The sequence below is a fragment of the Thermobia domestica genome, chromosome 5 (genome assembly GCF_964235325.1).
Source record: "Thermobia domestica chromosome 5, izTheDome1.hap1.1, whole genome shotgun sequence".
NCBI classification, from domain to species: domain Eukaryota; kingdom Metazoa; phylum Arthropoda; class Insecta; order Zygentoma; family Lepismatidae; genus Thermobia; species Thermobia domestica.
Window position 1 is genome coordinate 224,199,241 of NC_137458.1, and position 255,419 is coordinate 224,454,659.

General features: G+C 35.6%; 2 protein-coding genes across 2 annotated transcripts; both read right to left on the bottom strand.

The window, feature by feature from the left end:
• Nucleotides 1-16,713: 16,713 nt before the first annotated feature.
• LOC145684778 (trypsin-1-like) lies at nucleotides 16,714-76,400 on the bottom strand. The gene is made up of 8 exons (XM_081757150.1): nucleotides 76,225-76,400; nucleotides 55,553-55,771; nucleotides 53,916-54,012; nucleotides 49,218-49,380; nucleotides 42,539-42,744; nucleotides 31,676-31,887; nucleotides 27,183-27,240; nucleotides 16,714-17,872 (listed from the first exon to the last, which is right to left on the bottom strand). Exons 1-8 carry the CDS (start codon nucleotides 76,303-76,305, stop codon nucleotides 17,751-17,753), a joined length of 1,158 nt encoding a protein of 385 aa, XP_081613276.1. The 5' UTR covers nucleotides 76,306-76,400; the 3' UTR covers nucleotides 16,714-17,750.
• A 17,949-nt stretch (nucleotides 76,401-94,349) lies between these two features.
• On the bottom strand, nucleotides 94,350-199,381 carry LOC145684779 (trypsin-1-like). The gene is made up of 7 exons (XM_081757151.1): nucleotides 199,093-199,381; nucleotides 147,606-147,723; nucleotides 130,111-130,273; nucleotides 124,133-124,338; nucleotides 102,870-103,072; nucleotides 98,686-98,743; nucleotides 94,350-94,578 (listed from the first exon to the last, which is right to left on the bottom strand). Exons 1-7 carry the CDS (start codon nucleotides 199,171-199,173, stop codon nucleotides 94,457-94,459), a joined length of 951 nt encoding a protein of 316 aa, XP_081613277.1. The 5' UTR covers nucleotides 199,174-199,381; the 3' UTR covers nucleotides 94,350-94,456.
• Between the last annotated feature and the right edge of the window lie 56,038 nt (nucleotides 199,382-255,419).

Sequence of the window (255,419 nt, forward strand, 5' to 3'; positions counted from 1 at the left end):
TACTCCTATCTGCGATTATTTATCGGTAAACTGTAGAAAAGATATAATGAGTGTAAGTTTCACAACCAATTCGCATAATTTAATTCTTTCTATATTCCATGACGTAATTTTAGTCTAACATTTATTTGTGGTTTTTCAAATTGACTATGTAAATTAATACTGGTTTAATTTTACAAATGTTAGGTCTACTATTGACAGAAATTGTGGGATTTTATAAGGTTATAGATAGGCTAATAGAATAAGTAATAAAATATTTCAAGGAGTTTATTTTAACTCCTTACTTTAATCATAATATCCAATAAGTGTTTGAGGTAGATCGGTTTTGGAGTCTGCTTTGTAGACATAACTTTCCGTAAACATTAAACAAATCCGCATATCACATAGGCTGTTTTACGGGAACCAGGATCCTAGTTTATAAAAGTAAATATATATTTTTATTATGTGCCTTTAATTCCAATTTAAGGAGCCAAAAATAAAATTATATATCGGTTTTGATACTTTTCCTTCCCGTATGGAACCTATTATCAGACGATGATAGGAACTGAAATTAGATTTTAAAATGTACGCCAAAGTATTTGTTTCTAAAGGTTGAAAATTATAGGAAGTTTAATTTACTATATTTCAAATATCTTAGTCAGTATAGGCATTTACTTAAGAACTAGGAAGTTATAGTCCACATCCGTACATTTCTTTCCTTTCTTATTTGACCCCTCTGTGATCGCACTCTGCCAATCTTATTGTGACTTGATCTCACACTGAAATGGATTTAGGTCCTTGGATCGCTATTTAAAGTAAGTCGGCAAGCTATGAGAAAGCACAGAAGGAAATTAGTGCGTGATAAAGAGAGGTATCTGCATATACGACACACCATTTTAAAAAAAGAAAGTCATAAATGATTTCCGTTCTTACCTAGGTACAAAAAAGCATAATAAAGTATACAGACTATTACACATGAAAAAAAGTAGTGAAATTTTAATTAAACGTCCGACTGCTATGACCTTGAGGCTAAAGGAGACGAATGATCAATGAAAGTCAATCATTATAAAATTAATATTTTCTGCTCTCCCACTGGAAATCGAACTCCGAACCACCCGCAATTTTAGTGCGCGCGCCTGGCGTTAAACCAGTGATGAAGGCTAGAGCATTACATTTCATTTTTTATCTATTTATATGTATGGTTTCAGATATAACACTGAAATCTGTACCAGCAATAATAGTAAAACTATCAGAATATGAACAAAAGCATTACCAAATATTTACACAACAATATTAACTAACTAACTAACTCTATGGCATATGGAACCCGGAGGTTCAGTGCCGCGTTCACAAAAGCTCTCCACTGACTTCTATCCTTAGCTAATTGGATCCAGTTTCTACTTTGTATTCCTATCTCTGCGAGATCCATCTTAATATTATCCTCCCATCTGCGCCTAGGTCTTCCTAATGGTCGTTTTCCTATGGGTCTACCAGTCAAGACTTTGACAGCGTTTCTACTTTCTTCCATTCTAGCTACATGACCTGCCCACCTAAGCCTCCTAGACTTGACGACCCTAACAATGTTGGGTAAACCGTATAAACTATGTAGTTCCTCGTTATGAAGCTTCCGCCATTCCCCATTCTCGTTCCTCTTGGGTCCGAATATTCTTCTCAGGATCCTGTTCTCAAATACTTTCAGTCTATGTTCTTCCCTCAGAGTAAGCGACCATGTTTCGCAACCATACAGAACAACAGGCATGATTATCGTTTTATATATTTTAAGCTTCAAATTCCTCGACAGAATTCGCGACGACAAGAGATTTTGAACCGAATAGTAACACGAATTCCCTGCTTTTAGTCGACATTTAATTTCTTCGTGAATATAATTTTCGTCTGTTAATATTGATCCTAAATATTTGAAAGTATCCACTTTATCAAAAGTATTATTTAATATTTTAACGCCTCCACAATTTGCCGTATTACGGTCCCGACGCACTTCCATGTATTTAGTTTTCTCTGCATTTACTTCTAAACCCATGTCCCTGCAAGCGTTTAATAATATCTCTGCATTTATTTCTACTGTTCTCCTATCATCCCCTATTAAATTTACATCATCAGCATATGCCATAACCTGGTGAATGCCGTTCAACTCTAGGCCCTGGTTGCTATCTTTGATTTTCCTTATGGCGTATTCCAGCACAAAGTTAAATAATAATGGCGACAACGCATCTCCTTGTTTCAGGCCATTTTCGACGTGGAAGCTCGTGGACAAAAATTTTCCTACCCGGACTTTACTTTGGGATTCACTTAAACATATCTTAATTAATCTAATTAGCTTTCTCGGTATTCCAAGCTCTGTAAGAACGTTGTATAATGTTTCTCTCCTAACCGAGTCGTAAGCCTTTCTAAAATCAATAAATAGTTGATGTACCGGGGTATTGTATTCCCACTTCTTTTCGAGTATTTGGCGAATGGTAAATATTTGGTCGATAGTTGATCGATTTCGTCTAAATCCGCACTGATAATCTCCAATAATTTCATCTGCGTATGGGGTCAATCTTGCTAACAGAATATTTGAAAGGATTTTATAGGATGTTGACAGAAGAGAAATGCCTCGATAATTATTACAGTTAGTTTTGTCGCCTTTCTTGTGAATTGGAACAATGATTGACTCTTTCCACTCTTGTGGCAATTCTTCCTTGTTCCAGATAAGGAGAATGAGTTTGTGTATCTTGTTCCACAATTTTTCGCCTCCAGCTAAAATTAACTCAGCCGGAATTTCATCTACACCCGGAGATTTGTGTTTCTTTAATTTCTTTATAGCGGCTTCCACTTGTATTCGATTGGGTTCTGGAATATACGGTTCTGCGGTGTGTATCTCCTTTTCTCCACGCACATTAGTTTTTGGCTGCGTGTTCAGCAAATCGTCAAAGAAATCTTTCCATCTATTTAAGAGGCTATCCGTATCAGTGAGAACTGTTCCGTCAGATTTCTTTAATATATAAGCACGAGGTTGATAGCCTTTCTTAAATTCGCTGATCCCCTTATACATGTCCCGAATATTTTTATTTTTACTATTATCTTCAAGTTCCTTAATTTTAGCTTTCAAAAAATCCCGTTTCTTTGTTCTAAAAGTTTTGGAAGTTTCCCGCCTGATATCTGCGAAATTTTGTGTAGTTATTTCATTCGGATTTTGTAGCCACCGTAATTTTGCCTGTTTTCTCTTCTCTACTAGTTTAATGCATTCTTGGTCGTACCATGGTTTGTTCCTACGTATTTCCGCGTGTCCCAATTTTTCTACTGCTGAACTTTTAATGCTATCTTTAATTTCAATCCAAGTATCCTCAACACTAGTGCACTCCGAGTCTTCTAAAACCGAGAATCTATTCGAAACTTCAATCTGGTATTCCTCTCTTACCTGGCTCTCTTCTAATTTCTTTAAATTAAATCTCTTCGTTTTCGGACATTGAGTGTTACCTTTATTCAACGATAATCTCTCCCGTATTATCGCTGCTACCAGGTAGTGATCAGTGTCACAATCAGCCCCTGTAAACGACCGGACGTCAATTATGCTAGATTGTCTTCTTCTATCTACTAAAACGTGATCAATTTGATTATGTGTTTTTCCGTCTGGTGATGTCCAAGTGTATTTATGAACGTCGCGATGTGGGAATTTTGTACTCTTCACGATTAGGTTTTTGGATGTTGCAAAGTTCACGAGTCTGACACCGTTGTCATTACTTTCCTTATGCAAACTTTCGTTCCCTATAATCGGTTTGAAAATATCCTCTCGTCCTACCTTCGCATTGAAATCCCCTAATAGAATCTTCATATGGTATCGCGGGAGTTGGTCAAATATCCGTTCCACTTCTTCGTAAAAACTATCTTTTATATCGTCACCCTTATCTTCAGTTGGAGCATGTACATTTAAAACAATAATATCACACCACCGTCCCTTAAGAGTAATAAAAGAAAGTCTGTCAGTAACAAATTCAACCCGTTTAATTGCTGGTAATATTCGTTTGTGAACGAAAAACCCTGTTCCTAACTGGTGATTTTTATTTCCTTCCCCGTAAAAGAACGTGAAATTTCCGGAATTCTCAGATCCATTTCCTTCCCACCTAACTTCCTGAACTCCTACTAAGTCCATCCTGTATTTCTCTAACTCACTCGTTACAGATTTTAACGCGCCTGCCCTATAAAGACTTCTAATATTCCATGTTCCAAATCTCATGTCCATTTTCTTTTGCTGATGTCGTGCCAAGTTATCAGTCCTTGTCCGAGGCTTTTGTGAATGTTTCTGAACAAGTACCTTTTTTTTACAGGATGAGGGTGTTAGCCTTACCCAAACCCCCAAGCTGGAGGACCACTCCTAGTCGTCTGTCCGCGACTGCTTATTCAGTATATTCGCAGCTAACCTCTATATCTAGAGGCCTTCTCCTCGATCCGCAACCTGAGGACGCGCCATGCCGTGGTGACAGGAACCCACGTTACACGGACACAACAATATTGACAACTTAATTTAGCAAAATATGGATCAACATATTCTTTCAGGACTTATACATGAGCGACCCTCGGATTATTGCAGTCTAGTTTTCCTAACATAGAATAGACTCATATTCCGTGTTGTACGACGAAAGAGTACACTCAAATTAAGTGTGCGAATAAAAATCAAGTAACTTGTGAAGAAGTATTGCGTAGTAAGAAAAGGGATGTATTTTCTTGTGCACAGGTAATGATTAAAATAATAATAGAAAGACTTAATTTACAACTCCTAAGTTGTGTGAAGTAGGAACACTAGCCATTGTAACTGGCATTTTAAGTGATTATGGGCATATATTCAAGCGGACAGATGCTAATGATCAAAGATCTCTCCGAGTTTCAAAGAGGCCAAATTGTGGAAACGTAGTTAATTGGCTCAACTGCATCTAAGGTGGCCAGTGTGGTAGGTATGTCACGAGAAATAATATACAGGGTGACGAAGACCTACAGAACTCATGACAAAACAGTATCGGCGAAGTGGACGGAAGAAAAGTCTGAATGACAGGAATCGCTGAGCATTGAAAAGAATTGTCACCAAGAACCATAAAGTAAGTGCTGCAAGTGACTGAGGAAGTGAATCGTCAATAAGAACAGCCTATTGCGATAATCTCAGTCCGACGCAAGTCGGATAAACACCATTCTCTTTTGAGTTGCAATTTTCAAACTCCTTATCACCGCAAAACCGCTTTAGTACACAGAGAATGGCGCTGAGAACATGAAAAATGGACCGCTGATAATTTAGAACACGTTATTGGTCTGATGAATCCTCTTCTACATTATTTCCATCAGATAGTGTTTATGTATAGCGAATACCCAAAGAAACTTTTACTTCGACTGTCTCCGCCCTAAACATAAAGCATAGCGATGGCTTTATGATGCTGTGTGTCACAATTTCATCATATTTGGTAGGTTTTGTAGTCAGGATCTCTCCCGGAAAATTTTGTTAAGCAAGGACATCAGAATCAAAATTGGGGACTGCACTGGAAATAACACTATTTACTGAATTACGTGCTTTGCACAAGAGTGACACGTACGAGTAATCGCAATCTGATTTATCTTAGCTCCGGGGAGGTTGGTCTACTTGAGCGGGTGGAAGTATGCCTGTAGGAATCACTGCTTGTAAGAAGCAGAGCTTGCAGAAGCACGTTTAGAACACGTATTGTAGTTGTTAAGTATGTCAACATTTCAGGTGACCACACAAATCCAATGGCATATATGTTTTTCTGGCCAATGACACAATTTTACAAGATAACAATGCGCCAATTCACACTACTGGGATAGTAGATCCATGGCTATATGGATGCCGGAATGAATTACAACAATCCTGCACAATTCCTAAACCTTAATATTATTGAACATCACCGGTGGTTATTTCTCCAGCACAGATCCTCTCCTCTTCACATATTCATTTCCATTCTCGCTGACAAAAGTAAATGCATGAGGAATAGAACAGTATTCCTCTAGAAATCATTCATAACTTATATGTACATTTCCACTTCACGACTAATCAGATCAATTCTGTACGCTAACGTGGTCTCACGCCGTATTGGCAATGTAAGTTGCATTTTATTTAACCACACACTAGTCTCAATTACCAAAAAGGTAGCCAAACTTGAAAATGTAATTGAATCTTCCCGAAACTAAGTACATAGAGGTTCCTAAACTATCTAATTTCGAATTTGTCATTTTTGAAAGAGAACAAAATGCGGATCCAATATGACGAACTTAAGATGAAAAATAATTTCATTTCAATAACATTTGGTTAGGGTTTGTGGAGCGATTGGTTCGCTGATTTCGAATTTCTTTTCATTTGTTGCAAAATAAAGTAGTGAAGCCATTATGACGGTAGTAAATTAAAAATTAATTAATTCTATCTCTAAAAATTGGCATTGAATGATTTCTCACATCAAAGAACTTGAATAGTAAATAAGTTTATGACGAAATAATTTCATTACTATTTTTCATATAATACATTGTCGTTTATTTTACATCAGATAAAAATAAAGGTGCATTTCACGAATAAAACCGAACTTATGCACTACCCCAGAAATATTTGGATAAAATAGTATGGGGCAGGTGAGGGGCAGCTATTTTTTATTTTACATTGATAAGATACAATTTTGAAATTTGAAAAGTGGAATCTCATGACTTCTACATATTTTATATTTGTGATTTAGACTGGGAACGATAAAAATTCTATTGAAAATGCTTTGATAATTTAATAACAAGCAAATTTTATTGCATTTCTTTCACATAGTTGAAATTTACTTACTTTCAGTTGTTGACGTCATTTGGAAAGCATAAAATAACTAGAAACAGAAGAAACTGGAACGTGTTTGAAAACTACGTTACCTGTGTTCTGAGCGAGATCCCGATGTGTCAATTTCGACACTCAGATCGGAATAGAGTATTTCGACAGCCAGTATTTGCATTTCGTTCTTCTCAAAAATGGTCCTTTCTAACGATGAGATAAGGTCTTAAATTTTTCCAAATGAAATTTTGATTTGGGAGACAGGCCATGTTTCCTGCAATCTAGATAATTGTGATTGTGTTGCTATTTTTGTGATAATCATCTGTATCTCATACTTTATTATTTGTTGTATGTTTTTTTGAGTTTTGCATTCCTTTTCAACACCGAGGCTACCCGATATGTCAACCTAAGCATGGTTTAAATTGAAATCGAAATCACCATAATGGATTGAATGCTCTTTCCCGGAGAATCACATGCCGGACCTCGTGTATCACATGCATACTAGTTAGCCACTAGATCAGGAAGGAGACCGAAATAAACGAAGTCGGGGAATCACGAAAACATCACAGAAGCACTTCATAAAAGTAACAGTGTGATTTCCTTTTTTATAATGACAATAATATTAAGAATTCTGCTTTATACATGATTTAAAAGAAGAATGGTATAGTATTCGCGTTATGATGTGAAAAACATTCGCAACATACTCGATCGTCAGTTTACAGCAGGGGCACTAATGGGTCCCTAATTAGTTTATATGTGAGAAATGTGATAACAAATCATTTGTTATACTAGTCATCCATAAGGGAATAGTGTAATATCACATAATCCGTTACACACGAGTATTTATTTTGTAAAATATTGCTTTGCACTACAGCATTACCGTTCAATACCAGACAAAATTCAGGATATGCAAAATAGACTTTGATTCAAATTTAGTTAGCTTAGCATATTTCTCCACGGGGGTACTTTGAATAAACTTAAGGAGATCTACTTACCCTACTTTCCCATAGAACATCTTATGCAACCATGACACTCATAAAGTAATAGTATAAAGTAAACTTATCGATAAAATTAATCTCAAATTCAAAATAAATTTTAAAGCAAAACCTGTACTTACAGACGTAGCTGATGCACCCAACCGATAATTTAAATAAATCCACAGTATACAAACGAGTATGTTCATAGTTGTTTCTTTAAATTCAAGATCTCGTATAAGTAATTCCGAAACATAAAAATATTGGCACATTGAGAAATTAGCATGACTGTTCAATAAATTCCTGCTGTTAGAATAATATGAAAATCATTTTTTTACTATATTACAAACTAGAATTTCTGTCATGTAAAAATTCTGTGCTGTGATAGAGACAAACAGAGATTGCTTCATATACCATCATGTTCGTTGAGTGTTATAAAGTACCCTTATTCAAGTTAAGAATGGTGGTTAACATATGTTGTTATATAATACCATATTTCTGAAATTTCTTCTCGTGAAAGTATTTGCGTGCAACAAGTTTTATAAACCATGAAAGCATTTTATGCAAATTAAGTGTACAACTTTCCATTTTAGTTTTTTTAAATCTTCAAAATATATATATTTAGACCTACTACAATCATATTCACTGATCTCTCGTTTTAGTGGATTAAAACTGGTAATAGTTGTCCGACACTTAAGTCTACATTGTCTAATACCTACAATTACATTTCGAAAGAAAGAGGAAACACAATACTCTACCTTTTAATTAGGAACACTATGCAATCGGACAATGTAAAATGCTTGGTAAACTCTTCGCAAATATAAAGCAAATTCAACATTTTAAATTTAAAATCAGGAATTTCAAAACGAATCGGCTGCCCCAAATGTTGCTTCTTGCTTCCAAAATCATTTAAATAAAGTTCCGTAAAACAGAAGGATAGGTGTGTACAAAATTTACGTTGATCGCTACCAAGAAAGCATCATTATTAGCTACTATTTAACCATTTCCGCGAGCCAATTGACGAATTTTCATATGCTGATCTTCCCTGATAATCATTTGACTACGAATTATTATCATTCGTGTTGTTCATTAATATAATACTTTCCTTCACCTATTCATCTAACCGTCCTTGGCATTTAACACTATTATCATTCTGTTCTATCCTTCACCTTTTCCAATTCTCCAACAATCTTTCCTGTTTCATCTAGATAGTTTAGTTAATGTACTCCATTATTCAGTCCGTACTTACAACGAAAATTATTCTAATTTTTAGACTTCCAAAGTATGCTACACATAAGCATCTGAAGTTCCATAGAACGGCAGTGTCCGTCTGTTAGTGGAAAGTTATTAGAGCAAAACCGGTCAGAGAAAGCGAAAAGAAATTTATGAAAAATTTATTTAACTTCTGAACAATAGGTTTCGCCTCCTCCACTAAGCTTCTATTCAAGTCAGAAGTGATAGAAATAAATCATTTCTAGTTTTACCGTTGATCGTCATAGAACACAAATTATAATAGGCCTAGATAGCGAGGAGCGATTTAGCGTTTGAAGAATAGATTTCATTTCTACTTTTCTTTTCTCTCAACTAAAACCGGAACTGATAGAAATGAAGACTTTGGGGCAAAAACCCGTCAAGTCCAAAAAGTGAAAGTGTAAAGGAGATAGCTTCACAAGGGATTTTCGTCATCCGATTTTCTTCAAACTTGGTACATATAAATTAGACCAACAATAAATCGACACTTATTTTTTGTTTCTTTCGGAAAATAGGTTAAGGGGGCAAAGGGCCCCTTTTCAAAAAAAGAGTCCCCTTGACTAAAAAGGCCACATTAAAGAAACGAAACCCTCCGATGCAAAGATGACTTCAAAGTAGGAAATACGGGTTTTGTCGTTTTTGTGAGAAAAAAGTTTCAAGCGGCAATGGCTCCTTTGGAAATGACAAAGAATCCCACACAATCTTTACGACAATTAGATTTCAGTAGTATTACTTGAAATCGTGGTATGTTGTAGATATTGTGTAGAAATACCTGAGGAAAAGCCTCAATTGGCACAACCAAAAATCACTGACCGTTTGGCCACTAGAATGCCACTTTTTTGAAAGCAGGTGAAGATAACGATATTCTGGATTTTGATGAAAATGACTGAAACTGTGATATGTTGTAGATATTGTGATCCTGACAAAAAGTCTTAATAGGCACAGCCACCAATCACTGACCGTTTGGCCACTACAGGGTCACAATTTTGAAAACAAGGTAAAGGTATTCTGGATTTCGGTAAAAATGAATGAAACCGTAATATGTTGTAGATATTGTGACCCTGAGAAAAAGTATCAATTTATACAACAATCCATCACTGACGTTTGGCCACTATATGGCCACTTTTTTACAGAACGGTTAGGGATTTCAAGAAAATCATAGACATTTAGTTGGTGGCCCTAGTGTCCCTTATGATTGTCACAGGGACATGAAATATCCCCGTTGTAAAGGTTATGAAACGCAGATTGCAACGAGCTAACTTTCGTGCCCCTCGTGCTAAACCCGTAAAAGAAGAAGACGAATTTCTTGTAACAAATGAAATTTTTTGTTTGGAAATTTGTCAGGAGCTGGCAAGTCTGTTACTTGTCGTACACAGGAAAAAATGTTGTCACGTGTACGCCAGACATTGGGTACAGTAGAAAAGTGAAGGGCGAAAGTTCAATAGAAAGTGAGAAAAAAATCCTAATGTGTTTCCTACGAGAATCATCCTGTACATATTTTTCGAAATATTTTGGTCTACCCTGATGCCCCGAATTTTCACAGACATATATGCCATACCTCGTTTGAAAGCTTATGAGACAGATTCCAACGAAGTAACTTTTGTTTTCACCATGTTTGACCTGTAAAAGAAGAAGAAAAAGAAATTCAAAAAAATTTGAAAAGAAAAAAACTTTTTCGAAGCTTGTGGGATTATGGTAACACTATTGTTTTTCGTACCCTGGAAAAAAATATTTTCACGTGTACACCAGACATTGGGTACAGTCATGTAAAAAATAAATGGCGAAAGTTCAATACCAAGTGAGAAAAAAAAATCGAACTTGTTTCCTACGAGAATCACCCTGTACATATTTTTCGAAATGTTTTGGTCTACCCTGACGCCCCTAATCATCACAAAGATATAAGCCGTACGTAGTTGGAAAGCTTATGGGGTACAGATTTCAGCAAGGTTACGTTTGTGCTCCCCGTTCCCAACCCGTAAAAGAAGAAAAAGGAATTCAGAAACATTGGAAAAACATACATTTTTCGAAGCTTGTGAGACTATGGCAACAATGTTTTTGTTGTACGCTGGAAAACATACGTTCACGTGTACGCCAGACATTGAGTACAATCATGTAGAAAAAATGAAGGGCGAAAGTTCAATACCAAGTGAGAAAAATATTTCAAACATGTATCCTACAAGAATCGCTCCGAATATATTTTTCGAAATATTTTCGTCTACCTTGACGCCTCTAATCGTCACAAAGATGCAAGCCTCTTTGGAAAGCTTATGGGACGTAGATTCCAAAGAGGTAACTTTTATGTCCCTCGTGTTCAGTCCGTAAAAGAAGATGAAATTCAAAAAAATTGAAATAAAAAATACATTTTCTCGAAGTTGGCAACACTATTAAATGTAAAGGTTAAATGAGAAGGTAACGGTATTCTGGATTAAAACTGTGATATGATGCTGACCGTTTGGCCCTACGAGGCAACTTTGTGAAAAAAGTAGAAGGTAACTGTATTCTGAATTTCGGTGGAATCGATTGAAGCCATAATAAGTTGTTAATATTGGATCCTAAGAAAAAGTCTCAATGGGCACAACTATCCATCACTGACAGTTTGACCACTTAAGGACAATTTTTTGACAACAGCAGAAGATAGGTATTCTGGATTTCGGTGGAATTGGTTGAAACCGTGATATATTGTAGATATTGCGATCCTGAGAAAAAGTCTCAATGGACATAACCACCAATCACTGATCATTTGGAAACAATGGTACCACGTTCCTTAAAACAGCAGAAGGTAAGGATATTCTGGAATTTTCGTGGAATTGTATGAAGCCATGAAAAGTCCTATTCCACAACCCGGAAAAGGGATGGAGAGAGTAGCATCTAACATCATTTAAGCATAGATAACATTCCGATGTTCATCTTGAGGGACAAATGAAAACCCTGGAAAGCCTTAGACAATTTTTCTCAGGATCATGGCATCCATAACGTATCACAGTTTCATTCATTTACACCATAGTCAAAAATGTCGTTATACCCGGCTGTTTTCAAAACTCTGGACCTGTAGTGGCCATACGGTCAACAATTGATGATTGTGTCCATTAAGACTTTCTCTCACGATGAGAAGATCTACAACATATCACAAATTTATTCATTCTTACAGAAATCAAGAACATCCTTACACTTGGCTATTTTCAAGAAAGTAAACATATGGTGACCAAACGATTAGTGGCTTGTGGTTGTGTCCATTGAGGCCTTTTCTCAGGATGACAATATCTACAACACATCACGGTTTCTGTCATTTTGACCGAAATCCAGCATATCACTATCTTCGGCGGCTGCTTTGACAAAAGTGGCCTCGTAGTGGCCAAACGGTCAGTGATTGATGGTTTTTCCTATTAAGACGTTTTCTCAGGATCACAATATCTACAACAACATCGCAGTTTCAAGCAATTCCACCTAAATCCAGAATACCGTTACCTTCTGCTATTCTTTAAAAATTGGCTCTGCAATGGCCAAATGGTCAGTGATTGATGGTTGTACAAATTGAGACTTTTTCTCAGGATCACAATATCTACAACATATCAATATTTCAGTCATTTCCATCGAAATCCAGAATATCACTATCTTCGGCTGCTTTCAAGAAAGTGGCCCTGTAGTGGCCAAAGGTCAGTGATTGGTGGTTATGTCTGTTAAGACTTTTTCTCAAGTACACAAGATCTACCACATATCATGATTTCAGTCATTTTTACCGAAATCCAGAATATCGTTATCTTCGGCTGTTTTCAAAAAAGTGGCCTGTAGTGGCCAAACGGTCAGTGATTTTTGGTTGTGCTCATTGAGACTTTTTCTCAGGTATTTCTACACAATATCTATAACATACCACGATTTCAAGCAGTTCTACCGAAACCTAATTTCCGTAAAGATTGTGCGGGGTTCTTTGTCGTTTCGAAAGGAGCCATTGCCCCCTGAAACTCTTTTATCACAAAAACGACAAAATTCGTATTTCCTATTTTGAAGTCATCTTTGCATTGGCAGAGTTTCGTTTCTTTAATGTGGGCTTTTTAGTCAAGGGTATCCTTTTTCGAAAAGTGGCTCTTTGCCCCCTTTAACCTATTTTCCGAAAGAAACAAAAAAAATACTTGTCGATTTATGTTAATCAGATGTGCTGAAAATCTACAATTTTTAGATTTAACACTGATCATCATGGTAGAAAAAACGGTAATAGATAGAGAAAATAGTTTTTTAAACTTTAGATTCAGAACCGCATGAATATATTCCGTATTTGACTTTATTGTTGTATTGCAAATGGAGGTGTTAAAACTCGACCACCACTTGTGGTTTCAATATATAATTGCTTAAAGCAAAAATGGCAATGGGACGATAAACGTTTTCTTCTTGTGTATTGAGGATCCCAAAAATAGACATAAATTTAATCTCAGTTCTTATTCTTTTCCTGAAAGCAGAAGTATTAAAAACTAATCCAATTTCCGCTTTTAATATTGATTGCTTGTAAAAGATAACGAGAAACTGTTTTTGATACGTGTTCAACGTGCAAAGCACAAGTTCGAACTCTTGCCTTATCATTTGATTACAACCGGAAATTATTTAATATTACTTCCGGTTTCAGTATTGATTCCTTGTAAAAGATAACGAGAAACTGTTTTTATATGAGTTCAACGTGCAAAGAACAAGTTCGAACTCTGGCCTTATCATTTGATTAAAACCGGAAATTATATAACCATTTCTTCCGGTTTCAGTATTGATTCCTTGTAAAAGATAACGAGAAACTTTTTATAAGGGTTCAACTTGCAAAGAACAAATTCGAAATCCGACCTTATCATTTGATTACAACGGGAAATTATAGAACTATTACTTGCGGTTTCAGTATTGATTCCTTGTAAAATATAACGAGAAACTTTTTTATATGGGATCAACGTGCGAAGAACTAGTTCGAAATCTGACCTTATCATTTGATTGCGACCGGAAGTTATATAACTATTACTTCCGGTTTTAGTATTGAATTCGCATAGTTTGGAAGTATAGCGCAGTTTAACAATATGAAATGAAACTCACTTAATTCAAATTTTCACGTCTACATCTTAACTGGACATTGACGAACTACACTGAGAAAAATCCGTTATCCGGATAACGGTATGTTACACATACAGAATCCTTATATATACTGCGAAAATCTGTACTTAGCATATGTTATGCATATGCTACATATGTAGTGCCTTTCTCCAGCTTAGATGTTACATCATGTCACTGCAGGATATCTTACATCTAACAGTCTTCCATATATTGCATACAAGTACATACGTTACATACGTCAGTTATTTGTTTTGTACGTCCATCTGTATGTGAGATGCTAATCACCTATACACAGTTCTTCCTTTCACATGGAAATTATGTATCGATGGAACACTTACATGAAACGTATTACAAAACATGCGTTTTCAGTTATACTTTTGTTTCAGAATGTTACAGGTAGTAGTACGTTAAGTCCCAAAATGATAGACTTTACTTATGTAACCTACGATTTTTACGTACTTTCCAAAATATGCTTTTTTCTCTGTGTAGCTGAGGAAATTAATTATTATTCTTATTACTTTTATTCCAACTCTTCTTGAATACTTTCTCATTCCAGCTAGCTAAACATTTCCATTATTTTATTTATATTCACATTTGAAAAAAAAAAAAAAACTTTTAGTTCTTTTCACACTCTTGTTTGAAGTGTTGTCTGAAGTGTTGTTGTTTTCTTACATTGATGGATTTGCTTTCTTACTCAAACTTCCATCATCCAAAACGTTATAGATTTCCCTACATCTTTCTTCTCACTTGTTATTTTTCAATACTTTGTAGTTAACATTCATTTAACAAGTAGTATATCACAAAGATTCTGAAAATTACTTGGCTGTTTTACTTTACCTCTGGAAGCATTATAGTTGGCACTTTTCCTTTGTGACATTATTTTAACTCTTTCAACCGAAAAAGGAAGTTAATTTTAAATCCAGATTCCACAACAAGACATTATTAACTTGTTTATAAACGATTACACTGTGCCATTCTATTTTCTGTTGAAATGTCTACTTTGTGTGGAACTTCTTTATTTTTTTCTTCTACTTCTTTTAAAGTATTAACAAAAAGTAATACCAGAAAAAATCTCTCGAATTCTACTTTTAATTACCGTATATCTCTTATGTTTCTTACAACTTTAGAAAGATAATGTAATGCTCCATGTGCTTGTATTTTTTCTTTTATTCAAGCCATTGAGACAGATAACATCTTCCTTTTAGTTCTTACCTGATGTTTTATTATTGTAATCATTACTAGTATTGTTTTAGTTATTTTTGTAATATATTTTCTGTCTATTCTTTCAGTGTATTTTGTTTTTTCTTTCTCTTTTTGTGTTTGGATTTTATGTTCTCTTGTATATTTCATCGAATTTATCAACGATGTTATAAATAGAGTATCTGCCCATATGTATCTTCATCCTATTAAATCTGTGAAGCCAAAAAGCAACCGAGCATCGGCACGTATGATTGGCTACTATCGTTTCTGCCATCGTCTGATTGGCTACTTTCGTTTCCGCCATGATTGTTGGCTCAAAACATTGCGATCCTATTGGGTGGACGTGGAGTGGGCAGAGTAGGGGTTGCAAAACTGTGACGTATGGCTTCAAGATTTTGTTGTAAGGGCAGATCCTCTATTTTATAAGATCCTTGGAATTTATATTCCATTTACACTGTTTTTAGAAGTAATGTATTTGAGCAATCACAGTTTGGCGGTTCTTTTATTGTATCCATCATTGGATTTTCGGGACGGGAGCAAATGTTTTCGCCGCTCACTTCTCTATTAAGTACTCCAATCAGAAGCGTCGCTAGTCACATCGCCTCTGACTTTAATCAAAATATCAAAGAAAATAAATAAGTCAAATACACCAATTTTACATTTTGAAATGTATTTTCATATTCACTAGAACCTTTTACCTTCGTTGATATATGTATTATTTGCTATTTCCATCAGAGGAATTGGAAAGAATTCGAATTCTAATTCCTAAATTATATTAAATGATTGCCAAATAGTCCTGAATACGAAGGAAAATAATCTCATTTGTATATTCAAAATTTATATTGTTAATGTTTTCAATTGTCCTAGTTTCGTCCCTATTAAGACTTCCCGTGTGAAAAGTTTTATCATTTAATATCACTATTCATACTAAAAATATGACAGAAGGAATAATCGTAGGATACCACCTTTTTCTGAAAATGTTTAAATAATTCATTGCCAGATATGTGGAATAAATTTGATCTTGCCGACAATTATTATTATTTCTATTGATATCATTACCGTATTATCATCAAAGAAATTATCCTTGAAAGTTGAATCTTTAAGAGGAGGAAGGAAATCAGGTCCTTAAAATACTTCTTCAAGAAAAAGAGTGAACTAGACTATCCTTTCGATTATATCGACACCTTTTCATTTCTTTCTTTCTTCCGGGGACAGTGAAGTATGTGCTTACTATTGATACAATGCACTGGAATTGTAAACAAATCGTTCTAAAATTCGTCAGAATGAATTTTAAGGAGTAACAAAACTTCATTTCTTTAAGTAATAGATGAATGAATAAGTTAGAAAAGCAATGAACACCACAAACAGAAAATATATAAAATAAATAACATCAATTAATTCTTAAATAATTTTTATTATTTTAAATAAGGCATTAGAAATTATAAATACGTATAATATTTGAATAAATATTCAATAAAATAACAAACATTAACAGTTTACATTTGAATTTTCAGAATTACTACATAATACGAAAGTCTTACTTAAAAAGGTAAACACTTAATTAAACAGATCTTAAAATATAATGATTTCTAAAAAAAACATTAAGTTTATTTTAATACTGCCAGTATAAAATAGAATGCCGGAGATTATAAACATTTAGTAAAACTGTAGTAACACAACTCATAAATATTTTATGTCAAATGGTAGACAGAATCTCAATTTCAATACATATTATTTCGTTTTACACATCAGTTTTGTTTTTCATATATTTTCGCTTTTCAAGCGAATAATAACAAGAATATTAAAATATTAATATTATAGACAGTAGTTTTTTCCATAAATATTTTGGAGTAAAATGGATATTGCTATTAGTCTGTGTAGGTATACTAATTTACATGCAAACTGTCCGAAGCCAGAAGAATAAACAACATATTCCTGCAGAGCGAAATTTGCCGTTTTGTAAATAGTGGTAATCTGAGACGAACTGCTGCCAAAAACAAATATTATGTATACAAAAATGGTTTGATTTTGTTGTTTAACATCCACGAGAAACATGAAAACAAATAATAATAATTCCAGTCAATGATGCTATTATTACGTGAGCTTCTCTGAAATCAGAGTGCAATAACTACACTTTTGCTGGTTTCTAAATTTAACCATCAAATCATTTGCGTTTCGCGAATTTCATACCGAACCTTATTCCACAACAAAAGTAACTGTAAAATTGATGCAACAGTTACGCCATACTTTCCAAGAAGAACAGTTCATGTGAAGTAGCCACTATTTCTAAAAATGTCATTAACCACAGTATGCAAAAAAGAAGTTCGTTCGATCTTGCTTCAAACAGCTCATTTATTTGTAAATATATTATGAATACTGAAAAAAGTATTACTAATTGCTTGAGTAAGTACTTTATTACCATGTCTTTTCTTAAAAATACTAAATTGTTTTAGTGCTTCTTTTGGTGTTCATAAAGTTTATTTTGTACAGTAACAGCTGTCCTTGGTATATTCAATTATCCAATCCATGTATACTCCAACTTTTGTGAAAAGTGCAGGGTTGCCTGCTTCGTTGCAGACATTGGTGTCCGATAAGATACCTGTAATAATAAAAAATGCATGCAATATAGTATACGTTTTATTTTGATTTTTTTTTGTGTTCACACGAACACAAACACACACATACACACATAGTCTAAGTATAACTAAACCTAAAGTTGTTTCAAATAAAATGTTTCATCTGACAACATGTAAATTCTCGATGACAGTCAAAAATGATGTTCAGAAATGTTACATCATAGATAAGTTTTGTTGTTAAGCTTTATTGATCTTAATAAATCACCAACGAGGTATTGTCCAATATAATTTTAAGTATTCTTCTGTTTCGTTGCAGAAGTTATTTACATCAGAATGTTGAGTATGCTATTTACTGGTTGAATGATGTATGTCAAATAGTTGAATACCGGTAAATATGATATTGAAATGCTTGACCGTTTATTTTCAAGGAAAAAGGATCACTTCTTCAAAAATGATTGTCAATTAGATGCATCCTCCCTGGTGTGTTCCTACTACACACTTCTGGATACGATGTTATACATGTATGCTTTCCAAAGTGCCAGAGTAGTATAAAAGTATTTCTTTCAATATCCCCTTGGAAATAAGTCAATTTTTGTTTTCAAATTTAAAGATTGTGGGGGCTGTTCGTAGGAAACAATACGTCCAATACATCCGTTTGGGGATACATTGTGTAGCTTGTTAATGAATCAGTTCACTGAATGTGCCTAAGTGTCATCATACTGGCACTACAAACGGAGTAGGTTGGCATGCGAAACGTCTTCCAGCAAGAAGGGAATGTATTTCCTAATTGAGGAAAATGACAGTATCGAGCTCCAATCACCATATTAGTGGAGCCTTTTTTATAGAGAAAAATTCAGTGACCATTGTCGGTGGTATTACACACGTCCGATCCAATTAGGATTCTCAACTGGCCAGTAATGTACATGTCACCATACTGTGCCCATGTTGTTTAAAATATGATTTCGTTGTTGAAAAACGTAAGCGATTGCAATTCTTTAGTGACAGTTTTTTTTTTAAATCTCAGTAATTAAACAACTAGGTATATCTAGACTTAGAAGTTGGCTATATGTATCTCTTTCATTAAACTTAAGTGTCATGGATGAAGGGTAACTATTCCGATGAATGTGCCAAACGGCAATTGAGATCACAGACATGTCATAAAACTAATATCTAGGTTACTTCAAACAGGAATAGTACAGACATATTCACAAAATTCGACGAAAAAGTACTAAGGTAAACATCCAGTCATTGACACGGATAAATTCGCCGCCAGTAATTTACACTTCGGCGGAAATGTGCGAGAAATAAGACATTCACTAATTCAGGGAAGTTTGCATTGTATTGGAAATTATCTACGTGATATACTGGTTCCACTCAAGATATTTTGGCTGTCGTCTGCTAGATCTACGGACGCAGCGGTTGTGGTAAAGTCGTGGTGTCGATGGCACGCGCTTGTTTTCACATTGTGTTAAGAAGTTGAATAAGGTAAAAAAATCATTTGGTAGGTTTGCTATGGTAAAACTATGAACAAATTGACAGGTGTATGTTTTTCTCCTCACTAATATTGGTATAGGAAAGGCGTAAGTGTGGCAAAAATTTATATTAATAAATTTGAACCGTCAACATTGGGGGTGTCCATGACTGGTAAGATAAAGGTGCTTTTGCCAATGTTGGACACCTGTCAATTACTGATAGAATTTGAAAATGTCCCAATAACACAAATGTCCACTGCAAAAGTACCATGAAAGCTATATGAATAAGCTTTCTCAAAGAAACTGATGGCTTGTGACGTTTACCAGTATTTTACAGTGGGTGTATTACTGGTGTAGCTTAGCAACTTTGGTCCATTTATGGACACTTTCTGCACATTCCAAAATCTTTTATTTTTTTAAATTTTGCGTCCCGTGGTTATGCCGGTTAGACCAAAGGAGATGGTGATGATAAGAAATGAATGAAATGGTGGAATGAAGAAAGTGAGAGGAAACAGGAGAACGCCGAGGAAACCCACGCATACGGTGTTTGTCCACCACAAAGTTTATTTAGTGCGAGCTGGGATCGAAGCAAGGATCCCATGCATCAGAGGTGAACCCTCTACCACTGAGCCACCGCCACCCCCCGCACATTCCAGTTCGTATATACTGGGCGATTCAAAATAACTACTACAACGCTTGGGAGGAGATTCTAGAGGTCAAAAGAGGACAAGAATGTATCTGGCGTTGTTTCTTATGGAACTTCGTTCCGTTAGAAGAGCCCTTTAAAGAGTCCAAATATGAATGATATGTTTTTCTTTTCGGCAACTTTGGCTGAACGTAAGGCAATGAAAGAATTTGGGACATTAGCAAGAAGTTGTATAAGACCTATTCGTAACATAAATCCCTGTATTTCACCGTTAGAATTCAGAAACAGATATACAAACAAACGGCCCAATTAGATATCACAGTTTTGAATTGAGCCATTTATTTCCATGTCTGAGTTCCAACGGACAAAGGCTGGGATGTTATTTTACGAATAGGACCTGAACAACTTCTTGCCAATATTCCACGCCATTTTCGTTACTCATGTTCAAGCACAATTGCTGAAAAGCCGAAAATACAATTAAAATATGAACTCCTGAAGAGGCTCTACCAATGGCACGTAGCTCCAAAAGGAAAACATGTTTATTTAAACTTTATTGTTTATTTTTCAACAACAAAAGTGGTATTTATTTTCACCAATTGTCCCCAAACACGAAATTTCTTATGAACATTGGTCTCTTTTCATTCATTTTCATACAAGTATTAGTTTTTTGCTTAACGTTTTTCAAACGCAAAATAAATAACAATCCTACGCATAAATACTGGTTAGGTATTAAATTACACCTCAGGTTAGACGTCAAAATTTGCTGATTTCGCTTGTATGTCCATCAATGGGTGTCCATAACTGGGGCATCCACTTTTTTTTAAAAATGTCCATTACTTTTTATAAAAATAGGGTTACAAGAACAACTCAAATAGTACTTTTTACTCGTTTTCTATAGCAGTAATAATTACGATTTAATAGACGCAACTGTGATCTATGCCTATCACTACGAAACAACAAGATTACTACAATTCTCTCCCATTTACAACATATTTAGTCAAAAGTGCTCTTAAGAGTATCATTAACTGGGGTGTTTCCCTTATGTATTTAACTTCAAATTTGAACATTGATAACTGAAGAGTCTACTTTATATACGAGGTAACCGAAAAAAGTTCTTCCCGTTCGTAGCGTCAGAAACAGGCAGATATATAACGCATGATAGTCATCGCTAGGTCTTGAAGCAGTCTCCATGTCAATGTTCCTGCAGCTACGTAATACCCTGGAGATAAAACTCGGAGATTTTGAATGCAAAGAAGTACATGAGTGTTATTTGCAGGTCTGCCTTGTTTCTGGAGAGCTCCTCAGGATGGTGGATTCCAGGTTAAGAAACAGATGGTAATCTGATACTGCTTGGTCCGGCGGGTATGGTGGATAACAAAGTGTCTAAACCAAAGTCCTTGAGTGATACCGCTGGTCATCCTTTGATGAACGAATGCTGTCTCCTTCTGCTCCAATGCATATTGCACCCGTTGCAACTGCTGCGAGTACAATTTCACAGTGATGATGTGGCCTGGTAAGAGCTCGTACTGCACTACTTGGCGACTAGTGCACTAGACACAGAGCATAAGCTTGTGTTGGTATAGAGATGCTCTTGAGTTCACAGCTAATATCTAGTTCGATTGCGAATGTCATACTGGACTCACTTTTCGTCATTCGTCGGTATTCGAACGAATATGAGTGTGTTGTGGTGTAGAAATAGCGATGTTAAACAGGTTGTCACTCGTTATTCTTTGTTGGCTACCGGCAATGTGTGAGGCGCTCATTTGCTCAATTTGTACAACTTCCCTATGCAGTGCAGGCGAAGTTTGACTGTTTTCTTTAAAACATGAAAGTTTTTGACAAGCTCAGCACTCGTTTTACTGTTGTCGTCCTGTATGGTTCCTTTCTGGGCCTCGTTACCCAACATCTGTACTCACCCATTGCAGGTTTTTCCACAAAAGCTCACAAGTAAACCTTACGTTTGGGTGAATCGAGTTGCTGACTGAAACACATATGAGAAAGTAGTACTAAATGTGGTTAGTATTTCAGTGAAGTTGTAGGTGCGAAGCTTCAGGGGTTTAGGAGATACAGCTACCAGAACATCACATGGAAGTACAGAATAGTCTTCATACAGTTGGAGGTAAAAGCTCTGTAAGACCTCTTGTAACGACAAAAGGTGAATAACAAATATATGGGTACATATTAGGACTAGGGGGAAGTCATATAGTAAGGGTATACCTGACGGCGGCCACCTTGAAATCCGCCATTTTGAATTAAGGTTAAGTTTTTAAAATAGGAATAGGGTCATGTGATACATGATTTAAGGCGCAAATTTAATCAGAAGAACAATTGTGACGTTAATTTTGATTTACGTGCAATTGGTAAAAAGTAACAGGAAATTAAATATTGTTCCAGCATATGTATTAGTCCTTTACACCACCTTGTTAATTTTGTGTTAATGATAGTAATTAAATAAAAAGCAGGTGGATAAATATTAGGTCTATGGTAAGAGTTGCCTTGATGGCGGCCATGTTCAAATCCGCCATTTTGAATCGGACAAAAGTTTTAAACAAAACGCATAACATTGACACCTTATTAATAGCAAATTTTACCATAAATCCAACGGTATAACCATTTTTGCTTTATCATTAACCAGCATTTTTTATCGCAGAAACAAGTTGCTAATTTAAGGAAAAATAACCAAAGTGGAATCGAGTCACAATTGACCTTGGGTCTTTCTTCCAGAAAAGTCCTCAATTAGTACAATCAATATGTAGTTCAGAAAAGAGTGCATGACTTACACAAATGCTCTGCTCACAGTGAGCACACCTGACAAAGGCAATCGAGTTGCACTTGACACATTTGTCGTTAACAATTCCGTCAAAGCAGTAGTCGTAAGGAGCGATCCATTTAATTTTGTGCTGGTTAATGATAAATCAAAAATTGTTATACAGTTGGAGTTATGGTAAAATTTGCTATTAATAAGGTGTCAATGTTATGCGTGTTGTTTAAAACTTTTGTCTGATTCAAAATGGCGGATTTGAACATGACCGCCATCAAGGCAACTCTTACCATAGACCTAATATTTATCCACCTGCTTTTTATTTAATTATTATCATTAACATAAAATTTACACGGTGGGGTAAAGGACTAATACATATGCTGGAACAATATTTAATTTCCCTGTAACTTTTTACCAATTGCGCGTAAATCAAAATTTACGTTACCATTGTTCTTCTGATTAAATTTGCGCCTTAAATCATGTATCGCATGACCCTATTCCTATTTTAAAAACTTAATCTTAATTCAAAATGGCGGATTTCAAGACGGCCGCCGTCAGGTATACCCGTACTGTATGACTTCATCCTAATCCTAATATGTACCCATGTATTTGTTATTCACCTTTTGTCGTTACAAGAGGTCTTACAGAGCTTTTACCTCCAACTGTATGAAGACTATTCTGTACTTCCATGTGATGTTCTGGTAGCTGTATCTCCTAAACCCCTGGATCTTCGCACCTACAACTTCACTGAAATACTAACCACATTTAGTACTACTTTTTCATATGTGTCTCAGTCAGCAACTCGATTCACCCAAATGTAAGGTTTACTTGTCAGAACTCCTGGCTTAAACTTCTGGGGCCAATGCTTAGGGTGGGTTCTTTAACAACATTCTTCTAAAATGACTGAGGTATTCAATGACGACGCAGCCGCTGAAAGACTAGCTTTAAAATCATACAACAAAGAACCGTGAATGAGCTCCTCGATAGCTCCACTTCCCTTTCACACTGGATGAGCTGCGATTACTGTGTTTGCAGAATGTGCCTGTATTGGCGGAGGTCAATATTCACACTAACCTCCCATCGCATTCCCGGTATTTAAGTGACTTATTTTCCTCTCTGAGAGCGCTTCATTAAATGGGACGTCAAAAACGACAATAACTTATTTGGTAACTTTGTATTAGACATCTAAAACTGCTAACTAATTTATTTTATCTTATAATAATCTTTTTGATTGAATAAATAGTTTCTATATTTGATAAATGTTACATCTTTATTTATAACACTTTCTAATCTGCTTTCTTTCTTAGTTTTTTGTCTTTAAACATCTATTTCATTTATCTTAGTCCCACCAGTTTGTCAATTACTTTTCTACTATTTTTATCTTCTATATTACCAAAATTTTTCGAACTAATGTATAACGTGTATTTACTAACTTCAAAATATATCAAGGTATTGAATAAATCCATTCGTTAATACGAAGAAGTCACCTGTGTCAATATAATATACGAGAAGAATCATAATCTTTCTAGTATATTTGAAGAAGTCGCCTACTTCTAGTAATATGCAATTGTCTTGCATATTTAAAATTTACTTCAATATTTTGGTCTTGTTACATTGAGGTGATAATCTGATGAATCGACAGATTTAATAAAACATTCCTACCTGCAAAGCTATCCTTAAAATTGTTTAAGCCTTATTCATATGAACAGTGACTAACTTCTCTACATGTAGTATTTACTTTTAAAAATACGGTTGGTTTCTTCATTATTTTCCCATATTTCTTACCATACGTTATTATTTTTTATTAGTTTTCTTTCTCATCCTTTTCTTTCTTTTATCACATAAAGCGTAGTTTATTATTTAGTAAAAATGTTTTTGAATACCGTTGATCTTGTTTGTTCCTATTTCTTATACCAGTTTCATTACTATTTTGTTAGTACATAGTGTCGTAGGCTGTAATCGCAATGATAAGTGCCGCTTTAAGTTTCTGTAGTATAACATATTTATAGTATCTATATAGTTCTTTAATAGTTTAGTTTGTTAAGATGTAGGTGAACACATATTTTGGTACTATGAATATTCTACCTGTTGATCATGTAACTCTTTCAGATGTGTTAAATGAAATCTTATTACTTTGCATCATTCAAAACTTTTTAATGGCTACAAGTTTATTACTTTTCGCTCAACCATTTGTGTTAATTAAATCCACTGTATGACTTATAATGACTCATACTTCCTTAATACAAGTTGTTGCCATCTAAACAATTAAGTTAATCTTTTAAATTTATATTCTTAGTCTTTTGTATATTTTATAGTTTGTTCCAAACTCTTATTTATTTCTCAATAACGTATCACTCAGTACTTCTACTTCTGAAATTGCTATCTTTAATGTTTCATCCCAAGACAATTCTGAAACTATATGTATAACAGTTACGAAATTGATCCAATCAATTTTCTTTTGTGGAAGTTTCTCTCAAGTTTTTGAGTTTATATTTTTTAGTAATAACGCACCAATATTTTATCACAGGTCGTGATATTGTTCAAGATTATAAACTATCAAATGCCTTCCAAACTATCTTCGAATGATTAAATTTTCCCATCTTCGATAAAAGTGAAGAAAGTTTTGTGGTCATGATGAAGCGAAAGTAAGACGCCAACAGAATTACATGTTTCATAAACTAACCATGTAAAAAAAAATGCAATCTGGCTCTCCACCCATTCTTTCGTTTGTTCATTCAAAAGATATCAAATCTAACAATACTGGTTTTTAAACAATGTTTACATAGGATTTCGAATGGAGTATCGAGTTTGCTCCCTAAACTCAAAACTATTTTGATGAAAAATGAAAACAAAAATCATTTAATGCAAGCGGACTTATGCGATTTTGTAATTGAAACTTAAACATAATTATTTTATTTATAATTTTATAATACTAATAATTTTTCGCGGCAAAATCCAGAACATATAGTTTACTAGAAGGAATGAGTTTTCCTTATGATTTTATTTAAAAATAGCAAAAGAGACTTGTTCATATTATACAACATTTAATTAAGAATTTTACACTGTAATGTAAGCCATTTTACTTTTAAACTCTGAGAAGAAAGGACAGTCTATTGATAGGATGAGCTATTAGAAATTTTCTCAAAAAGACTTAGGAAACTTTATTATATTTAGTAAAAATCAATTTCATATAGTAATTATATTTAATTAAATATAAACATTGATAAAGTTCACAAGACTGCTTAAAATAAAGCTCTCTGTAATTACAACTATCAAAAGATATTGATGTAATGTTACATTACAAAAGCAACAGAATGCAACAACATTCACTTTAAAAATTTTCCGTAAATATATCATTCTAAGACATGCTGCTATCTGTACTCATATTTTTCATATCTTCGAAACAGTTTGAGATATGCTATTCATGTAAACAGCATTCATATGCTTATGTCAATCGAAAAACATTTTCTAATTGGATGATACTTACATAAACAATTTTTCAAAATAAACCATTTTTCAAAATCTCAAATTTTCGATCTCTGTAATACGAAATTTGTTCTTGTTTTGTTCGAAATGCATAATAATGTTATCATAGTGATTGTGACTAAGGTATTTTCAATGTGCGTTGTTTTGTTTGTTTCACTTGCATGCTTATTATTGTAGGGACCTTGAAGATTTGAATTTTTTACACTTTAATATAGTACTACGGAGTTTCTAACACGTATTACTTTATGTGAAAGTATGTTTTCGTTTAAATTGTAAATTTGAAATTTGTAAAAAAGTCCCACGTAGTTATATTTGAAAAAAGAATACAAAGTTTGTTCAGTTGGCAACTTCGTTAAACTAGTGGTATTACGAAATATGTCAATATCCTTCAGTCGATATTTCCATCCTACAGAATTTATGCATTTTTATCTACTAGTATTTTTTATCTATTAGTTTAGTTTTATATATACAGTGCTCAGTGAAGAAATAAGATACTAAATTTTACTGACCAAAAAAAATCTGATCTAGGTTCCAGTCTGAAAACCATGAGCAGTAATAATACAAATGCAATTTGGTAAGTAGATCTACATACCTTGGCCTTAAATTAGCTAGACTACAGACCTGTATTTTCAGTTACCATGGTGATCTGGCACTCGGGATTTTTCGAGCCTTGTATAATAATTATGTGCGTATATATTGTTTCTTTCAAGCCCAGAATTTTCTTAGCAAATCAATCCATGAAATTGAAGTAATTTCTAATTAGGGTGAAAATTTTGTTTCAGATGTGTTTGGTTTTCATATAGTATTGAAGTCAATTTAATATTTCTTATTTTCTATTCTAAATTTCTTACAGAAAGTGCCATCATACTTGTATTGAATGTTCAGTATTTTGTAGGAATAAGCTACTGGAAATTTCCGGCTTTTTTAAAAAGTAACGACAAAAAGTAGAAAAAAATGTGTTAACATACCTATTAACTCGTATATTCCCCTTAAAGTCTTAAATTGTACTGGTCCTCCTGCATCAGTCTGTAAAAGAATGAAATTTTATTTTACATATATATGAAAACTTCAGAAAGCAAATTACAATGAGGAAAATTCTTTCCCAAGGTAGGCATACATTTCTTAACTTCATATATTAATCTTACTGTATTATGTAGTAAAAGCACTAGTAGAAAAGAATGAATGCTTCACTAGCGCTCGAAAATATAATATTCAATCATATTCTTTGAGTTGTATTACTATGGTATTTAATATGTATTGTTGTGATCAATGATATTTACACTAATTGCATTTTTTAAATGTAGAACATAGGAAGAAAGGAACGCAGTGAAGCAGATATAGCAATAAACACTATCATTATGTGGGTTGTTCATCTAAAAGCAAAAAGATTTTCTGCTACTTGCAACATATTTGTGTCAGCTATCAACTCCCATCATAGAACTTCACCGACTTAGATAATCATGTGAGAAGAAAGCATACACAGCAAGGTAGCCACAACTTTTTCCCTTTAAGCTTCTGATTTTGAGGAATGTGAAGGATGAAGCCGCTAGACGCTAGAGAAGGCTATATCGTCAATCTGTTTAATCAAACTGGCGCTGAAGTCTATTTTTCTTGGATACGAATGTGTATTTTGCTGTCTTTTTCAGGAATTCTAACCTGACTGATAATTGATTGTGTCCTTGCGATTATTAACTTGACATCTACAAGGGCTTTTCCACCTTCTACGCGTCTTTTATTTCACTTAATTTCATGTTCCTATCTCTATACATACCATCTATTGACAGGAAATTATACATTTTTCAACCACCTTCTACTGAAGAAAACAAAGACAGAATACTCTTTTATTTATATACTCAATATTAATAGAAGTGAGCAGACAAATGTGCCAGATAGAGACCTATGAAGTAGGCAAAAATATGGAAAATTCAGACAAAAACATTATATTAACAAATATGACATAGAGGAAGCTTTGGCTTAGAGAAAAACTTTCAGTCTCCTTGGAATTGTTACTTAATGGTCCTGTACGGTTTCCAAGGGGATCTTGAACCGTTCGTCCTACAAAGCATTAACGAACATGTAGGTGGAAAGCCCGTTCGCGTGACCACAAGACCTTAATAATATTGAGATTTTGAACGATGTGAGCTGTGTGAACATGATCTTTACTGTCTTGGTGAACAGCATCACTAGTGGAGAACGAAGTTTGCATCACTTGATGACCTTGGTAGCTCAAAATAGTCACTAAGTCGTTGACAGTGACGTGACCTTGCAGGATAATGAGGCATTCGGCAGAGAGAGCTGCAAAACCATGATCGAATCCTCTATGTTTCACTGTTCACAGAAAACAATCCGAATCGTACGATTGGGATTCCATTCTCTCAAGCAAATTCGACCAGAAGTCGGAAAACAGTATGAACGTTGACTCATTCGACCAAATGATTGTCTTACATTCCTCTATAGTCCTAGTTTTATGACTCACATCATTGTTTTCTCTTAGTAATACTTCGATCATTGATAAATAACTTTGTAATTGTGGTTTGTCTACATATGTACACTTTGCTTGTAAAGTTTCTTTTGTATATTTCGGTGCTGATAGGGTTTATGAGTGTGATATTCATTTCAATAGTCACGGTGTAGTCTTCATATGCTTAATCATGATCTTAGGTAATGATCTTTTATCTCTAGCACTCAACATCCATATACGTCGAAGCTGGTGTTTCGAGGCAGAAATTTTATTAGTGCTACTATATATGGTCTTGGCTTTAGATACTGTGACTCACGACTCACCACTTTCTCTTTCTTTCTTTTGGAGGGACCACATGATCTACAACAATCTGCCAACATTGAATTTTGTTACCTCTGATATATTTACTGACATCTGTATAGATCTCTGTATCTATCACAAATATAGTTTACCATGTGTGGAGTGGGCTCTACCGACTGTTGAATTTTGCAAAAATGGCAGTGGCACCCACAAACTCTACTTTCAGTTCAGCCATCCATTTCACTAAGTGTTTCCATATTTTCTGTGCTAAATGTTATGCATATACGCTAATATGAATAGACGAATGAATAGACGAATGAATATAGATACACGCAGTGATGATTTTAGAGGATATACCAAAAGTGAACTTCCCATACACGGGGAGTGAAAAGTAGTACTGTGAAAATGGTAGTAATCCACATTGAGCATAAACGGAGATATGCTCTTCAAGAAATTTCTCCCAGTCCATCCCAAAAATCATCACTGAATACTCGGAAAATAAGTGATAAAGCGTTTAACTTTGGGACAAGATGTTCTTAGTTTCATTTCAGATTATCAAAGTTTGTGATAAGTTACATCATGTTACTAGGTTTACTCAAGACTTTCTGTCCCCTTTTTATTTCATGTTCCATATATTTTCATATAATTCACTTGTATGTATTTACTTTGGCCTATAATACATACGATAAACATGGAGGTTAAAGATTTCATTTCTCATGTGATGATAAAATAATTACTCTGTAACGGCATGTCTAAAAAGTTAATTAACATTTTCCCTCATTACTTTTTGTTACATATAGTTTGACCTATAACATTTACTGTCCTTATTTTGTTGTAATAGCATCAGTTAACACTTTGTTCGTTTATTTACACATATAGATTACATTAAACTAGTTAGACTCGTTAACTTTTTATAGTGTTTTTCTAATGCCATAAACGTTTCTCTTTTATTTCAAACAGTATTGTGTTGTTAATGATGGTATTACAATTAGATGTATATTAATTATTATTTGAACAGAAAAACTGAAAACCTGTAATTTTGGTTGAGGTTTGAGAACGATCTTTATATCTTAATTGTAATAATTTAGTTAATCACAACTAACTCAGCGGCTAAGTCTATAATTTAAGGAACGTGGAAACATATCGCTGTAGGAACAACAGATGGTCAGTAGGTTCTTTTCTGTGCCAAGCCAGTTCAGTCAGGGTTTTTACTGCAAATTTATATAAAATCCAACTTTACTTTTGTACAACTATATCCCTCACTATTTCGTAGGGCTACACATAGTTTTTTCGAAAAATATTTCCACATAATACTGATTCAACTCCCGCTACTTTCATGAAAACAATATGAAACATGCTGTCACCTCCCTGTTATGTAATTATTGACTTCAGCAGTTTAACTGAATTTCATTTTTAACTTCAAAATCTTCTCTGTTATCTTGTACGTATCAATTTCTCTCCATTATTATGTCATTCATTGCACTGAATAGCTTCTAGCACTCGGATGTGAAAATTAGAATTTTGTATATATATATATATATATATATATATATATATATATATATATATATATATATATATATATATATATTAAATAGTTTTGGAAAAATCTTTGTTCCAATTTGTTAGGTTCAGTAAATATTTGATTATGAATATTTTACGTTAATCTGGTAGTGAAACACTTACTCATACTTGTATCACCGATTCAACTATTTTCAAAACAATTTGTTTGTTCCTTGCTCTATTAACAATTGTATTGTGTTTTACTACGATTCTCGATCAGTTTAGGGCTGAGATTTTAAATCAAACTTCCTTAAAAGTCTCATAGATTTTAGTTTATAGTTATAAATATGATTGGATACTGTCTGAAAACTGTTTTCAGTTATATACTATTTCTTCATTGACATGTTCACTTCGACTATTATACTAAGAATGTTGCTGGAGGTGTACGGAATACCAGTATACTACAGCAAAAATATTTCATTTCTAGTACTTAGTATTATTTCGTAGCTGTTAAACTAAGGTACTATGTTTGGTGTATTTTACATCTCATCAAATTCCGCGTTTATAATTGAAATTTCCATTCATTCCTTTTCCCCTAATATTTTGGAACATTTCTAAGAACTTTCTTTCCACAATCGTCCCCCTATGATCGTCATTGTCAGATACAAATTAACTTTCAGACGCTCATCACATAATAGGTAGGATTGTACCTAGGTAATTTTAACTACACTTTTTCATTTCTGATATAATTTCTTGACATTACTTTAATGAAAATGTAAGCACAGGATTCTCGGCCAGTATTTCTTTTTTTAACTTTCTTTGTTAATTTCTTTTGCAATTCTCAAAATTACACGTAAGTACTCTGAGCTGTCCCATCTAATAATATATCTTCCTTGTTTGTATGCCTGAGCAACAACTTAAACATTATTTACATATTGTAAGCTGTATTAATTAAGAACATTGTCTCTTACAAAATGTTTTCTTTCAGAATAACTTCAGATAACCTCTACAAGATAAATGTATCAATAATATTATAGAAATAATAGTACTATAATTAATGACTGAACAAAATAACTAATAATACAATAATATTGCATGAGAGAAATGCATACCCACTGCTTGCCTTAAAGAAACAGCATTAGTATAAAAACAATAGTAGAAGTGAAATTTAACTCATAAAAATATCACTGTACTTACAGAACAGACAACTGACTGCCCGCCGAGAACTCCTGCACATCCTTTGTCTCTTGTGACCAGACCAGGCTCATAGTTGCTGACAAGGCATTCTCTGTCATTGAGAATAGGTAAACCAAGTTTCCGAGGTCGGCAAGTCGACACCACTCCACCCTCAGCGTTTGGTCCCTCACCCCATCCAACAAGGGTTGCTACTTGGCCCTCGTAGTCAGTGTCTGGAAAGATAGTTGAGCATATTATGTTTGTATAAAAACTCTTCATAACAATAATCACATAGCGTACACTATTATTACCACATTAAATCTATATCTAAAATTCTTGATAGTAATATTTTTTGAAGTTATTGTTTTTTGTTTTGAAGTTTAACATTTCTTTTAGAACAGAGGCTTATGAATTGTGAACTTACAATATAACATGGTATCAGCACTACATGAGCTTCCACAAAGCTTTGAACCCATCCTTCCGTACCGATGTCACGTATGTTGACAATACAATCAAAACGAACGCCTTAATATAATATGACGTAAAATACTATGGGGAATAGCATATATACTGTGTGAAAACTGTAACACTTAAGACTAGTGCAAAAGCACAAACTCACAATGGCGGTCTTACTTTGATACGATTGACTCACTGAATTGACTCACAATTTCCCAAAAGATGTTGTTTCACATATAATTTCAGAATTGTGAGATTTTTATGAATTTCAAACTATTATACTTTTCATCATAAGCGATAAAATTATCTAGAATTCACAGTCCATTTGTCAACGAAGAAATACATCACCCAGCTTTAATGCTGGATGTAATTTTAAAAATTAAGAAACAAGAAACTAAAAATGAATATGTATCCAAACGTAACTTTCAAAAAGCTAATTTTTTACAGATTTATAAAATGTTGAGGGAAGAAACGTTTGAAATGCTTGGCAATTGTTATAATGTTGATGAGACAATAGACTATTTTTATTCTAAAGTGAATAACATTTTTGATAAAAATGTACCGAAAGTGATCTCTTCAACTAAAAACAAATACCCATGTTGGTTTGACAATGAGATAATTGGAATAATTAAACAAAAACAAATACATCGAAAGAGAATGAAATATTCAGAACATGATAGAATAATGTTTAGACAACTCAGAAAACAATCCAAGAAAATGATTAATAGAGTATATAAGAAATATATAAATAATATAGAGCAAGGGTTGAAGTCAAATATAAAATGTTTTTGGAATTTGTTAAGCAGTAAAAACATAAATACTAAAAATAATTATAACAGAATAATGAAATATGGGGAAAATATATTGGACACAAATAATTCAATTGCAAATAGCTTTGCTGACTTCTTTAAATCAGTTTATGAAAATTCGGATTGTTGTAAAATTAATAATCTAAATCAGGTAAGCAACTTACCTCCACACACGTTAGTATTGAATTTAATTACTGTTGAAGAATTTAGAAAATCAGTTAAGAAACTCAAGCCGAAAAAAGCTAGTGGCCCAGATGGTTTTCCACCTTACACACTGAAAGCTTGTGCAGAAGTATTAGAGAAACCATTATGTATTATTTACAATTTAATCATAAAGACTATGACCTATCCAATCTTATGAAAAAAACTCGTATTTCACCTCTCTTTAAATCAGGAGACGTTAGTAAGATTGAAAACTATAGACCAGTTGCAATTTTATGTGCTCCATCTAAATTATTAGAACAAATTTTGTATAATCGTATTCCTGCTCATGTAAAATCATATATTGATATTAGACAGCATGGCTTCTTCCCAGGAAGGTCAACTATTTCCAACTTAATAACGTATACGCAATATATATACTTTGTATTACATAGAAGATCAATTGTACATTCCATATATTTTGATTTTTCTAAAGCTTTTGATAAAGTCAATCATTCAATTTTATTGTTAAAGTTATCTAATATGGGCTTGTCAAATCAGTTTCTGTCTCTATTAAAATCTTATTTAGTAAATCGTACTAAATATATAGTTTACAATAATTTTGAATCTGCTGAATTTGTGGCAACTTCAGGAGTACCACAAGGTTCAAATCTAGGCCCATTATTGTTTTTGATTTATGTTAATGATTTACCATCAAGTGTAAAATTTGCAAAATGCATCATGTATGCAGACGATATAAAATTATGTGGAGAAATTAAAGGTAACGATGATATTATTGCTATGCAAAATGACATAGATTCACTTTATAAATGGTCAGTTGAAAATTATTTGCAGTTCAATATTAAAAAGTGCTTATATATGATATTTTCAACAACAAAACGCTCATATAATACATGCTACACAATAAACAGACAACAGCTAAACAGAGTGAATATGTGTAAAGATTTGGGTGTGGTAATGGATGATTGTTTGACCTTCAAGGCTCATATAAATGAAGTAAGAAATCAAGCTTATAGAAAGTTAGGTTTCATAATTAGGAATGCTTTTGATTTAAATGATATTAACAGCTTCAAATTACTATATAACACATTAGTTAGAAGTAAGTTGGAGTATGGTTCATCTGTACATCTTGTAAATTAAATTCAAGTAAATTAGAAATGATTCAAAAGAAATTTTTACAATTTCTTTACTTTAAGAAATATCATCTGTCTGCACTACGATTAAGGATTTCATACTCCAATTTATTATCTGAATTTCAATATATTAGCCTTGAGGATAGGAGTGTAATACACCAGCAAATTTTGTTGTATAAAATTGTAAATTATAAGATAGATGTTTCAGAATTTTTGGAAAACATTTCATTTAAAGCTGTTGGAATTAGAAACACGAACAGAAATTTATTTAAATATGATATTCCTAAAACTGAAAAATTCAAGAACTCTCCTTTAGTACGTTTGTCCAAATTATATAATGACCTGTCAGCAAAAAATCTAGTTTTGGATTTAGGAGTTTCCTTGACAACATTTATAAAAATCATAAAATCTGTAATTAAAAATTCAAATAGATAAGTATGAATATTATATAAGTGTCCTTGTCAAATTTAATTTTAACAATATTATACAGTACATTCGTCATTGTTAATACGGTATTAATAAAATATGAGTTCTTCTAGATGAACGTTATTTTTATACTGGAATTTAGATTTTTGTATGTACGTACGATTTATTTAGATTACTTCTTTTGACTGGTTTCTTTTTTGTTTTATTGTGTTTTATTTCTTTTTACTATGCATGTAATTAATAGTGTGTTATTTAATTGTATTATGTACATTTAATTATATTATTTAGTTTTGTATGTATATTATTTTATTGTATTGCTTATTGATATATATCTAATTTGTGTAAGAAGTATTTGTAAGCCTTCTTTAATTAGAGTTATTTACTCTGTTGAAGGCATAAATAAATAAATAAATAAATAAATCATAGCTATTCATTTGTCATCAAATGTTCGTTACATAAAATCATCCATTCCCATGTTACAATCTTAGCCATTTGCACCACTGATTATCCTAGATTGCAATTCCCAATGATGACTCGATTTCTTTCCTATTATGGCAGTGATTCGTTTCAGACGTTGACTGGAGATAAGGAGCTAAAAGTGCGAGTGCAGTAACAATTTTTACCAAACCAATATGATACGCTGCTCAAGTTCATAGGTTCTTGTGATTCTGCAGTTCGAATAATGTCATAAATATTCCTGCACTTCCGTTGAAAAATCAGTGGTCAATTCATTTCTAAGCATAACCATAAAACAAGTGCTAGTATAATTGAAATTTAGCAACTAGGTATAAAGGATCCCGCACAGTCCTTATGGAAATCGAATTTCGGTGGAATTGCTTGAAACCGTGATATGCTGTAGAGTTTGTGATCCTGAGAAAAAGTCACAATTGACACAACCACCAGTTACTGACTGTTTGACACTATAGAGGGATTTTTTTTGAAAACAGTCGAATATACCGATATTTTGAATTTCGGTCAAAGTGACTGAAACCGTGATATATTGTAGAAATTGTGTTCCTGATTAAAAGTCTCAATGGACACAACCACCAGTCACTGACCGTTTGGCCACTACAGAGCGATTTTTTCGAAAACAGCTGAAGATACCGATATGCTGGATTTCTGTGATAATGACTGAAACCGTGATCTTTTTGTTTTTAAACATGATCAGAAATTTTCTGTTGACTGATGTCCTTTATAGACCTTTTACTCTTTGGTCTATTCGGTCGTAATGGATTTGAGTTTGCTCTAGTGAAATAGCGCAACTACAAAGCATATTTTGTTTCTAGTATAACGTATGCTCTGGAAGGGATTTAGGACCAGAAGTGTAATTCAACCATTTATAGAACGTGTTTACTGTTATCCGTACAATATTAATTTCTTTGCATGTGTGAATATTATTGAGAATTAGATTGTATTTGTAGCGCAGAAGCACCAGCAGCATAAAACAAAATTCAAAGTGCCAAGGGTAATCTTAAATTTGTCATCAACAAAACAGAACGCCGTTCGTTGTTGGGATTGTCTTTTACCATAAGTCTCATAACATAATTTTCAGAAGTAACTTTGCGCCATATTCACATTGTCCGCAGTTCATTCATATATCGAGCTGTTTGGACACTTCTGTGTTCAAGCTTAAATATGTTTGTGTAGATTTTTGTGAAATCGTGTTTTTGCATCTTATTCTCTCCGATCTGCAAACAGACGAAGTATAGAAACTTTTTCTATAACATATATATCCAGGAAGTATAGAACATAAGCTTTCTAATATTAAGTAACATAGTATACTGGTAGTATGTTTTATAGTGACAATATCTAAATGTGAAAAAACCTGAAATCTTGCGTTAATATTGGAACAACTTAATAGGTAGCGACTGATGATCTACTATTATTTATGTAATCCATCAAAAACCTATATGATTGGATGCCTCCAGGAAAACAATCGCTTAATTTTGTACTATGTGTGTCATGCTATAGTTATTCACGGGCTGCTACTGATTTGCACTACAGAAACAACTTCCAACATAGGGAGTCGATATCCTAAAGCTCACATACAATTGCGGCAGGTTATTTCTAAGAAACACATCCAACACCTGTTTAATTCGATATCACAACGTATAGAAGCCCTGATTCCAGCACGTGGAAATTTTACACCATACTAATTCATCAAGGTTAAAGGCATTTCACAGTGCTGAAATGGTTATCGTTTCTTATAGTAATGTAGCGATTCTCTTGGATAATTTTCGTTCCACTATTATGTGTCTTTCTTGACGCTATTATACAATTTTCAAAAATAACAAACTATCAGAAATGTGAAGTACTAGTTTGGTATTCAAGATATCTATTATAAAGTACGCCGTAACGAAGAAAAAAAATTTCAAGTAAGGCATCACAAAAGTCTGTAAGATGTTTCAAATACGATGATCAAGTTCCTAAATATGGTAAAAGACATATAAAGACTTAAGTTTGATAATATTTGTGCGGAAGATGCCAGATAGTGAATTAAGATCCTAGTGCGAAAATATACTATTCGTGCATCTTATACTGAAGGTTATGTAAGGCGAAACGCCTTTTTCAAAAGAATATTCCTGTTTAAGGTAACACGATTTTTTCAATTACGGTACATTCAATCGGGTCCATTCATTATCTTAATGATGCACAACATTTGTAAATGAAATGATGGACAACATTTGTAAGTAACTTTGTGCTAAGTGCAAATGTAACTTTATATGACATATATTCATACGTGATGACTATAAATTGTTGTAGTAAGTGCAATAAAAATGTCATACTTACGTTTTCAGTAGAATTCATTGTTCATCGAATTTTCAAGTATGCTTCAGAAACAAATTTTGAGGGAGAATTATTTAGAGGATTATTACGAACAGAAATCAAACATTAATATTTTGCTGCAATGGGAGGTTCTCAGTTCATCTTTAACGAAAAGAACAGGAGGTTAAATGGTCTTCATCCAGCATGAATTCTTGTCTCTATTTTTCATAGTATAAATACTTCTTCAATACTCAAATGAATCTATTTTTCAATTCCTTCCTTTCAACTTCCTAGTATCCAATTTCTTGTTTCTTTTCTCTTAATAACCCTTCAGACAGTACAGATTAAGATCTCTGAAGATGTTTGTTTAGGAAGAACCTTAATAATTTTTAAAGTATTGGAAAGTATTTCTTATGTCATGACACACTTGATTACCCTGTCTATATAGTGCGAATTCCTGAGTATATCTTCTTGTTTCGCGTTTCATACGTCTTCCACTTCAAGTTCAGCTAATAAAAATTTAGGAACTAATTTTCTGTCATAGAGCACAATTACCTACCATACTACCTCCTGTTTCTCTCCCAAATCAGCATTCAAATAATTCATTTAATTTTGCATATTCTTTTCTTTTATCTATAATTTCTTACGTTTTCTCCTGAATTTCATAATTTTTTCTGTTGTTTGGTCAGTAGTTGAAGTGCTCACCTGTATCACTATCAGATGACTTTTTAATTCTTGACCCTTACGAACCCTAGCATTAAAATGTTAAATTTCATCGTTCCTTTCAAGATTTTAACCAGAATAATTTCTATACCGTTAAGTCCGTTCTTTTATATTACTCGAAAAAATATTCATTGTTTTCACTTTGCACACTCTCCGTTATCTTCCCTCTAACTCCACATATTCATCGACATTTAGACTAATTAAATTTCTGTTATGAGTTTCTCTTTTAGTATTGCTCACACTGAAATGACTACTTTTGTCTGCTTTATTTGTAGTAACACTTATTGTTCTCCATCCTGCTCCTGTTCAATAATTTTCAGCAAGATATTTTCATCCCAGAGCCCCGAATGGAAAAACATTTAAAAAGAAAATTATACTAGACACAGAATTTCTGCCTTCCATTAGCAACGAAATAAGGTAAACAATCTTGCATTTACCAAATGCTCTCTAGATAGCAGTGTTGTTCTAATTTGTGAAGCTACTGACTACGCCTAGAAATAACTTCAATCTGATTTAACAATAACTATATCTACTACTAATCTTTCTCAAACGTCTGTCTTACGTTGGTGTTGAACATTGAGATACCAGGGTTAGTACATTCTATAACATGCAGGTGCTTACCAATTTAATGAAAACACCTGGAGTTGGAAATAGGCCAGATGTCTGAGTTGGCAACGGTCAGGCTGCGACCTCAGCGCTGGACTGTTGGTAATGGGGTGATAGGGTAAAAACTGTACTAGATGAGGAGAGCAGTAGAAGGCAGCAGTGCGCAGTGCACTGAATAAAAGATGATAAAGTAAAATGGTCAACTTCTCTGATTTTCAAAAACGGCAGATGATTGGCACTCAGTTATATGATGCGAGCTTGAAAAAGTGACAATGTTTTGCGCGTATCGCGAGCAAATGTACCAAGATGATGACAGTCTACAACACTCATGTCAAAATCACGTCGGCGAAGACGAACAGTGATCGGAAAAACCTCAGTGACAGGTTCCGCCGAACATTAAATTAGAGTGTTACTTTGAACCATCGTGCTACTACTGTGCAAGTGACGGTGAAACTCAAGTAACATCTCCAACAGCATTCAATTCTTCGCTTAGAGTAGGGAAAGGCGGGGCGAAATGGGGTAGTACGGTGGAATGTTGTACCCCTCCTATTTTACTGCTATGGTGCTGCTGCAGCTTTGAGAAAGCAGCAGGAAACTGAATGTCGACTCCCTATTGGTGCGTTGAGCAAGCAGTGTCAGCGATGGAGAAGGCGTGTGGCACGTACCAATCGTTTTATTGTTATCGCTCTGGTTTTCGACGCCTGTTGCAACATCAACGAAAACAAAACTCAAAGCAAGTCAAATAAGAATGCATAGAATGCTGAAGTCGTAATCATAGTTTCAGGGTATCATAGTTGTTGTATGTTTTAGTGACTATAGTATGTAATCTTTCCCGCGCAGTTACCACTGACTCCATATGAAGTACCAATATGTGTATCGGGACGGAACAGGGTAGGGACGGAAAGGGCTACTGATATCACATTGCAACCAACAGAAGAAACCCAGAGCAGCGAGGAAAATCTACAAACTGTTCCAGGAAGTTGTTACCTTGCAGCACCAAACCAGGATCTTCGACGCCATCCACAATATCACATCTCCCAGATGTAACCACGGTTTCAGGAAGTAGACCTCTTGACGAACCGATTCCATTACTTTCGACGCTATCTACAGGATCAGACATTCTGGACGTGACAACATTTTTACATATGTCGCCGAAGAATATTTTACCTTTCCATAGAGTTAAGACTGGTGGCAGGAAACTGAACAGAAGACGAGGAAAAACAGCCATATTGACATCATCACCGTATAGAGCAGCATTGGAAACCAGAGCCAAGGAAGAGGAAGCAAAAGATGGAAGAAAGAAGAGGAAGCAGCAAGGCAAGGAGAAGCTGACGAAGAGGACAGATCACGCATTTGAATATGCGGGAAAGCTGACAGCAGCAACAAGGAAGAAGAAATTGAGTGCTAATTTATCAGAGGACGCTGCATGCCGTTATTGTGTTGGGTAGTATTCCTAACCAACGAGGGATGGATTGCATGCATGCTGTGCAAGCTATAGTCACATAATTCGTGTGCAGGTGTAGATACTGGCGACAATGAAGACGCTTACATTTGTAAGCACTGCCAACCGTAATTCAGTGTACCCCATTGTGCCTCATGTGTTCACGTACATGCGGAAAAAACATTAGTTTGAATAAACACGGGAGTCCGCTCACTGAGGCGACAGCGACAAAAAAGTTGCCGAGGTGTCATCAAGCAGGACAACAGCTCGGCAACGGAACAGTTGAGCAACATCTAAAAATACATTGTCTTATGGGAGTTTACTCACTATGGCGACAGCGACAAAAAAGTTGCCGAGGTATCTCCAAGCAGAGAGATAAAAAAATAAATGTTTTCAACAAGTTTTTTCATATATCAGTTCGTTCCGTATGTACCACATAAATGAAGTGTTACCAACGGAAACTAATACATGCATGTCTTTAATTAGTGATGAAGACAATGAAAAATTGAGGAAATATAGAAACACCCAGCATTATATATGTATGCCGGGTAGGCTAAAGGAGACTGTGATGATGAGAATGAATGAAAGGATGAAGAAAGTGGGAGGAAATGGGAAAACCCACGCACACGATGTTTGTTCACCACAAACCCCACTTGGCGCGAGCTGCGAACGAACCAGGGATCCTACGTACTAGAGGTGAATGCTTTACCACCGAACGATATAAGATTTTGAATCTGATTTCGCAGTACAACTAAATGGACCAATGCCATTAGGCGGTCTGATTATTATTAACGATTAATTTACAGGTAAATCAATCTAATACACACATAGTGCATGTTTACCTTAATGTCACTATTAGCCTTTCTTCAAGTGGTACAGCTAGTCTGAAGTTTGTGTTTATCTTTGTTATTGCTGGTGCTACTAGAAACAACAATAGTTCGTCAAAGGTAATCACATTCATTCTATAGTTGCTAAAGAACTTCGAGGGATAATTGCGTAAGTCACTGAATAGCGTGTAAAATTTTCCCTTCAGCAATCTCTCACTGCATATAGGATGTACCCAGATTTTCTTTTTTCTTTTTTTCTTCTTTCTTAAATTCAGCATTAGCGCACAAAACAATAACACATTCTCCGAAGTCCAACCTACTGTGTCCAATACCGCCAAATTTTGATATCAAATGCCCGGCAACCTTTCTATTGCCGTCGCCAGTGAGCGAGGGTGTGGCAACAAAAATGTTTTGTCTCAGCGAAGTTGCTGACTGTAGGCGACAGCGACGAGATAGTTGCGCAACTCTTTTGTCGCCATGAGCGGTAGGCCTAATGGTGCCATGAACATATAACATGAACCGCTGATGACTGGAAATGTGTGATATAGTGATATGAGTCATCGTTCACCTGATTGCAAAGCACTAATGAAACACGGTGGCTGTCTCTGATGATGTGGACTGCAATATTCGAATTTTCAGTGGGCCTATCCTGATGCTTACCAGTCGCGTCACTCTTCGTGGTTGTGTCACCATTTCATGGGTCTATGTGCATCCTATGATCAGATGTTGTTTCTAGGGTAATGACGCGTATTTCACGATGATAAAGTGCTCATTCACTCAACTTAGCTGTTGCGACGTGGTTTCAGGAATATCGAAATAAAGTTGAATACTCCCTGCTTCTTCCAATCTTCAGCCCTAAACATTATTGAACATCGTGATCCGTTTTGGGTACACAAATCCAGTTTAGATTTCCGCTTGCTCCCTTTCTTACAGTACTGACTGATGCACTACATTCAAAACACGTGCATCATTTCAGACTTCGCATGAGGGGAGGTAAGAGCACCACCGACATAAGACTTTCATGTTTTGTACTAGTATATTAGTAGGCAATTAATTAAAGTACATGAATTCCTCAAACTCTTGGCGGGAGGCAATTACCCCTCCTGCTCGACCTAAATGATGCCCCTGATTTAAAATGGTGTAACATTCCACTTACACTTACCAACATTCACGACCTGCACGTCCTCTATAGTTCCATTTCTCTTCCTTATTAAAGCTGTTCTGAGGACGAAATGTTCTCCAACACTATATCAATCTAATAAGTTGTACTTCTTTTTAAGTATTTCTATTAAATTGAGAACTATCTATATATTAAGGCACATTTTCAATGCCAACAGGATTTATAACTCAGCAGTACATTATAATTCGCTCACATGTAAGCGTATTTGCGAATAGAGCCATTCCAGATTTAAAGAGACGAAACAAAGTACAGCGAGATATAATACCATACTTGTGTCTTTAAAAGGCTGTAAATCTGTAAATCCCTCACAGGAAGAGTTTTTGTTTCGAAATAATGATATAAAAAATAGTGTTACCTGGAATTGGTAAACAGATCGGGCTAATCCTTTTCTCAAAGGTTACGGAATTACTTAAACGTAGAAGAGCAATGTCATGGGATTTTGTAAGTGGATCGTATTCTTGATGCATTCGAATGAATTCGACACTCATATTTACTGTTGATACATCAGGATAGCAGCGATCGTGTTCCCCAAGTGTAACTTTCACATCAAACGGAGTTAATCTGAAAAGAAAGATAAAATGTCAAAACAGTAGAACTATGTGATATTCACATTGGATTTAATTTATCTCTTACTTCTGGCCTAGTATCTAGCGTGCATATCTTTGTTCCACGTGGTTCCGAATTCAACTCCAGTTGAGGGAGCACGGAATGCATTACAGTAGTTTAGATTGCACCTTAAACTGTAGGTACTCGTCTCAAATAAAGTTGATGGTAGAAAGTGAGGCTAAACTTCAACAAACAAACTAAAATTTAATTTGTTATTAAGTTTATATACTGCATTAGTAAATATTTGATCGTAGTTTTGCCAGTTCTCATACCGTGCCGTAAGGGGGGCGCAAAATTCGGGAGAAAAAGGAAAAAAGAGAGGAAAAAGTACTTGGAATATTTGTATGGGGCGCCGTCGTATACTCTCGTCCCGGGTGCTCATTTTCCACTACGCGGCACGGCCAGTTCTACAAAATAGATGTGAAGGAGTAGATGTGAAAGTTGATCCTAATTTAAATAGAGTAGTCTTATTCCAGAAAAAACTTTCTCAGGTAGTCTAAAAGTATTGAGGCTTTTGCACACGAGATGGGGTTAGTGTTCCAAATCTCAAAGTGTATAAGTCGCAGCGGATCAGATCTGACATTACGTGACAACTGACAGTTGAAGTTAGAAGATGTGCGAAAAACGGTGGAATTGTTGTAATCAGTCCTAAAATATTACACCATGAAGATGAATGAACATTCCGCAAAATTGTGCTATATTTTACAATTTAATTTCGATAAATACGTAAACGTTCACAGTCCCGGGAAGGAATTTCTGCTTTTTATGGACAAGATGCTTTATCATATCCAAAAGATGGCTCAATCACTTTCGTTTTGGAAATTTCAATGTCTCAAAAGATCCTCGCAGTAGGCGACCAATCACAGCAAAAGTGGTTGATATTATGGCAAAAGTCGACCAAGATCGGCAAGTAAGCAGCAGTCATGACATCGTCAATGACCTAAACATCCGCCATAAAACAATGTTAAATTATTTGGAGAAGGTTAGCTACAAATACGTAGAAGCTCGACGTTTGAGTATCACATGATCTGACTCACACGTACTCGATCAAATTTCTATCTGTGAATCTGTACTGAAGCGTAATGAATTCAAGCCATTTGTGCAGTGCTTGATCACGACAATAAAAAAAAGGATAACGTATATCAACAATGTGCGAAAAAGATCATGATCTAGTGCTTCCCGACTATCATCTCTTTTTGCAGCCTTAAAAGAACATATTTAAAGACAGATATTCTAAAATTGCGAAGTTGTCAAAATAACGATGCAACGCTGGCTCAACAGCGAGGACCTTACATTTTACGTAAGTGACATCCACAAGCTCACCTGATGGTTAGACAAACACCTCAATACTTTTGGCAACTATATTGAAAAATAAGGTTTTGACTGTAACACACATTGATCATTAGTTTATGTACAACATAATATATGATTTTTGTTAAATATGCCTTGCAACCTTACTTTTGGAACATTCCTCGTATATTCTGTTCATACGATTTAGCTCCTGTCACAGGAACATAAGCACAGACTTCTATATTTTTTATTTTATCAAATGCGTTTACTTTAGAACTTTATAAACCACACTTTTCATTAACAATCCAAAATATACTAGTAAGTCAAAACATCCAGGCTCAAACCATTGATTGTATAGCCTGCGTGGTTTGGAAGAAATAAAGATTTTCTACGAAATATTATTTTAAGCTTTTTTCTAAGAAATTTTAGCACGTAGCTTATTGAAATTTTTCAGGACTTGTTTCTTAGTGTTAGGACAACGATAACACTACTTCCATAGCATTTAATGCCCTACAGTATTTTTGATATGTCGAAGTAATAAAGCTAACAATTTTCTAAAGAACAGTAAACTAAAACAATGAGAATTTATGCCACTCATAAGTAATTTTTCAGACAACATTGAATACTTAATTCTAAATGTGAATTAGATGTAAGTAGTTTACATTCAATGACCTAGGAGGGACAGAGAATTAGACCAGATTAGAAGATTAAACACTAAAAGCACAAACTAGTTCCGTTTTCATTTGAGTAAGAAAATCACGAAGGGATTAAAATACGAGGTGTGGCAATTAAATAACGAGACTGCCCACCTCCTGTCGCGCAGGATCGTGGGGGAGAGGTAGCTAATGATGTGTTGTTGGTCTTGAACCTTCATGAGCAGCCACTGTTTGTTTCATGATTCTGAAAGCTTTTCTTTTCTTTCTAGGCTTCCATGAAGAGGACAATGTTCTGTAGTAGTGCCGGAATCATGGTGAACAGTAAAGTTGAGCAGCGCATTAACATCAAATTTCTGGTGAAATTAAACAAAACACCGACGGAATTTCGTGCAATGTTAAAAGAGGTGTATGGTGATAATGCTATGTCACGTGCGCGAGTTTTCGAATGGTACAAAGGATTTTCAAAAAGGTTGAAGATGATGAACGACCTGGCCGCCCTTTGAGTTCAAGAACTTACGAAAATGTTCAAAAAATTGTGCGGAGAGAAGTCTGAGCATTAGAATGATCGCAGACATGACGAACATTAACAAAGAGACAGTAAGACAAATTTTGCATGACAATTCAAACATGACAAAAGTTTGTGAAAAAATTGTCCCGGAAAAAACTCTCTCAGGAACAAAAAGACATTCGAAAGACCATTTGCTGTTACGTCATGGAACGACTCAAAACAGAACCAGACTTGCTAACAACTGCCATCACATGTGATGAAACATGGATTTTCTAGTATGACCCCGAGACTAAGCGTGAATCCATGCACTGGAAAACTCCTACATCGCCAACAATGAAAAAAGCACGAATAAGCAAGTCGAAAGTGAAGGCAGTGCTCATCATTTTTTTCGATGCCTCGGGGCCTCAGGGTCAAATGGTGAATCAGACCTACTACAAATAAGTCCTAATCAAGCAGAGGGTAAGAATAAGGAAGAAGAGACCGGATTTGTGGAAGAACGATGCATGGATACTCCACCAAGACAATGCGCCTACCCATAATGCCCTTTCTGTGAAGCAGTTTTTAGCAGCCAAGCGCATTCCTGTGCTCGACCATCCTCCGTATTCCCCAGACGAGGCTCCCTGTGACTTTTATCTATTCCCAAAAATGAAAAGTGCATTGAAGGGAACAAATTTTCAGTCTGTGGAAGAGGTGAAACGAAAAACGGCAGAGTAGTTGAACAGGGTGACATCTGATGACCTACAGCATTGCTTTGAACAATGGAAGGCACGTATGCAGTGGTGTATAGATAGGGGAGGGGAATGTATTGAAGGGAACAACAGTCAATTGTAACTTTCTTTGCAATACATCACATTTATGAGACCAGTCTCGTTATTTAATTGTCACGCCTCGTATTTTTTGAACCCATCAGAACTTACTAGGACAATGCTTCTTCTGCCCCTCCAACTCCTATATCCCTTATTGATGGATAGTACAGAAACTGAAAATTATTACATCACAACATTTGTCGTTTTGCAGGAGGAAACCTGGGCGTAATGGTAGAATAAATGATAATCCTGTTAAATTTCCGCTCTAAATCACGCTGTACCACTCACGATAACAAGTACCTCATCAATTGTCTCTTCATGACATTACTAATGTTAACTTCTATGATTTTCACTGAAATTTCTTTAAATCATATTCAGATTTTAAAATCACATTTGTTTCATACCAGAAAAAATCATAGAAGTTCTCAAATTCTCAAAAGTGAAAATATTTCTCTCAAATAAAGGGGGAAAACTAATATTTTGTTTTGTTTTTAGACACCAACACATTCATCTATTTGAGCAAATTATTCTAAACCAAGTTGGAAAATTTCTCCTTTTTGAATTAATTTTTCTTTACAAAGTACAACATACTGATACAAAAATATTTTATTTCATGTTAACCAATTAAACATTAGGACTGCGTCTATCGTACACAAAACGAACTCCATATTCAAAAATATATAAGTATATTTGAAACAGCAAGCTATATTAATATATGATCATATCATTTTCATTAAAAAATATGATTCTACTTACCTCACGAAGTACGATCTTTACGAATACAATAAAAGGCTCATGCATATCCTTTACAAAAACTATATTTTACAAATTATTTTATCTTGCAATAACAAGGTAAAAAAAAAATAAAGTTTAACTATCTTCACTAAATGAGTTAGTAGCCGTTGATAATTATTTAGTTACTATAGATACGGCTATTGTTGTTAAATAAAATTACCAAATTCAATGCAATTATAGTTCTTTCATTTTTTCTGATAAACTTGACAGCTCATAGCTCAATAAAAGCAGATTGTGTTCCATATCCCAACCCAAACTATGATGAACTTGATACGTGGGACAAATTTATTTAACAAATTTGTTGTGGTCTTTGTTGTTAATCAAGTAACTGGAAAGACTTTCCGAATGTAGTTCATCATGGATTTCAAAGAACTTATGTTCAACTCCTTAATCTTTATAGGGCCTATGTTATTTTTATACATTTAGCCTTCAATTAGACGTACCTAGATTTTTCATTTTCATTTATTTGGACGCACCCTTGACAGTAACTCCGCGATTCCGATGAGTATCATCCTTAACTGTGGATCTGCAACCTATTCATACTGTGTTGTTTCTCCGATAATGACTATGTCTAAATTGAACAATAAAACTTTGCACTTTAGAAAAAGGATGCAATTTCCATGAAACTCTTACTTGGTGGGAAGTATTTTGCTTAAATAGACTTACGTTTTTGTGTTATGGAAATTTTTATGAAGTTTCGTATTCATTTGTATACACATTGTAACGTAGCCTGAGTGAAGTTAAGTTTTCCCCACAAAGACTAACGCCATTGGACATGTACTGTTTGAGTACATACACATAATTGATTTTAAATATGATGAATAAAACATTTAAATCTGAGTCACTATACTCCAAATATGAAATAATGTAATTTCAAAATTAGTAATGAAAATCAAGGAATTTAAATTGACTGATTTTTTAATGAACAAAATAACAAAATATTAGGTTTTACATCAAAACGACTAATTTCTGGAATAATCATGAGACTAAGTATTTTGAACATGAAATTCAACACTTACCAAAATTGTTGGCTCTAGAAATTATTACTTCCATAGCGAATTTTATATTCTTGTACAATGCATTTAACATTATCATTTCAAAAAGTAATTATGGAGCACTAGACCCACTTCAAAGGCTATTAATTGGGTTGCTAAACACACTCGAATGGGACTAAATTTCTTGAACTTTACCGTAACCACTATAAATGTGAAAATTTGAGTATAATTTTACCACTCGAAACTTCAATGAGACAAATATCATTAAGCCATTCACAAAATGTAACACACACTCGTAAGTAAAGGTAGTCGTTCCCATATCGTAAATAAATTAATTATTTGAATGAAGTAGCCAAAATATTCTTCTTTATAATCTTTGTTTTAATTCCGGCAACCAGACACTTTAACTTATCGATCGATAAACTATTTCTTTCCAACTTTCAGAATATATTAGTTACAGCTTATAACAATTTAAGAATAATTTTTGTTTCACATTGTCACTATAAACTGCATATATCTTGAGAATTTTCCACTAAAATCAATTTCTATAGCACTTGAATTTACGAGTATTTGACTGTGTCCAGTTCTCGATCGTTGTCGTAATTATGAGCCTACTCTATACCCGCGCACAACCTTCAGCTTCTGGTACTCGTAATTCCCGTTATAAACTCAATGGCGCTGTTTACCAATTTTAACCGACTATCATTTTTTCCTTTTTTTTCTATTTAATGAAACTGTTACAACATAAATGGACTTCTTAAGAAGAAAACGTAGTCAAATATTATACGAGGGTACGTCAATAAGTATGTACAGTTTTCTAATCGTTTGTAAGTTGACTGTACGACTTTTTGTGTTCATATGCCGATAGATGGCATCAAAACCTTTACTTGTGGCAGGTTCCATCTTTATCAGTTTAGTTTGCTTTGCTCTGTTCCGAAGTAAATATAGCTGTTCCACTGTTCGTTTCCACCATAACGAGTTTCGTATCTATTTTTTTTTTCTAAAGGTGTACCAGGAGCGGAAATCCATAGAAAACTTTCAGTACAATGCAGTGGCAATGTTTTGTAACAGCAAAGCGTTTAGCATTAGGTTGAAATTTTCAAAAGCGATATGCTCTTTTTTTCTTGTTCGTCTGTGGTGCAAACGGACAGTGTCGCAGCCATGTTTACTTCGTAACAGTGCAGAGCCAACTAAACTAATAATGCTAAAACCTGCCACAACAAAAGACTTTGGTGCCATCTATTGGTATGCGAGCGCAGAAAGGCGAAGAGTCAACCTATGGGCGATTAGAACAAGAGTGCAAATACTAATTAATGTACCTTCGTGCATATACTGCTATAATTAAAATAAAATATCGGCAGTTAGTATTTCATCTTACCCAACAAGTTGGCTTGCAGCTGTTATCACGTATCTATCATTTAGAAGTACACCTGCGAAGGAGACTAATCCTTGTACGTTAATTAGGACCATCCACGGAAACTCATTGACTTGGACAAATTCACCACCCAGAAGTCTCATTACTGTGTTAGCTCGGCCACAAGCTGAAACGAAAAATAATAATAATTAAAAAAATCAGCTGTTAGTTTGACATTTGTAATTAGAAGTGTAAGAGGTACAGTATTGAATTTCGATATGGTTGTCAACACTAGCTAAAGATATACCACATTGACTTGATCCCTAGTCTTCCGTTGCAAGTGCTGCTATCGGCTGAAGGAATTCCACTTGCTTTCTCTCGCTTAGCAACAGGTGAACCCTTATTGGCTCAACGCGTGGGTGTGTGAGGGTGTGAGCTTTAGTTCGCATTTTTGCCACGGCTCAAGACATTTTGACAGCACAATAGTCCTTGTCATTAACCAATGTAAATGAACTGTAAATCAAGATTTGATTGATTAGGTTATACGTGCATTCTGATTGTATCTGACGTACATTGCTCGCCACTAAAAATGCAGACAGGATTGCAGGGCCAAATTTGGCATACACATACCTCATGGTACAAGTGGCAAATGATTGAAATTACCATACATGACAACATGGTGACAGTGAACCAGAACTAGTGGGGATCAGTAACCTATGAACCTACCTAAGCAATCAGATCGATTGCAATGTGGCGAAGCATCGAGAGGATGAGCTTTTCGATGTCCTCCTCGGGTATGATAGGCTATTTGTCTTCGATACGATTGCACAGCTCATAAACTCTAGCTGGTGGAGCTCTCAGGTGTGAAAGGCGTTATATAAATATCGATCAGACAAGCTCAATCGGCGCAAGTTCGGGGAAATATGCCGCACAGGGGGACGCAGAGGCACATTGTATCCATCCATGAAGTGTAAAGAAGTACATGCAGCATGAGAGCGAAATTTATTCTGTTGGAATATAGCCCCTCGCAGGACCTGCATTAAAGAAACCATAATCTGATCCAACAGCTCGTTAATATACCTTTGAAAGCTCATATAAATCTCCATTAATGCATTGGAGTCACGAACAGGCACGGAACACAACGGGCACACGGACACATCCCATACCATATCATCCGATGCTGGAACGACGTGGAAATACAAAATGCAATGACGCCCAGCCTAGTGCTATGGTATCGCCAGATAAGAATGCAACCATCATGATCCTGTAAATAGAATAGGAATTCGTCCGGAAAGAGCACGTCTTGTCATTATTTTTTCATCCGCCACGTTTATGTCACTATTATATGCTTCTACACCTATACTGTAAGTCATCAGTCGTCGCAGCAATGGACCCCATGCAAATAAGCTTTCTCTGCCAGATGACGCAGAACCATTCGTGGAAACACTGTGCGCTGTGCCTACAGCATACAGTGATTCTGTCAGTGCGTGGGATGTGGCTGCCCTATCTGTCAAAGCTATACTCACAAGACGTCTGCGCTATCGGCTCATGGTATAGCAGGTCGGGATGTAGAGTGTCGTTGCATACTGCCTTTATGCAACCATCGAGTCATATTGGGTGAAATAGGGAAGCATTCCGTTCAACATGGGCACCAATGTAGAAGAATAAACTATACTCGCGATATATTACTATTAGTCGTGATCCAAGGCCGAAACTTGCTGGAAGAATCACATTCGACGACGAGGAATGTTTTGACCGTGTGCACACACTTATATCACATTAACCTTCTTTTGTCACTGAATTGTGGCTTTCAGGCTGGCCTTCGCTTACTGTCACTACTGATGCTTCACGGCGCTGTTGTGCTAATCAATTGCCATTCGTCCATGCTCTATATATTCTGCAACTTTGGATATCCAAGATGTCTCCTACTTGATGCATTAATGACAAGCAATATTGTTATAGACAGCACTAATTAAGATACATAGAAATGTTTTACTTTGGTATACATACTAATAAACATATATTAACATTCACACAGCAAATCATTAGAGCATGTTTGTTTCTTCTTGGCAACGCTTCTCGCCTAAAGGATGGGTCTGTCTGCAACGCGTAGTTGCCATGCCACGATTAAGTTGTGGGTTACAATACGCTAGGAAACACAGCAAAACCCACTCACAGCATACCACTCACAAACCACTGTAACACACTTGTTCGTGTGTGGCAACTAAGCACTTCAACTACTCGACAAATAGCAATGACCTCATTTGATGGGATGGCTGACAACTAACGTCACTTACACGACAAAACCAATCAGATGTCTATTGGACTAAAACGTTCACGTGAGTGCTAGCAGAAAATACTTGAAAGCCAACCAAGTGCACTGGCGGGAAGTGTGTCAAGATAAAATAAACGTACTCGAACACGGAGGGACAGTGAAAATCACTCTTAATACCACCACACATTTACTATAGATTCATGCTTTCTTCAATAGTATTAAAATCCTTATTGGATATAACGCGTAACACAATACAGATTAATTAAAATCACGAACATCGTAAACCTTATTTTAAAAAAAAATAAATATTATTTATTTTTTCTTGTATGATGATGGTCATTGCTATTGCTCGTGACACAAAGATAGATATCGGCTCTAGGGAGCTGTTACTATACAAGAGAAATACCTGTCCTTTTATATAATACATGTATATTTCTTTTTCCTTCCAAAAGGATAGTTGTCCTGACTAATATCGTGCGACGCATCATGTTTTCTAAAAACACTCATGATCCAGAATCTTACCAGAGAGGTAAGAGAAAGATGGAACGGATGAAAACTCATCTTCTGCAAATAGAGTTTTGGGGTGATTTGAGATTGAGAAAAATAATGGGACCCTGCAAATAATTTATCATTAATTGTTCTTTTTAAGGCTTTGCATAATATTAATTAATGATTCAAATAATCACTAAAGAACAATCCTTCTCCCATACTTTCGAGATCGTTCCGAAAAGAGTTATGTTTTCCATATAGTCGTTGCTTCTCATCACGGTAATGCTAAAACTAACAGTGGCAACACTGTGAGGGAATGTTTTCTGCTGTTTTTCTTCCATATACGGGAACAGTGGAGAGCAAACAACTAACTTCAGCAAAAACTTAGTTTCTTTCTTGTGTCCACAAAAGCCTGGTTCTTACTTCTAAGATAATTTTGTGCTAGCAAAATACTGTAAATATAACACCTTTTTCGTGTTACAGAAGTACAAATAAAAAATTAACAGTCAGAAAACCACAGTCACTTTAATGGAAAAGGATAAATCGAGAACCAAAGTTAGCGTCTATTTAGCAAATATTTGGTACCGAAAGTTGTATTAAATGGAACATTCTACCAGGATGGAACCAAGTGAAAATGACAGTACTCAGCGAGAGTTTCAAAGGAACCCAAAAGTAAATATTTCCCCTCTCTCTCTGATAAAGTTAATAAACACATTATCATGTCAAAAGTATTATACAGGATAATTGCATTTCAACTAGAAAGTATATGTGCTGATAAGTAACACTAGACTAGAGTAGAATATCAATCAATTGCTTATAAAAATACAACATAAATTTATTTAAGACCCTCTATCCTCTATCCAACGATCCAGATTATTTATGTAACATGTGCTTTATACTCAAAATGTTATTAAAATATTTCTAATAACATTTTTATTCATTTCATAACCGAGAACATTAAAAAATGTCGACCAATCATAAACCGCGTCTTTTAATTTTAAACTCATTTTGTACATATTTACCGAAAAGTGGACAACTAATATTATAGTGTGTCCTTGAGAACTTCAACTAGAATTACATTTTTTCCTCTAAAAGATTATCACTATAGCGTTAAGAAAGAAACATTCATGTTCAGATTCTTAGAAGTACATGTGGCATAGGTAAATATTACTTATATTCTTGTGTCGGAAAGAGACATTAAACACTTAACAAATTGATAAACACACTCTTAACATAAGACCTAGTATTTATTTATCTATATCAGAGCCAAATATAAATGTTATATATAAATACAAATGTTACCAACAACTACGAAATTATGTTCCAATTTTTCTCCTAGTTGTGTTTGATTTGTCTGGACACACAATCAAAACTGCTGAATATTTCTCGTTATTTATTGCCCATTAAACTGTTTGTCCTACTGAAAAAATACATTCCTCATATTCTTTAATGTACCTTCAGAAAATAATTCCATACCTATAATTTTATTAAAATTAATTTGCATGTCATAATTGACTAGTCCCGTAGTGTAACTAGGATATGTTATAGGTTGACAAGAAATTTTTCTTTACATCCACCAAGAAATTCGTTTAATGAGCTGAGTAGAGCTGCGGACTGTACTAACTTACATCATTCTTCTTGGTAATACCTAGCAGATCAATAGAGTCTCAATTTTTATCTTCGATAAAGAAGTCTATACTGGTTAGTTTAATCTTAAACCAATGTTAGCAAAACGACACTGAAATTTATATTTTGCATATTCATATTAATTGAATATTGTTACTCACCATGATATTTCATTGATTTTGACCTCCTTTAATTTACTTCCGCCTTTACGAACTATAAATTCACACCCATTACACTAATAAATTTCGACATTCCCAACAAAAGTACTATAAACATTATTAAAAACAATTCAAGTACTTTTTGAACCGAAATACAATTATTGAAAAACTTACGGCAATTGCATAGTCTCGGTCCACCAAACAGAAGCGAAAATAATCCTCCTTGCTTTGTGCTTCCTGTTGTGTCTGTCGTGTTGTTCGCGGGTAAAAACTATAAAGATAAATGTAAAATGAAGTTTAGATTCAAAGAGACAATTGAAATAATAAAACATATAAGATAATCATGGTCTCAGTTATTTACAATGCATCATTACTGAAGGTTTCTCTACTAGAAAGTTGCTGTGAAGCCAAGTGGGAAATGAACGAGTGCAGGTCACGAAGTACCGTGTTTCATTCTTTGTAAAGGAAATTTAAAGGGTTCTTTATTTAATTATTGATCCAGCGATGTGAAACAATTGTGGTGCTACTTAAATTAAGAGCCACTGGATTGCATAATTTAAGCCCAGAATTAATGGTCTTGGGATCCGAACTAATGAAAATGTGTCACCTACTTTAGTGGTACCATCTGGCCAATTATATTATCTTCGTAGGCTTTAGCACTAGAAAGAATATTTGATCAGTGATAGCATTAGATAGTAGTATATTAATTTGCAGAGTAAAAATTCAAAGTTAATGAATTGCATTAAGCGTTCTAATGCGATATTAGTATACTCAGTTTGCGGGAAAGTTGAATTTTTCGCAGCCTTAGGGAGCGCCCCGTTACAGAGATGACAACAGCACTTTTAGCTCACATATCTGTCGGACAACAGGTTCAGGTTTCAATATGCTCCGACCAGAACATCAATCGAACAGTGATGTTTAAAATGCTACACGCAGAACAATAATTCGGACATATTTACAGCATCGAACAGTACAAGACTATAATCAAGAAATGTAAAGACTAAACACAGAAATTACAGTCTTGCTGCAGAATGTTTATGAGATTAAATATAATTAGAATAGTCATATTTCAGTACCACAAACGTTTTCGTGAGGACAAGAAATTTTAGGTGGACGAGAGTAAAACAAATGACATAATTAATTACAATGAATGATATTATTTGAGGGTGATAAGGAGAGTATTTAATGAAATTTTATATTTATGTACCTCATTTTCTCCCCAAAGATTACCATGTTGAGGTTGAAACTAATAATATTCCAAATCTCACGATTATTTATTCCTTTCAATTACATCTCAAATTTTAGGGGAAAACGTAGAAGACGTTGTAGAAAACTATTTTTCGACAGTTTGTATTTAAAGCATGTCCTAAAGTCTCTAACTAAAATGTAACTTTAGTTGCACGTAATCGTATATGTGTTTTTCGTTTATTTTATAAGTACCCTTATTATATACATACGACATATGTAACAAAGAATCAATTTCTAGAGTACCTTTTCGTTTATATATACAAAATGGCAAACATCGCCAACATTTATAACTTCGATGGGCCTGAATATACTATCACTGCCTTTCTTTCAAATGAAATAAAAAAAAAAAAAACAATCACTTGACTACTCCCAAATTGTAAGAAGGGAATTTAATAATTAACAGTAACAAACTTTTAGAATCTAACAGCATAAACTCTGCGGAATTTAATCACTTGAGACCTCTGCACTTTAAACAATATTTTATGTTATTATCAATATAATTAAAAAGTTATACCTAAATCGAAACACTTAATTAAATTTAACTTTAGAATATGATAGCTTACTATTCTTGTATTAGCATTTGATGATGAAACTTGATCATCTTTTTCACCACCAACTTCTGTGTCGGAAGACTGCGAATCTTCGTTTTGGGGTTCTTCAATTAACAGTTCTTCAGTAGAGACTTCATCTTTCGCAGGCTTAGTTGAATCTACAGTTGTTGATTCTTCACTGGAACCTTTACCAGATCTTGTTTCAATGTTACTTCTATCTTCGTAATTATTCTGTAAAAATAATGAATTCCATTGCTAGATGACATTTAGAACAGTAAAGATTTCAAACACACAGTAAGCCTTCTGAATCTGGGACTTAAATTAGAACCCGTTACCGCTAAAATTTTAAATGCAATTTAAAGTAGCTTATGTTTTATCTTATCTATATACATTCAAGCAGTAATCGTAATAAAAGATAACAAAGAAAATAACTTCTGAATAAATTATATATTTATTATGATCACCAAATAAGGAAATAGCAAATGAGACTTAACACTTTGCTTCATGGCAAAAAAGTTTCCTACGCTAAGAAAGAACAATCTAGAATGGGATCATGACAGTTATCACAACACTCTTTGGCTAGTAGGTTCAGCTAGAAGTAGTGTCTTGCCTACCACATATAACAATTACAGCTGGAGGAATATTTCTCTTGGATGTATAGGGCCTGTTCCAAATGAAACCAAATATCCACTGTAAAACGCATATAGAGGAAGACCATCGATAATGGTGGTTCTTAGCGGTTAACAGTGGTCTCGAACTTGTTTCTAACTACAATAACGGGCTAGATTTCATTGAGTTCCGTGTCGATTGCCAGTTTTTTTTTTTTTTTTTTTTTTTTTTTTGCCATGAAAGAACTAGAAGAATAGTGAGTATAGGTGGGTTTCCAAGTGAAATTGCAGAAACGTTTCACAGAAACCTTCGATGTGCAACATGAAACGTCTGGCAAGGAAAGATCGAATTCCAAATCAGGTTGAATTTCTACTGAGAACAACCAAAACCTGGCTCGTCTTCATGCGTATGAACCATTCTTTCACTGTACGTGAAGTTTTCAGGCTAGTGTTACACGATAAACTGAAGATGTAACTTGTTGTCCGAAAGATCGTCCTACATCTGTCAACCATAGAAAAAAGAATCACATAATAAGTCTATAGGCCGAGCTAATGGAACCGAGAGTTTCTGAAGCCAGTGATCAATGATAATGACATGTGACTGTATGGTACCATGTGGAAACATATTCAATTATCACAGTGCGTAAAAAGTTCTCATCGACAAAGTAGAGAAAGGCTCAAGCACAAATAATGTTGTTCTTGTTTCTTACTGACAGAGGAGTGTCCATTTGGAGTTTATCACATGTGATTTCAAAATGTATGGACAGTCTATGTTGACATCATAACAAAATTACGGGAGAAAGAACGTCGGACTCGAGAAATCCGGCAGAATAAGTTCTACAATATTCATCAGGATAGTGCGCATGTCCATTTGCTGTCTGATAGTTTTTGACAATGTTGTTCCACAACCTGTCTATTCTTTTCATTTGGCACAAGCAAACCATTCCTGACTCCTAAGTTGCAATAAACCCCGAACTTATATTTCAGACCTTAGAAGAAATTTGGGAGAAATCACCCCAAACCATTCCGAAACTGTGATCCAGCCGGAATATCGAAGCTTAAAAAATGCTGGGAGCAATGTGTGAACAATGGAAAGTAATATTTTGAAAAATACAGATCAGACTAGGCGGTATTACTATTTTTCTATTTTTCAAAAAGTTTGGTTTCATTTTAACAGCTGTTATATTATGAAGTGTTCAAATACCACAATATATATATATATATATTCGATGCATAAATTTGGCCTTCATTTGTCGACGTTTTGTTTTAAGAGTAAAAATTATTTACTCGAGTTTCGAGTTCTCAATCTTTCAAACACTGGCGTCTTATTTTATTGAATTTGTTAGTTCAGTTATACTTTATGTTCGGTATGTCAAGAAAATAATGAAATACTCATAATGTCATAATAACGAAATACTAGTTCACTCATTCTAGCTGAATCTACCTTGTGCTTATCTCTGTAAATGCAAACTAAAAGCAACAAATAGCTTTAAGTGATAGAACTATCAATAGTCTGTTTTTTTTTTTTTATTTGGACTTTATCGTATCTTTTCAGCATCGTAACTATATAGATAATAACCTACAATTGTATGTCGAATTCAAGTTCGCCAGTCCTCCAAATTGAAATTAGTCATATTTTGTTCATTAACTTGGAGTTAACGTTTCCCTTCAGTACCTATACGAAATTTAAACTTTACCTGAAAGTGGGATCTGAACCCATGATCTCGTTTACGGAAATAATGATAACAAACAAATTTAAAAATATCTTTATAGTACTACGATCTTTAACATGTATACTTATTTTGTATGCATTTTCTTACAAAATACATGGCTGTCATAAGCCCTTGCTATAAAACAAATGCTTATAACTTTTTAAGTGAAACACATTTTAAATTGTGCAATGGTTTGTTAAGTTTTGGTTGGCAACACTATCACAATGATGAAGTTGGCAACATTGGTGACAACAAAGGTCATGAAAATGGCGACGGTACAACAGAAAGCACAGTGTGTGTGTCTTGGTATGCAGAACTGAAATCAGCTGTGTTGGTGCAGCGAAATTTCAAATGAGTGTACGAAAAAGTATCTCCTGGTGTCAGGAGTATAAAGAGTTGGCATAGCAAGTTTCTGGCTACCGGGAGAGTTTGTGATATGCAAAGGTGTGCTCGGTGCGAATTGTTCCCGACAGCCTGGAGAGAAGTCCAAGAAAATCGATTCCGCTTCTGTCGCTGGAGTTGGCAATCCCTCAGTCAACAATGCACAAGATAATGTGTAAGCATTTTAAAGCCAAACCGCACAAAATTAAATTTGTGCATGAACTAACAGAAGATCAAGACACGAGACTAGCCTTCTGTGAACTGATGCTGAAACGACTGGATGATGACGGGGAACTTCTGCAGTTACTCATATTTTCACATGAGGCAAGTTTCCATGTTTCAGGGAGGGTGAAAAGGTATAATTGTATTATTTAAGTAACTGAAAACCCTCATTAATATGAAACGCATGAAATAGACAGCCCGAAAGTGAATATGTGTGTGCTGTATCAATAGACCACTTCATAGGCCCGTTTTTCTTTAACGAAAACGCTGTGACAGGGGAGACATACCTTCAAATGCTTACAAATTTCCTGATGCCCGAATTGGTTAGGTTGGGAATCAATGATCACATCCACTACCAGCAAGACAGAGTCCTTCCACTCACATTTGGCACAAGTCGTCAGAGACTACCTTGATCGTGAGCTACGTGGCAGGTGGATTGAACGCAGAGCCCCCTTGACCTCCCAGGCTCCCCGATTTAGCACTCTATGATTTTTGGTTATGGTGTCACGTTGAGACACAGATGTGTGCGGAAAAACCAAAGGACTTGCGGAACCTGAAAGTTAAAATTGGTGAAGTGATCAATGACATTCTCACGACGCCAGACGGAATAGCTTTCACAGATTTCGCCGGAGATTGCAGGAATGTATGGATGTTAACGAAGTCCCACTGGAGGTGTGGCGATGATGGGGGCGGTGTATCTACAGATGATACAACATATAGGTCTCAATAAATATCTTATCATATTTCACTGCAATATCATTATTTTAAAAAAAGAAACAACTTATAAACCTTTGTGTTACAGCAAGAACTTTATAACAACCCTCCAAAATAATATCTTCCATTAAAAAGGCTTTGTTTATCAAATTTTCCTCAACGCTTTTTCATACTGCATAGACTCTGTTAGGTGATAAGTTTCCATCACAATTGCATAGAACTAACACTCATGCCACCGATATTCACTCTTGAAAAAAGTTTATAAATGCACTTTTTATACTAACTTGACGATGCTGAATACAACGAAACTATTTTAAAACATATTCGCCCATGAGATTACGAAAAAATACCTCGAGATTGTGATGTTCAAACTATGCTTCTCCCAATTCTAAAAGTGCTGACACTTGGATCCACTTCTAAGTGCACTTTTTGTATTAATTCGACGGTGCTGAATCCAGTAAAATTATTTTTAAATATATCTGTTCACAGGATCATGGAAAATTATCTCGAAATCAGGATTTTAAAAACACGCTTCTGCCAATGCTAAAAGTGCTCACACTTGAATCCAGGGTGCGAATTACCAGGGGGGATGAGGGGAATTTCCCCCCTCAATTACGTTTTCTTTCCCCCCCAAAGAAGTCAGCTGAAGTATCCCCACCGGGGATGCTCGCTTTCCTCCAAAACTATGCTTAGTATAACTCTAAATATCACTTATTTTTGTCGTTTCTTGTAAGTTTAATCTTCTAGCTGTATTTCGAAATGAGCGATATAAACTATTCACTTTTAGTCATTTCTAATTTCAACACTATTTTCATCGTTGTTTAGTTGAACTATATTATTAGGACTACGGTTGTTACTTGTAACCGTATCCTCATACCCTTCAGTTCGTAATCGTTCGTGAATTTGAATACTAATTGCGCGTAACAAAGTCACATATGGATTTATAAATGCTCTTAGCGGTTGGAAAAGAAGAAGTAAACAAATAACTTCTTTCACCATATTTGGCGAAGCTCGGACATGTCATATTCATCCTTTACATTTGTATCGATTATTATCCTATCTTTATTTTTGTCGTATTTCATTTTCCAGTACAGTCTTTGTTAGCGCATGGTCCTCATTGCCTAGTAGTTTGTGTATGCAACTCAAAAGTTGCGTTTAATTTGTGGTAATTAGCATAGTAGTCACTGCCTTTTACAGTTTACGGAAATTAACTTTTGAAACTGTACTCAAAATCTGAGATAAATATACTCTCTCGTGGCTATATGTTCACGTACACGCTGAGGACGCACCTCTAGTGAGCAAACTGCAATGTAATGTTTATACTTTATTTGAATAACGTAGCACAAAGTGAATCAACTCATCTGTAACCTTACAGTAAAGTAATTGTAAGTGTTGACTTCCTGAGCTCCGTCACGGAATCGATATTTGGGGGGGGGGAAGGAAGAGCATGAAGAGCACACACAGCTTTAGCGGAGAGTAGAAACGCAAGCTCGAAACTTGAATTGAGAGTTTTTAAATATTTGGCCTTCGATTTGACGTTGATGCCAGAAATCGGGACCAGCAACAATTCATTTCTCGTATGATAGACTAGACTTTTTTTTTAAGTAGGTCCAATTTAACTGTACTGATAATTTTAGTGTTTTTCATAATGCTCAAGAATGTTTTCTATTGCAAGCTGTGTGTAATAACATGAAGTGGAAGATTTCAATATGAGTGGAAAAATTAACATACGCTTGTGATCATGGCTATCGCTGCGGCCGAATTATTAAGTAAATAAAACTTAGAGAGTTACCGGCACAAGAGTGAGTACAACATTTAAACACGTTCAGAAAGGTTAGGTGTGGTGTGTGCATGTCAGAAAATATATAGACCTTACGTACATAGTTATTGTCTAAATTTATTGAATTAATAAATCTCTCATTTATTACAGATGTCATATTTATGTGTGTGTGTGTGTGTGTGTGTGGAAGGGGTAAGGCTTTATTGTCTCATTTTGAATTATTGCATCTTCAGACTTTATGTCCTGTTGACCTAATTTTATTCTCTCCCCCCCAATATACAGTAGATTATCTAATTCGCACACTGCTTGGATCCACTTTTAATTGCACTTCTTATACCAATTTGGAGATGGAAAATCCAACTGAGCTATTTTTAATCATACCCATCCATGGAACCAAGAGAAAAATAATCTATCTATAAGTTCGGATATTTATATTTACTTATATGCCAACTTTGAAATCACTTTGCCATGGATGGATATGTTTAAAAATAATTCGATTAAATTGAGGACTCTGAAATTGGTATACAAAGTTCTATTACGAATAGGTATATATCGAAGCATGGACGCTTTTACTATTGGTATGAGCATGGGACATTTACTTGAAATACCCCAACTTCTGAGTTATATTTTTCGTGACTCCATGGGTGGATATCTCACTTCATTAACCACATTTTCTCATATCTCTCGTATGTATTGTTGCTGATTGTTAGCTATACAATCCACTTAAATACGAGATGCCAGCAGTAACTTTGAGAATTATTATCGGTTTATATTGTGACTACGTAGCACACGATCACTGACTCTCTCAAACATTAGATATTCATATAACGAATTTACTTTTACTTTAATATTTTGTACTTTTTATGGGAATGGTGTGTGCTGTGCTCGGCAGGAATACTTTTGCTCCTATTATGTGCTGTAATAGGCCATTGTTGCAAAGTTAGTGTTTGAGGAAGGTGATCACCGCGTGTTCTGAAACAGTGACTTTTACTGCGCAAACATGTCGTACCGAATCCTTATTGACAATGAAAAGGAATATTTTAGAGTGTATACAGTCTAAAAGTGAAATTAATATGTGCTTACTTGAGTAACTCTGATCTGGAACCTACATATGAACTTAGTCAACAAGAAATTATTGGACATCACAGTGATACTAATGAGGATAATGATAACAGTGGACTCAGTTTGCCTGTTGATAGTGACCATGATATTGATTACCGCATTATAAGAAAGATATTTACATACAGCAGGACGTCGATAATACAAACGTCAAAAATCCGAACGCGGTCCCTAGAAGCTTTTTACATTTTGTCTTAACGCTAGCGATAAACAAACAATAGTGTGTCCATCGACGTTGTGTGAAGTCAGTGTTTTTACAAAAGTTCATTCATATGTAATTGTTTGTCATACATATTTCTATTTTTATTTTCTCATAGGCCTGTAAGTTTTAAGTGTGGCTTACAAGATCAGTTTAATTTAGAGCAGGTTCTTCAAAAACATTAGATGTAAGTAGCCTTACGTACGGTGTTGTAATTATTGGATGTAATGAATAACCACTGTATGAATAGAAGAGCATACCGTACAGTATATGTAAGCCTAAATGGCATTTTCTTGATCATTTTCGTACATCCGAACAATTTGAAAATTCGAACTATCTGTGATCCCGATTAGTTCGGATTTTCGAAATTTTACTGTATTTTTAAAGTATGTCCAGCACGGAGCAGAGTATTCCTCTCCAGACGTTAGTCCGATACGCTACAAATAAGAATGGATAATGTAATTGAAGCTTTACTTATTTGTTTCTTTAAACTTTCACAGTAGTTACTTCAGTAAGGAGTGCATAAAGCTCTCGCTTCCATGCCCGCATAGAGATACCTGTTTTACACATACTGTACAACCTGATATCGTCTGCGGGTAATGTCACATCTGCCGGAATACTGTTAAACAATCGTGTGGAAGTCAGACAAGACAGAACATAGAACTTTTATCACCACTAACGTAATATGATATAAAGTGGAAGCGTTTATTACACTAGATTATTCATTGACAACTTCCATACCATTACAGTGCCATGACTTTTAATATACAAAAATGAGCCATCACAATTCACTATTTAATACCTGGAGATGTGCAAGTAATACAGCAACGAGAAGTACTTTGGTTGAGAGACCTTTGCCTCAATGAGAATAGAATTTCCATGCAGCTCCTTATGTAAAATCATTGTTAAATAAGTTCTGGTAGGGTTTCACGTCAAAGTTTGTTGAAAGTTTCCTTGAAGGAATATTAAAAAAAAAAAAAAAAAAAAAAAAAAAAAAAAAAAAAAAAAAACCTTGGTGGAAAGTGTCATTGGATTTCCTTACGTCCAGAGTCAATTTTAAATGTGATGTCCGAAAGTTGAGGCCACATTTAGACGTTAAGCCACATTGAGGCCACATTGTTCTCAAGAATGGAAAACTATCAATATGGGAACATATCACAATGTATACAAAGGAAATTGTAGTAATATGTAAAACACTTTATAATTATATCTTTTTGTGCAACTATGACTTTTTTATGATTATATGGAATCGTTGTTCCATCTTTAATTCTTTTCTTCTCCTCTTCTATCTTATTGTCCTCTATTCTCCATCCCCTGTTATTGAAATCATATCGTGTCTTGTCCTTCCATCTCATCTTTCGTCTTTCGCTCTTTCTTTTTCTTGTTATTTTCATCTTTCCAATAGGTGTCCACAAATCTCATTAAACGGCTTATCAGTCACCGATTTCTCTGAGATAAGAATTTCGGCTATTTTAGGAAATATTCCATCCCATCTTTCCTAAAATGGTGGCGAGAGAATTTCTGTGCTAGATTATTAAGCATCAGTACTACAAAATTTTGAACTCATGAAGTGAAGACATAAACATTCGATTTTCTTTAGTTGACGGTGTTGAAATATTAGATACAGACCGTAAGTAAATACCACAAATATAAGTGGAAACCTTTGTGGAGCTAGCCTCCCTTTTAACATTAATTAAAGAGCACTCCACCACGGTGGCTCAGTGGTAGAGCGCTCACCTCTGGTGCGTGCGGACCCTAGTTCAATCTCAGTTTCCGCCAAGTGAGTTTTGTGAACAATCACCATGTCCGGGGTTTTCTTGGGGTTCTCCCGTTTCCTCCCATTTTAGTCATTCAGCCATTCTCATCTGTACTATCTTCTTTAGCCTCGGTGCATAATCCTAGAACATTATAAGCAATGAAGAATAGGTAAACGTATTATATTCACAACCTATATAAACAACGCAACATACTTATGTAGTCAGAAGAAGCATATTTCAAAGTTATATAAATTCAAGTTTAAGATCATAGTAGCATAGAACAATTACAGTTGAACATATTAATAAAGGATTTTGGGTGTATCATATCAACTTACATTATAAGAAGCTCATTTGCTGCGTTTGAAATTGATTAAGTATAAGCGGGTACAAGGGAGTAAGTTCCCCCAAATTTCGAAGTTTTCTCAATAATTAATATAATATAATATTTAATTAATTAGTTAATATAATAAAAGAACAAATTTTCTCAATACCTTCCACCAAAATTGTTTTACTTTGCTACAGTATGACGTATATTTTCCCTGGAGCTTTCCAAAAGTCCCTACTGCGCGGTATTAAAGTCAGTCAAGAATGAAATGACCAATTTACTATATAACAATATCTCACACGATAATTTTAAAAAATGAATAATAAAGATAAAGTAAAAAAATAAGTTTTGTAACATCTTACATTACGTATTTTTTAATAACCAGGAAAAGAGAGAGCTAACACACATAAGGCAATTAGAATCACATGACATGTTCAGCATGCTCACCGTTCTGTTCTATGCATATCCTTAACCATTAGACCCTGTGTTTGTGCATTATGCGAAGCGTAGTTGGTGATACTTGTTCGCAGGACGTAGTGATTCTCCTTTTCAAGAAGTCAATGTCATTAATTTTACACTGGTAGACAATAGCTTTAAAATACCCCCAAAGATAGAAATCCAACGGAGTTAGGTCGGGGGTCTTGCTGGCCACTTAACTGGTCCATGCTGACCTATCCAGCAACCGCGAAAGTGTTCATTGAGCCATCGATTACATTACGACCATAACTCGGCAGTGCCCATATTGTTGCCAATATTGATGAAATACCCCTTCTTCGTTCAACAAAAGTGGTATAACAGTGTTTTCAAGCATATCTCCATATTGTGCAGCACCCGAGATCCCATCGATGAAAACAGGTCCAATATGTTTTTCGCCTCATATTCCACACCAGTATTACCTCACCTGCACCTTGCATCTTTGATGCATCTATCTAATTAAGATTTGCATTATCCCAGTACCGAACATTTTGCCCAGTACCAAGAAATCTTACAGTATAGCTTTAAAAAAATCTGCAACGGTTTTGAAGTTGTGAATGGATTTAGGATAGATTATGTTATAATTTAGACTTAAATTTTGTTATGTGTGGAACATTATATAGACGGGAAGGAACTGTCTCTTTACTTTTTTCTTGTAGGTAGGACAGGATGTTAACTCGAGAGGAAAGAATCGAAATTATCCTTTTGGCTGGAGGATGCAGTTCAGCAATAACAGCCGTCTTCAAAGAGCGACATCCTAATCCGGTGACAGACAGTGCTGTACGACAACTAATCCGCAAATTCAGGGCAACGGGAAATGTTAATGATTTACCTCTATCAGGACGACCACGAAATGCAACTGATCCAGGCACATCAACAGCTGTGTTGGGTGTAGTGGTGAAAAGTCCTAAAAAGAGTGTGCAACGTCTATTATGTGAACAGAATGTTAGTGTTCAAAATGTTCAAAGAATATTAAAACGGGAAAAGTAGCACCCTTTAAAATTATAGTTGAAACAAAAATTGTCAGAGGATGATTTTGATAGACCAATGGAGTTTTGTGAGTAGGCGTTGGCCAAGATTGCTAGTGACCCAGTGTTTCCTCACAACAGTGTTTTTAGTGACGAGACAAATATCTATGTAATAGGTGAGATTAACAACCAAATTGTCCAGTACTGGGCTAGTACAAAACTTAATTGGATAGATGCATCAATGGTGCAAGGTGCAGGTAACTTAAGGTAATGATATGGTGTGGAATATGGGGTGAAAAACTTATTGAACCTGTTTTCATATGGGACCTCGGATGCTGCACAATATGGAGATATGTTTGAAAACACTGTTATACCACTTTTATTGAACGAGGAAAGGGGATTTCATCAATATTGGCAACAAGATAGGGCACCGCCTCATAATGGTCATAATGTAATCGATGTCTCAATGAACACTTTCCCGATTGCTGGATAGGTCAACATGGACCAGTTGAGTGGCCAGCAAGATCCCCCAAAATAAATCCATTGGATTTCTATCTTTGGAGGCATTTTAAAGCTATTGTCTACCAGTGTAAAATTAATGACATTGGCTACCTGAAAAGGAGAATCACTACGGCCAGTGAACAAATATCAGCAACTATGCTATTTTTATCTGGGTATTGTTCATTTGACACTTTCATCAGACATTTTCCAATATGGAGGCGAAAGTCACGTGGGATTTCAGGGGACTTTTAGTACATCTATAGCGATGCGCATGAGTTGAGTCGAGACAGGATTTTCCTGACAAAATTCGAGTCGAGACACGGCTCTTCCAATAGAGAAATATACATTTTTCGAGTCGAGACATCACTTTTACAGCACATTTTCGAGACGAGACAGCCACAAATCTTGTCTCGTGCGCATCCCTATACATCTGTACCAGTTTTAAGCTTGTTACTAATTTGTTCCTTTCTTCCTTAAAATTTGAGCTTCGCTTACTGCAATAAATCATACATTTTCTGAATTGTTGTTCCTTTTTTGGTCTCCTGCTTCTTCCTCCTGTGTTTAGTCAATTAGAGACTGACCTATAAACATTTGAAAGTAACTAATTGAAATCTGCGATTTCTCTTTTTTTTTAAAAAAAAAAAAAAAAAAAAAACGCCACCACCGTCATTATCTTGCAGAATGGACTCGGTGACCAAAAGGATAAAAAAAAAAAATTTATTGTTAAATGTCAAGTCTCAATTCATGCACTGAAAAAAAAAGGACTAGGATTTCCGTGTGGATACATCGTATTTACGCGGGTGGGCTCCTTAAGTAATGTAATTTCATGTATAAAAGTACAGCAGGTGGGAACACCATGCTAAGTCTGGAGTTCGGCGTCGAACTAGACTCGCTGTGATTGGATAATTTTATTCACATGATTGATTTCGTGTTAAAAACTATTACTCTCGTAAGGTAGGGAGTCCCAGATTTAGAAAGAACCAAGAGGGGACACTAGTGGGAAGGTAGTAACAACCTTATATACCTATGTTACCACGGTCGGAATGGGTATGGCGTTAATTCTAGATTTGAAATGGTGGTCCCACAATACAAAATTTTCTCTGGACGGTGGTGTAGATCGTACTACTGATGAAACAACATTACTTAATGTGGTGACGTGCGTAACCTGATAAAAACAGCATTTACATGCCGACTGGATTATGCATTTTTCTCCGTGTGTACATTACGATCGACAGCCACATTATTTATGTTACTCACGAAGTTAAAAGAGGAACAAATCATACATTTTTAATTTTTATTCCGAAGTCGCATGAAGTATACTCGCAGGATAATCTAATCTGCTGGCTGCCATTTAGCCATCATTCTTTTTAGAACATTATTTTCTATAGCTTATGAGCAAAGAAAACGCCATGACGGAAAAAATGTAAAATACTTTTCTATAGATTTCTTGCTTGAGCCAGATACTAGTTTTTAAAAAGTTAATATTTTCCCAGAAAACTTAAGAATTAAAATTAAAGTCTCTGACACGTATTTAATAATCACAAACAATTCATAAGCATCAAGCAAATCACTTATTAATGGTAACTTCTTAATGACTCTTGGTAATGATATTAGGCAAATGAGCAAAATATATAAAATCCAAAATTGGAAAAAGACAATCGTACATTTAAAGTTTTATGAATCATTTTCAGTGATTTATTTCTCATTTGTGTCTGAGCAACATGTATAAATATCACACCTCAAACTTATGAACTAATCTCAATTTTTGTAAGTGGAGACTGAAGAAAACAACCGCCAACAACACGATATTCCTAATCAGTGTCATTTATTGGTGGGCATAAAAACAAGTTTTTCGGTTTCTAGAAAACCATAACCGTTTTTGGAAAACTTTCAAAAACGGATGTTTGAAAACCAGTTTAGTTTTCTATAAAACCTATTCGGCTATTCGGTTTCGGTAAAAAACAAATCGATGTTGAAGAAAATTGAAATGTCAATTTTTCCGTTTCTCTACAAACTGGTTCCTGGTTATCATTACATACAGTTGCTTTTGGCAATTCCTAATATCATACAGAGGATCATGATTTTACGGTTACGACCCTGAAACCAAGGTAATGTCCCAACGCAAGTCATCTAGACCTCCCTGATTCAGAAAGGCCAGACACTTACGATCACGGGTAGAAGTGCTAATGATTGTGATTTCTGATGTGCTTGGGATTGTGTATCACGAATGTATTGGATGTGGCCAAACTGTCAATAAGGAGGTCTACACAGCTGTGCTATAATTGTTAAGCGATTCCGTTTGTCGTAAGCGTTCGAACAAAGGTATCTGGACAGTGGCATTCGCATCATTACAATACTCCATGTCATACTTTAGGATTGACGTCCATCTTCTTGGCCAAAACAACAAATTCCTGTGGTACACCTTGCCCTTTATTTTCCGAATTTAGTGTTATGTTACTTTTTCTTGTTTGTTATACAGAAATCAATCCTAAAAGGGAAATTATTTCATACTATCCAGCACGGTCCAGGATAATACGACGAAGAAACTCCGGCAGATCCCATAACATGCATTCCAGCGATGGCAATAGGCAGCAAGATGATTCTTTAAAGGGGACAAATTTTATGCCTATTTTTCTCACAACTTTATGGGTTGATTCCCTGTGCTGTAAGCGCTCCATATAATAAACATAAGCTTCAGCAATTATTATAACAGAAAGCAATGGATATATGAAGCCAAGCACTGTATTTTTTGTTTCTGATTTTTTTCTTAAATAACATCGATCGTTTTCGATCATTTTTACTAGGGATGGGCACGAGTCGAGCTGAAACTCGACTCGACTCGAATTCGAGTCGAGTTTCGAGCCGTGTAAAAGGTAGTTTTCTCGAGTCCACTTTCGAGCCGAGTTACTGTTTCTGAGATCGAGTTTCGAGTCGAGTCGAGTTTGATACATGGCTCGCTCGTTTTAGCTCGATTTGAAATCATGGCCTGATTAAACTGGAAAGCGAAAACCATGAGAAATGTAAGCCGTACTGTGGAATACTTTTAGTGTTGCTCACGAGAGGGGACACTGCTTGTATGTCATCTCGTCTCGACGACGAGACCACAATAGATTTTTTTTAAATAAAAGGACAGCCTCAAATGTCGTGAGCACCAATATATGTATATACTGTAGTTTTTACCATCAAGGATGAGACCTGCACGGTCGTATTTCTGAACCTAAGCAGAAGCTCAACCCAGGTAGTGATATCAACGGGCTCGGCTGGGTTCAACTGAGCAAACAGCTCGAGCCGGATCGGTTGGGATGAGCCATCGGCTCAGCTCAATTGAGCCGATGGCCTGAGCCGACTCGTTCGGGATGAGCCACCGAATCGTTTCGGTTGGGCTCAGGTGAGCCATCGGTTTTTGCCGTCTTGGTTAGGTGAGGTGTTGATTCGACTCATTTCTCGGTTCGGATCGATAGTACATGAGCTGTGAGCCGAGCCACTCGATCCGTTGACAACCCTAAACCCGGGCGGAGCACCGCGGTGATTCAGATAACTGCTAACTCCAGAACAGAAAAATAACAGAGTTGCCGGGGTATTCTAAGATTGATATAGGCCTATACATGATGTGTCTCATGTAACCCCTCTTTAATCAAATTGATGTGGGTATCAATTTATCTCCTGGTATACACCTTTATGCTATAGCCGTGTTGAAGCAGCTCTCACGTTATGACTACTCGTAATTAATTAATTAATACGCAAAATTTACCATATTTTCCAATATTTTATCATATATATATATATATATATATCTCGAATAACCCCTCCAACCATAATTATCAACATTAAATCTCCTTGTCTTTATACTGTATATGTGACTGTATAGCTGTGTTGAAATGGCTCCCATTATGAATGATTAATAAAAGGGATAATTCAAAATTGATCACTTTTCTTAATATCTTATCATAGGCTATATGGAGAAATTACTAATTTTTCAGTATTAACATATTGCTTTATTAGTCTGTTTTTCTGTTAGTATCATCATTATAAAGAATTCTAGTGACAAAAGAAATCATACTTAACTTTAAATTATCTTCATAATACTCTTTCGTTATATTCCTATATTGTCTTTAGCTTTATAATTTTCCTATGGTATTTTTAAATTCCTCATATTTAGAATTTCTTGCGAGAATAATCGTCATCTAGTTTCTACATATTATTATTATTATTATTATTATTATTATTATTATTATTATTATTATTATTATTATTATTATTATTACCAATATTATAAAAAGCCTATTCCGGATAACAATGTTGTTATTTGTATAATATGGGCAGCTCGCGGAAACATAATTGTATGCCACATTTTCTGACTTTCGAGTAAGTATGAAAAGAAAGTTCATCATTCCTATGCAATTCGATACAATGACACATACCAAACAAGTTTCCCTTGTGGTTTAATACCAATCCAGTCCACCTAATAACTTAATTTTACCAGAAGTGACAATTATCATGATCTTCGCTAAATCCTCTCATATCATGGTAAAAACGAAATGAAATCTTTAAGTTTTATGTCCCACAGTTTTGCCGGTTAGGCTGAAGAAGACGGTGATGATGAGAGATGAGTGAAATGGTGGAATGAAGAAAGTGGGAGGAAATGGGAGAATCCCGAGAAAACCCACGAGCACGGTGTTTGTCCACCACAAAGTCCACACGGCGCGAGCTGGGATCGAACCAGGGACCCCAAGCACCGGAGGTGAACGCTCTACTACTGAGTTACCGCGCCCCCCACATATCATGGTAAATAAAGTGCTGACTTCGCTTCTTCATATTTTGTATGGCCGGAAATTCTCTTTTATCTTATTCATTGGAGGCAAACGTTCTTACAGATTTAGACTGGACTGTAACTGAACACGTGTGGTTTATTGTTCAACAGCCCTGCAACTCTGCAAGTAAACAAGTTACCACCAAACGGAATCTGTAATCAGAGGTCCATCCCTACAGAGGTTCAGATTTTTCTTTACTGAATAGTTTTAACCTCTTTCCTTTTTTATAGTAGGCAATAAAAATAGGAGAAGAACAATATTACTTTTCTGCGGCAGTGTGTCATTTATTTGAGCAAAGCTATGGTAGTCAAAATTTGCAGACACTCCTCAAATAACAGGAAGAATCCCACAGCTATTTACAAAGGCAATCGGAAAAACAAGTTCATTTATCTGCTTTCACGAAATATTTACGTGTGACACTTTGCGTGCTGAAATTAATAATAATAATAATAATAATAATAATAATAATAATAATAATAATAATAATAATAGAGAATATCTACAATATATTATCATTATTTATACTTTATCTTATTTCTGACAGCAGTGTTACATATATAATTTTGTCTTCTTGAATCACAAGCCACTGTTGTGCTTATCCGATTCAAATCTCTCCTCCATATCGTTCTGCTTATTTACTCAGTAAAGTACTACTAGACTAATATTCATTCAAAACAATTCTTTGATCCAATACTTGATCCAATTTTTTGTTGTATATACCCACATTCATGTCCAGTTCCATCTAAAGAAACTAGTGTAAAAAAAAAAAAAAAACAAATATTCCCGAGCGTTATAGTAGTATATGATTGAATTCCGGATATATGAAGGCTCATAAATATGCAAATTACATATGGGCCGTTAAAATTAGTGCATTATGCATTGGGCCGCGGAGAACTTCGCATTTGAATCAATTTTACACGAATACCGAGAGAACACTTCGCGAATGTAGCATAGATTGTGTCTTAAAGTTACTCATATACAGACCACGACAATAGTCTAGGAGACAAAGTTTGTGTCTGTCTCGTATCGAAAAAGTATCGTAAAAGTGGTGATCTCTTAGGAACTGTATATGTACTGTACCTGGAAACGTATGACTTCATGCCCACCATCAGCCATCTTTTGCAGAATTAAGTGAACAGAGATATATTTATTTATTTATTACTAAGCTACCAGATACAATCTCAGAGGCCATTTTACACTGGAGCCCTCAAATCAACAACAATAACAACATTGGGAAAGGAAGTGGAAGGATGGCGACCAGGGTCTGTATTTTAAGATACCATCTCAACATTGACCTGGTGTAACTGAGGAAAATCCTGGAAAACCTCAGTCAGGATACTGAACTCTGGATTAGAGCATGGGACCTTCCGATTGCGAAGCAAAAACGCTGTAATAATAATAAATCTTTGAGTTTTATGTCCCACTCTTATGTCGGCTAGGCTAAAGGAGATGGGAATGATGAGAAATGAATGAAATGGTGGAATGAAAAAAGTGGGAGGAAATGGGCGGGCCCCGAGAAAACCCATGCACACGGTATTCGTCCACCACAAGGTTCACTTTGCGGGAGTAGAGATGGAACCCGGGACCCCATGCACCAGAGGTGAACACTCTATCAATGAGCCACGGTGGTCCTTATAATAATAATAATAATAATAATAATAATAATAATAATAATAATAATAATAATAATAATAATAATAATAATAATATCATTGACAATATGATACTTGAAGAGAGTACTTGAACTATACACACGCTTAGGCTCGATTTGGCTCGTTTTGGCTAGACTCGACTCGCAACTCGAACCAAATTCGAGTCGAGTTGGAGGAAATTTTTCGAGCCGAGTTCTAGAGTCGAGTTCAAACATGTCTGTTTCGAGTCGAATCAAGTTTAAAAAAAAAAACTCGCTCGAATTCGCTCGTGCCCATCCCTAATTTTTACAAACCAACTCACTACCAATTTTCCATATATAGAAAGTACCCCTCCCCCACATAAAGGAGAATTTAAAAAAAAATGCTAGGACACATTCTGTTTATTTTCAATAAAGAGTTAATACACTGAACTTCAGCTCCGTAAGTTTAACGGCTTTCGAGATACTCATTTTTTTTTCGCAAAAATTTGGATCCTCACTACCTCCTTAGGATATTATGCATTATAATAAAAGCAATATAACATCCCAATTTGGATTAAGGCCAAACTATATACCGAAAGTAATTTCATTTGACTTTGCAATTTGACCGTGATGATCAGGCACACATAGTTACATTCAATTTTTTATATATTACAGTGATTCAAAAATGTATTTTTTCCAGTAGTTAGCTCTAAAAACTCACAGGTCTCGAAAGCCAAGTTGTAGTGTAAGTCCTATTGTTATTATTACTATTAAAAATATCAATATCCAAAAGTGCTTGCAGTTCTTTTTTCACTTGGTTAGATATACTCACCTCAGGTAAGTAGACAGAAACAAGTGGAAAAGGAAGGGAAATGAAGGTCTTGAAAGTAAAACGGAAGGTCTTGAGACAAATTTACCAGTCTTCAGAAGATACTGTCTACAATGCAGTGAGCAGAAAGGGTCGGTAGATCATACTGAGTCGGTGGGTCGCAGTGGGTGATGGGTCGTAGTGGGTCACGGTGGGTGGTGGGTCGCAGTGGGTCATGGTGGGTGGTGGGTCGCAGTGGGTCACGGTGGGTGGTGGGTCACAGTGGGTCACATGCTGTTGACCCACGACCCACTGACCCACTCAGAAAACTTGACCCACTGACCCACCGACCCACTGACCCACTCCATCTCTGACCTGCAGTTTAGGCTATAAGGAAAACCTTTGATGAAAGTTCAACTTCATAGGCCGAACAATATCAGAAATCTGATGGAAATGATCAAATGTTTTTATTATTATTATTATTTCTTTCCCACTTCTTAGATGTATTGCACAAAACCACTTAGGTATAGTCCCGGCAGAGTGCTGGAAATGAACTTTAATTTCCAACCTAGCTCGCGGGGAAAAAGACTAATTATTGCAGAATATTTCCTCAAAATCACACCTCTTTCCACTTATTATAAGTAATAGAACGTAGTGACGAAATTGATACTTGAATGACGAAAGAATCCAAATTCTGAGTAAAAAAGAACTAAAAAGAATATCGAAAGAAAAAAAATTTACTTTATCATTCAGTATCTTAAGTGTAAATAACAATAATTATAAATAACAATATTGTGCAGATTTACAATAGGTCGTCAAATTAATCTAAAAATGGGGTTAAATTGAAATACTTATTCCCAGGGCCGGATTAAAACTTTTGTGGCCCTGGAGCCGACTATTTCAAACGGGTCCTATGTTACGAATAATTCCAGCGCATAAATTTTCTCTGCTGCCTTCCACAGCCTTATAGACTTATCGAAACACCGAGAACTATGCTGTAATATTTTAATGTGCTCCAAGTTTACAATAATTAGTTTGTCAAACAGGAGGCTAGTGAACCGAAAGTGCAAAGTCAACAAAGTAATCAGCCGCAAAGTCCAGTTAGTTCGGATCAATTGCAATCGTTAGAGAAAAAGTTAGAATAATTAACTTTACAGATTAGTCAGCAGCAATCTGACCACAACAATACTAACCGTAGTAACAAAAACAGACAGAATTTTCAACGAAAAGTGAATAATTTTTATAGGCAAAATACAAAATAGAGGAAATGAAAATCACATTCAAAGAGGGAATTTTAGAAGTGGATTTCGTGGTAATTTTAGAAATTTTAGAGACCAGTCGAGAAATCAATTTTATTTTAGAGTAAATTTCCATAATTATCAGTTTCAAACACCTATGTATGGAAACAATTATCAGCAATTTCCGAATTAGGCACAAACACATCCCATTTCCTCTTTTTGTGTTCATGGTTTTCACACAGAAGAGGTGTTTGTTGCGTAAACAGTCTTTAAACGCGTAATATTTGTAAATGTGAGAAGTACATTTACAGACAATATTCCTTTTAGAAACAATGTTCAGGGGGGCACATTTATTATTCCTATTTATTATTACTGCTGGTACTATCCTATTTATTATTATATTATAGACTTATTATTTTGGTCTTCTTCGGGGGTACTCTCAGACCTCTGGGCGGGCAGTACCCCCTCAAAAACATGTCTGGAAGAAATACCGGTATTGTTTAGAGATAACACTGTATTAAGAAATAAAGGTCATGTTGTAAAATTCTACATTACTACACGAAATAGATCATAATGCCATTATTGATTGAAGATAAGAATGCTGATGCTGTATTAGATTTTGCTTCGCAGATATCAATAATTAGAGAAGATTTAGTTTCACATAAGGCTAAGATATCGAATATCGACACACGAATAGAAGGAATTACTCTGAATTCTCTTGTGATAAACAAGATAGCAATTGTACGTTTCAAAATTATTGGACCAAGACAAGTTGTTAGGGAATGACTTTTTAGTATTTCAGCGAGCCCAAATTGATTTGAATAGGAACGTTTTATTGTTAACGACATTTGGAAAACCTTCTAGATTTGATTGCTTGTAATAGAGGTCCAAAATAGCTCACTTCCTCACAAAATAAATATCGTGAAGACACTGGTGGGAGAAGACTTAACTCTAGCAAAACCGCGAGTCTAGTGAGCGGGAAAAAATTAGCATGGATCTGAAGCCTATAATATAATAAGTTGATTGCTATATTTTAGTATTAAAGAGAGAGATTGCGGTTCCCCTGAGCCTTAAGGCCCCGGAACCTGGGCTCCATTGGCTCCGCCCTTAATCCGCTCCTGCTTATTCCGTAAAATCAAAATAAATAAATAAAATAAAAAATAAATGAAAAAATAACTAAAGAAGTCGTTTCTTCCGGGAAAGAAAGCCGGTACTACGTATCGTCAGAAAAAAACGCAGGTTGCAAATAGTCTGGAAGTACAATTATGATTATAAAATGAACGTTTCCTCTGTAACGCAAAAAAGAATTTTGAAATAACGCGGACAACATCAGAAAAATTTCAGCTACTTTGATTTAAAGAAAAAAAGAATGTATCCAAACAACTAATTTCGTATTAGTGAAATATATATTATCATCAATGTTATTAATTTAAGAAAAAGTAGTATTTCTATTACCTGTACGTAATCAGCAGGAGAACTACGAACACACGAAATGAATAATGTAACACTTATGACAAAAATAGTAAAAATCCCCATGTCTTATCAATTGATGGCTAAATTTGCCACTAGTGCACGAGGAAGCAAAAGCAATCACTGATATTTGCGACCCGAATTCCTTCACGAGCGCTGACTGCTGGAGTCTTTATCTGGAACAACTTCTTTAGTAGCTCCAGGGGGATATTTCCGGTTGTTTATGTTGCCACAATGTAGGGCGGAGCAGCATGAAAGTAGCTGTCAACAAAACATCAAAACACGTGGTTAGGGAAAGGTCAAGTACAACATAAAACTACATCTATTCAGTGCTGCTTTCTGCAAGTATTTTTTTTAAATTTCTTTTTTATTCGTTTACAAGTCATTGTGCTTATTCTTAGAACAGTTATTAGCAGTAATATCTTTCTAGCAAAAAACTAAGTAAGACAGTGCACGTCCCAATATTACGCTGCTTCAAACTGATAAACACTGAGCTGTGAAAAGAAAAAAGTAGTTGTTTCGAGTATAGTTAAATAAATTAATTTTCTGTTTCATGATAGCTAATTCTTAGTTTGAGTGTTTTCGTCCCTGTGACGCAATGAGTAATGAAAAAAAAATACATCTTTTAGTTTAACCTCCCATGACAATGGTTAAGGAACAATGATTAAAGCAAGTGAATGATGATGGAAAAATTTGTGGAATGAGAAAGTTGAAAGAAACTGGAGTACTCTCAGAACACCTATGGACACGCTATTGCCCACTACAAACTTAATTGACCAGGGATCGAACCAGGGGCCCCACACAGGAAAAGTAGGCGCTCTACCGAGGTAATAAAGAATGATACCAAAGTTAAATGTAGGATCCGAACTCCGAGTACCTAGTGTAGTTTGCAAGTGTGTGGACCATCATGCAACAACAACTTTCACAGCATAGGCCCCCACCATCGCCTACAAGAGAGCTGAATTACAGGCCCTCGTCACTAGCCAAGCTTCATCCAATTATTAGTCTAACAGTACTCCATATTTGCTAAAATTAAATTAAACAATAATAATGATTTTTTAAAAAAGTCAGAACAAATCGCTGCAAGGTTTAGTCTGTCGTAAACTTACTTATTCTGGGATCAAGCTTATGACTCTTTTCAAAGTACCAGACGCATTGACCTATCGCGGCAGTGGGTTTGGCTAGAGTCGCCATCTTGGTATCAGAACATTGCCATACTCAGCACATCCAGTTGTGGTAGCATGAGAACTGTGATGCTCTTACTCTGCTTTCTGTGACATGTTACAATGTGTTCTGCAATAGAAAATCCCACCCCTTGTGAGATACGTTCTGTGATTAGGTTTTCGTTGAAAAAAAAAAAAAAAAAAGAAAAGAAAAGAAATTCATCGCCAACTGTGTGAAGTGTACAGATATGGAATAATGAGTGAAAGCCGAGTAAGGTAATTGTGCATTGACTTTAAAAATGGCCGTTCCAATGTTCACGATCAGGACCGCAGTGGTAGGCCTAGCTCTGTGTCTGATGAACTGGTGAGGTAAATGGTCAACAAAATTCTTGAAAATCGTTGTTTCACGATTACAGAACTTGCTGAACATTTTCCCCAAATATCACTGAGTTTAGTGAATGAAGTTCTAGTGGAACAGCTTGGTTACCACAAATTTTGTGCTAGGTGGATTCCGAAAATCCTAACGGAAGACCACAAAAAACAGAGAATAGCTTCATCATGACTTTCCTCGAAGATTGCACAAACAACTGGTACACGGTGATCGATCGTATCGTCACTGGGAACGAGACGGGTGAAGCATGTCAATTGTGAAACAAAGCACCAGTCGATGGAATGGGGACACGCACATTCTCCCAAGAAACCAAGACAGTGTTTGCAAACCCTGTCAGCAAGAAAGATTGTGAGGTTACTGTGTTCTAACACGCTCAGAGAGTGATTCCCGTTGATTTTCTTGAACGTGGCACAATAATTACCTCAGAGAGGTATTGTGAAACACTGAGAAAGTTAAGGCGCGCGATTCAAAACAAACGCCGGGGAAAACTTGCGCGAAGGTGTTGTTTGTTCACGACAACTCACGTCCATATACGCCTAAGCGTACCCGAGAGCTCTTGGATGGTTTTGGATGGGAGGTGTTTGATTACCCACCATACAGCCCGAATTTGGCGTCAACCATCTACCAGCAATGAAGACATGCCTCGCTACACGACGCTTTGATACTGGCGACGAACTGCATGCCGGGTGAGTTAAGCCAGTGATTGAAATCGCAAGCGGCAGATTTCTACCACGATGGTATTGAAAAACTTACGTGCCACGATTTGATGTCTTTCCATGGCGATTATGTGGAAAAATAGCTTAAGGGTGTACCTTTGAAATATATATACGGTAATGCAGTTTGTTTTGTTCATTCTGTTACCGTTTTTATTTCCAAACGTCTGTTACTTCCTGGACAGACCTCTTATTAAGCATTCTATCACTTAATCAAATAGAATTGCTTCTCCTCTGCATGTGTAGGAGCTACATTTTTAGAATTTCAAATATGAAGGAAATACCACCCGGCTTGCGGCTTTTCTCTTGCGACTTGGATTTCTTACAACAAGTAGTACCTAACCTGGAGGACCGCGCCTTCGAGAGAAGGCGTGAAGAGTAAATAAGGGTGATATAAGCTATTGACAGAGCAGATGTTCTAATAAAGAGATATTAAATTAAATACCGTAGAAACAAGAAACAACTATAGAGTAAGAATTATGGTTTCATTAAAAAAAAAAAGCTGGTAAAAAATAATAAATAACAATGGTAAGCATAAATGTTGCTGGAAATAAATATAAATTGATGAGAATATGGTGATTATTATTAGTACTATATTGAAGATTTGAGAATATAGTCATCATCATAGGTATTCTGCCTAAATTGGCAGGTCACTTGCCGCAGCTGAGAAGCTTCCATGCTCCACGGTCCTCCGCTAACTTCTTCGTCTTCGCGTATGATCTTTCTGTTTTAATATCATCCATTAATTGTAGTCTCATTCGCCCCCTCCCTCTCTTTCCCGCCACCATACCCTCTAGGACGTCCCTCATGATAGAATCTCTTCTTAGGCAATGTCCCAACCAGTTTCTCTTCCTCTTCCTAATAATATCTAAAAGTGTTCTTTTCTCACCCACCATTTCTAACACTCTCTCATTAGTTTTCCGCTCTACCCAACTAATTCTTTCCATTCTTCTCCCCACCCACATTTCGAAGGCTTCCAGTCGATTTTCGTCACCTTTACGTAATGACCACGTTTCCGACCCATACGTACAACACTCCACACGAAGCATTTTATGAGTCTTTTTCTCAACTCTTTATTCAAGGCCCCACAAAACAGACTTTTCTTCCTCCTAAAGGCTTCTTTCGCCATTCCTATCCTTGCTTTTATTTCACGTTCGCACTTCATGTCATTACTAAGAATACTACCCAGGTATCGAAAACTATTCACTTGTTCTATTTTCTCCCCTACTACGTTTATATTTGACACAGACCCCTTCGTTCCAATCACCATGGCTTTTGTCTTTCTAACATTTATTTTCATCTCATATTCTTCAAAACCCTTTCTCATTTTTTCTAACATTTTATTGATTTTCTTTTCAGATTCTGCAAGAAGCGCCATATCGTCTGCAAATCTTATGCATCTAATCATTCTACTTCCTACCGAAATGCCATCATCATCATGTAGGCTCTTTTTCACTATCTCTTCTAGATAGACATTAAATATTGTTGGCAAGAGGCAGCATCCTTGTCGAACTCCCCTTTCAATTGCACTCTCTTCCGTCAGTTCTTCCCCTATCCTAACACTTACTTGTTGGTTCATGTATAAGTTTCTTATGAGTCTTCTATCTTTCCATTCCAACCCTATCTTTGTTAGAACTCCCAACAACAATTCTCAATTCACGCGGTCAAAAGCCTTTTCTAGATCAATAAATACAACATACACCTCTTTCCCTTTTTCTATAAATCTTTCACCGATCGCCCTTAATAATCCAATAGCATCTCTTGTGCCCTTGCCTCTTCTGAACCCGAACTGCTCCTCCTCAACATCTTTATTTGTTCTTCCATATAACCTTCTACTCAGTATTCGAAGCAGAATTTTAGCTGCATGGGATATGCGACTAATAGTTCTATAATCCTCACATCTCTTTGGGTTCGATTTCTTAGCTATCGGTATCATGATCGTTTTCAGAAAGTCTTTTGGCCATTCTCCTGTTTCATATATTTCATTGCATAGTCGCAACAATTCTTTCTTTCCCTTGTCTCCTATATTTTTAAAGAATTCGATTGGTATGTTATCTATTCCGGTTGCCTTTCCATTCCTAATCTCGGATATAGCCTTTTCAAACTCATCCCGAAGAATACTAAATCCTTTATCATCCTCGCCTACTTCATTTTCTACTTCAATATTTAGGCTACACGGTCTATCCCTACTCTCATATAAGTCTTCAACGTATTCTTTCCACCTTCCTATGACCTCATTTCTTTCGCTGACTACCTTCCCATTCTTATTTTCTACTGCCATCATAATAACCCCTTGTTTCCTCCGAAATTCCATAGATTTCACCTCCTTGTACATTTCCTCATATTTCCCAACTCTTTCTAATTCTTCTATGTCCTCGCATTTTCTTTTGTAAAACTCTTACCTCGCTCTGTCTGTTTCTCTTCGTAATTCATTATTTAACTTTTTGTACATCTTTCTGCCCTCTTCTGTATCAACCTGTTTCCACATCTTCCTCTCCCTCATTTTCTGCAACATGTGCTCTGTAACCCATGGTTTTTTTTAGCAGTTTTGTGTTTGCGGTAACCTACTGCTTCTTCTGCAGCCTGCTGTAAGCGACGTTTAATATGTTCCCACCGTGCGTTACTACCTGTGACTATCCTTTCCTCGTTTGAACAGTTTTCTTCGAATTTTGGAACGAAAAGATTTCTTATTTCCTCGTTTTTCAACTTTTCAGTATTCAACACTTTATTACCTACTTTTCTTCTGCCTACATTTTTCAGTTGAATATCTACTTCGGCCAGCACAAGATTATGATCAGAGAAAATATCAGCCCCGGGAAGGGTCTTCGCATTCTTTAAGCTATTCCGATACCTGTCCTGAATCATAACATAGTGTATCTGATATCTTACGCCGTCTATGGTGATTTCCATGTATATCTTCTTCTCTTGTGCTGATTGAACCAAGTGTTCCCAATTACTAGTGAATTCTGTCTACAGAAATTCACCAGTCCCTCTCCCCTTTCCTTTCATTTCTTTTGCCTAAACCATATTTGCCTACGATACTACCTTCCTGTTTTTCTCCCACAACTGCATTGAAATCTCCCATTAGAATTATGCATGCACCCTTCTCCTCCCTATCTATAATTTCTTCTATTTTCTCATAATTTTCCTCTACTTCTTCATTTGCATGCGAAGTCGTCGGTGCATATGTCTGTATCACCATTAGATCCTTCGTTTTCCCTTTAAGTCTTAACATCATAACTCTATCATCAATAAATTCTACTTTCACTACCTTCTCCTTTAAGCGTTTTCCAAGAATTATTCCTACGCCATTATGCCCGCCCTTTTCATTACCTGAGTAAAACATTCTATATCCTTCGCTGTTCAATACCCCATTTCCTTCCCATCTAACTTCACAAACACCTACTAAATCTAAATTATTTTGATTAATTTCTTCTTTAAGATTTTCTAATTTTCCTATCTGTAACATAGTACGTACGTTCCATGTCCCTCGCCTATCGTAAACCTTTTGCTCTTCCTTGTCTTTCTTTCTCTGTCTGTCTTCCAGGGGCCGCGGTGGCTCAGTGGTAGAGCGTTCACCTCTGGTGCTTGGGGTCCCGGGTTCGATCCCAGCCCCCGCCAAGTGAACTTTGTGGTGGACAAACACCGTGTGCGTGGGTTTTCTCGGGGTTCTCCCGTTTCATCCCACTTCTTTCATTCCACCATTTCATTCATTACTCACCATCTCTTTTATCCTAACCGGCATAACCGTGGGACGTAAAACTCAAAGATTTCATTTCATTTTTTTCTGTCTGTCTTCCCCCCATTATTACTTTCTCGTCCAATAGTCCTTCCCAAGCCATCCCCCTCCCGGAGATCCGAATGGGGGATATTTTACCTCCGGAACTACATTTTGACCTGCGAAAGTCCATTGTTCATATGTTCTCTTTATGCTGCCAGCAAACTAGGGAAAATAGAGTGGTGGTTTCCCGTTGCCTTCCACCCCGCAGTATCCCAGCCGTTCAAGTCACTCTGACCACGCCTAGGACTAATGTCCAAGTTGCCGTACCAACCACTATGATTTCCGCCAACTTGGCTACTGGAGAACTGCTGCCTTCTCCCAGAACACTCTTTGTCTGGCTACTCCATTTAGACCAATTCGGCAGGGGTGGCCCTTCTGGTAGTGAACTACCACCGACACAGCTCTAAATTTCACTGTAGCACGCAATCCTCCCCACCCGACACATAAGTGTCTTCGTAAAGGTGATGTTTATCGGGGAGGGAGAATATAAAAATGAAATGAAATGAAATCTTTAAGCTTTACGTCCCACGGTTATGCCGGTTAGGCTAAAGGAGACGGTGATGATGAGTAATGAATGAAAATGGTGGAATGAAGAAAGTGGGAGGAAACGGGAGAACCCCGAGAAAACCCACGCACACGGTGTTTGTCCACCACAAAGTTCACTTGGCGGGGGCTGTGATCGAACCCGGGACCCCAGGCACCAGAGGTGAACGCTCTACCACTGAGCCACCGCGGCCCCGAGGGAGAATATAGTAATGCATTTGAAATTGCAGAAGGCTGTGTGATAAAACCCACGTATGACCAAGGAGCAGAAAAAATAGGACCGTGAAGTGTGCATGGTTTACGAAGCGGCGTACCAGATAAAACTGGGAACACTGCTTTAGACTTACTAACGAAAATTGCAACTGCAATCTGTACTCCTATGGAAATGAGTTTTTGCCCAGGGCTTTAGATTCACACGGTATAGAAGTTGTTGAAATTTGGTAACAGTGTTTTAAGAAACAGATGATACTTACCTAACTAATAGTGTGGTGACACTATCAGATAAGAATGAATAATCTTCGAAACTTTTAAATAGGAAATACTTTATTCTTCATAAAGATTTTTTTAGGATTAAAATGAATTTTAACGAGCAAGATATATCCCAATCGTATGACTTTAGGATGGAAAGTATAGATTTAATTGAGAGTGGAGATAAAGTTCTTATTACATTTTGAAGTATTACAGTGTTAACTAAATAAATAGACTTTTAAATTGTCGAAAACTCAAGTTATGATTGATAGATGATTACAGTTTGATATCTCTTTTCAGCAGTAACAAAGTAAAACTACATGAGACGAGAATCACTGCTTAGATACAAATCACCACCCTCTCTGCTTTCTTTCTTACCCGAAGTAAGGAGCGGATCTAGAAGGTAAAAACTGGGGAGGGCAGTGGCGGCGGTTGGACGTTAAAAGTGAGGGGGCAAGACATGATCTGAATATTTGTATATAAATGTTAGTTTTCCTGGTTGTTTCTAACATTTTGTTTGACGAAAGGTTGTATAACTAATAGGATACTATAGTTTCAGTTAAAATACCGTATATCGTATATAATAGTTTATTAAGTAAATTGAGAAGAACAACGCAAGTAGATACTAGCCCTTTGTACTCTTAAACATCGAAAGTGTAAGAAGAGATTTGATTCCTTGCTCATGAACATCTTAAAATTCTGTCTGGAAAATTGTGTGATCAGATTATTTAATAAATTTGCAAAACAAATAAATAGAAAGGATAATATTAATCATAGTAATGAATAATGATGCTTGTTTTGCAAAAGTTATATTGAAACTGAGGATTAATGAAAAACTTAATATTTCACACATGCTATTAAATGTGTGTTATTACTCTTAGAAAATGAAAGGCAGTAAATACTACAAGCATATGCTACGACATTTAAAGAAATATTTGCTTTTGCAACTTCTTGAAATATGTTCGTTGCCATTAGGTGCAGTTTTCACTTTCTTGGAACACATCAAAACACAACAATACTTAGAATCAATCCACACTTCAGTTATACAAAATAAACTTAAAACCTAGAATTATGTTCAATTTTTAAATTTTATTGTATATATACTCGTACATCCTTAAACACAACACTTCACTCGTATATTACACTACAAAACAATGGAAAAGGTAGAAGTTGTTTCTTATCACGCTCTTTTTAATCGATATTCCTTACTTTAGAAAGAAGAAAAGACATTTTAGGAACTGTCAATTTTTGTGCAATTAAAGAATAACTTGTGAAATAGGCCCTACTTTTTTGCATAATGTTCTTTCGATTAGCTTCAAAGCATCTCACTAACATATCGAGCCCTTGTAAGAAGAAATGAAAGTATGCTGAAATTGTGCTCCAATAGGTTATTTTTGGGGGTTATTTTCTGTGGCGATTACAACGCAATTACTGTAGCTTTCTTTACTCCACGGGAAGACAACCAATACGTATTCACGCAACAGCAAATATTATATGGCAGCATTTTTTTCCTATTAATCAGTAACACATACAAAATCGTTACATTTCCAAATGAAACTATATACATTAATTGGATACTTCAAAAAAGTGCGGGGGCAACTGCCCCCCTTTGCCGCCCCTAATCGCCGCCCATGGGGGAGGGCAACCAGAACCCAGACTATAATATACATATATATATATATATATATATATATATATATATATATATATATATATATATATATATATATATATATATATAATGAGTTTGCTACAAACTTTCAAAAATATATAAATAATAGCTTCAATTATTTTTGTCACCCCGAAAAAGACTGGGGAGGGCTAGGTCCTCCGGCCCCAGGCTATATCCGCCATTGTGGAAAGAAGCTTTGTGTTTCAATCGGACATCGAATTCTTGATCGAGAAGATACATTGAACTTTTGTTATTTCAGAAGTTTCTAGCGTTCCGTGCATTGTTATATTATACACAATATTGCTCTCGACGTGTCACAAGTGACCATGATGTGCAAACTGACATATTTTTCTTTGATAAGCAAAGATTTTGAAATCATCTGATTTCGATTGCTCAGGATTTTGCACAATTAATTGTAAATGAAAGCTTGCAGATTAGGAGGGTATTCACGGGGAACGTATATTTTCGACTTTGAAACACCCACTCAGTAGAAATTCCGGGTACGCGTCTGATTCAGATAAAATTTCAGACACAAATTATACTCTTACTACAAAGCGTGATTCAGAAATAGCGACCTCCAGTTGTTAAAATTGTAATGTAGCACTGCCACTAATGTGATATATTTAGTTTTAGGATTCAATTTACACACAAATTGTATGATTTTAGCCTCATGATCTCCAGGTTGTCTTGACTGCTTTCGATGTCACTGCTCATTAGTTGTTTGCTTACTTCATATACGTTATGTTTACTAGTTTCAGGAGCTATCAGTCACCTGTGAACGTAATTGGATTCTCATTCTATAATTTAAGACTCAATAAGACATAATAATTGTAACTACAGAAGTAAAGTACCACGTTTGTATTCGTTTAAAAGTGTTAAATACTTAAAATTGATTAATGAGGTAAAACTTACTCTTTCTTATCTAACTTTCTTAAGACAATTTCATGTCACTAAACATTCAGTAATAATAATTGAGAATCTAAATAATCTAATAATTGAGAAATCAATCAAATAAAACATACTGCTTATACATATAGACCAGCGTTTCCCAACCGGTGTGCCGCGGCACACTGGTGTGCCGTGAAGGGGCCGCTGGTGTGCCGCAAGGAATCGAAACCAAATTATTAATTTTATAGCAATCAAATTGTAAAACGTAGGGAAAATGCATATTTGTATTTCACATTACTATCAACCTCTACTATGAATCTACAGTTTTAAGTTTCATACCAGGTTAATGTTCTGTACATTTTTAATGTTGAAAAAAATTGTTATCATTGTTATGACCATTATTGCTTCTTTATTGTTGCAGACTATTTCGCAACCTGAAAATTTAAAATATCATTCAATTCTTTCGACAAATTAGCTACATTTGTGTTTTAAAAGTAAAAGAGATTTGTTTGTTCGTTCATTATTTAATGATCTTCCTTCTTAGTAAAAAGTTGGATAGTTTTTAAAAAGAAAGCGTATTTCTAAAAATTTGAGCCCAATATTTCATTGCAATTGTTTTATATTTTTAACTTAGAATGAAAAATAAGCATTATGATTTACCAAGGGGAAAAAATAGTGTTTGGGCTTTCTTCTCTGTGAGAAGGAGATCAATAATCACAGAAAAATTACCACTGTGTTTTATATTTACAAATAATACCTATAAGTGTGCCACGAGAATCCAAGTAACACCCGTAGTGTGCCGCAAGTTGAAAAAGGTTGGGAAACGCTGATATAGATTCGTGTGTGTGTGTGTGAAATGCCCGTTCTTCGGACGACGAGAATAGATTTATGTAAAGCCCCTTTCCTTCTTAGTTACGCATTTGAATGAAAGTGTAATGTTACAAACTGGTAAGATTATCTACTTTTGACATTAATTTTTGAAGTTTTTTTTTAACCCAATTAGCATTCATCCTTTAATCAAAGTGATATAATGAAACCTCAGCTGAAATAAATAGGAAATACATTCCAAAATTCATTTCAAATGGGTCAGCAGTTTTCCCACGATGCAATTAGAAAGAAGAGATAAGGTCAACTTCAATATTGCGAAATAAAATATAAAATTTTGAGCCTCTCATATTTCCCTTGGGCTACGCCTGCAAAGCATGTTAAAAACTTAGCTCGAGGTAAATACTTAATATATTTGAAAGTTAATTTCGAACTATTCAGCTGTTTTACCGTGATTCAATCACGAACATGAGGCAACTTCTCCTTTAATGTGACGAAATAATATATAAAATACTTCTTTTCTCCATTAAAACGGAAATTTCAAATTGGGGGACCTTACCTACCGACTTTTATCATCGTAACTTGAAGGGCTCGTGAGGTACTGAATTTTTCCCATAAATTATGCTTCCTGCTCCCAATTAGGACACACGTTTTAATCAAAGTAACATGATATAAACCCAGTTCGAAGTAGGTACTAACTGCTTTGCAAACTGTTCAGGTGTGTTCCTTCCTGTGACTCGGTCACAAGCGAGATCGGTTTCATTTCTATAGACCTATATTAGATATATTTTAGTGACTTTTTAAATTAGTAGTGATCTTTTTGCATAGCAAACTGATAAACAAACTTAAGTTTGTACAGCAATTTATAAGTGTTGTGTAGCATTTCAGGAAACAAAAGAAATTATAATAATAATTGTGTATTTTACGGTTTTAGCGGACACGAAATATCGATACTATAAATAACCATTTTTGGATATCACTAACAAGTATTATAATTAAATCAAAATGGGGAAGAAGTAATAACAATTATATATATAAAGGAAGTACTAACTTTTTAATTCTAAAGATCGTCTAAGTTGGTAGCTGGTTTCGAATGCATCTATACGGGAATTTATTTAGGGCTGTCTACAAAGCGAACCTTTATTTTAATCCAAAAACATAAGAACTAAATTACTTATGAATGATCATTTCCTAACTCCTATTGTAACTTTATGCTATTGGAATCCACTCTGTTTTATTATTATTATTATTATTTATAAACAATTTAATCCGAGCACTACTTTCTACCAGTCCAATACCAACATGAGACCGTAGCAATGAAAATATTTTTGGACCAATATAGGAAATCACTAGATGTATAATTTTGTACTAACCATTAAAAGTTTTGCGAATAGTCATGGTATAATGTCTTGAGACGGTGAATCGTTTGCCCCAAAACCGCTTCCCTCTTTGTTCTACGGTGATAAACGTTGAAAGTGTAAAAGGTTAACTTGAATCACTTCCGATTAGAGTATAGGATTAACGGAGGAGATGGAATCTATTTTTGGGACGCTTAATAGATTGTAAGAAAACGCATCCCAATATCTAAAACAGTTTTTGCTGTATGTAAACCAGTGTTGAAGCCTGTAGTAATAATAGTAAATTTAACCACTTTCGATGTTAGTAGTGTTCTAAGCTGTGATTATACGTTACCTTACGTTAATGAGACTCAGTATCATTTACAGAAAACCAGTAATCGCTATTTGTTACCATTTTTGTTTTATGTCGATGAGTGTTGAAACTGGAAATGGTTAATTTTTTGCCATTTCCGGTTTGAATAGAGCGTTAACGGACGAGTTGGAACCTATCTTAGGACGCTGAATCCATTACGAAAGAACACATCTCAGGCTTTTACGTCGTTAAAATCAGTATTGAAATCGATAGAGTAAACTTCAACTGTTGAGGTTTTGATAGAGTGTTGCAGGTAGTTATGGAATATTGTCTTGAGACGCTGAAACTGTTTCAGAAAACCACTTCCCACTATCTAATACCATGTTCGTTCTGTGACGATAAACATTTGATACCGGAAGTTGCTAATTTGAATCAATCGGTTTGAAAAGGGTTAACGGATGAGGTGGAAACTACTCTTGGGACGCTGAATCGCTCACAGAAATCCGCTTCTCGATATCTCTGCCCGTTTTTTTATCTGGTATCTGTCGACAGACGAACGAACAAAGCCGTTCTATAAGACTTCTTACACTTACGCCTTACAGTTTGCATTCTAATGAAGTTAAGTGAGGTCCCGACCTTTGGAAAAGCTTTTTGTTAGAGACTGGAGGTGAGATCATTTAAACTAGACCTCTTAGCCAGAAGCAAGAGAATTATATATTATTCAAATACCTTCCATTATCTAATCTGTTTTCGGCAGAAAAACGGGAACTGCTGTCATAGACATTCAATAAATTATAAAAATAATTACTGTATTTAATTCACTATTTATGATGCATCCAATTATTATGTTGAGACAGTTACATTCTCTAACAATTCACTATAATTATTACAACCAAGTACTGCCAAGGACAGCACAAATTTTGTTCTATTGTTTAACAATCAGAATAAGTGGCTTTGATAGGCAACGACTATCATGGTTCAAGATGGGCTTTACTTTCTCAGTGAAAAATTCCTCGACAGCCTGGTTGGTTCTAGTATTTGTTGTGAATTGATATGAAATACAACTATCACAGTGTAACGATTGGATGCAGTTTTATGAGTGATTCAGATATTATAGTGGAACATAGTAACATCTGAAAAATAACCAAACTTCCCGTCAACTGTAGGGCTCAGGAGACAAACATATGAAAGCCCATATATCAGCGTTTCCCAACCGGTGTGCCGCGGCACAGTGGTGTGCCGCGAATGGGTCGCTGGTGTGCCGCGAGGAAATCGGAACAAAATTATTAATTCTATAAAAATCAAATTGCAAGACATACAGAAAAAGGTATATTTGTATTTCAAATTACTACTATGAATCTAAAATTTAAAGTTTCATACTGTGTTACTTTTCTGTAGAACATTTTTCTGTACATTTCTAATTTTGAAAAAAGTATTTGTTATCATTGTTATGACCATTATTGCTTCTTGATTGTTGCAGACTATTTCGTAACTTGAAATTTTAAAATATTATTCAATCCTTCCGGCAAAGTAAACATGTTATACGAATTACCTATATTTGTGTTTTAAAAGTAAAAGAGATTCGTTTGTTCGTTCGTTATTTAGTGATCCTCCTTCTTAATGAAAGGTTGGATACAGTTTTCGATAAAAAAAAGTGTATTTTTAACAACTTGAGCCCTATATCTGATTGTAATTGTTTTCTATTTTTAAATTAAAATGAAAAATAAGCATAATGATTTACCACGGGGGAAAAACAGTGGTCTAGCTTTCTTCTCTGTGAGAAGGATGTCAGTAATCAGAAAAAAATACTACAGTATTTTATATTTTCAAATAATAATAATAATAATAATAATAATAATAATAATAATAATAATAATAATAATAATAATAATAATAATAATAATAATAATAATATGTGTGCCGCGAGAATTCAAGTTACCCTGAAGTGTGCCGCAAGTTGAAAAAGGTTGGGAAACGCTGCCATATATGCATATATCCAACGTAAGTACATCCAGACAATTAGATCATGTTGCCATAAGATTTTATTTATTTATTTGATTAGTCACTAACACCTCCGTTTATAAAAAAACTATGTAAGTTTTCTTGCACAGACAAAAGTTACTTTATTTCTTTTATTAGTTGGTAAGGGCTTTAGTGGTGACACCGGAACATTCCATTTATATTAAACTCTCCTTTTGTGTTTGTTTTTTCTACATAAAAATAACCACATGTTTGTGCTGCATATTACTATTATAGTTCATGCCAGATAACCTGATAGGAAATCAAAACAAACTTCCCTACTTGACATTGCAGAAGGGAAAACAAATCGCTAATCGTGATAGTGAGGGAAAATTTTTAAATACAATATCGTATAACATTCTAAAACTTTACACCAAGTCGCTTGCATTTAATGTTGAGCAAGCATTGCTGTTCCTTTTAGACACTATCGAATTCCTCTATCAACAATTATTACAGAGGTTGATTCATTTATATTGAACCGAAGACAATTTGCAACTGTACCGCGTATGCGTTACTTATCGCCGTAAGATTGTCTTATTCCAGCAATAGTATCCTGTTAGTTATACAGTAGAGCAGTGTGGTCGAGCTTTGTCTGATGCTGCCGAAGGTGGACAGACTCTAGGAGTTCATTATGCCCCTTTCTGATATCGCAGAAATACGTAATGTGTTTAATTTTCGTGTAGGTGGTGCCACTGTAAATCGTATTATACGGAAATATGCGGCACAGAGTTCTGGGCCCACCACACCGACGCGAGCAGCTAGAACCGTTCCGAAAAGGGTTCATGATTGTGGCAGGTTTCTCATACGAGGACAAACTGCGTCTCCAAAAGATGAAGTAAAAGGTCAAAATCAGCGCTGTGTACAATCAGACTCATGTCCTGGTTGAAATATACCAACATAATATTCCAGGATTGTACGGACAAGACATGAACCAGGCTGAAGTACACCAAGACAAAACATTAAGTCACACGGCGAAAACATCGTTGGAATTCTATCGCAGTATGGAAAAGGAAATTGGAATTTCTGCAATTCCCTTCTCTGACATCCTGTCAAAGGTTCTGATGTCAGCCCAATGAACTATTGTGCTTTCGAAGTCTTCAAGTGGCACCTGTTCCACCGTTAAGTCTACACTGTCACTGGCCCGTGAAATGCGTGTAAAGAGGAGTAGGATGTAATACCCATGGTCCACATGCAATGCAGCCTACTACACTGGAAACTCCGATGCCGGACAATAGTCAAAAGAGGTGACTTGTAGATCGAAAACAACTGGTGGTAGAAACACGAAATTTCCTAAGTAAGTGGAACATTCAAATTCTGCTCAATATAAATGAATCAACTTCTGGATTTTAATTTTTGCCTTGGAAAGAAGTATTAACTATTATTTATGTAGTGAAAGTGCAACTTAAATCATATGTTTTATTGAGTTTTTGTACTTATTTATTTTATTATAATTTAGCGTCCCTTTCAGCAGCGAGACTGTACGAGACGTCGATGTACAGCTTAACGTAGATCCCGAACCATATGAACTCCCATCGAGAATTGAAAGTCGTAATTTTTTAAGTGAATTTCCAGTAATAAGAACTTGTTCGTAACGAAGTTAATTTCCTTTATTCTTTCAGTTAAGAATCAGAAGAGATTGTGAATCAAACCGGTACCGTTGACATTCTATCTGTTTCTATTTTTAAAATTTTCTTGTATATATAGAAGCATCGATTTGTTAGAGAACCGAACGAGACACTTGTTGTTTAATTGTATCGTCTCAAGTTCCTCCGTTTTCATGCTAGCGCTGTGATACTTTTAATACAGTTCGCATTTGCTCCTGGATTATAAATATATTAATATGAAATTATTGTATGAATACAGTAAATACCCATTTACATCCCAACCCTGTCATTGCTTGCAGTTCTAACATCAAGTCACCCAACCCTAGTATCCAGGAAACGACAATTCTGTTTGTTTAAATTTACTATTATAACTGAAAGATGTGTTACTTATTTTACAATACCTGTACAGATAATCGCAATAGTGTTTTAGAACAAGTAGAACTATTATGAAAGTTATAACTAATTCTTTAGATACGTTTACATAAATTCTATAAATCTACAGTTTTCCTCATTAACGCCGGGCAAATACCAGCATAGCACCTAATATATTGGTTCTAGGCCTTTCCCTTCCTTTCCAAGTCTTGTCTACCTCCACATTTCCCAGGCAATATGATGGAACATTCTATATATTCGCTGCGGGTGTTGGTAATGGAAATAAAATTGCGGGTGTTGGTAAAATTCATGTTTGTCAGACGGTGGGGTGCTGATTGCCACGGGTGCTGACTGCCACAGCCAATTATTGGTGCTGATTGCCACGACTGGCGCTGATTGCCAATATCAAGGTGTTGATTTCCACGATAGCGTGCTGACTACCACGAACCTGAGAGAAAGTTGCTAGACGTAACATTACCGGACGCCAAGAAGCATGAAAGAAACGTGATGAACCTAGTTCCTAAGAGAAGTCTTGATCCGTTAAGGTAAGCCCTATATTTTCTTAGCTATGGACCTTTAAAGTTAATTTTTTTCATGTTTTCGGCAGCCCATAGCTCCCAAACGAAGTATTTATACACCCAGGTTGGTCTATACTTTTTATCTTATTTTGGTGTCAGGAATCACCTCCAAACGTTGTCGGTGTTGTTTTAATACACCTTATATACTGTGTATGTGTGTTCCATACTTGATTGTACAGCGGTGGACACTTCTAAATGGTACAGCCATATGGAGATTTACGGCTAAGGTGTACCATTTAGAAGTGTCCACCGCTGTACATGTTTGTATAGTCGTATTTATCCTTAAAAAGTATAGAACAACTTTTCCGAAGACTTCATTATTATAGTCGTTGACAATATTGCCAAACGTTGACACAAGAAGTCATTTAAAAAAAGAGACGAAAATCCTCCAATTGGGATGAAAAGTCCCTAAAAATTATAAAATTCTTTGTCCCTACACACTATTTTCAACTCCCAGATCCAATTTACATTGCGTATTATGTTTTTAACAAAGCCAATTTTGTACTGGTACTACTCGATACTACAACTGCTACACACACAAACAGTTTCCTAGTAACATTTCTGTCAACGGGCCCAATCAGTGGTGTATTGCTCGAATGTTTGGTGGGTATACTCGCGACCGCTTTGAAAAATATGGGGTATACACATCTCCATATAAGTCGCCTGCTGTATCATAAATTTAAAGTGAGCATATGCTGGGCTATAAAATATTAGGTGCAAAACACTATACACTTCCGTATATGCCCAATTATATCTCTGGACGTAACCAATCCCTCAATTTGGGATTGACTTATTGTTTTCTGTATTTTTACTCCTACTTTGAAGAAATAGCATCCTTTTTAAGGTTTTGCTTAGCAGGAGAGAGGCGAGACTCAAATGATATAAATAAATTTTATGTTTTTTATTACTATGTTATTATATTAACAAATACTTCACTTCATCACATTTCTACAGCTAATCTCATTGCTGTTGGTAATGATGTCTACTTGTGCCTTTCAACGGAAGCTCTACGAACTAAAGAACATAGAAGATTTGAATTATTATTATCCGTTAGAAATCAAGAGGTAATAGAAAAGAAACGGATTGTCAAGGGTGGTAGAGTTGTATATTTGCCTAATTCGTCGTAACTTTCTCTAATGAAAATAAACAAAAGGAGTGAAAAATAACATACGTTAAAACTGCTTCGAAGTAAAAGTGTTTGGAAGAAGGACAAGTTGTTCGCAGCACAAAAATCACTAGATTTGTAACTAAGTCGCTAAATTGTCATTTAAAAATCACACACACACACACAAAAGTCAGCAATCATAAACATGTTTTTTATGTCGCTTCCTTGCAAGTCGAATCCCCTCTAGACTTAGTGACTTTTTCCTCAAAGCGGCAGAACTGTCCTTTGGAAGCTCACAGTATAATAGTAATAAATAGAAAAAGAAACTCATATTAACTGGTAAAGAAAAGAAACTTTTTATTAGGATTTCGTTACAAGAATTCTCTTGCAACATTGGCTGTGTAAAGTGAAACATTTAACAATAAATAGTGTTGGTATAATTCTATCAGTCTTCACAAAAGCACCCTTCTTTGGAATTATCTTTGATCCATTGGAGGTAACTTGTGACTCGAGTGTACACTCCAGGATAGCCAGGTCTTGCACACCCATTACCCCAAGATACGACACCTGAAATTAAAAATAATATTGAATTAGTATTCGTTACAAACCGAAACCTGCTTTATAATTTAACATTAATATAAAGTTTTTGTTCTACGTGTCATTTGTAGGGCCTATTTCTTAATCTAAATAACTCGATCCCGACGCAAAGTGCTTGTAAGCAGTACTTATTACTTGATATTATGTAAGCAATTCATTCCTTTGAAAGTTCAGCAATAGTTCCAACTAAAAGTGAAATGCAGTCTTCTTCCCCTCCCCCCCCCTTAATCTTTGGGATAGAAAGCTATTTTCACTAAGAGAAGTTTACAATTGAAAAAGATTTTCTTCTGCTTTTGCCAAAAAAAAAAAAAAAAAAAAAGACTCGCTAACAAGAGTCGTTAGATAGATACTGACACAGTGTTCGTAGGCTTCCTTAAGAAAATTTCCCTGACTGACACAAAATTTTCCCTTTTCCCATGGAATTTTCCCTGTCAGATGACACAAATACTGTGATAAGATTAATCAAAGGAAGTGCCAACTACATTCGTGTTATTCATTTGCTTTTCGCTTCTATTTCTTTTACTTCTTTCTTCTCTTTTTTAAACAAAATAGATACAAAATTAAATGAAATCTTAGTGTTTTACGTTCCACGATTATGCCGGTGAGGCCAAAGAAGACGGTGATGATGAGTAATGAATGAAATGGTGGAATGAAGAAAGTGGGAGGAAACGGGGAGAACCCGAGGAAACCCACGCACATGGTGTTTGTCCACCACAAAGTTTACTTGGTGGGGGCTGGGATCGAACCCGAAACCCCAAGCACCAGAGGTGAACGCTCTACCACTGAGCCACCGCGGACCAAAATACATACAAATACACCCAGCCAATAATGGGTGCTAAATATGCTACTTTGAACAAACACAGACACAAACTATTGCTATTATATTGATTCATTACTAAAGAACAAAGAAAAATTTAAGCATTTATGTTGGTCAATCAGTTGCCGCGAGAATTTCCCTGGATTTAAACGTTTTACCGCAAAAACTCCCTTTTTCCATTTTTTTAGCTAAATTTATCTTTGTAATTTCCCTAGATTAAGGAAATTTCCCTCAAACTGCGAACACTGCACTGACACCGGCGGTACAAGAACTACCTGTGGTGCAGACAGACCGCTAAGCGGTTAGATTAAACGTTTTACTCTGGATGACGCTTTCCTTGTGCTTTTATGTGTAAACATCAGTTAATTCTAGCTCCTAAAAAGGAAGTAAGAGACCAAAACGGTTGCTCAAGTGACGTCGAGATCATTTGGAAATCGGAGCCCTTTGTAGTGCTGATTTGAAAAGACAAACATTTTAAAATGTCAATAGTATAAATGAATGTGCATATTATTTGAACACAATAACGAATACTGATTGATACTGCGTAATAGAAGTGGTTTTCTTTATATTCTCCAAATACTCTAAAAGGGCAGGCTGCCGCGCTTTCTATTACAAAGTGGTGATATTTCGCGATAATAATGAGTGCATCAGCAGCCCTATCATAAATTATAAAAATAATATTTTACGTTTTTTTCTCTTTGTATATTTTATTTTATTATTATTTTAGGTAAGTTTTATTATCCATCTTTTTAAAATTCATTCAACCTACCTAGCCTAAATTTTAGGTGTGAGGGTTATTTCTATTATGAGGGCTGCACCCCCTACTAGAGAAAGAGTTTGAGGAAAATACATGGAGTAAGAAGAAATACGAAGGAGGATCCAAAAGAAACCGGATTGAAAGAGCGCTGCCGTTCTTAGGCATAGTAGAGAGTTCTCCTGCTAGGTGGGTCTAGTAGAGACCTTCCCAGATCGGTTGGCCAAGCGGCGTCTGCGCAGGAGGTTAACGTTTGATCGTATTATTGTTTTTCTCAACTGTTCTCGTTTTCCGCCTGCGAAATCGTTATGGCAGATTCAAAGGAACAAGGAGTGTGTTTGCTTCCTACTTGGAAAATCGGAAACGAACACTTACCAAATTCTTCAACAGGCTTTCAAGAAGGATACTATGAACAGCACACAACCTTTTGAGTGGTTTGGGCGCTTGAAGTGTGGTGAGATGAGTGTTGAAGATCATGCTCGTTCTGGGTGCTCTTCATCATTTCAAAACGACGAAAACATCGAACAAATCTGCCCCAAAATCAGCGAGGATCGTCGTTTCATGATCGATGATATTTCAAAACATGCAGGAATGAGTTGGAGCTCATGCCAGCGTGAGGTTTTGCAATGTTGCCGCTAAGTTTGTTTCTCACCTGCTCACACAGGATCAAATCATTCGTCTGAATTTGAGCCAGGACTTGAAAAATCAAATTGAAAGTGATCCAAACTTTTTGACCAATATGATGGCATTTTCCGAGAATGAAGCAAAATCTAAAAGGAAAATGTTTTGATGGTGTAGAGGCTGTAAAAAGAACTTCGCAGAGCGCATTGGACGATATAAAAGTTCAAGAGTTCCAAAGGTGCTTCGAACAGTGGGAAAGAAGATGGAAGAAATGAATTGCATTTAATGGAGAGTACTTTGAAGGAGACTGAAAGAATTTTGTAAAAAATGTAATAAATTATTTTTTATAATGAAAGTCCGGTTTCTTTTGGGTTTCCCCTCGTATCGATGGGTGAAGAGACATTAATAATAACATTATTTAGTATTCTAAAGTTAACACTATCATCAGAAGCGGCTGTTGTTATCCGGATGGAAGGCTATGTTATCTGATGAAAAGGTGAATATGATAAGGAGGATGAAGTGCTGCCAGAAAACACAACACTAAGGAATTTGTTAGAAAGACCGGTGCTGAATTATAATATTCTGTCCAGGGGTGATTCTAGACATGACGGAATACATTGAGGAGGCCCAGGTAGAAAGAAACGAGTTTACTGTGCATGATATGAAGATGAGATATAGCCGGAATGTTCGAAGTGCTTAGAGTGCAGATGATATACTCATGGTGATCGAGAGTAATTGTGTACTTATATATTGTGAAAAGCAGAGAGAGTGGTATAGGGGTGTGAAGGCGAGAAGATGAGATGGCGTGCAGGGAACGCACCTTTAGACTGTTTGAAAGAAGAGATGTTCACTCTCTTAGCGGGTGATAATATATTTGATTAATGAAGAAATGTGATCGAACAGTTCACGAGATGAGGTCGGTAATTATATAGTAGAGCTTTGGAGGAGAGCATGTATTTTTATACGTAGCAGCTTGTGGTAATATTGTATGATTTCTGACCTCCAAGCTGTGAAACCATATGTCAGAACGGGGCGAAGGCAGATCTTGTAAGTGTTGAGAAGAGTAGTGCCTGCAATCCCCATGCTGTGCCAAGGAGACTTCTAAGTAAATTCAATCTGTTTTCTGTGTTGTTAATGGCAGTTGTGAGGCGTGAATGCCACGGAAAATGGTGATAAAGATTTTAGTTTGTGTTTTTGCGGCGTTGATAGTTAAGTGCCATGTCCGACACCAGTTGCTAAATCTATGAATAGCTTAATTAATCGTGGTATTAATTTGTGAAATAGTATAGCCAAAGCTGGGAAAAACATGTCATCAGCACACTGGAAACTATGGACCTTACAGGGTAAGAATATCATGTCAGTGACACGAATAAATATAAAAGCAATGATGAGACATAGCCTTGAGGTAGGCCAGAATAAAGAAATATAGGACAAGAAACATTGGAATTTATCCAGACATGCTAGATGGTATATATGGAAATAACAAACGATGCGGATGTAAGTGAGAGAAAGACGAAAAAGCAGAAATTCGTAAAGAAGCGCCATATGCCGTACTTTATTAAATTCATTTTCCAGTTCCAATAAGTCCACATTTCTGCCCTATGCATTGAAAACAACACAATGTAATAGCCTCATGTAAGAGCACTTGTTTTGAGAACTTTTTTCCATATTCAAATCAAACTGATAGGATCACTGTCAAAGGAAGCATGAGGTATGGGCCGTAGGGATATACTTTAAATGCTCAATTATAGTGATATAAAGAAAGCAGTGTTTCTATTGACAGGAAATTAAAACACCAACTTTAGGGAAGCTCTGTACTCTGCTGTATCATTATTTACAAAAGAGTGGCTTCATCTCTTTCATTTCATATCTATAAAGTACTCACCTATTAGCTCATACTTTTTATCTTCTTTCTCATAAGCCAGCGGACCTCCACTGTCTCCCTATATAAAAAAAGACAAATATATTGAATTAATATGTAATAAACGAAGGCAAATATAAAACAACGGAACATTATATTTGTAATTTTCCTTATTTAAATGTTCTGCCAGAAAGTATATTCTAGCTTACTAACAGTTAAGTGAGATCTCTACAACAGCAGAGTATTGGTAAGATTGCGAATTCCTTTTTAATCAAGAGGTAGTTAAAGAGGTATATGAAAAATTGAAAATCAGTGAAATGAAGTGCAGCAATATATTGAGAATTGGGATCAAATGCTTGTAATAATGCTTACGTCCACTTCCCCCATTAGTATTTCTTCGATACAGGGCAGTTTAATTTCGTATAGTATTTAGATGTTTTAAACATTAAGAAATTACTGTAGTAGTACTTCAGCCACAGTAGGAGCATGTATTACGAGTCTTAAAATCATAAGCAGATCTACTTCAGAGATTCAAAATTAATTGGCTTCACATTTGCGTTAATTCAAAGTAGATAAGCTAATATCTATATAAAAAATGGATACTTTATTTCCTTACAACACAGTAGAACGTATAATCTATCTGCTGATAATTTTGGGGGGAAATATATATATATCTTGGACCCCATTGTCCAAATACTCAAACACACACACCACCAATATCTCTTTTATAAAATTCTTAAAACTAATGTGACAACTATATGTATAAACTCCTGTCTTTAACATTGCCATTAAGTACACAATTCTGTACTTATGTCACCTTTGCAAGGCTTCTTCAAAGAAGACCAGATTTTATACTGCTTCTTCATCATCTTCCTGTTCTTACTGTCTACCACCTCTCCCAAACTATCTGCCTAGTAGCCTAATTGCCGTACTAACTCGTCCTCACTCTCTGGATTTGTGATATATCTGGTTTAATATCTTTTCAATTCACTTCTTGTCTTCTTCAGTCCATTTCAATCCACTTTTTTCTGGTCATTTCACATACTTATACCCAACATGCAATTAACTCTTTAGATATTTTAATTTTCTTTTGACCGACTGTTGACGTTCTGTTAAACAAGTACATACTATACTTCTGGTGTATACAGGGTGGCCCATTTTAATCTTTCCACGGAAATATCTCGAAAACAGTTGAACATATGGGCCAAATCGAATGGTGATATCGCGGTGCCTTTCAGAGCTGCTCTTCAAGGGGGCAGTGAGCCCAACTTTGAAATTTTAAATGGAAACATGGAGCGAGAGACACCTCCTTCCATAGACCTTTAAAAACTAAAAAGCGATGTGGCAAAAGATTTTTCATATCGGTCACCGTATTCAAAATGGCTGCCAAGATATATTACTTGTATTAGATATACTTCCAGTACCACTAATATGAAAACGAACATAAATGAACCAAACAAAAATTCAAATTGGAAAGCCATGGGGCAAATCGAATGATATTGTCGTGGTGCCCCCAGGGCCGCGTTTCATGGGAGCCCAGGTCCAACTTAGAAATTTTAAACGAAAATATGGGCCAAGTGATACCTCGTTCGATAGATCTTCATACACTAAACACCGTTTTGGCAAAAGATTGTTCATATGGGTCTCCGTTTTCAAAATGGCCGCCAAGACATGGTGCCTATATGAGATAAAACATCCAGTACCGCTAATATGAAAATGTTTAAAGATAATAACGGATGAACAGGAAATCACACAGGGAATTTATCACTCCACGGCTCGAAAATGTTGCAACAGAAGAGAAGGTGATTAGAGTAAAAGTGCCATAATGCAAAGGAGGAAATCTAATTCCTAGAAAATCATTGTTCCAACGTCCTCCGTAAGTGGGAGATGTGGGTCGGGAAGGAACGGTGAAATCGCAAATGAGAACCCTAGCTTTTGGAAATTGTATCTACACAACAAAATTATCTGAAATGTGTTTTTATAAGAGATAGATGTCTGTAATGGAAAAAAAAGTAGGTAAAATTCTTGTTAAATGGTACCTTCCATTTTGATTGCAGGCATTGATTTCTGCAAAAATGAATCAACTGAAATGCGAACCAATTTGTGGAACAATGCAATTTTAGAACAATTTGTACAAACGTTGGTTTTGCTCAAAAGTCATCTGCACAATATTGGTGCATTACAGTACTAGTCACTTGTACACCCAAGTGTTTCAAACAAACCATACCTATTGCAAGTAAATGTGGGGTTCTCATTTAAGTTTTTTTTCATTCATTACCGCTTCACCCACTTACGGAGGAAGATCAGAAAGATAATTTGCTAAGAATTAGATTTCCTCTTTAGCATTATGTCACTTATAGTTTAATAATCTTTTTCTTCCTTGGATTATTCTCAAGCGTGGAATGATAAATACCCTCTGTGATTTCCTATAGGAGTTTCATCCGTTATTATCTTCAACCATTTTCATATTAGTGGTACTGAACGTTTTATCTGATACAGGTACCATGTCTTGGCGGCCATTTTGAAAACGGAGACCCATATGAACAATCTTTTGCCAAAACGGCAAAGTTTTTAAAGTTCTATCGAACGAGGTGTCACTCGCCCCATGTTTCCATTTAAAATTTCAAAGTTGGGCCCCGCGACCCCTTGAAGAACGGCCCTTGGGGGCCACCGTGACATCACCATTCGATTTTTCCCATGGTATTTCCTATTTGAGTATTTGTTGAGTTCATTTATATTCAACCGTTTTCGACATATTTCTGTAGAAAGATAACGGCCCAATGATTATAAATCATAAAAAGTTGAAGATAAAAGTGTAAAACAAAATGTGAGATAGCAAGTATCAAAATGCTCATTGAATAGAGCTCTATGCTTTCCTCATAAGGCCCCGGATGATACCCGAAAATTTTAAATAGTATAAGTTAACTGATACGTCAAAGGAAGAGGATCATACAAAATACAAAAACACGCAACTTTTGTAGGAAGTAGTTTTATTGTGTGGGGGTGTGTATAAAATGGTCATCATTCTCTTGTGTTTTGTCTGATTTACAAGAATTGAGAATGGAATGGTGGCCATTTTATACACGGTGCTTGTAACAAAATAATTTTTCCTGCAAAACTTGTATATTTTTGCATAATCCTCTGAATTATGTATCAAATTACATACTTAACCATTTATAATTTTTGGATGCTTACCGGAGAGCCATGCTAGAGAGTCCTGTGGGATTAGCAAATCATTCCATTCGAGGCACTTTTTGATATCTTTTTATTTCACTTTTGTTTCACCTTTCTATCTACAGTTATCGATATTTATGATGTTTAACCATTAAATAATTTAACTAAATTTACAAGAACTCGAAACTAAATGGCAGTCATTTCGTGAGTGGTGCACCACAAGAAAAAGTTTTCATACAAAAGTTGTTTGATGAGATGGATCTCGCAGAGATTTGAATACAAAGTAGAAACTGGATGCAGTTAGCTAAGGATAGAAGTCAGTGGAGAGCTTTTGTGAACGCGGCATTGAACCTCCGGGTTCCATAGGCCATAGAGTTAGTTAGTTTTTTTTTTTTTAGTTTTATACAAAAGTTGTTTGCTCTTTCACAATCTTTTAATTATGTTAAGAAAAATATATATATATATATATATATATATATATATATATATATATATATATATATATATATATATATATATATATATTTCTATTTAAATATACACTTTGCTATTTTCGGGTGGCCCTTCAGGATCCCATGATATGTGGCTATGTGGGGCAAACGAAACACTTCATTTAGTGCATTATATGTGATTTTTCTATCTTCTTTTCGTTTCATCCTATTATCTCCAACAGTTTGTGATTTATAAGCACTGAAGTTTCTACCTGAAACACCTCAAATATACATGTCAAATGTTATTAACTGTGCGTATTTGCTTTTGCAGTTTTCTCAAGGAATTAAAAGCAATGAGGCTCTACATGACACCAAAGAAACAATTACGGTTTAATTGGATATTTTTGAATCTATTGAAGTGAAGGAACGATCTGTGCTTATATTTGTATAGTTAGTATTGTTAGTGTATACTGGGTCGAGTATATCAATGTGTGCAACCCTGATCAGAAATAACTTACTTAAAGAGTTGTTTGGGTAAGATTGTTTAAAGGTTAATTACAGTTTGATTAAAAATATATTAAAGAAAAAAGTCCTCGTAGATACCTGACATGAATCTTTTCCTCCCTCGGGGTAGCCGGCACACAACATATTATCTGAGATCATGTTCTCGCTATAGTTGGTCTTTTTACATTCTTCGTTACTTATTACAGGAACTTCCACCTCCTGGAGAATACAAGATGGCTTTCCCTCTTCCCGGGTTGTACCCCAGCCAGTTGCAACAGCCATCTTCCCTGCATACGTTTCACCTGTAATAGTTTACATACTTGAACATCAATTACCAGTTCTCATGGTGTTCGTAAATATCCTATAATTATAGTAGTACTGTATTTATTAGAACTATTTTTGAGATGAATACTTGTACGCTAGGTATGACAAGCACCTTACAAAACTTAAGCCTATTACATCTTAACATGTAAGAGCTTTATTTTTTTAAATGTTTCTACTCTAATAATAACTTAAGAAGAGAAAATACTAGAGAGGTACCTTTTGTACTCTGTAAATGTTGCTGATAAATACTAATGTCATTAACAAGAAATGTTGTACAACTATTGAGAGTGACATTGCGTAGATTAGATTTAGATATTTAAATTTTTGTTGTATAGAGGTTATGGAATACGCATATTTGGGGTTTAAAATAATGCTAAAATAAATTAGTATAGATAATGTATGTACATTATTTTTTTCTTTATGAGAAATAAAATGATGAATACTAGATTAGCTGAAATTTTACTTTGCTACATATTTAAGTGTAAAGGAACGAAAATTTGGTAGAGAAAACAGTGATTGAAATGTGAGTTATACTTGTTAGATTTATTGTATTGTTATTTACCTGACAGAAATGTGTACCTAGTACCAAATTTCAGAATTGTTGTAAGCAATAAAATTGATGTTGTTGTTGTAACAAATTGAACAAGATTTTTCATTCCTTATTCGTTTGTTTATAATTTTTCGGTTTAGTATATGTGGTTTATGGTTTATCTTCTGCTTAATCGTAGTTTTTTACTATTTTAATATTTTGGTTTTCAAAAAGACAGTTTTACTATATATTATGTTCTTTTATTTGGCAACGTTAATGTAGGCCTATTGCAACTTGCTTTTCTTCTTTTCTCTTTGTTAAAATGTCTTATGTATAAAATATGCATATATGTGTAGGTATTTTTGTGCTGACAAGGTTTGTGTTATTCACCTGCAAAACCAATAAATGACCGTAATTTATTATAAAATTTAAGATAAAAATATTTTGTAAGTCACACTAAATGTACCAAATAAATAAATATTATTCCTTTAACAGATTTGTTTCATGTTACAAAACATCTGCAAGAGATATAAGATATTTTCTTCATAATAGTAGCATTCAAGTAGAGCTTTCTAAAGATGAAATTTGTAAAATAAAATTAGTCGTGGTCGTTATTTTAAAACCGTATACGAATGAAAAAAAAAAAAAAAACTTGTCGCCAGTCTGTAAAATGATTTAAAAAGTTAAATTTTGTTGATTCGTTTTTCTATAACCGCATCTACTCCGTGAGAGGTGAAAGGTCACCAGTCTTTTGCCTAAAGTAGCCGTCGGACTTTCGAACATTTTTATTTAGTTAAATAAAAGATCGCGTATAGTAGTACACGACCATAACGGCAAATTAGTGATATTGTGCAGTTTATTGAAAAAAAAATATTTTTTTTAAAATTTAGGTACAACTTTTAAAATGTCAAATATGTTTATTTGTTAAAATTTTGCATTTAAATTGTTTATTTAAGAATAATAGGGCAGTTTTTAATTTTATGATAGTTTTAGGTTAAAAAAGAAAAACTAAAAACAGAAAGAAAAAATAGGTATTGTTTTACAAATAAAAAATGTAAAAGTGAAAAGAATGGCCTATATAAGTTTTTAAGAAAGGTATTGAAGAGGCTTTTTCGGAAGGGAGTGTTTGGGCAAATTTACATTAACTATATGCTAGGCTGCTTTTAGTGATAGTTTAATTATTAAATTTAGAAGGGACAGGATGGCGAAGATATTTTTTTGTAAATTTTAAAATAATAAAATAAATTTTATTGTAAATAATTTTGCGGTAACGGTCATGTAAAAATTAATATTCAATAATCTAAAAAATTTCATTTTTAATAATAAAAATCATACCTTTTCATAGACGGCTCCTCTAAATTTATAAAAATTAAAAATAACTAATTAAATTAAAAATACAATTTAACATTTTAAAACACTATACTACCTTAAAAGTCGTCTCCTCTTTACTATAACTTTATTCTTTCTAACTAAACAAACAGTTACCAAATAAAAATTTTAAAAAAGCAGAAAACAATATTAAGGAGGGATGAAACAGCATAACTACATTTTACATTAGAAAATAGGAAAAGAAAATAAAGCTAGTAAGAAGACAGAAGGAGAAAAGAAAGGCAAGGCTAGAATAACTTCCCGAAGAATAGTTCATTAGAAAGTGATACTAGATAAAGAAAATGTAAAAGATGAAGAAACTGATAAGAAAGAAAGAATTACAAGTAAGATTAAAAGGAAGAATAGTTAAAGAAAGCAAAGAGGAAGAGAGAAAGGAAAAGAAAGAAGAGTTACCAGGATAATTATTGAAATATAGTTGAAGGCTTGCGAAGTATTATATATAGGATAAACCTATCGCTCTTTGCGTAACATATCGGAAGAAAAGAAAAAATCTGACTTTAAACCTGTTACAACTACCAAATGCATGTTAGTACATACTATACTGACCTAGATCCAAGCAAATCCGCCAGAGAGGTTTACTCAGATCTATTTCAGTCGATGGAAAATTGTATTATTTTTCGTATAAACTGTTCATAAGCAAATTTAATTCGTGTGACAAATTTGCGCTTTCTTTTCAGAGTTTAAATAAGTATTGGAAGATGAGAAAAACAAACTTTAAAGTTATATCCACAATTCAATATTGCAAATGTTTGGTTTATCTGAAGTTCTTAATAGAATTACCACAGTTTAGTAGTCGTCGTCACTAGTTTCCATTACTCAGCTTCATTAGGAATAAAGAGCCACAGTTGATCAACGTAACATAAAAGATAATATGAAGAATTTGTTTGTAACCAGATAGTCATTATTACTGACCTTTGACTTGTAGAAATACCTGTAAGTTCTTTGTTTCATATTTGCAAGATAAATAAATGCAGCTACATAACGTGTTCCCATACTTAAAACTATATCTTATTTATACTGCAACTCACTCCACAAAACAACCAACATTTAGGAATATCAGGTTAATTATTTAAATTTTCTTAAAGAAAAAGCACTAACCACAGTTTGACAAAAAAAAAAGTTATTACAATGAGTAAGAAAGGAAGAGAGAAAGAAAGACAAGAAAAGAAACTCCATTTATAAGTAACAATTCAATTACCGCCCAGCATCACATTATAGTCCATGAATAATTTTACGAAAATATTATAACTTACAAGAATTTTAATTTGTTTAGATTTATTTTTATTAATCGAAATAAAAATACACTGTTTAAACATATTTTAGTAATCGAAATCTACGAATTAGAATTTTTACCATTACAATGGCATTCATAATAATTGACGACAACATGTACAAGAACTGTATTATTATGAATGCTTTAGATCTGACTTAGTACAAAAATGGAATCATAAACAAATGCAAAAAAATTGAGCTATTGAAGGTAACTAGAAGCCTAACATCCATCATCTAAAATGAGGAGAAAAGTCTTTATATGAGTCCTAAGCGCTCATAATTTTAATACGATGCATAATATTCACTTCGCGCTAGTTTTAGCGTCCATTGAAATGCTTGCATTCAGTAATCGATTCAAGTTTTGCATTCAGTCATAAGTTAAACGACCACAAAGTCAGTCAAAGACTTCAACGTTAGTTAAAGAGACATAAAAGCCTATAGCGCCGCAAATTGGGTAATGTTTATCATTTTAGGGCTTTTATTTTCAAAATATTCAATTTATTTATTTCCAGTTTAAATAATTTTTTATGTGGGTATCACTTGTATCCAGGGAACTTCAAAAATAATTTTGCGGACCAAAACCAGCTAGAAAGAACATTATTCATTAGGTGCCTGAAACTGATTGGATGATAATCTGTTTCATAAATTTAAACCACTGAATTTATCTGGTTCGCATATTTTCACTTTTTAAGTTGCACTAATAAGGATCACATGTGTTTTCGGAGATTTGTAAAACGATTAGGAAAAGATGAAGTAGGGGGTAAAATAGTAAGTTGGATATTTCATTTGATCGGGATTTAACTGCTTATTACACAAATATTTCATCCTAACCCGCTAAACTATTCGCATTTCCATACATGCGGATTAGTAATAATTATTGAACACAAAGTTATAAAAGGAATACTTCACACCCAAATCAAAAATGCACTGGCCTTGGCGGCATCATAAGATGGAATGTTCATGATTGTTTCATTTCAAAGGCACATTCATGATTGTTTCATTTCAAAGGCAACGAATTGAGATGATTCGATGTTCTCAGAAAAAAATATGCCATGTTTTGCAAAGATGTTTATTTACGAAAGTTATATAATTTTTATTTTAATCTTTGTCAAGTGAATTTTGATACTTCATTCACTTCAACTGCAAGAGTGAGGATTATATGAAAACCTCAATAAATATATATACTGTACTGTGTTAAAGTCGAGTAACATTTACGAAAATTATTGAACACACTTTTTAAACTTCGAGCAGCGAACCAAAAGTTCTCAAAAAACCTCAAAAAGTATACCCATATTCCACGAAAACCTAATATTTTTACGAAAAATATTTAGGACATAGTTTTTAAACTGAAAGGAAAGGAAGTAATCCACATCACATTAAAGGACAAACTCACCGCTCATTCTTGGCTGATTTTAATCCCAAAGGAATTAATTGCGGAAAAGAGTGAAAAATATACATGATATTGTATCAAAGTCGAATGAATTTTATATAAGTTCTCGCAAAATTCTAAAACAACTGGGGGAAGTGGATGTAATGCCATTATTGAAGGGCTGAGACTTTTGGAACTCAAACTTGTTGGTTTAATAGCTCTTCGGTCTGCAACTCAAACAAACTAATATTAATTCACTTATATATTTACATATAGAAGGGAACTGGGGGAAACTACATCTTGTCCACATAGAACAAAATTTGTAGAATTTAGTCTTTATGATTCTATTGAAAATAAAATAATTTTAATTTTTTTTAAAAATATTTAAGTTTATTCTTAGAATAATTTTAATATTTTAGTCTTCAATAATTATGTAAAGAGTGTAATTGTATAATTATATTGGAGGTATGACGTCTTAAACTATCGGGATGAAGTATCTTCTGAGTTTAAAAGAGCGTCATCTCTGGAAAAAGGGGTTGCCATATGTGTCGTTTAAATATAAAACACATATATAATTAGTTCTCTATAATTTTATAGAGTAGATAATATATTTCATATATACTTTCAAGTGAAAATTTCGCTCCTTCCCGGTCTCATCCGGGGAAAAAGAATTAAAAAAAATCCTAACGGTTTCCTTGAATAGAGCTACACAAGTAACAGGAAAAATATAGAGACTATTCAATAACTTGGGAAGAATTTTTATATTTGCGAAAATTAAAAAAATAATTATATTGGTTTTAATTCTTTAATTAGTTCCCTTAAATACTTTACAATTTTTGTACAATTTTTATACAATATTAATATTCTTGATCTATCAAATTATATTCTTCGACCTTCTATCTTTTAGACCGTCAGTTCATTCAGCCGAGCGGCCAATATCCATTCCGGGAGAGGACTCATTCGATCCCCGACCGAATCAAACCTAGTATTATATTTGTCGCCAGCTTACTCGACTAGACGACTGTTTAAAATTGGGACCTAGAAGAATACTCACTCGATCTTCTACAGGTTAAAAATGAAATTACTCTTTCAGCTTTAATTCAGCTGTTCCTACTTAAAATTTCTTAAATAATAGAAAAAAATCCGCAGCTATTCATCACTCAGATAGCTGGGTTTTAAAAAATCATCCGAATGCCCCCTCATTTAAGGGACAATCAAAAAATGCAGATCTAAATGCCCCCTCATTCAAGGGACAATTAAAAATTAAAACTCTAAATGCCTCCTCATTCCAAAGGCAATAACAACTCAGTGAATGCCCCCTCATTCAAGAGACAACCACAATGTTTAAAAAAAAATCCGCAGCCGACATCATTCAGGCGACTGGGTACTAAAAGCAAAAAAAGAACAGCGCCTCCTCATTCCGAAAGCGGTTCCAAAAAAAAAACTTTATCTGGTTCGCCGTATAACGACCGCCATCACCTAAAAAAAATAGCTAAAGTTTATCTCTATCAAACCCTCTTCCAGGCTCACTTATCCCGAAAGAAGAGTTATCATTATTAACTTAAAATGAACAGTCTCTATCATTCAAGAGAGCTGCCCAAATAAAATTTAGCAAAATATTTTAAAAATACTACTTCAAAAATAAAAGGCAGACTCCCTTATAATAGGAATCTAACTAAAAATGCTTAATTCATCCTATCTAAAATTATCCTAATTTCCTAAGATTTAAAAATAAATGATAGGGCATATCTCAGAGCCGACTACTCATTGTGTAAGTCCGGTTGAGTGGTAGAAAACTTCATCCCTGCGTCCCTTCACTATTGGAGGCGCAGAGGAGTAAGGATCTCTGGGAGATGTGAAGAAGTTAGTGGTTGAGAAGAGAGTGTCTCCCCCACACAACATGGACCGTATTTATACGATCAGCCTCCCAGCTCACCAAGCATCCATATGTTTAAAAAAAAATCTTTTCCCACGGCTACTTCTTCTAAGGAGAACAGTAACTAAAGCGCAAAATACTGTATGTGAAAAATCTTTAAAAACAATTAAAAAATTTCATGACAATTAATAAAATCAATATTACTATAATTATTCATGTAAATTATACAAAAATTAATGTGTAGATTTTTAAATCAACACATATTAACCTTTCCTAAAACAAAAAAGAAAAAACTTTAAAAAAAGAAAAAAAGACTGTTTTACCCTCTGAATTTCCAAAAATGTCCTTTATGCAAAAGTTTTCATTTGTTCCTGTGCGATTAAAAGTGTCACAGTATATATATATTCTTATAACACTATATACACTCTGTCACTCACAAAACACTTCACTTTGAAAAGTTCTCTCACTCTCCACTGAGTTTGGATTCTATTTGTTCTTCCCAGTCAATATCTCTCCCTGGGGTTGGGGGTGTCCCAATGCTCTCCGTGTTGATGGATAAATAGTCATCCTCTTCTTCTATTGGAAGTTCTTGCTCCATCTTTTGCCTTTTTCCTTCAGGTTCCTCCTTTTTTCTTCTTCTCTTACCTCTTTTCTCTTTTCTTCTTGTCTCCTTAATTTTTCAACTTGTTGTACTAGACTAAGGGGAAGGTCCCAGTCTTTCGTTTCTGCACTCGTCGATTCTCCACCTCTGGACTGGTTTTCTTCTCTCCTCCTTCTTTTGTTTCTATTCTTTGCTCTGTCCACCTGGAACAAGAGCTCGACATCCAGACTCGGAAAGGCTTTCGGTCTGGCCGATACATATACGTTTCGGTGATTCACCGATAGTTTAAAAGACATGTTGACAAACTAAGCGAACCAACAACAACAAAAAGAAAAAACTGCGGTCTTCTCAACACCAGAATTAGTACTGAATGAGGAATTTTAGAATTCTCGTTCTTATAACCACATGGATCTGCCCAGTTCCCATAGAAAGATATTCAATAAATCCATCTTAATACTTTGTGAACTGTTTCCACTAAAAATGTACGAGAGAAGCCTGTGAGTAGTCTCCAATTTCATTTTCACAGTTCAGTTGTCGAAGGGTAAGAAACCACCTCTTCGTCTCTTATTTCCATGACCTCTGGTTCTGTCTTCAGAGAAGGTTTCCCTCTAAAATTTATTACGGTTCAAAGTTATTTTTCTCTGGTCAGAAGTCTCACATTTGTTCCCTCAATTCTTTGGCTATTTCTCTGTTTCCATAATTATGAATAACTGTCTTCTATTCAGAAAATAGGGGTCACAGAGGATTTTGGGAAGGGAAGGAAAAAAAAGTAAGAAAGTCTGTATAAAAAAATATCTTAAAGTACGCTAACTTGTACATTTATACTCTTACTTGTATCGAAAATTGTACGACATTCTAGGAAAACGTTTAGGAGCAGCAATTTCTTTTTCTGTTTCCTTATTTACAAAGTCTGGTTTGTCATAATACTTTTTAAGCTGATCACAGTTAACCTTCAACACTGTTTTTCGAACTAAGTCTTCAATTTCATAACTATTAGGAGCGATCTTGTTCTTAATAACATAAGGCCCCGTCCACTTTGCTAATAAACCTGCTGTCTCCCTCTTTGCGGTGCACGACACTCTTACAGCTTTTAACCAAACTTTATCCCCGACATTATACGGATTCTCTTTCCTTTTAACATTATATTTTCTTTCTTGTTCTTTGTGAGTCGTTTCTTGTACTTTTAACGCTAATTCTCTGGCTTCAGCTATTCGTTTAGCCGTGTCTCTCACATAATTCAATACATTATTTTCGTTCTCCTTTATTCGCATCTCATTAGATACTAATTCAAAAGGATCCCTCATTTCTCTACCAAAATGTAAAAAAACTCGGCGAGAATGAGGTGCTAGAACAAATCTGATTGTTTATAGCGAATTCAATTTCTTTAATATTATTAGGCCACTGCGGATGTGATTTACAGTTCATAGCTAAAAGCTGTTTAACTTTCTTGCAATATACTTCGCTTTTATTACCACAGGGTCTATATCTAACAGTGTGCACCTCTTTAGCTTTCAATAGCTTCAGGGTATCAGACCAAAGCTTATTTTTAAATATAGAATGATTATCAGAAACCAGAACTTCATAAAATTCGCTTTGACAAAATACTGTCATTATGCAGTCGCACACAGCTCTGGCGGAAATCTTTCTCAATGGAAATATTCTAGTAAACCTTGAGAACGCATCCGTTGCTATAAAAGCATACATAAAACCTCCTGTCCCCTTGACTATTTGACCCAGTATATCTACATATAGCGTGTGTCCAGGTTTGGTTACTAGAGTACTGCTCATAAACCCCGTATTCTTACTTGTAGACGATTTAAATTTCGCACATGTCTCACAAGCTAAACAATAGCGTGTTATGTCTTGACTCATTCCTATCCAACTAAACTTCGTCTGAGTTTTCAAAAGGTCCCTTTTATTCCAGGGTGTTCGGAATAAACAGAACTATGCAAAGCTTTCAATACAAGATCCCTTAATTTACTAGGAACCCATATAACAAATCTAGCATCATTGGTTACCTTATCCGTAACTATTCTCTTTAGTAGGCCATCGACATCAATAATTGATATTTCAGCTAATCGTTTAATCCGGCTATACTGCTTTCCCTCTAAAACTATTTCTTTCCCACTAAAAAGCTTTATTATTTTTCCCAGTTCGTCATCTTCTCTCTGAGCTTTCTTAAATTCTACAACGTTAACAATTTTATCCACGGTTTTTTCTTCTCCGTGTGAATCTTCATCTTTTTCAAGGAAAGGTAATTCTTCAAATCCTCTTTTTATTTCCTCCGAACCAAAGTTATGTAAAATACATCTCGGTATACTACTAATACCTTTCTTCTTTTTTCTTTCTTCTTTCAAACTGCCGCTATTATAAAAAGCAGTCATATTGACTTTTCTCTAGGTAACTCCTGAAAATCAATCAATTTTCCATCACTCATTTCGAGTTTCAAGAACCCGTTGTCTCCGACGTCCTCTAAGGGATAATATTCATTCATTAAATCATTTCCCTCATATTCCTCCGGGATTGTGTAATCATCCTGTATGCGACTCAAATAGTCTACATACAGGGCCTTTCCCTTTAAATGTCTCAAAACAACAGGATATTTACTAATTCTATTTATCCGTCTGCAAACAACAGCAGGTACTTTGGTAGCTTCCAAAAGAGGTAATAAAGAAATGTGATCAGTATATACAAAGACAGTGGGTGCATTCAGCAAATATTTCTCAAATCTCTCTATAGAGATTAATATTCCAAGAAGTTCCTTCATTGTAGTATTGTATTTCCGCTGAGAATCTGTCAGTTTCTTAGATCCATACGCGATTACTCTTAACTTCTTTCCATCTATCTTCTGAGAAATTACAAACCCCGTCGCTATATCCGATGTATCCACGAATAGATAAAAGTCCTTATTTAAATCTGGCAAAAGCAACTTCGGATCGCTTTCAAGGATTTGTTGCAGTTTCTTAATAGCATCTTCACATTCAATTGTCCATTTAAACTTCTCATTTCTACTCAAAAGTTGGGAAAGAGGAGCAGTAATTTTCGCCATGTTCGGTATAGCTGATCTGAAATAATTATAAAACCCCAGGACTCTTTGTAGATCTTTGATACCCCTAGGTCTCTTTATCTGTCTGGCCATCCTAACCTTTTCTCGATCACACGATACACTCCCGTTTTCTATATGAAAACCAAGAAAATCGAAAGATTTCACAAATAACTGTACTTTGTTAAAATTGAGCGCTATATTCGCTTTTCTCAATTTCTCAAATACTATTCACAAATCTTCTAAGTGCTGTTCTTCACTCTCACTTGCGACCACTACATCATCATAGTACACAATTGCGGTCTTAAAATAACATTCTGCAAGTACTATTTGCATCATTCTATTCAACGTATAGGGTAATGTACATAGTTCGTAACACCCACGGGCATATTGATCCTTGACATGTAAGCATGCCTGTGTATTTTTTAGAATCTTCTGCTATAGGTATATGTCCATAAGCATTACAAATGTCAAAAATTGAGTATATCTTCTTCCCCCCAAGGTGAGCTATAGCTTCCTGTATGTCAGGTAATTGACTCTTTTCAGTCTTAGTAACCCTATTAATATTTCTCGCATCCAATATAATTTTGAAAGATCCCGATTTCTTTTTGTGTATTAAGGGGCTACTGAGATATTTAGTAGGCTTTTTAACTATGATTCCTTGAGACTCCATCTCATCTAGTAACTGGCACATAATTCTTCTTTTTTCTTCCGACAAGGGTCTTAATTTAGTTGTAATTGGCTTATCTTCCTTTAGCTCTATATGATGTTCTATAACATTAGTTACCTTAGGTTCTTCTGAGAAAACTTCTCTATTTTCTATGAGCATTTCAATAACTCGCTGTCTAAATTCTCCGCCTATGTCTAATTTATCTATTATCGGTTGTAAATTTCCTTCTATTTTTCTATCAAAATCTAAAATTAAATTCTCTAGGAAATCACTATCAAATAAACAAATCGGCTGTTCAATGTCCTCGCAATACCATCCTTCTCTAGAAAGATTTATTACAATCCCCACCTTCGAAATAAAATCTCTTCCTAGCAGAATTTCTCGCAAAAGTTTTTCGAGAATGATAAATTTGTGTTTAACAGCGAAATCATAAAATTTTACTGTCGCTGTAATTTCTCCACACGCAAAGTGGTTCCATCGGCTACTCTTAGGGTCAAGGAATTTTCTTTTACTTGCCCCCATTTTGTACCCATTTATCTGCGAGTTCTTTAGAACAAACGGAAACAGAAGCCCCAGTATCCAGCAACATTTTTGACTTCACGCCAAAGACAGTACAGTTGATAACAGGTGCTCTAGTCTTGCTAAAGACACTTTTTTCTTCTTTCCCCGGCTATCCTCGCCGGCATCGAAAATCCGTTTTTTGGGATCACGGAATTAATGTTTCCTATTTCCCTATGTTGGGATAAGTGTCTTACTCTGTATCCCCTAAAATGTTTTCTGTCTCTCAGCTTTTCTGTCATTTTTTCCTCCTTGAAATTCGTATCCGCTACGCTGTTTCTATCTTCTTTTCTCTGGACTCGATCCACACTTTTTCTATCAACCGGCCGTATCATTCCGGTGAATTTCAGTGGCTTTGTTGATTTCTCAAAAGGAAATTTTCGCTTTTCGTGTTCAAATGTCCACGAATTCTGCGAAATTAATAAAATCAATTTCATTTCACTTATTAAATCTCTACCGCCAATCAAGTCATGAGCGAGGTCTCTTAAAACATGCAATTTTACACGTGCTTTCCTTCCTTTCATGTAAATGTTAACATACATGACACCTACGGTTTCTGTTTCTCCCTCAGCCAACTGTAATTTTATTTTTTCTTTCTTCATCTTTGCCCCTTTCGTTACAAGTTTCTCCGCTAGTGATAAATTTATTAATGAAATTTCACTTCCGCTGTCAGCATATAATTCAATACTTTCCCCCCAAATCTTACAGAGAATAAGCGGTTCTTTTACTAGATTATTCACTTTCTGGGCTTTATTTTCAGAAGAATGTGTTTTCGTATGAACCACAGAGCTCTCCTTCTTATTTTCTTTTTTCTTTCTACAAAACTTACTAACATGCCCCCGTTTGTGACAAAAATCACAAGAAAAAGTCTTGTTTTCACAGCGAGAATTCGTCTCGGTTTCCTTGCGGTCATTCTGTCCACGCTTAAAATAAGCAGGATCAAGAGCCAAGGGTAATAAATTACTTCCCCGCCCCATTTCTGCTCTTTCTAGCGCTGCAATAGGATTGCATGCTTTGGGTGCCTCTCGTTCGGGTAGATATAATTCACTCAAAAGAAGATGCTGGATCTTCAAACTTTCGCTTTCTAGCTGTTTCAGAGTTACAATTTCCTTGTTATATAACAGCTGTCTGAATCTTGGGTGAGAACGCTCCATAATGAAATCAACCTGAGATTTCTCATCCGGGGGATCTTCTAATCTGCTGAACATAAGCGCTACATGTCTCGCGTACGAAGCTAAAGATTCGTCAGCCTTTTGAAAACTATTTTGCAATTGCTGTTTAATCTCTTGTTCGTAATTGTAACTAAAATATTCTTTCAAGAAAGAATTTTTGAATTCCTTGTAACTAGAAAAGGGTTGTTTAAAAGCAAACCAAACTTTCCCGCTTTTCTTCAATGTTCGAGGGACAACTAATTCCAATAGCTGTTCATCGTTTAACTTCTTAGCTTGCTTAAATTCTTCTAATTCGTCTAGATACGCAAATGGATCCTCCCTAGGAATATCTCCTGTAAATTCAAGTAGGTTTAGCCTAATTTCTTCCACCCATTTACTTTGACTAATATTTGACTCCATTTCTTCATTATCTGCAGCAGAATTACTTTCTTCTTCGCGCCTGTTCTCTTCCCTTCTTAATTCCTGTATCTTAGAAATTATTTCTTCTGAGCTAACTCCCTCTCTATATTCTAGCCCAAGTGCTTCGCAAATAGTTCTTTTATCTAGTCCCGTTGCCATGTTTAAAAACTTTCCCGAACGTAATTTCATAAATTGATGCTTCCCTTAAAAATTAGAAACTTCCTCTCACTTAGTCTCTATACAAAAATAATTTTCACTTTGTCCCTGTTCGGGCGCCAATAATATGTGTCGTTTAAATATGAAACACATATATAATTAGTTCTCTATAATTTTATAGAGTAGATAATATATATCATATATACTTTCAAGTGAAAATTTCTCTCCTTCCCGGTCTCATCCGGGGAAAAAGAATTAAAAAAAATCCTAACGGTTTCCTTGAATAGAGCTACACAAGTAACAGGAAAAATATAGAGACTATTCAATAACTTGGGAAGAATTTTTATATTTGCGAAAATTAAAAAAATAATTATATTGGTTTTAATTCTTTAATTAGTTCCCTTAAATACTTTACAATTTTTGTACAATTTTTACACAATATTAATATTCTTGATCTATCAAATTATATTCTTCGACCTTCTATCTTTTAGACCGTCAGTTCATTCAGCCGAGCGGCCAATATCCATTCCGGAAGAGGACTCATTCGATCCCCGACCGAAGCATTATATTATATTTGTCGCCAGCTTACTCGACTAGACGACTGTTTAAAATTGGGACCTAGAAGAAGACTCACTCGATCTTCTACAGGTTCAAAATGAAATTACTCTTCCAGCTTTAATTAAGCTGTTCCTACTTAAAATTTCTTAAATAATAGAAAAAAATCCGCAGCTATTCATCACTCAGATAGCTGGGTTTAAAAAAATCATCCGAATGTCCCCTCATTTAAGGGACAATCAAAAAATGCAGATCTAAATGCCCCCTCATTCAAGAGACAATTAAAAATTAAAACTCTAAATGCCTCCTCATTCCAAAGGCAATAACAACTCAGTGAATGCCCCCTCATTCAAGAGACAACCACAATATTTAAAATAAAAAAAAAACCGCAGCCGACATCATTCAGGCGACTGGGTACTAAAAGCACAAAAAGAACAGCGCCTCCTCATTCCGAAAGCGGTTCCAAAAAAAAAAAACTTTATCTGGTTCGCCGTATAACGACCGCCATCACCTAAAAAAAATAGCTAAAGTTTATCTCTATCAAACCCTCTTCCAGGCTCACTTATCCCGAAAGAAGAGTTATCATTATTAACTTAAAATGAACAGTCTCTATCATTCAAGAGAGCTGCCCAAATAAAATTTAGCAAAATATTTTAAAAATACTACTTCAAAAATAAAAGGCAGACTCCCTTATAATAGGAATCTAACTAAAAATGCTTAATTCATCCTATCTAAAATTATCCTAATTTCCTAAGATTTAAAAAGAAAGATAGGGCATATCTCAGAGCCGACTACTCATTGTGTAAGTCCGGTTGAGTGGTAGAAAACTTCATCCCTGCACCCCTTCACTATTGGAGGCGCAGAGGGGTAAGGATCTCTGGGAGATGTGAAGAAGTTAGTGGTTGAGAAGAGAGTGCCTCCCCCACACAACATGGACCGTATTTATACGATCAGCCTCCCAGCTCACCAAGCATCCATATGGTTTAAAAAATCTTTTCCCACGGCTACTTCTTCTAAGGAGAACAGTAACTAAAGCGCAAAATACTGTATGTGAAAAATCTTTAAAAACAATTAAAAAATTTCATGACAATTAATAAAATCAATATTATTATAATTATTCATGTAAATTATACAAAAATTAATGTGTAGATTTTTAAATCAACACACATATTTGTATATGGTATATTATTTTTCTGTGTTCACCTGTATTTTTCTTTCTTGTGATGTTAACATGATATTAGAAATATTTGAAATATATAATATTTGAAGTAAATTGCATACACTGAAGATCCAATGTAGAAATTTCGTAAAACTTGTGTATTTTTTCTCCTCATCTAAATCCTTGATTGTACCAATTGATCACATTTTATGAATTATGTCCACCTGTCCCCCTTGAATACGTAAATAGATAAGTTTATTATTATTATCATTTTAATTGTAGGACGAAGAAGTATAGGTTTTATAAATTATTTCCTGTCACTCCACAGATTCTATGCTAGATAAGAGCCGAACAATGTCATTATATTCCCTCCTTGCTCTCGCCAATTTTGGAAAGAAAAAATATTATGCTCACTTTCAGAGCTTTATGGAGAGCAAATTATGCAAGTTTTGTTTCATTATGACAAATTTTATGAAATATGCTCCCTGTTCCTCTTGTGTATGTTAACAGATAAGTTTATTAAAAAGACCGAAGAGCTATTGATATTGAAAGTTTACTTTAATCATCCCAGTCCTTGCAGGCTAGACCCAAAAGCCGAAAACAACCGAAATAATTTAGACGTCAATTGATAGGGTTGGGGAAGCTGATGCACAAACGAGATAGGCCAAAATATCACAATATCTTTCGTACACAAACGAGAACATTTTCTGCATAAACGATGCACTAATGATTGAGTCCATTTAGGGGCCAATTGGTGTTTAGGAAGAGGGTGGGGACTGGTGCCTAAACTAGTTACACCAATATCTTATACTTCCTGCTGTGGACGAATAGAAATTATGCGTCCACAAATGTGCACAATAGGGACCATTCTGACGCCAATCGGCGGGGGAAAGGCTTGCCGTTTAAACAGCCCCCAAATTAGTTTTTGAATACCGTAGAGTTGCTTCGTGCACCAATGCCAGATTTACTTTAAAACGATGCACAAACCTTTAAGGCTATTTTGGTGAATTTCGGAGAAGGCGGGTGGTTAGGGGTATCTAAATGGACGTTCTCCTTACCTTACTTTATCGCCAGAATAATTTAGGTGAACTTCTAACAGCTTATAAGACCAAAATATATAATGGAGTGTTACCACAGCGATTTTCTTAATCATGGGAGAGCGGTATTCGTGCAACACAAATAAAGAATGAATTGTTCAAGTAGGCCATTACAGATAGAATTGTGAGGAAGACATATTGATGAATACGAATAGTTAATTGAATAAAGTGAAGATTTAAGTTCTATTACAATAGTTATTTATCAAAGTAAGATATGGACTGACGAATTGGAAGTGTAAAGAAGTGAATAATAATGCGATAAGGTTTGTGATGATACAGTGTAATTTGCATTACTCACATATTTATATGGTAATAACATATCAAGGCAATGACATTTTCCTACGGAAGAGGGTGTTCCTTAGAGCGAACATTCTTGATGCTGTGTGTGCTATGTTTTCTGCAATTTGATGTCTTCATCTATTTTGTCTATTTATATGCACTGTTCCGCGTTTCTTGCTGTGTTACGTCACCTTGCACTAATATTCTGTACAAGGCGAACATTTGTAAAAGATTCGAGTAGCCTTTATCCCTTTGTGATTATTAAATTTCTGCTATTCAAAGATAATTTTCAAACACAACGTTATTTATTAATTTGATAATTGGTTGTTTAGGATTTATATAACACCATTTTATAGCACAGTATTTATAAAACCTTATATAATAGAAGTCCGTCGATGATCGTCCGTTTCTATTTAGTTCTTGATCTTCGTAAGTAATCAAATTCGTTTTCTTATTGCGATACCTGTGAATAAGGTGACTCAGAGTATAACTATATCACCTTTCTGAAGGGAAGAACATAACATTGCCATTCCTTGATAATGAACGTCAGCTTTTCTAGGACGGTACATAATTTAAATGACAGACTATCAGGCAGAACTGAAAAGGCTGAAGTAAGGACACAGTGTCGAAGGGAAGAAGATTAAAGAAGGAAGATAAGCAACTCAAATTATCTCGTATGAGTGTATTTGTAAAAAGGTACAGAATAAATAATAATAAAGTAGCAAAATTAGGAAATACGCCTAATGTTGAAACGGAGAATGACGCGTAAGAAAGTACCAAATGTTATATTGATGGTTGTGTATGAATTCTTTGAAGTTCATGGATAAGAAAAAAAGAGGTCGTCATAAAATCTGTTTTGTCTGAATTGGTATTGAACAAAGACTACCAATTGGTTGTCAAAAAAGTGAAGCATGAAATAGAAATAAGTAGATCTAGACAAAACGGACGAAGATAAATTATTGCGATATGTAAATCAAATGAAGATATAGCTGAGAAGATTGTGCCAACGACACCAAAACTAAGTCTAGAGTTGTTATTTATTATGAAACTATTGGATAGCTCTGAACATAACATTCAGGTAGTGACTAGGGAAACTAAGTTCATGTATGACGCTGTGTGAGAAAATGCTCTCATTAACACTGATCTCAGAACCTACCGAATATCTTATGAGGAATTATGAATGGTATGACTCTCTTGAAGAATTGGAAAGTATATTTAAAGATTGAAGAAAACAATAGGCAAAAAGGTGGAACAATCAACTAAACTAGAAAGAGAGGAAGAAAGTTTGGGTGATGAAAGTTCGGAATAATCAGATCTATCACTAAGTTATAAACAGCATAAAGGAACAAAATTCATGCGGATAAGGAAGATGGGGATGTACATGTGATTGAATATGTTGAATAAAGTGGTCCAGTTATAATTTATTTTAATGATAATATTGCTAATCGGTGGATGATCAAAACTATTGTAAGTGCAATCAGCAACTAGGTGAAGAGAAGAGGAAAAGTACATGGAACACTACAAGTAATTTTAAGAAGAGTAGAGAAAAACTAACGTGGAAAGTTGGAGTAAGAAAATAGCATCACTACTGAAGGAGAAAGAAAGTAAAAGAACTTTAAAAGAAAAACTTTGTAGGAAACAAGATGTTATAGTGTGTTATAGGAAGTAAATCTTCTAAGAAGAGAAAGAAAAGGATGGATGAAGAACAAAAAGAAGACAACAGAAGTGAAAAGGAAGAAATTAAACATTGTAAAATATTATCAAATGAAGAAAGGAAATAAATTATGAATAGAAAAAATTGTTGGAAAAACAGAAGATCGAAGTTGAAAGAAGAAACATCGTCAAAACACTCGAAGATGAAACTATTGAATACGAGATAGAAAATACTGTGTAAACATAGTAAGAGGAAATAGTAACACAGAAACTAGAAGATAAAAACAGTAGGCCTTTTTGAAAAGAAGAGAGTATGTGTCAGAAGAAAGCGGAACATGAAGTCACTGGAGAAGGAACGAAGTTTAAAGGAAAAACGACGATGAAGATGAAAAACAAGGAAGAGGAGAAATTGACGATGTTTTATGTAGAATTCTTACATAACAAACGAAATGAGAATTGTGTTGCTGACTCTCTTTGCAGACAAGAAGAACATTAAAGAATTCTATATTAATGTGTTGAATATGATAAAAAATATGATATCTAAGTAGTCCTCTCTTGGAAGCTCTTCATTTCAGTACTTTATCGCCAAAATAATTTAAATGAAATCTTAAGTAGGTCATAAGACCAAGATATACAATGAAGTGTTATCACAGCAATTTTACATCATAATGAGTGATGTTCGGACAGCATAAATAAAGAATAAATTGTTCAAATAGACTATTTTCAAATAGATAGAATTGTAAAAAAGGTATATTGATGCATACAAATAAGTGAGTAAATAAATGAAAGTATAGTTGATACAGATGAAATGTAGATTTAACGCTCTCTTATTGTCCGTATTGATCATAGTAAGATGTAAACTGACGAATTGGAAGTGTAAGTAAATAGATAATAATGTCATAAGCTTTGCGAATTAATGGTCTAAATATATCAAAGGCAACTTTATTTTAGCATAGCAAAGTTTAGAGTTGATAATGTTGATGTTATGTATGTTCTATTTTCTGCAAATTGATATCTCTCTAGTTTCGGTATTTACGTATTTACACATCTGATTTTAAATTATGTTAATATTTCTTATGATGATGATGTGTATATAGCGAACATTTGTAAAAAAAGAATCCAATATCCTTTATCATTATTCAGTAATAAATTTCTGTTATTCAAAGATGATTTTCAAATACACTTACTTATTAACTTAGTAATTAGCTATTTAGAATTTATATAACAGCATTCCGTACCATATTACTAACAAAGACTTCCATAATAAAAGCTTGTCAATGGTTGTCCACTTGTCTTTTTGTCCCTAATCTTCGAAAGTAACCAAATGTTTTCTAATTGTAATATCTATGGATACGGCGACCCAGAGTGTAATTACCACCTTTCTGAAGGTAAGGACATAACATTTCCATTTCCTGGTGACAACGTCAGTTACTTGAAGACGTTACGTCACATAACAAATTTATTTTTTATTCTTTTCTGCTTCCTTACTAACCACCAGAAACTCCTTAACAAATTTATCAAGTTATTCAAAAGCTTCGTTATACATAATATTGTTTTAAGTAATTGTGTAGCAAGCGACAGCAATCAGTAATATATATTAGGGCCAGATAGGGAAGCGATTGAGTAAGTAACGACATCTATTAGCGTAACGGGCAGACTAACAAACTGAGGCATTGCTTTTTTAATTATTAGGACAGTTCATAAATAAATAGTTCATTAACCTCAAAATATTGAATAGTTCACTTTTCTCAGAAAATATCAGAAAGTGTAATTTGCTGGTGTAGACATATTTTCTTCCGACAATATTGTCTAAAGTACCCTAATGATTTTCTTTATAATCCATAAATAAATGTTTCATGAAGAAATCTAAAATATGGCTTAACACAACGTTTTTCAAATTTTTCAGATATAGGCTATTTTCGTAATCAAAATATTTTAGAGACCACCACACTTTTGTCACCTTCAGGAACAAATTTATGATTTTTTAAGATGTTTTAACCATTTTCAATACGAGACCCTTATATTTTTCAAGAAATAACTAAAATTTCTTTAACTTCATAGTGACATTAATAGAAGAAAATAAATATTGCTTCTTAATAATAGAAAGCTATAAAGAATATTTTATAACAATACATCTATAAATGCTATTAGGATTTATATAGTCTTTACCATATTAACTACACAATTAAGTAAACGTTGGTATTTACAATAATAAGTGGATCAGCCTGCTGATCCTTGTACAGTTGATCTATATTTGGATGTATGCTGGTTAACTTAAGTCTGAGATCAGCAAATTCGGTATACGCATCAAATTAATTTTGATACTTTGCTTTTATTTCAGTCAATGGTAAAAACCTCTTTAATGGTGGCTCCAATTTAAGTAGCTGCAATTACACAGTATAGCCTCTAGTAAAACAGCAATTCCGATTCTTTACCGGAGAGAGTAGACGAATATACTATATAGTGTCGCAATTTACTTAAAATGTCACTCATGAAAGAAAAATGATCAGACGAATACTGCCTAGAATTTTCAAACTTATTAGACCTTTCCTAAACAGGTTTTAATAATCTTTTGTAACACAAAATTCTTCGTTTGTTTGCAAAAGTAAAGTAAGAGCAGTAATAAACTTCATAAAATGTCAACCCAGGAAGCAAAGTGGATAAAGGTTCCTTTTTGTAATTTACAAACACCGTATGAAATCTACTAACTGCAAGTGTGATTTGCGAATAGTTCTAATTTTAATCTTTGCCTTTTTGGACTAATGTTCAATCTAAGAATACCACAACGTTATACGTCGAGAACCATTTGCAATCTAGGTCCATACTTTGAGAAACTCAGGTATAATCCTGGCCTTTGAGTAACTCAGGTACAATCCAGTTCTTATTGAAGAGCTCAGGGTGTTGTTACTTATGGTGTAAGTTTTGTTCAGAGAAAGTTTCCTTAAAAGAGAGTGTCTATTGTAATTGTGATCATTTTTCGAAATAGTAAATTTCCAAATTTCAGTAATATTCCTACAGCAAATATGCCAAAATTAATCACTTAAGAAATAATAAGAAGAAAGTTTAGTGTGGTTGTCCGTATGGATATGAATTAATTACGTTTTCAATTTAAAAATAATATAAACTAAAATTAGAAGTGACACTTAAGGGTCAAAATCATGATGGCCCTGTAAGAGAAAATTATATTTACCATATTTAGAAAAATCTTTGTGGCGTACCATACTTATATTACTGTAAATACTAAATTAATAATTTACTTACTTGTATCATTTGGTAAACATATAGGTCTAATTGAATCAGTCATTGGAACCTTTTCGTTTAATCTGAGCAATGCAATATCATTATCAAAGTTGAGGTAGCTGAAATCCTGACTAATGGCTCGAACTACGAAGCGTGATTCTGGTTTGGCTGTAGTGTTACATCTGTCGTGTTCACCAAATGTAACCTTTATCATAAACCACATGAATCTGCAATTGTAATATAAAAATACATTTCAAAAAATCAGTAACATGCATTCAAGATTTAGTAATTTACTCTAAAAAATTGTGCGAGTTTTAGATTTACATCTAGGGAAATTTAATCAAGTTAGTATTACAGTAGTTATAGACTTGTAAAAAATTTCGAAATCAATATAACAGTTAAGAGTACAATGACAAACTAATTGGTGTTAACTTCTAAGACACAGCTGACCACGACTCGCATTGTATAGTTTGATTAATACTAAATAGTTTATTTTTATTATTTTATTGTCATAATATTTTGCTAATGAACAAAACCTCCTTTACCTGAAAGATCAAGAATTATGGTTGGCATTATTGAAGGGAAAAACATTTCGGCTTTTTATTCTTATGAGAATTGCAAGAGGCTAACTATACCTAACGGTGGATAAGTTCGGCACACTAATGCCCTTTTCACAATTTTAATGCTCACAGACAAAAAAAAAAAAAAAAATGCATTCAGACAAGCATTGTCTGTTCAAATTCAATTTGACCATGTAATAGGCGAAAGAACCAATCAACATTCGATTTCGTTACAAGGACTTGGCGCTGTCATCTGTTTTCATATGTGACGTTATGGGCTGCCACAGTTATCAGCCTGATTTTATCTGCTTCGTTCACAGTGGTTTCACTTGTCTCTGAGTAGTAGCTTCAATGCAGAAAGATTAGTTAGAAAATTAAACGTACTACATATATTTCTGCTACTCATTTGTTCCTGTTATTGTAACTATTACCAACTTAAATGAATGCAACAATATACTTATTTAATTTCAGTTTCTTGGATCATTGCACTGTATCTAGCTTTGGACATTAGTTTTCCTATTTGCAGACAGCACGACTGCTTCAATAGACGTCACTCGTCAGTTAGATTCAAAATTTCGTATACAGCTGACGTCAGATCAAAAGTTGGTTTGTCCGTCACAAGTAAGAGGCGCTACTGTGCATTGGTCACATGTAATTTCAAGCTGATCGCCGAGTCTATTATCTGTATGAATGGTTTGAGTGCTAGAAATAAATGTTGATCTAGTTTGCAATTTCATTGTAATTATAGAATTGAGGCACTCTTCTAAGAGTTATCAGATCATGGATCCTTTCCCAAACATCTGTTTAAAAGAACCCCTATATCTGATTCTATAATTTCTGAAATTTGCGTGTTGATATGGCAATACTGCACAAAATTATGCATTTATTTATTTATTTATTTATTTATTTTGTTAAATCATAATTGCTAGTCTTATACATTTTGTAAGCGTGCTATGATCAACTTTGGAACTATAGCTGATCAGATTTGGTATATGAATTGCTAAAAAGTTTAAAGTGGACGTTCACCATATTTTCACAATCAAAAGACACTTGCTCTACCAGTGATCGAAATTTTGGGCGTGAAAAAAATGTTAGTATTGAAAGAACTCCATTTGAGGTCATGGTGGAATGCCGTACTAAATAATCATCCTTTAATGTTCTAATGGATCGGGATATTATTAAAAATTTGATGGAACTGTTGAAGTCTGTATTTTTTCAACGTTATCTTTCAGATGCAGAAGTAGGTTCGGATGAAGTACATTAAGTTTGGTACATTGTTGTATCTAACTAGTACTGAGCCCGAAGTTGAACCTTGAATCTGGAGATAACCTACATACTTCCTGAAAGGGTTTGTTGAGCAAGTTGCAAAACAGGTTTCAATTTCTTGCTCGGAAGAGACCCCACCCCTTCAGGGTTGGAAATATAGGAACAGCTTGACCTATATATCCTACATATCAAAGTGCTCCGCATGACTAGCAGATTAAGAATATAATATGCACTAAGCAATTATATCCTATATCAAGATAATAAAGCCAAAACAAATTATTATTTCACTATAAATATCCTATATTAATAGAGTGATCGTGAGACAGTGTGAGTTACTTGGCCCTTAAAAACAAAGGCCAGTCCTGGCAGCACTATCTTGCCAGGACTGTGATGTATGAATTACATGGCTCTCACACATAACCAAAAGCAAAAGCCAAGCTTTGGCAAATAACATCCACTCGAAGCCTTCTTCCGTCTCATTACCCGAACCTTGTTGCGAGAGAGCTTAAACCCTGAAGAGTGACCAATCGGGTTTATTAGCTGAGCTGTTCGGATCGAGTAAAGAACTCAAATTACCACCACGACTAGTTTTCACCTAAGTAGTAACTCAAAATCTATTGAACGTTTTTGTATCATGTGATATATCAAAACATTCTTCAAGATGAGTAGTTGAAGAATCTATAATGAACGTACTGATCTGACAACGTATAACTAACTAACTAACTAACTAACTCTATGGCCTATGGAACCCGGAGGTTCAATGCCGCGTTCACAAAAGCTCTCCACTGACTTCTATCCTTAGCTAACTGTGTCCAGTTTCTACTTTGTATTCCAATCTCTGCGAGATCCATCTTAATATTGCCCTCCCATCTGCGCCTAGGTCTTCCTAATGGTCGTTTTCCGATTGGTCTTCCAGTCAAGACTTTGAAAGCGTTTCTACTTTCTTCTACATGACCCGCCCACCTAAGGCTCCTAGACTTGACGACCCTAACAACGTTGGGTAAACCATATAAATTATGTAGTTCCTCGTTATGAAGTTTCCTCCATTCCCCATTCCCGTTCCTCTTAGGTCCGAATATTCGTCTCAGGATCTTGTTCTCAAATACTTTCAGTCTACGTTCTTCCCTCAGAGTAAGCGACCATGTTTCGCAGCCATAGGTGAAAACGAAGAAAATATATAAATTGAAATACGTACACCGAATGTGTCACATCTAGCTACAATAATGAATTACATTAATTGCGATACCAAATGACTTACTATTCAATGGATATTATGGATATGCTTTTCTCAATTTTACAAGTCCACTAATATACGATATTTATAGTGAAATAATCGTTTGTTTTGGCTTTACCATGATAAAATTGATTAGTGCATATTATATTCTTAATCTGTTAGTCATGCAGAGCACTTTGATATATAGGATATATAGGTCAAGTTGTTCTATATATTTCCAACCCTGAAGGAGTGGGGTTACTTCCGGGTAAGGAATTGAAATCTGTTTTGGAACTTGCTCGACAAAACTTTTCAGGAAATATATAGGTTATCCCCAGATTCAAGGTTCAACTTTAAACTCATTCCTAGTAAGACATTCAATCATATTTACATTACGTTGCAAATATGATCTAGCAGAAATTTAAATGTAAACATTTTCCTGAATCTGTTCCATTATAAGGACATTAACTCAGCAAAAGTGGAACAAGTTCAAGATTTTATTTTCGCGTCACCCACACAAAGGAACTAGATTAAATTTGTTATGCAGAAAATTCTAGTAAATACCATATAAATATAGTTTGCACTAGCAGATTTCTTTTCTTTACATCCATTTCGTTTTCCACACATCGTATATTGGATTGTATTATAATTTTTCAGTTTATTTTGTGTTCTTTGTAATGTTACAAAATATGCTGTAATATGTTGAAACTATTTAGCGTAGCAGATATATTATTCAAAAATTACTTAAAACTACCTATTCGAAGTGTTTATTATTGTTCATTATGTTGAATTGATGTGATTCCAAAACTCTTAAATGAAAGTGATTCCAACTTTCAATTTTTTTTTTTTTTTTTTTTTTTTTTTTTTGATAACCATCATTTTGACTATATGCCCTTAGGAGAACGCCTCAATTTCAACATTTTATTCAGAGTTTAAATTTTGTTTTTAAAACTTAAAATGTGTAATCACTAGAGCAACCTGAAAGCAGGAAAAATATATAAAACATAACACTACTTTAGATATATGATTCATACGCTAAACATAATTTGGGTCATCTAAGGGTCCAGATAAAACTAATGTTTGAAGCATAATTAGTAAATATAACAAAACATAAAAGTATAATAGGCGTTACAAAAAATTCCATTATTAGGATTTCGTGGGAATTTTCAATCTGGGTCAAATTCTGATAGATGGAAATGTATTGGATCTTACTTTACATTCCCTATTAAGTTACGAAAGTATATAAAATGACACCTCAAGAAAATATTTAATTATAAGTGGATCAGCATAGATTTCAAACTACTCTTTAAACAATTATTCGTGTCATATTTATAATATTAAATGTGATGTCGTTATTGACAAATCAAAGTTTTCTCAGTTTATTTAAATTTAGTAACAAATACGAACAACTGAGCACAATGTAGGACTTAATGTCACCCCAAAATGTATGAATACACAGAACCTATGCTATCAGAAGGAACAAGTAAACTCACTGATTTAACTTAGAATACTTGTTTATACATAATAGTATTTAGCATATTAACATAATTTCTTTGTCCATCTTTCTTTCAGTTTTATCTATTCATCAGAAATCTTTTTTAAAAGTGTTTGTTTTGATGTTTGAAATTCAGAAATGACACATGGTTATTTTTGTTTTGTATTTAGGTTTCTACATCGCGTTGTTTAGAAATAAAATGGCAAATCCATTGGAACGATATTCAGCCATTTCGATCTCCAAAAATTCTGAATCTAAAAGGTCTCATAAACGAAATTAGATCCTCTTATATTTTTTAAGAAACACGTAATAATATTTTTCTCTTTTTCCATCCCTTCCGAAATAAGCACAAATAAAGTAATATTCATCTTCAAAGGTTACACTTCTATAATGAAGTGAATATAATATGTGTAAACATTCTCATTAATTTCTTGTGTGCCTGAAATTTGCCATTGTTTAAAAATTTCTTGTAGAATTCAATGTCAACTTCGGTAGTCAATTATTCGGTCTTATTGTAATTGCACCACCGAAGCCAAATGGCAAAAAATGTTTTCAGGTTTGAGTTTACTAACAAGGAACGGACATGAACGTGTCATCCGGACATCCGAATCAAACCTAGTCCATTCGATAAACATAACAAAGATATGAGGGAAAAGCTTATATACCAATATACACTTTCCCCTTATACCTATTCTGTCTATCAATACAAAACTTGGTTCATACATTTCTTATCCTCCACAGTATTTTTGGAGGTACATTTGGATTGTGTGCTTTTACTCAGGGCCACTCCAGAGGGGTACAAAGTTGTTGGAAGGGATTTCTGGAGGGAATTTTCCCAACATTCTCCTAATTTTCCCTGTTCAAGTACGGTATGGGCCCCAATACATAGCACCTGTGGAAAGCTTGCCTCTTGCTGAAGAGACTGAACTATAAACCACGACTTTCCAATAAACAGTATGGACACAATAGCTATTTCACTGTGAGTCTACGATTTTCTTTATATTAACAGGATTAATGGGTCCCAGGGATATACTCCCTTGTCCATGGCACCTACTATTTTGTGCATGTACATATCTTTGTTATGTTTATCGAATGGACTAGGTTTGATTCGGATGTCCGGATGACAGGTTTATGTCCGTTTATTGTAAAGAAATTCAAAATTCGTTCTGTACTGATGGTGCTATGATGGAAGAGATATAGTAAAGTTCACTTTCATTTATAGAAAAATAGTTTTCTCTGTAATTCATTTCTAGTCCTAAAACCGCAGTTTCTATTCTATTAAGCGTGTTTCTCTTTTTGGTTACGCTATCACACGTTTGGCAACATCACTAATGGCCATTGTGCATATTCTTTTAAATCTTGTGTCAACTGTACTACTACAAGTAAATAAGAAAATAATGATTCCATTTTATACTCTTCTTGGAGCACGATGAGTTGCAAAATCCCTTTTGTTGCAAGTACCTACCCCCTGACACAATGAGCAGCAGTAACAACGTATCTGTCATTGATAAGCGTTCCTCCACAATAAAATCTTCCGAAATACGAAAGCCTCACCATCCATGGGTATTCATTTACATCTGTTGGGTTACCTCCAACAATACGGCTGGCCTCATTTCTCTCTCCACAAGCTGAAATGCAGAGAAGATTTTATTTAAATTCACACAACAGACTTAGACTCTATAGAAACGTCCATTTGAACCAATCATATTAGCGTATTAACAATAATTCAATAGACACTTGTTTTATTTCGAAGTATTTAAGTTCAAGCTGAGCTGAGCAAACTTAATCCAATTGCCGCATGTTCTCCTGGACGATAGGTACAGGTACTAGTTAAGAAATATGAGCATCTTTATGGGGGTTCCAATATTTTTAAATCTCTTTGTTCTATGTATCTTTTGTCAATAATTTAGGAGCATGTGAAGATCTGCCGTCTCTATATTTCCCAAACCCCATTCTCTGTGTTGGGCTATGCGCCTGCAGGTTTTCTTGAAGAGAAGAGGTCATGGGTTCAATTCCTTATGGGTATATAATGAATGTTAAAAACAGTAGGTTTTGTTTTGCAAAATTCATGTCCAGGCACCGACGGCACCGTCAGGCTGCTGGTTATGATGTAGTAGGGAGAGCTTCGTACTACATGAATAGCTCTAGGACAGCAAAATGAGCCGATATGATATTCTAAAGTGGGCAACCTCTCTGATTCAGAAAGAGGGCAAATTGTTAGGGCTAGGTTATGTGGTGCAAGTGTGATGACAGTGGTTTGTGTTAGGAAGTGTGTCGCGAGGGACAGTGTCCCAGGTGATCACGGCCTACAAACTTACGGCAAAACTGTATCAGTGAAGAGGAACAGTGATTGGAATAAAACCTCAGTCACAGATCCTGCCGGAAATTAAAGTGAATTGTCACTCAGAACGATCTTGCGACTGCAGTTCAAGTGACAGAGGAATTCTGACAGCACATCTCACAACCTATAGCGATGGCTGCACGGGAGAAATCTATTATAAGAGGTTAAATACAGCACGACATCAATGGTATTGCGAATCCACAACATGGACCGCTGATGACAGGAACTTTGTGATATGGTCGAATGAGTCATTGCTCACCTTATTTGCAACTATCAATATTGTTTGTTTGATAAACTCCCAAAGAAACATTTGGTCTGCAGTATCTCCGCCCAATCTTGAAACATGGCGGTGGCTCTGTAATGTTTTGGGCCGCAATATCATGATTTTCAGTGAGTTTTGTGATGAGCTTCCCGGTCGCGTCACTGCCTAAGATTGTATCCCCATTTTAACGGGCCATGTACATTCTATGGTCCAGACGTTGCTTCCGGGAAATGGCGATATGCCCATTCATTCAGGTGGAATTGGGTCGGCGTGGTTTGAGGAATAACAGACGAAGTTGAACACCTCCCGCGGCGCGTTTCGGAGACACGATTCTGGCACAGATTTCCGCCTCAATCGTATATGCCGGAAGTGGGCGATACACTACCAGGGAAAAGTGCAATATTTCTGTTATTGCAATTCATGACATCTATGATTCCACTCTAAATCGCATCATAGCTGTTATGAGGATGAAACGTGATTCAAAACCTTATTAATCTAGCAAATTGCATTTTGTTCAAATTTTTTCATTAACTTAATAAGCATATGTACATGAAAATATGGCAAGAATTAAAAAGTAATTACATTTTTTTTACTATGAGAACAATTTAATTTCTTCACAATTGATCAAATTCCCTCTAAACATAGTATTAAATAATATTGCACAAAATGTACAAATTATAAAATATATAACACGTATATCAAGTAATATTCCAAACAGGTGTAACATTACATGTCTATAGCCACATATACATAATAAGCATATGACACATCCCGATATTATTAATATATTCATTTCAGAGTATCTTGTTTGGAAAGCTAGTTGTATTAATGTAATACCTCAGATAGCATCCCCCAAATTACATTATGTATATTATATTATCTATTGAATTTAAAAAATTAAATATATGTTTTAACAATGAATATATGTCTGTTAAAGAATTTTAATTTTTTCAAATTTGAATAATTTATATTTTACAGAATATTAAAATATAATTATTTACTAATATACATATTGTGATATGTATGTTATGTAAAATATGACAAATATTTTAAAATTTGTCATAACAATGACTATATATATGTATGCATTTTCATTTATTTTCAATAGTGTCTGAAGAAGGATATGTCAGATATCCGAAACTGTCACATTTATTTTATAATAAAAGAATAAAAAAAAACTTATTTTACTTTAAGCTTCAATAGCTTGCGCTATTGATCTCAAAGATACTACAAAAATTTGAATAAACATTTATTTTCCATTGATTTTAGATGCGTGTCTGAGGGACCCATTTTCATTATGATTTTTGTCGAAAAAAATTGGTCATATATCTCATGGTTAATCTCGTGCTAGATATGTCACGACAATGAAAATGATAGCCAAATTTAGAAACAAGAAAATTAATGTTTCTTTCCACAGGAACATAACATTTAGCAAGTGATAACAACAGCAGCTTCGGTGTTATAATGTTAAGGTATGTGGGTAAAAATAATGACCCTCATCAGTCTTATGTAATTAAGTGCTTTCTAACGTTTTGGTAATATAAAACTTCCTACCAAAACCTTAGAAACATTTATAAGCTTCAATTAACCTAAATTTGATTATCAAGATGATTGAACATTGTATAACAATTCGTTTTACACATTTGTTTCTATTCAATTACAAAGGAAATAAATTAAGTACAAATAAGACAACTTTGTAATTTATTTAAACTTCGTGTATGTTTATCACCAACTCTTTTAAGTGTCATTATGCAATACCATATTAAGAATATACTTCACAATTATAACTGTCTGTTTTCTCTTAATGCTCTACAAATTACTATTTGTATTAATTCATGAGAAATTATACTGGGGAGCATGGGGCAGCACGGTCCAGGTCTCTGTCTTGCGATAAATTTATGGTTTTATTCTCGAACTAAAATTTATGTTTTAAATATTAGATGTGTCGCAGTATTTCTTTATATAAAAGTTGTCTATGAGTAAATTTTAAAAGTACAGAGTTAAATATTAAGAAAATAGAAAAATGCGTTAAGTAGTTTCACCTGGCATTTGAATGTATATGAGTTTTTGTCTTCTCAAAAAGTCTGGAAGACAATATAATTCATATGTAGCTGTGCCATTGTTCCAAAAAGTATATAGTTCAACGTATATAGCATGTTCTACGTATTATTCTAAAAATCTTGTTCTTTTCTCATGGAATATTTACAGAATAAATTAAAGAAAGTTCACTACATATCTAAAGACTATTACAAAATATGTATAGGAAGAAGAATATGTGAAATGTGTAGTATGCATGAAGGTTATTGTTTTGTTAGTACGTTACAACTTGTTTCTATATAAATAAATGCGCACAGCAGTACATGAGCATGGTAAAGTTTAATTATTAAATTATTAAGGGTATCTTTGTAATTCGATGTTTCATTCGGAGACAGTTACTGTAGTTCTGCTTCTAAGATGCTTATATCAACTTAGGAATATGAAGTCACATTTACTCTGTGCTCTCATAATGACAATTTGAGGATCGGAAAGTTCAGTATATTTTATTACTGTTTGCTTATGTATTATACGTATATCAATACCATACATCATTTACATCTATGGTATTCTAACTAATCCATTTATGGTATCCGAACACAAGGTTAAAATTCTCGTATCACTTATTAACTTACTTCTTCTAGCAGCTTCGTCCTGCTGGCAATGGTATTTAACTTCATCAACATTTACAAGGAAAATTTTGTCCAGAAATCACAGCTCACCAATATCCCTATGAAAACTATTCTATGCTAAGCTTTGGTCAATATTATATCAAAGTTGTAGTATTTATTTAGAACTCCTCAATATGTTACTTCGAACTTAACAAATAAAATGTTCCACTGACAATTTCGAAAATGAAGTTTCTCAAAACACAATATCGATCACATATTAATAGTCTTATTTGATTTAAAAAAAAAACATTAGACTGCCCTATTGATCTCTCAAATACTTTTCAACTTTAAAAAAAATCAACAAAAACGGTATTAAATTTAACTTGTAAAATATTTTATGAAAATTAATAACGAAAAATTTTAATCTTACCAATCGGATATATCATATATATATATATATATATAAGGTGATTTCGTAATTATATTGCACATTTCGTGATGTGATATAAATTCAAAAGAAATTATTTTCTTAATATGAACACTATCCGAAAGCTTAAGGTTTAGCTGCAAGACGTCCGTGGTATAAGTACCCTCGATACTCTGCAATCTAGAGGCATTACGAACTTTGTACCAAAGGGTGAGTTTAGAATGTCTATTATTATAAGCTGTGTGAAGCAACTAGGCGAATACTATCATAGTGCCCATAAGGAAAATAAACTAGTTAAAGCCGTTCTAAGCTTGAAAATGTGACCACCTTGTTGTTTTTTATCTTTCAACAACCAAAACTCCATATGCGATCTCACTGATATAGTTTCGTCTAACACTTCTGCCGTTGATTCACGTGGCACTTGATTCGACTGCTGTTGAAAGAGTACAAAAAAATAATTTAGTGATCATTCACTTTCGTTACTCATGTCTCTTCTAGCCTAAAGGGCATAATCGTGGAATATTAAACTAAAAAATATAACTTTTCATAACTCCATACTGCATGTAACATTCCTCATAAATATCATTTGTGCATCACTACAGTGTAACGTATTACGATAGATATTTGATGATTGTCTTTATTACGTGTGTATAATTAAATGATGTACTGTTTTAAAAGGTGTACTTTTATATTGATTCATTGATTTGATATATAATGAAGTGTGTTTTACCATTTTACTTTTATATCATAAAAAAGTATTTTCGAGTCATACTAAATGGCGTTATTCGTTATCTTACAATCCATACTGCATTGGTGTGTAATAAATTGGTTGACAAACGGTGACCGGAACATTTGGAGAGAGATCAAGGTAATTTACAGGGAAAGTACAAAATATTGGATATTTCATCTCAATTAAACGGGTGGAACATCGAAACATGATCACCTCTTTTACTGAGACATTATTCATACTCTCATAAGTTCATGTTTCGTTTGTCAACAGTTTTATACACTTTAATCTCTTCGTAGATGTACAAGATTAGCTTAGATGTTTCACACTGTTTTAACGGTTATCGTGAAACAACACTTTTGTATAGTAATCAAAATGTTTAGTTGCCTAGTTTGCAGATTGAAGTACATACAGGTATAAATATGTCATGACTAAACCTACATTTCCGGATAAAGTTTTGATTGAATAGTTTTGAAGTTGACACGGACACAAATATGGAAATGTCACGATTAAATCAACGTTTCCTGATATAAAGTTTTCGTTGAATAATTTCCAGGCTCACAAGAATACAGATATCAATATGTCACAGCCAAATCTACGTTTCTACGTATGGTTTTGACTGAATAGTTTGAAGGTTGACACGGATAGAGGTATGGATAAATACATTTTTGAATAAGAAAAACGTGTATTCTTTGATCCTGTATATGATTAGCAGACGTTTGTAACATATTAACAAAAACATGTGTATTTAATATTGAGTTTATCTATTTTTTCAATGCTCTTTTAGCTTTTTACATAGAAGGGGGGCACAGTGGCTCAGTAGTAGAGCGTTCACCTCCGGTGCATGGGGTTCCTGATTCGATCCCAGCTCGCGCCGTGTGGACTTTGTGGTGGAAAAACACTGTGCTCGTGGGCTTTCTCGGGGTTCTCCCGTTTCCTCCCACTTTCTTCATTCCACTATTTCATTTATTTCTCATAATCACCGTCTCCTTTAGCCTAACTGGCATATCCGTGGGACGTAAAACTCAAAGATTTCATTTCATTTTTTTACATAGAAAAAGTTATATTTTATATTAGCGCTTGAAAACAGTAACATATATTACAAAATAATGTTAAATGTAAGGTGAACAAAACAAGCGATCGCAGTGGGTTAGTAATGTGTGTATTTTTTAAATAAAGCAAGTAGATTACATAATAATTCAAACAAAAGCGTCATCACAGAAAAATGGGGAAAAGCATGGAAGCAAAAATTACATTTTGTTGATATTGATATAAGAAATTTAAGTCTAACTTTTGTTCATATCTTTTAACATATACAGAGTAATTGTTAATTTATTTACTGAGTTATAAAGCACACACGGAGAGCAGGAACATTTTAAAGATTAAGTTCAAATTAATTCCTATTTTACCCAAATTTATAAACAGAGTCGGATTTACGTGTAAGCTGAACAACCTATAGCTTAGGGCCCCACAAATTAAACGAAACAAGCGGATTTACATTCATGGTCAAAATGATTGTCACATATCTATAACTGTCTTCTTGTAAGACTATAATTTGATAATGATTTTGCAAGACATTTTTAATACTGATACTATGTGTATAATCGGGAAATGTATATTTGTGGTAAATTTCATAGGGAAAGAATTATAAATACGGAAATTAGAATGAGTAAAAAAATGTTGCTAAATGGACAAGAAAGTTTTATTTATTTTCGTTTTATTATTCTCATTTACTGCTTTTTTGACATGAAATTTTCCACATACATGTCTTTGCTGATTATACACATACTAAGATTATAAGAAATACCAGTCGAATTCGTTTATCAAATTATATTCCTACAACATATTTATAGACATGTGACAATAATTTTGGACATGAGTGTACATTTCCATAATAAAAGGGAAATAATAAATTAAATAAAATCTACATATAGCAATAGTGTTTCGTGTAGTATGGACTCCTATGATGTAAGTTATGGGGCCCCTTCTGCTTGTCTGCTAGTCTGTTAGCACTTTCTGGTATCACTAGTTCCTTCATTTCTGTGTGTAAGGTGTCTATGTTCATTTTGATACTTCAAGGGTCCCATTACCTTCAATAGCTTAAGGCCCCACAAAAGTTAAATTAGACACTGTTTATAAATCTATATGAGATTAATGTCCTTTCAATATAGCATTATCCATTTCTGTAGGAATAGATTTTTCGACTGTTGATAGTAGCATCATCTTTTATTATCTTCTTTAAATAATACAATATTAAAGTTTAACGAAAGAAAATTTATCCAAAGATCAGACACATAGCAATCTGTAAATTACACACTTGGAAAAAAAATGGCATGCGTCAGTGTAAAATCTCAAGTATATTTTTCGACGAAAATTCAGATTATTTTGTAAACATAATAATTGATGCTGAACGAAAACCACACCAACTATTAATTTGAAGCTGATACTGAAATATATACTTTCATGAAGTTTTTCATTATGATACTTGGAAGATGACAGTACATAGCGTGTTTAATGAATTAACAGTCCAAAATATATTACTTTTGCTTTAATTTCTATTTCACTAAAATATTGTTCAAAAATAAGACATATGAGTGGAACCCAAAAATAATCGGAATTTCCTGATAAAAGGCATGAACTTTTTAAAAATATAACTTTTTTTAAAAAAACAAAATACAACTTGAATCACCCTCAATGTACTATTAATTAGTACAAATGCACTTGTCCAAACGTTTACTCTATTGTTGGTAACAGCTTGCAAATTCAGCCTCTTTGATACTGGTAACGCCGTCATGACATTGTGTTTGACTTCGTCGGCATCGGCAAAATGCTTGCCTTTCAAGTCCCTTTTCATCCGATAGGACAGGAAGAAGTCCGCGAGGGTCTGTTATGATTTTGTTGACGATCCTTTTGCTTTTTGGTGAAAAGTCTGGATACAAATTTAGCAAATACTTGTCGCATTCCCAAATCATCGTGCAAAATGAATGGAGCTCCAGGATAATTCGGGATAAGTCCTCGAATTGGTCGATTGTTCCGCATCGGTCTTCCCTGATACGACATTTTGGCATACGGAAGAACACGGATTTTGGCAATGTGGTCCTCGGTTCGCACACTTAACGGACGACAAGAACGGGGTTGATCTTCAATGGTCATTTCTCCACTTTTAAACCGAGTAAACCATTTGTACACTTGCGTTTTACTAAGAGCATCTTCTTTGTAAGGTGTTTGCATCACCACAACAGCTTCTGCTTCGTTCTTGCCCAATAAAAAAAAAAATAACCTCCACAACCGCACGTTGTTCGTGAGAATCTGCCATTTCTTCGTGTCACGAGTGCACTACAGATACACACACTACACTGTCAGACAAATCACACGCGTCATTGTCGGTTGACGTCACTTAGCATACCGACTCACAAGAGTTCCTCCCACAGCGCCCTAGCGGCAAGACCTCGTACTACAAATACACGATGGACAGAAGTACGATTCTTGTTACTTTTGGGTCTTCCCTTGTATTTAATGACACCTCATTAAGGGTAAATTCTGGTGCTTAGTTTCCCAGAAAATAGACAAAATCGAACTTTTACAAAACGACCGTCGCTAGAAAGCACATCGGTCTTTGCCAATAATCATTGATTGCTTATAGCTATATTTAGGTACTGGAAGATGTGTAAAAAAAATGATAAATATCATACCGTGTCTTCTAGCATTGATAGGCATATTCCTATAAGTTAGGAACTTACTACTTTAATATCTAGCAACATTTAATTCGATTTTCATCAATGTTCAGTGTATCTTTCCCAAAACTTGAAATCATTGATGCAAATTTAGAGAATAATCAGAATTTGTAATGTAGGTAGTTAGAATATCACAATATCCACCATTTTGATTAGTTCAAAAGTGCATAGTATAAAGTGCAATATCAGTATATTAAAGATATGACAACATAAATATATAAACAGTGACTAAAGACAATAATTTACTACAACCATCTGCATCTAGTTATGTAGAACATTCGTGTAAGAATAACCCTCTACTTTCTTTCTTCTGTTGCAATAACCTTTTGCGTGTCATCGTCAGTTATCTTTTGTCGATTGATTCGGATTTCCGAAGTTTTCTATCGCTCAAAGCTATCGAAATGCGCTGGACTCACGGTCTGACACTTTTAGATTTAATTTCCACCATTTACTGATACTGTCTTCCGAGCTAAATGCAGATTTGGTTGCGCCTACGGGTGGTAACAGTTTAAAGCAAACGCAGAGCAAAGCTTCTTTTAAAGGAGAGTCCATGAAACATCCACGAACGCAAAATATCCTCTCTCCATTTGGCACAGTGCAATAAAACTAATCCCGAGTCAATTTTCACCGTTCACTTTTGCTTGAATCCTAGAAGAATAACATCGGCGAAATATCAGTCCATATGTTGAACTATGCTAGAGCCTTGACGAACAATCAGCATCTTGAGGTTATCGTTAAGGATTGTCGACCATTCACCGACATCCTTTAAGTCAACGACAGGTGCATTTTTCTGCGTCATTCGAGCATGAGTGATTCTTGAGATTCAGGTTCTTTGGTAACTGTAATTCCTTCTGAGATCGACATTCTGTCAGATTCAATGTCACTTAAAAGATTCAGATTCTTTATTTTGACTAGCACGCGTTCCATTTCCCAAAATAGCAACACTGGTTGCACTTCTACCAGTAGATAGTTAGGACTTTGATTTTGACAAGCTACACTTGTTAAAGCAAAATAATTTAGTAATGGACAGTAGTTCCGCTTTTCATTTTGCTGTTTTAACTAACGTTTCTTCTGGTACTATACTCCTCCTTCTCGAATTCATTTTATCCAAAAATAATAGCATTAATGTCACACATGCCGTAAGTTTATATTTATTCATTTACCATAAAGCATTATCATTTCTTGGTTTTAGAGTGCAGTAAAATCAGGAAACGATAATGTCTTCATTAGAGTTAACTGTAATTTAAAAAGGTAATTTGCGTTGGATAAAGGTAAAAGCGAGTGAACACTTTTATCCTCCATCTACTGTAAAACTATGTTTATTTACGTTATTCAATTACAGTTCATCTTCATTTAATAATAATAACCACAAGTTTAATCACATTCAATAACGCTGAATTTATATTTAATACTCAACATTTACTACAAGCACCAGCTAAAACCGGGCTCTAAGTTAGATAGTGATATTTATGAGCAAGATGTAACACGAATTTCTGAGGAGCATTCGTTAAACCATAGAATTTTTAACCATAAATTAAGTATAGGTGTCAATTTTAAAAGTTTGCCAATAGTCAAAGTTTTCAAGATATTATTTTTTTAAAATTTGACACTCATTTCTCTGCTCCCTCTTCCAGATTGCCACACGGGATGGTCCGCCCTACTTCTTTCCTTCGCTATATCATTGAACAATTCTCAAGTAATAACAGTATTTGTAATTCTGAAGTTGTATTGGTCGCTCCACTCCAATAGAAATGCTGAGAGAGTCACATCTTCTATTGGTCGTCAACAAAGAAGAACATGATTGTTATTAACGAATTATTATGATATAATGGGGCATCGAAATGTTGTCAGTATTGAATGATATAGCATCAGAAAGGATCAAGAATGTATTTATTTATATGATACTCTTGAAAAGAAGTATTTTGATGAATGTGGCTTACATGTATAAGAGTTAACTCTTGCGTTCCAGGTGTCATTTTCCTATGTGCGTGCTATAATATCGGTTTCATTTACTGTTATAAGACTGTCTAGACCATTATATAGGGCATAGATATTGTGCGCGCGTGAGAAGAGAATTCACATTACTGATAAAAACAATTATTTGCATTGTGGGGCATTTGGACTAGAAAAAGAAAATGCTGATGTTCTGAAGAGATTTCATGCTGCTTAAGTTTGGCAACACTGACAAGAGATCAAGGACAAACGTTTTCCTTTTCCGATCTCCAAATATTTCCCGGAGTTGCTAATTATTTATCGTAAAAACAAACAATTGTATGTTGTAATTGAATGTTCCCTTAGACCTGCCATCTACTGACGAGTGAGACAATACTTTTTTTTGTCTTTTCTCTCAGTAAGATGCTGTCACCTAAGAGAAAATAGCAAAATTTAGTCTTGCATTGCATCCACCAACAAATTTCAGCGTCTTCAGAATTAATACGATCCTTAATAAAAAGGGATGCATTTGCATGAGATCCACACGGATGTCTCTGGCACGCAAGTAGTTTCAGCTATATGTCATTAACTACATACGTACTGCTGTTTTGTTAGTGCTATACAGCGATGTCAACATGAAACGCTATAAAATCCCATATCCAGAGGTAAAAAGAAAAAAAAACCTAAATCCCATTTTGCATCTGAGCCCTACAGTTCAACATATTTCAAATTAACCTCTTATCTTATTTTTTTTACAATGTACGCCGATATTGGGCAAGCAGAGAGTTAAGTTCTAGTTTCATTAAATTACATGCACGCGAGATATTCTAGTTTCAGCAACGCTATTGCATCTTCCATGTCCCATTCAAGAATGATCTTCAATTGTTAATAGCATTATCACTTTCAGGCCCACCTCGACACTGGTTCCTGTTACTGGATCCAATATGGAGGGCAAATTCGTTATGAAATTCTCCCATTGCCCATTTACTTCCATTTTACCCGCCACATTGTTGAGTTTGGAATATTGAATTTTACAATTGTGACATCCAAAATGTTATTAGAGACTTCACAAATATAACAAACTCAAATTTCAGCCCATTTGGAGCGTTCCGAACATGTCTTGTGCGCCAAATTGGATCAGCCATTCCGAACTTTCCACCTTTGACGTCATCATCGCTATCAGCGATCTCGAAAACCCACGAGTACATAAATCCATGCAAATTGCACGCTGTTTTATATTTTGAACAGGTTGTTAGTATTCCAACCCATTGTGCAGCGTTGTTATCTTTTACAAACCTTACTTCTCAGCTTTACCAAGATATCGAATATCTCGGTTAGTATGTGACTTATCGATCTCACATAACCAGTACTGCTCCTCATGCTCTACCACCTTGCATTATAGCTTTTAAATCATACTGCAATAGTGACCTTTTCCGAGTTATTGCACCTTTTCCAAACTCAACTTTTCCTATCTGTTGATGTTAACACTGTTCAATGGACCCTTCTAGACTTGCAGTCAGCGTAAGCGGTTCTTGCAATATTTAATTTAAGGTGTACAAAACGTTAGTGCCTCGCCCCTGTGTGAGCCACGGTGTTTGCATTTATCACATGTTTCACGTTATTTCCCGAAAAGTTTGCAACACTGATCTGCATTGATCATCTTTTATGTCCTTATTTTTATTGTTGCTTCCAGTGATGATATTCAATTTAAGTCATTCGATTTACAAAACACAACTTTCTCTTGGGATGGCAAGACTGTTCATCCGGTGATGTTCGTCAATACACAGGTAAATGTCGTCCTTTCTCTAGTTGCTTCGTGCATAGTTTCGTTTCTCTGTCTCTTTTAGTTTCTCCATTATCACGGTTGGACATTTTAAATTGCCTAGGTATAATGTGGAAACGTCATTTCATGATTTTGTCGTCAAGTCAGCACGGGTTAACGTTCTCGTAAGGAACTGCTATTCCACTAATGCGTGTTCACGGTCACATAGAATACATTTAGTGGGTGTGCATATCGCAACACTAAATTACCCTAAAGAAGGGACACCCTAATATATATAAATCTATATCTATATCTATCTATCTATCTATCTATCTATCTATATATATATATATATATATATATATATATATATATATATATATATATATATATATAGAGAGAGAGAGAGAGAGAGAGAGAGAGAGGAAGTGCAGGTATAGTGGACCCGGGCAGGTAAAATGGAACCCCTGTTTTTCTCCAGAGGTAATACTGTCAGAAGGTGTCACTGTTGTTCCCAGTCATCTACGTAAGCTCTCAGTAAGGAGGCCATTGAAGTCGAGTCAGGAAATATTATTATATATGTCAAGAAGATTGTAACAGTTTTCAAAGATATGCTTGTTTATGGTTTTCTTCTTATTATCTGTACATGCGGGATTATATAAACAATGTTGTATTACGAATGAAATATCGCTGTATGTTACATTAGCTTGGTGTGATCTTCAAATGAATACCATGTAATTTATTCAAGAAACATGTAACATCCCTGTTGGCGGCTAAAGTGAACCTCAATATAGCGGCTAAACTGGAGTAGATTCTACTTTGCTCGATCTTTTCAGTAAAATATTTTATTGTTTGTTTTACTATTTATTACACGAATAATGTAAAATGTATGAAGTTATTATCATTGATGCCTATGGATCCTGTTGTCATATGTCAACCTTCTCTGTCATCAAACTCCGGATTTCGATATCCTCCTTCTCAAGTCTTGCTACCACCACCACCATGTCTTCCATCTGCAACACGTGGTGGACGTGTCAGAGCTACAGGGTCTGCATGTTTTGTTACGTCCGCCCTTTCAGACAAGAAGTTTTAGCAGTATCAACTAAACGTTTAAAATAATCTCGTCGTTTAAATTTTGGACATGGTTCAGATGCGACGAAAGAAGCAAACACTCGTTCCACTCATGCGAATGATAATTAACCTGAGAGTAATGATGCCTCTTGCAGTCTTTGTGGTATAAAATTTAGCAAAGATTGTGGTGGTAAGAAGTGGGTCCGGTGCGTACAGCGTTTTGAGTGGTGGCATGAAACATGCACTGGATTAGATATTGTTGAGCGGTATGTTTGTGATTTGCGTAAAGAATAGATAACATATTGGTCAGCTCGGGATAGCTAAGTAGTCCTCAAATAATTCTGAATTGTTAATTGTTCTGAAATAAAAGTGAATGAAGAGCACGTAGTACATTTGTATTTTAGTTATTGTTAGTCTATTTTTATTACTTATGTTTTTGTAGTCCAAGGATCCACTTTATCCGACCATTTTGCAAACGGGCAAAACTCGCCATTTTTTATTTAACAAGGAATAACTTAAAACAATACAACATAAGTGAAATTGTTGTGTTCAAACATTGTACAAATAAACAAAGAATTTGTTTTCTTCTAATAGTATTTAATATATGAGTACATTGACAAATTTCTGTTTAAAAATAAAAGTGGGGGTCCAAATTACCAGCACTTCCTCTCTCTTTCTCCCTGTCTACCTAAGGATATATATATGATAATGTGGTTACTTTTTAAATTTCACGGTGAATTGTCAATACATTTCGATTTTCTACGACTATAAAATACTTCGCGAGTAACTACTTTCCTTAATCGGAAACAAGTATATACAAATGTTATGTCTTCAGAAATGCACTGACTCCATCACACTTTTGTACCATTATCTTATACTGAGCCGAATGATACTACAAAAAGTTTGTTCTAAATACATTTGTTGTAGAACGTTTGGAAATTAATTGTTTCTCCTTTGGTATTTTGCTTTCTTTCTTTCATTGTTTTATTTTTCTTCTTTTTTTTCAAATACCAGAACACAAATTTCGTTTCTTGCTTCTTAATTTTTAAGAATCACATATGATTAAGTCACTCCTCACTAGCATGGACTTTGCCGATAACAAAGAAAGAAATACTTCAGAGTAAAAGTTGATAACACTGACACACTTATTGATAACTTATTATGTCTAGTTCTCGCTCGTAGAGAATCTTATTGGCATAGATCAGCCCTGCCCACGGCGAGCAGATAGTGGAAACTCTCCTCGTGAACGCTCACGAGCATTCTACGGGCAAATACCATTGTTCGTGCTTCGTGGATCTTCGGGTTTCGTCCTTAGAGGAGCGGAAGTGTTGTCAACCTTGGCGGTAATCACTAGCTTACCAAAAAAAAAAAGTATGTATGGTAACTGATTGCCATTTAGTGTAAAGTGATTTTTTTACAATGTGGTAACCGTTAACTATAGACAATACAAACTTGTAACAGCAATCAAATGATAAACTATGTACGTTCCTTTTCTTCTTTTTTCTTTCCTTTTGTTAAAGAAGGATGTGGGTTTGTTATATCCGAGTGTGGGTTTGTTATATTATGTTGTTTCGCCACTATTACACTATCAATAGGTTTGTTATATTATTAGAAGCCACTATTACACCATCAATAGGAAGAATAGTATTTCTCACTCCACTTTTAAAGTTACTTTGATCGCAAAGAATCAAACAAAATATTAAGAGAGCCAAAGAGATTTTCCATTTTTAAGAGTGACCGTTAGTGGCTGCAATTAGTTTTTTTTTTTTTTTTTAACAAGGAGTGTCTTTTTAATAAGGAAAACTGTATTGTCCCTGACTGGTTGCTTGCCGGTGGCTTGTTAAAAGTGAAAAAGAATGTTAAATCATTTAAACGACTGAAGCTACACGCTTGTCTTTCTTCGATAGTTACTGACTGATTTTGAAAGTCACAATGTTGTAGGCCTACTGTAATAGCGTAAATTCGGAAGGAAACGTTCCAACTGAAACGTTCCAACTGATACGAACAATTATTCCCAATGTCTTGAACATGAAACGTGGGTTGCACGGATAACGCTTAAAGTAGGCTGGACTGCACTGGAATTTCCTTCCGGCAAATTAGTGTTTGGTCGGAACTCAGTTCTTCTGTGTAATTGTCTCTTAACAACATTTGAACATTTCTTTTAGATAATAATAACTAACTAACTCTATGGCCTATGGAACCCGAAGGTTCAATGCCGCGTTTACAAAATATTTCCACTAACTTCTGTCCTTAGCCAACTGGATCCAGTTTCTACTCTGTACTCTTATTTCTGCAAGATCCATCTTAATATTGTCTTCCCATCTACGCCTAGGTCTTCCTAGTGGTCTTCTTCCAATTGGGTTTTCAGTTAAAATTATGAAAGTGTTTCTAATTTCTTCCATTCTGGCTACATGGCCTGCCCACCTGAGCCTTCTACACTTAATAACCCTAATAATGTTAGGTGAGCGGTATAAACTATGCAATTCCTAGTTATGAATTTCCTCCAATCCCCATTTTCATCCCTCTTTGGTCCGAATAATAATAATAATAATAATAATAATAATAATAATAATAATAATAATAATAATAATAATAATACGCATTATTATTATTATTATTGTTATTATTATTATTATTATTATTATTATTATTATTATTATTATTATTATTATTATTATTTTCAACCTCCCGTCGTTCTCCTATCAATCTAGCAACGAAAGGCGTTTACAACTTAGCAAACGTGAAGCGAGTGACAAGTTACAGATTGAATGCTAATGTAATACAACGTCACGAATTGTGTAAGCAAGCTAAAAAGGTCTGAAACAATTCGTTTCCGATTTTTGCAGTCGTTTTTACGTCTGTAAGATGACATGTTTAATATTAGTTTCTTTCTTTCTTTCTTGTTCATTTGTTAGTCACTTCAACGCTAACTGTAACCTCTATCATGCGTCTTCCTCGACCAAAAAACGTACCAATTTTATTTCCTGCAGTGTTTTCGCGTCACTGCTTTCGAAATGGGGAGGGGGAGAGCACACCTGCACATTTCACGCTTGCGTCTGCTCAATGCTTATCATCGTGCGAATTTCTGGCCAGGCTTGGCCATAGGTTTTTTGCCATCATGTGTGGTTGGCAACACTTATCGGATGCAGTGGAAGAAGCGAAGCTAGCAGCACCTGTGCTCACCTGTTCATATCTTCGCTCGTGCTCGCTCACGCTTTGGCTCCGGGAGCCAATTCATGGACAGGCCTGGCATAGATTATACATATAATGAAAAATCCTGTTTACGCCGTCAATTTCGACGAAAGTTTCCTTTATCTTATTCCGAATAGTAATTAATGTTAAAAAATACCATATATGGTACTTGTACCGGTTATAGCCCGGGTCCCTAATATGGCCCACTCACCATATCTCCGCAGAGTTACGTTGGTGCTACTAGATGACAATATAAACTATGTCCTCTGAGCCGCGCAAATATGTTTACGCTTGTCATGAGGACATAGTTTATACTGTCATCTGGTAGCATCAACGTAAATCTGCAGAGATATTGTCTTTAGACCATATTAGGGACCCGGGCCATAATCGGTACAAGTACCATAATAGGATTTTTCCCACTCGAATTGACATGCTATAATTAAAAACTTGATCGGATTGTAATTCAGGGTCAGTTTCCTCTTAATAAGTGGTATAATTATCATACAGCATCAATTTTGAGGAATCTAGTTTGCATCTATCCAAATAATTTAATTATGTTATTTTTGCAAACTGATTTCTTTTGATCGATAATTTTCTAAATTACCGCCTATTTGTGTAATCTAAACTCCCAAATTATTATTATAACTAATCGATACCAATCAATAATGCAATTTCTTATAACTCGATTTTGACATATTTTTAAATAATCTTTGAAAAATCAAAATACAAGGAAATATTATTTTTACTTAATAAGTAAACTTTAACAACATTTAACACAAAAGATTTTTGACCAAGTGTGCATCTTGTGACATACAAGCAAACATAAACAAGGGAATAAGCAGCAAAAGCAGGAGAAAGTGTACTCACTACAACTACAGCGTGAGGAGGTAAGGTAGGCGGGTCTACTTTGCTGAAACCAACCCCAAAATGTCTTCCCATCGTCATCTTCTTCCGTGGAATTTGTTAAATTTTCTGTTGAATTTGTCTGAAACAAAAAAGAAATTAAGTACCTATATTATAATATATTGATTTTAAGTTCAATTAGAAATTTAAGTTATTCTACATAAAAATAACTTATCATTAGTTTTGTTTCATTCATTTACCTGCACAAATAACGTAACAATACACTGAAAAAAAATAGTAATGATAAAAGCTCAGACATTTATAATGTCATTTTTATTCTGGAATTTTTTTTTCTTTCGCGTGTCTAATTAAATTTAAACACACTATTGACTCCTGCAAACACGAGCATACGTGCTTTGGTCACATCAATGCATATTTGAACCATATTTCAGCGTTAAGTTATATTTTGGTACAAAGTGATACAAAAGTATAATTTTGGTCACATTTTAAGCTAGTTTTACTTATTGCCAGAAATGTATTTGCCAGTACTAGCAACAAGGAGAAGGCTTTAAACTTTTATCTTTATGAGGTCAGCAACGTGTTGTGGTCAGTGCTTCAGAGTTAAAACGTATTTATTCAGTCCAAAATACAAACTTGTTAATAAATTGCCATTTGGGGACATTTTTGTTAAATTTATTTATTTATTGAGGGTCATTCTGTCAAACTTTAGTAACGTATGCCAACTTATTGGATCGAAGTCAGGACGTTGACATACACAATTTATATCCACACAGCTCATGTAATAATAATCATGTTAGCATGGGAGCAATTTAGAATGCATTCTCATAACAAACTTAACCATTTAATTTTAGGTAGAGCGATTAATTTGTTAAGATGGATAGTTTTGATTGCATAAATAAAACTAGAGATATCAGATCAGATAATTACCCAAAACTGGTGCTGTGGCCATATGACAAAATCAACTATAACTGTCATTAAATTAGAAGTTAGATTTTGATGTGAATGAAATTAGTAATGAAGTCGAATAATAGAAGTGTATTATAGATTCGTAGCCAGCATGTACTCACCAAGATTTTCATCGGATAAGATTTAAGAGGTCGAACCTTCTTCTGCTATGGTCACTTCAAAACTCTCTCGAGTTTACTCCTCTTTTTGACCACTTACCTTTTCTTCCTAGTTTTTGGTAGCGTCATTTCTTCCGCTTACAATTACATTTTCAAGAATTTCCTCATGAGTGAAACTATGAAGTGTTTGTTATTGACTTGACACATTGCTGCATAACATAAGCTATATTTTCCATTAAAAGAATGTTTTATCCACACATAATTTTGAGTTGTTACGAGACTTCCTTAATTGCTCTACACATGTGAACGACCTAACAGCACCAGATTGGGAATTGAGTTTTGATTTCCATTTAAAATATGAAAATTTACAAAATATTAATATCAAGATTAATAAAATATTATTTGCCTTTTACCAATTAGCTTCAGTCATATTACATTAGGTTACATTTTGCCAATTTTATCGCATAAATGTAACATTTTCGAAGTGTCTATGTTATAGGAATCCAATTTCTAGTAATAACACATATTTCTAAAACTCAATAACATCAAATTGATTCATGGTCATGTCCTTAAGCTTAACAAAAAAAAAAATATTTATTTAATGCTTACAAATTGGACTTAATGACAGAAAATCAAATGAAGAGGACAGTTAGAGTTGAACGCCGTCCCAAAGAATCAAATAGTTACTTAAAATCTTACAAAAAAAAAAAAAAAAAAATGAACACTCCACTCTCAACCACCTAACGATTCTCATAAGTATAGTTTTATATATATATATATTAACTAACTAACTCTATGGCCTATGAAACCTGGAGGTTCAATGTCACGTTCACAAAAGCTCTTCTATCCTTAGCCAACTCGATTCAGTTTCTACTTTCTATTCCTATCTCTGCGAGATCCATCTCTTAATATTGTCCTCCCATCTTGCGCTTAGGTTTTTGTAATGGTCGTTTTCTGATTGGTCTTCCAGTCAAGACTTTGAACGCGTTTCTACTTTCTTCCATCCTAGCTACATGACCTGCCCACCTAAGCCTCCTAGACTTGATGACCCTAACAATGTTCGGTAATCCGTATAAATTATGTAGTTCCTCGTTGTGAAGTTTCCACCACTACCCATTCCCGTTCCTCTTAGATCCGAATATTCATCTCAGGATCTTGTTCTCAAATACTTTCAGTCTATATTCTTCCCTCAGAGTAAGACACCATGTTTCGCAACCATACAGAACAACAGGCATGATTATCGTTTTATATATTTTAAGCTTCAAATTCCTCGACAGAATTCGCGACGACAAGAGATTTTAAACTGAATAATATGAATTTCCTGTTTTAAGTCGACATTTAATTTCTTCTTGAATATGATTTTCGTTTGTTAATATTGATCCTAGATATTTGAAAGTATCCACTTCATCAAAAGTATTATTTAATATTTTAACGCATCCATAATTTGCCGTATTACGGTCCCGACGCACTTCCATGTATTTAGTTTTCTCTGCACTTACTTCTAAACCCATGTCCCTGCAAGCGTTTAATAAGATCTCTATTCTTTTCTAATGTTCTCCTATCATCCCCTATTATATTTCCATTTTTAGCGTACGACATAACCTGGTGAACACCATTCAACTCTAGGCCCTGGTTGTTATCTTTGATTTTCCTTATAGCGTATTCCAGACAAAGTTGAATAATAATCGCGACAACGCATCTCCTTGTTTCAGGCCATTCTCGACGTTAAAGCTCGTGGACAAAAATTTTCCTACCAGGACTTTACTGCGATTTATTTAAACATATATTAATTAATCTAATTAGCTTTTACGGTATTTCAAATTCTGTAAAAAAAAGTTTTATAATGTTTCTCTCTTAACCGAGTCGTAAGCCTTTCTAAAATCAATTAATAGTTAATGGACCAGGGTATTGTATTCCCACTTCTTTTTGAGTACTTGGCGAATGGTAAATATTTGGTCGATAGTTGATCGATTTCGTCTAAATCCACACTGATAATCTCCCATAACTTCGTCTGCGTATGGGGTCAATCTTGCTAATAGAATGTTTGAAAGGATTTTATAGGATGTTGACAGAAAAGAAATGCCTCCATAATTATTACAGTCAGTTTTGTCGCCTTGCTTGTGAATTGGAACAATGATTGATTCTTTCCGCTCTTGTGGCAATTCTTCCTTGTTCCAGATAAGGAGAATGAGTTCATATATCTTGTTCCACAATTTTCCGCCTCCAGCTAAAATTAACTCAGCCGGAATTTCGTCTACACCCGGAGATTTGTGTTTCTTTAATTTCTTTATAGTGGTTTCTACCGGTGCAACGACATTGCGCAATTTTTTCTAAGGATTAGATCGTTGATAATCTCTGTAATCTATGACTTAGTAACGAGGAGCACAAATTGCTGAAATTGCGCAAATTTTCGCAGCGACGTTGCCAACAACAAGATTTAGGAAATTTTGTGAAATAAAATGTATGAACGCCATTCCTTTGTGAGATATACTTTGTTGCATTCTAATATTTACAAAGCAATATATATATATATATTTACAAAGCAATATATATATATATATATATATATATATATATATATATATATATATATATATATATATCTTTACAGCTTGAATCCTTGAAATTTAAATCCTACAGCTTTTAGAAATGATCTTCCAATTTTGAAACTTCCTGTCATAATTTTATTTGACTTTTAGTTCAACTGTTCAGTAGCTCGTCGTTTACGATAATTTTATATAACAACTCTTTCTGACAGCACGTAAGAACAGTAACTAAGATGCAAATACAAATACAGTAAAACCTATCTTCAATGGACACTTTATTAAACGGAAACTTATGTTAAACGGAAATATTTCATGGTTCCACGAATTTTCTGGAGAAAATTGTGTTAAATATCTTAATTAAACGGAAACTGTATTACGAGGACAGTGACACTAGCGGCACTCACAGCGTCGATCCAGACTGCGTACAGACAAGCAACATGAATACAGGACCAGGCTCCAACACCACCACCGGATGATCTTCGCACCACCGCTCTAATTCACATCAAGCGCTGGGCGCGACGGAAATGGCAGAACACCCGAAACCCACGATTCCACCCTGGAACTTCCTCACCAAAAGTGTTAAGAAAAGACTCCAACGAACCAAACTACAAAAATGGAATGAGAAACTCCAGAACATGGAAGCAGCAACACCAGAATTTTGGCGTCTCATCAGAGCACTTGGAAAACCAAGGGGACCTCCAAGAATACAACCACTCAGATCCCACCCAGGGCTAGTCTTCACCCCAGCAGAACAGGCCACAGTGTTTGCGGAGCACCTACAGGCAACGTTCACGGAAAACATTGTGCCCCCAACTCCAGCAACCGAAGAAACAGTACACGCCAGCATTAACCAGCTAAACCAGGAACTCCACTTCCAACCTGGACACCAACCACCCCCAGAGAAATAAGCAACATCATTCGCCGCCTAAACAGCCGCCGGGCAGCAGGGCTCGACAAGATCATACCACTGGCGTTGAAGAAGGCTCCAAGAAAAGTGTTAGTTCTCCTGACCAAGATAACGAACGGAATCCTCCGAACTGGACACTTCCCAGCAGTATGGAAAGAAGCCCGCATCAGCATGATCCCAAAGCCAACAGGGAAATGCACTGAAGCCACCTCGTACCGCCCAATCAGCGTCCTCTCCCACCTGAGCAAGGTGGTAGAGCGAATCATCCAACGAAGACTACTCAACCACGCAATGGAAGCGAACATCCTGCCCGACCATCAATTCGGTTTCCGGCCCGAACATAGCATCACGCATCAGTTAGTCCGGGTCGTAGAGCGAAGAACACACCAATACAATGCAGGAGGCTACACCCTGGGATTGTTCCTGGACATTGAGAAAGCTTTCGACAGGGTGTGGCACAGAGGACTGGTGCACAAACTCATCCAAGCGGGCTTTCCAACATACCTGGTGAAGATCATACAAAACTTCCTGACAAACCGCTCGTTCAGAGTTTCACATGCAGGAGAACTAACAGAAGCCAGACCAATGGCAGCAGGAGTACCCCAGGGCTCTTGTCTGTCCCCACTGCTGTACACCATCTACACAGCAGACATGCCAACCACTCCTCGCACGTTGCTTGTGACATTCGGAGACGACACGGCAGTCTTCGCTAGCAATACCAACCATCGCTACGCGGAAGCAGCCGTAAACAGACACATCCATCTTCTCGAGAGTTGGACAAGGCGGTGGACAATCAAAGTCAACGCCACAAAAACAGCCCTGGTGGACTTCACACAAAAGTACAAAAGGAAGGAATATGAAGTAAGGTTTCATGGGACACAGCTGCAGACTACGGATCAAGCAAAATATCTAGGGGTTATCCTAGATAAGAAACTAACCTTCGCCCAACACATCAAGAAAACAGCAACGAAGGCAACAAGAACATTCGGAGCCCTGCTGCCTCTCCTACTTAGCAACAGCTTTACACACGAAGCAAGACGCCAAGACTACACACAATGCATCAGACCCATACTGCTGTATGCCCATCCGGCGTGGCAGCATGCAGCACTGACCCATCTCCGCACTCTACAACGAGTCCAAAACCGAGCTGCTCGAGCGATCACTGGCCACTCAATGGACACGTGAATTGACCAGCTGCACGAAGACCTAGACCTTCCAACACTTGAAGAAGTTCGACAAAAACTTACAGCACGATTCTGGGACACCATCCATAACCACAACAACGAAGCAATCAACACCATCGCCATGGCTGAACCAATCCGGAGAGCATACCGCATGCGAAGACCGCAATGAGAGAAAACCACTTCATGTAGAGCAAACAAAGGGCTAGCGACAGTAGCAGCCCAACAACACCAATACATTCACAAACACACCGCCAGAAGACAGCACAAATAGAAGGCATGGGCAAGAGTCCGACACTTCGGAAAAACAAAAAACAGCCAGAAATACTGAAACTGAAACTGAAAACTCGATACCAGTTTTCTGGTGACCCTCCTCTAGTCTGCTACGGGACTTTTGGAGTAACCTAACCCAGGCCTCTAGTCTGCTACGAAACTAAGCCTATCTTATCTCCTGACTTAGCCTGCTACGGGGCTCTGTTGGCCACTTAACCCGCCTCTGCTTGGTATGGAGCATTGGTTCCTTAATTCTACTCCGCTTAGCCTGCTACGGGGCTCTGTTGGAGATCCTGTCTGCGACCTTACGGTCAAAGACCCCCTATAACTAACCTTTGATTCTAGAGAGATTAATTTGTACATTATTTTGTGGAAATATTTTTATAGAAACATTTTATAATAAAATTGGTAGTGGGAGATCGATTCCGGACGCTCTTTTTATTAAATGCTCTACCTACAACCTATATGAGACAAAGTTAAACAATATTGTGGTAAAAATACAATAATTGAAAGTTAATCATTTTGGGCTATACCTCAATAACTATTTTATGTACTATCGTCTTGTATGTGTTTTAATGAATGGAAACTTCTGCATCAATTTAATTTTAGTAGGTGATGCAGTGAGCATACCTAATTTTTCAGATCTAGAAGCGGAAACCACGCTTGAATATTAGCCATATTAATTGGTGTGTGTTTCATCCATCGAGAATTACGACCAATAACAACTAAGTTTCAAGACTTATTGATTCGAAGATTTAAAAACAGGTTATATTTTATCAGTAATGAAATTTAGATCGACAAATTATCTACAAAATGATTTAAAGTAATGCTTACCACACACAATTTAGAATTATACATTTCAAGTGTTGTATGAGCTCGTTCGTGCCCCCTATATGGTTAGCGCATACGTCTTTGACGCGGGACGCCTGGGTTTTATTCCTGTCGGGAGCTTATGCACTTCAGATTCAACATTAAGATATAAGTGCATGCCTTATAGCCTCGGTGATAAACAGAACACTAACATCAAATTCAATCTAATCAAGTAAATATTTTATGATTTAACCATATAGTTCCCCTCCCCTACCCCATGCAAAACTTGGTTTGACTCGGTTCTACCTCTATTAACCATGTAAAATCGGAATTTTTCAGTACTTATGTTTGAATGAAACTATCACACGAAACAAATCAGAACAAACCGCTAATTGAAAAATTAATTTAGTTACGACGTTTTGATTCATTTTTAATTACCTCAGGGTTGCAGGGCTGGAGTTACTCCCTTGCTCTCCAAACTACTTTAATGTAGTCCCATATGTACTAAAAGACCTGCCTAGATTTACGTGTAATAAAAGTTTCCATATACAAGGTGTTTCAAAGCAACACCGACAGCGTTTGGAAGGTGATTCCTGACACCAAGATAAGACAAAAAGTATAGTCCAACCAGGGTGCACAAATGCTTCCATTCGGAGTTATAGGCTGCCGAAAATATGAAAAAAAAATGAACTTTAAAGGTCCATAGCTCCAAAACTATGGGACCTACCGTAGTCAGGTCAAGGCTTCACATAGGAACTAGTATGTGCCCTAACCAAATATTCAAGTTTCAGAATCCTACGGTACTTCCACAACAATTTTTATAGAGGTAGTTGATGAGTACTTCAGATTATACGCCTGTAGACAAACTCCCTCTATAAAAAATATTCCGTGAGTACCTTAGGATTGTGAAACACGTATTTTGGAAAGCGCACACATTAGTTCCAAAGTGAAGTCTTGACGCGACTGCGGTAGATCCCATAGTTTTGAAGCTATGGACCTTTAATTTTTTTTAAGCCTATAACTCCGAAAGGAAGCATTTGTGTACTTAGGTTGGTCTATAGTTTTTGTCTTATCTTGGTGTCAGGAATCATCTCCCAAACGTTGTCGGTGTTTTTTTGAAACACCCTGTAATTTCTCGCATTTGCCATATAGTTAGGTGCTTGTGCTCAGTTCCCCTTGTTGTCACATAGTGTACTAGTTTACGGCCATACAGGAAACATTCCTCCGTATATTGTAGCGTAGTAAAGCGACGAATACGATCGTTATTATTTTCGATTTTCTTCCTAAAACTTGAAACAACGTTTATGGCACACTTATAATACAAAGTTGTAATAATATTAATAGGACTTGGTATTAACAAATGCATAAGGAAACCTTTCACTAGTACAAATACAAATAATTTCCTCGTTCTTTTCTTATCCTCATATTAGATTACATAGTTCATAAACACTTTGTCTATTTTTAGTGTCAAGTCCAACATCTACTGTACACATTACTTAGTTTTCATAATTTGAGAATTCTACAAAAATTTACGTGCGAAAATTACACTTCAAGTGCTTATACTGCTCATTGTTCTTTTAGCAATGATTACTCATGTATAGTCTGAGAAATTTCTTAAGAGAACTCCTCACAACTTTCTTTCAGATACAATTCTCGCATACAGCTGAATTTTTAAAGCCAGATTTGAATTTTCTTTTCCCAATAATATTTTTATCAATAATTGTGGCCAAATAACCATATCATCAATAAGTAATTATCTTATTGACTGTTAATCACCTAAATATTTACGTAAATCTAATAGTCAGTTTGATAAAATCCATAGAGTTCTCTTTTAAACTGATCTTTATACCGTTTAATAGACTTGCTGAAAATAATAAGCAGTAGTACGCTACGAACAACGTCACAATCAACAGGGACTTATACATTGTCACAAGCCACAGTACAGAATACTAAGCTCATTCCACACGTGTTTAATTTGACTGAATACATTAGTTGTTCTTTTTTCTTTTAAGGTGCTTCAGTATCGTCTCTTCTACTCCAGATTCTAGTGCTGGATTACTTAAATTTTCAATACTCATTAGTAAGTTCATTACACTTTACTTTACTGCTTTCCATTGTTAGCCTTGCGATTAACGCGTTTCAAATAAACATTTTATTTACAAAGCTGAGTCTAAAGTCTTGCTAATTTCGGCAACGCAAACAACAGGCACGATTATAATCCCGTGGTTAGCCATAAGTACAGGGTTAAACTGTCTCAAGAGAAAGCGTGGCAAAGGGACTATTTAACATTGAGTCTACCACTCCATCAGTATCTTCATTCAGTTTTTAGTGGCAAGACGATGAGTGCTCAACAACACCTGATACGTGAACGGTTACTGTATAAGATCGAACTTGGGAGTAACGTTGTAGCAGCAGCCCAAAACATTTGTCATACGTAAGGGGAAGATGCAGTGAACCACAGCACAACAACTCGTTGGTTGCAGAGGTTTCCTGCAGGTTGCAGAAAAGTTGAAGATCAACGAAAGTCCGACCATCCCAGGATAACAGATACTGAATTCATAGGACATATCATTGAGGAAAATCCATCCACTAGCATACACAATTGTCAAATCAACTCGGCATTTCTTAGTCCACTGTAGTACGTCAACTTCACAAACTGGGGAAAACCATGAGAAGCTGCCATATTGTGCCATATGAGTTGACCCGAGCTGACTCCAAGGAGAGCAAATATATGCCGAAACTGCTCCAAATCTGCGTAATGTGAGTTCCTGGAACGGATTGTTAATGCAACAAAAAGTGGATCTAGAATAATGCCCGTTCGACACTACACAAACATAGTGTATTATATTGTTGAACCTCCCCCCAAACCTTGCACCCCTTGCAGCAGAAATTTCTAGCTGCCCGCCTGAGCACAGTAATAAATAAATCTAGATTAGAAAATTGAAAGTGACATATTTGTGACTTTTAATCTCTTGAATCGACTGACCGATCTTGATCAAATTTTCAACATAGATGAGATTCGGTTCTGGAAGTGTTTTTATCTATTCACTTTGACGGTAGAACTTAGAGGAGGAGGAGGAGGGGGAACATATAAAAAATAAATAAAACAATAACTTTAGAACGTAACGACCAATCTCGATCAAATTTTCAACATAGATGAGGTTCGGGCGTGGGATGTTATTTATCATTTCACTTTGACGGACCAACGTAGGGAAGAGGGAGGAGGAAGGTATAATAAAATCAATATGAATAAAAATGAAAGTGACTATAAAAATTCAGCCCCGCAACTTGGGCGAGGGGTGGGGAGATATATACAAATTATCGAAAATGACCAATATTAGTGTCGAATCTATAGTTTTCGGGGTCGCTGAGTTCAACAGTGATACTTTCGATCCTGCTTACATCCAAATTCAGCTCCGCAACTTGGAAGAGGGGAGAGATACATAAAAACGATCAAAAATGATCAATATTAATCTCGAATCCATAGTTTTCGAGGTCACTGAGAAAAACAGTAACACTTTCAATGCTGTTTAAATCCAAATTCAGCCCTGCAACTTTGGGAATGGGGATATACATATATAAATGTTTGAAAATGACCAATATCAGTCTCCAATCTATAGTTTTCGGGTCTCTGAAATGAACAGTGACAATTCCGATGCCGTTTAAATCCAAATTCAGCCACGCAGAATGAGGAGGAGGAGGGGGGAAGAAATATAAAAATGATTGAAAATGACCAATATCAGAGAGCGCTTTAGTAATAGTAGAAATTAACTAACGGAATTATTACTATTTTTTTCTTAATTTAAACCAGCGATACGGGTAATTGATGTTTGTAAATAAATTATACGCTATATATGTCTATTGGTGTCTGGTTACCATGCAACATTAGATTTTCGGTTTACAGAGAAAAAAATCCTTTCTTGTTTGTTTGTTTCTTTCTTTCTTGAAAACGTAGAAGGATTTACACTCATATCGTTTTCTTTGGCTTTACACTTTTTATCGATTGATACACGTCTCATCTTTGGACTTTCTTTCGTTAAACATTAATACAATATTATACAATTAAGTTATCACTAAAATTCTTATATATATTCTGACTAGAGCTTTACTATATTACGGAAATTCTGACTAGAGTTTTGTTACGAAAATTCTGACGAGAGAGAGACATAAACATTTCATTAGTAATTTGCACAATATTTCATCAAGATTTGCGATATTTGTTTTACTATGTTCTTCATATTGGAAAAAGAAATACCGTATGTTCGATAGCGCTGCCACGTGAATCAAAATTGCGAACAGCAAACCATAAATTTCACACACTATCATAATGTTTCCCTGATTATTCAGAAGAAAATATAAGCTTTTTCACAAGTAAATTTTTACCTGCACTAAATAAGTATATACTCCAGTGATAATGAAGAGAAACAAACAAACAATGTAAGTATACTGTTATTTCTGACATTTTGTGGGCGTGTCATTGATGTAAAGGGCGTCGTCGGTTTTAACATGTTTTGATAAGAGCTGGTACAGCGGGAGACACTTCTAAATGGTACAGCCATATGGAGATTTACGGCTAAGGTGTACCATTTAGAAGTGTTCCCCGCTGTACAATAGTCTTTCCAATGCAACACAACTTCGGCTATTGTGTTGTTATAAAGGTAGTTATTTGGATGTTCCGTTATGCACGTGCGAGACATTAGATTTACATTTGAAGAAGAACATGTTTTATCATGTTTTTCAATATTTGGTGGTCTCAAGTACTGTTAGAAAGCTGTTCGCTATACGCATCACAATGGTCTGTATTAATATTGATTTGTTAATTGATTGCCTGATATATGATGTCCAGGGATCACTTGGTCCGGACCTCTCAAATAAACTTCCTAACTCAACATAAATTTATACACTTTCCCAATAAAAATATACTTGTTCAACAGGGAAATGATTGATATCTCATAAAAATTCGATCTTACAGTTCATACATCTCTTATAAAACCGATCTAGACGTCTCATTTTTTTCTGAAAATATAGGTGGAAGTATTATACAATTACTTACCGTCTTCTCGGGTGCAGCATAATACTCGTTCAATATTACATACACGTAGTGACTTGTAGAATTGGACCCCCCCCCAAAAAAAAAAGCTTTAACCTTTCCCAACAAAAAATTCTGGGTGCTCGCCTGTTGATGTGTTCTTTTACTAGCGAGTTCATACCAGATAAGACCTACTGCTTAAATGGAGTTGCCAACTATCACAAGGCAAGTACTCCAACCAGCCACAGAACCCTGGACATGAACACAGAAAGCAGGCACGTTAGCTTCTCGAAGCCTCTAACCTTGGTTTGGAATACTTATAAATAAAAATGTACTGGAATATATAGATACGAGGAATATATATCAGTATAGTTACATTTCCTTTATATTTAAATAAGATCCAATAAACGACACACAATTAAATATAAATCACTTCAAAAAGATGTATATTTTGAAATTATAGAACTCTACATTCATACTAGATCAATGATCACATCCGTTGCCCAAACATTACTCTTTGAATGTGTGCAATACAGGGTTAACAGGTTTTGCCTTCTCTTACAATCACTATATTTTCATTTACCTGACATCCATTAGCGACACTTAAAGGAAACCAAATCGTTAAATATATTTAACTTTTATTACTAAAAGCTAAAGGAAGAAAACTTACGTATGCTTGGAGCAAAATAAGAAACGAATTTAGATGGCTCATCACATTGTCGTCACATCGTGAGTGTTCCGCTAAAGCGCCCTCAGTAGCTTCCATTTCGTTAGGGAGAATAGTTACAGAGGATGCATCAGCTTAATACTTACGATGTGACAACACTGTGACGAATCTTCCGTTAAATAATAATTCGTTTCTTATGTTGCTCCAAGCTAATGAACCAATTCTAGCATACAGCCTTCTGAAGCAACGTGAAACATTTTGCCCTTAGCCTAAAGTTTAAATTTTTATCGATCTGGCTTTCTTCAAGATCAGCTACTGCTGTCATTTATGAACAGTAAACTTTTGTTACAGTGGGAATTAAATATTTGAGTCTGTTATGTTATTGTGTGCTACTAAGGGAGTGTAAAGTACACTGTAGGTATTGATCACCTCGGAAAATTGTACTTCTAATGAAGATAATCTTGCTAAAGTTAGTGCAGGTTAAATTTTACTTAGTTGTGTTCAATTCTTTCTCAGCAGACGAGTAAGATACATACATTTACTGAATGAATTTTAGCGCCTCTTCGTGACTAAGTGCGTAAAGCGCGTGTTTTTTATGTAAGCGAACCCGGATTTGGGATCGATGAGATGAATAATGATACTTCCGATGCCGTTTAAACTTAAGTTCAGCCCGTATCGATATGAGGTAAGAAGGAGTGAGGGTTGTAGATGAGAAAGCATTTTTATTGTTACATTTTTATTGAAATGCACATCCTAATGCTTTCCATATACCTATATTCCCGTCTGAAGAACGAGCATAATGATGTATTTAATTTAAAGATTATTGGTTCTAATCTTGAGTGATTAGCAAAATAGAGTAAACAATAGTAGAGGAGACCGGGGCTTGTTGTGACAGGGGCAGGTTGTGACAGTTATGTTTTTATTAAAAGTGCAAACAATATACACGATTTGGCGACGCTGATTGACGCCTACAGTCACGAATTCACAGTCTATTGTTTCCCATCAGTGTGAGTCGCGCCGAGCCAGAGCAAAGAAGAATGTTGGTTTTGTGGAGGTCTTGATCTATTCTTGAAGGTAAGTTTGATTTCAGTTTTCTTCAATATAAAATAGTTGGAAATATTAATGGTATTTTCTAAAAACTAAAGCAACTATAATACGCATTTAAACGGTTTTATTTCTTGGTAAAGTAAAACTGAAATACTGAATTGCCAATAAAAGCAAAAAATATCCATTGGGGTTAGTTGTGACAAACTGCTAGGGGTAAATTGTGACAAATGTCACAACTGACCCCGCAGAAAACCAGACAATGGAAGTTTATTGTCTAATTAATTTTATTAATTTTACATAAGAGCTATTATTAATGTTTTGTTAGGAAATGGATACGTTATTAGTATTGGGAAGAAATTTCCGATTTCTAACGTATAAAATCATTAGCACACTGCTGATTGTATATGCATCAATGTTTGCAGATTTAAACGGGTTTCTTTTGCATATGTCTCTTGTGGATGAGTGTACTCAAGGGATCCCGAGTTCGATTCCCGGTGGAGACACAAATGGTTCGGATCCAAGCTTAGTTGTAGATCCCTCCTTAGGACTTCATCACCATCCCATGGAAAAAAAGGCAAACCGCCATGGGTTCACCATGCCCAGATACTTTGAATCAAAGACTGGACTTTGGACAGAACACCACATTATCATTAACAATAACATCCTTGTGCATGTAATTTGCAGCAATTTGAATTTGCATTTTAATGTTTGCTTCAATATTTCTCGTTGCAGATGGTACGAACATATAAGAGAAAGAGAAAGGTCAGATACCAATTGAAGTGCACATAGATGCAGCACGAGCATACCACGAAAACTAGGGATCTTCAAGACAAGTGCAGCACAATATGAGGTTAATAGACAGTCAGTGTGCAGATTCTACAAGAAGCAGTTTGTTGCATGTAATTAGAACCTAGGACTCAGCTTAATTTGCATGGAGAAGAGATTCGACCGACTTAGATTTCATGGTAAAGGTCCTACTGGAAGTATTTCAGGAAATAATCCATCAGGTTGGATGACAGGAGACATGTTTGTGCAATTCATGGAGCATTTTGTCAAACATACAGGCAGTTCTCTTCAACATCGTGTCCTTTTGCTGTTTGATAACCATGAATCTCATATCTCAGTGCAGGTAATCAATTATGCCAAGAAAAATTGTGTTATTCTTCTGTCATTCCCACCTGACACGTCCCATAAGCTGCAACCCCTGGACACAGGAGTATATTCTTCATTTAAAAAGTTAGTTGCAAATGGAATGGATGCATGGATGGAAAACAATCGTGGGTGTGCATTTAGTATCTATGACATTTCGACTATTGTGAAAACGACATTTCCTCTTAGTGTGAATCCATCTAATATTCCTAATGCATTCAGAATAACTGGTATATATCCCTTTAATAGACATTTTTACAGATGATGAATTTTTGGAACCGCAGGTAACTGATCGTTACATTGAAGATGATGACCACATTATAAGTTAGCACTAGGACGTACTTCGCTAGACACATCACTCAAGTTCAACAACATCCTCATCCTCAACGAACTTTTCAGGTCATAATGAAGAACAACGACCAACTAACATTACACAAGAAGTGAATTCAGAACTCCCAGATTTACCTGTGAGGAAACAAACCAGCCTTATCCAGCAACAAACCGTAAAGAATCTGAAACCTTATCGAATGTTGTCAATAGACCTTCTACAGGTAAAGAAAAACCACAACTGTCATCTATGCAAGTAATGTCTTAAGACGAAACGTCCAGAAATGTCAGTAACCCTCATCATGTTAGTGCCAGCGCCTTTCGTCCGTTACCAAAAGCTATACCCAGGGAAACTAAACAGGAAGGAAGAAGCGAGTGTCCGCTGTACTCACTGATACTCCAGTTAAAGAAGTATTAGAAACAGATGCAGGAGCAAGACATGAAAAGTCTCTGAAGAAGGGTATTAGATGTAATATTCTGAACAGCTCTATTAAAAAAGGGGATGAAAATTTCAAAACGTAAAAATGATAGTGACGATGATAGTGAAGATGATTGCTTTTGTCTTGTGTGTCTAGAACCATTTTCTAATTCCAAACCCAGAGAATCGTTGGCTCAATGTGTTGACTGTAATCAATGGTCACACGAAGCGTGCACAGAAGGTAATCCTATTTATGTATGCCACAATTGCAACTCGGACGATGATAGGGGGTCTATGTGGTCTAGGTTTGCATCATAAGTCATTTCTGAAAGAAATTGTGATTCTATTATAAAACTGAGTATTAGGAAGAAAGTATTGTTGGCGCATTTAACTGTGTATGATAACGATAATTTAGAAAGAGTATTCAAATGAGAAATTGAAAGTAGTTTCTTTATGTATGCAAAATATTTTTCTTAGAAAACATTACTTTTGCGTTATGTTTAGCACAATTTATATTAAAATTACAATGGCGAAATCAGGCACATTTCTTCGGGCAGAAAAAATAAAAACTTATTTTTGTCACAACAAGTCCCGGTCTCATCTAATATAATTGTGTAAAGAAGATATTGGGTTACTATACCCTGGTCCATCACAACGGAAATACGTTGTGATGACAAAGATGACTGATTAATTTGTAGTTCCACAACAACTCACATGTTATTCAGAAATGTATAACAGCTAAGTTTTCTTCTAATAAAGGATGTTTATCAATTTTATTGTAGTTTCCTTTAATCAATTCAATCTACAATTCATTTGAACAATGCATTTACTGCAGAAAGAAAACGTCCAAACACAAAATAGTGCCCCTCTATCCCCTTACGTCATACACAAATTTTGCATGTGTATTTTAATCACGTATACTTCTATCATTAAGGGAAAAATATATGTTATAGTGGAAATATCGTAAAGATAGTTTACTTTGCTTTCTGCAGTAAGCGGTTCCTTTAAGTATATGTTCAGTGTAATTTTACAAATTTTAATATAATTTATCCTCATATAAAATTAAGACCCCCTACACAAATTCTTTGGATCCTCCTGAAATAAATTCATGCGTAAGTTCTTTATACATAATCTTTTCTTGTATACAAAAGGAAAATGAGATATCTAAGGAGTTAGTGCATACGCCTTTGGAGTGGGAGACAAGGGCTCGATTACCAACGGGGGCGCATGTGGTTCGGATTCCACGTTAAGCTCTAGGTCTACGTCCCATATAGCCTCGCTGCTGGAAGGGACGCTAAACTAAAAATCAAATCAAATCAAATCAAAGTATACAAAAAATAACACTTGTCAGAAAAGAAACGAAAAACCTTGCATTTAGTAACTGCAACCTTTTAGTTATGGGCGTACACTAGCGCCTGGCACAAACCGGAACTACTAGCAAAGCAACAGTGGACATGTTCAGAAGTAAAGTGAAAAGGTTCTTCTAATACATGTAGGTCTAACTTTAATTAACTTTCCTTTTTAGTTTAACTATAACTAACTAACTCCCTTATGACCTATGGAACCTGGAAGTTCAATGCCGCGTTCACTAAAGCTCCCCATAGACTGTTGTCCTTAGCCAAATGGATCCAGTTTCTACTTTGTATTCCTAATTCTGCGAGATCCATCTTAATATTGTCTACCCATCAGCTCGTAAGTAATCGTAATGTGAAGATATGTGTATTTGGACACATAATGAAACATTATATTTCGCATTTAGGGACATTTCACTTAAAATTCAATACAGTGAAAAGCTTAATCGCTTATTTAATGTTGAATCAATTTTCGATTATTTTTTTAAGTTCATTTGCTTTTCCTACTAGGAAATTTTCTTGCTGTCTGTCATTTCTTTCTTACGCTTGTAATTCATTAATTAATAAAAACAACAGATTGCTTCCCCGTCCGCATTCCTATCATCACCTCACCTTTGGTTAATCTATGAGTATGCACTTTTAGTCGAGACAGAAGAAACGGTCAATGATCCAGGATATGAACCCGGAAGGGACGCTAATCAAACGATCTTGAGACTTTTGGAAGAGGTAGTCCGGATTAGATAGGAGACGAGTCAACATGTATTAACGCGAGCTACAATTCGGAGCTTTCGAGAAGTTTAACCTTCCTCTAACCTAGAGAGCACTGTGTCTTAGGTAACGTTATAGCTGTCGACCACAATAGATACATAGTTCCCTAAAGAACAATTTCGATTTTGATTGAATTCACTCTCTTTGAAACGCTGGTATTCCTGTTCGGACTTCGTTGACATTTAATTCACGACTACTTGGACGCCCTGCAATCCAGAGGAACTGATAGATGGAGATCAATCCATTGGAAGGATCATCGAAGAGAAGTCACTGAGGTCCACAAGTAAGTGAGAGTAGATTAACCAATCCTAAAAGTCATTCCTTTCTCACCCACCTCAACTCCTTTGATATCACAATACTTTTCTTTTGCATATGCTCGATTTTATCTATATGCAACCCAGGTCAGATCCTGTACTTTATGCTCTACCAAATTCAATATTTACAAACTCCTAGGCGCAACTTGTCAGTTCTGACATCCCCAATTACACAATTAATTAGCACGTTATCTGAGCTTTCAGACTGACAAAGGGCAACTGCACAGTAATGGTCGTTTTTCGATTGGATTTCCAGTTAAGACTTTGAAAGCATTCCTATTTTCTTCCATTCATAATATACTTAAATAGATTGCAGTGTATATGAATACATTCTTGAGCTAATTCCTTGTCTAGATCAGTAGTATAGCGTGAATATAAACTCATAACTAAAATGTTAATTATCTTTCTTTTTAGCAAACCAGATATTGGTATTTGTATATTTGCAAATGTAAAAATCTCGTGTCATATTCTTGTGATGGTGTGTAACATTTAGGTACGTTTCTGGTGTTTCTAGATGTATATAAAAATACTGATCCTTGAATCCCTTCCGCAAGAAGAAGATTTTCCGGCCCCACTCATGCCCCATTCCATGCATAAATACATCCCTGATTAATAGTAAAACTGAAATTAGGAAATTGTGGGAACCGCGGTGGCTCAGTGGTAGAGAATTCATCTCTGGTGCATAGAGTCCCTGGTTCGATCCCAGCTCGCGGCAAGTGAACTTCGTGGTGAACAAACATCGTGTGTGTGGGTTTCATCGGGGTTCTCCCGTTTCCTCCCACTTTCTTCATTTTACCCTTTCATTCATTTCTCACAATCACCGTCTCCTTTAGCCTAGCCGGCATAACCGTGGGACGTAAAACTCAATGATTTCATTATATATATATATATATATATATATATATATATATATATATATATATATATATATATATATATATATATATATATATATATATATATATATATATACACTACTTTTTACTTATGTTAATTTGCTGGGCTTCCAAAACTAAGTTCTGGAAGTTCCTTTTAAAGTTTTGAATAAAGTCTACATTATTGTATTGTTAATTTCAAAATAATAATTTAATCTGCTCCTCTTCTGAAATTAGCTTAATGAGTTGTTCTCATGTTATTTAACTCCTATGAACACTGCTAGCGACAACAGTGTCTTTCAAGTGGCAAGCAGAAATTATTTTCAATCTGATGGTTCTATCATGCTCGCTCGTCAAACCGCTGTGATACATCAAACTGTCGTAAGGCATACTACAGAAGTTAATAAAATGTAGAATTAAAATATAATGTAACACAAGTTTTACATTTCTTAACGTTAGTCAGCAACACTTACTTATTTATATATTTCTTCGTAAGAAGCTGTTTTTTCAGCAGATTCTCAAGGAATCTCACATGTAACTTTTCACCACTGTTAATCGGAAGATGTTCATATACTGCTTTACTTCTTATAAGATGTTAAGAAGCACCTAGGTAGCATTGAAAAAGAAATAATGTTTAAAAGAAAACTTTTTCATCGTCACAAGTACTTAAGAAACATGAGCAGATAGCATTTAATGCTATGTAATTATAGTACTTTGATGAACATATGAAAAGAAGAAAAAGAATAAATGATACATTGTTCCATAGTAATTATACCAATTGTCAAATTTATGTAGGAGTCAACATATAGACCTATCTAAAGTGTGTTATTGTTATGTTCTTATGTGGCATTCATTCTTCTTACGCTGAGGAAAATTCTTGTGACCTCGTTTATTTCTTAATAGTAGTAAAGTAGAATATTAATCACTTTTAATGAGCAATAACGATTATATTAATCTCAATTGTTGGTACTTTCATGGATGTTATTTCTTTATCACAACCTTCATCTTAACAAGTTTCATAGAAAATCTGAAACTTAGAAGTAAAATGCTTCGCATTTTCTGAGTCCATAGGTGCAACCTGAAGTTTCCAGAGCCGTGCATTTAGAGACAACCAAATGAAATACTCTGTATTATAAGTACCAAAGCGGACGCCGAAATTCATTTATTCAACTACCTGTAGAAAATTAGTACTCACTAATAAACGAAATAACATACAATCGAGGAAAACTTACAGAAATAATAACATATCATGCAGTACTTTCGCCGTGCAAGTCCGAAGTATACTTATAAGTATAATAAAAAAATATAAAATAAGGGGAAAAGCTGGAAAAAAGTCTAAAAATCCAATTTTTTCTCTGATTATTCTATCTGGAGGGAATTCTAGCTCACTTATACTAATGTGATTAGGCGATCCCACTAACCTAGTAGAGCAGGAATAGGGTGACCAATTTTTTCCTTGTGATTTGGGATAGTATATGAAACATTGGCAATTACGGAGTTGAACTGGTGGGATAGATTGACAATTTGATCAGTAGTACTATATGTAAAAGAACTGCGTAATTTTGACATTACGTATTGTATGAATACTCACTTTTGAAAATAAATTAATATTTCACCTGTATATATGCCACACTGTATCTTGTTATGTCAAAGAGCCAAACCCTTGACAGAGGAATGTCAGTTATAGTTATAATATGTTAAATTTGATTAATTTTGTAAGATAGTATACCCTTGAATACCAAAGAAGAGATATAAATGTACCCCATGTCTACATTTTGTGGTATATTTTCTCTATCATACACTGAAGATTAGGTTGAAGATAACACTAAAGAAGTATACACTGAAGATTACACTGAAACCAACCAACGGCGGTTGGTGTGTTTATTTGTTATTCCTGCACTGTTGATGTATCTTCGGCTTGATGTCCAGAATATCCCAGTATGAATTTGCAAAGAAAAACCGCTTTAATACAAACTCTGCCAACAAAGCACTGTTTCAAGACTACACCACGTTCAGGCACTCCAGTCTGTTTGTCTGACGTGTATAGAGCTTGTTACGTTACATGCATAACATTAGCCCATCAAATTTCGTTAGTTGGAAAATGAGCCCCGTGGGGACCGACCAATGTCAGGTTTGGATGAGCTTGTCAGTAACGCTATGGAAGGAGACCCTTGGGAAGTATTCGTACCATAGCAAACCAGTTAGGCATACATCACACTAATGTCGTTCGGCAGCTCTATGCAATCCGTGTGGTGAAAACGTTGGACTCATGGGTATCCGCCGTCCCGACAAAGTTCGTCTAGAATCACCATGTGGAATATGCAAGTGTAAGAAATAATGTGGAAAGTTTCCTGCATTGGATTGTCGCTTTAGATGTTTTAAAAATGGATCTGCTGTGCCAATCGTAGTGGTCAGAGAAATGATTGGACAGTGGTAAACGTTCAAATCAACTCTCTTGAAATAGATCCTGAAACTGCACTGTTTTAAATGGAATTTTCAAAGGTCCTGAAAGAGGAAATCCTGAACGTAGACTAAAGCATTTATCAGCCCTTTATCTCTACTATAGAAAACAATTTCTGTAAAGTTAACGGTGCTGAATACCTGCTTTGCTTTTGTGTTCATTAATTTATATGCAGAATTATTTTCGTATTTTGTTTGAAATGAACTGAGTCGTTAATAGTTTGGTTTTACAGATTTATTCTTACAACCTATTTAAATGTCCGTTTCTGTTGTTTTGTGGAGATTAAATTTTCTTGCATATAATTTCAATATTTTATAATCAAATTTAATTTAAGCATTATCAATTTAATTTAAGAGATATGTAATGCAACGCAAATTCATTTTTAAAAAGCAAGGGATATTTAAACTTGAAGAAAAATCAGTAAAATGAGATCATTAAAATTCTAGCTCATTTGAAAGAAAACAGAAAAAAAAATTACCCATATTCCGTGTGTAGGAAAATTTTCGGGGCCACAGACCAACTTTCTTAAAGATATTATATGGGAAGAAAGGTCAGACAAAAGAGGGACAAAAACTGGAAAGAAAAGAAAGTTGTTGGAAATAGGTTTTCAATCTAAAATGATGGATTTTTTACCATCATCTCAACAGTTCAGGCTCCATATTGGTAAGCCCCCCCCCTGTTGGATGAAAAGATAATGTTTCCTGTTCAGGTTATGCAAAAATGACAGGATGAACGTGTACATTGTTGTATGAGGGAACCCAGGAGTAAAAGTGAGTCTGGAAAGATAGACGGACATGACGACATGCCATTCTCCATGACTATCTTTGCCAATTGTAATTTTTTTTTTTTTTTTTTTTTTAGGAAGTGGAGAGATACCGTAAGATATTTTCTGGAAGTGGGGGAAGGGCGTCCTCCGCATTTCTCCTGACTTTTACTCCTGAGGGAACCTATTGCACCTCAAATTCGATGGTAAGGGACCAAAGGGAGTAACCTGCTGAATTGGCAAGGTATTTTTTTCATTTAACATAGGGCGCCTTGCCGGTGTACAGCTCAAACAGCTGATGCGATTGGAAAAGGTCCATTTTAAATAGAAAATCACACATTTACAAGCTGTCCTTTTTTTTTTTTTTTTTTTTTTTTTTTTTACGAATTTTTATTTATAACGGAATTTGTCTACGGTCCCGGACTTTCCATACCCAGTATAAATCAATGGATTAGAAAACAAAACAGGCATCCAATACCGTTAAGAGTTCCCGAAAATTATAAGAATAGAGGATTTTTACTGCACCAAAGTTACGTTGTGAATATCGATATTACTGTACAATCTAGCAATAACTTTTGCCGTTGCTTGTTGTAATGGTTATAGACACTTGGAAAACAGGAACGGACCCACAGGTTCCCCCAAAACTTCTTCACTCAACATACATTTACAATATATACACTATACTTGTTTTAACAGAAAAATGATTGATGTAGGATGGAAATGTGGTCATACACTTGATCTGTACTGTTTCTTCTAAAGAAACAATCTAGTTCTATAATTTTTTTTCTGAAAATATAGGTGAAAATATTTTACAATCCGTCTTTTCGGGTGCAGAATAATACCCATTCAATACTACATACAGGTAATGGCTTGTAATATTGGACCCCCTCCCAAACCTTGGACCCTCCTCAACAAAACTTTCTGAGTATGCGCTTGTTGGGAACTATATATATCAAGAAAACAATCTGTGCTTTCTATTTGAACAGCATCAACAATATTCGCGCATGTTGTTTTGAAGCAGATACACAGAAAAGTGAAAATATTGTTATTGTCACAGAAAACCGTAATGTGGTATCTTCCTTAAATTTTTATCTGAACTTCCTTTAACTGTTTGCGCTTCTGGATAGTAATAATAATCTTCGGAACGCTGTGTTGCTTCAAGTAATAATTAGAGCCCATAAAAGTCAGTAGAAAGTTTACACTTCCAAGTATGACCTAAACGTCAAGATATTTTCTGTAACAATATATCACTATAAACTTAGGTTGTAAAGATTCTGAATGAGAAAGTATGTGCTTAAACATACAGTTAGTACTGCAGATAAATGACAGAAGAGGTGAAAAACAAAACGTATCTAGAGAAAAGAAAAGCAAACAGGAAAGAAGATATGAATTTCCAGGAATCATATCTCAGGTTTTCAATAATAATAAAGAGTGTTGTCGGCATGCTTATATAGCTTAATATTGAAAGATATTTTTAATTTAACACTTTCAACGAAGATGCTTTAACACTTTCAGACAAGATAATGAATAACTTAAAGCTAAATTATCAAGCTGTATTGTACTAAACGAAGCAAAACACCTCCCAGTAAGCACACACAGGAAATAGGACAAAGATATATAAGGTACTCTGGGAGAAAGTCTACAAACTTTGGGTACACATTTCAAACATCAAAAGAATACGAAAGGTTATCTTGTACTTCGCTGATAGATATTTAGTTACGACCCTATGGGCGAGTGAAAGTTGGTTAAATAAATACAGTTTCAAAATATAACTGTAAGGAAACCCATTAACTTTGAAAAGTATTATAGACAAAGTAAGCCTTAAGCTGAGTTGACTGATTGCCTCCAATCTGTCCCCTCTGCTAATGGGGTTCAAAGCTAGAATGTAATTTAGACTATCCATCTAGAAAAGATAGTGACAAAAAGCCTGCAAAATGAAGACAGAATGATTAGTAAGAGATAGAATGGTTAGTTGTATACGGTTTACAGATAATATGGCGCTTATTACAGAATCTGAAGAGAAAATCAATAAAATGTTAGGAAACTTGAGGAATGGCTGTGAAGAAAGATAAATGTTAGAAAGACAAAAGCCATGATGATTGTAAGGAAGAGATCGGTGTCAAATATAGAAGTAGGAAAAGAAAAAAATAGAAGCGACTATTTTTCGATGTCGTGGTAGGTTATTAGTGATGATATGAAGTGCGAACGTGAGACAAAAAAAAAAAAAAAAAAAAAAAAGCAAGAATAGGAATGGCGAAAGAACCCTTTAGAAGGAAGAAAGTACTACCTTGTGGACCCTTGAATTAATTTAACAGTTGAGAAAAAGACTCATTAAGTGCTTCGTGTGGAGTATTGTACTGTATGGGTCAGAAACATGGACACTACGCAAAAAATGATGAAAACGTCTGGAAACTTTCGACATGTGAGTGTGGAGAAGAATGGAGAGAATTAGCTGGGTCGAGCGAAAAATGAATGAGAGCTTGTTAGAAATGGTAGGGAAGAAAAGAACAATTTTTGATATTATTAAGAAAAGAAAGAGGAACTGGCTGGGACGTTGACTAAGAAGGAATTGTATCATGAGGGACGTTTTAGAGGGTATGGTAGCAGGAAAGAGAGGTAGGGGGCGAAGGAGACTACAATTAATGGACTATATCAAAACAGAGAAATCGTAGGTGAAGACGACGAGGCTAGCGGAAGACCGTGGAGCATAAAAGCTTCTCAGTTATAGCAAGTGACCTGCCAATAATAGCAGAATACCTATGACGATGATGATGTCTTCCTAGTATATGTTAGATTTCAAGCTTGTCAAGTACACTGAACCATCACATTCCAATATATGTTTGTATCTAACAAGGAACATTCGAGAAGTGTCCCCTAGGGATTCGTCTAAAATTGATTCAAATGCACTTTTCCACGGCCCGATGTGTATTGTACGAATTCTAGGGCCCATATTGGTAATTTGCATATTTATAGACCTTCATATATCCGGAATTAAATCATACACTACTATAACGCTCTGTCACAAAATTGCTTTCAGTTTCTTTAGGTGTAACTGGACACGAAGATGGGCATATGCAAAACAATTGGATCAAGTACTGCTTCTCTGACACGTGTTACCCACCGTGGCTGCCATCTTGGATCCGCCATATTGGATTCAACTTTCTTTCTTTTTCAAATGGGGATAGGTGAATGCGATACACCAAATTCATATAAGGTTCTCTCGGAAATTCATTGGAGTAGTGAGTTTTACCGCAGCTTGTACCGTTTGCGAGGTTTGCATGTTAAATATCAGGCACTTCACGAATATTGAACCAAATAAAAAGTGGTTCAGGGACCATTGTGTATATGTAATCTTTTACGTGATTTATCGTTGACGAAATATTCTCTGAACGTAGATACATACGGACGCAGACGTAAGTACGGAAATGATAGGTCTTGACAAAAATTTGGTCGTTACTGGAAAACACAAAGTACCTTTACATTATGTATTTTGAATGTAATACAATACTTCCTTGTTATAGTATAACATGGAAGTAATAACAATCACTCACAGAAATGTAATCTAACAAGGGACATTCGCAAAGTATCCCCTAGGGCAGCGTTTCCCAACCTTTTTCAACTTGCGGCACACTACAGGTGTAACTTGAATTCTCGCGGCACACTAATATAGATTATTATTATTATTATTATTATTATTATTATTATTATTATTATTATTATTATTATTATTATTATTATTATTATTATTATTTGTAAATATAAAATACCGTGGTATTTTTTTCTGTGATTACTGATATCCTTTTCACAGAGAAGAAAGCTCGATTACTTGTTTTCCTCCGTGGTAAATCATTATGCTTATTTTTCATTCTGATTTAAAAATAGAAAACAATTACAATGAAGTATAGCACTCAGGTTTTTACAATATGCTTTCTTTTTCGAAAACTGTATCCAAAGAAAGAAATCTCTTGTACTTTTAAAACAAGGTCATTTGTATCCATGTTTGCTTTGCCGAAAGGATTGAATATTTTAAAATTTCAAGTTACGAAATAATCTGCAACATAAAGAAGCAATAATGGTGATAACAATAATAACAAAAATTTTTCTAACATTAAAAATGTACAGAATATTAACAGAGTATGAAACTTAAAATTATAAATTCATAGTAATGAGAAACACATATATACATTTTTCCTCATAAATATAATGGGAGACTCAATGTCTTGCAATTTGATTGTAATAGAATTAATAATTTTGTTTCGATTTCCTCGCGGCACACCAGCGGCCCATTCGCGGCACACCAGTGTGCCGCGGCACACTGGTTGGGAAACGCTGCCCTAGGGATTCGTCTAAAATTGATTCAAATGCAAAGTTTACCACGGCTTTACAACATTGTAACGCCAATGTTGTAAAGAGTTTGTTTATATTTACAGTATTTTTCCAGTTAAAAGTTGTTTTGATTTGTCAATATCAAAACCGTAAGCGTAACTGATATTACTCTGCAATGTCTATTCGCGAAGTGCCTGGAGGGATTTATCATGGAATACCTTCCAAACGGTACAAGTTACGGTAAAATTAACCACACCAGTGAATTTCCGAGAAAATTGAACATGAATTTGATGTATCACTCACACCTATTCCCATTTGAAAAAACGAAAGTTGAATTTAATATGACGGATTCAAAATGGCGGTAGGGGTAAGTAACACGTGTCAGAGAGACAGTGCTTGATCCAATTTGTTTTGCAAATATCCACATTCATGTCCAGTTACATCTAAAGAAACTAAAATCAATTTGTGTCCGAGCGTTATAGTATAGTTTATGATTGAATTCCGGATATATGAAGGGCCATAAATATGCAAATTACCCATATGGGCTCTAAAATTAGTACAATACGCATTAGGTAGCGGAAAACTTCGCATTTAAACCAATTTTAGACGGGTCCTGAGGGGACACTTCGCAAATGTACTTGTAAGATAGGAAAAATTGTGTTTTTAGGACACTAGACTAGTTCTCAAGTTATTTCCTAAAGTATTAATTCTAAAAGTCTACAAAGAACAAAAAAATAATAAAAAAGATAGAAAAGTACTTTCTCATAATAACAAGGAATAATAACAGATAGTTTAAAAAGCATTTGGCCTTTTCCGCTCGAGACAGAGTCAGTTTTCCGAACCTCACTCGCAGTCAAAGTGGGTGATATTCTGGTAAAAGTCGAGTAAAACTGGCATGTAAGCACTCATGGCACCAGCAATGATTGAAACATCTATCACTAAACAGTGTTATACCATTTGGAGAAACCTGGTTATAAAATGAAGTTCGATGTTTGGATGCCACATGATCTGACTCAAAAACATTTACTCAATCGAATTCCCATCTGCGAATCTCTACTGAAACGTAACGAACTCGAGCCATTTCTGAAGCAGTTGATCACAAGTGATTCAAAGTGGATAATCTACAACAACAATGCGTGAAAACTATCGTGCTCCAAGCGAGAAGAAGTTTCGCAGTCTGTGGCAATGCCCACACTGATACCCAGAAAAAATATGCTGTGCGCTTGGTGGAATTCGATCATCGTGCATCATAAGCTGCTCCCATTAGGCAGAACGATAAACCAGGACCTGTACTATCGACAATTATCGCAAGTGTGCCTAGCAAGTCAAACAAACAAACAAACAAACAAACAAAAATGTCGGAACTGATAAACAGAAGGGGTGTCGTATACTAAGCTTACCACCAAGGAGGAAAGCGAGTAATAGGAAGAAGAAGATCACAACTCTGATACATTATTTGAGAAACAGAATAAAATATTTTGAGTTAAAAGGAAGCTGAAGACCGAAAAACGTGGAAGAATCATTTTCAGGCCTAAATCTAAACTTAAAAAAAAAAAGAAACTCTTTAGTCTCAGGGCCTACCGAAAGGCAGAATCAGGCACGTAGCCACTGGTAGTCTTTGAAAAAGGCGAAATTCGTTTGGCTAAGTTCTGGCCTGTTAAGCTAATATTCTACAACTCCTTGACGTTCGTAAATGTTATTATTCCAATAATTTAAGTACAAGAGTTAATCTTGGGTTGTGCACTAAGTACTGTTATGTTGCTATAGTGATCGTAACGAGTCGTGAAGCTTGATCTAGATCTATTAATTTCAGCACCAAATAGAATGCAAGGTTGTGTCCCGATCATCATACGGAGAACATCTCCTGAGGGTGCAGCATTGTCGGATTGTCGCTAACTTTCGTTTTGTTTTTATTATTGTTATTTGTTAGTATTTGTGTTATAGTTCTTTAAGTGCTGTTTCCTTGTTTGTTCGTTTGCCATGTCTCCTAACTTTGGCAACACCATTGATGCATTTAATGTTGTTTCACGTTTTCTCGAGTGTGCGTTGGGAAAGCAGTTCGACGAATCATGCCGAATTCTTCCGATGCATCATCACACGTGAAACAAAGCAGTTCTATGATTGGTGTAGAGCCAAGGCTTCACAAGTCCTCGAGGTCACTTTAGTGTCATAATGAAAAGCTTGGTGTGTGTGTGTGTGGTGGGGTATATTTCAGTATCAGCTTCATTTTAATTTCCGCGATTATCGTAAAATAACAATTTTTAGAATTCCTTTTTTTAATTACGCATTAGGTTCTAGACCATTGGTTCTCAATCTTTTTTGACTGATGACACACATTACTGATCACTCGCGATATCACAACATATCCATTGGATATTATATCTATAGTAGTGTAAGACTAATTAAATTTCTACGAGTAGGGGCTGTATGTAGTGCTGAGCATTGATGCTGCCGCTGGAGGCGTTGATTGGTAGAGTAAACGTTTTATAATTTTTACATTCTAAAATTTCGCGACACGCTGTATGGGGCTGCGTGGCACATCAGTATGTCGTGACACAACAGTTGAGAACCACTGATCTAGACTTATCCGTACGATTCCGCACGTATCCGTGTTCAGCTTAATGGGGCTATGAATTGTGTATGTTCCAACTTTGAACCTTTTTTCTATAAACGGTAATATTATAGAATTTTTTAAACTAAGGATGGCCAAAATTTTCTGGAATCCGGACTACGGAAAAATTATTTTCCGACATCGGAAATTTCCCTTTCAGGATTGGGAAAATTCCGGAATTCAGAAATTTTTTTCGAAATCCGGAATTTTCCGATTTTTCTTTCCGGATTCCACAAAGTAAAAATTCCGGAATTGGCCATTCCTAGTTTAAACTAAGCAGAATTGATACCTTTTTATTTGTAAACAAGCTGGTAATAACGTTATAACTTTTAATAGCTATCCAGCAAAACCTATGTAAATGAGCTACTGCTTTCCTTTTCGGTATCTGTACCAATGTCGTCGTATGAGATCTCACTTTTGAACTGCAGCCCACGTTTCACTTAGCCTCAAGAGCTATAAACACCAAAGAAAGAAGTATATTTAAATTTTAGATTTTCTTTATGTTTCTATGTCATAATTTACAAATGCATGATGTGTTCCTTTTATGATTTAATATTTTTTCTTAATTCTCACTGAAAAATTCCATTTCCGAAATTTTATTTGAATGTAGAGCATCTGTTACTGTCAATATAAACATTAATTGAAGCTAAGTAAATAATATAAAGATGCAATTGAGTAAATACAATGACAATATCAATATTTTTCACAATATGCTTTTTACATATTTAATATAAAAGCTTGACAATTAATATACAAAATTGAAAAATAAACTTTTTAAAGTACTCACCTACAGTGCATGAAAATGAGAAATATACATTCTGAAACAGCAACATATTCCTCGATATTACCACATGTTACTATAATGCTCACCACGGCAATATAAAAGTTGGTAAACACAACAAACAGCAAATGTAAATAACAATATATGACAGATTAAGTTAGTAACAAAGATCTTATTTATTTACCAATCTAAACTTATATCATCTAATTAAAATGCTAGGTTTATATGTTTGTATAATACGACAATCCTTTCGACAACGAATCTCGAAAACCACAAGTGCTAGAAACGTGCCGCTTTCATTGGTCGATTCCAAATTTTGTGTAGATTGTCCAGTTCTCATCCAAATTTTTAAAAACCATGTCGTTATTGTTCTATTCAATATTCTAGAGGCCGTTTTGAGTCCGTAAGATTAACATTGTTGCAGGCCGAAACTACGGTAGGTGTACTCGGACGGATATGGATTTATTAAAAAAAAAAAAAAAAAAAAAAGACTTGATATCGTGTTACTTCTACAAATTTGCTACAAATTCACTCCAACATCTATATATAGCAATTCACTTCCTTTATGAGTTTCCTTTACTTGTTTGAGTAACGAGACACGCACAATAGGAACGAGATTCGTGGTTAGCGCGGGTTCAGCTAGTATACGAGGTGTGACACAAAAAAACGAGACTAAGTGCACAACTTGAAAAAGGATTGGAGTTGGCAACAACTGTTTTGGTGACGTAATGCCACACCCCTCCTCTATCCATGCTGCCAGTTTCGACTCAGCCGGTGGTGACAGTTGGGAATATTGCATCAGTGAGTGAACACGTGCAACTGCATTCTGCCGGAAAGATGTCTAGTGTAAAAACTGAACAGCGAATCAACATCAAGTTTCTTGTGAAACTTAAGAAATCAGCCACAGAAACATTTCAAATGTTAACTGAGGCTTATGGAGATGAAACTTTGTCTCGAGCACGTGTGTTTGAATGGCATAAACGGTTTTCGGAGGGAAGGGACAATGTTGAAGATGATGAACGTTCTGGGCGACCAAGGTCAACGATTACAGACCAAAACATTGCCAAAGTTCGTGAGGTGATCCGGGGTGAACAAAGATTAAGTGTTCGTGCAGTGGCGGAGTTGGTTAACTTGAATAGGGAAGCTGTTCGACGCTCAGGGCAATGCACCCGCTCACAAGGCCCTATCTGTCAAGCAGTTTCTGAGCAGCAAATACATTACTGTAATGGAGCATCCACCTTATTCACCAGATTTGGCTCTCTGCGACTTTTTTTTTATTTCCCAAAATTAAATCTTGCATAAAGGAAACCCATTTTACCACAGTTAAAGATGTTCAGGAGAAAACGGAGAATCTCCTGAAGGGTCTTCCAGAAACCTCGTTCCAGGAATGTTACAAGCAATGGCAGCACCGAATGCAGAAGTGTGTGAATGCTGAAGGGGACTAGTTTGAAGGTGATAACATCACAGAGAACTAATTCTGTAAGTACACTGACTTATTGGAACAGTCTCGTTTTTTTGTGTCACACCTCGTATACATATACAAACACAAATACCAAAGTTTTTACTGAAATAGGGAGGAGGTTGGAGGAACTGAACGTTCGAAGCCTGTGAAGACGGCATCCAAGGAGCCGAAAGGAAAGGAAAGGAAAGGAAAGGAAAGGAAAGGAAAGGAAAGGAAAGGAAAGGAAAGGAAAGGAAAGGAAAGGAAAGGAAAGGAAAGGAAAGGAAAGGAAAGGAAAGGAAAGGAAAGTCAAACAAATGGCATTCCATTAACAATTTTTGTTTCCTTATGAATAGTTTGTAATTTTCTTCGCAACGTGAGCTCAGAATGCTTTCATATTCTGAATCACCTTTAGTTTCCTTTTAGCGCGATCCTCCTGAAAAATTCATGCCCCTTCCTCCATTAGAACAACTTGTTGACTACACCACTGAATAAAGCAAATGATTCGGAGGAAGTGGGAGTTATCCGTAAAAATAGCTTACATCTTAATGCTAATAATTATGTAATGTCAGCCTTCAAGATGTCATTTCAAGCATCACTTTCATTACTTTTCTGAATAATTTTAAGGTTTTCGGAAAGTATTGGTAAGGTTTGAGTAATGCCTTTAATTCTCATCCTGAATTAAGGAAAAATTACAATCTACACTTCCTCGTGGAAGAAATCGGGAAACTTCTTAGGTGGCAAACGTAGGTGTCACTTCGGGGTTGAGTAAACTTCTACCAGGTGCCAATGGGTTCCTCGGACGGCGGATGAGCGGATAGAGGTAAGGGTGGCTTCTTGCCTTTTAGGGCGGGAAACTATCTTAAAAGGTGGATGAATCACAAGTTGGTCAACGGCTTGGAGATGCGGAAAGAAAATAGGAATACTGTTATATTATTTTTCCCAGGAGGGACGAAGGAAGGGAAAAACGTAATGATGATGGTTCTTGCTGAAGCAAAACACTTCGCAGATAAATTAATCCCTCATTAGAACTTCTGAGTGTTGATAGGAGATACATGCCAGTTTTAAAACTAAATTAAAATAAATTGTCTGCAAATGAGCAGAACTGCGCATAATGCGCAGTTCTGCGCAGGTGCAGACAATTCATTTTAATTTAGTTTTAAAACTGTCATGTATCTACTATCAACACTCAGAAGTTCTAACACTCAGAATCAACGCTAAGAAGCTCTAAGACTGCGATATATTTTTCTCTTGCTTAGTTTGAACTACATCACGAGTATAACATAATGCAAGAAAAAAACTAGACTCAAAGGTGAGCGTTTTCAAACAACTGAGGTGAGATGATGTTGGAGTGGTCTGCCCCCGAACACCCGACTCTAGATACGGCAGTCTGTCTGGCATCTCAGTCATACATTTCCATTACACCTGGGTAGAAGTCATATAGTTAACGTTGATAGTCGCCATATTCGGGGCGTAGTGATATCAAGTATTGTAAGTCATCAATGTTACACAACTGTAACACAGTACAGCGGCTCAAATCCGTCTTCAACATTGGGGGCAAGTAAGTACATTAGTTCAGCTCGTTTTTCTTTTTGTTGTTGCTAAGCGATGACAAAATAGATATCTGTGAAGTTAAAACATAATCCTGTGGAGGATGAGGGAGCAGAGTTATCTTCAACATTGGGAGGCAGGTGGATTTGAGGCTTATTCTGGGAGGACATCGATTTCACGTCAATTTCCTTTGTGGCAATCAGACACAAATTATCACATTATTTTCCGAAAAACACATTTCAAATCGGATTATTGGGGGGGACAGTCCCCCCAGTTCCAAGATTGGAGGGACACGTCCTCCTCATCCGCACGGGATTTGCGCCAGTGACACAGTATTAAGAGAGCGTAAGGATACACTCTCAGACCTATGGTCACGGTCTATTGGAACACATCAATGTGATTCAGGCATCTATGCTTCAAAGAAACGTGCCTTTAGTCTACCAAGTTTCATCAAAATCGGTTGTTGTGGCCCAAACACCTTATGGATGTTTCACAGGCCCTTTGCTATTAAAATGACATATCACATGTTTGGTTTCCTTTTCAGATAATCGCGTATAATTCAAGATGGTGGACTTCAAAATTGCGGATGACATTGTAATGTGTCCTCAAACTCGTTTTTCCCATCCCTATTTCACACCTACATTGTTACTTTTCTTATATTTTTCATTGTTTACCACTTATTAGGGCGTTTCCATACTTTTGAACACCTTATATATAAAATACATAATAAATTATTACATTCATTTAACTCCATATGCTATCTTTATTGGAAAATAAGCATACACATGAAAAAGATAAATACTTACAAGAGACAAGTAAAACAATCAAAAACAGTGTAATAATATTACAATGTAGGTTGTCACTAAACTCTATACTTATTCACGATATATCTTCCCTGGATGAATTTACATTTTGAGAATTTTTAAAATCATTCCTTTAAGGTTATTTATATTTCTAGGTATTCTTAAATATTTTGTAAGACGAAGGTTTGACATTTCGGTTACAGTAACACGTATATGTATATGTGTGAAAACAAATTATTTATAGATTCAGTACTATTGCAATACTATTCTGCTAGGTATTCGATACCTCCCTCCAATAATTGTACGTCAGATAGCCTAGACGAACAGTATGGTTCTGTAATCCATCTTTCTTTCAGGCGAGATAGTGTTGTGGGGAATGGCCTACAGTTCGGGGGTGGGGGAAGGGTAACCTTGCATGATGGTCTGTGCAGTCGCCAACTGCACCAGATTCAAACTAGAGATGGCCAATTCCGGAATTTTGATTTTTCGGAATCTGCTAAGTAAAATCGAAAAAAACGGAATTCGGAAAAATTCCGATGTCGGAAAAATTACGGAATTCAGAAAATTCCAATTTGGGAAAAATCCGGAATTTTTTGAACTCTGGAATTTTTCTGACACGGAATTTCCTAATTTCGGGTTTTCTCCGGATTCCGGAATTTTTCCGGAATCCGAAAAATGGAATTTCCGATTCCGGAAAATTTTGGACATCTCTAATTCAAACCGTGGTTGTGGTTCAGCTGTCTTTCATAACCTCGGTACTGTATAAGATTGTACTAAAGAACTAAAACCCAACGGAATTTGTAACGCCACAATCTCAATTTACATAAAAATCACAGAAACGACACTGTGACTTTGTACTTATGTGTGGAAGACAATGCTGTTAGTAACTAACACAAGTATGTAATGGTATATATAGCTGGTGTTGCCAAGAATATTCCGTATTCTAGCAACGGACTTCCTGTATTGTCTGTAACGGAAACAGCGTCCACTTCAATACTTCATAACTAATATCTGAGAAACATTACGAAATTTATAACGGATTATAATTTGTACATCATGAACAATCACGCAACAAAAACGGATGTTCATGTACAATATATATATATATATATATATGGGGGATGCACTAGTAACTACTAACTACCAGTACATTCTAATTGAATTGGAATTTTTTAAAGGCCTTTAGACATTTATGGTGTGAATGAGAAAATGCCCTAGAAATACTAAGTGTCTGTTCTCGGTAAATCCTTTTCTTTCAACATTTAGAAATTTGACTTAAACTATCGATTTTGTAAAACTTCCCTTTCTTCTAAGCCCAAACGGAAACATGACAGCAGAAATTTTCGGAAAGTGTTGCTATTTTCACTGTTAGCTTCTCAGTTTAGATAGTATACATTTACAACGAAGGGGGGGGGGAGTTCACGTACATCTTTGCACCCCCTTAAATACGGCCCTGTATATAGGTTAAAGAAAAATATATCTTTATAGGTCGAATTTATTTTCGTTCGTGATTATTCTTCAATCTCTCTATATAGAATAAAAATGAAATCAACATGTCAGTCTTGCACAAAGAAATATTTGAACAGCTTGAAATAAATTTATGAGCATAGTTAATTAGCACCTGCCTTGAGCCAGGTTTTCATTACTTCACTTTGATTGAAATGCCTATATCAAACGAAGAAAGAGCTCAAATTGTGTGTCACACATGGAGTAATTCACAGTTCTCTCAAGTTATGGAAATGATTCTTGGCATACAAAACTCCTTATTTAGTAATAAGTGAATACGTGCTCTAAGGTTTTCGAAATGTTCGATTCTTAAAATGGAAAGGAGTTATTTTCAATGAACCTTATTCCTTCCATGGCAAGAACGTGCAACTCAGCTAGTATTCAATAAATTATAAATTTCCTAACAAAGACTTATTGGAAGTTTTTTTTTTTTTTTTTTTGTTTACTAGATGTAGGAAGAGGAGCCATTCATGCCAAACTTAGCCTTACTTGTTATCCTTAAACTCTATCTGTAACACAGCCAAACTGATACTAGTAGCGAATGTAATACCATTTGTTTAAAATCTGTATCACAGACGCTAGGCTAACAGGGTTGACAAAATATTGTAACAGAAATGTGATGGAATTGGTTACTTACTTTTTATTAATGTTCCTGGATTATATAGAGAACAAGTAAGTATTATAATAAATTGTCTTTTCGATATTTTACATAGGTTTATACATTATAGTAACGCATTACTTGAAGAAGATTGGCTCGGAAATAAAGCATACTACGTTTACATTTACATGAACTTTCCTCACACATTTTAACGTTAGGAAGGCATTGTATTACTTTGGCTTATCTGCAGCTATTCTTTTCATAAGTTACGTTTAATTCACGGTTTTTACAATCAAGAAAATATCATAGGAAACATTGTATTTCTTACTCCGTTCTCCAAATTCAGTCTCAAATTTCGAAACTACATACTTGATCAGTATTGACGAGTGATTTCTTTCTGGTATACTTTCAAGCGCAAGAGAAAAGGGAGAGGGTCATGAAAAAAATAAATTAGACCTGTCAATTCGTTCACACGCTTCATCCACTACATGAACAAATATATAACTAACTAACTCTATGGCCTATGGAACCCGGAGGTTCAATGCCGCGTTCACAAAAGCTCTCCACTGACTTCTATCCTTAGCTAACAAATCTCTCTCTCTCTCTCTCTCTCTCTCTCTCTCTATATATATATATATATATATATATATATATATATATATATATATATATATATATATATATATATATATATATATATATATATATATATATATATATTTGTATACAAATCCTGTAATTCCGAGAACTTGTAACAATTACCAGATGTGTTGCTCTAAAGTTATATATAGCAAAGAAAAGCAAGAATCGATTTTAAAACCTCTCACAAAAACGGCATTTTAAGCAGTATAGCAATCTCTACCCATGATTTTCATGTCTCCGGGACAGTTTGAGATATCAGATTGCTGTAAATGGCTTAATCTTTACAAGTTTGGCAAACAATTTACGTAATTATACCGTGATGCTTATCTAAGCATTCTTTTCGAAATAAATCCTTTTCTTTTTTTAAAAAAAAATAGGAGTCAAATTTTGAGTTCCTTGTATCTTTTACCTATTCATTTGAAGCACATCAAATCATGTTCATAGTCAATATGATCTTGAAGCTTTGCTGGCGTCTACTATTAATCCAATGTTCTCGGGATTGCTGCCAGAGTAGGTGTTGCTGTGCTGACTTGTGAGCTTTCGTTACCATACAGCGGCAACATCTTCAGAGCTATGTGTTGAAGTGTGCTGGTCGTACAGATTATATAGTGGTCTATAAGAATCGCTGTGTTCCTATTGGTTGTTTATGTTGGCCAATGGCGTGCTCTGATTTTGCTGGTGGAAACTGTTCTCTGATTGGCTGATGGTTCTTTTCGTACTGAGAAGCTGGAACCAGATGTCAGGTAGATGATAACCTTCGTCTCTGTTGATGGATGGCTTGTATGTACGGATGAATAAAGATTCATGTATTTTCCTGTCCCAGAACTGTTTACATTTCTTTAGTACTTCAATTTGGTCCCACATGGCCGTGTGATTGTATTGTATGCAGTGTTCGGCTATTGCAGATTTTTCGGGTTGTTTAAGTCTGGTGTGTCGCTGGTGTTCTTTCATTCTGTCTTCAATATTCCTTCCTGTTTCACCTATGTAAGTGGCGTTACATTCACAGGTGATCCTATAGATGCCTGGTGTCTTTAATCCCAATGAGTCTTTTGCACTTGGTAGTAAACTCCTGATCTTCGGTGGAGGGTAGTGTACAGTCTTGATGTTGAATTTCTTCAATAGTCTTGCTAGTTGGTTGGAGGTTTTTCCCATATATGGAATAAGTGCAATGTTTTCCTTGTCTGCCGTGTTGTCCTCTTTTGTGGTGCAATCTCTGCTACTGTATTTTCTCATGGCTGTGTTGATCTGTTTCGACGAATATCCGTTGAATTTGAATACTGTTTCCAGGTGAGACAGTTCTGTGCTTATATTATCTGGATCTGCTATTTGGTATGCTCTGTGTATTAGAGTATTTAACACCCCCATCTTCTGTGCAGGATGATGAAAACTGGTCGCATCGAGGTAGAGATCAGTGTGTGTGGGTTTCCTGTAGATTGAATGGCCTCATATACAAGAAGCCAGATGGAAGTCTAGGCCATTCAATCTACAGGAAACCCACACACACTAATCTCTACCTCGATGCGACCAGTTTTCATCATCCTGCACAGAAGATGGGGGTGTTAAATACTCTAATACACAGAGCATACCAAATAGCAGATCCAGATAATATAAGCACAGAACTGTCTCACCTGGAAACAGTATTCAAATTCAACGGATATTCGTCGAAACAGATCAACACAGCCATGAGAAAATACAGTAGCAGAGATTGCACCACAAAAGAGGACAACACGGCAGACAAGGAAAACATTGCACTTATTCCATATATGGGAAAAACCTCCAACCAACTAGCAAGACTATTGAAGAAATTCAACATCAAGACTGTACACTGCCCTCCACCGAAGATCAGGAGTTTACTACCAAGTGCAAAAGACTCATTGGGATTAAAGACACCAGGCATCTATAGGATCACCTGTGAATGTAACGCCACTTACATAGGTGAAACAGGAAGGAATATTGAAGACAGAATGAAAGAACACCAGCGACACACCAGACTTAAACAACCCGAAAAATCTGCAATAGCCGAACACTGCATACAATACAATCACACGGCCATGTGGGACCAAATTGAAATACTAAAGAAATGTAAACAGTTCTGGGACTGGAAAATACATGAATCTTTATTCATCCGTACATACAAGCCATCCATCAACAGAGACGAAGGTTATCATCTACCTGACATCTGGTTCCAGCTTCTCAGTACGAAAAGAACCATCAGCCAATCAGAGAACAGTTTCCACCAGCAAAATCAGAGCACGCCATTGGCCAACATAAACAACCAATAGGAACACAGCGATTCTTATAGACCACTATATAATCTGTACGACCAGCACACTTCAACACATTCACTAGAATAATGTCAGAGAAAGGACCCACACAGCTTGTGAGACTATTCTCAACCAGCCCAGGAGATGTCAATAAGCTAATCACTCACGGCTTAAAAACAGGATCTAAATCATATAAAGTAGAGCAGTCAAGAAGCCAGCCGCGTCCCATGCCCTGCTGGAATTGTTATGAATATGGCCACCTGAAATATCAGTGCACCAATAACAGGAGATGCCACCGATGTGGGAACACACACGAAGAGAACTGCAACTTCCCAATAAATAACAACTTCTGTGCCACCTGCAAACTAGATGGTCATAGAACCGGCAGTAGCAACTGTCCGCTAAGACCAAAAACTCCTCAAACAACAAGACCAAGACTAATCCTGGAAAGAACACGCAAACCATCTGGCTCTTTTCAGGAACAGAAAGCAAATAAAGAAGAATCAGGCAGCACAACACACGAAGCAACAACCGAAACAACGCAAACCACTGAAACAATAGAGGAAGCAATTGATCGAGCCACGCACAAAATACTTACCTGGGTCACATCCATACTGACAATAGTAACACCGCCAGAAGAAAGACCTAAACTCATGGAAGTAATAGCCACAACCAGCAAGAAGATCTTCAGTATATCAATAAATGCATTATCAACAACCACAGGTCAGCTGTATGTCACATATCCACAAAAAGTTGCTAACAAGAAACATAGCAGGGGGACCGGCGGAAGACCAAAAAACAAAGAAGATAGCAGCCTGCCGTGACCTGCAAACCGATGACGACTCACAGCACCGACAATGGACAATGATATAGACAAATTGCATGTTAAAAAATAACACAAACCCCACTAACAATACACTCCCCATTACAGACAACACAGATTTGTATCACTAATAATTCAGATAGGTTTTAATTTAAAAGATAAGATATATCAATACAGACATGTTTACATGGATTTTCACCACCCTTCCAATGTGGTTTTGCCATGTAAATTCTTATGCATGCAGCATGACCGATTCAGGGGGTTTTTTCCTGGTTTCCAGGTTTTTTGTCCCTCTCACAAAACATAATAAATCTTCTCTCGCGCTTTCCTATCTTCTTCTTTACCCTTCTTTCCTTCTATCTACACAACTATAGATCCGCGGAAAATGTCTCCGTATAAGATAGAAGCCGCGACATACATCCCCAACCGACAGATGCTATAGATTACTAACTGCATGTGAGGAGAGGCATGTAGACAGATGGTTGATGCCTTACTCTCTGTCAGGGCGCGGGCTATCCTGAGGGGCGTCCTTATTTTTAATTTTTCTGTTTCTGTTAAAAAAACTTCAACACATGATCCGGTCTGATCTCAGAGGCTGTTCTCACAGAGAAGAATTCTACGTTCGAGAAGTGTTGAAGAAATGAAGATGCCGTTCAATGCTGCAGAAGTCGCCGTGACACACCGGGAAACCTTGCGGTGTTAACGAAGGTGTGCACACCAGCCAAGCGAAACTTACTCTTGGCAGAAGAGTACATCTTAGAGAAGAGTTGAGTTTACTTAATAAAGTTAAACTGAAACAACACACTCACACACACCGCTTCCTGGAGAAATAAACATTGTTTTCCGTCGGCTTGACCCCCTATTGTGCGTCAAGCTTCGCGCTGGCCATATAGGTTGTACAGCCTTTGGCGACAGTCGGCTGACGGGAACGCAATATTATCTCTCTGGGATAGCTTAGAGAAGCACTAAACACAAAATTAGAATAACATATCCTGTTCACCCAAGCTAGTGCGGCCCTTATCAGAGCCATGCCTCGCCCGCCCAAGAAGACGCCCGTGAGAAGAACGCCGTCAGAAGGTGATCCAGTCCTCTGGAACGCCAAGGAAGGAGCAGACAAAACAAGAAGACACCCAGACAATGGAGAAGATGACCACAACAAAAGAGTGCAGAAGCTGCTTGACCGTCACGAGGGACAAAACCTTGAAGTGTTCCTGCACACCTCACCAGTATTTATGAAGGGTGTGTCCCACCGATACACAGATGAAGATATCACCGCTATCATTGTCGAGAAATTAGATGAAAATTCTTTTTTGGTAGTGGACGATGGAACCCAGATGAAAGTGTTCTTCACAAACAAGGCAGCGCGGGAAATATTTCTGAAGTCCTTCAAACCAGAAGATTTTGGTCGACATGTAGAGTTAGATGCATCGTTTAAATGGCCAAATACGAACCAAGACGAAGAAGAGTCAGAGGGAGCCAAACAGGGGGAAACAACCAGAGATGGCCATACACCCCAGACTGCAGAAGAAGCAAACATAGAAGAAGTCCTAACAGTGAATGAAACCCATTTGTCATCATCCCGCAAAGAAGAAGGAAGAAAACTCCAAAGTAACCAAGAAGATGAATTCCACGTAGTCCAGAGAAGAAGCAGGAAGAAGAGAGCAACAGAAATGAGAGAACCAAATCAAGTAGCATCCCTGAAACCATCCCAAGAAGTGACTAAACTCACACAGGAAGAGACCGCACACACACTGGTGGAACCTAACACACAGGTGAAAACCACACGCATCCAGGAGAAGACCACAATTTCCGGCCCTTCTCAGGACCACAAGGAACAAAACACCAACAGAGAGCAAGACGGCAATACCCAATCAGAGAACAAGAAGCAAAAACCAAATAACCAATCAGAAGCCAGAAATCATCCAACAAGGAACCAAGCAAACAAAAGAAGTGAAAACAAGAGTACAGCTACCACTAAAACAACTACAACTTCTGACCAATCAGAAGCACGCACCAGAGCAAACAATAGCCAACCAGCCAGTTCCAAGGGAAAACAGAAGACGAGGAAACCTCCCATATTTACATGTGTAATCAAAGGCTATCCCGCAAACAAAGAATTAAAGGATCTTGAAACCGACTTATACAACCAGAACATCAATTTTAGTAACCTCACTAGAATCAGGACAGAGACTGGACCCACGCAGTTCGTGAGGCTTTTCTCAACTAGCCCAGAAGATGTGAACAAACTAATCACATATGGCCTAAAATCAGGACCCAGAACTTACAAAGTAGAGCAGTCGAGAAGCCAGCCGCGTCCCATGCCCTGCTGGAACTGCTACGCATACGGTCACCTCAAGTACCAATGCACTAATAAGAGAAGATGCCACAGATGTGGAAACACGCACGAAACGAGCTGCAACCGCCCAATAAATAATAACTTCTGTGCTACTTGTAGAAAAGATGGACATAGAACCGGTAGTAGCAACTGTCCTGAAAGGCCAAAAACATCTCAAACAGTAAGAATGAAGCTAATCATTGAAGACAGACCCACAGCAACAGGCTCTTTTCAGGGACAGAACAACAACCAAGAAGTACCAGACAAAGCAACAGAAGAAAAACCCGGAAAAACGCCTACCATTCAAGAAATAGAAGAAGCAATAGACCAGGCCACACACAAAATAATAACTTGGGTCACATCCATTCTGACAATAACAACACCCTCAGAACAGAGGCCCAAACTAACAGAAATAATAGCCATAGCCACCAGGAAGATATTCAACCTGTCAATAAATGCATTATCCACAACCACAGGACAGCTGTACGTCACAAATCCAATAACAGTGGCTAAGAAGATACATAGCAGGGGGACCGGCAGAAGAGAAGCAGAAGAACCAGAGGGGAGATAGCCAGCCGTCACCCGCAGACCGATGATGACTCTCAGCACCGACAATGGACAACGACATTGGCAAATTGCATGTTGAAAAAAAATAACAGTTGTCCCCACTAACAATACACCTCCCCTTACAGACAACACAGATTTTTATTAACACTTAACAGATTTTAAGATAGGTTGTAATTAAACAGATAAGTTATTAATTTATTACTACAGACAAGTTTACATGGATTTTTGCCACCCCTTCAAGTGTGGTTTTGCCATGTAAATTGACTATTGCATGCAGCATGACCGATTGGGGGTTTTTTCCTGGTTTCCAGGTTTTTTATCCCTCTATCAAATCTCAAAATGTGAAAAAACTTCTCGTGCTTTCCTATCTTCTTTTTCTTACCCTTCTTTCTTCCTATTTACACAACTCAGATTCGCGTGTAAATGTCTCGAAAAAGATAGAAACCGCGGCACACACCTACCGACACATGCTTTAGGTTTACTAACGCATGCAGGAGAAGCACGTAGATTTAGGTTGGTGCTTCACTCACGGGGCGAGCTTTCTTGCTAAGGGGCCCTCTGTATTCTAGCTTTTCTGTTTTCTTTTTTTTTCAACTTCAACACATAGCTCTGAAGATGTTGCCGCTGTATGGTAACGAAAGCTCAGCACAGCAACACCTACTCTGGCAGCAATCCCGAGAACATTGGATTAACATGTTCATAGTATTTGACACTAAGGTATTTTGGAAGTGTATTGACCTGTTTGTCTCATTTGCGTTATTACTGTTATCTCCAAAATTTATTGTGTAAAGAGGTTTGTGATACTTAGTTTGTAACACTGAGTAACGAGTCTGATACTAGAAGATTTCATTTAATATGTAGAGTTGGCAATGCCATTAAAAAAATATGACTATATAGTATACTAGGTTGGCAACACCGTTAATCTGGTGGTATTGCAGATTATGTCGAACAATGTCCCTCTGTCGATATGCATGGTATAAAATTTTAGTACCTTTATCTATTACTTTAAATATTAGAATGGAGTTTCAAGACAAATCATCCATCATATTTATACAGTGTGGACCAGAATTTGACGGGCCCTTGTAAATTCCAAGCAAATTGAAACAAAACACAGAAAGCAAATATGAAAATAGAAAAATCGTTTAGTATGCTCTACAATACATCAAATTATCAGTGCTGCCAAATCAATTATATTTGTATTTTCTCAATGGCAATACCTCAGATTGTTGCATATTTCAAATCTATGTATCAAATGAAAATTTAATATACCGCACTTGTTATTCAGCATTGTAAATGTAAGGATGTTATACTATCACAAACATCCAAATTTTAGTCGCCTTTTCAACAGTAAAAACGCAATGGAGAAAGACGGATCATACAGGCCTCTAAAGATACTATGATCTGTTGAATATTACATAGGAACAAAATTATATGGGATTGAAAATTTGTTTTTTTTTTTTTTTTTAGATTTTTTTATTTGAAATAAATGTTTATACCAGTATCATATATAAGGATATATTGTTTGGAATACGTGAAAAAATAATGTCGTTTATTGCATAATATTTCAACCTGCCCCCAAAATACGACAAGCATTGGTATGTAATATTTTGTTTGCAAACCTGCTCAGAATTTGCATAAACTTGTAATTTCGACTACCTTTCCAAGTATGTAATTTTAAGCAAAATATCAACTTCTACCGATTTTTTTCAATATCTTCGAACTATTGAGATATTGTAACAGGTACTGTCATGATTTTTTTTTAGTCAGTTCGAAACAGTATAAGTCGTCAGTTATAGCACTTCTCTAACTAGTTTCTCGAAATAATGTGAAATTTTAACCCCTCATACCTTTGTTCCTGTTTACTCCAAATACGATGTATCATGATCATTGTATCCGACACTAAGATACTTTGGGGGACCGCGGTGGCTTAGTGGTCATTCTGATGCATGGAGTCTCTGGTTCGATCCCAGCTCGTGTCAAGTGGACCCTGTGATGGACAAACATCGTGTGCGTGGGTTTTCTCGGAGTTGTTCCGTTTCGTCCCATTTTATCCATTCCACCATTGCATTCATTTTTCATCATCATTGTCTCCTTTAGCCTATCTGGCATAACCATGGAACATAAAACTAAAAGATTTCATTTCATTTCACTAAGTTACTTTGGATTAACATTGCCCTTTCTGTCTCACGTCATTACTGTTGTAGATACCTCTAAAATTTGGATGTTTGTGATATTGTAACATCCTTAGTGTGCAACAATGAACAATAAATGTGATATTGTAAGTTTTCATTTGGTATGTAGATTTATGGCGTATTGTTATTTGAAACAAATTATAACTTTATCTTTTGTTGGTAGCACTGCTAATCAGTTATTATTGCAAAGAATTTCTTCGCAGTGCATCGTATTCTATTCTAATCATGGGCGCCCGAAAGGGAGGGCAGGATGGGTCTGAGCCCCCTCCCCCCCTCTGGCTCACGAAAGTGTATTAAATTTCTTAAGATTTATTAGTACAAATAAAAAATACCAAACGTAATGTAGCAACCAGGGATTTCAGTCCCCTAGAAAATTTTCTCTGGAAGCACATGATCCTAATCATATTATTCGATATTAAAAGGTACTTTGGATCTGCAATGACTACCCATCTCACTTGCGTTATTACTGTTGTGATTAGAAGCCTGCAAAGTTTGTCCTTATCTTTTTCGATGTCTCTGATACTATTTTGTCCCTATCTTGTAAGACTGAATAACAAATATAGTATGTAAGATTTTGTTTGACATACATACTTGAAATACCTATGATATACGGTAAACTGATGTAGTGTTATTTTAAACAAAATATAACTTAACGTTGGGTTGGCAAGACTGTTAATCAAGTAGTATCTTGAAGTATGTCAAGCAATATCTCTATAGGGCTCCCTCGTGGCTAAGCGGTTAGCATACGCGCCTTTGGCGTGGGACATTTGGATTCGAGTCCAGGCGGAAGCTCATGTGGTTCGAATTCCACGTTAAAATGTATATCCACGTCTCATATAGCCTCGCTGCTGAAAGGGACGCTAAAATCAAATCAAATTAAGTCAAGTCAATATCCGTATATCGATATTTGTATGATATGAAATTTCAGCGGCTTTGAAAACCTATTATTTTAAAAGTTACACGGGCGTATTAAGATAAATAGTCGACCTTGTATGTTGAACTTCGATCTACTGTATTCTCTCCTACTATATACGTAGTGAATATTTTGTAATGAATTGATTTCCATATCATGATTGGAATTCTCTGTAGAATTAACTATTAGGCCTTAACAACAACCGAATACCAAGTAGGATACAAAATTTACTTTAAGTTAATTTTAAGTTGCATTGGCAATTTATTATCAATTCGTCTCCAAAACAATAATGAAATATTCACACATACACCGTATGTTGGATGCATTTGATATCTAAATATATTGACGAGACGCACACCCAGAAACTTTTATTGGGAGGAACCCAATACTAGAAGACAACTACGTCTATGCAGTATTGAACTGGTATTAATCTGCACCGGAAAGCACGATATAAAATTGTGAAGTATTGACACCTATATTCAGTGTGCGAATTAGATAATCTATATTGGGGGGGATAAAATTAGGCCAAAGGACATAGTCTGAAGGTTCAAATTTCAAAATGAGACAATAAATGCCTTACCCAGGGGTGCCTACAGAGGGGGGCTATGACACAAACTGCGTCATTGAAATATTGGGGGGGGGGGTAAAAATCTATATAAATATGTTTGAGGGGGTGTAAAAATTAATCGAAAAGAAGATTTTTTCATGGAAGAACACCTACGGATAGACAATTGGGGGGGTGCGTCATGGACATAAGGGGGGTGGACACCACTCCTTACCCCCATATATATATATATATATATATATTTATATATATATATATATATATATATATATATATATATATATATATATATATATATATATATGTGTGTGTGTGTGTGTGTGTGTGTGTGACATCTGTAATAAATAAGAGATTTATTAATTTAATAAATCTACCGACAATAACTATGCACATATATATTGTCTGACATACACACACCCCACTAAACCTTTCTGAACGTGTTTTAATGTTGTACTCACTCTTGTCCCCGTAGCTCTCTAAGGTTTATTTAGTTAATAATTCGGCCACGAGCGATAGCCATGATCACAAGCATATGTTAATTTTTCCACTCATATTGAAAGCTTCCACTTTGCATTAATACATACAGGTTGCGAAAAGAAACCTACTTCAGTCTTGTGAAAACCACTAAAATTATCAGTTAAACCGGACATATCTTTTTTTTTTTTTTTTTTTTTTAAGAAAATCTAGATATTAGCCTATCAAATAAGAAATGGATTATTGCTGGTCCCGATTTCTCACATCAAGGTCAAATCGAAGGCCAAATATTTAAAATCTCTCGATTCAAATTTCGAGCTTGTGCTTCTACTTCCCGCTAAAGCTGTGCTCATCACGACTTTTTTTTCTCCAAATATCGATTCCGTGATGGGCACAGAAAGTCAACACTTAAAAATTACTTTACTGTTAGGTTGAAGATGAGTTGATTCACTATGGGCTACGTTATTCAAATAAAGTAAAACATTACACTGAAGTTTTTCAGACAACATTAATTGCGTGGACAGCAAACTGTACAGCGAAAAGATGGAAAAATGAAGGGTTAACTTCAAAAAAAAAAAAAAAAAAAAAAAAAAAAACGCTCCAGTTGAAATGCTTATACAGACACGGACAATGACACGGAGAACCAGTCGTACTAACAAATGCTGAAACAAATCTTGAATTATTCGCTTATTCACCTAAAAATCGCCTTCATTAACATGTCTGCTCACTAGGAGCGTATTCCCCAGCGTGTACGTTAACATATACTTACGAGAGAATACCTATATCTCAGATTTTGAGTACAGTTTCAAAAGTTCATTTCCGTAAACTGTGAAAGCAGTGATTACTATGCTAATTATCACAAATTAAATGCAACTTTTGAGTTGCATACACACAATCTACTAGGGAATGAAGACCATGTGCTAACAAAGAGTACACTGGAAAATGAAATAACATGTTATAACAAAAATTAAAATAAGATGATAATCGATACAAATATAGAGGATGAATATGACATATCCGAACTTCGCCAAGTATGGTAGAAGAAGCTATTTGTTTACTTCTTCTTGGCCAATCGCTAAGAACATTTATAAATCTATATGTGGCTTTGTTATACGCAATTAGTACATTCAAATTCACAAACTATGACGAACTGAAGGTTACGAAGGTACAGTTGCAAGTAACAACCGTAGTCATAATAATATAGTTCTACTAAACAACGTTGAAAATAGTGAGTAATTAGGTGGTAAGTAGAAATGACCAAAACTGAACAGTTTACATCGATAATTTCGAAATACAGCTAGAAGATTAAATTTACAAGAAATAACAAAAATCAGTGAAATTTGGAATTATACTAAGCATAGTTTGAGGGGGAAAGTGAGCATCCCCGGTGGGGATACTTCAGTTGACTTCTTTGGGGGGCAACAAAATGTGATTGAGGGGGAAATCCCCCCCATCCCCCCGGTAATTCGCACCCTGCCTATACTCTCAGAAAAGTATATAAAACTAAACTTTTTTCATAAGAAAGAAAAAAAGAGTACATATGAAAGGTAAGATAACAATCTATAGCCTACATCAATCATTACTCTACTAAATATAAATAGGTATAGTTTTATTCAGAAAGTATACAATTGTATTTCGAGTTACGAAGTTTGGGATGGGGTCCAGACCCAGTGGACCCCCACGTGGGTGTGCCCCTGGTATTGACACCAAAAAAGTGCAACTTGGTGTAAATAGTCAATGTATAATAATCTTCACATGTGTTCATTTCTTTTTTACTTTTCAAACGTTCATATTCTTCTAGTCTGATATCATTAGATTTCTAAGAACAAACTTTGTAAGTTTTCAAATTTTTTTAATATTATTTATTTTCTTGTCTATTTGTAATCAAAGCGGCTATAAGAAAGCAGCTTGAATTGAATTAACATATTGGCGTTGTCTGAATGAAATCTCGTTGTGCTGTCTTTTCATCTATATCTTCAGGGTTATCCTCTCCTCACAAAAAAGAAAGTATTATTATTATTAATAGTATATATGTATATTTCAAATTAATCTTTTCTGGGACTTATTCATTTTCGCTTTATATATATTAACAAATCATGTCTCGAAAAATGAATTTTCTTGGTACTGTTTGATGCGGTACGCTAACCTAAGAATATGCTATACCAATTTCTATGATGAAATACAATATGCCACCAATATATAAATAATTTAATTAAAATTAACTGCATAATGCCAAATGGAGTATATTTTGCACCCCAATAATAATAATAAAAAGAAACTTTGATGCAAAATACATTCATCGTATACAGCTGAATCTTTCACTATTTTTGTCTCAATTCCTAAAGCCACTTTCAGATGGCCAGAGTGCCAAATGTATCGTTCTTGGCACTTGAAGAATTAGTAAACGCTAGTCCTCTAAGACTTAGTAAGTTTGCCACCTCTACAGCTTGGACACCTGTTTAATTAGAAGACGGGGGCCACAGTGGCAGAGCGCTTACCTCTAGTGTGTAGGGTACCCTGGTTGGATCCCCGGAAAAGTTTGTTTCTGGTGAACAACATTGTTTCCGTAGGTTTTCTCGAGGTACTCCCGTTGCACGGGATACGCCCTACTTTCTCATTCCACCAATTCTTCCATCATCATTCACTTGTTTTTATCATCGTCTCTCTTAGCCTAAAGGGCATAATGGTGGGGTGTTAAAGATTTCATTTCATTTTCTTTTAAATATTAGAAGACAAATACGTGGAACCACTTCCATGTTGCAAAATACTTTAATGACTCAATATCTTCATCAATAAAATACGCTGAACAGTTCCTTTGAAGTAACTTTTTAAAACAATGTAACCGACAAAGTTTTACGCACTTCTAGCTCAGAAACGAATGATTTTTTTCTTTTATTCATATTTATTCAGAACTTCTATATTTTTTTATTTCTTTGAAACTATCTCCTAGTGTTGGGTCACAGCCGTACATATTATTGTATTTTTTTTCTTTCTTCAACTAAATATTATGTGAGTGTTGTTGGTTAATCATATTTATTTATGCTATGGGATGTTAAAAGGACGGCCGATCTCCCGGTCTTAATTGAGAAGTTACCAATTGTTTATATTGTATATGCGTCTGTTTCGTTATTTCGTCTGTTTAATATGTATGTTTGTGTATTCTTAAATCCCTATGATAGAATATTCTTAATGGAAAATTCCTATTAACATTGGATATCGTAGGAAAGACTTCAAGGGTGAGACAAAGTCAAAGGGGTAATTCAGAATAGGATATGAAAGAGATTTTTGGAGATGTTTGTTAGGAAATGGTCACCAGACCTTACACGTGATGAGGACTTAAGCACTGAATATCAATGTGTCAATTTTTTTTATATAACAAAAAATGTGTACGAAAAGGGAAAATACTTGGAGTCTATGTGCGCACGCAGCTATAGTGTTGGATGCACAAAAGGGTGTATATGGAAAGTTAACATTGGTGATAAATTTACTATGAATGTGATGTGTCTCCAAAAACTGTTGTAACTTCGTAGACACACGCCGTACTGTATAACTCGGGAGTCCGTCGGTCAATCTCTTTTTCAGCAATTGTAAGTCTCAATTAACCGACGGACTTCAACTGTAACTTTACTTTTTCTTTTTGAACTTTATTTAACAATAAACTGTGCAAGATAATTCGTCTCGATTATTTTTGAACGACTTGCTACCCCTTATGGATCTGTCTGCAGCTAAAGATTAAGAGAGACTTGATATGTTTGTTCTTTATTCACCGTGTGACCGCTCGCATACTGTTAATTCTAAAGTTGAAATTATAAAGTACGTTCCGCTCGCGTACTGGAGCTGCGACAGTTGTGTGCATTAGAAAAATTTACATCTTTCTTTCTTGCCCAATGTCCGTTTATAAAGCCATGACAGAAAATCTATTGTAACGTCCTTTGGTTATGGCTCATAAGCTAAAGAAGTTTCACATCGAAATCAAGTAGACAAAAAATAAAAGTTCTCTGTACCGGAACCCAGGATATGAATTCGATGTATTTTGTTACACAGAATCCAAATTTCTAAACCCCAGGACGATCGACCGTGCAATTTTGTTTTATGACTGAAAAACTTTCGAGTGGTTTTATGGGGTCCAGTTCATAGAACTTTTTTTTTTTTTGTATGGCTGTCTTACGTATATTCTTCCTATACGAAATCTTCAAAAATTTTAGCCCATACAAAAAAAAAAAAAAAAAAATACGTTCGATTGTCTTGGGGTTTCGAAGTTTGGATTCTGCGTAACAAAATATATCGAATCCATATCCTGGGGGCCAGTGCACAGAACTTTTATTTTGTGTGTGTGGTTGTGTAATTAAGCGCGAGGTTGGGGTTTGATCCGTGGGGTAAATACATCTCTTTCGAGTCTCCTGTTATACTTAAGTTCATGTTAGTATTATACTCGGTGGTGGGAAAAATAAATCAAACATAGAAAAGAATATTGTTCCCACAGGAAACGACTACATGAACAGTGATCTCATGACATTTCTGTGAAGTTTTGCCAAGATGTGCTTTGGGAAAAGAAAAAAAAAACATATTCTATGAACCTTTTCGTGTTTTCTAACATCAAACTGAGCACGCGCTCCGCAGCAAATACGCAAATGCATTCAAACTTCAAGTTCAAAACACGCGAAGTGCTACTGGTCATAACAAACTAGCTCTCAACGAATATTACTTCTCGTTTTTCTTCTTTCCTTTCTCGGTCATGTTTACTATGTTAATTAAGACACCAAGCTGATCTGTGTCAAAGCACAACCACGAAACATGACGCACGTAAATTAACACCTAACAAGTTCTTCTGATTGCTTTGGGGTTAAAAATTTAATAAATAAATAAAAATCTGACAATAGATGCAAATGGAATTAATAATTAAAAGTAAAGTCTAATAAAGAACTGAAAAATAATATATACTTGCTTAATTTCAATTTGAAATGATTTATTTCTTTTTTATATTTGATATTTATTTAATTATCCAGTTTGCTTCAGGTAAATCTGGACTCCGAGAGGGATGAGAACAAATAAAAGAAAATAACAAATTCTTGTTTTTTTAGCCTTAAGCAGAACAAGTAACATACTAGTTGCGTGTATTGGTAGATACAGCTATATATAGTACATACCCGGATGTCAGCTAGTACCGAATTCAACAGAATCCAAATGACCATCACAGAGGCAATGACACCAACACGCGCATCCGCCATAATATTCGTAAGCGCGCACAATTCTCGCCACACATCAAACACACCAAGCTTCCAGTTGACGGCAATGTCGCTCGCTTACTCTGTGTGTCAGTGGATCGCCCGTTAGGTTTCAACCAGTTCGTTAGTACCTCTTGGGAATGTTGCCCGCCCGCCCCAACTTCTTCGGCTGGAAGTAGAACTCAAAGTCGGTTTCTTCTTATGTGTAATTGTGGCAAATGTCTTCCGACACAGTGTTGCCACCTAGGTACATAAATGAGCGTGATTTATGTCTGTTTTGTGACGGATTATCAAAGTTGACACTTCTTTACTACCTTCTCCTCCCTTCCCTCTTTTGTTAGTTTAGTCATATAGGGGCATGTTACAACAATCAGTGAAAAAAATAGTTGCGAAACCAAGTATTACCAAGAACATTTGATAAATAAATTATGTAGTTTGTTCGTCATTTATAATTTTGTTGTTTCAAAATTGGTACTTCAAATACTTTCCATTTTCATTATCATATCAAAAATTTCCCTTCCACGAATGTTTACGTAACAATTTCAGGAACAAATAACTCAATTCCAAGTATTGGTTTTCATTCATCAGCAAAAGTGAGTGTGTGTGTGCTGAACTGAGTTGGGGGAAAACATGAATAAACTGGCTATATTGAAATTACCAGTTATTGGAAGATTGGAAACATCTCTGCAGATTAGTATAACTGTTCTGTTGTTTTCTTTAAATGTTGCTGCTACAGGTTTCCTTGCTTCACTATCAACAACTTCGATTAACGAACACAAACCATATTCTTGAAGTTAATCTTATGTTTAGTTATCTTACCTTTGCAAATATATGTAAAATTTAGTTTTCTTTTTATTATCATTGCTTTCTAACTGTAACTTGTGATAAAAAAAAATCTTCATAGCATCTATATACACCTTCACTTATAATCCTAATTTATCCTTAAGACTTATTTCGAAAAAATTACTCCATCTATCTTCTATATGTTAAAATGCTAAGTTTATATGTTGGTCTCCAAAGAAAAGTTTATATGATTATCTCCAATTCTTCCGACAGTGAGATCTCGAAAACCATAAGTACTAGAAACGTGCCATTTTCAATGGACGATTTCAAATTTTGTGTAGATTGTCCAGTTCTAATTGAATATTAAAAAAAAAGTGATCGTTATTTCTTTATTACATTTTTTGGGGGAACATTGAAAGTGCTGAAAGTTTAAACAAGTAAAATATCATATCCTACGAGTTACACATTCGAACATAATATAATTGTATATAGGGGTTGTATATCTCTCAGGCATTCGTTTCATGCAAAAATTATAATGAAAAATGAAGGATACCCATTTCTCCAGGCTAAGATGAATCTGTTTTGTTTGGAGTGTTTTCCCCAACGAACACCATATATCACTGACATTATAATAAACTGTGAATGTAATATATTTGATTATTATATGCTGCATGCAAGAAGAAAGAAAATATTGGTCATACATGAATTAGAAACTCCAACCGGAAGTATATAGGCTCAATCTCGCAAACGGTGTGAGATATTGAAAACAATAATCGAAAAAACTCCCCTTTATGGTGTCCCTTCCAAGAAAGTTTCGAATTTCTGCCTAATCCAGTTGTGTTTGAGAGGATTTAGTGTGGTGAAGAGGAGGTTGCTTTCTGTGAGATAGTCTTAGATTATTTTATGTGCACCTGCCAATTCCTTTCGACTTAATTCACGGCATACATCTGAGACCACGTAAATATCTCCAACACTTCCATAAAGGCAGAAAGCAAATTAAGCTAATCTTAAAAACGCCCCTTCTTTCAGTAAAGTTCAAGACCTGTCCCTACCAAGGGCTCGAGTGCAACTCCCCCTAAGTTGATCCTTTCCCCCCAGATTTAACATTCTAATCTCCAAACTTACTATTCTGGTCCTCAAATATACCTTTCTCTTCCAAAATTTACCATTCTAATCTCCACACTTACTATTCTGATCCCCAAATATACTTTTCACCCCAAAAGTTATCATTCTAATTTCCGAACTTATTATTCTGACCCCCAAATATACCTTTCTCTTCCAAAATTTACCATTCTAATCTCCACACTTACTATTCTGATCCCCAAATATACTTTTCACCCCAAAAGTTATCATTCTAATTTCCGAACTTATTATTCTGGCCCCCAAATATACCTTTCTCTTCTAAAATTTACCACTCTAATTTCCAAACTTAATATTCTGAGCCTCAAATATATTTTTCTCCCCAAATATTTACCATCCTAATCTCCGAACTTACTATTCTGGTCCTCAAATATACTTTTTTCTTCTAAAATATACCATTCCAATCTCCAAACTTACTATTCTGGCCTTCAAATATACCTTTTCCGAAAAATAATAATAATAATAATAATAATAATAATAATAATAATAATAATAATAATAATAATAATAATAATAATAATAATTACCATTTTTATCTCCAAACTTACCATTCTGGCCCTCAAACATACCTCTCTCCCCCAAAATTTGCCATTCTAATTTCCATACTTATTATTCTGGTCCTCAAATATATTTCTCTCCCCAAAAATTTGCCATTTTAATTTCCAAACTTAATATTCTGGCCCTCAAATATACCTTTCTCCCAAAAATTTACCATTCATCAGTCTAATTATACCATTTTCAATGGAAAGTTATGTCCCACCGATTAAATTCATTAATGGCAGTAAACTGCGCCCTAAAACAATCCTGTGGAGACGTCTGCCTCCATACAAAGATAGCAAACGCATATGATCTCAATATGTGCCTACTAATACGCCTCAGTGAGAGTGCCTGAATAGTAGGTTGGATTAATTTTAAGCAGTGGATGATCTCCTTATAGTAATCAACCAAATCAATCAATTAATCCATGGTTCTCAGTGTTTCACAAGGAGTAAATAAAAGTCAATTAATTAATCAGGTAGATAAATGTTCGATATTTTTCTGTTTGATAGGACTATGCAGACAATTAAGCCTCTAGCGTATTCTATTCAGAAATATATATTTTATAGCACAAGCACAGTCAAAACATATAGGAAAATAATGTTTGTGTGTATCTACACAATAGTGCCCATATCCCCTAAGTGCTTCGACGCAATCCCCTTAAATTTAAAATTATTTTTCTCGAAAGAAGTAGAGGAGTTGTTTGTTGCAAAACCAAGAAAACTTGCTTTGTATACTTAATTACTATAAATTTTACTTAATTTAGCGTTCTTAGCCTCATCATTATGGTATAATTAAAATTCGATTATCTAGCTTTGAAGTTATGTCCTCTTCAGGAAAATCTGATGGATGCAACCAGACTGAGACATAAAACCCACCTGTGAACACTTATGTATCTATAAATAGTGTCATTACACCGAAATCAATTATGTAACAGTAAGATAAACGGACATTTCCTACGTATTCATTCATTGCGAAATAGCTAGTCCGCGTCACCCGAATTGGCGTGTGGCTTCAGCCAATAACCTCGTAGTGCCCTGTCACTAAACCTTCGGGAAGAAATATAATCATTCATAATTGTCCACAAATACGAATAAAATCAATTATGAATGATTAGATTTCTCCCATAAGGTTTAGTAACAGGGCACTGCGAGCTTATTGGCTGATGCCACAAGCCAATTTGGGTGACGCGAATTTATAATGCAGTGGTTTATGTATCATCTCGCGTTCGACTTCCGGTGGGGATACTTCCATCACATGCAAATAAGAATAGTAGTTTCGATTAAGATTGCCCACGAGATGAGACGAGTTTTGAGGGTGTCCCGTCTCGAAAAGTTGGTTTTGTCTCAAGCATCGTCTCGGAAACATCTGTCTAATCCCGTTAAAGTACGCGTACGAAATAAAACTTCTAATAATAGCAGGTTCCGGTGTCGCACTAAACTTTCTTGTTCCCCATTTATTATATTAAATCGTGAATCATACCATATTGCAGGGTTCAGAAACTCCCGCTGAGCTGGCCATGGCAATTGACAATAAAGCCTGATGCTGCTTTCACGGATTGCGGGTAAATATGGTGTTGATTTTGCGTCAAAATTTCAAGTTAGTGACAGAAGCGGCAAATGTGATATTTATGTAAATTAATTGTGATATTGTAACTTTTAATCAGAAATTTTAGTACTAAAATCAATGAAAGGACAAAGGAAAACTTTCTTAAAAAGTAAAAACTGGAGACTAAACAAAAACTTTGGAAACTGTAAGTAGAATGATCTTGCATTTGTTTGTGCAAATATGAAACATCTGGAGGAAAGCAAAACGTTAACATTGAAGAAACGTAAGTAGACTTTAATCTTGTAGTAATCATAACCTACAGACAATAGTAAACATTATAGTAGGTAAAAACACGTGGAAACGAAATACACATGTACTGATATGAATAAAACTTTTTGCGTGGTAACAGCTGTAGTAATTACCATTAGCTACAAGAACTGACGATTAAAATAGGTAAATTTTTAATATCATCAATGGCTCCACTATTAGGAGCCACCCCTTAAACGTTCGGGAATGAAGACTGGAAGATCAATATGAGTCAATGGGAAGAAATAAGATTCAGAAATAGTTTCGGTAGCTACAAAGAGTTGCTGGTGGCCAACCTAAGTCAGTAACTGAGAGCAGCAACCACAAGAGAGAACGACAGCAGAAGAAAAGAAGTTTCCCCTTCCCCACGCACAACACGTCATGAAGATAAAGAGGAAAATCTATATATATAAAAGAGAACGCACAAAATCCTTTGTCCGCTCATCACGCTAATACGGCTGAACCGATTTCTTTCATTTTTGGGGGGTTGTTAGGATTTGGACCCTAGATGGTTTTTATCATATCACTTTAATTTTCAATTACCAGTGTCTTGAGATAATTGACCAATCAGGTGTAAATACGTACAAAAAATCCTTTGTCCGCTCATCACGCTAATACGGCTGAACCGATTTCTTTCATTTTTGGGGGGTTGTTAGGATGTGGACCCTAGATGGTTTTTATCATATCACTTTAATTTTCAATTACCAGTGTCTTGAGATAATTGACCATTCAGGTGTCCATACGTAGAAATCCTTTGTTATTAGTTCATCATAGGTATAAAAATAAACGTATTTATATGCAACCCGCATGACCCTGTGACTCGGCGGGTTAACATAACTAACAGGCGCTATAAATCACTTGAAAGCGAAAAAGTAAAAATTATCTAAGTAACAAAGTTTATTGCGTTCCGGGGTGACCGCAGCGAAGCGGGGTGAACGCTGCTAGTCATAAAATAAATAAAGTAACCGTGAAGCTCAGAGTGTAGAAGACACTGCACTACAGGATATTGTATGCAATTATTTTGATGTATTGACGTTTATTGATAATATACTGTATATGAAAAAATTGGAAGAGGCAAAATAAATGCAGTCAAACAAGAATTCACAAAATGGTTCATCTATTAATTCAGAACAGAGGGCGTCATTGATTATATAAAGGGAGAAAAATCAAAAACTAAAAGGTAAAATCGAAAAAATTAAACTAGACTAATTATTGCTGAAGAAAAACAAGGAACCGAAAGAGTGCTTCATGCGTTTCAGCAGACCACGGCAGAAAGACATTCACTGATATAGTTAAAAGGCAAGAGGTGGTCAGAGCAAAAGCAATCAAAGAAGCAATGTCTAAACAAAGGTCAATCATGTTTTTAAAAGGAAAGGAAGATGAGTCCATCATTATTTGCAGACCAAGATTGTAAAGTCTTTTAACCCAACTAAAGAAAGAGTTAAAATGGTCTCTGTCAAGCCGGTAGATGGGCCATTAATTGTTGAGGCAGAAATTATAGAAGACATAGAAAAAATGTCGAGAAACATAAAGATGAAGGAAGAATTCAGGATCGAAAAATAAAGGAAGAAAAGGTCATTGGTCATTATATACAATGCACTGGCAGCAATAAAAGACACAGATATCGTTTTAACAATAATAGAACAAAACATGGGAGATGAGGATGTGGAATTGGCAAAGAAAGAAGTAAGATCGAAATATAGAACAAGACCAAAGAATGGTAAAAGATGCCATTTGGTAATTGAAGCTCCTAGTAAAATTTACAAGAAGCTACTACATACAGATAGGATATCCAATTATACGATGCACTAACAATCAAGGACTTTGTTCCATTTCCTGGATGCCTGCACCGCCTTGATTTGGGACACCTCCAAAGATTTTGCAAAGAAGACAAATCAATATGTAAGATTTGCGCATAGAAAAAATCACAAGGAACCTTCGCCCAGAAAAAGACACACCGAAAGTGAGTAAACCATGCCTAAGAAGGAAGAAGAGATGTACGGCTTCCAACGATAGGAGTGTCTAACATACAAAACGCTGTATGAAAGAGAAGTATCCCGAGTTGATTATGGGTAAATATTATATTGAGCTCATATTTGGAGTAGTAAGAAAAATTACTCTAGTAAGCCTGAAAAAACAAAACAAAAGATCGAAAGTTTGATAGCGGTGAATCATAAAGAAGACTGATCACGGATAAGCACGTATGTTTACGTACTAATTTGTACGAGAATAGTTTTGACATCATAGAGGATTATTCTAAACACTATATTGATCCAAACATCAAGGAAACGCTTTCTACTTTATATCTCAGCGCTAGGAGTATAGGTCTACGTAATTAATCCGTTGAATTGTATTCTGGCGAAATTGAATTTTGCAATATTAATAACTATAATAAGCACTATGTATGTGGGGACTATAATTATGATGAAGGAATGCTTGCTTATAGACTATAAGTAACAAATTAATAAGTAGATAATTATATAGTATAGATAAAGTATACAGTGTGCCTGGAATACAGATACACTGTAAATTAAAATATCTTACATTAATTAGTGTACAATCCGAACAAGTATATGATTAATGAATTACTGGATGACATGGAGAATGTACTAACAAATTGTATAAGTTCTATTTTAATGATAAGATACTTTAACATTGATACATTAAACAATAGTACAATTGAAATTTTCAAATATCTAAGTTTTGTGAAAATTATGTTGTTGTTTTTTTTATAGGTAAATATGAAATATCCGACCAGGTTAACATATAATAGTGAAACTTTAATTGATCATGTACTAGCGAATAATTTATGAGTAAATGAAGTTGTCACTGTTAATAATATACTAGCTGACATTAGTGACCATAATATCGTAATATGTAATACTAGCAGCGTTCACCCCGCTTCGCTGCGGTCACCCCGGAACGCAATAAACTTTGTTACTTAGATAATTTTTACTTTTTCGCTTTCAAGTGATATGATAAAAACCATAGTAGATTGCAGTAAATGTTAACATTATATCGCCTGTCATTTATGTTAACCCGCCCCGCTTCGCTGCGGTCACCCCGGAACGCAATAAACTTTGTTACTTAGATAATTTTTACTTTTTCGCTTTCAAATTGCAGTAAATGTTAACATTATAGCGCCTGTCATTTATGTTAACCCGCCGAGTCACACGGTCATGCGGGTTGCATATAAATACGTTTATTTTTACCTATGATGAACTAATAACAAAGGATTTGTACGTATGGACACCTGAATGGTCAATTATCTCAAGACACTGGTAATTGAAAATTAAAGTGATATGATAAAAACCATCTAGGGTCCAAATCCTAACAACCCCCCAAAAATGAAAGAAATTGGTTCAGCCGTATTAGCGTGATGAGCGGACAAAGGATTTTGTACGTTCTCTTTTATATATATAGATAATATTCTAACGTGTATATTACTATGAAAATAGTAAGGAACATTTAAATTTACTTAAAATAGATTACAGTATACTGAATAATAATTTTACGAATACAAATTTTTCTTTAAATGCTAACTCTATCGATACACGATATAGTCAATTGATAAAGTATTTATCAGAAGGAATTGAAATAACTGAATGTAATAGTACACGCAAAGTCTGTAGAAAATGATACAAACCTAAATACCTTGAATAAACGAGAATTTGTTAAACTTAGTTAAAATAAGAGATAAATATTATTCTCTGTTTTAAAAAAAATTCAAAATAGTGTAAATTTACGTAATGAGCATACAAAACTTAGAGATTTGGTAACTAAATCAAGACGGGAGCTAAAGGGTATTACCATAATAAAATACAGGAATTGTCTGAGAGAAGGAAATTTTGGGAAGTTATTAAGAAATTATTAACGACTAATAATAATAATAATAATAATAATAATAATAATAATAATAATAATAATAATAATAATAATAATAATAATATAGATTGTATAAATTGAAAATAGGAAATACTTTAGTTGATCATGAACGCATACCAAATATATTGAATGAATATTTTGTAAGTATGGGTAAAACATTAGCATCAAAGATACCTACATTAGAAAATAAAGCGTTCATTATGAATATTCCAATTAACCACTCATTCTTTTCCACTCCAATTACTCATGGAAAGATTATTGGTACATACCTGGTATTATCGATAGTTTAAAAAGAAAAAAAAATCAAACACAAGATGGATTGCATAATGAAATGTTAACCATGTGCAAGGAGAAAATAAGCCAAACAATATCCGAATTAGGGTCATTCCATGTCAAAACACCTAATTTTAAAACATGGCCGTGCTTCAATGTCTCAGATTCTCTTCAATTTTTTTCTTACATTAATACCAATGAAATTATGCTAAATTATTTTTTCCGATTTTTTGAATGACAAATGGGCCGGGTATAAACCTTTGAAAAATGTGAATTTTGCTTCAATTTCACTTTCCGGCACTCAGCATCATGGAACTAAAATTACCATAATCTTCCTACTTTTGAAGTTATTGGGCTCATCCAGGTGTCAAATGAAAGCTTAATTTTTGCTCTTTCAGTATATTCTAAGTAACCTTGCGAAATGTTACACTGTCAAACATGTATGCTTTGGGCATACAAAGCAAATTTTAATTATATATATTTTGGTCTTGGTCTTGCACATCCAGTCTTGATCTTGGTCTTGCACTGCAACCCTTGATCTTGGTCTTGCTTGCAAAATATCTTGCAAGTTTTGCTTCTAAGAAATCTTATGCTTTTCATAGGTAAATTTTACTCTGGATATAAGGGATAATAAATTCTACAATGTGCGAATAGAAACGGAAATACAATGTGTTTCTAAACAGTTTCTAATATAGTTTACCTTCGTGTACCTAAGTATGATGATAGTGTACAATATAGGCGATGACCTTTAATTTTTTTTTTAATGGGTGCCCACGCTTCAGTACTTATAAGATAAATCACAACGTTTCATGATCTTTTTTTACATTTCTTAACAGATCCAATACTCTACTGGTTCCCAAACTGGTGAGACGCATGAAAGAAAATCAAAAACAGCACAGATTACCTGAAATACAATGAATTGCAAAATTATTTTTACACTCTAAAAGCGTCAGATTTTTTCTTCTCAACCATGATTAGCTAATCTTTATATTGAACAAACTTCAAATTAAATATTAAAATGTTCTTTTTGTGAATCCAATATGTACTGTATGGGACAGAAACATGGATATTACGCAAAAGTGATGAAAAATGGGAGGCTTTCAGAACGTGGGCATGGAGAAGAAAGGAGAGAATTAGCTGGGTTGAAAACGAAGGTGTTAGACATAATAGCAGTAGGGAGAAAAGAAGAATTTTAGATGTAATTAAGAGGAGGAAGAGGAACTGTTTGGGACATTGGCTGAGGAGGAACTGTATAATAAGGGACATGCTAGAGAGTATGGTGGAAGGAAAGAGAGGGAGGGGGCGAAGGAAACTGTAGTTGAAGGAAGGTATTAAAACAGAAAATTGCTACGTCAAGACGAAGAGACTGGCGAGGATCACCGTACATCGAAGCTTCTCAGTTGCAGCAAGTAACCTGTCGATAATGCCAGAATAGCTATGATCATTGCTACTATCGTCTGGTAGTACAAATCTACCACTATCACTTATTAACGTATCTGTTAAGTCATTGTCACTCATTTTTCAAGAACACAATCTTGCAATTGAAGATGTTAATTTTTTAAAAAATCAATGCACTTGTTTCGAAGCTAAAAAGGATATGTATGTATGAAAAAGACTGAATGAAAAAGGCTTTTAAATTTCGCATTCAGTTCCTTACTGGACGTTTGTGGCGTTTCGTCAGCTGACTGCCTGAAGCAAGTGAAGGGTGGAAAACAAATCCCTCTTTTGCTATATTTATTCCAGGACGAGCCGACAAACTTCACCAGCTCGAAGGTCAAAGGTTTAAGTTTACTCCAGATAACACACACCTGTAGAATAGTGTCTGATTACCCAATAAATAATCTCATTCTTTAAAAACGCAGGAATACATCGTAATCCAGCATCATGACACATTTCTTCGTGTGCAACAGGCTTTGATTAGAATGACACCTATGTGGCATAAAAACGAGTAATAACTACAGAAACCGTGAACAACCGATCCTGAAAACGACATAGTATAGCTATATGCTGCAGGAGCAGGTCGACTCACACGGATTGCATAAACTACTGGGAACCTATTCACTCTAGCGGCATCTTTACTGAAGCCAAGAAATTCAAGTGAAAGATGTAATTATTTTATTCGCTTCCTTTTCACATTCTATAAACAAATAAATAGTACCGTTACTTGTGCAAGATTCTTGCGCAAGAGTCTTGGTCTTGGTCTTGCACACCTTGGTCTTGGTCTTGGTCTTACATCAAGATTCCTGTATTGGTCTTGATCTTGCATGCAAGATTCTTGTACAAACTGCAAGACCAAGACTCTTGCGCTCATCACTATACCCGATTAACGTTAGTTAAACAACGTCTCGCCAGTGAACAAAAGTGTTAGCCTAATGTAAAGTCAAGGGACTTGTTGATGCAGTCGCATGCCCACGCACAGAATTGTAAATTACAGTCAGGGTCATCTTCACTAAAGTGTGACAACACCTAGTATGGATGCTACTGCTCGTTGTGAAGAATGTGACATAATACTCAATTGATTTACGCCATGTTTCTAAATTACAGTCAGGGTCATCTTCACTAAAGTGTGACAACACCTAGTATGGATGCTACTGCTCGTTGTGAAGAATGTGACATAATACTCAATTGATTTACGCCATGTTTCATCGACAGACGTCGGGTGTCTTTGATTGGGTTTTTGTACAGAGCTGCTAAAGGAGTGGTTGATGTCCATTCATCTATGACAATCTTCGGTCTCCAAAACTTTATTGGTATTGTCGGACAGTGATTATATGTGGCTTCTTCGGTAAGCTGTTCATTTCTTTGAGTTATCTGTCCTTACTAATGAATGTTCTCTTCGTGTGACTTTCTTTGTCTAGAAACTTTCATTTTTAAAACTATAATTGACTCAAACTTTGCCAGACACAAAACATAATGTAACTTTTTTTTCAATATTGTAATGATGGCGACTAAAATGCTTTCATCGGTTACCGACCTTGACTTACCTTCAAATCAGGGGCGTCATTTAGGGGGACAGGGAGGGGCATTTGCCCCACCTGAGTTTGAGATGTATATAGATTTTATCAATAGAATAGTAGTAAATCAGAGAAAAATGCGAAATTTTACTTATATCAAGGGGTCTTGCCTCCCAAGCAAAATCTGAAATGACGCTCCTGCTTCAAATACATGCGGAAGTACACTGTACTTCTTTTATCTGCTTTTACGTATACCGAAAATTTATTGTCTCAATGATTTGTAACATAAGTGAGACTATTTCCAACTCATTAATTTACGGACATAAATATATATCATTATATATATATATATATATATATATATATATATATATATATATATATATATATATATATATATATATATATATATATAAGTGAAAATAAAGGTTTTTAGTTTTGTGTATATATTCTCTATAACCGCTACATTATTATACTTTACATCATTTGGAATGCCATACTTATTATTAACTTTCATACAAAATTTTCCAATTGGTCAGGGTTCTAGATTACATTCTTCAATGATAACGAAATAGAAAAAGAACAATTTACTGAGGCAGTTTTATAATCTAGGTGATCTCGTAAGAACATCGGGATGTATTCAAAAATACCAGTTCACTCAAGTATTAGAAATTTATGCCTACCACACACATACTGTTTCAAAGAATTTTCTTGCACGCTTAGTAAACAATAATCTCATAATTCATACATGACTGTTCTTCAATGTGGAGCTACTATGGGCTCATCTTCTTGGAACTACTAACAATGTGGCATTTAAAGGAAATGTGTGGCGTTGAGAGCACAACAGAATCAAGTTCAATTAGGAAAGTTGCGAGAAAAGGAAATATAAAGATTGTACATTCTATTTAAATTCAGAGAAAAACTAATACTTTTTTTTACATTATAAGGGTTATTTTACAATATGTGAACTTGAATGTTTTAAGTTCTGAAAGGAGCTTCAGATGTAGATTGTCCAAAATGTCCGAAGTGGACTTGATTCCCTTATGCACTGAACGCGCCATAGATTTACCAAGGACGTTATTGTATAATAAAGTTTATAAAAACACTTTTAATGATGCAATATTATTCTAAAGTCAATTAAAAAGCAAAGTTTGTTTTAGTATGGTTCTACATATACCTCGTAGATATGTGTTTGTATTCAAATTGTGATAGAGGACAAAAAGCCATATTATACCTCAGGCAATCAGTCAATCAAATCGTGATACATCGCATTACAAACACCTTTAAATCAATATGTATCAATTAGCTGCTTTACAAACATCAAGGGAACACTGTGGCTCAATGATATATCGCTTACCTCTTGTGCGTGAGGTAACTGGTTCGATTTCCGGACGAGGAAGTTTATGGTAGATGTCAGTGGGTTTCCTCTCGTACTTCCGTTTGTTCCCATTTTCTAATTGCACCATTATCTAATTCTCTTCTATCATCACTCATCTGCCTTAACCATCCTTTCCCTTAGCGTAAAGAGCATATTCGCGGGACGTTAAGCTTAAAAATTTCCTTTAATTTTACATTTTACAAACATCGAGCGAAGTAGCTCAAATGGTAGAGCGTTGGCTTCGCATTCGGGAGGTCGCGGGTTCGATTCCCACTGCCGACCATCCTGATTGGGGTTTTCCAGGGTTTCCCTCAATCCAACCAGGCAAATGCCGGGATGGTACCTACTAAAACGGCCCTGGCCGATACCTTCCCAAATCCTTTCCATTCTTGTTGTTATTGTTATATATATCCAGTATAAAATGGCCTCAGAGCTGTATCTGGTAATTGTTAAATAAATAAATAAATAAACATCAAAGTGTGCAGTCGCCCCTTGTCGGTCTGAGAGCTCAGATGATGTGTTAATAATTGACGTGTTTGGGGATGTCAGATCCGACAAGTTGCGCCCAGGATTTCGTAAATATAGAACTTAACAAAACATGAGGTACGGGATCCAACCTGGGTTGCATTTAAATGAAATCCAACACGTACAAAAGAAACAGACTGTGATGTTAAAGGGGGTGAAAAGGGGCAAGAAGGGAGTAACTTTCGGGATAGGTTAATCTACTCGCACTTACTTGCAGGTCTGATCGTTGTCCTCTCGACGATTCCTCCAACAGGCCGACGTCCGTCCATCCCTCTGTTTGGCTGGCTGGTCGTTCAAGTAACCAAGGTTAAGAGTCGGTGAAACCCGGACTGAGTGACCAACTTCACGAAGACCGCAACTTTAGATAAACTTAAAACTTCTTCTTAAAAAGCAATACATCGTCGTAGATGGCTATCTGGCGTTAGCCGAAACAAAGGTGCTCTATAAGACAGAGCAAGGCTATCAAACGTAAATTTCAAAATGAAGTTCGCGGTCTACATTCTAACTCGTCCCTCGCTCCATGTCGACTGACCCTTCCAATAGTCTCTCAATCGAATTTGTATGGCGTTCTTTCCGGGTTTATGTCCTGGGTTATTCACTCTGATTTGCGTCTCGATGAAAAAAGTGCATGCTCGTAGATTAACCAAGGTAAGGTGATGATAGGAATGCTGACGGGGAAGCAATCTGTTAATTTATTAATAAGAAATTACAAACGTAAGAAGTAAATGACAGACAGCAAAGGCAAATGAACTTAGAAAAAAAGTCGAAAGGTGATTTAACTTAAAATGAATAGTTATTCTTTTCACTGTAATGTTCTTTTAAAATAAAATGTCCCATTGTTCAAAATAAGATACTTTGCCATGTGTCCAAATACACATATCTTCACATCCCCCCCTGAAATCAAAGTCCCGAATGAAAACATTTCGGAGACAAACAAAAAAATCACTTTTTAGAATTTCTGTTTAAAAAAAAAGCTTAAGCATCTTTGTAGTTTCATTCAATGTTCATGATAAAAACACAGCAGCAAATATAGTCTGGAAAGAATCATATGATAAGAAATGATGAGTACAGCAGAAATGTTCACACACTAACACAGTTGACAGCAGAACAGTCAATGCCAAATGACGTAAGCACAGCAACGTCGATGTTGTAAACACAGCATCACTAAGCATAAAATGTAGATCTGGAAATCACAGGTACAATGTCCTTACACATCACTTAACTGGAAAGTTCATTCAGTACAAGTAGATTATAGGAGTAGGGTAGACAGGTATATAATAGTGACATCACAAAATTTAAGGGATACAGTCAATGACTTTCCAAAACACGTAATATACGAGAATAGGAACAATAATTGGAAAAAATAATGGAATGAATAAAAATCAACGAAAAATCAGGGGGAAAATGCAAAAGTAATAACTAAATCATAATCCATACGTATACATCTATATATAGTAAATAAAAACTCCAATTCCAATAAAATTGTAACTCTATAATCAAAATAATTATTACGCGGTAGAAGAAAAATTAATCTAGCTACCCATAGAAAGAATAGATAAAACAACACAAAAGAATGTTGATTTCAGGTTTTACAAAATCGAATTGTGGAGAATTTACTTCCACAATGTCCGACGTATTGGCAGAGTTATAGCCCTCTGCACTGGCTATTAAAACCTTAAAAGAATTCAACATGACAGACTATCACCAAACATATTCCTAAATCCCTAACTAAATATGCGATAAAAGAAAAAAAATAAAAAAATCTTTTTTTATACAAAAGTAAAAGCACGTATGCCCACAGGAAAATGTGGAATCAAGTCAAATCTTCAAATATACAAAAATATACATCAAATAAGCACAAATCTTCATCATACATAAATCCCAAGTCATCTTCATGATGAACTACACAAATTTATTATATACACTGCAGGCGATGAAAAATTGATCATTCAAAAAGATTACTAAAATCATGCAAGAGGTTGTAACAGTGTATATTCCTTTGAAAAGAATACATTGACTGAGTATATTCCCAATAACTAATAACAAATCGTAGGATCATATCAAAAATCCAGGGAAAGAAAAACTGCATTCTTCTTTACATCCACATTAATATCATAAAATGCATCTTGAAAAATGCAAAAAACGTAAGAATTCCTTCTTTATCACTATCATAACATAGATAGCATACACATATTAATTCACAGTTGCGTCTATCTCCCTAGTTTTCTTCTGGAAAACATAATGTATCAATAAGATGTTGATTTGGCGCCTAGATACTAATTTATTCAGTTCATAAGCTGTTGATAAGATGACCAAGAAAAAGAACGTGTTCTACAAAGTTAACCAAGTTCTAAGTAACTGAAAAAACAATGATGTCTATATGAATACTCCTTTTTCTCCTTATCTTCGTTGTAATTGTTATTGCCGGCAAGACTTAGAAATACAAACAAACCAAAACAAATTCCATAATGACATGGCCAGTGTCAAAACAAAATTCGTCACCAACTTCACAGATGTTTCCTAATCTATCAAATCTTCCTTTGAGAACCGTCTTCTTTTTTTCCTCTTTTTTTTTTTTAAAAAAAACTTCATTGCAGAGAAACAGCTTCCGCTACTTTTCCTTCTTCCAAGGGAAAATACACAGGTAAAAGACGCTGATAGAGATCCCAATTCTCCTTGTCGAAAATACACAATACAATACGGTCTACGTTGTCCACATGATCCTCTAAAAATTTTCGTGTACTCAGCAATGCAATTCTCGCAGCAGGTTCCTTAGGGAAATGAAATGCACCAGCAGCGATGCAAGGAAAAGTCACAGTTGAAAACTGATTTTTCAATACAAAATCAAAACAATTGTTATAACAATTCTCCAAACTCTTCTTGTTCGCATCTCTGGGACCACATGTCAATAATACATAATCAGCGGGGAGATTATAGCCTGGAGCAATCTTCACTTGTCCTGGCTTCAAAGAACGTATTTTCTCGCAATCTTTACGAAATTCTTCTCCTGCAGCTTCTTGGATACTTCTGTCTGCTCCTCCTAATGGAATAAGTAATTCATTCGTGGGGTTGACAACAGCGTCAGCTTTAATCATAGCAATATCTCCTCGAAAAACACTGATTTTCTTGTTTGCAGAATTGGCACCAAACTTCGGTTTCAAGCCAGAACAATTCTTCCCTGTTTCAGCCCAAGTGGGTAATTGCTTGGCAATCACAACTTCACGAAGATTCACAGATGGAATATCTTCTTTTTCTATCATGTTTACCGAAGGATTAAAAACAATTTCATAGTGTTCTTTTTCTTTCTCTCTCTGTTTCTCTTCCTGTACTTCGGCACAGCAGGCATTCGCAGTAGCATCCTCGACAACGTCTTGTATATCCAAGTCAACATCATCTTCTTCTCCCTCTTCCTCGTTTTCCTTCTGCTGTCTCTCGTAGTACTTCTTCAATCTCTGTACTGCAATCGAATCAACCTTGAATCTTCCTCGTGCAGTCTTGAACTTAACAAAATAGGAATTTGGGTGGTCAATATCCTGAATGATTCCTGGACCAAAATAACGTCCACTGAAAGCTCTGGTGGATCCTTTCTTCATGGTGCTGTCCAAAATCCATACCTTGTCTCCGACTTTGAAATTGGGTTTCGAATGACGTTTGTCATAAAATTTCGTTGCCGTCTTATGTCTCTGGAACCATTTATCATGGGCTTTGTCTCGTATTTCTCCAAGTTGCTGTAAACGTTCAGCATTGTCCTGAAATTGACAGGGGGTGTCCAAAATTGCTTCGTGTAGCATTCTACATCTGAACCCATGCAAAAGTTCAAAAGGGCTGTATCCAGAGGATAAATTAACAGTTAAATTGTGGGCTAACACAATAGATGGCAGCAGTTCGACCCATTTCCCTTGATCCTTATTACACAACGCAGATTTCAGTCTCTGTTCAATGTTTCGGATAGCTATCTCAGCAGTCCCGTTAGCGTAATGAGCTTGAACATTAACAAATCGAATCTTAGCCCCAATCATAGCACACAACTCCTTGAATAGATTACTTGTAAAACATGGACCTTTGTCTGTGACTAATTCTTTGAAAATACCGTATTTCAAAATTACATTTTCATAAAGAAAACTACTTACAGAAGACGCTGTTATATCTGCTAATGAACCACCAATAGTATACCGAGTAGCAGCATCGACAACGACAATCAAATACTTGTGTCTGAAAATATTACTCGAGGAGTACACCCCTCCAATGTCTACGAAAATGCGATAGAAGGGCGACACTTGAGGATACGTTTGCAATGTACCATAAGCAGAACCAGGTTTATTTTTGCTGGACTGGCAAATTAAACATTCTTTGCATTTCTGATAGATATATTGTTTCATATTAGGGAAATACACAGATTTCACTAAAAGATCATATGTCTTAGAAAAGCCTCCGTGACTTGAACCAATGGCAGAAGTATGAGCCGCATCAAAAACTTTATAGCGTAATGAAACAGGTACAGCAACTAAAAATTTCATACCACTAGATGTTTTTTGTTTTCTATACAAAATTCCTTCTTTAACCGTGAAATAAAATGCCTGTCTTTCAATTTTAGGATTTTTCTTTTCCTTGTTTTCTAACCAATCAAAAATATCCTTATAAAACGGGTCCTTCATTTGTTCATCTCTGAGAGAAGGCTCGTCACTTAGCATATTGTTACACTCTGTAACAGTGGAAGAAAATACTCGAGGGTCTTCCTCATTTTGTTGCTCATCAGAAATGTCCCTGGGGGCACGAGAAAAACGTGAAAGTGCATCGGCTTCTATGTTAGATACCCCAGAAAATTTTTCACATGTTTTTTCGTCTTCGGACGTTCATAATTACTAATGGAGTCAGTTATTTTCTTGGAAATTCGCAAGCCATCGTAAGAAATATCGTATCCCAAAACTGTTAAAGAAAAATAAGCCAATTTCGTTTTTTCTGGGGCAAGTTTAAGACCACGTTTTCTAATTCGTTGAAATAACTTCTTGGTGAGATTGGTAACATCCTCAAAAGTGTTCCCACCCCCAAAAAAATCATCAAGGTACCCGAAAATTTGTTCAGATTCTAATCCTTCCAATGTCATTTTCACTAATCTGTTTAAACCAGCGGAACTCGTGATAAGGCCTTGTGGGAGTGCTGTGAAACAAAATGAACCAGCTCCCGGGATTGAAAAGGCAGTGACGTGTTGGTATTCTTCCGCAATTTTCACTTGAAAAAAACCACTGAGCAAGTCCGAGCAGCACAGGTAGCGACACTTACTAAGACGCGAAAGAATGTCTTCTATTGACGGTACAGGAAAACTGTCTGGTGCAATGTGTAAATTGATCGCTCTACAATCCAAACAAAATCTATAAGATCCAGACTTCTTTTTCACGAGAAGAATAGGCGAGTTGTAACTCGAGATGCACCTCCTAATAACCTTTTGTTTGAGCAAAGTATCAATCTGTTTTTTAACTTCTTCTCTTAAGTGGAAGGGGATAGGAAACTGATTGGTGTGAACTGGGACGTTATCTAGCATTTTAATTTCATGTACGTAACCCTTGGCTACTCCAAAATCATCCTCTGACCAAGAAAAACAATCCTTATATTCCTCTATAACAGAATAAAACATTTGCTTCTGATCGTCCGAAAGTTGAGGGTTAACCTTTATTTTACTGCTGTCAGTACACTGCCAGAATAGTAAATCCGTTCTTTCCCGCGTGGCACTGTACTGACACAGGCGAAATGTTTACTTTGACCCGCGAGCACACACATTTTTTTAACTGATGTGCCTTATTGTATGAAGAGATAGTCCATAGTGAAAGGAACCAAAAACGTTGGTTCTCAACCGGTGTGCTCGCGGGTCAAAGTAGACCTTTCGCCTGTGTCAGTACAGTGCCACGCGGGAAAGAACGGATTTACTATTCTGGCAGTGTACTGACAAGCCGTAAAATAAAGGTTAATGTCCACACGCTTGACATCAAAACCGACAGGAAAGTTATTGTTGTCTTGTTTACTGGCTAAACCATGATTTTGAACACTATCTGTACCATTTGGATAATGTGCACCCGGCCTAATGTCAATAGGTTCACCTAAATGAAGATTTTTCTCTAAACACAACTTTTTGTTGGTTGGGTTGACTACTCTAATGACAGGATTAACAGGATCCACTCTAGATTCATTGACAAAAATTTCGGCTTTAGAACAGATTTTCTCATTGGGTTGCAAAACATTTTTAAGTCCCACTAAATCATTCATTTTACAAACAGGTACTGAAACACTGGAATTTGGAGGCAAAGTAACAGATTTCACCGTTATGAAATACGCTTGCATTAGGTTCGCTGTTTGTTCGGAAACTGTGCCTATAGCATGACTTTCAGGTAGCGCGTGATCAGTAGGTTTCCCAAACCTAACTATATGAACTACGTGAATATCCTGGTTAATAGTGACATGTTGAGGAAGTAACCAATCGTTCCCCAACAAAACAGAAGATACAAAATTGTCTACAACTCTAAAAGTATGCGTAAATGAATAGCCGTCAATTTTGAACTTCAGCACAGCTAACGTGTTAGTTTCAAGTCCTTTACCCGAGATGCCACGGATAATAGTACGTCTTTTAACAAGTCTAGTGTTCGGAGGAAGGAGTTCCCTTATGCAAATTGAAATTTGACTCCCAGAGTCCAACAATGCTTTATACTCTTTATTTCCAATAGTAATTTTGATGCAAGGCAGAATCCTATCCCTAACAATAGGCGTAGTTATCGTGTGAGTCTTAAAAGCAGGTCTCTCACTATTCCCTGAACTATTTCCGCTATGGAAAACATTACCATTATTACTTCCCTTGAATTGTGCCATGTTGCACACTAATGCTTTGGCCGGACAGTGTATTTTATTATTCACGTGAGACGTACTATGATTCTGTTTCCGCTTGTTCTGTTCGTTCTTAGGAATAACAGAAGTATTCGTCGCAGAGCCCATTCTAACATGCATATTATTATTATTATTAGCACTCTTACATTCAGAGGGACAAAAAGAAGAAAAAGAGTTACATTTCTGTTGATGAGACGGAATAGAATCTACTGACTGTTGATCACCGCATTCTTTCTCAGCGGATAAGATATCATAATGCAAACGTGCAAGCATTTCTTTTTTTCCCTGTTGTTCTTCGAGAGGAAATGAAACATGAGAATTATCGCGCAATGAAACATCAGCTATCTTAGCGATAAATTCCGGTGTACTAAACTGCAAGACTCGTTCTTTCGAATTGGCTTTAATGAGCGTCTTGTAATTCACTATTAGCTCAGCTGACTGTTCTTGTAATAAAAACTCACATAGCGCATCAACGGATGGAAACGATTTGTTGCATGTAAGCTTAAAATACTGAGGCAATAACCCTTCAATAAGGAAATTAATTTGTTGTTGAATAGGCATGGCTTTATCGAAACTAAGTATGAGATCTAGCTTCTCATAAATGTATGACATGATAGGTTCCCCTTCTTTTTGATCTCTAGAACGAATGGTGTGTTCCGTCACCTTCTTAACTACAAAACCACCAAATAATGTGATCATTCGTCTCTTTATATCTACATACGACAGATTCACAAATTCGTCTGTCCTAGTTAAAGCTAGAAACCACGCTAAGGCTCCGTCCCGTAATAAATATGGAAGCAAATGACGCTTCTTTACTGCATTGAACTCATAAATGACGCAGTAAGATTCGAAATACTAAAAAAAACGAATGACGTCTTCCCCATACTTGCCGTGAAAAAAATGTGGGGCGCACAATAGAATCTAGAGACGTAAGACGAGCTTGTGCCATAATGTTAGTATTCACCATTTTCACTAAATATCTCTAAATAATGTAATAATCGAGAGGGTGGAGGGAGGGTGGTAAAACAAATAGAATTTCATTAAATTTTAACGGTGGGCGGCAAACAAACTAATGCAAAATAAATCTTAAAAATGAGAAAAATCGAGGATATATTTCAGATATGTGTGCATCCATACAAGTTATACCCAGCATCTCCACCATGTGCAGCCGCCCCTTGTCGGTCTGAGAGCTCAGATGATGTGTTAATAATTGACGTGTTTGGGGATGTCAGATCCGACAAGTTGCGCCCAGGATTTCGTAAATATAGAACTTAACAAAACATGAGGTACGGGATCCAACCTGGGTTGCATTTAAATGAAATCCAACACGTACAAAAGAAACAGACTGTGATGTTAAAGGGGGTGAAAAGGGGCAAGAAGGGAGTAACTTTCGGGATAGGTTAATCTACTCGCACTTACTTGCAGGTCTGATCGTTGTCCGCTCGACGATTCCTCCAACAGGCCGACGTCCGTCCATCCCTCTGTTTGGCTGGCTGGTCGTTCAAGTAACCAAGGTTAAGAGTCGGCGAAACCCGGACTGAGTGACCAACTTCACGAAGACCGCAACTTTAGATAAACTTAAAACTTCTTCTTAAAAAGCAATACATCGTCGTAGATGGCTATCTGGCGTTAGCCGAAACAAAGGTGCTCTATAAGACAGAGCAAGGCTATCAAACGTAAATTTCAAAATGAAGTTCGCGGTCTACATTCTAACTCGTCCCTCGCTCCATGTCGACTGACCCTTCCAATAGTCTCTCAATCGAAATTGTATGGCGTTCTTTCCGGGTTCATGTCCTGGGTTATTCACTCTGATTTGCGTCTCGATGAAAAAAGTGCGTGCTCGTAGATTAACCAAGGTAAGGTGATGATAGGAATGCTGACGGGGAAGCAATCTGTTATTTTATTAATTAAGAAATTACAAACGTAAGAAGTAAATGACAGACAGCAAAGGCAAATGAACTTAGAAAAAAAGTCGAAAGGTGATTTAACTTAAAATGAATAGTTATTCTTTTCACTGTAATGTTCTTTTAAAATAAAATGTCCCATTGTTCAAAATAAGATACTTTGCCATGTGTCCAAATACACATATCTTCACAAAAGAACATTTTCTAGAAAAGTGTTGTCTCACAAAGGAAGGGAATTGTTGTGTACCACGTCCATCAATATTATAGTTTGTTTATAAAGTGGAATGTAGCTTTACCTGTGTCTAGTGGCTAGTATACATGCCTTTGGTGCACAGAATCGAGGTTGGATTTCTAGTGAGAAAGCATTAAATGGATTACAATGGTTCAGTTTCCACTTTAAACTGTAGATGTACGTCTCATATAGCCTCAGTGCTGAAAATAAACGCTAAACTCCAACGAACAACTAAAGAATATACATAAATGCATAAATGGAATTTACAATAAAATCTTGAATACAAAATTCTATAAGAAGCAATTTAGCTTTCTGAATTAGATTTTCGAATCAAATTTTGAGCTTTACTTTGTATCTATGTCACCTCACACATTTCTTAATTCTATTTATTTTCAAGACCTATGTTAGAATCATTTATCATCAAAATTAACGTTTAATGCTAATAATGTTAATGGGAATAAAATCATGACTTCTTTTCACTTTGCCAAACATTGTTAAGTTATATTGACAGCAAGTTGACGAAGGAGACGAAAAAGGGTAAAATTATGGACTGTGCATTGAAAGGAATAACTGCTTTGTAAGGACGAAGAGATAAGTTGGAGATCGTAGTTAGCGTTGTCAATAAGGCTAAAAATGTCTCGTCTCGTTTTTTAGACGAGAAACGAGATGAAACGAGAAATTTCACAAATTTCGTGAGATTTTTAGATCTCAAACAGTTTTTAGTGTCGCATGGTTCATTTATTTAAAAAAAACAAACTATAAATTGAAATGATTGCTTGAACAACATAAAGACCAATTATCAACGTTTTAAGATATTCAAGTTAATTCACACAATATACTCCAGTAGTAAATATGATTTAAATTTATTATATTAAATCCTTAGTTAACCTTTCATGACAAGAAAGAATTCTGGTAACTTCTAGATGGAATTGAGAAAATTTTGGTGCATAAATTTTGTACATTTCTACATTTATACAACGAGATGAGAAACTTTTCGAGGCAGGACGAGCAAGGATACTTCGAGAAGAATCAAAACGGGACAGTATTGTTCAAGAATCGAAACTAGACGAAAAAACTGTATTTATCAACTCGTTCCGTCTCGTCGCCAGCACTATTCATAGTGCACGGAAGCTCATCAAGTTACAAAAAGTACCTTGAGACTGATGATAGAATCTTTATAATGATAATTTCTGAAGAAGCTTATAGTGGGAGTATTTATAAGTTTTGAAACAATAGCATTTAAAATCTAGATGAAAACTCAATAATGCAATTATCATTACAATCTCTGCGGAATCTGTTTCCCGTACTCAGAAATATTTCGAATCATTTTATCTTATAAACGTGCACGTACATTGTATTTTGTGCTATTATCTGATTTGTATTTCTTGAGCAAAGTTTATGTTTTTATGTGTATTTTTATCGATTCACGTGCTTTTTACTGAACAACTAGGTATTTTCGTGTTTTTCTGAAAGAACCTAGATAGTAGAAGAGCACTTCAAAAATTTTTGTTTTGCTTGCTTGGAAGTTTTATTCAGTTTTCTCGTTGAATAAACTAGAAATCACTTTAGGGTTGGTAGTTTGCACTGCTGTGAAGTTCTATATACCCTGTATAATATGCGAATCTAATCGTCAAGGACGACGCTGGCTCTCTAATTCCATAATAAAAGGCACTAATGCGTTAACTTTCAATAGATATAGCAATAAAGCAATAAGTAGCCAACGAGATTTTCTTTATTAAAGCATATACTTCATTTACATATCTTCTTTTAAAAACATAAATATTGTTTTTTTTTTTTTTTTCATACAGGTTGCTCGACGTAAGCTCTTCATACCAGCCGGTAAACTTTATAAGCAATACGTGCGTACATCTCTATTCGCAACACTGTTGTTTGATTGTTTCTGCTTTTGGGCGTTTTGACCGTATTTTTGTGGTAGTTTCACCGTTTTGAAATTTAGGCTTTGGACGATCTGACCGGATCGTTTTGCTATATTACCAGTTATGCTCTACGAGGGGGGGGGGAGGTTCCAAAAGAAACCACACTTTTGTTCTAAAAAATTAAAACATTATATGTATATATATATATATATATATATATATATATATATATATATATATATATATATATATATATATATATATATATAGGGTGACCGGACATACTCTTTTTAAGAGTATTATACTCTTTTGGAGGTTCATATACTCTATACTCTTTTTTCCTCCCAAAAATATCGAATTATACTCTTTTGTGGTATTTTCAATTTCATTTAACGTTTAATGCATTTTCCCATTGAAATTCTCATTTTTTTCCTGTAAAAACTTGGACGTTGACAACGCTGCGTTTCTCGTCCTCGTTGCATTTTAGGGTTGATAGATTTTCTTTTTGCAAAAGAAAAAACTAATAATATAACTGAACTGTTTTTATTAGTTAGTACTAAAACTATAGTAAAGACGGCAAAATTAAAGTGATAGATTTATCCAACGTTTTAATTATTAAATTGTTAATTAAATTGATTGAGTACCTGGAATGATTTATATTTTCGGAATTTATATCTAGTATTCCTACAGTTCATGGCACGGGGTTGTTTTACCTTCAAAGTGAGTCAGTTCTTGGTAGTGGGAATCGCGCAGGGATTATTATTCTAATTAACGTGCGTACGTACACTCAATCAGTTATATTATTCGAGGATTGGAAGGATTTATTTTATTAACAATGTCGCGAGGAAAATGTCAGTATAATCAAGCGTTTGAAATAAGCTATCCTTGCATTAAAAGGGCCCGCAGTAACGATGTTTACAAAGCATGGTGCACGGTATGTAAGAAGGAGTTCAAAAAAAAAAAAAAAAATCTTCAGAAGAGCTAGATTTAATTCGACTAGAACTTGTGTGGTCATACCATAACGTTAAACATAACCACTCTTTTAGAAGCATGGACTGCACTAGCAAACCTTTAAAATCAACAGTGAATAAAAAATGAGCATGTGCGAGAACGAAAACAAATGTGGTGGGAGTGTGGTCAGAAAATATTTTAAGTACTAGTGTTAAAAAGGCTCCTTTCGTTGTTGTTGCTTGTGATGCTTCCAATCGTAAAGCAACCAAACTCATGGCTGTTTCAGTGCGGTACTGTGAAGTAGATACTGATATTAATGTAAAAACATGTCTTCTAAAAATTCATAGCATATCAAATGAAACCTCGGAAACTGTCGAACGTATTAATGGGTACATTACGTCAGTTTTGTTTGGAAAATAAGGTAATCGGTTTTGTACCTGATAATGCACCAGTAAATTTTGGAAGCATAAAAAATAAAACAACAGGAAACGTGCATAGCGAACTAGAATGCAGGTTGAAGAAAAATGTTTTGCCTATCGGGTGTGGGGCTCATATCCTTCACAATGGAATTTCTGCGGTGTGTTCGAGAGTAATACCGATCGATGTTGAGAATTTAGTTTTTAAAGGTTGACTGCCATGAGCATCATATGTGGTGCTCGCCTTATTTTTCTGTGGGGCCATGAGCACCATATATGATGCTCATGCTCGATATCACAAATTACTATAAATATACCACATTGACTTGACACCCAGTCTTCCGTTTCAGGCGCTGCTATCGGCTGAAGGAATTCCACTCTCTTTCGCTACGGCTCTCTCGCTTAGCAGCTGCTGAAACCTTATTGGCTCAACGCGTGGGTGTGTCGGGGTGTGAGCTTTAGTTCGCATTTTTGCCACGGCTCAAGACATTTTGGCAGCACAATAACCTATTCAGGTTCTTGAGCATCATATATGATGCTCATTGTCACAAATTACTGTGAGACCATGAGCATGACATATGGTGCAAGGCTCCCATTGGTACATTTTTGGGAGAAGCAAAATATCGCGACAAAAATGTGACATTACTATCCATAATTGAGCCAAAGGTAAGAAGAAATTTATGGCCTCCTGGGAGCAGTACCCTCAAATCACCTTGGTAGTCAACCTGTTAAAATATACAACCATTTCAGTATTTTTACTGTAAGGACAGAAAATTTGAAAAAACTTTTGTGAGTTCATTGGCTGTCATTATGAGGGTCTTTTGTATCACTCAAAGACGAGATTCTTGTCTCTGCTTCCGTGTGTAGAAAAAATTATACGTCAGTATGAACCACTTAAGAGGTACTTTTTGAGTGATGAAAATGCTCCAATAGCTATAGTCAATTTCTTTCAAGACGAAACAAGTGAGTTGTGGCTGTATTTCCTGCATGCTCAGCTAATCTTGTTCACTGAAACAATTACAAAAATTGAGAGGGAGGATATAACAGCGAATGAAGTTTCTGTTGAATATTTTGGACTTCTGAGGAAGTACAAAGATAGAATTGAACAAAACTTTTTTCCATTTTCTGCTAGAAATTTACTTACGAAACTTGTAAAAGAAGGGAATATAGAAGAGGAATATGCCAACTCAGCGTCAAGAAGGTTTTACTTTGAAGTGATAACATACTTAGAGATGTGGTCACAACGTTTTTTCGGAGAAGTAAACAAGATGAAACATTTACTACTTGACATATTAGTTACCTATGAAGAATGTCAGGAGTCGTTTGCATATTTCTATGAGCAGGTAAAACATGTAGACAGTTCGTTGGAATTCAGTGATAATGATATTTTTGACACTTACTGTGCAATATCCAGATGTGTTAAAGAACACCTTGAACAATGAGGTGAGAAAAGAGAGACAATGATGGGCAAATGGAAAATAGTGTACAAAGATTTAGTGCGGGCTGGGTCAAATTTAAAAGTGATTGTGCCACTCGTGCAATTCTTGTTTACTTTATCGGGCACTAATGTTGATTGTGAGAGCTCTTTAGTGCTATTAACACTTACTAAAGCGAGGAAAAAAGTCAACTCACAGTGTCGACACTGGAACAAGTGATGAAAGTGGAGTTCAATGTAAGCATAACCTGTGAAAAGTTCAGACTGTCAATAGAGGATGACATTACCTTACTCAAGAAAGCAAGATCGTCGCAGAAGTATGAATGATGGTGAGTAAAACTGTTTTAAGTATTTAACTCATTTGCATGCGCATTGGATAAAATACTGTAATTCATCTTGTCCTTATACTTACTGTCAATTTTTTTTATATACTCTTTTGGATTTTTAAAAATCTGGTCACCCTATACATATATATATATAAAATTCTTTTAGTCTTCTTTAAAATCCTAGATGGGAAGATGAGAAGGATCTCCACTAAATGGGAACCATTCCTCTAATCTTCTTTCTCACTGTTTGAAAAACTTCTGGAACTCTTCAACTTCAATATCGTCCAGTGCTCTCTGCAAAGCTCTTTTTACAGTCTCCACGTCATCAATACCCTTCCCTTTTATATTTGTTTTCATTCTTAAGAACTCTCGTCACCTGTAGCAATCTTGGTCAAAATGTTTAGGCATTTGCAATCTAATTTTTCAAGGCCTGTCTCAAATTGAGACATATTTTTTATTCTGTGTGAGCAGGCGAGGAACAAACTTAGCGGCAATGTGTCTAATTTAAAATCCTCAGTCAAAATCCGCTGGCACGAGCTCCAACTCACTTCTGCGTGTTCTGATATTTCGTCTATCGTCAAACAACTATTCTCGTTGATTTTTTGGCGGAGGGATGCTATGAGTCGCACTAGAGTTTTCGAGTGGTTTGAGAGCTTTAAACGTGCTGAGTTGGATGTTGAAGATCACGCGCAGGAAGCAAAATTTCTAAACCGCTCTTTGTTCTTTTAAATCTGTCGTAACGATTTCGCAGGCGGCAAACAAAAACAGTTAAGAAAAGCAACATACATGCCATTTGGGCAACTGATTTGGGAAGGTCCCTATTAGACCCACCTAGCGGTATAAGTCTGTACTACGTCTAGGAAAGGCCGCAAGCTTCCAATCCGGTTTTTTTTTTTTTTGGGTCTCTCCTCGTATACGGAAATCAATGTTCAAAGAATAAGAAGTACTAAATTTCTACAATTCCGGTTTTAGCAGAAGAATAAGATTGGAAATTTGATCTATTTATCTATTACCATTTATGTTTTATGATGAATAACGATAAACTCGGAAATGGTTTATTTCTTCCATTTCCGGTTAGATTAAAGGGCTGACGGATTAAAAGGTACTTATTCTAGGGGCGCGGAATCGATTCGAAGAAACCTCTTTTCGATATCTCTTACCTTTTTTGCTCTGATACTTGTTGACAGACGGGCGGACATAGCTATTCTACAAGGCTTCCGCTACTTATGAATAGTAAAGTTAGCAAGTCAGATAATAAGGTGAGAGAGTTGACTTAGACAGCGTAGTACTTAAATATTATGAAAGAAAGGGAGAGAGCTAAAAAATACTAGTCTAATTCCATAGAGAGTTATGTCGAGTAATATGCAAACAAATATAAACATGTATTGCCATACTCTGAAATGCCAAGATACAGGCACACATTCCAGTGTGTCCTAACAGAATTATGGGCTCATGGGCCAGCAAATGCGTTGGTGTCCTACGACAACCACTCACAAGATTAACATGTAAATGGGCCTACATGCATGTGAGGCGGCTTTATGGCATAAGTGACTGCAATACTAACCAAGGGAAACATAATCCAAGACAAATCTCTATATCCATTTGTAACACAAGAATATTACAGTAAATATTTTATAGTTTATTATTGTCTAGACTGCTGAGTCGTACATTACAAATCACTTGACATACACAGATTAGCATGGGGCTCATATATTCGTGGGGTCCCCGGGCAAGTGTTGATCCAGTCCATTCGTTAAGACGACCTTGACACTTCCATATAGCTAACTCGTTATATAAAAATTAACTTAGTACACAATTTTTTACTTCCAAGTTTGCTTTTAAAATATTACGAAAAATATACTCACGCGTAAATCGTATTTGAAAACAATTAGACAAGAGTGCTTACACAACATCATGTTGACTTTGTCTGTTCATATTTTTCAGTAGATCAGATATTTTTGACAATTTCTTCTTTGAATACGAGCTCCCTCGCGGCTAAGCTGTTAGCGTACATGTATTCGGCATGGGAAACCTGAGTTTAATTCCCGGTTGGAGGTTGTGTGTTTTAGATCCCACGTTAAACTGTAGGTCCACATCTCATGTAGCCTCGCTGCTGAAAGGGACGCTAAACTCAAAATCAAATGAAGTGACATCTTCTTCGAAGACAGAGTACAAATAACCGAACATATCTTTACATGTCAAATGCCTCAAATTGAATTGACGATACACTTAAGTTTATAAAATGCTATGAAATTAAGGAGTTTCGAAAAGTGTCTGCGGACGGACATTTTACTTTCAAAATGCTGGTACATGGTAACCCTATGAATATGGCGTAGAATTGAATTGTTTGGTATTTGGTTTACACGTTTTAAAAGTATTTGAGCAAGTTAATGTGAGGAAATATCACAAGATGTGTTTATAATTTGGACATGGTAATCCAAAGGAACGATTTTGTTTTAAACATTAAGGCTAATGCATAAAAATGATGATTTTACATATATACATGGCTGTATTTACGATTTTAAACTACAGTGTTGCAGGGACTCACTCACAGGAATCTACCGGCTCCGGAAACCCCCAAAAATTCCTAACTGAACATACGGTTGCACACTTTCTCAATAAAACTGTACGTGTTTAAAGGTTGATTGCCACGAGCATATGTGGTGCTTACCTTTTTTCTCTGTGGGGCCATGAGCACCATGATGATGCTCAACCAGATTCTTGAGTATCATATTATGATACTCATCTTCACAAATTTCTGTCAGGGCGATGAGCGTCACATATAGTGCTCGGCTTCTATTGGTATATTTTTACAAAATATTGCGACAACAATATGATATAACTATCCATAATCAACCCAACGGTGAGGAGAAATTGTATTGGCCTCTTGGGACCAATGCCCTCAAATCACCTTGGCAGTCAACCTGTTAACAGGGAAATGATTGATGTAGCATGTAGCTTTGATCTTACATTTCATTTGCACTCTTTCTCTTATAAAAATAAACTACTTATCATCTTGTCGGGTGCAAAATGAAACCCATTAAATACTACATAAACGTAGTGGCTTGTAGTATTAGATTCTCCCGAAAACTAGGACCCCTTCCAACAAAAATTTCTGGATGCGCGTCTGCAGTGTTGTGATTCTGTGCGCTAGTAACTGACGATAAAAGAAACAATAACTAAAATAACTAAATAAATAAATAAATAAACTGTTCTAATTTTCAAAATAACGAAAAATACTCTGCTAAACCTCTTCAATACGTCGACCTCTGTTATTTGTTAAAAGAATAAGTGAAATCTTTCAGCTAGTGGCAGATACAAGGAGTTCACAACATTGTCTGCACATTCTCGTGCATCAGTATAGTACAGTAAACAGAACGAAGTGGCACATCAGCTGACGACTTGACTTGCATTACAGAAGAAGAAGGGGCGTTCCCTGCTGCCCTACTCTACGCGTTTCCTTCTCAATGACCTACGTACACACACACACATACACATACATGAATATGTGTTAGTGCGTTATATTTGTGGGAAGTGATTATTATAAAAAGTGCGTGAGGAAAGATTCACTTTCAAAATTAACGGGATTCTTTTTTTCTTTCTTGTTTGTTCGCTATACAACCCCTTTGCTTCACTTCGCTGTTAAGAATGACAAGCTGATTTGTTTACGGAAGATACTGAAAACAAAACAACTTCTCTTTCTTCGAATGACAGTAAATAGATATTTATGTGCGAGAATGCGTACTGAGTGTGTTCATATCATGTGGGTTCTTAACGGTAATGATGTATTTGTAAACCCGTTTTTTCTTCTCTTATCACTTGAAAAGTGACATAAGAGCCATGCGTAATCTGGAATTTCCACTTTTTTTCCTTTTTTTTCAATTACTTTCATCGTACCTGCTGACAATATAGGCAGGTACTGGTAAAGAAATTTTAATGGATTATTTATGTTGCATGTGGTATGGGAACCAACGCATGATGAGGTAATTAAACCTAAAATAGTGTAGGTCAGTGCGTTTCTCAATATTATTGATGTCACTCTAAAACAAAGTAGCCTAATAAAAAATATCTGTTGTAAAAGCCATTTCTTCAGGATTGAATTTCCCTGTTTCATAAATGAACATCTTGCTTTCGAGAGGTAATATATCCATGCAGATGACATGTCAAGATACAGAGTATCAGGGGCGGATCCAGGGGGCGATCGGGGCGATCGTCGCCCCCCCCAAAAAAAGGAAACTTTCTCATTTATATATATAAATAAAACCCATCCCAGAGTTTGGAGTTCTTAAAAGTAGCTCTAAGTAGCAGTATTACAACCCATCGCCCTCAGAAGTCCGTCCTCGATCCGCCCCTGCAGGGTACACTTTATGCATATCCATAGATATATACCCTAGATATAGCTTTATGTTACCCAGCTCTTATGAAACTTCCAAACTATGCTGATGTATAAATATGGAGTTTTATTAAAAGACTCTCCCTCCCCGTATATCAATGGGATGGCCTGAGTCAATGAAAACTTCTCTCGTGAGACACTGACCCTCCACCCACCGTGGCCCATGACCCACTGGATCCACGACCCATCGTGATCCACTCTGACCCACCACTCACCAAAACCCATCGTCATCAACTCTGACCCATGAGCCACGCCCTCCTCTACACTGACTAGAGTTTATACTTGTAATAAAACAAGGCTTTGAAATTTTCACTAATCGAAGTTTGAATTTTTAACTGTTCAACTGTTCAAGCAGCGCTCTGTTACAATACCGGGGGGATCTGACCTTTATGATATGAAACGGTAAAGTATTTATTATGAGTCATATTATGATTAATTTCAATTTAATTATTATATATAATTATTTCCATATTGAATTATAGATGAAAATAGAGCGAAGTTTGAAAGTCTCAAATCAAGATAAAGTGGGCCAATGTAAAAGGGAAAAAAGTGTAAAATTCGACTGAGTCTCAAAGCCAAGTAGTAAGTCCTATTGCTACTATTACAATTATAAATATCAAATCCAAAAGTGCCTCAAGTTCTTCATTCCCTTAGATATACTCTTCTAGGCAAGTAAATAGAAACAAATGGAAAAGGAAGAAAAATGGAGTCCTTGAAAGTAAACCGTACACAAATTCACCCGTGTTCAGAAGATGTTGTGAATGTGCACTGAACAGAGTGAGTCGGTGAGCCAGGATGGGTCATGGTGAGTCAGTGGATCATGGTAAATTTGTGGATGGTCGGACACAGTGGGTCACGTCCTATTGACCCATGACACACTCACAAATCTTGACCCACGACGCACTGACCAATTCCATCTCTGATGTCAACATATATGAGAGCTAAAACGGTAACAGATAGCAGAAATTAGTTGTTCATATGGATTTAGCATTCTAAAAATAAAGTTTCACCTCCTGATTTCATCATTTTATCCCTGGGGGCAAGGGGAGGGTGTCCTCTGGCGGCATCGTTCGACCCTAAATGTGTTATATTTTACGTAGGTAAAATAGACTAATATGAAACTATTATTTTTGGTATAAAAAATATCTGTCTCCCCCAAGTGTTTCTGTTTTTCCACTTACCCCCCCCCCCCACACACACACACAAGAAATTAAAGCTGACGTTGTCACAGTGTGTAACAACTCTTGGCTTCTACAGTGAACGATTATGTTTATACAATTCTAGTTTCCTTCTACAATTACTCCTGGCAATCACCCAATTGACACTATAAGCAGATTTTGTAATTACGTGAATAAATCTATCATGAGTGAAGCAGTTTATGTGGATCATTAAATTGCTTTAATATTTTTAACTATAGTCCCATTTCTTCGTTTCAGTCTATCGAAAATACATTGTTTTCAGTAGTTCTTCTTTTGCAGGTATTATCTATTTTTTAAAGTCTTTATTTATTATTTTACAATCATTTCTTAAAAGTAGTATATGACTTTAATATGTGAGTTTGATATTTTATTTTCTAAGGAACATTTTACAACTATAACAGCTTATTCAGTTCTGTTTCTTTTCTATCGAAAGGTGTATTAAGTCTATGCGGGACCTTAATGGGAAATCTCTCAATGTTTTTGTTTGTTTGTTTGTTTAGTTTTCGCTAGAAATAAAGGTCTCAAAATACCACTGAACCACTGTGAAAACTATTGACATAACGTTTAATTAACTGGCCTTACTTGCGTACATACGCAATCCAAACACGCATAATAACAATTAATTTTACGATAAAACGATAAATTTTATTTGATTTTTAGTTTAGCGTCCCTTTCAGGAGCGAGGTTATGTGAGACGTGAACCTACAGCTTAACGTGAAATCCGAATCACAAGAACTCTCACCGGGAATCGAACCTGGGTCTCCCATGCCAAAGGCGCGTACGCTAACCGGTAAAACGATAAACTACAGCGAAAATTATGTATTATATCTGGGTCTTTGACTTTACGTGCTTGTATAAAATTTCAGAGCTTTAGTTGCCATGGAAGTGCATGAAACACATACTACAAGATTTGACTCTAACAGAAAAGTAAACTAACAAAGGAATCAAGGGAGAATTGATATCGAGTTGGAACGTTGTGCATACATCAATCGAAAGCACTAATGATGCTCATTAAGAATCTGTAATAAAAAGTTTCCACATAAATGTATTGCAGGAGTTATGTCGATATGTCACTTTTCACATTTTGCGAGATTTTGTTGTTTTGAAATTACCTAAGTAGGTGAGAACAAAACGACGAACTCAGGTCACAGAGCTTGTTACCTTCTAAAGCTAATCATCTATGCAGGGGCGGATCCAGGACCGACTTCTGGGGGGGGCGGTGGGTTGTAATACTGCTACTTTTAAGGGCTCCAAACTTTGGGATGGGTTTTATTTATATATATAAAATAAGAAAGCTTCCTCTTCTGGAGGGCGATCGCACCCCCTGGATCCGCCCCTGTATCTATGTGAAATGCATAGTGAGAAAGCATCATAAGCCATATTGCTAGGGATGCATTCGAGTCGAGATTTAAGCCTGTCTCGACTCGTCTCGAGAAAATGTTGTCTCGACTTGGGTCTCGACTCGAAAATATGTTGCTGTCTCGACTCGTGTCTCGACTCGACAGTCTCTGTCTCGACTCGACTCGAATTCGAGTCGAGACGTCTCGAAATTCGAGTCGAGACAAAATATACGAGTTAAAATATACGCACACATCAGCCAGACCATCATGACTACCTACCTAATTGTCAGTATGTCGACTTTTGGCATGGATAAAAACGGCGACACGTCTTGGCATACACGCAATGATCCTTGATAGGTCGCTGGAGAGAGCTGGCACCACATGTGCTCACTCAGGTCACCTAATTCCCGTAAATTCCGGGAAGGGGGGCGATGTGTTCTGACGTCACGTTCAATCACATCCCACAAGGGACATCACTCAAATGTCCGGCTCCAATTTCAATGAAACTTTTTTTTGCTGATAGAAGGCATGTATGCATCATTACTTGTGATGACAAATTTTTGCCATGGTGCATGTTTTCTATTTTTATTTAAATTAACTTTTAAGAGTTGTGTTGTGGTTATTAGAGATTACTACAGAAGTTCCTTACTACCCTTTGTAAACGGAGTGTTAATGAAGAAAAGTGAAGAAAAACCATGTGGATACATATAAGTCCTGGGGGGAAGTCGTATGGTAGATATGACCTTGATGACAGCCATCTTGAAATCCGCCATTTTGAATTAAAGTCAAGTTTTCAAAATGGGAATAGGGTAATATGATACATAATTTCGGGCTAGAATTTAATTAGAAAAATAATGGTGAGGTTAGTTTTAAGATACACCCGTTTGGGGGAAAGTTACAGGCATAGTAATTGTTTTTACTTACTGTGTGCGTAAGTCCCTTCTTACTTTCGTCTCAAGACCTGTAAATCGATCGCAACGGCAGAGCCCGGTTTCGCACTAGTGTTTAGAAATCTTTAAACTCACTTGAGGCAATATTTGTGGATTATTGTATTGTATTTTGCCTTTAATTAAATTTGAACCCACTTCATGATCTTGTGTAAAGTATCACTAAAAGAGAATTTCTGTTTTTATGGAGAACGTAAGCATAGCAATTATAAAAGGTGAGTAAGGTGCGTATGCATTTATAAGAAAGTTTATTTTACGAGTCTTTTGTGGTTCCGCCAACCTATTCTTTAGTTGTTTTTTTTTAAATACTCATATCTCATAAATAAAAGAGCTATTATAAAATCTCTTACCACTATTCTTTAATACTTATAAAATTTTATTTATTGTAAAAGCACTGGCGAGATATTTCTTATCGCCCACTAAAATTATGGTGGAGCTCCTTCGTGGCTAACGGTTAGCATACTTGCCTTTGGCGTGGGAAACCTGGGCTTGATTCCCGGTGGGAGTTCATGTGGTTCGGATTCCACGTTAATCAGTAGGTCCACGTCTCACATAGCCTCGCTGCTGAACGGGACGTTAAACTCAGAATCAATTCAACTCAAAATTATGGTTTTGACTTTATTATGATGTCATTAGTTTAAACGCCCAACTGCCCAGTAATTATAAACATTGACTACATTATAAAATTGTAATTTGTGACGACTAAAATATCAGAAATTAAAGATTATTCTTTGGGTTTTGGAACATTTTGAAAAGCGTGAAAAACTGGTACTGCACCGATACAACACACCTTTTGGATTTGTCATTGTGTAAAGTGATACAAACTAAAGAAGAATTACAACTTTATGAAATTGTATTAGGACTTATTATTTAGAAATAAACACCAAATAAGTGTAATTGAATTGTTTACAAAACTAATCATGATGAGAAAACTCTTGAATACAATTATACAAACAATTATTCTCTTTTGTTTAACACTGTAATGTAGGGTATAAAGATCCAATAGTCAGAGAAATAAATATAATGATAATTGTGTTTGAACATAATTCACGGTCGTTTTCTACAATCCTAAAACACGATTGTCTAGTTTGTTCAGCATTGTTTATTAAAAGAATACTTAAGAGCCTGACCCTAAATGATGTCTGTCCGACCTAATCTTCAAGCCTGATTACGGCCATGGGTGTCAATATGTTTCCCATACTAAAAGAATAAGCCTTCAATTTAATTATGATTTAATTGTTTTTTTTTTTAAAAATGAAATGAAATCTTTGAGTTTAACGTCCCAGGATTATGTCTGTTAGGCTAAGGGAGATAACGATTAAAGTAAGTGAATGATGATGGAAGAATTGTTGGAATGAAATTGTAGGAGGAAACGGGAGTACCCCGAGAAAACCCACGAGCACGATTTTGTCCACTACAAAACTACTTTGCCGGGAATCGAACCACAGCCCCACGCACCAGAGGTAAGCGCTCTACCACTGAGCCATAGTGCTCCATCTAATTTGTTTAGATAGTAAACTAAGTAGTAACAAAGACTATCCACGGGTTATTTACTAAGTAGTATTTTGTGCTCGCAAATATGATGTACGCAAATGTTACCACCAGGTCTCAAAGGGTTAAACATGCATTTCGCGGTCTGCAACCCGATTTCCAATAGTGATTCTGGACAAACATTCATCTACCAAGAGATAGAAACACGCAATGAACCCAGGAACATTGTCGAACATGATCGTTTTGGTGTACATGTGTTCTTGTGTGTGCGATTAAAAAAAGAAAGAAAGAAAAGAAAATGAGTTCGTGGCTTCTATTGCTACTAGTGTTGCATTTAAAATAACATATAGTAAATAACTATTAGTCTTGTAATCTTTTCTTTAACTGTAAAAATTTGAACTGCCCGGTAAGTTTGTCTAGGGTAATTAACAAGCACAGAGTAGTACATACCACATGTTTAAGGAAACTTTGATAAATAAAGCATTTCCACAGTCCATACAGGATATTTTGGTGCTTAAGAATGGTGCTCTGATTTGAGAAGAATTTCCTTTAACTGCCATGAAATAAAAGACCAACTTTTCAGTCCGGAGAAGTCGCCTACTTAAGCCTTCATGAAACTATAACTTCAAATCGATTTTCTTTAACGCAGCTAAGCTGTGCTTCAATCATGAGAGAGCAGAACATGTGTTTTCTTACATCATACTCCCTCACATCTAAAAGACAATTTCAATAATCAGAAAGCTGTCTGGCCTAAAGTCCTAAACATGGAATGGTCTATAAACAGACTCTCCATCAAAAAGGCTAATTCTGTTACTTATATGATTGAGTTGGTTGAATATAAGAAAATTCCTCTCACCAGAGAAGTAAAGCGCCTTCAGCAGAATCTTCGTTTGAGGTTAGGTTCACATCGAGAACTAGTTTAGTATTCTATAAGTTCACACTCAGTTGAATACAGTCAGACTGTGGTTTAAAAACAGTCTTTGAACCTCGTAAACAAGCATCCTTCTTGCTCACAATTCAAATAAGGCTCTCACTCTAAAATCCCTACGACTTGCTCCGTTACTATGGAAACCAGGTATTGCTAGCAATCTTAAATATACGTGGAAATATCAATATTCATAAAAAGACACTGTCTCCCGTGAAAATGTTAGATGTTCCCTACTAAGAAATAACATAAGAGTAATCTATTTCTCTATCCGGGGATTGATTTACCTTGCCTTAACTAGAAACAAGTCGAACTGACTCAAAATAGTTCTGAATTCCACTCATATACTCAGAAATAACTTATTTCAACAGATATGCTGCCTGCTTCAAAGTTTGTTATAGAGAATACTGCTCCAACTCGAGTTGTATATCTGATATATCCCAGATAATCCATTATTCTCGAAGAGAAACCTTTAAGTCAGGGTTGCCACTCTTGAGACAATCGATGATGACAAACACGGGCCTGAATTACCATATATTTTTCTAAATTAGGCCAGATTCTTTACTAATCTTTCCACACTAGTTTTAAAGACCAACCACCACTTATTTTCATTAAGAGGAGCTAACTGTATTCATGTACTTGTGTTAAAGAAATAACATGACTCTTTCATATATATATATTCAATTTTTGTTTAAAGGTATTTGAATGACTTAAATTTATATTTGTACGTTTTTAGTTCATATCCGTATCAAATACCAAGTTTATGATGAATCAACTACACAAAGTAGGATCCAAAAACGCTCATTGCAATTTGTTCCATCCTTCAGTCGAACCAGGAACTGAAACATAAAGAGTGACATTTTCTTTTTAAAGATACTTTGTCCAGCTAAGTATTGTGAAGGTTTATGTCAGTAGAAGGAATTGCATTCCATTATACAAGCGCAATTTCACAACTTTATGTACACATTACTAAATATCGAACACCCTTGTCCATATGATTAGCGTACGCGTCTTTGGTGTGGGAGACCTAGGTTCGATTTCCGATGGGAACTCCTGTGGTTCTGAACCCACGTTAATTTGTAAGTTTACGTCTCATATAGCCTTGATGCTGAAAGGGACACTAAACTCTAATCTAACACTAAATACAATTATTTAAAGAAAAATGATGACGCACCAAGATGACGTGAATTTGGCTATCAAATCCATTTTGTGTTTTCAGTTATTTTCTAGTAGTATTTTTTCTAGGGATCCTTTCAAACGACAGTGATGCAAATTTCGTAACTGCGAATTCCTGTTGGAAGCCATGAAATTATCCGATTAGATGCAAAATTTCCCGTCCACTAAAATAGATACCGTAAATTTACAATATCTAATAATAAATAATTTTGAAAAATATCGCTTTCGAGGGAAAAAATGAAGTGAAATCTTTGAGTTTTACGTCCCACGGTTGTGCCGATTAGGCTAAAGGAGAGGGGTGATGATGAGAAATTAGTGAAATCGTGGAATGAAGAAAGTGGGAGGAACGGAAGAACCCCGAGGAAACCCACGCACACGGTGTTTGTCCACCACAAAGTTCACTTGGTACGAGCTGGGATCGAACCACGGTCCCCAAGCACCAGAGGTGAACGATCTACCACTGAGCCTCCGCGGCCCCGCTTTAGAGGGGCCATGACGTATAGTTGAACTCATTCTCGTAGTATGAAAGGCATTTTTATAATTATGCATGATAGGATCACAAACAAAATTTAAAAATATTATGTGCACTTTCTTTTAACAAACATTAAATTGTCTTTTATGATGTGGAAGGGAATGTTATGTTCGAAAAAAAAGTCCTTAACACGATTCTTGTTGCTACACACTGCATGTTCCTAGCCACAAAAAAGATGCAGCGATAGGTAGGCTACTTTTCAATTGCTTTACATTAGCTTGATGTTTCAAGTCTTTTGTGTGTTTCTGAAGTTCACTTTTACCACAAAAGAGCTCAATATTAACATGTCTTACATAGCTTTGGTTCGATTCTCAACACGGACTGCAACTACCCGTTAAATTGTGCATCCGAAAGGCACTCTTTGTTAAACCTCGCTTATCACCGCTCATCTTAATAATATATATAACTTCACCACGAAGCAAATGTTGCATTTCTCTCTTTCATCCTAACACAAAACAAAACTAGCCACAGCTGTGACACGAAGGAGCTATTTCGAAAAGAAACAAGCTGTGCTTCATAGAGATGTGTACCAAATGATAGAAGTATAAAGTATTGTTTTCTTTCGTTGTTTATTGATATCAGTTGGTGTTCTTAATGAGTTTACTCATTAGTTTAGAAAGAGTATATATGGAATTTGGACATATGTTGTACGTATTCTCCTGAGAAATTGATGAGACCAGAAAAATTATAAGGACAGATGGAATAGGTTTAAGCGCATCTACATGACTTTATCAAATATTTATTCTCCATAATGGTACCACGCGGAAAACTTGGTATAGGCCTACTTTTATCTTTACCTGCCTCTGTTAGCTGTTTCGTATCATATATATCGAATGGTTTTGATATTTCTTCTGAACAACAATGGTACCTGTGTGCGTGCAGAAATGCAAAAGCACAAGATAACTTCCTATTTGTTTTGAAAACAACAAACCTATTTCACGTGTGCGAGAGAAATTGAGCACAGCGAGATCGGGTGTTTACTCACGGTCAGTTCGCAGCAGGAGTCCATGGTAAAAGATTTGGCTATCTCGAAAACACTCGCAAAACCTTACAAATACAAAAGACTGCGCTTCAAAGAAAGTTTAGACACAGATGTTTCAATTTTCTTTTAGCATCTTTCTTCAGCAAAAGAGTCGGTTCATTGTATTCGAAAAAGGGAAGGGAGAAAGGGTGAATTTATATTTTATGTGGGGGGTAACGTTGTAAGTAGTATAAACAATACATACCACTTCCGACTCCGACTCATCCCACCTCAAGTTGTAAAGTAGAAAGGGACAGAAGTATTCAACATGACTGCGCACTTGAGTTTCAGTTCACAATACTAAACCAGTGAGCAAGTAAACAGTCTTTTGTAGGATCGTGTTTTACTTCTTGAATTTATTTTTGAACATTTCTGTGAATTCAACAACAGAACGCAGTAGAAATACGGACTAGTTTTTACTCCAACCATTACTTTCGCTCCAACCCAGGGATGCCACATTTATGATTTCGTACTAGATTTAGTGATTTTACTATTGAACTAGTGATCTAGTACGTACTTGGGTAAATAGGCACATTCTAGTGATTTTTTTGCATTTTTTTCTGATGCAGACAAATGAGAAGGAAATTGTTCTTAAAATAAAAGGAAGAAGTATATTGCAGTTCAAAACAAATGTAGAAACCTTAAATTATTTTTTCTTTTCCCTCTGACTGAATGAAACCCCTGCTGTGTAACGACCTTAGGTAAACAACGGCTATCTTTGGTCCGCTACCTCCTTTGGTTAGCCGACATGAGATGGGTTATTTATTTATTTATTTTTTTTTTTGGAAGAAAGTGAAGAAATAATTATCCAGTACATTTAAGTTTTGTCAGGCACACAGGCGCAGTCTGTACTTATTTCCTAACGAATTTTAGCAACATAACATAAATGAAACATATGTACCAGAAAATAGAGGCAGTACAAACGGAAATTTTCATCTGTGACACATTTGATGAGAAATATAGTTAGATGTCACGTGCAAGCACTCTAAACATGTCCTATCCTGTAATTCTATTCGTATGTTTATGTAGGTGAGACTGAGAAATCGAGAAACAATAATAACTGGTTTTCTTCCAGGGGAAAAATCTAAATGTGAAGGGGTGTTACAATGGGACTTTAATTGCGTCCTTTGTACAAGATTAACAAGTAATAGCAATTTTTTAGTTTATCTTAGTTCTTGGGGAGAGAAAGATGGAAGCGAACCTTCGTAAGGACCTCTGCAAGAAAACATAAATACTATCCGCCACTGTTTGTTACATTACACAAAATAGTTATATATATATATATATATATATATATATATTGAGTTTTAGTCAGGGTTTTCATTCTGCAGGAGAGGGGGGGATAGTAATACCTGACGAACATTTTCTATTCTCAGAGTGTTGCAATGATAGCATTTCCTCCATTATAACTTGGCCAAGCTATTGCATTATATGTAAGGATTAAGTTAGCCTAAAAAGCTTAAATTTCTATGGCTGGTTTACTCTGTACCCATGCTTCTCATTTTCGGTCTACGGGACTCTGTGTCCGGAAATTTTCGATGGCTTCCAAATCGGAAAATAAGTGTATCAAAGGCATATATATTATATCTATGGTTATATGAGGCATGGATCTACAGTTTAAAGTGGGATACCGGTAACAACTTCATGAGCTTCCACCGTAAATCGAACCAGAGTCTCCCGCGATCAAGGCGTATGTGTTAACCATACAGCCACGAGGAAATTCACATAAGCACACACACATATATATTGTTGAGTTGATTTTGACTTTACCGTCTCTTTCAGCAGCGAGGATATATGAAATGTAGACCTACTGATTAATGTGGAATCCGAACTACATGAGCTCGCGCCGGGAATTGAACCCGAGTCTTCCGTGGCAAAGACGCGTACACTAGCCGCGGAGTTCACACACACACACAGAATCAGAGTCCTCACACACCAAGGGTGAGAGCTGTGCCACTGAGTCACAGCGGCCACGGGGCTAGGTCGAGTCCACTTTACGTTCATAGTTTCTTAGTACATAAATGTTACGATTATGAAATAGATTTTCCTTAACGAGCTGCATAAAAACAAAAGCTTTCGAAATGCATTAAACAATTAGCTCGATTTGAGTGTGAACTTAAAGTTATATCCGAGTGTAAATACGGATACGGACCAAAGCTCGAAAACTTAATACAGGGGTGCCCACAAGGGGGGGCTATGACGCAAACTGCGTCATTGAAATATTTGGGGGGGGTTGAAAATCTATATAAATATGTTTGAGGGGGTGGAAAAATTAATCGAAAAGATTTTTTTTCATGGAAAAACACCTACGGATAGACAATTGAGGGGGGTGCGTCATGGACGTGAGGGGGGTGGGCGCCACTGCTTAATACACTATTTCTCCTATATAGTTAGCATGTATCAAGCAATCGTTCAGCTTTCATTTGAGAGGATGTAAATCGAAGGCCCCTGAACAACTATGTTACTAATGTGCGGAATGTATTTATCTTACAGTGAACTGCTTTGATGCCAAGTGGCCTAACTCCAAAATTGAAATTTTCCAGGAGTGAAAGTTGAAGTTCAATATCTCATGAACAATCCATATTTCTTTTATGTTGGGAACCAAAACCATAACTACTGTATGTAGTTCATTGTTTTATAACTTAGTGTTTACAAAAATCCTTTTAAAAAATACCTATTCATAGAAGTGAATGGTACTTATCTGTACTAGTTCTTGGCATCCAAGCAGTCCATTTATTGTAATACTAGCTTAATATACCCATTCTTCGCATGGGTGCTGTATTTGGAAGTCAACACGTGTGGAAGTATCACCATTCATTTCAGTGACCGCGAAAACTATGGATTTGACACTAGTATCAATCAATATGGGCTATTTATACATGTCTCGGTATTCCTCACCCGCTGACACCCGGCCAGCATACAGTAGTAGCTGAATTTGCAAGTCATCGCTGATGGAAGTGTCACCATTGATCTCAGCGACCGTGAAAACTATGGATTTGACACTAATGTCGATCAATTTGGATTACTTTTACTACATGTCTCGCTAAACGCCCCCCTGAGACCCCCTGGTTCCAATTTTGACAAAAACGCTTCGCCTTAGACTGGGACCTGGACCAAGGTATCCGTGACCAAAATTTGGTAACTCTCGGTCAACTTGTCTAGTCCCCAGGTCGGTCCCAGTAAACGTCCCCCCCGAGACCCTCCTGGTTCGAAATTAAAAAAAAAAACGCTTCGTCTTGATCTGGGGCCTGGACTAAGGTACTCGTGACCAAATTTTGGGAACTCTCGGTCCACTCGTCTGGTCCCCAGGTCGCACATAGACATACAGACAAACACACAAACAAACTTGATTTTATTTATATTAGATAAGATATACTATGTAAAATAGTCTCGTATCATAATATGTGATGTTCAACAAATGTTACATTATATATTCTCCGTAGCTCGTGATATGCTGCAACATGTTAAAGCCTCAGAATAGTTGGGAAAGCGAATAATCCAGAAGTTACGTAACCCTATTGTGTTCATGGAAACGAAAACACAATAATTATAACTATGCTAAATTACTATAGACTACCAACTGCTCATTCAGAGAATTTATGAAGTTCACTTTATCGCAATAGTTTTATACAAACTAGATTTAGACTACGGATAATAGTTTTATACAAACTGGATAATCAATTATTATTATTATTATTATTATTATCATTATATTTGCAGTACAACCAAATAAAACGACATTAACTATTAGTTCTAATTAACTGAATTGACCTGAAAATTAAATCTTGATCTTTAAAGATTAACTATTAATTTTATGCGTTCTGTACCTTTCTGAAGGAATAAAAGCTGGAATTGGTTTCAGGGCTGTTTCTGAGTGAATACTTTCTTCAAAATAATATTAAAAATTATAGAAAGATTTTCGAGACATTCGAGTCGAGTCGAGATTTTTAAGAGCCGTCTCGACTCGAAAATTCGAGTCGAGAAATACGTTTGTCTCGACTCGTCTCGAATTTTACAAAGTGTGTCTCGACTCGAATCTCGACTCGAGTCGAGTCGAGATTCGAGACATGTCTCGACTCGAGCGCATCCCTATTGATTGTGCATGGACACCGCGAGGGAAATGCAGAAAAATCACTGCCATCCGTAAGAAACACTCTTGGGCACCAGACTGGGCTGTCATTCGTGCGTGGAAAAGGCAATTCGCATCTGGTGGCAATAGAGAATTGAAGCTGAAGCAAATAAGCGACGACACGTTTGCCGATTTCAACGCAACTGCTGCGGCTGGGCATCCAATTCACGACGACGACATACGAATCTGTGCGATGAAAAATGCAGCCAAACTTGATTTCGCTCATTCGTTCGAGGCTTCGTCTTGGTGGGTACAGCAGTTTAGAAAAGCCCGTGGAATTACCAGCCGCCGAATCACGAGTCGCGTGACGAAGCCCTGCTTCGAAGATCAGGAGCTTTTGAAAACGGAAGCAGATAAATGTGCGACCCGCATCGGCAATACAATCAATGAAAAATCGAGTGGTGTTCAATATGATCACTACGCCGATCAGAGTGGTGTTCAATATGAAATGACAGGAAATCGCACTCTGGCGTTCAAAGGACAAGATAGAGTTGAAAGTTGTGCAGTCAACAAATGCTACAACCCACTCTTTCACTATGTTGCCATTAGTTGCGATGAGCGGAGTTGTTCATGACAAAATGATGGTAACACTCCAAGAGTCTAGCGGAAAATTTGGGCCAAGGGTGTGGGAAACAATGATCAAACCCGAAAATCTAGTGCTTGATGCATCGAAAAGTGGCATCATGACAAGTGACGGCCGCGACAAGTTTGTTAAAGACTTGCTGTCTGCAGCGATTTCACCGAACGAAGAAAATATCGTCCTACTTGACCATTGGGGTCAGTTTACAGACCACACGCGAATTGCCGCGTGTTTGCCAAATGGCGCAATGGTGAAGGTTGAGAATATTCCGAAAAACTGCACGCGATTCTGTCAGCCGTTAGACGTTTATGGGTTTGGTGTTTGGAAACATTATTTGAAGAAACTTGAACACTATGTGAAACTCGAACTTGAAGGGTATAAAATATTTCAACGAGACCAGCGCATTATATTTGCTTCGATTCTACACAATCAGATGAGTTTGCCAAGATACATTGGGTTGTATCAATATGCATTTATTAAAGCTGGTTATAAAACTGGTGAATATCCTGCTTTTGATTCGCCAAGCAAATTTGGGTTCAGGTTTGGTGTCGCCAACTGTAAGCATTGTGAGAAACTTGCGAGAATCCGTTGCTCTTGGTGCAAAGACATTTTTTTTTTTTTTGCTTGAACCATTTTCTTATTGATAACCCTGAGCAGTGGCGTATTTAGGGGGGGGGCTTCCGGGCTTAAGCCCCCCCCCGAAATCTTACTTACTATAGTAAAGTATATGAAATATCTTGCAGAATTTTCACATTTTCAGGCAAAGCCCTCCCCGAAAGAAAATCGTAAATACGCCACTGACCCTGAGTATGTGCTGAAATATTTACTGCACATCTTATGTCAACTAATATATTTGATTCCCTTATGCTCCAAACGTTATGTTTTCTCAAATATGAATAACGAAAACATTTCCGAACGATTTCTAGTGCGTGAATTAGTCGTTTGTATGCGTTTGGTAGCGATTGGAATTGAAATAACGTGAAAAAGTGCGAAAACTGTGAAAAGTGACAAATTGACATAACTCCTTCAATACATTTATGTGGAACCTTTTTATTAGAGATTCTTAATCAGCATCATTAGTGCTTTCGATTGATGTATGCACAACGTTCCAACTCGATATCAATTCTCCCTTCATTCCCTTGTAAGTAAAGAATTGTAATAGCTGTAAAAAGAAAACGAAAAAGCTAGTAAAGAAAGTAAATATTGAGAACTTAAAAGCATTGGTCCGCTGCTTTGAATGTTACCGAAGGACAGTGAAATAATTAACATGTGTGCTGAACTGTTATTACAACTGGTCACCTCATTGGATTTCATTTTCGGCGTCTTACGTTAATTCATAGAAAAGCTACAAAAATACGATTTTATAGCCTAATTGACGTAAACTCTTCATTTAGAATTTTCTTGAACTAAAAGCAGCGATGTTCTATTTGTTTATTGACGTTTAGTGTCCCTTTTTCAGCATCGAGGCTCTATGAGGCGTGGACCTATAGTTTAAGGTCGTAGGAGGGGCGCACTTAAGGGGGTCCACCGGGTCTGGACCTTTCCGAGATTTCCTAACTCAACATAAATTTGGACACTTTCTCAATAAAATTATACTTAGTATATTGAGGGAGCAGGGAAATGATTGATATAGCATGAAAAATTTGATCTTGCACTTCATCTGTACTACTTCTTTTACAAAAACAATATAGTTCTATCATTTTTTGTGAAAGTATAGATACAAGTATTTTACAATTAGTTATCTTTTTTTTTTTTTTTTGTGCAGAATAATACCGGTACCCGTTCAATACTACACAGCCATAGTGGTTTGTAGTATTTGACTCTTCCCGACAAAACTCTTTGGATGCGCACCCCCGAACAATCGAAATACTTTCAGATTTATAATGTTCTTCCACCGGGAATCAAACCCAGGACCACATGCCCCAAATGCGCACATGCTAGCCATTAGGCCAATGAGAAGAGCAACCATGTGCTATGAAACCAGTTGTTAGATCTTTTCTGTCTTGGAGACCGAATTATCATTTTTCATTGGCTCGTTTCCAGTGTTCTTCACTGAAGGTGATATTCTCCTAAACTGAACTAAACATACCAATAAAGGATTACTAGCCATCACCTTTGCAATCTTAGTTTTATGGATTTTGAGTGCAATCGGACTATATGGGACTCAGACCTACAGCTCAACGTGGGATCCAAACTACATGAGCTTCCGGCAAGAATTGAACCCAGATCTCCCACGCTAAAAGCGTATGCGCTAACTGCTTAGCCACAAGGGAGCTCTCTTCATTTTGAAGTAACGATGATAAATGTAGCTTCAAAAAATACAAAAATCACTTACGTTCAAGACATATACGACCTAAATGTGACTCAGACCAAACGTAACAAATCCAAAATCCAACTGCAATCGTATATAGGTATAATTTATCTTCTGCTATATGCAAGTAAAATAGGCACTATATTTCGAACAAGTTTTTTTAAGTCTTGTACCAACTTCCCAATTTACCTTTTTTATCATGTAATAAAGTTAATTACTCAAAACTGGCTTTCTTTCACCTGTTTTTAAAGTTTTATTTTTCAGTCTAACTTACTTGAATAGTTGAAACTTATCTTTAAATTAGTACATATATAACCTAAACCTTGCAGAAGTGGACTTGATTACTGTGGGAAGGCTTGCAGCCAGAATTATCTTAAAGTTAAGACTCGGAAGTCAATATGCATACATAAGCCAATTAACTCCTTAAAAATTCAAAATATATTCATTAGGGTCGCGGCGGCTTAGTGGTAGAGCGTTCACTTCTGGTGCTTGGAGTCTGTAGTTCGATTCCAGCTCGCACCAAATAGATTTTGTGATGGACAAGCGCCGTGTACGTGGGTTTATTCGGGGTTCTTCTGTTTCCTCCCACGTTCTTCATTCTACTATTTCATTCATTCTCACATTACTACCGTCTCCTTTAACCTACATGTCATAACAGTGGGATGGACGTAAAACTGAAAAATTTAATTTTCGAAATATAATCATTCAAACATAATCATACATACATTAGAGTTTTAACAAAAAAAAAAAAAAAATCTAGGAAATATGTGAATAGAATACACTTTACTGTAGCTGCAACGAGGAGGGAATATATTCAGGTCCCTCCCGCTGCATTTTGCGACCATTTTGCAACGGGCTTAAGTACTTAAACTCTCTTCCTCTACCTTCTTTTATCTAGAATAAATTTTGTACTTTTGCCTATGATACTATGTCCTAATCTTTAAACATGATTATTTCAACTAATTTTGGTGAACACTTATCGAAGACGTGTGTTTTCGATTTCTAGATAGCGCTCCTTCGTGGCTAAGCAGTTAGCGTACGCGTCTTTGGCGTGGGAGACCCGGATTCGATTCCTGGTGGGAGTTCATTTGGTTCGGATTCCACGTTAATCAGTAGGTTCCATCTCATATAGCCTCGCTGCTTAAAGGGACGTTAAACTCAAAAATCAATCAATCAATCGATGTCCAGATAGCATTCGAGATCATACCAGGTTATCATAAAATAAGTATCGCTGTTCAGAGAACTCTGGAGACGTAACTACTTGACAGAATGCAACCAAACTTGGTAGAAGCACAATTGGGAACATGCAGAAGCGATTAATGTAGAAAATTAGTTCCAATTTTCACCACCAGAGGTAACTGTGGCGCTCTACAACACTAAGTAAGTGCAGGATGGAAGAAAAACGACACTAGTGATGGTAAATGATAAGAAAGGCTGTAATTACCTCTCCTGTGGGTCTCGTGGCATTGATTACCAATGCTATTAATATCCCTTGGTCAGTGGCGGATTTACGAGGAAGGGAGCTTTTGAGCTGAAGGTCCCTTTAAAATTCTTGGATATCTTACAAAAACGAAGTTAAATGTTTGTCTTTCCTATGCTCATAAAATACAAGAGGGAAAGATTAGTGTCAAATCTCGCCTCCAGAGGTTATTGTGTTTTTGTTCAGTGTTAAGTACGGTAAGTGTGGTATGGAAGACAAATGATGAAATGAAATGAAATTTTGGGTTTTACGTCCCACAGTTATGCCGGCTAGGCTAAAGGAGACGGTGATGATGAGAAATGAATGAAATGGTGGAATGAAGAAAGAGGGAGGAAACGGGAGAACCCCGAGGAAACCCACGCACACGTGTTTGTCTACCACCAAGTGGAAGACAAATGATATTATTGATACTGAAAGCAAGACCATGCTTATGCCCCCCGTGCGACGCGTGGTATTGATTTGTACTCCTATTAACAACCCGTGGTGTAGTGATGTGTTATGGGCGATGATGACGTTGTGGGGTTCTTCCCATATGCAAGTCTTTGATGTGAAGGCCCTGGGAAAGGAAAACGCGTGGTGACTAGTATCGTATGAGATGATGATGACGTTCTAAGGACGGGATCTAGAGGATTCGACTCACGTATCTTCATCGGAAATCGAACCCGGGACCCCTTGAACATAAGGCAAAGAGTGTGGGAAGAAAAAGGAAGCAAATATCGGATCACCAACAATTCACTTCTATCACATAGTGGCGCTCAAACCCGTATCACTGAAACACATACAGACGTCAGTAAGCACCTAGAGAGCATTTCTTAATATTTAGCATCACCAATGTAGTTTTTCTTCTACGCTGCACTTACATAGCTTTGTACAGCGCCACAATTACCTCTGGTGGCGAAAATTGGAACTAATTTTGTTTTCTACACTAATCGCTTCTGCATGTTCCCAAATATGCTCCTACCAAGTTCGGTTGCATTCTATCAAGTGGTTACGTCTCCAGAGTTCCTTGAACAGCGATACTTATTTTATGATAACCTGATATAACTATGAACTTGATCGAATTTCAGAAGAGCTATCAGCGTCAACTTCTATTGGGCTAGAGCTAAATTAAATATCCTAGTTTACGTCTAATAGGAAACCACCTTCCTTGATGCATGCAATGGATAGACCGAGCTCTCAGCGTTGGACATCACAATCTCCGTACATGTTCAGAAAAGAGACTGGGGTGATAATCAGTCAGGAGACAGTGAGTTGTTGGAAACAATGATCTGAAAGTACGTCATTGATAACTCAATTTTCCTTTCTGAGGAAATAATTTTCTTTAAGAGTTCAAACTAGGAGTTTCTGTGCATCTAGCCGCTAAATATATATCCACAGTGCATTTCGGTCGAAAGTGATGAAGGAGCTCATCATGCGTTGTTGGTTTGTGAAATTTCGTGCCGGTGACATCACACTGAAAAACAAGCTCAGCGGCCACTAATTAACAGCATGTTCTGATTAACTCCTCAGCAACACCGTTGAAGCGAACTCTTGGAAAGGTGTTCGCTCAACTGCAGATGAATTAGACACACACATTAACACTGCCGTTGGTGGCTCCGTGCAATCGGTAAAACGAAAAAATTGGACTTAATGCGTGTCATATGAGTTGACATCACTCAACAAGGATCGTTGTCTTGAGAAATGCAGGTCCGTGAGTGTGCGGAGTAACTAGGATGGAATCCTGCATTGGATTGTCACTTCTGATGAAACGGATCTGTTATAATAACAGAAAACTGGAATCACACTGATTAGATTGTGATGAACGTCCAGGACGGTTTCCATAATCGCTCCTCCCTCGCAGGTGTAATTGATGGCTTGATGGTTTAAAGTGGGAGTAATCCATTATGTCTTCCAACATCAAGGCAAAACTATCAATATAGATCGTTACAATGAATTCCATGAAGTGTTCCGTAAACTTGTTTGCCCAACACTCAGCAGTGGTTAATAGATATGATGCCCACAACTTGCACGACAATTGATGAATATGCGTCACTCGAAGGACGGTGCTCACTCTCCATGAATTGTAGAATGAACCCTTTCCTCACACACCGTTTTGTCTTTATGTATCTCTCATCGACTAACATCTTGTCCGACCAGTGATGGAACGGAATACGAACTTTGTGATCTGTGACCGCAATGGGGTCAGACCCAGTGACCCATATAGATTCATGACCCAATCTGACATTATAGACCAAGTGTGACACAGAGACGACAAAACATTGTCTTACACATAAGAAGTATAACGAGGATCCTAATGTAATTCTAACAAACACAATATTCTCTCCTCGTGTCACTGAAAGAGAACTACCAGTACAAGGTCTTATCAGAGTATAAGACAGCGACAGTCGCTGGAAAGAAAAGCTACAGGTTTTACTTATGAGGAATCGACAAAGTATAATCGAGCAAACCTGTAAAACTGTTCGCGTAGAATACAGACGACGTTGGTGAGCGCAGTGTTTAATTTAAATATTTTGTATAGTCTTCGTTCAAATCCAATGTATCATTTTTAGTGTGGTAACATGAATAAATATGAGATTATATTTGATATATTCCTGAATTAAGAATGGTGCCTTGATGAAGACATGGTATCTTAATTAAGAAACACCACACAAGAAACCAAACAACTAAATATTCGAGCTCGAGTAATGGGCATTATTAATTCAAGATTTTTTTCAGTTATGCTTGAGAGCAGAACCTTTTCTGCCTCTGGATCGCCGGGTCAGTCTGGGTCCCCAGATGTGAGATGTGTAAATCTGATCCGGACAGAAGTGGTGGTCCCTGTGACCTAGGTGACTCGTTTCATCACTGGTTCCATCCCGATCAGTTCTTCGAAGGGAAAGAACTTCTCTGATGACCCGATAGTGCAACATGCTGTTGGGGACTTCTTTACAATGCAGACTACAGGCTTGTTTCGTTATGGAATCCAATTGTTGGGGAAGCGATGGGACAAGTATGTGACTATTTTGACAAAGTTATTACTGGCTTACATTTTCGGGAACTTTGAAAGTAGTATGCGTCGCTCAAACATTTCATTCGCACAAACCCTGTAGTGATTTGTAATTTAATATTGAAAAAAAAAAAAACTGTAATTAAAGTCCATTCCGTTTCAACACTGCAGTTTGACTTTGGACTTTAACATTGTGTATTTCTTCCAAAATCAATCACAGATTTCCCGCACCAAAAATAAGAACGCTAATCAACAAAGTAATAAACGGCCTTAAAATCACTATGAATAATTGGATAGTCAAGATGCAGACCTATTCCAACCTTTAAGTTTTAATTTCCGTTCTCGTTTAAAGTAAAAATAGACATCTAATACTCTAGTGCGAGAATAAAAATGAAAACGAACTCAATAATATCAACATTTATTCATATTACAAAAACGCCAATCAGCACATAACTAATTAAACGACTACATGGCAACATTAATATGCTTTACAAGATAAAAAAAAATTGAAGAGATTCGACCACATATAATAAATTACGTATTATCACAGTAAACTATGATATCTCAAAACATGCTCCACATAGAAATATTGATACTATTAATTTTAATTTTGCACTCAATCTTCCGATATTCCGATCACATTTTTACGATGTATAACAACATTAAAGAAGGAGTGCGATCATATGTGTAAAGTTTTTTATGAACTTCGAAATTATCGTGTTTACAAAACAAGTTTCTTCTGAATTGCACTTTATTTCGTTTAACACTTCTTTATTGATTTATGTATCTTACACTTAAGATCTAAGTGCTAACGTAAATTGTTTGTCATCAAAATTGTCACCGAGACTTAAATTTAAGACCCCGTGCACCAGAAGAAACCTCTTTATTTTCCACATCTAAATTTACCCAATTGTCTTCAAAAAATATTGCTGGATTCACAACAGCTTGCCTTTTGTGTATACAGTTCCAAGTTCGATTCACACTACCAATACAACCTTCGTGCTTTTAAGTTCTAATGTGAAAGGATAAACTGCTTTACCAAATCAAAAAAGGAAAACAATTAAAAGTGATACAAAAAAGTGATAAATACTAAAAATTTAAAATATAACTAAATTTCATGCAGAATATAAAGTCAAAATTTCACAAACACAAAACATAGTGTTACCACATTTGAGCGTTTTATCCATAACAAATACTTAATTTATACCTCATTCTTTCTACGATTCTATGATCACAAACATTTTGCTATAATTGTTGCATACATGCAAACATTAATATACATTAACAATGATTTCTTTTTGACGCCAAGAACTTTTGTCCGTGTACACAATATCTGCAAATCTAAGTGCCTGGATCGAAATATGAAATTATTGTTGCAATACTGCCATTTATAAATGGATCTTTCCCTGTAATCTAATTGATTTTAATATGTTTCATAGAACATAATTATCTCCTGATTCGTAAAGTTAAATTAGTCAAGACAAATTTCTAGCTAACCACTACATAAAGCAATAATATTAGATTATATATACAACATTCTTTTCATTAATTATTATATTTTTATAATATATCTTAAGGTTCTTTCACAATAATGAATAAAAATGTCTAGCTGTCCAGGAAAAGTTCAATTTGATACTCAGGAAAAGGTCAATATTTCTAAATTTAGACGATATTTAACTCTCTTCATGTTAATGACCAAAATTGGCATTTGAAGCACGAAATACGCATCTCTAAAACCAATAATGTATTCCCCTCTATATTACTGAACATATGCAATTAAAAATATGTTTTGAATTATGAGCAATAGGGAATGTTTTAACCCTTCCCAGCCCGAATTTTTGTGTGTGATGGAAGAACACATGTTCACAGTATTTCCTGTTGTAATGATGCCACGTCCTAGATCCTCTATTTTGCTTCACCGCGAGTAAGTAGAGGTACCAACTTATGAGATTGACCCGAACGAAGAGTGTAATGATTTCATGGGGAAACTGCATGAATTATTGTTAGATTTATGATTATACATACTTAGTGATTCCAAAAGTTATCAATGGGCTGGAAAGGGTGAAGAATTGGATAAGGATTAGGAAACGTTTCAGGCTTTATACGTTTAACTCGTAAATCATAGTATGTTCTTAAGGTTTGACATATAATATCATACTTCAACTGAATCTTGACTTGGAATTATTTTTCTTTCTTGAAATATTAACCTATTTAATCTCAAATTATTTTTGTTTCAGACTTTCGTAACTCTTTCTAAATTTATTGATTCTGATCTCATCTAATATATTTTGAGGATTTTAGTAGTAGCAGATGGACTGGTAGTAGGTCCTTATTGTAAAAGACGAAAGAAATCCACAACAAATAATCCACTAACCAAAATTGATAAAAATAAATTGTTCCCGTTTGGGAACAGTGGGCTTAAATGGGTGGCAGACTACTGTACTTAGGAACTATTTTTTCAGTATATTCTCATGTGTGTTTCTGGTTCTTTACAACCTATTGATTCTTTCCTCATGCATCTAAATCTATTCAGTAATTTAAACACATTAAACTACACATTGATTATGTGTACAGTTTATCAACAACATTCTAGATTACCAGTTATCTTCTTTTATAGAGCTAATTTCAGAGTTGATTTCCGCAGCCTAAAGAAATAGTGATATTCTTTAACATAGAGCGGCCTATATATATATATATATATATATATATATATATAAATTGATCCTCCAACATTAACATTATAGACTGTCAATTGTACTCTTATAAGCATTATTTAGGAAACTGTACTTGAAATAAATAACATGTAGTGGCAACAAATAAAACTAAATAATACTCAAACTGTTAATTATCGATTGCCTTGTGGCAAACTATTATCTCTACAGAAGCCTTGTAAATGAGTTACAATTAAATATCCAAATTGTTTCGCATTAGACTAAAATATGCAGTTGCATTAGTAGTCTGTTAAATTTTACAATTTGGCATGAAATACATACATATTAAATTATTAACGACAAAGATTTAAACATAATTTGGTTTTCTTTGCAATATTAAGAAAATAACTTATACAATTTATCAATAAATTAGTATTCTCTACGGACAAAAAGAATGTAACTTGACAGAAATTTCTATAATAATGCCCGTTTACTTTTGATCTTAATGTTTGGTTCTTAAAGGTCTTCAATACATTACTTATCCCTTTTAAAAATACTGAAAAATTTAAACAAAAAGAAATAAAATATTAAAAAGTGAGCCAGATAATATTTGCACAATGTTATTAAAGAAAGTGACAAACTATTTTCAAGTTTTCCTTATTTGTTAGAAATCTATGAGTACAACTTATTAATATGATTATCATGTATCTCGAATTTCTCCTCTAAAGAAAGGTATTGGAAATGGTTATTTATTCATTTAATAATATTTAGTATTATTAATTTGCTTATTTCTCAATTTTTTCTTATTGATTTATATACAAAAATTAGAAAGGTAGTATTGCATAGTGAAGACCCTTAGACGAACCAAATTCTCCTAAGGAAAGAAGTATCTTAACTTACCTGCTTCATAATGTTCACCAATCTTTAAAGGACTAAAAATATACAGTGTTTGATAAAATTTTGAATTTCCTGCAGCATGACACATGATGGCGGCTACAAAATCTCGAATACGTGTGAGAAGTGGTACACGTCACTTCGAACTAACGCAAAACGTTTACCTACACATTCAACCCAATTTCTCGAATGGTTCAACATGTTTCTTTAAATTTTATTTATAATATTAAGACAACTCAGATCAATCGTTATACCTTTCCCTTATGTAACTGAGATGCCGTGTGCTCAAAGCATGAACTTCATTTACCTCATTTCTCTCCCGGTAGACTATTTATTATGAAGGATCCTTGTACATGAGTTCTAATTTGAAATCGAAATTGTTTCACACTACAGGAAAATGAATTTGGATGCATGTTTCCTGCATTAGTAATTTATACAACTTAGCACGAAAAATACGGATTTAATTACAAGTAGTGTTTAACTGTTAGGAGTATTGAGTAACCATATGGAGTAAAGAATGTGAGTAACCGTTAGGAGTAAAGAATGTATAAGTAACCGTTAGGGGTAAAGATATGTGAACAATCGTTAGGAGTTAAGAGTATGCGAGTAACCATTAGGAGTAAAGACTATATAAGTAACTGGTAGGAGTAAACGTATGTAAGTAACCGTTAGGAATAAAGAGTATATGAGTAATCATTAGGAATAAAGAGTATGAGTAACCGTTAGGAGTAAAAAGTATGAGTAACCATTAGAAGTAAACTGTATGTGAGTAACGGTTAGGAGTAAAGAGTATGTAAGTAACCGTTAGGAGTAATAACCGTTAGGAGTAAAGAGTATGTGAGTAACCGTTAGGA

Coding starts and splice junctions, on each gene's coding strand:
- LOC145684778 (XM_081757150.1), bottom strand. CDS start 76,305: ATGGGGATTTTTACTATTTTTGTCATAAGTGTTACATTATTCATTTCG. Junction 55,772..76,224: donor CTCCTGCTGATTACGTACAG/GTAATAGAAATA, acceptor TTATTTTTACAG/AATAATTACGAAGATAGAAG. Junction 49,381..53,915: donor ACCGAGACTATGCAATTGCC/GTAAGTTTTTCA, acceptor TTTTCGTTTCAG/CTTGTGGCCGAGCTAACACA.
- LOC145684779 (XM_081757151.1), bottom strand. CDS start 199,173: ATGGCGGATGCGCGTGTTGGTGTCATTGCCTCTGTGATGGTCATTTGG. Junction 130,274..147,605: donor CTCCTCACGCTGTAGTTGTA/GTGAGTACACTT, acceptor TCTGCATTTCAG/CTTGTGGAGAGAGAAATGAG. Junction 94,579..98,685: donor TAAAAAGTATGAGCTAATAG/GTGAGTACTTTA, acceptor TTTTAATTTCAG/GTGTCGTATCTTGGGGTAAT.